The sequence below is a fragment of the Dermochelys coriacea genome, chromosome 21 (genome assembly GCF_009764565.3).
Source record: "Dermochelys coriacea isolate rDerCor1 chromosome 21, rDerCor1.pri.v4, whole genome shotgun sequence".
Taxonomy (NCBI): Eukaryota; Metazoa; Chordata; order Testudines; family Dermochelyidae; genus Dermochelys; species Dermochelys coriacea.
In genome coordinates this window covers 1,696,007-1,984,364 of record NC_050088.1, presented here as the reverse complement: position 1 = coordinate 1,984,364, position 288,358 = coordinate 1,696,007, and the positions used below count along the sequence as shown (strand labels likewise).

General features: G+C 44.8%; 2 protein-coding genes and 4 long non-coding RNA genes across 11 annotated transcripts; 2 read left to right on the top strand and 4 right to left on the bottom strand.

Annotated features, from left to right (window-relative positions):
* Positions 1-124,868: 124,868 nt before the first annotated feature.
* LOC122457165 lies at positions 124,869-140,160 on the bottom strand. The gene is made up of 2 exons (XR_006276552.1): positions 140,034-140,160; positions 124,869-135,052 (listed from the first exon to the last, which is right to left on the bottom strand). It is a non-coding gene; the product is annotated as an uncharacterized LOC122457165 (long non-coding RNA).
* Positions 140,161-155,529: 15,369 nt separating this feature from the next.
* Positions 155,530-189,820, bottom strand: SLC16A1 (solute carrier family 16 member 1). Of its 5 annotated transcripts, none has more exons than XM_043500631.1 (7): positions 189,713-189,820; positions 184,466-184,576; positions 180,758-180,813; positions 166,468-166,725; positions 159,739-159,882; positions 158,357-159,229; positions 155,530-157,561 (listed from the first exon to the last, which is right to left on the bottom strand). In XM_043500631.1, the coding sequence occupies exons 4-7, from the start codon at positions 166,682-166,684 to the stop codon at positions 157,266-157,268; spliced, it is 1,530 nt and encodes a 509-aa protein (XP_043356566.1). In that variant the 5' UTR covers positions 166,685-166,725; positions 180,758-180,813; positions 184,466-184,576; positions 189,713-189,820; the 3' UTR covers positions 155,530-157,265. The 5 variants fall into 5 exon arrangements, with proteins under 5 accessions (XP_043356566.1, XP_038235420.1, XP_038235416.1 ...); XM_038379492.2 differs by lacking the exon at positions 184,466-184,576 and adding an exon at positions 177,181-177,275 and having other exon boundaries at positions 189,713-189,753; XM_038379488.2 differs by lacking the exon at positions 184,466-184,576.
* LOC122457166 lies at positions 160,256-164,186 on the bottom strand. Its single transcript, XR_006276553.1, has 2 exons — positions 164,112-164,186; positions 160,256-163,801 (listed from the first exon to the last, which is right to left on the bottom strand). It is a non-coding gene; the product is annotated as an uncharacterized LOC122457166 (long non-coding RNA).
* Positions 189,821-195,641: 5,821 nt separating the features above from the next.
* LOC119846197 lies at positions 195,642-245,572 on the bottom strand. Of its 2 annotated transcripts, XR_005289788.2 has the most exons (6): positions 245,412-245,572; positions 232,372-232,537; positions 231,260-231,514; positions 230,666-230,752; positions 220,301-220,368; positions 216,379-218,996 (listed from the first exon to the last, which is right to left on the bottom strand). It is a non-coding gene; the product is annotated as an uncharacterized LOC119846197 (long non-coding RNA). The 2 variants fall into 2 exon arrangements; XR_005289789.2 differs by lacking the exons at positions 216,379-218,996; positions 220,301-220,368 and adding an exon at positions 195,642-196,460.
* A 12-nt stretch (positions 245,573-245,584) lies between these two features.
* LRIG2 (leucine rich repeats and immunoglobulin like domains 2) lies at positions 245,585-287,912 on the top strand. The gene is given in 21 exon segments (XM_043500634.1): positions 245,585-245,805; positions 264,288-264,359; positions 264,919-264,993; positions 265,798-265,932; positions 266,677-266,820; positions 266,955-267,098; positions 268,370-268,513; positions 268,761-268,904; positions 272,461-272,541; positions 273,232-273,303; positions 273,453-273,521; positions 275,107-275,270; positions 277,577-277,897; positions 279,056-279,337; positions 280,338-280,791; positions 281,327-281,371; positions 281,373-281,473; positions 285,684-285,710; positions 285,713-285,880; positions 285,883-285,966; positions 286,699-287,912. Coding segments are annotated over 21 exon segments (3,180 nt in total). The 3' UTR covers positions 286,932-287,912.
* Positions 248,863-253,766, top strand: LOC122457167. Its single transcript, XR_006276554.1, has 2 exons — positions 248,863-249,659; positions 252,190-253,766. It is a non-coding gene; the product is annotated as an uncharacterized LOC122457167 (long non-coding RNA).
* Positions 287,913-288,358: the final 446 nt, after the last annotated feature.

Here is a 288,358-nt window from a genome sequence, read left to right as displayed (position 1 = left end):
GTCAATCTGTTTCTTCACTTCAGCAGGTGGGTATTGTAGTTGTAAGAACGCTTGATAGAGATCTTGTAGGTGTTTGTCTTTGTCCTGCTGGTAATAGCTCACCTTACCTGATCACTCTGGTTACAATGTGTATGGTAACACCCATTGTTTCATGTTCTCTGTGTATATAAATCTCCCCACTGTATTTTCCACTGAATGCATCCGATGAAGTGAGCTGTAGCTCACGAAAGCTTATGCTCAAATAAATTTGTTAGTCTCTAAGGTACCACAAGTCCTCCTTTTCTCATCACAACTATGAATCCTACATGTTTCTATCACTGGCATGGCTCCAGGGGGAACCGAGGAGAAATGTTCTGAGAAGTATGTAAAACAGGTGAAAATTACTTACAACCTGTAACATTCTTGTGACATTGGTCAGTTATCCACAGGCCATCGTTTGTTGCTGGAAACCCAAACACAGTGACATGCCTTGGCTTCAGAGGCACTTATGCTATCCTTGATTTGAACAATCTATCATTAGCTATCTGTGTGGATTATGGCAGTGCCTAGATGTTGCCATAAAATTGGGCCCTATTGTAGGAATACCTAGAAAGAGACAATCCCTGCCTCAAAGAGTTTACAGCCTGGACAAGACAGACAATGGGTGGAGAAAGGCAGGATTATTATCTCCATTTTACAACTAAGGAATCAAAACACAGAGATTAAGGCTCCAATTCTTCCATCTGTTTAAACACATGCATAACTTCAGTGTGAATACTCATATGTTTAAATACCTTGCTGCATCAGGGCTTAAGAGACCTGAAGAAAATCTGTAGCAGAGCTGGGGACTGAACCCTGTTTTTCTGAGCTGTAGTGCAGTGCCTGAACCACACATCCTTGCCACCCCTGCGACCCTTAGAAACCTGCAGGTGGGACGGTCAGGGTCGGAAGGCTTCCCAGAATGCACAGCAATTGGTGATGTGGACACACTTCTGCCTTACTTGGCTCTGCTGATGCTTTTAATTTCATTTCACTCCTAAGCTTTAATTAAACCACAATCAGCCTTTCTAGATTTGCCAAATTTATCCTCAGTTCCTCCTACTTAAGATACCATTGTATCCTCAACAGAGTGCACTTCACGGAGGAAAGAGGGCTGCAGTGTGCTGTTGTGTGCGTGTGTTGCTGATGATTCCAAACTCTTCCCTGTTATATTTGTTGGCTCCCATCCCTTGTAAACGCGAAATACAAGCCATGGCTATGATAATACTCAGTACCTCTATAGTACCAGTTCACCCGAGTACTTCAAAGTGCATTGCAAAGCACCCAGGTGAGGGGGTGAAGTGTTGTTGTCACCGATATACATATACAGAAGGAGAAAATTTGAATCTACAGGGATCTATTGTGTGTGGGACTCGCAGGTCATTTGTTTTCCCTGCTAAGAGCTATCTTGTAAAGACCCCAATTCTCCAGGGTGCCACGCGCTGTCAGTTCCCAAGGAAGTCAACAAGAGCAGTCAGTCAGCACCTTCCCAGGAACAGAGGCAATGCTGCACCCTCTAGGTGAGCAGGCCTGGCCTACTGTATACTTTCCCTTCCTGTCTGGGGAACGGAGGCAGGAATCCACTCCCAATATTGAACCTTTCTGTGACAGCAAAATGCATAGGTACCTCTAGCAGCAGTGCCTCCAAGGCCTAGTCCGGGGGCAAGGCAGCAGAAACAAACCAAATGTCCCTGGATATTGGCTCTCACCTAGGCTCTAGCTGGGATAAGATGAAAGACAATGATACAATTAAAGAACTGGGCAAAGGCGGGGGAACAGAAGTAGAACTGCTGAGCTGGTTATTCTCTGCTCTTTCGGTTAACATGCTCACGTTTGGTTGTAGGGCCAGATTGAACATTTCAAACTTGCTTGTCTCAATCATTATTGATAGTTGCTGCTCCTCTCTGAGAGCACGCCTGATGTCAGACTATTGTCCAGAACTTCTGCTCCCAAGAACAAAAGTTAATAGAACCCTCTAAAGCGAAACTTGGCTAGTGAGAGGATACACAATGACAATATTTCTGTTTTAGCTGAACATTTTTCTCCAACTTCCTTAATTACGCAGGTAAGCAGATAACCCAGCATTCCTAGCTAAATGTCCCATGACACCCGCCATCTGTTCCTGCATTCCAGATTTGTGGGGGCACAGCTGTAGGCAGAGTGCTTAGTGCAACAACTGCAAGGTTTTATTGATACTTTTAACTTCTGTAGCAATGAATCTGTTCTAATTAGCACTTGAACTAAATGTTCATGATATAGAAAATGACAAAATGTATTTATCACCCTGCTAATAACTCACCACAGAAAAATTTCAGGGCCAGACCACACAACATGAATTGAGATGATTCTTTAGGTGGCACAACACAGTTTACATAGCTGCATCAGATTTAAGGGCTATGTGCTAATGAAACCAAAATAACCAGAGGTAAGTTCTCATTAAAACCAAATGTTGGCCATCAATTTTTCAGACCTGTTGTATTTATCTTTAACTAAAGATTTCCTTCTGGACTACAGTAGATGGTTGAAATGAGAGAAAAACTACAGACATAATTTCAACTGGCATGCCATTTAGGTCCTGCGATGTTTCAGGTGTGCTTTCATTCGAAAAGGTGCATGAACTAAGTCCCTCTGCAACAGAAATATGTCGCACTGTGCCAGCTCATCACAGGACATAGGAGCCTAAGAGCTCAGAGTAGTGGTTCCCAAACTTGTTCCATCGCTTGTGCAGGGAAAGCCCCTGGCGGGCCGGGCCAGTTTGTTTACCTGCCGCGTCCGGTCCGCAGGTTCGGCCGATCGCGACTCCCATTGGCCGCAGTTCGCTGCTCCAGGCCAATGGGAGCTGCTGGAAGCGGCGGCTAGTATGTCCCTCAGCCCGCGCCACTTCCAGCAGCCCCCATTGCCTGGAGCAGCGAAGCGCAGCCACTGGGAGCCGCGATCAGCCAAACCTGCAGACGCGGCAGGTAAACAAACTGGCCCGGCCCACCAGGGGCTTTCCCTGCACAAGCGGCAGAACAAGTTTGGGAACCACTGGCTCAGAGCATTTGCAAAGTGTCATTTAAATACAAACCAAGCAGCAAAGGAAAGCGAGCATGTTGCCTGCTGCCTCCAGTTCATTTTCCTCTCCGTGGCTTGACCTGTCTGAGGCAAGCACAGAGGCAGTGGCTGGATGGGTTTTTACCTGGCTGGGTTATAATGCTCAAACCGGCAGATTCTGGTAAAATTCCAGCAATATGAGTGTGGTGATTGAGATGCCAAGGCTCCATGATTCCATCAACACAATACATACAAGTAAATTGAATTGTATTTGAAAATATTTGCACTGCTGCAGGCTGGGGAGAGAGAGTCTTAGGAATTATGGAGGGAACATGGGACCGGGGTGGGCATAATTTAAACTGGTCCTGGTCCTAGCTAAGGCAATTTTACCATTGACTTCAGTGGCAGTAGAGTTAAGCCAATGCGGAATGCTTTGCAAAATCCCATCCCAAGCCTTTCGTGCATTGTGCAAGGCAGAGCTGATGGTGCATGCTTGGCAGTGGGATGTTTGATAGCTACATTCCATAAGCCAGGCACACAGATGGGAGAGGAGTTACGCGGCACCTCTCAGGAACAGTTATTTAAAATATAGAAATTATCTAGTGATGTGGATTCATTACCTGACACCAGTGACTTAGCTGCTGTCTAGGGACTTTGCTGATGAGGAAATTAGAAACACCTTAGATAGTCTATAATCCATATAACAGACCCATCCCCACAGCTTAAAATTAGACAAGTCTATTGTGATTTCTTCTTGCATGGGACAAAAGAATGACAGGTTGCTCCAGACTCTCTTTCCAGCCCTTCCATTCTGATATGCCAGGTCCTGAGACAAGTGGACACAGTGCGCATGATACGGGTCACCTGGCAATAGATTTAGAAGCCTTTTTGAGTGAAAGGGATGGCAGGATGCAATCTTTCCAGCACCTCTCAACCATTCTCCAGCACATGGCAATGATTTAACTCTGAACCTTACCCAGTAGATCCCATAAATCAGCACAAAGGGCCAGTGACATCCCTTAGCATGATATAATGGAGAACAGTTTAATTATTTCTCCATGATATAATGGAGAACACTGGGAAAATGATGAAAAATGTAATTAAATATTTGGCACAGATGCTTCAACTGGCATTATCCTGTATGGACCTTGCTTCTTCTCTCTGAACTTGACACACAAATGAATCTAACAGGGGCAACAGGCATACAAAGTTACAAATCAAGCAGTTTTTAAAAGTTCAAGTAATTTTATCTTAGGAAGTGATAACTGAGCCTAACACAGCTGTGTGCTATAGTTGCATTAGTTATACTGTGCTAATAAGAAGACAGACGGACTTATGATTAAGGCATTGGACTGGAAGTCAAGAGATCTGGATTCTATTACTGGCTGTGTCACAGACTCCCCATGTGCCCTTGAATAAGTCACTTAATCTCCGTGCCTCAGTTGCTCATCTGTATAATGGGTATTGCAATATGTCCTTTCTTCCACACTTTCTATCTCATCTGTCTAGGTCAGAAGCTCTTCTGTAAAACCACCGAAGGCTGGAGGAATTCACCACTGCAGAATAGCTGGACCGGGTTATTCCCAGGTCCTAGCTCCCATCCCAGTGTAGACCAGCCTGGCTGGGGGAGTTAATTGCTTGAAAAGAAATGCACTCCTAGAGCTCACAGAGGAGTTTTTTCCCAGCTGCTGCCTAGATTTACTTTTGTTTTGACCACTGTAAGGGAAAACAAGCCTTGACAAGCCTGGATTGATAGGACTATCTGGAGCCTCAGAGCCTAACAATCATGCAAAGCAGCTGGCCCAGGCACTTTTTCAGGAGCTGTCAGCATGATGGAGCGCTGGGCCGGGAAGCCCGGTCCATTCCAAATGCTGGCAGAACACGCGATCAGTTCTGAAAGTCAACACTTGGAGATGGATTTTTGTTTCTCTTCTTCCAAAGCTGGCCCTTCCCACTGCTCCCAACCCCTCAGCTCATCTCTCTGCCTCAGGGGTATCTCTATGCAGCCCAGGGCAGCCAGCCTCCTCGCTAGGTAGACACTGCTGCTCAGCTCCGAGGCCTAGGGTGGGAGACAGGTTGAAGAACATGATCCCCAGCCCAAGCCACTATTGTCAGTGGGGTAGCCATGTTGGTGGACCCAGGCTCACTGCTGCAGGCGGTGTAGACATACCCAGTGAGGGCCCAGCTCCAGTCGCAGCCCCTCGCTCAGGAAGTCTCATTACGGCCAGAGGCAGGGATTTGTTTTCACGAAGCAAGCGGGGCCGCATTGTGCAGGGAGTGGGTGTTTTCCCTCCAGCTGCTCGCTCCCAGCAGGACCTGGAAAGAGGTGGGCTCCGGCAGGCTTATTTTTCACACCTCGTCAGTGACCGAAGCGGAAGGATGATTAAGGTTTTGAGAGACTGAGTCCATCACTTTCAGTGATCCAGCCAGACCCTGGGGGATAGGAGGAGAAGTGGGAGGGACTGGAGTCATCACTTCTCTTTACAGTGTATGAATAATGGCTTCAGGTTTCAACAGATCTCATTCTGGGCTGGGCAGCATGGAGGTATGGGGGGGCCTTACAACATGCTCTGTGTGGTCTACTGAGAAGAGCCATGAAAAGAAAGGAATATCCTCCTCCTTATTCAGCTAAAGCCTTTGTTTAAAGCAGAATCCAGAGAGGAGCCATTTCAGGCACTTTGTCAGAGAAGAGCCATTTACGTCACCCTGCTTCTTGCTGCCTTCCTCTGGCATCCTCCAGGAACTAATGCTTAGACTTCAGTTATTCCAGCACTATAAAGAAAAACATTGCAGGGAAATGTGCTATTCAATCTTCGTGGCTCCCTTGTAGATCTCAGCATTTAGGACTGGTGGCAAGAAGGTGATGGAAGCTGCAGTTGATTAGATGGGGCATATTTAATTAGGTGACTTGCAGTGAAGTTGCTATGTAATGCAAGTCCTACCCAGGGCATCTGTAATGCTCCCAACATAGAGAATGTGTAATGCCGATCATGGTGAGAAGTGCAGGCTTCAAGCTAATGAACAGGTGGGGGAGATGTCCAGGAGTGGGAATATCTGCCTCTTAGAGACCCTATCTTGGAACCCTTAAAACTTCATCCTGGTGAGCAGCATTTTCTTCTTTTCCTTTCCTGGTCTGGCTGAGTTTTTGGAGGATTCAGGAAGGTCAGGGTTCTGAGGGTCACTCCGCTGGCCCAACCACCAAATCCTCATCGCTTGGGCACTTAGCTTTGGAAGAGATGGCTCTGCCCTTTGCATTCTGACTTTAACTGCTGCATTTGGAATGCATCATCCCCATCTGTCCCGGGAAGCTGCGATCCCACTGCCCAGTGGAAGCATGACAGCCTTAATCAGCATGGCTGGAATGGAGGCTAATTGGCAGTATAGCCATTATAGCTTCGACTGACCAATGATTGGAAGAGCTGTTACAGCTGGGCTACAAATCCACAGCCCAGGGAGATTGGAAATCCAGTGCATAAGAAGAGTGTTACAGCCTTAATTAAATGTTTGGAAGCGCTGCAAACCAGCTGTGCAGCTAACAGCATCTCAGATGCTTATCGACTGGAAGGGAATGTTATTGCTCTCCTGCAACAGAGCTCCTATTCCGCTCCATGGACTGGTGCCCAGTGCCTGCAGCAGGGAGATCCGCTCCATGGACTGGTGCCTAGTGCTTGCAGCAAGGAAATAAGTGGGTGGCTGATGATCTGTTATCTCTAACCTCTGCTTTGTGATAAGGGGCCCCAGTGACTTCATCAAAGGTCCCTGCTGAAGACGCGCTTACTTTTTCTGCTTCCCTCTGTTTGAATTTGGGGCTGAGTTCCATTTGGGTTCTGGACCCATCCTTCAGTGCCCTCAATATCTCTGGAAGCCCTGGTTCAGCCATAAAGCTCTTTAGCATTTTGTTTTCCTCACCTAGGAAAAGGATCCAGGATTTGACTTCCAGCTTCCTTCTCAAATACCATTCTGAAGGGTTTATACAGGGTTTTAACCATCTGTCACCAAGATCTCCACTCTGCAGATTTCTACATTCCCCCCTGGCTCCTGCTGGGTAACAGGCAACAGCAAGGCTCTCAAGTAATGGATATGCGGTGGGTGGTCGAGCCGAGAGGACAAGGCACTGGCCTAAGAGTCTTGGGTTCTAGCTTTCCTTACCCTGCTGTGTGATCTTAAGCAAGTCATTTCACTTCTTATCACTTGTCTAAGTAGACTAACTTCTTCAGATCAGGACTGTCTCTCTCTGTGTGTGTTTGTGAAGTGCCCAGAACAATGGGACCCTAATCTCAGCCGTAGCCAGCAGGTGCTACTGTAATATAGATAATAGATGACTCTGTGATCTAGAAAGTAGGTATTCCAAGCAGATGAGTGGCCTACGAAACCTGCATCCTAGAAGAGGAACTGGCTCAAGGCTGGGGGAACTGCAAGAAACACACACTCATCAGGAGTCTAGGTTGAAACACAAAGTCACTCACTCCAGGTGGGTTTTATCTGGGGCTCTGGTTAACCAAACTTGACAAAAGTCTCCAGCTGTAGCTTTTCAAGGAGTGCACTTAAAAACACCAGACAAAAAATACAAGCCATCGGAGTAGCATTTCTCTTCCGTGGAGACTCCTTGCCCTGGCTTCTGGATTGTGCAGCTCTTCTAATCAGAGCTCAGCTGGAAGGGCCTTTGATCCCCAGCTGGGAAATAACCCTCCAAACCCAAGAGAATTGGCTGGCTCAGCTGTGCATCCTCCTCCTGAGGCTATTGCAGGGACAGAGTGCAGCATGGCTGTGGGGTCCGTAACAGGGAAGGTAAAAATAGCAGGGAGGCTTGGACTCCACAAGCATGTGCTATTTGGATTCAGTATAGTAAAGAATGGGTTTATATTTAGATACAAATAGATAACAAATTCTATAAAATACCTGGGAATTCAAATCTCAAACAACTTGGAAGTGCTCCATCATTTAAATGCCAAGGATATCTTTCTTGTTTCAAAATTTTTCTGTGATTATCCAAGATAAAACTCTAGCAGAAATGCAGAGGATGTTGTCAGACCAAGAGAGAGAGAGAGCAGATACTTAGTACAGACCCATTAAACAGGGTGGGCTGGCTATTCCAAATTTTCTATGGTACTATTAAGCCAGCCAGCCCAAAGCAGTGGATTGGGGGGAGTTCCAACCCATCCAAACACTGGATCTCTATTGTACAAGAAAATTGTGGTACAGTAAACATCACTAGGCTACTGTGGATTAATAAAAAAAAATCACACTCTCCAGAAAAAAGAAAAGGAGTACTTGTGGCACCTTAGAGACTAACAAATTTATTAGAGCATAAGCTTTCGTGAGCTACAGCTCACTTCATCGGATGCATTTGGTGGAAAAAACACTCTGTTTTTTCCACCAAATGCATCCGATGAAGTGAGCTGTAGCTCACGAAAGCTTATGCTCTAATAAATTTGTTAGTCTCTAAGGTGCCACAAGTACTCCTTTTCTTTTTGCGAATACAGACTAACACGGCTGCTACTCTGAAACTCTCCAGAAATTTACACATACCCTTTAGCAAAGGCTGCGCTATGGATTTAGGATAGAACTAGAGATAAATCAGTTATTTCCCCTCACCAATTACACCCACTGCAAATAATCCAGATCTTAACCCGAATCACAAACCAGAGAGCTTCAAAGATCGGGAGAGTCATGGAATACATGTGGTTGGTCGCCTACTTAGTAAAATCTTTTCTAACTTATTTAGAAGACAGATAGACACTTAGATATTTTGGTCCTTTTTATTCAGTATTCAGATAAAGTACAATCACATGCAAAAACACCAGCACACCTGTCCAACTTTTTTGTATATTGACATTTGATAGACATAAGCCTCTGACTGCCAGATACTGGGACTAGATGATAGAGGATAGATCATTTGATGATTGCCCTGTTCTGTTCATTCCCTTTGAAGCACCTGGCATTGGCCACTGTCAGAAGACAGGATACAGGGTAGATGGACCGTTGGTCTGGCCCACTATGGCCGTTCTTATGTACATGGTCTGTTAAACATGTGTGTATAGAAGTTTCACTCAGTTTAATAAAGTCACTAGAAATGACAGAGGTGTTTTAACGATGTTCATTCTGTAATATGGTAACACTCTGTTAAATAGAAAGATCTGATGATTATAGTCCTGCATAATGTCTCTTTAAACAAAAGCTAACTGTTGTAATAATTGTTTTGTTTCTGATATTTTACATGGCAATGATTTGTAAACTTGTTAAAACTGCTTAAATAAATTGTTTAAAAATGGGTTTATTTACAAGCTTTTCCATGGGAAAATTGTACTCTCTCAGACTCATTTCTGGGTTCATTCTCGCAACACCCCTGGGAGTTGGGAAGTATTGGCATCAGTCTCTGGGTCAGATTTGTAAAGATCATGATAGAAGCCTAGTGGAGGTTTTCAAAAGCACCTCGGTGTCTACTCCAATGGGTAGATCAAGCACCTTTAGGCACCTAACTACCTTTAAAAACCTGACCCTACAACAGTTTGCCCAAAGCCACGCGAGAGGTCTGTGCTAGAGCCAGGAACTGAACACACGTCTCCTGACGTGCCTTAGCCATGAGACCATCAATCTTCTCGGCTTCCAAGGGTCCAGCAGGCAGCCTAAGGGTTCCAGAATGCAGGAAATACATCGATTAGAACTGATTCAATGCTTCTTAGGGAAGTTAAATAGACTTTTCATTTCACCACTCTTCATTGGGGTCCCCAAGATGAAAGGTCTGTATGCCTGTGCACACACACACTTTGACCCTTTATGGCTATTGAAAAAACGCACACAAAAAGAAGGCAGAGAAACTATGTTAAGAACACAGTAATGTGAGAGCCTGGGGCAAACAACACAAATTATGCTTCAGCCCCACTCACATGATAGAAAACAGATTGTACTTCAGTCTTCAGCTCCTTGCAGACAGGTTCCTGTGATGGTTCAAAATTCAAGGGCATAGAAATAACATATGAAAGCAGAGATCCCAGCTAGCAGACTTGGCAAGTAACAGACTCATGATTGTTGTATACACAACAGTGCTGAGCTACCCATTGGCATTTTGTATGCAAATCTAGAACAAGGCTATTTATACATTAAAAGATTTAAAAAAAAAAAAAAGAAGCCATGAGACAGCAGTGAATTTGCAAAGTTCACTGCACATACAGTCACTCCCAGAGAGCTGTTGATGTGCCCGCCAAATTAAACTGGAATAGGATGTTGGTGCAATGCATGTTGCCAATGTGTATATCTTTCTACATAAAGCAAAGTCTCTTTCATCAGCAAGAAGATCCTTTGATAGTGTCACTCAATCTTGTTTGTGAAGAATTTGCTGAGAGGCAATCACCAGTGTTAGTTTACTGGGAACAAAGTGCAATGTTTTTCTCCCCTCTCCATCTTCAAGTAATAAAACTTTAATTGTATAAAAAAGTGAATCAAATAATCAAGTTTGTTTCTTCATCTCTAGAACTCATATTCCCAGGCACAAACTCGGATAAATCATCTTTATTTCAATAAATCTAATGCAATTACTTTCCTCTAGTAGGAAAAATTTCTACTATTTTGCCTTGAAAAAGAGCCCGTAACATCCCTGCATTCAATATCTCCACAAAATTGTATTCTAACATGATTAAGGGGAGCTGAACTACTCCTGTTAAGTAACATTTTCCAGGTCTTGATTTCTCTTCCAATATTTCCTCTGTCAATTAGCCAAAGCAATTTCCTCTGACTAATAAAGCAGTTGGTTAAGCTTATTTTCCAATCAAAACTCACTTAATTTCAGCAAATAAAGGCTGAAAAAAGATTTGATCAAAAGCATTTAAAATCGTCAGCCTTCCCTTCTATAGAAAATCAAATTGTCTAACAGAAAGCGAAACAGCAACTTCAATCCAGATCTAATCTGCCGGGGTCCTCACTTTAATTCAGGAATTAAAATTCCTCATGCATGCTCAGCCATCAGACGCAGTGCACACATAGTCATAAAATGATATGTCGCCAGAGATATGCTGTTTCAGTGGTAGTTACTCCACGAAGCCAGGCCCACTGTAATATGCTGTAAGGTGAAACAAAATGGGTTCACATTTTACTGTGGGATTTTCCAAAGCTCCTAAGTGAATTAGGAGCACAAATCCCATTAACTTTTAATAGGACTATGAAGTTTGCATGAAAACTAAAGGTCTGTTTAGTAAGGAAAACAGTTTTATATTGATCCATGTGGCTAAAAGGACTTTCCTTTGCTTTCCCTTTGTACAGTTTTATATAGATCAGCATGGCCAAATGGGCTTTCTCCTTTGTTTTCCCTGTACAACCTAGTGTTGCTGGTATTCTATAGAAACCCAGAGCTGCACTAAACTTTAATTCTAAATCCATAGGAGACTTATATTTAAAGAGATATTTAAAGTTTGATTTATATCATTTTAGAAATGTAAACATCTCAGCACCATCAAGCTGTGCACACACCCAGCCTGTACAAACTTCCTATCACCCTCATTCTCCCTCACCCCTCCCTCCTCATGTTTGTTACCGCTGTTTATCTTAAATTAGGCCCCAATTCCGGTCGGATACACATAGTCCTATTGAGCTGAATGGAATTATGCATGTGCAAAAAGCAAAGCACATACATAACTGTTTGCAGGCATAAACGAGGGTAGAAGGGCTGGTCTGCTGGACAGGAACTGTCCTGGGATATAGGGAATGTGAGCTAAACTCCTGGTTTTCTGTGTGATATTGGTTACTTAATCTCCCCTGTGACCCAACTGCTGATCTGTGCAACAGAGATAATCCCACTTCCCTGCCTCAGGGAGCCATGAGGATAAAACCCAGTGAGATACTCACAGACTATGGTGAGGGGAGGCCTAGATAAGTACCTCAATAACTCTTCCAGATTGGAGTCATGTCTTCCTATGTGTTAGCACCGAGATGTGCCCTCAGGGTGCTCCTATCATGATAATTAGCATTGGTTCTACTTACAAAAAAGCATTACTGCAGAATTAAGTTGCAGCAGCCTGCATCAATCCGTAATCAATTCCTATAGGTCTTGGGTTATTTCCCTTTCAGACTGCTGAATGATCGATCAGTTAGGAAAGTTGTCCCATCAATCATCTTTGTGGAGATTCCCAGTAACTCTCTTGATATTTTTTCTGAAGGGAATAAGGAAATTGTAATATTTTGCTAAGGTAATGGCTGCTGTTCTGTCTTTCACAATATAACTGACACCTTCCATCATTTGTTGATTCAGGGCACTGACAATTAACACAGCAGATGAAGGAGATGAGACACAATAGATCTGTATTTCCTATCTGGAATATTAATCTGCTAGGTGAGTGGCATTGGGTTACTGTTTGGTATTATAAAGGTGGTTGTTGTGGTGGCTTGTTTCTCCCCCCCCCCCATACTAATGTTTTCCCTCTTATTATAACCTTTTTAAAGTATTTTTCTAAAATTGCATATTGACACTGGCAGGTTTCCCTCCATGTTCCTATGCCAGCTGGCATAGCGAGATCTTAAACTGTGAGAGTCAGTCTGTGCTAAGGAGTCACTGATAGACTCTCCCACCTCTAACCATACTGCGTGAAATTCACCCCTCTGCAGAAGGCAAGCACAAAGCTTATGCACTTTTTAACTCCGATCTGAGTCCTATTTTGTGAGTTTAAACTAGACTTCATTGTCCCATAGACACTGTGCTGACTCTCTGCCCAGGGGTTAATTTCAGGCCAGGGTGCTGAGTACCTGGCTGCAGAAGTCCTGGGTTGCTTTTATTAATCCATGAGAGATGAAGAGCTCACCCTCACAAACTGGCCCAGTCCCTGCTTTAAACAGACACCACTTTTCTGAGTGGACCCAACTCTTGGGTCCCAGGTGCTTTTAAGCCAACTGGGTCTAGGCAGAGTCTAGTCACTGTTGTTAGCTAAGGGTCTCTAAGACACATTTCTGGGTTCAGACCCCTTGACTAATCCCTTCCATGGATCACTGCAATCCAGCTGCCCCCAACACTGGAACCAATGCCTCAGGCCTCCTGAGCTCCCCCTTTCATTTATACATGCTTCCTCTGAGTCCCACTAGGCTGTGGTCACTTTGGTTTCAATTCAGATCCTAATTTAACCCCTTCAGGGACCACATGGCAGGAAAGCAATTGCGGGTTAGCAAAGGAATTCTTACCTACAGCCTCTTTGCTCTTTAAAAGCACTAGAGAGTTCCTGATCTTTGCAAAATAACTCACGTCCTGAGAAGCCGCCCAGCCTAGTCAGACCTCAACCTCTCTGTGAGTCCAAGGTCTTGTCAGCATTTCAGGTGAGGCAGAGTCCCTCCTGCTTCTTCTCTGTACAGCCAGTTCTTTGCAAATAGTGATGGACCCTACTCAAAGAAGCAAGCCCCCTTAAATACAGTCTCTCTTCTTTTGCCCCAGGCCCATGCTGAGAAGCTGCAGATCCACCAGCCATGCTGACCCCAAATCAATCGAACATGGATAGGCTGCTGGTACTATTGTGATAGTTGATGGTGTCACACCAGGCATTGTGCAGTGCAGTTCTCAGATCTGGCTCAATCCTGCAAATCCATAGATCTTTGGGGTGGCCCTGCAAATGGCACCAGGCACAATCAGGACGTGCATCCCTTTGCACACTGATGGAGAGTTTGAGAGCGATGCGTGCTGGGGCGCTCAGCCTGGTGACGCGGATGAAAAGCAGGCAACGCTGCCTTTGAATCTAATCAGCGATTGAAGAGAGGCCAGATCTTTGTGACGGATTGTGACATTTCGCACAAAACTTCTGTGATGGTTCTCAAGGTACCCAGGACTAAGAGTTGTCTTGTTAACCCTTGCCTCTAGCGAGAGGGAGTCTTGTCTGTGATAGCTAGACATTATCTCCCTCCTTTTGGATCTGTGTATTCGTTAGTGACATAGGTATGTTCAAGGAGGCTTTGTAACCTGTTTTGTTACATAGAGGTGGATCACACTGGAAGGCTAACCTGCTGGCACTGGTTCTATCATTGGTTATTGACGCAAATTGTTATTGATTATTGAAGTATACCTTACCTGGATTGCCTACGTGATAGAAAATGGTCAAGGATTTTTTATTAATGGTAATTACTTAGCTTTCTTCCCCAGTAATGGATTCTAATTATTCTTTCAGTTTTACAATATATAGCATGCACTCTCCTAGCACAGTGGAAAGATACTGAAAAAATGGCTTAATGTAATGTACATAGGATATTTCATGAATATTAACTGATTGAACAGGTACAGTTTTGAAAACAAAATGCTAATGATTAACTTACCTGGTGTTCATTATTTGATGGTTTCATTCTCTCTCTCTCTCTCTTTTAGAATTAACGTTCTGTTGCATTAGCCAAATACCCTTCCAGAAATCACTGCAAAATTTCACTGGGCATTAGTTCATGAGCTAAGTCCCAGTGTCAGTATTCCAGGCAGTGCCTCGCTGCCTAGTTACTTCCCCAATGGCTTGTAAAAAGACTTCAAAGGAAAACTTTAGACCAGGAATCCTACTTGCCATCAGAATGTTTTAACCTTGAAAACAGAACCCTAAAGAATATGTTTCTGAATGCTAACAAGGCTCAGGGAAAAAGCCACCAGAGAAGGAGGCCGAAGGGGTGAAAAAGCTCTCTCACTAATCCTGTAAAACAGCCCTAAAGGACAAATAAATTTAATGAAGATGAAAAATAATACAGCTAAGCCACGAAAGGAGTTCAGAGCCATGCAATGACCCAAGCTTGAAATTTCAGAACAAGAGAGGGCTGGGATTAGATCTTCCAACAGTAAATAGAATGTGAATAAGGTGACTCAATAAAAAAAACAAGCAAGTTGCAAAAGATCAAATGTTCAGAACTCTGGGCCTGCCTTTTTGATACCTCCTGGAGTTTCATTCACACCAGAAAGTGCTACTTTTTTGAGATGCATTGCTAATTACATTTAGCTCTGCAATCACAGCAGTAAATAACTTCTTACCTCTGCACTGTGCCATTAACAGTATAACATTGTGTTAAATAAACTAGAACGGGGGGGCCCTACTATTGCAGCTGAAATGGGTCAACAGAGACAAGTCCTCATTCCCTCAAACTGAATTTGTATGTTGGTTTTTTACTTAGACTTTATCCCATAAGCTTTTGGGTGGCAATATCAAAGGTGACCAGGGATTTATTTTAATTCTCCTAGAACCATAAGTGTAAGTAAATTCTAAATAGGAACTTGAGCCAACCTTGTATTTGTCTTGAAAGGGACTTCCACCCATAACCCTGGAAATACATTGAACTTGTCCTTTGTACCACTTGTATCACCCAGGAGAAGGAAGGTTTACATACATTACAGATACAGGTGGTGGTGACAAGTAACATTCTCTGCAGAAAGGAGCTATCTTTGACCATCCTTTGCTGTCTCTGAAAGGCTATAAAGAGTTTATTTTTACTTGCCATTTTCCATTTCTCTTCTTCTCTAGACTGATACAGTCTGTAGCTATTTTAGAAATTGATTAATAGTGACTTCTGTTTGTAGGAATGTAAGAACCTTAAATCCATTATAGACAAGGAATTGGGCCCTTTATTTACAAATATATCTTTTTTAAATTTTCCCATCTCATTTAAAGGCAAGAGTGACACAGATCAGAATCTTGCTATAGCAACCAGGTAATGTTAAGAGACCAGGAAATGTTAAATTAAATGCATATGTGTGGTCTTCCAAAGTTTCATCAGCAGCATTGCTGTCATTTCCAAAAATATAGAACCATGTAACTGAAATGTGAAAATGCTGCAGGCTATAGAAACATGAAGAGGTTTCAAGGTTGGGAATTTATTTATTTATTTATTTTGGTCTTGTTTTTTGAGAGGGTTGGGGTTGGTACTATCTAGTTTTCCTTTGAAATAGGACTCATCTTGTCTTGAACCATGTGGTCAGTTGTGAGCATTTAGATCCATTCTAGTTCACTATCAGGATTATATTATTTCTAGTTTGTAATGTAAACTTCTGAACCAAAACCAAAGAAGCATAGCACTCAGGAAGAGGAGATGGAAAGCAATTTAGTGGCATGTCTTGGAGGCAGCCAATGTGCATGATTTCAGAATTGATTCTCCTTAAGCTCCAACTTTGAAGACTTTGTACCTCCCAGATCAATTTCCAAGTGAACCTTTTTTTGTTGACAACAGATGATTTCTGCACAAGCCAAATGTGCAGTGAAAATTTCTGGGGGACAGAAAAAATACACAGGACTTACAGTGCTAACATAGAATGTTCAGGGAGAAGATCCTAAAACTAAAGTATTTGCAGTGTCATCATGAAACCTGCTGAATCCTGAGACAGGAAAAACTCCCAGAGGCCAAAGAGTTTATATCACTCTGTCCTAGAACATCCATCTTCAAAAGGTTAAAAGCACCTTAGGACCTTCTTAAGTCATTTTAAACTCTGCTCAAGTTTACTATCTCTTTCAGGCTGAATCAGACTACTGCTATAAAAATGGAGCTAAACAAGGCTACAAAAATCCTTTTTCATTATTCGGCAGCATATTGGGAAGCACTAAAAATATTCAATTTAAATAAAACTCCTGGTTCACTATCTGGTTCAGCTGTGAAGGCTGAAGATAAATGCACAAAGATGTAGGCTCCTATACAGTTTGCTTATTCAAGGTTTAAAATTAAATCTCTGCCATAGTGGACATTGGTGCATGCATGACTCTTACTTAAAGGCAATGGCCATATGTAGTAATTCTTCATTTCACAGTGGCAGCTCTTGAGCATGCTAAAGCCAATGCAGTTTGAATAACTACGTGTCACTGATGGTTATACCCATAGAAGAGAAAACTGAGCACTCACATTTTGGGAAATCTAATAGTGTATTATAGTATTTATATAAATATTTTGAAAATAACCTAAATACTAGATTTACTCAATGCAGCCTAGATTTCAGGGGAATATTATGCATGTTGTGGAGATGGGCTTAATTTGCTGTCCGTATATCATTGCTTTGGTAACTCCATTCTCCTTTGTGGTAGCATTCATTTTTGTTTTTGATAACCCAAAGTTACCAGAAAGTTTAAAGAGACAAGGTGGGGTAGGTAATATCTTTTATTGGACCATTTTCTGTTGGTGAGGGAGACAAGCTTTCGAGCCACACAGAGCTCTTCCTCTAGCCTGGGAAAAGTACACCCAGCTTCACAGCATACAGAAAGTTTAAAGGCGTAGAAATGTCTCTTGACCCCTCGTGAGATTAGCTGCCCGCCACATTGCAGAGTGTTACCATGGCAACTTGTTAGCGTAGGAGCCTCCCTCCCCAATGGTTCTGCTCTGGAAGAATCTGACTGAGTCAGGAAGAGAATGAAAAGACAACTCTGATGTGTCTGATTAAAAAGTTTGGATCAGCATCCAGACCTTTCAGGGATTATTAGAAGCTGGAGCTTTGAACATCTTAAGATTTAGCCAGCTCTAGTGCATTGCCATCTCCCTGCATTGCTCTCTTCCTCATTCGTTTGAACACTGAAGAGTAATATGCTCAAATAAATTTGTTAGTCTCTAAGGTGCCACACGTACTCCTTTTCTTTTTGAGAATACAGACTAACATGGCTGCTACTCTGAAACCTGTCATGAAGAACCAGAGCATCAGTAAGGATGGTAAAGGTCTCCAGAGAGATTTGAAGAAAAAACAGCGGATCCATCCAGCCCTGGCATCATCGCAAGGAGTAAAGGCTGGAGAGCTTGCTGCCCTTGCAATGTGCTTACCTGGCAGACAGGCTCTCCTGGTTCCACCAGAGCGCTATTAACTGTTAAAAGGGATAAGGCAGAAGCTCAGGCTGTTCTTGCCAGTGACAGGCGGAAGATTTTTTTTAACCCCCCTTTGTTGGCATTTAGAGCAATGTCATTTTCTAAAAATAAGTGGCAAAAATTACTCCGTCTCCCAAGGGACATCAGCAGCGTGCATGTAGGGAAATCAAATTAGAGTCTACAGCCTGTCATCTCTGACTAATAAATGATTTTGTGACATTTATTGGAGTAAGGGAAGAGGGGGGAGGAAAACTTTAAAGAATTAATGCTGATTATTCGCTACAAAAGAACAACAGGCTAGATGGCAATGTGGGGATTAGTTCATTCCGAGCCCTAACACAATAATCCCTTTACAAGTACAAATTTAAGGCACTTTTCCTTGCTGAATGAACACAGGAATAATCTTTTCCAAGGCTGTTCCTGTACTGGATGACACAGAAACATTTGCATTTGTCATTCTCTGTAACTCCTTTGACTGTAGTTATTACTAGAATGGTTCGTGTGAGCTGCCCCCGCTTCTCTGTACCAGAGTTTATCACTTGGCCATAAAATCTTTCCTGGGAAGCCAGATCAGACTCTGGGGTGGATGGAGGTCAAGGTGTGTATTTTGGGGAAGGGAAAACAAAATACAAGTGTGGGGCCCAAGAGTGAACCCCTTGCCTGTGCCACCATGCAAGTATTTGTGGCATTGGCCTCTTGACTTCAGTGCAACTTTGCCTGTACTTAAAGTTCAGCAGGTAGCAGTTTGAGGCCTGCCTGAAGACCCATGCACCAGGGCAAGTCAGGTATTCAAAGTCCAGCCCTTGGTTTGGCTGTATTTTAAACTATAAACAAATGTCACCCGCAATTAAACCTGGACGGACCAGTCACTGGGGAATATACTGTGGAGGAGAATCCTGCAGGAGCCCATGAACAGTGGAGTAGATACAGCTGGAGGGGGTTTTACTGCCCATAACTTCTCTGTGGCAGAAGGTTCAGAAACTACAGCTTCACTGTATCTGTGAAATGGCATACAACCTTGTCATGCCAGTGCTATTAGAGTCTAGCACTGAGGTAGCAGGTATCTAAGAGTCCATAAAAACCTCTCCATCCCTTTCCTGGAGGATGCATATCCCATTAGCAAACTCCTGTGCTATTAGCAGTTTTGCTATGTTGATTATGTTGCGTTACTGTCGTATCAGCACTGGCTTCCTCTCACATGTCTGAAGCGTAATTGTGATGAGAGCTGTTCAGACCATATCAAGGGAAACAAAGAGTAATATGACGTGATGGAAAATTTCTACTCAGATCAAACTTTCACATGCTATTAGCAAGTCTGGCCCCTTCTGGCTCCTTTTCCAGAGTGTCTGTGAGCAGAATGGAAAGGGAAATGCAGCTTTTGTCTTGCAATCTTGAGCTACTTTGGCCTTTGCTGGGGAAGTGAACCCATTTTATGACCTGAAAGAGCTCATCTATTTTTAAAAGACATTCTAATCACCTGCTATGAATATATTCAGTTCCACATATACTAATCCTATTCCAAGGCAAGCTGCATCCATAGTGTTTGTACGCAAAAAGAAAAGGAGTACTTGTGGCACCTTGGAGACTAACAAATTTATTAGAGCATAAGCTTTCGTGAGCTACAGCTCACTTCATCGGATGCATTTGGTGGAAAAACAGGTTCTAGTGACGTCTTGGTGCCATATGTACTGGAGGAGTTAATCACCATGTGTGTAAATCTTCTTTGCTTTCCTCTGAGCCTGTAAAGTTTTACACTCTGAGTTGCATATATCGTTAAGCAGTTTGGGTTTTTTGATTTTGCTCAAATGCTTCTTAAACATCCAGAAGCCTGGCAAAACCTGTCTAAGTTGAACATTATCAATGCTCAGAGTTTTACCCCTTCAAATCCCACCACACCCCAGAATCAATTGCTTTCTTTCACAAAAGTCAACCCCCTATTAGTGGAGAGACTGTCAGACTCCCAGATTATCAGGTGCAATGGAATGGCAAACCGGCAGCAGGGTAGGTCTCCAGCAATAGAAACCAAGCTTTGGACAACAATCATTTCTTATTAGTTCTTTCCCCCATACGATTTTACTGCCAGATCTATGAATTCTATAGAATTTTAGGAGAAAATGCAGACTGGTTTTTGCATTGCAGAGCTCTAAATCCATCTCAGGAGCTTGCACTTCACTCTCAGCATTTGGGGAAGCGCCCCCTCCCCCCCCTCCAACCCCAGCCTCCTGGATGGAGCCATACTCCTGTGGTGCGTGAAATGCCTGCTAGCTTCAGTCTGTGCAATGAGTGATTTGCTTTCTGGCCTCATTTAAGTTTATTATGCTGCCCTGAACTTTCCTCAGAGCCTTGCCTCCCCTAACCTCTTCTGAAAAGGTTTAATTTGCTTAAAGAGCTGATGAAATGGAAGAACAATGTCCCTCTGGCATTTTATATCTCAGAAGCTGGATCTGCTAATGTCAGGTGAAACTCTTTGATGAAGTTAGAAAAACTAGGCCCATCACTGGAATCATTCAGGCCAGAGCTTTCCCAGTGCTCTGAGGTGGTTTCTAGTTTAGAAGGGGCTCCACGTGGAACAGGGCTCAATGCTGCAGGCAAAGTAACAGCGATTCAAACCAAAGCTACAGAAATGATGATGGACGTTCTCCAGCTTCCATTGCAGCCAAAGGCAAAACTCCCATGGATTTCGATGGGAGCTGCATAAGGCCCCATGTGAGTAGAGAAGTTGCCCCACATCCAGTAGCTTCAGAGATCTTGGAGCCACTTCTTCTAACTCTCACATATAAGCTCACTGGGATAGGGACTACCTTTAACAAGAGTTTGTACAACACCCAGCAAAATGGGCTCCTGATATGGACTGGGACCTGCAGACACTACAACCATACAGATGATAAATAATAATAATATAGTAGCTAAACGTCCCTGAGTTCTTTTTCTTTCTTAATGTTCTGTGCACCTACCTTAGAGCCAATGGAGTGGGGGTCTCTATCCATCAATCATGTAAGACCCTGCCCATTTTTGTTGTCAAGGACTACAGGGCTTGAACCTTGGCCCACCGGGCATGTTCTGACATCCACCCAGTGTCCTGTTAACAGTTGTCAGAACTTGAAGTTCAGCTTGGCAGAAGACTCCAGTCCTGGGCTCTGACTGGCAAAACTCCTAGGCTCCTGACTGGTTCCCTGCATCTATTTAAACCAAGCACAGGAACAGGCAGTCATCTGTAGTAACTGGGTTTTTCCCTGCTTGGAACTGCCTCCCCTACACCACCAGCTCCCAGACTCTGACCTCCTGGTAGCCTGCCCATCTATTCACCCTGACTCCTGGGCTGCCCTCTGGCCTATCTCAGTTTCTGGTGTCCTGGTATCCAGACCTGGCCCCTCACTCCCACTCTGACTACTAGATCAGACCACCCATGTCCCGGTTTTCACAGCTGTACATCATTGACACTTGTAGGTCGCCCAGCCTGAATTTTCAAGTTAAAAATTCTTTATGCTGTGGCAGTCATGATTTTGGTACCATGAGCTGCAGTCTAACCTCTTCCTTTCCTCTCTTCCCTTTGGTGCTTATGTGCAATGCACAGTGTGTTTCCATTTCTGCCCACCATTGTCTTGGGTTTTTTTCTCTTTAAAAAACGGAGATCTTTGACTAATTGGGTCAAAGTTCAGTAATCTTCATTCTTCACAGCACAGAGACAATGCTTCCTCAATTCAGGACCTTTTCTTTTTCTCCAGTGCTCTCACATAGGGAGATCAATGTTACTTCTCCCATTGGAGGTTATAGCCAGAGAGTTGTGAATACACTAACAACACCAGCAAAACCAAGATGTGTGGGGATGGTAGTAGTAGTAGAACATGTTTCCAAGCATCAGTGAGAAAGCAGAGCATAGGTTGTTCTTGTGTCTCACTTGCAGTAAAAACAAAAGGAATGTTTTGGTTGGAAACTGTTTATTTTGCACAAAAAAGAGGAGATATATATATAGATATAGACAGATAGATATTTAGATCAAGATCTAAACATTGATGGTTTTGTCTGGGGTGGACTTGTGCTTGTTCTATTGCAGACACTGGCACTCACTGGTGGAAAGATTGCTTGTGTATGTTATTAATGGGAGACTCAGAAATATCAGACCCAAATGTAAATGCTTGAGAAAAGACCCCTAGCTGGAGTTATGCACATAGTGATAAAGAGAAAAACGAGCCAGGCAAGGCGTTTGAGACATAATCCTAATCCCTCCAGTAGCCAATATTATTTTTGTGAAAAATTTCAACCAAAAAGATTTTGTTCAAAAAATTTTGTGGAAAGTTTTGATTTTTTTTCCTATGAAAAATGTCAATACAGAACAAAAGAACTGAACTTCTCAGGTCATTTTTGAAATCCAAACCAAACCGAAAATTTCAATTAGAAACTAAATAACATTTTTCATTTCAATTCTTGTTTTCACTGGAAAAATTTGAAAATGTCAAATTGAGCTGCTTTTGCAAAACATATTCATTGTGATGAAACTGCATTTTTGGATGAGGAAACATTGTATTTGAAACATTTGGAGCATCTCTGCTAAGAACCACGTCCACTGACAAATCACGGTGTCCCTGTTTTTCAGATTTAAGTTAGCTCTGTGCAGGGTGCTTTCTGAGCAGACATCAGTGAGCATGGGCAAAGAGTAGTCATAAGTGAGAGACTGATTAGAGAATGATTCTCTCCATGGATTGGCTTTTGAACAGGAAGACAAAGCCCAAGTCCATGCTAGCAAATCCCCTAACAATATGTATGTGTCAGGCAAGGCACAGTTGCAGCATCCAGTCCTGTTGGATCAATGAATATTGATCGTTTCAGAATACATTACAAGGCCTGTCACTTGTGGGAGAAATCACACTCATCAGGGTGGCTGGTTTATCCGTGGAGCTGAGGAAACAGTTTGATGAATCGAACATACAGTGCCTATGACTCTGAGCTGTAAGAATGAAGCTTTGAAGTGTTCCATTTATCCCATTATATCTAGAGAAGGCCCTGGTAGCTAGTGACACCTCACCCTCCTGCTAACCATGGCCTGAAGAGATTCCATCACGTTTGAGAAGACATCTTTTGGAATGTCGGATATTCCCTTTGCAGACATGGCTAATTATATTGTATCTTCTGGCTCTTCTCTGGATTCCATTTAATTAACATCAATATTGCAGATAACCCTGGAGCCCTTTCTGGTAGGCCTTTCTGGTAAAATTTGCTTTAATGCTTCCCCCTATTGATTTCAAACCCAACATTAATGCAAACACCCCTGGGCCTTGGCAAACCCCTGCTAAGAGTTACTCACCCAGCTGGCCAGACCAGGATTCATGACGGAGAGGCCAAGCAGAAGTGCTCCTAGGAGAGTGGAAGATCAGATACATTTAGCTACTTTGCAACCAGATTCATCCCTAATTTAGTGCAATGGCTTGTGGAAAACGCTGGTTGTTTGGGGGCCCAAGAGTAAGTTGTAAGAGTAAGAGTAAGCAAGTTGCAGCCCTTGAAAAGAGACAGACAAGTGGCTTTGTTTATGTCAGGAGAGTTTCCATCTAGGCAGAAGACAAGAGACCTGGGTGCTAGGGAGTGGTCCAGTGTTTTTTAGAATATAGACTTTGTGGCAGGTACTGCCCTTTCCTTTGTGTGTGTGCAATAAAATAATAAGTAATAATAATAATTGCTATCACGGTACTGAAAATGACACTGATTTGTGGCAATATGAATGCATAAGTTGTAAACTAGCCTGTATCTATTGTAGCTGATTCAGGGATTCAATTGGTGCATGTGTTTATTTCACAAAAGCTTGTCATTCCTGTGACCAAGGACCTTTCTCCTCCATCACTGTTAGTGATACTATCTGAATTGCTTCCACTGCCCAAATTCAGTAAGGCCTGCTTCATTCAGCTGCCCAAACTCAGGCAGAGTGTGTTTCTGAGCCTGACACTAATTGATGTTGCCATGGCCCATTGTTTCAGGAAACCTTTTAAAAAATGCATAGCTGCAGCCAAACACTTGCTCCACGCTGGATGCTCTTCTTGTGAATCCCAAACAAGAGAGGAGATTTCAAAGCAGCCCTTTTATTCCTCTGTTATTGCTCAATCACTGAAAGAGAAACGCACAAGAGATAAATGAGATCTCTTCATCTTCTCATGTTTCTCAATTTATTTTGTGGAGCATTTTTCCTCACCCTTCTCTCCAGACAGCACTTTATGTCGGCTTTTCTTCCATTACATCTCATCCATTTTTCATTTCTTTTTTTCTTGGGTTCTCTTTTGTTTTATCCAACGATTTCTCAGGATTGCCTGATTAAAATGTGATTGACAAACTTCTTTCTCTGTAATAGTTCCTGGTGACTTTTCAGGTCACAGGCATCTGCTGCTGTGCACTTGAGATATGATGTGTGTATCCAAGTGGCTACTTAACATTATCCACTTCTCCTAAGCAAGCTGCTCTGGAAATGATTAGTGACTGTGCATTGTTACTGGGGGCCGTGGCAGGAGATGGCAAGAGCCTCGGGTCATTTCCCAGAGCCTTCAAGAAATGCTGTACCTCAAACACAATAAAATTTCCAACATGCTGCAGTTGCAGTGTGATGAATTATAATCACTCCATGCCATTTCACTGCCACGACACTTAATAACCCTGTTTATGCTTCCTCTTCACCAGCCCATCTCTAGATCAGACTTTCTCCAGTGCCTGTCCCAGTGCCTTGATATTTCCTCTCTGCATATTATCTCTCTCCCCGCTATTGTCCGATCTCCTAGTCACACCCTGTCATCTCTCCAGAACTGTATCTCCATCCTGTCATCCTCAGAGCTCTTTGGTCTCATCGAATTGATGATCCCCTTCTGCAGATGACTCATACAATAAGCAGGGTACATTCCTGTCCCTTTCTGTGTGAAAGTCGTGCTCTCCTGTCTTCTTCCTGAGATGTGCCTGGGGAAAGGTGTTTGGCATGCTGAAACTCATCATCACCGGGAAGATACTGGATAGTCTATGTGCAAAAAGTTGGTAGGTTTCAGGTAGGGATGGTCAAAAACAGGCATTATTTTCTGGGGAAAGTTTTGAATAAAGTGCAATGATTTCATTTTGTTTTGACTTTTTAATGGGTTTTTCTATAGGGATTCGAATTGAAACAAGTGCTGGCTGTCTTGCTAAAAGAGACACTGTAGCTTCAGCAGCCGTTAGGGGCCAGATGCAGGGAACCCTGGGGTGGTTCTCTGCCCTGTGTCACAAAGGAGGTCTGACTAGAGGGCTACAATGGGCCCCTCTGGCCTTGAAAGTGATGAGTCTGTTTGTGGTTTTGGTTTCCTTTTTCTTTTATTTTCCCCAGCTTCCTCCCTTAAAATTGTTCACATTGAGACCTTTTTGATCACCTGCTTTTCCAGGCCAATTCACAGGGGGAAGTGGTCATCACAAAAGCACCACCCCACTTGGCACCCATTGGCATCCATGCTGGCAGTATCAGCTGAGACTAAGGTTCTTCCAGGCTAGGAATGAGGCACAGTGGGGGAGCTCCAGTGTGAGTGTTGTACCGACTTCGGGAAGGCAGAAAGGAAGACCACATGGTGGAGAGAGAGGAGTTTAGCCTCTGAGATGGTTAATCTCCAAGATCTCACCAGCACTAGATGAAATACAGGAATACAATTTCATTTCTGATTCTTATGATAAGGGAGTGTTAGCATTCTGTATTGGCTAGCCACTGAATTTTGTTAACAAGTGCACTTCCACATAGTTGTCGGCTATACCGTGGTTGTTATTGCATTCAGGAGAGAAGCGGATGTTTGTTGTGATGTGATTAGAAATGAGTATTTTTCCAATCTGGTAACTCTCTGATCTCCTTTCACTTCTCTTTCTAGCTGTCTGAACCTCTTTAAAAAGGTACTTACTTCCAAAGGGGCCTAGGTGCTAATTTCCTGGGCAACCCTTGTTTTATCTGCTGTGATTGGAATTCTTTGAAAAGCACCCTGACCTTTCCATGTTCAGTGCTGCACAATACCATGAACTGAACAAGTTCAGAATCTCCCAGGCTGATTATTACTTTGCACTTAATTAGTGAGGAATGAGATAGATATGGAAGTGGTTAGAATAGCAAAGGGGAAAAAGCCAGCCTGTATGAGGTGAGAACAGGTCTTCATTTCTCCATAGATCTATGAATCAGATCTTGCAACACAGCCCAAACTTTCATAATTTAACCGCACTCTGTTGAGAATGCTCTAGTATGGGCATTATCTGCTATTACATCCAAACATACCACCTCCTCGTCCCCATGTGGGAAACAGATTAAAAATCCAATGCCAGTGATCATATTTTGCCAAAGCATGGATCTGACAGCCCCTTTTACCACTAGCCTGGTGCACAGGGATTGTCATTAATCAAAGAGCAGAATCCCCAGTAAGACTTTCTTCTCTGCTTAGGTGTGCAAAGCCATGTTTTTAGGTTACGTGCACAGACCTTCAGAAAAGCGGACTAACTCCTACCTGGGAAGTCTGGTTGGGATTCATTGCTAATGGAAAGGGTATCAACTGGGAAAGTTACCTTGAATTTCTCATCTTATTACAATGCAGTTACATAAATAACTTCAGTTTAAATAAACACATCTGCATACAAATAGCTATAAATCTTTATGTCAGGTCATGAGAGTGTTCAAAGGAGGTTTAGTTTGAGGCAAAGGCATAGATCCTACATAAGAAGTTTATTTTGCTTAGGAACTTCTGCTCAAACAGACACTTCCCTGGGAAGATCATCTTTGAAACAGAAGTATGAGCTTTGAATTTTAAACAGCCTCTGTAAACACCATCTGGAACAGCAGAGGCACACAGTCTATAGTAACAGGTTTCAGAGTAGCAGCCGTGTTAGTCTGTATTCGCAAAAAGAAAAGGAGTACTTGTGGCACCTTAGAGACTAACAAATTTATTAGAGCATAAGCTTTCGTGAGCTACACGGATGCAACATCCGATGAAGTGAGCTGTAGCTCACGAAAGCTTATGCTCTAATAAATTTGTTAGTCTCTAAGGTGCCAGAAGTACTCCTTTTCTTTTAGTCTATAGTAAATATTCCACCTACTCGGCCTCAAAGACCATTTAAATGCATGCATTTTAAAATAATGTGCTCGGAGCTGGAATGTGTCCAGATCTATGGTACATTTAAAAGATTTGGGTTCTTTTTCTTCATCTCATCAGAGTTTCATAGGAAAAGCTGTTAATTTCTTGTCCAACAAGTGCTAGGGTTATTTGGTCATAACTGCTCATTGAAATAGGACTTTATTCTTCCATGGAACTTCTCTATGGCTACAATTGTTTGTCCCGTGTGATTTTTCTGGTTTTCTACACTGGGACAGTGAGCTCCTGAGAGGACTTTTAGCAAATTCATGCTTGAGTTTTGCTTACAAAAGCAATCCCACATTTTAAAAAGTCTGGATGAAAATATTCATGCACCCTTTTGTGCGTTCAAACAGCCCCCAGGGCATGCACATAGATCAGGGATTTGCACACACGTAGTCTTAGCAGCATGCATCCTGAGCTACTGTATGCCTATTGCTATGATTCACACACGTAGACCTTTAACTATGTGGGCATTAATAATGATTTGCATTTCTATGGCACCAACCATCCAAGGATATAAAAACCCTTGGCAAAATTAATGAATTTATCGTCACAATTCATTTTATAGATGTGTCGGCCTCTGTTTTATTTAAGCCATCAAGAGATTAACACAAACTCAGGGGAAACACTGAGGCAGGAAAGTGTTGATGGCTATTACCTGGTGGAAGCTATTTTACAGCCACAAGAAGGAACTTCTCTTGTATTCAGCAATAATTACTGTCTACCTAAATACACTTACTGTGCTGAGAGATTCGTGTTTTAATTATACTTGCAGTTACCAAGTCATGTTTTTGACACAAAGGGGCATATCTCAGCTGGCGTCAATTGTCCTAGCTCCACTGACTTTAATGTCCAATGAAGGCCATTGTTGCACTTTATTTCCTGTTTGTCTCGTTATCTGCCACCAAGAACTTTTCTCACGGAAGCACCAGGATCTCTTCTTAATCTAATTTCAGCTGGGTGGGGGAAAGCATCTACAGTGTTAGTGGCTAGGGAATAAAAACCTAAGAATAATCTGCAGAGATTTAACTATATATAACTTGAGCTGGCACCTGAAGCATGTGCATCAAAATGTTGGCATAATCACAGAAGGTGAAATTCACTATGCAGAGGGATGGAGCAAGAAGAACCTGTAGCTTGGGCATTCAGCAATGGAAGGAGAGCCACTATAGACCAGGCTTCTCCATAATTAGTTAATTCACATGTCCAACATGTGTAGGTGCCCAGTGAGTGTACAAACCCACCCCCACCCCCCACAGGACTGTCCGTACATTCCCCAACCTCCTAAATAACCTGAGAGAAGAGAAAAAGAGATGATGAGCTTTTAGGGTGCCCAAAAAGCTGACAAATCTTGGCTCCAGCAGACCACGGGGCAGAAAGGGTTGGTGGATTGAGCTCCAAAATCATGGAGAATGCCCTGCCAGCAGCTCCAATGGGAGGCATGGGGGAGCAAGCCCGTGGCAAAGGGATTAATGGAAGATGCTGTTCCTAAGCCCTGCCCTGCCTGCTGGTGACCGTTTTAGGGCAGTTCTGAGCAGGCACAGAACAGGCTGTTAGGATGGGGGTTAGGATTTCATTCAACTCTCTGCTGACTTTCACAAACTTTCCAAGTCTCTGGAATATTTTTCCTCTTTGTTTTTAAACCATTGTTTTCAGAGTAAATTAAAAAAACAATCCATGTTTTTTCCAGCTAACCAGAAGCCCGTGTTCTGCAAATGAAGGTTCTCACCTTTGAAAGAAATTGCTGCTCTGTTTCTGAGGCAGTTAAGAGCACCGGGATGGAGGCCAGGGCAATAGAAAGAGCATGAAACAGCCCATTTAGCAAGAGCTGTGCAAAACTTTCTAGATTCAAATGTTCCTCTCCGGGCTGCCCCCAACCCGCAGGGTCATTGCTCTGTTATTTAATCTCACTCAAAGAGCTCTGTAGTTTGCACTACGCTCCTCTGTTTTGTTAACATATTGTGTTTAAGGCCCGTGTTTGTTTAGACTCTTCCTTTTGTTTACTGCAAGAGGATGTGTAATTGTGACAGTTTTATAGCATTGATTATCTTGTCTGTCACATTGGTCTTGTTGCAGGCAGTAATTGCAGCATTTTTGCTATTATTCCCACCCAGTCTCACTCCTGGCTTGTCACTGCTGGATTCACTTCTCTATTTGTCTCATTCACAGAATGTTTGTATTGATCACAGTTGCATTTGCCTTATCCCTGTGTGTTTTCCTTTAATTGTTGAGTCCCAAGACTGACATTGTGAACTCGTTGTGTTTTGCTCAGTTTATACAGATGCCTGACTAGCTTACATTCCAGTATCTGACAGAGACCGCTGCCCCAGCCACAGCATGTATTCGGAAATGCTTTTGAGCCATAGCCCTAAATTTTCCACAGCTCTTCCCCCAGTGCCCCTGCAGAGGCCCAGCACAAATCAGGGCATCACTTTTGCTCCACTAAGGGCTTTTCTACACTGGCACTTTACAGCGCTGCAACTTTCTTGCTCAAGGTTTTAAAAAACACCCCCCCCCCGAGGGCTGCACGTTTCAGCACTGTGAAGTGCCAGTGTAGACAGTGCCCCAGCACTGGGAGCCACACCCCTCGTGGAGGTGGGTTTTTTAGAGCACTGGGAGAGCTCTCTCCCAGCGCTCTGCCACGATTACACACGCCATGTTAAAGTGCTGCCACAGCAGTGCTTTTACATTGCCAGTGTAGACTAGTCCTAAAACTGTCTTCTGATGGCTTAAATTGTGTGGGCCCTCTGCATGGCGTGTATGGTGCATCTCCCTCCACCACACCTGCATATAGTAGTGGCATTGAAGTCATGTGAACTCTACAGTCAGGTTTCTTCCAGGTTGCTTTCTCTCATTTGACTATACTGAACTTGCTTCTTATTTTTAAGACTGAAATTTTATCCTTTTTAACGCCAAATATATAATTAATTTGTGCAACCTTCTGGGAGAGAATTCAAATCCACAACAACAGGGAGATTTCAGATTATGGTTCTCATGACAAACATGATTCAGCTCCCTTGTATGTGTGTGCAGGGCCAAATGGCACCCCCTCCTCCATTGGTTAAATTTTTGAATACCTTTGATGCACAATTTGCATGCATGAGTTATCCCTGTCATATAAGACGATGAATTTGCACACTAGGATCTGTGAATCTCTATTTATTCATGCCATATATAAGCAAATTAAAAAAAATAGTTTCCTCTAATCTTATAGAAACTTTTTCATTTTAAAATGTACAGGGCATGGCTGACAACGTTCTAGGGGGCTGGAGGAAGAGGTAGTTCTCAGAAAGTCTGGAAGGTTCCACGAGATTCTACAGAGGTCCAGAACATTCAAGGAGGTTAGTGGGAAATGACTCCACGTACGGAATACCTGAAACATTCTATTTTCCCTTGTGTTGCTAACAAGAAGAACAGCAGCCTGAGCCCGGCGCCCCCCAAGCCCAGCACCCCAGGCAGTTGCCTGCCCCTAAATCTCGCCCTGTCTGTGTGTAATGAGGTGTTCACCTTACACAGGGCCTGGGAGGGATAAGGTGGCTAAGGGAGCCAATTAACTGCCCCGGCTGCACCTGGAGAAGGAGACAGGGAACAGGGATTTACTAGAACAGGCTCCGCTGGGCAGGGCCTATGTAAGCCAGGAAGCTGGTGACAGAAGGGGCTGCCAGAAGGTAGGCTGCAGTCACTCCCTGAAAGAAGGGAGGTAGGAAGCTGGCGAACCTGGAGATGGAGGAAAGCAGGAAGGTAGGACAGTGGAGCCCTTTGCTGTTGATTGGAGGGCCCCTGAGCTGGAACCTGGAGTAGAGGGCAGGCCCAGGTTCCCCTGCCAGTCCCAGGGGAAGTGACACAGACCAAGCATTGGAGAGCAGCCTGTCTGGGACAGTTTGCATCAAAAGACTGTGATTCCCTGGAAGCGGGAGACATGCATGGCAACCTAGCCGAAGAGCCAAGGGTCAAAGAAGGAGCACCTTGGAGCTGCAGAGAGCAGTGGATAGATCACCAAAGGGGGCAGCTGCTCCTGGAAGGAGCTAATCCCCAGAGCGGCCAGGAGGCAGAGCCACTGGTGGTGAGTGCACCCTGAGATGGTCTTTAATTGCATAATCTCATATTGCTGGGAAAAGTTACAGGCCAGCCAGTAAATATTTTTTCTCTGACGAGGGTCTAACAGTGTGTGTGTGTGTGGGGGGGGGGGGAGACAATTATTGAAATGTTCTGTCTATCCCACTAACATGATAGTAATAGTTCCAGCCATACTTGATACATTACTATTAGTATAACTAAAGTCCCTAGAAGTGCAGATAATGATTTCACACTAATCATGGGGAATGTAGCCTGTGAATTCTTAGAGTAATTGTCTCTTTAATTACTGGTTGATCAGATACTGGTATTACTCTGCTTGTCCAATCGATTAGAGAGAGAATGTAACTTTCATGTGCCTAGTGACAGGGACCCTTTATCCAAATCCTGTAGAGAACAGGGCAGTAGGGGAAAAACCTCAGAGAAACTCCTCTTTCTGAAAGAGGGACTCTATCTCCTCCAATAATTATTGCAAGGCAGCAGAATTGTTCACTGACCAGCTGCATTGACAGTGGTAACAAGGCATGGAAAATGCAAGTGCTGCAGTGTGCAAATGGGAAGAAAGGAAGGATGGGATATAAATGAATGAGTTGCTACAGCAGGAAACAGTTTTTGTGGTATTTCATCTGAAGTTGTTTAGACAGTTCCATCAGGCACTGGCAATGAGCTTCAGGTTGCAACCGGAGAGATCCACGGGCCACACCAATCACGATGGGGCTGATTCTGCCTATCCTTGCATGGTCCCACTGCTTCTCCAATGAACTCTAGCCCCTCCTATCAAAGGGAACAAGAAATGAATTTTTTGCTATTCAAGGCATTTGGCTTCAGTCTTATTATGTAGCTGGCAGTTATGGGAGAGAAGTGGGAATTAGCACTCATAGGGTTCCAGTCCCAACTCTGCCACTGACTCGCTGAGCATCCTTTGGCAAGACACTTCGGGGCCACAATTGCCCTCTCTGTCCAATCAGGATAACACTGACCTACATGGGGGAGGGCAGCAAACGTGAATGACTGTAGGGAGACTTGGGACAACCTGGAGGAAAGATGCCAGATACAATTAATCTTCCCCTCTGCAAAAACAGTCAAAAGGTTTTTCCTAAGGGCTCACAGACTGTCTGCAAATTAAACAGCTGTAATGGGCATCGATCACTTGTGGGAGGGCCCTGAACAGTGATGTCACAAAGAGATTTTAGTTATGTAAATGTTTTATAAATGTTATATACAGAGTTGTTGACAGACCAAGTTATTTTCTGGCATAAAGAAATTAAAAGAAAATGTTAACTGCACCACTTGGGTTTAAGAATAATTTCATCCTTGTTTCACTGACACAGGGTCCCTCAGCTGCATTGTTATAACAGAAGATTTATAGAGCAATTGATTATCAAATATTAAAAGTGAAGCTGACAGGAACAAAAATTGTCTTGCGGCACTAATTATAATGAAAATAGTGGTCAGCATATTTTTGCAAAAATGTTCAAGCCAATGTATTAAAGTCTTAACAATTGCAAATAAACCTGAAATTGCAAATGCCCCGAGTTTAAATTAGGAAACATTGAGTCAGTATAAACAAACAGAGTTGGAATCCCACTAAATCGAGAGAAATTAATGCTGCACATTTTCATTTAAGCTTTTTCCCCTTTCCTCATGAGAGGGAAGGAATTACAGACATAATGCACTTGTTCCTACCCAATACCAAATGATGTTTTAAAATGTATCCTTCCCTCCATATCTGGCTCACTAGCAGGTAGCAGAATGTGATTCTCATGTGTTCAGTGAGTTGGGGTCCTTTGAAGAAGGATTTCACATATGTTGCCCTTTGAAATGTTGCAAAACCTTTTTGTAAACAACCTACATTTGTGGAACTTTAATTATTTGTTGTTGGTGTGCAATATTTGTTTTAATGTACTAAAGCATGAGGAAGCAATCAAAAAATAACAGATGAGCATCACATGGGAAGTACCTTCTCTATTTTACTGGTTGTTGGTTTTTTGTTTTTTGGAGGATGGGGGGGGTTGAGTAGCTTTCTGCAAAAAGTAACTGTGTTCTGTGCTGTTTCTCCCAGCGCCTCCAAAATACATACATTTTAGCACAGTTGCCAGGTGAGCACACCATCTGTATTAGCAAAACTTTTTTCAAATAATGAAAAAATCATGTTTTAATATTCTCTTCTCCCTGGTGTTGCCAATCAAATTTTTCTTAAAGGAATTTAGGTGAAGTAAAGCAAAATCTCTGCTAGTGAGTTGTTTGATTGCCTTAAGGAAGTATTGTGCAGAGGGCCAGCACAATTCCCAAGTATCAATTACACTTTACAAATCCTATTTTGATTGCTTATATAGGTCTTGTACAAAGAGGTGAATTTCATTCACAGAAAGTAATAGGATAGAGAGTGATCAACACAGCGCTTTAGTCATGGGACAAGTTCAAAAGATTTAGAACTCAGCCATCTCTCCATCATATAGCTAGCTTTTAAATACATTTCATTAGAATGATACTGCTTTATATTAGGGGTGAGTTTGACACATTGGCACTCATTCATACAGACTTGCACTAACTTATCAACAGTAACATTTCTCTGTAGCTATCATGGGAGTACTGCAACTGACTTCAACACACACAAGAGTTGCATTCAGGCCCAATGTTTATAATGCAGTGTTAAGTGTCAGGCAGTGGCAGAGATAGGAGTGGACCACAGGAATCATTGTTGCCCAGATCTGTGCTTTATCCTCTAAATCATGTGGACTGTGAGTATGTGCCATCATTCTGCACTGGCAGCTTGCCAAAAATTCACAAACACCAAATTTGATGTGAGAATAGGATGAGTTTTCAGGTGCTGCTTTTAGAAATTCGACAAACATTGATATATCAAGAGGTTCAAAATCATGTGAAAATAATTGGTGAAGAGTTTTGCATCATTGCCCTGCTCTGTCAGCAAGTGTTGCGAACTACTGAACAGAACTCAAGCAAGAAAGGGTCTATAGAAAACCAAATTCCAGGCGCTTCTGGCTGGGAGCGGAGTCTGTTCCTGCCCAGAACAAGTAGCACAGGCAGATGCCTGATTTTCTCACATGTTTCTTAGTAGAATAGTTTAGTTCAATTCTAGTTGGTATCCAGTGCAATCTAATCTAACAGAATTTAGGGTAAACTATATTAAAATTCCACAAACGTCTCCTGAAAGCTTTATAACTAACTTTTACCCCTGCTTTAAGCCTACAGACAGCCATTATACATGTGATATGTGGCGTTGTATGTGAATACTGCAAATGGGCATAGTGACATTTTGGTATAGATTACAGTGAAAAATTGAAGTTATGTTCATTTCACTGCTCCACCATTCATTGGCTCCATCTGTCTTAGTCCTTTTTAAAACAGTGACTGTGCTGTGCTGATTGACAAGGGGATAGATTTCCTGCCACAAAGTTTTGAGGTCAATCAATCACTTGTGTATCAACTATGCAGATCTGAAAAAGTCATTCTGCAGGAATTTTACTTCAATGAACCCCCTGTAGTGAGTTACTTCAATTTTTAAGCAAAATGCATGTCAGATGTTGGTCATAGCTCAGTGTAACCAAAACCAAAAAAGGCGTGGCAGTTATAATTCCCCAATCTTGCTATTCTGTTCCTCAACCTTGTGTTAACTGTACCACAATGGAGATCGGGGTCTTGCAAGAGATGCAGCCCCAGGTCTTTGGCTTCCAAACTGCAAAAGGGCATTCAAACATAGCAGATGCCTTATTTGTCAGCAGGATAGAGCAAATGTATTCATCTTTCCTGAAAAGGGTGTGGAATGGCAGGCTGGTAAATCAGCCTTAGAAATTATCTTAAATAGATTTTTGTCAAATGTTACTTCAATTCTTGTGCTTTTAATGTCTTTTTGCAGACTTCAGAGTTAATCCACAATCATTCATTTCTCGCATGCAAATTAGACAAGGTGGGTGAGGTAATATCATTTACTGGACCAACTTCTGTTGGTGAGACAGGCAAGTTTTCGAGCCACACAGAGCTCTTCTTCAGGTCTGAGTAAGCTTGAAGCTAGTCTCTCTCACCAACAGAAGTTGGTCCAATAAAAGATATTACCTCATTCTTCATGTCTCTCTAATAGCCTAAGACCAACATGGCTATAGAAACTCTGCATATACAGATTAGGATACTTTGCAATTATATACATTATGGTGACTATAATGCCTTTTAATGATGGACTCAGAGTTCAATCTATTTATCTTAACAAAGGGAAGGTTAAGAGGTGACTTGATTACAATCTATAAGTATCTACACGGGGAACAAATATCTAATAATGGGATCTTCAATCTAGCAGAGAGAAGCAGAACACAATCCAGTAGCTGGAAGTTGAAGCTAGAGAAATTCAAACTAGAAATATGGTGTAATTTTTTTACACTAAGAGTAATTAACCATTGGAACACTTCACCAAGGGTTGTGGTGGATTCTCCAGGACTGCCAATTTTTAAACTAAGATTGGACATTTTTTCTAAGATCTGCTTTGGGAACTATTGTGAGGACGTTCTCTGGCCTGTGTTCTACAAGAGGTCAGACTAGATAATCAAAGTGATCCCTTCTGGTCTTGGACTCTATTAATTTGATCATTGTTAATTCATTAAACATCCCAGCACTTCCCCGCGTGGCGGGTAAGAAATATTATACCTATTTTAGAGCTGGATAAACTGGGGCACAGAGAGGTTTAAGGCCAATTTTGGGAGGAAAAAAATGGCCACTGAGCTTCAGAAGGGCTGAGCCTCCACTACTCCCAGTGGAGACCAGGGGATCTCCTCACCGCTGAGAACTGGGCTCTAGATTTCTAAAGTCAAGCACCCCAAATTAGTGGGCAGTTTTAAAATCATGGACCTAAGTGTTGCCCCAAGGTCACATCAGAAGTCTGAATGCCACCCCTCCAGCAACTACACAGTAACAACTTTCCAGAATGCATGTGTATGTGCATCAGTTGCAAAAACTTAAAATCAATACAACCGCTCTCTGTGTTAAATCCAAACTCTATGGATTGTTTCTTTTTGTCAGGGATATTGCACATAATGTTGTATCTCCCCGTGCAGAGTTCTACGGGAGTTGAGAGGAACAAGTCTCTGATCTGGATACATGTTTTTATTATATTTGAATTAGAGAATTGAGCAAAATAAATGCAACCACAAACACAAAAGTGATGGTGGAGGATTTTCTATTTTGATTAGAAAGTCATGGCTTTTAAACCTGTTCAGTCACCTCTAATCTCTCCATTTGGGATAATGAAACCTATGGGTTTCTAATCCCAGTAATGTTCAGAGCTGTATGAAAAGATTGTTTCACCAGGGCTTGTGGGGCAGTTGCCTGTTGGGGTTTTGTTCAGATTATTTAGAAGATGAAAAACACCTCCTCAAATAAGCCCAAGAATATGAAGAGAAAGCAACAAACAAATTCATGTAATTAATCATTTCTTCTCTGTTGTTAAAAATATTGATTTATAGGCTTTGAACAGGATAGAGCAAGTAGAATGCCAAACTTGAGCAAACATGAGGCAGAACATAAGTGACGAGCTCTTTTTATATATGCAAACATTTATTTTGAGAAACTTTAATTCTGTGCCAAATTCTGAAAAATTATAATTATTGCCAGCTGATAAAACAACAGTAACATTATGAGAGTTCTTGCATTTTTCTTTTGTACACATGCAGAGCTGAAGAGAAATGCTTGGCATGCCTTTAACAAGGGGAATTTTAGACCTCACCGTGGGAGTAATTTACTCAGCACAAGAGCTATGCACTACTTTAGTCCCACATTAGACCTATTTTGAGGGTTTAAACGATGCATAAACCTTGTATTGATCCTCTTCCTAGGTGTGACTATCACCCTCTTAAAGGATGAGTCTTCTCGTAATCTGATTAATGGAGATGACCTGAGTATGCTGATGTTAAGGTAGATTGCAGCTGCACCACTTTAGCCATGATCCCATCAGGTCCCACAAGCTAAGAAGGTTCAGAATAGGTGGGATACCTCCAAGCATGATCTATTTATCTCAGTGCCCCAAGCAGTGCTATTGGTGATTTGGGACATGGCACTTTTCCAGCCATATCCGTATAGAACCAATGGCTCAGCAGAGCACTGAGAGGCACTGTGCCAAACCGGATGTCTTTTTCCAAGTGAGATAAGGACCTGGGTACTTGTTTCATTGGAAACGTTATGGCCTTTTTTTTTGCAGGAGCAGAGAGATCTGGTGTGGCAGGAGAATGGTCATTTAAATCTCTAGATGCTATGATTTAATTCCACAGTCCCAGCCATACTGTAACTTCACTACCAATACCTCCTACTGCATCTCTAAATTACCCTTGAAATTACAATAGGACAAAGTACTCTTCTTCACTTCATATCCATAACTGATTTGTAAAGTTGTTATGAACTGTTAAACAGCTACTTCATTTTTATGGTGGATGTATCTAGTATCTATAGATAGCAGATCAGTTTAACTTTGTTGGGTTCTGTAGGATGAACGCCACAATGTAACAGCACAATGTAATTAAAGATCAAACACCTGAAATGTTTCCTGGTGAGGTACATAATCATAGAAACTTAGGGCTGGAAGGGGGCTCAAGAGTTCATCTGGTCCCAGCCCCCTGCACTAAGGCAGGATAGGCCATTGCTGACAGATGTTTGTGTAGCCTGGTTTGAAAATCCAGCTACGGGGATTTCACAGCCTCTTGAAGAAACCTAAGAGACTAACAAATTTATTAGAGCATAAGCTTTCGTGAGCTACAGCTCACTTCATCGGATGCATCCGATGAAGTGAGCTGTAGCTCACGAAAGCTTATGCTCTAATAAATTTGTTAGTCTCTAAGGTGCCACAAGTACTCCTTTTCTTTTTGCGAATACAGACTAACATGGCTGCTACTCTGAAACTTGAAGAAACCTGTTTCAGTGCTTAACTATCCTTTATAGTTAGACAGTTTTTCCTAATATCTAACTCTGGTGGGGTGTCCACCTCACACAAGGCAGAGCACATTAAATTAGGGTCAAGAAATCTGACAGACTGCACCTGGGGGCAAGCCAGGGTTTGGAAGGCTAATTGATGATGAAGCCCAGCTGGACAAGGGCAGGCTAAGCCTGTATGAAGCCAGCAAACTGAGCACAGCAGGAGTTCTGCAGGGCAAGTAATCTGTGGCTGTTTCCTTGGAGAAGGGGGAGGTGTTTGGGGTTACCAACTCTGGCGAGACATCAGCGAGGGAAGAAGCCTACAGTGTAACCCTTGGGGGAGGGAGTTTAGGCTGGTAAAGCCAGGTTGGGGGGAGCTAGATGGCAGAGCAATGAAGTAGGAAAGAGTCCAGGGAAATATCATCAGGGTCTGGGAAGAAACAGATGGTAGTTGCTAGACATAGGGTACCTGGATGGGAACCCTGAGTAGTGGGCAGGCCTGGGTTCCCCTGCCAGCCACTGGGGACATGGCACAAGACCTGGTCTAGGACTGGAAGACTGGGGCAGATGAGGGCAGCTGATCCCATGGGACTGCCCCAGGGAGACCCCAGAAAGGGGAGCACTATAGTGACCTGGTCAGAGGGCTGAGTCAAAGAGAGCACCCTGAATCCTGGAGAGAGTAGGGGGGAATGTGGTTGGAGCAACCAGCAGAAGAGGGGTATCAGATCTGAGTGGAGTAGGTGCCCCAGCGGTGAGTGGGCCCCACAACGCTAACCTAATACCTGTCTAAGTCACTTCAGTACATTGTAGCAATTCATACACTCGTTACCCAAAAGAACAGTACATGAATTCGCTCCTGTATGAGAGCTCCAGGCTTTCTATTGGATTGCGTGGCTGGTTTTTAAGCATCTAGAGTGGTAGGCTGCAGTTGCTGTGTGGCAGTTACATTGCTTTCCTGTCATACATTTCTGATAGCCATTGATCAGCATTACAGTCACTAGGGAGAAATCAAGTATAATGTCTGTCTTCAGAGTATTATACAACTGATTTTACAAGTGTTAGGTTAAAGTAGGTATCAAGCCAGATGAAAAAGAAAAGGAGTACTTGTGGCACCTTAGAGACTAACAAATTTATTAGAGCATAAGCTTTCGTGAGCTACAGCTCACTTCATCGGATGCATTACAATGAATCTTCATCGGATGAAGTGAGCTGTAGCTCACGAAAGCTTATGCTCTAATAAATTTGTTAGTCTCTAAGGTGCCACAAGTACTCCTTTTCTTTTTGAGAATACAGACTAACACGGCTGCTACTCTGAAGCCAGATGAAGTCTGCCAGCCCATATTCCCTTCTGCCTCATTAGTGGAATGAATGTAGAAGTGGAATCAGACAGCTCACCTGGGTGAACACGCAGATTTTCTTGGGCTATTTGGGGCTTTTAACATTATTTCCTGTGTGCACAATAATAAAGCTGCGAGGCAGGGAAGTGTGTGCTCCAGCAAGGAAGGGGGCATGCACCTGTGGCTGGTATATGCTATTTGAAGGGGAGAGGAGTATGATGCACACTTTCAGAGGAGGGAGAAGATGTGCTATAGCAGAAACACTACAGGACATAGGAATTCATTGTTCCTGGATCTCCTAGGGCTTCTTTACACAAAATCCAAAGAGCATCCATATTTTTATATTGCAGTAAGGAGAAAAACTGCTGCTCTGGTCTGCATTGATTCTGAATGGATCAGGAAAGCTCTGAGCACATCCAGGATGACTGGCAGCTGCAGAAATAATATCCTATTCACTCCATCAGTCAACTCTGCCTGCTCTAGGGGTGTCAGTTTCCAGGAAATGCAGTAATCTGACTTTCCCTTGTTTGTATGTAAATTTCTATCTGTGGGGAATTATTGCACCTCAAGTGATTAACGTCAGAGAGTCACTAATCCCCTAGGTCAGATCCCCAACTGGTGTAAATTAGTGTGCTGCATTTACATCAATGGAAATATGCTGACTTACTCCACCAAAGGATCTGGTCCCATGTTTTATAAACTACTTATAAGCATGCTTTAATCACCCAGAAGTTCATTGCCTGCCAAGCATCCTATCAATCAGGTATCCTCATAAATCAGTGTGGGAAAACCCTTTTGGGTCAAATAAGAACTGGCATCAGCCTTATCCAAAGCTGGAAATAGAACTGAATTCTTTTAGAGTGGAAAAGTTCACTCAACTTTTTCTTTTTACAATGCTCCTGCTGTCTCTGCAATTCCTGATTGGAGCCAGGACTAGAGTCAGCAAAAAGGGGGAGCTGCTTTTTATGGCATTTCTGGCTAGCTGAAATTGAGGAAGCGGGAAGAAAGCAAGAGGCAGGTAGCATGGAGACCCATTAGATAGGGTTAAAGGAAAAACTCTGGTATTTTAAGCTTCCTACTGTATGAATTGAAGCAAATCAATCAGGTAATTGGACAGAACAGCACTCACCGCCCCATGATGAGTGTAGGCAAGGAGATAAGTCGGCTATACTAGCTTAGCTAACTGCAACTTTTGCAAATGCTGAACAGTGTACAATTTTAAGTACTTTTTTGGGGAAGCTGAAAATGCTTTATTTTCTCCAAATGGAACATTAATGATTTTTTTATTCCTCCAGTTGCAACAGGATATCCATTGTAATATCCACCTTGGAAATGAGTGGTGTAATTAAAATCACTCCTTAGCCTCAGATACAATGGAGATTTCCAAGATGAACTGCACATGGAATAAAGCGAAATGCCTTGATCTGGCAATTAGCACTTTATTAGAGCCCTGTGCACACACCTCTCACCATACAGCATCTCAGAGTAACGTGGGGAGGCTGTAGAGTACTTGCTAATAACTCTTCCTGAAGTTCATTTCAGCCATTCATCTGCCACCTACTCAGAGCTTTCCCCACAGCTCCCAAGTTGTTTAACCATAGTTAAAGCTGATTTCCTAGCTTACTTATGCCACTTCAGCAGCTGTTTCCTGATGCACACTATATACGATGATACCATGATGATGGGCACAGTATGAGAACCTGAACAGAATGGAATACAGAATAGAATCCCTTTGCATCTGTTTCACTGCAGAAAGCCAGTTTTTCATCGTGCCTGTAGCCCATCCATGGCTCTGTTTTAAATTGAGTGGTATGAAAATGAGGCATTCGTATTATCGGCCTGAGCCAGAGGCAATATCAGCCATTTTAATGTCCGCTCTCCACCCTCTGCATCACAATACCTCCCTTCTGTTGCTGCATCACGCTCCAGAACAGTAACATCCCACTTTGACAGTCCTGCCTCCCCACACCCTACCAGTGCAACTCTATCCTGACCTGAAGTGGCCTTTCTGTGCCAGCCCTGAGAGCCCTCGCATGGCTCTGCCAATTAACCACAGTAAACTGGGAGGAGATGGCTTGTGTGGGTCTGCCGGGGCAAAGGAGGAGGTGGAAATATCTTGGCTTTCTTCCCTTCAAGAAGGAACGTGCAGGGTTAGCATAGTGAGGGCACACTGAGGAGCCCTGAAGGGCCAGAGAGAAGTTAATGGATGGGAGATTAACTTTTCCCTAACTGAGGGAAAGGGGCCCCCGCCAGTGAAGTGAGCAGGCCTTTAGTACTGCAAACCCCACAGGATGCTGGGGCAGGGCTGGGCCAGGAAGGCTGGCATCGGTACCATTGCAGAGTGGTGGTAACGCAGCTGGTAGAGCCCTTTCCCTTCACTGCCCTAGTTAATCGCTGCGTTCAGGATTATAAACACGCACCTTCCCTGCACTTTGCTGGCTTAACACACACACACACACTTGCTTTCAACTCAAGTCCCCATCCCCACACTGAGGGGGCAGAGGGAGAAATGCAATAGTCACCCAAATGTGCTTTTTAAAAAGTAATTCCTCTTTAATGGCTCTGCGCAGGGAACACGACCTCCCAGCCCCAGGTGCCGCACTCCGGCGTCGAGCCCAGCTCCACACCCATAGTGGTTTCAGCTCATGGCCTTCACACAGGACCTTTTGCACAGCCCTAGCAATAAGCTGCCCCAGCATCCCCATTATGGCTCTCTGCATGGATCATGGTCACTTACTTGGGTCCACAATTTCCTGCTGCAGACTGAGGCTCCCCCAGTTCACAGCACCCTATCACCATCCGCAAGCTAGTGCCCAGTGTCTGGGCTCTCTGGAAGGCACATGCTCTCCATCTGCAGTGCTGTCTATTGGTATCTTTTGGATGGGAGGAGGGTGTTCCTCTATTTCACCCCTGCATCTGCCAAGTCTCCCTCTAGCCATGGCTGCCAGCCAGTGATGTCTCTCGGATCCCGTGTACTGACTCTCGGAGGATTGGCAGATGGCCCTTTACTCCTTTGAAGAAAAATGAGGTTATGGAGGATAAGACAAAGGGCCTATCTAGGTACAGCTGTGATCCCTGAACCTACAGCTCAGTGCCTCCCAAGCAGGAATGAGTTGGTCCTCCCAGCACTCAACCTCGGGAACACTGCTGCTACCAAGGGTCTGAGCCACTGACAGTCTGTGTACACTTACTGGCTGTGCCTGTTAAGGGTCAGGTCAGTACTGCTGCCATTCTGAAGGAGCAATGAGAGTGTGTGAGGCTTCATGCCAACAGCCCTCCCCACTGCCAGCCATTAAAGAAGAAGAATGGACAATAATATAGTTACTGTCCCACTGCAGAAAGGATGCTGCTCCCTTAAAACAGCGTGGCCCACTGAGTGCCGTGCTTGTGCAGCACAAAAAGGGTTAAGGAAAAGGAAGCGGGGCACAATCCCCAGTATCAGAAATGTCCTCAATAATTACCGATGGTCACAGGGCTTCCAGGGGCACTAATCCTGTTAACTGCCATAATTAGGCATTTAATCCCCAGCATCATGGCTTATTAAAGTTTGCAGCTGAGCCTGTCACTTTTATTTTCTGCATGACTACTGACACCGCAACTGAGGCTCTCATGCTTCTGAACTGGCAAAGGAACGGCCCGGCGGTAAGGGGCTTGTGAAACTGCCCAAAAACCCAGCTGAAATATGTCTGGAAACCAACACGTATTTGCCTGGAGATCCAGGACTCGTTTCCCCTCTGATCATCTGCACTTGCTGAGGGAGAAGCAGCCCTCATTTAATAGATCTTAAACTTAAACCATTGGTACCTACTCTCTGATTAGTCTTCCAACCAGTTGTGCACCCACCTTACAGTAGGTTCATCTAGAGTATATTTCCCTACTTTGTTTATGAGAAGATCATGGGAGACCATATCAAAAGCCTTTCTAAAGCCAAGATATACCACATCTACTTCTTCTCCCATCCACAAAGCTGTTACCCTGTCAAAGAAGGATATCAGGTTGGTCTGACATGATCTTGGGAAGTCCATGTTGACTGTTACTTATTGCCTTATTATTTTTAGGTGCTTACAAGTTGATTTGTTGTTTGCTCCATTATCTTTCTGGGTACCGAAGTTAAGCTGACTGGCTTCCAATTCCCTGGGTTGTCTTTATTCCCCTTTTTAAAGATGGGTATTATATTTGATCTATTCCAGTACTCTGGGATCTCTCCCATTCTCCATGAGTTCTGAAAGATAATCTCTAAGAGCTCAGAAATCTCTTCAGCCAGTTCCTTAAATATTCTAGGATATATTTGTTCGCACCCTGCCAATCTGAAGACCTCTAACTTGTCTAATTCTTTACTTGTTCTTTTCCTATTTTAGCCTCAGACCCTACTCCATTTACACTGATATTCACTGTTAGTCATCTGATCACTGATCGTCTTTTTTGTGTGTGAAAACTGAAACAAAAAAGGCATTTAACACTTTGACCATTGCTGTATTTTATTATCTTTCCCTCGTCCTTGAATAACAGCCCTACCTTATCCTGGGTCCTTCTTTTACTTCTAGTGTGTTTGTAAAATGTTTTTTGTATTATTCTTCATGTCCCTAGTTAGTTTCATCTTGTTTTGTGCCTTGGCTTTTCTAGCTTTCTCCCTACATGTTTGGGGGCGGGGAGTTAATATATATTCATCCTTCATAATTTGACCTAGTTTCCACTTTCTGTATTTTTTTTTTCTTTTGGAGTTTCAGGTCATTGAAGATCTCCTGGTTAAGCCAAGGTGGTACTTACCATACTTCCTATCTTTCCTGTATGCATTGGGTTAGTGTGCTCTTGTGCACTTAAAAATGTCTTTAAAAAACTGCCAGTTTTCTTGAACTCTTTTTTTTTTTCCCCTTTCCCATGGGATCTTACCTACCAGTTCTTTGAGTTTGCTGAAGTCTGCTTTCTGGAAGTCTATTGTTTTTCCTTCTTATCATTCCTTAGCTTCATGAACTGTCATTTTATGATCACTTTCATCCAAGCTGTCTTTCACCTTCAAATTCTCAGCCAGTTCCTTCCTGTTTGTCAGAATCAGATCTAGAACAGCCTCTCCCCTAGTCACTTTCTCCACCTTCTGTAATAAAAAATTGTCTCCAATGGATTCGAAGAATTTATTGGATAATCTGTGGCACCTGTGCTCTTTTCCCAATAGAGATCTGGGTAGTTAGTTGCCTTTCACTACCAAGGCCTGTTCTTTGGATGATTTTGTTAGCTGTAGACCAGGGCAGGTCAAATGGTAAAACGGAGATCAAGGAGAGATTTGGGGCTAGATTCTCAGCTGGTATAAATCAGCATGGCTCTATTTCTGGCCCTTTAACAAAATTTCTGTAGTGGTTGCATATAGAATATATATTCTATGCTGGTGGCATATCTTCTTTCCCCACCTTCCCATTATTTCTGTTATATATAATTCTACGATTCTTGGTCTAGTTTAAATACTTCTGTTTAATCAGTTACTCTGAAGGTCTGGCAGACCTTTAGTACATTTAAAGCTATTTCCTACCATGACATACCACTGAGCTGCTCTGGGTCTGCTGAGTTGTTGTGCTGGTGCCTAGATATCAGACAAAGTATTAATATGTCAAGCCAGAGAAACTCCTGGCTCCTCTACTTGTCTAGATAGGCATCCAGATTTGGCACGCTCTGTCACAGAGGGGGGAAACCTCACCTACTATAAATTTTCAAAATCGTAGGGAAGACTATAAATCTGAAGGAGATACTCAGTGTGGATACAGTGTCTGGCTGCATATTCCCTGCAATCCCCTAAGCACAAGAAAGATCTGCCACTGTGACATGACACGTGACAATCACATCTTTATAAGCAAAAAGAAAAGGAGTACTTGTGGCACCTTAGACAAACAAATTTATTTGAGCATAAGCTTTCGTGAGCTACAGCTCACTTCATCGGATGCACCAGATGCATCCGATGAAGTGAGCTGTAGCTCACGAAAACTTATGCTCAAATAATATTGGCTGTCATAGCCCACCCTTATCAGTTAAGCATCTTTATTAAGCCATGTGCAGAGATAAGCTTTGTTTGTGAAGTCTTATGTTAATGGAAAGACTGCAATAAAGAGTCTCTGCTCCACAGGAGTGATTTTTTTGAAAATGATGTAATTACAATATTTTGTATTTGAAATGGCTCTTCATTCAACTGAAAATTTAGTCCAGTCAATTGAAATGCTCAGCCTCTTCTTGGGGGAATATCACAAAAGAACTCAAGGCTGCAGAATCGTCTGTGCTCCTAGGTTTCTATTTATTGAGAAATAATTTCCCTGTGCTGTTTTCTAAACCGCATTGACAGAAACAAAGCGGTAGGTCTTAGTGTTGGTTTCACTAGACAGCAGCCTTGCAGAATTGCAGGTTTGACCTCATTTTATCCTCTGAGTATTTAGAGATTGCATTCATGCCTAGAAACCATATGAGAAGAATATAGATTCTTTCCAGAGCATATTGAACTTGGAAACAATAAGTGACCTCTAAAGTTGAATTCTACAGCCACAGGAAGAGAGGGGTTTTTTCTTTAGAAGTGATAGAAACAGGCTTATATCAACACAGAGAAAAAACAGCTGTTCGACTAAAAATAACCAATAAAGTGGAAATAGCTTTTCTATTTCCAAAGTATACCCTGTTGAAAAAATCATGATGCCAGTTCTGGGATTCCTTTATGCTTACCCTATCACTGCTGCTTTCTAACAGCAGAGGCAAGAGCAGTTAAGGGAACTTATAGACAGCTGATGGGAAACTATCCAGTGTCCCTTTGCAAACATGTGCATGCAAAAAGTGAGTTCTGTGCCAGGTCCTGTCAGAGATTCAATATCAGGAGAAATGGCAACATTGCCATTAGGAGAACATGGTTTTTGGAAGTCAAAATAGGCAAAGGGAAATTTAGTCTGAATAGCAAGAAAAACATCTTATGGGTTTAGTTTATTCAATTGTGGAAGAGCTTCCCCAGAGAACTAGGGAAAAACACTGTTACTTGAGCACAAGTGCAACCACTGGGAAGGGGAAGCTGAGCAGACGCATTCCTCCAAATTTTGCCATCAGTGTGGTTGCTGGACTCTTGAATTCAGTCCTGTTCCCCTCTTCTTACCCAACCCCCTCTCCCAGTACACACCCAAGCCTCAGGCAGCAAAATACAGATAATTTCAGAAGCCCTGCTAGTTAAAGGTAATGCTTTAAGTGTGCTGCAAAGTGACTGGGAATGGGGAGAAATGCACATTTGATAATGCAGTCTGCAACTAATAATAGCTTTGCACTACACAAGATCAACGCAGGCCCCGCTACCCCACTCTGCTGTAGGTACGGTGATGGGGGCTCAGCTGAAATTCTCCCATGATATTTAATATGTATGTTCTAAAATGTGATTGTGTTTAGCTTCGGCTTGCTTTCAACTCCCCACCCTTTTCCACTTCCCCCCAAAACAAACACACACCTGCATAAGCAGACACTGATAGTGGAAGGTACTCCATTCCCAATGTATTGTCAATGAGAGCTGGCTCCAAGCCCGGATTCATCAAAAGAAGAAAAGTATCTGCTTCCTGGCCCCTTGGGACACATCAAAAGCTAGCCTCTTCCTTGAAGTCATGAACTGCCTCATTAGTTGGAAGGTTGCATTGCTCTAAGCAGTTGAGTTAGAGAAAGGCATAGGAGAACAGTCTTTTCGTGACTGAGCATGAACCAAACTATCTTTTCCCTCAACAAGTAGGTGGATCCTGTAACTAAATATTCCTGTAACTGTTCACTAAACCGTTGCATTTAATTCACATACCACTGCTGCTGAAAGGTCTGGTTTTGCCCTATAGCAGGCATGGGAGGAGAAAAACCAAGCCTGTGCCCTCAGTGACTTTGTCCTCACCCATAACTATTTCACATTTGGGGACAATGTATACCTTCAAATCAGCAGCACTGCAATGGATACCCACATGGCCCCACAGTATGCCAACATTTTTATGGCTGACTTAGAACAATGCTTCCTCAGCTCTCGTCTCCTAATGCTCCTACTCTACTTGCGCTACATTGATGACATCTTCATCATCTGGACCCATGGAAAAGAAGCCCTTGAGGAATTCCACCATGATTTCAACAATTTCCATCCCACCATCAACCTCAGCCTGGACCAGTCCACACAAGAGATCCACTTCCTGGACACTACGGTGCTAATAAGCGATGGTCACATAAACACCACCCTATACCGGAAACCTACTGACCGCTATTCCTACTTACATGCCTCTAGCTTTCATCCAGACCACACCACACGATCTATTGTCTACAGCCAAGCTCTACGATACAACCGCATTTGCTCCAACCCCTCAGACAGAGACAAACACCTACAAGATCTCTATCATGCATTCCTACAACTACAATACCCACCTGCTGAAGTGAAGAAACAGATTGACAGAGCCAGAAGAGTACCCAGAAGTCACCTACTACAGGACAGGTCCAACAAAGAAAATAACAGAACGCCACTAGCCATCACCTTCAGCCCCCAACTAAAACCTCTCCAACGCATCATCAAGGATCTACAACCTATCCTGAAGGACGACCCATCACTCTCACAGATCTTGGGAGACAGACCAGTCCTTGCTTACAGACAGCCCCCCAACCTGAAGCAAATGTTCACCAGCAACCACACAACAGAATCACTAACCCAGGAACCTATCCTTGCAACAAAGCCCGTTGTCAACTCTGTCCACATATCTATTCAGGGGACATCATCATAGGGCCTAATCACATCAGCCACAATATCAGAGGCTCGTTCACCTGCGCATCTGTGATATGTGCCAGCAATGCCCCTCTGCCATGTACATTGGTCAAACTGGACAGTCTCTACGTAAAAGAATAAATGGACACAAATCAGACATCAAGAATTATAACATTCAAAAACCAGTCAGAGAACACTTCAATCTCTTTGGTCACTTGATTACAGACCTAAAAGTGGCAATACTTCAACAAAAAAAACTTCAAAAACAGACTCAGACTGCTGAATTGGAATTAATTTGCAAACTGGATACAATTAACTTAGGCTTGAATAGAGACTTGGAGTGGATGTGTCATTACACAAAGTAAAACTATTTCCCCATGTTTATCCCCCACCCCCCACTGTTCCTCAGACGTTCTTGTTGGAAGTGGCCCACCTTGATGATCACTACAAAAGGTTTCCTCCCACCCCCTGCCCCGCTGCTCTTCTGCTGGTAATAGCTCACCTTAAGTGACCACTCTCTTTATAGTGTGTATGGTAACAACCATTGTTTCATGTTCTCTGTGTATATAAATCTCCCCACTGTATTTTCCACTGAATGCATCCGATGAAGTGAGCTGTAGCTCACAAAAGCTTATGCTCAAATAAATTTGTTAGTCTCTAAGGTGCCACAAGTACTCCTTTTCGTTTTGCAAATACAGACTAACACGGCTGCTACTCTGAAACTCAGTGGGTCAGTATTTGATTTCTCCCTTCAGCAGCCAGGATACTGGACTAGATGGACCGTTGGTCTAACACAGTGTCGCTGTTCTTATATTATTAGTAACAGGACAATGACAATTTTTAAAAGTTAAAGGTAGTGACAGCTGTTAGAGTTAAAGATCAAATATTATCTCACTCTAGGGCGAGAGCAGTGCTATCGCTCAAACAGTAATAGTGGGCTGGATGCAGGAATCACTAGGTGAGGTTCTTTGGCCTGTGTTAGGCAGGAGGCCAGACTAGAGGATATAATGGTCCCTTCTGATCTTAAAATCTACAAATCTCCATATGTGCTTATATTTACTCCATCCCTGGATTATGTGAGCACTTTAATCATTTCCTCCCTTTTAAGGCCCCAGAGCCAAGCCTCCATTCTCTTTAATGGAGAATTTCTTAATTGTTGGCTTTGGTTTCATTCTAACTTTGAATGAAAGTTCAAAATATCAAAACCCACTGTGAAATGGAATTGCCTTTCTCTGCCCCACTCTAGCTGGGATCTTTTATTTGTCTTCTGGATGTTGAGCCTTTAGGTTGCACCTGGCTGACAGTAATCCCATGTCTCTGGAGCTGGTGCTTTAAGTAAAACACCTAACATTGTGAGACTCCTGATAAAATCACAAGTGTTGGCTACACTGCACCCCATTCACTGCTAGCCACTATCTGATATAGCAAACTATGCATTATGAATAGGAAGAACACTTGCCAATTGTTTTGGCTTCAGCAGATTCCAAATGGGACAGCAGAGACTAGAGAAGAGCATATACTATGGCTCTTCTAGGCAGCAATGCCAAACCAGGTTAGTGCTGAGCAGCAGCTTGATACCAAAGGCCTGTGATTCTCCTCTCTCTTTCAATAATTTTACACCAATGTAATTTTACATCACTGACTTCAATGGAGTTGCTCGTGATTTGCAGAGACATATATAAAAGGAGAAGCTAGGCCTGTGGTTTTATTACAGTTAGCGATTGCATTTTTGTAGAGGGAAGCCAAAGGACATTGTAATTCTTTTACACCCAAAAAGCACCACAGCCTTACCTTCCTGTTTCTGGCTCAGTTCATCCCACATGAAATGTTCTGATAGCCGCACATTTGTCTACACCTGAGCTGTTTCATCTGAGACCTTATCATGGCATGTTTTAATCAAGCACTGTTTATTAGAGATCTGTGTTCCCTGGGTCTGATCAACAAGTGTACAATTCTCTTGGCAACCCACAAAATTGGTTGGAGAGGAGACTGGAGGGAGGTACCATCAGGAGTGCAGAGTCGGATTACTGCAGTACAGATGACTGACACAACCAAAGAGATTCCTTGGGAAGGGCTGCTGAGTGCTAGAGTGTGTTTGGGAACCAATGAATCAGGAATAGACATGAATAAAGTGGTCTGATTTAATAACAGACTATCCTCTGCTTAGCGGCGCTGATGTTACAACTAGGATAATTTTTTTTTTAATGTAGGCAGTTTAAGCAAGTTTAGAAATCCTCACTATACAAGGCTCCAAATTTTGTGTTCAGTCATCTTAAACTCAGGCAGAGCTATCAAACTTATTCATGTTCAAAAGGATTTGTCAGATGCAATTGGTTTTTCTGGTGAATGCACTCTTGCTGCAGGTAAATTCTGGCCCCATTTAAATCCATGGCAAAAATTCCAAGGTAGGTCTTCACTGCAGAGGTCACCCAGGTGATTGGCACCCAGGTCTGATCACATGGTCTAGCCTGGGTGTTAGCTACTAGACAAGGAGCAGTCAATTATTTTTTGTCAAGGTCCAGACTCTAGAGGAGAAAATAAAATAATAATAAATAATATAACAATATGTAAATAAAAAATTTCAGTCTGTTCAAAAGTGTCTGGCAGTCCGGATTTGGCCTGCAGGCTGCCTATTGACTATCCCTGTGCTAGACTGGTGCTGCACTCCCCCATGTGTGTCGTGGCGGGCATACCGCATGGCTCTTTGCGCTGCAATGAGCAGAGATGCTCTAGGATTCTTTCCCAGTAAATTGTGAGAAAACTTTTCTGCCCTACTGAACTCACGGGGTGCACTGTGGGAAGGTGCTGGAGGACTATCAGCACATGAATGGGTTAGCTTGCATCCTCCCTGCAAAGGAGGCAGGTAACCAGCCTCACTGAAAGCAGAATCCAGGCTCTTACCCTCCTCCCCACAAGCCGAGCCAGCTAGCTCAGTTGAAACACCACTGAAGTTGCATGAGCGAGTTGTGTGTGTGGACAGAAAGGGGTTGGGGCAACACCAAGTCAGAGCCTGGGTAACTCTCTTCTGTCAAGATATAACCTCATTGACTTCAGTGGGGACAAGATTTCTCTGCACTGAATGAATAACTCACTAGTCAAGTGTCTATTTGCCCTCTTTCTATTTTGCAGGGTATGTGCATGATGCATTAATGCTTCCATGATGATAGGCCCCCAAATTTGGGGGGAACAATTCCTCTGCTGTTGGGATAAGAGCTCATTTCCTTTGTGCTCCAAATTCCAAACACAAGTCATTCTCCAGGTAGGGTCTGAAGGCTGCAAAACCGTTAGCCCATGATGGGATGCTACATAGAGCAATCACGCCAAAGTACCTCCAAAGAATCTCAAAGTATTCTCTCCAAAGAATCGCAAATTACAGACTAGGATTACAATGGTTGAATAGTGCTGCCTCTCTAATACCCGTTAAACAGTGAGCGATTGGGCTATTGACTTCTCTTCAGTCCCAAAATACAATGAATAAAATACACTTATATGCTGTGAATTTCCAGTGCTCCTCAGGTATCTCATTTTCCCATGGAGAAAAATGTGATTCCTCTTCAAAGTGGTTAGATCTAATATGCTCTCAAACTGTTCATGGTTGTAGGATGCCGTGCGAATTTTAAGTTGTTGATGTTATCACAAGGGGGAAAAAAAATATACCAGTGACTTTTAAATACAGAAAGATTTCTGCAGGTTAGTCAGCTTCCAAACCCAGCCAGAGACCATGTTTAGTTATAGGTTTATCTGGGGCCAAAACAGTGGGGCCCGGTCCTAAATGAGGCCTCTCAGCACTCCTACATAAATAATAAAAGCCAATAGTAAGTCTGCAATGGAGGGAATAGATTTGTTCTGAGGGTGAAATACAAAGTAAATTTAAACTTTAAATATCTCCTAAAAATTATCTTGCTGACTACATCCTCTTCTACAGAATAAATTCAGTACTTTAATCCTCCCATGTCTCTTTTACTACATCACAAACATAAACTCAGTACAAGAAGATCCCCGTTCATAGTGAGTTCAGTAACCAGATTATGCCATCCTGGCAGTGGATGGTGATACAGAAGGTTCTCTCCTAGAAGAAGTTTGTCAGGTGAATTCCCTGCCATGAGTGATTAATTAGAGAGCCACATAGGAGCCTCAGATCTGAGCCACTTGAAATTTCAGGGGGATTAAAATCTCTGTTATCCAGTCTGTGTGTATAGATTAGAGTCCAGGTGAACTAAAACCAGAAAGAGTCTATTCAATTTCTCTTTAGGATGCAGCAAAAATCTTACGAGAAGGTAGTCCCAGATCAGGTAACTTTTGCAAGGTTTCCACTAACTGGAATGAAATCCTCAAGAGAGCAGTTAGAGATTTTGGCACTTTCAAATCCAAACACAAACTGCCCCACCCTCCCAGCCCTGATTCAGCCTTGTTTCACTGAAAACAGGTCCAGCAAGAATTCTCTTTGGCCTCCCCAGTGCCCCTCTCTATCCAGCATCCATACAGTCCTACCCTTTGCTAGAACGGCTGCAATGGAAGGCTTCTTTTTTGGGTGGTTCTAGGATTTGTGATCCTTCCACCACTGTGACATTAGTATGCATCAGCTCTAGGGTGCTTTATCATTCCTGTCAAAGCCACAGACTTGCAACTTCCATTATTAACTTAGCCGTGTTGGGGGGCTGGAGCCAGGCTCTTACATACTCCCTTAGTAAGAGAGAACTGCAGAAGGTGCCTACTCCCCCTCTCCCTCCCCACCCGATAATGTGCTCCAGCAGCCACTGGGAGACTTGCCTCAGCACAGCCTTATTGCGTTCGTTCAGAGCATGTTAAATAAGAAAACTTGATTTCACGGAGTTTATTGAATTTTCAGCAGAAATTCTTGGTGAAGAAACCTTTTCTTTCCACCCTCCCCCCTAATATTTTCTCTTTCCTCTCCCTGCCCTGTGACTGCCACACACTGAACTCTTTCAATAAATTTATTTTCCCATGTACAGGGGGGAATTATCAAAGCCAAAGGGGAACCCTCCATCACAATTCTGATCTGCCATTAGCTGGGGGAGGAAAAACCTTGTCCTGAAAGTTATTAGCATGTATTTGTTAATGGCATTGAAGGATACAATATATCCAAGTCCTGATTGCCCTGAGCAGCTTATTCCACTTGCAGTTTGTCCATCTAAGTTAAAAGAACTAATTGAAATATCTTAAAGTAGGAAATATAAACATGAACAATTGTGGGGACTTTTACAAAATCTGCTCTCTACTGTCCTTGGGCCATTCAGTTCTGTATTTTAAAATGTTCAGTGAGCCCCAGCAGATAGGCATCTCCCCAGCCTGGAGTGAGCACACTCATGGACATTCAGTCCCAGGGCGGGCACACGGTCCTCAAACCACTCAGGCCCATTGTCAATGTCACCCCTTCCCTAATGCGGGTTCCAGCTGTCTTCCCTTGTCTCCACTGGCACATCAGTAGCAAGTCTCTTCTCCTAATTGATCATCTCTGCCATTTCCTATGCTGCTTGATACATGAGAAACTTTACCTCCTAGGTTTCAGAGTAGCAGCCGTGTTAGTCTGTATTCGCAAAAAGAAAAGGAGTACTTGTGGCACCTTAGAGACTAACAAATTTATTAGAGCATAAGCTTTCGTGAGCTACAGCTCACTTCATCGGATGCATTTGGTGGAAAAAACAGAGGAGAGATTTCATGTTCTCTGTGTGTGTGTATATAAATCTCTCCTCTGTTTTTTCCACCAAATGCATCCGATGAAGTGAGCTGTAGCTCACGAAAGCTTATGCTCTAATAAATTTGTTAGTCTCTAAGGTGCCACAAGTACTCCTTTTCTTTTTACCTCCTAGGTCAGCTGCACTCCATGGGAGGAGAGCAAGGTGTGTGCGTGTGCGCACATATGCACAGCCACTCCTTTGCAGCATTGATAGCTGGCTTGCTTTCCTAAGAAGAGTGATGCTCCTCTCAGGAGCAGATGCATGATGCTGCAGAAGCCACTGGAATAAGCAGAATCTTCTGAACCACCTGGGACCATGGAATGTGCCTTTTGGTTGCTGAGAAATGTCCACTGGCTCTACTAAATGCTGCTGTATTTTATTGGCCTGCTGAATGGACCTGGGTTGTCAAGCACTGTTAAAGAGCTCCGTTGCACCTTAGATGTGGCTGCATTTTGGTAACCACCTTGGTGTACATTTTTCATACTTACTATAGGGATAAACATACCTTGATAAGTGAGCATGTATGTAACCTCACACCACTCATGTGACTTAGGCAGATACTATCACCCCCATTTTATAGTAAAGGGAAACTGAGGCACGGAGACATTCAGAACCAGATTAATCTAAATAAGGGACCAGACTTTCAGCAAGTGATCAGTGCCTCACCATTCTTACTGTTATACCTATGGGCACATTTCCCAACATCCCCCCTGCGCAGCCTTTGTTGAGTTTGCACAGCACTTTGGGAGCCTGCAGACCAGAGGAAGCAAGGGGAACAGTCTCATGAACAGATCAGTCACTCTCCTTCTCTTAGTTTGCTTTTCCTCCTTTCAATTCAGCCTGTTTCCTACAGGCAGGTACAAACCGCTTCCACCTCCCTCTACACTAAAACCACCTCTCACCCCACAGGTGAAACCTTCTTTCATCCTCCACTAGGATACCTACAACACCTGCCCTAAGGGAACACCCCTCCAGCTTGCCTAACCCTGGGTTAAGGGAAGACTTCAGCTCAAGTAGTGTCAGGAGCTTCTCATTAGCCCTATGCTGTGGTGGCCCTTTAAAAGGTTTGCAGTCAGCCCTGGCAGGCCCTTGGGGAGCAGCACTTCCTGGAGGGGGAGTGGGGAAACTTGCTGTGACAGTCAGGTGCCTGACCAGAGCAGGGAAGAATTAAAGGCTCTCAGTTCTTCTTCTGCTGTTTTGTTCTTTTGCTCAGAGAGCTAGTCTGAGTCCCCCTGGAATGAATTAAAAACAGGACTGACACCTAGAAAAAACACCAGTGATTCTCTTTCTAGTTTTCATTTTCAAGAACAAAAGCCAAATTAGGGCCTTTTAAATGGGAGCAAAAAATTCCCCTGGGATGGGTCCCTTTGCATTACCCCCATCCTAGGCTTCCTAGATCACTCTTTTATTGCAGGAGTAAGCCAGCCACTTAACATGCCACCAGCGTCAGCGGCACTGTCCTGCCCCTTCTGGGGGCTGTGCACTCAGGCTTGTTCAGTCTGTGCACAGAGATTTAATATAGAGAAATGTCTCCAGCCCCCTCTGTTTGGTAATTCAGTTTGACTTTTCGTAGGACCTCAAACCTTAAAGGAACCTATCTATACAGACTGCACTCAGAAAAGTACTTAACACTAGGGATTCGATACACTGCAGCAAACTGGGGAATGGGAGGCAGGGGAAGCAGCTCTGTCCAAATATGACCAGGAGCTGTGTGGAGTTTTATTCCTTTGCAAACACATACTAGGTGCCACTTGGCTATTCTCTCCAGAAATGTCTCACTGAGATGGCCCCTCCGTAAGAGCCTTATTTAGTATGGCAGTGGCTGTTTTACAGGACTATGGATAATTATCCTAACGCGAGGCTAATCCATCAAAAGCAGCACTGTGTAGTGTGCTCTGCCTTTTCTAATTATGACATTAATAAGTCACTAATAAAGTGTAAACATCCTTCAGGAGACCTTCACTGGGGTGCTAATTAAAAGGGACCCTTTCAGTTTTAAGCAGCGAGCTGGTGACAGGGCTAGCAGAGTCTGGGTCCTAGGCTCGGACAGCTGGAGGCAGGAAATGCAACGGAAGCATCTCGAAGGGAAAAAGGTTTCAGAGTAGCAGCCGTGTTAGTCTGTATTCGCAAAAAGAAAAGGAGTACTTGTGGCACCTTAAAGACTAACAAATTTATTAGAGCATAAGCTTTCGTGAGCTACAGCTCACTTCATCGGATGCATTAAAGGAAACTGAGTGCTAGGGCGGATCACTCAGGGACAGTACAAAACTAAGGGTGGTGTTTAGGGGAGATGTCCTGCTATGTGATGACATAGGAACTTCCAGTTCTCTCCTCTCTTCCCATCCACCCCCTGATCCACACATCTCTGGTGCATTTTTGGACCCTGGGATGGCAGAATTGTGTCTGAACAAGACCAGGAGGCTTGGTCTAAGCAAACCATTAGTTAAAGGAGCAAGCTTGGTGGGTCAAAGAAGCAAAGCTCCCTCTGCAAACTTATTGGAGCTGCTTTGGTCTGGGACCCAAACTCCTGCACCGGTATATTTGGCACTTCCTGGTTCCTGGCCTGGCTGGGGTGAGGCAGTACACAGATGGAATGAAATAAAATGGTCACTTTGGGTTTTGTATCTCGCTGGCAAGGGCTCTGTATTTCAGTCGAGTTTTTCCTGCAGCCCTGCTTATCCCACCTCTTCTCACCTGTCTCCACTAGCTGCCTCTGTTCTACATGCAAATCACTGTGGTCTGTGATGCTTGAAGGGCTTTGACTAGGGTGCAAGTCTCCAGGCTTTAGGAGAAAGATTCATTATCTCCCAGCTCCAGAAGGTTCAACGTGCATAGATCTTCCCCCACACTTACAATCAGGAGAATAAACATGTGTGTCTGTCATTTCCACAGATATTGGTTACAGTAACTTGAATGGCTGCTGTTCATTGGCAGGAAACTCCCATGCCACCTTGGTGGCCTCCTTTCTGCTGATTGCTTCTGTAGTTTCATTTCAGGTCATTCCTCTCCAGCAGAGCATTTCTGAGGTGGGATATTGATCTCATTCTCCAGTCAAGAAACTCACCAAGTGCTAACACATATTGAGGTTTTTTTCTTTGGAGCTAGTGGGAATAGCCAGATCCCTTTTAGAAATGAAAATACACCTTCAGCTCTGTTACTAACAGACTTGCAAAAAGTGTGACTGACTGGCATCTCCATGCAAGATGTTTTTTAATAAGTGAGAGTTTTTTCAGAACTTCCCTTCACTGATCTCATCTGCCACACTCAAAAGACCTCTTACCCAAGGCTAGCTGGGACACTGAGCTGCCAGTGTAGTCTGCCAGGCTGCCCCTTGTGCACAAACATTTGGACCCAATGAGATGAAATTGTCCTGACCTCTGTGGCTCTGACAAGAGCAGAGATCTCTGACTTGCACGCTTGGGTCAAGCTCTCCTTTTGGATAAGAGAAAAGAGAGCAGTGAGCAATGTGTTGTGAGCACCCAGAACTGCCATTGACTTGAGGGGAAGGTGCTCAGATGCTATAGTGCTGGGCAGCAGAATAAAACCCTAAGGTAATGTAGAGATGGGGGGTGCAGGAGGCACCTCCCTGGATTCTCTGTATCATAAACCACTGTGAGTGACCAAGCCACCATCCTTCACCTAGTAAAGATGGCTCAACAGAGGGGGTCTCTGACCAGGACTTTCAAAACATTCCCCAAGTACCTGCGTGACTTCCATGTATCCTGAACTGTGAGGAACATCCAGGTACCAAAGCCAATGAATTTCAGCTCACTAGAAGGAAAGACAGAGCCCACCCATGTTTTGCAGCGGGTTCCATGGGACCCCTAAGCTTTTCTGGAGAGAGCAAATAGGTTTTGGATTCAATTTGCCTTAATAGAGGATGGCACCGATGTAGAAAATCTTCTCCAGTTTTACATGCAAATGCTCAGCAAAACTGAGGGGTTTCACACAACTCTGGAAAAGTCCATTGGTTTAAAGCAAGCAAAGAAGATGCCAGATGAGGGCAATACCCTTGAGCTAGAGGTTCCGTGCTTATGTTTTGGGCAATGCTGCATTGTCCCCTGGGTGATTTGTGTAATATTAAAGGGGGACAAGGCTGAAGTCAAAGCTGGTCTTGTGCATAAGGCACTTGACTGGTGGTTTTTTGGTTTTTTTTTTTGGAGAGCTGGGTTCAGCTCCTAGCTTAGCCACAGACTCCCTATATGACCCTGGGCAAGTTATTTAACCTCCCTGTGCCTCAATTCTTCATCTGGCAATGGGGCTAGTAATTCTCCTCTCTCACCCTTTGTCTGTATGGAGATTTCAGGTACTTTGGAGCAAGGCCCAGCTCTTATTCATTGTTTGTATGATGCCTATCACAATGGGGTCCTGATCTCAAAGGGGGCAGCAGGCACTACCATAGTACAAATAACTAGAGTTGTCAGAGTTTTGATGGCTCACAGCCATGATGGCCAGCCTCTGAGTTGCTCAGAGCCGGGCGCCGTGGCACAGCCCAGGAGGCTGTGAGGGAGCTCGGTGTGGGATGAGGGGAAGAGGAGAGAGTGAGCAGATTTATTACTGGCAAATACTGATACACCCAAAGGCCCTAGCTGGGATCAGGGCCCCACCAACATAGAAAAGAGACGGTCTCTGCCCCAGGCAAAGGGCAGGGCTGGGGGTAGAGTGGACAAGCAAAGGAGACTGGTGAAAAGTTGGCCCAGCTTTACCAGCAACTTGGATTGTAGGTTTTGTTTTTTAACAGAAGGGGAAAAGGAATAGTCACCGCTTGTCACCTGTCTAGCCGGGCCCAGCAGGCTGGTTCTGCAGGTGCTGGGGCAGAGGTGAGCCTTTTGGAAGCATTTGAAGGAGGCAGCAGTAGCTGCTGGCTTGAATCTGATCAGGGAGTTTTCCCCTGTGTATATGAGGTAGTGTGGGAGGTGTTTAAGGGAGAAGCTGACTGGCGGGGTGGATAGAAAAGAGGACAAAGAAAATGGCCTGGAGGAAAAAGCAGAGATGAAACAATGGGAGAGAGAGAAAATACAGCCATGATTTTAAGGTTAATAAATTTTATTTTGGCAGAGAAGCAGGGGCTCACAGCAGGATTTTGTCTCTAACTATTGAAAGGCCATTGCAAACTCCTGGGCCTGGCCAATATTTCCCTTCACTTTCAATCCTCTGCAGAAGGTGCAGTCGAGCTAGCAGAACAACGTGTTCTATTCCTCTTGTGGTCAAGCATGTTAGTGCGTGACCCTGGCTTGCTAGTGCTCATGCTCTGTTCAAACATGCAGATCTTTCTGCTAAGAAAAGTGATTCAGGGATGGATAAAGCAACATCCTCTCCTGCTATGAGATCTTGGACAACGTGAATAGGATGACCACATTTCCCAAAGGGAAAATGGGACACGGCGCGGGGCTAGCCCAAGCCCTCAGCAAGACTATCGTTGGATGCTGGAACCATGCCAGCCCTCCCACTGGAGCCGTGCCTACCCCCTTGCATGGGGCTGGCCTCTCCGCTCACCGCCCTGCATGTTCCTTCGCACCACACCTCACTTTGTTGACAAAAGTGAGCATTTGTCCCGATTGTTCTTGCCAACCGATCAAGTCAGCAAGAGCAAATGGGACAAATGCCCACTTTTGCCCAAAAAGTCAGAATGGCCAGGACAGGGCTTAAAAAAGGAACTGTCCTGGTCAAAATGGGACGTTTGGTCATCCTAAATAAGAAGCTGGAGGGGAGACGGGGCAGCCTGAGCACACAGATACACGTTTCATCAGCCCACTCAGCAGACACAATAATAGGGGTATTAGGGAAGTGCAGCAAGCACCAGTTCCCAGCAGCAGCTCATTAGATGCTCTTTGGCATGAGTGGAAAGATTAATGAATAGACATGTCTGAATGGACTGTGAAAACGCCGATTCATTGCAGATACCTAGTTTTTAGAATTTAGCAAGGATTAAACTGATTCATTGAGACTGCACATTGAGTCCCAGTGAAAAGGCAGTCCCTGTGTTCAGCACTTAGGCACTCTATCATGGTCAGTTCTGTACAGAAATACCTAAGCCAGAGATGCATAGAGTTCATGCCACGTCCCCGTGCTCTTTGTCCCATATGCTGACTTGGATGAATCTGGGGGGGCTCAGCATCAGGCCCTATATATGCCCAGTGATTTTTTTTAAGTTAATGGGGGGTGGGGGTTGAAATGAAGGTGATAGTGTTAAAGTACTAGGTACTTGCCTTTACCTAAGGGGCCCAGACCTTCTCTTTTAGTGAAGATCTAAGGCAGGATCATACCAATCATTCTCTACTCTACAAGTATATGCTCACACCTTGATTTAAATTAGAAACGGTGTCAAAATTCATTACAGGGTTCAAAAGTAGCATCTCGCTGTCATGTGTTGTGGTGCCCCAGTGAGGTCAGGAGGCAGCAAACGGCAAGGGGCTGTCATTTACCTGAAGGAATACAAGAGGTTACGCTGCATCACATCGGAATTTAGCAAACGTAAGGAAGATAAAACCAAGCCACTTTGCAATGGAACAGTACCCTAGGTTCACTCTTTGGTCATTTTTTAAAGCCAGTTAGAATAAGCTTGGAGACAGAGAAATGCTGGAAGTAAAATGGGGACATTGCTCCAAAAGAATGATTTTCATGTGCAGGTCAATTAAGAAATCTGTCCTTTTATTTACATCCAGAAAGAAGGAAAAACAGTTTCCCCAGAGTGCTCTGAACTGCACAGTAAAACTCCATCTGGCTGAGCTTTGCCCCCCGTTGGGTTGAAGTGTGGCTGCTCGGAGAGTCTCTGTGCTGACGCTTACGGGTGGCTCCATAGAGAGAGGGCTTCTGTTGCTGTGTGGCACAGATGCCAGCATGCCGTGTGAACGCAAGGCTGCCTTTCCACAGGCAGCACTTGTCTGCCCTGGGGAATTTCTGCCAGAGGCGCGCACACTTGTAAAACTGAAGAACTGGTTGAGCTGTCTCAGTGTGTTGATAACTACAGTCGAGGGGAAGTGAAATCCCGCTGGCATTACACCAGCACCCTCCTGTTCACCCTTGCTGATGCTTTCACACTGCACATGCTCATCATCGTACGTGGAACCTCAAGGATCCTTCTGCAAAACACTTAAATCTCCAAGTCTTTTCTCCCTTTGAGGACAGACTCATGTTTTTTCTGACAGTATCCCATGCTTCCTGGGAGGGGCCAGAGCTAGGGGAAATAGAGACAGGAGATCAGAAAACTTCCCTGGCTGTAAAATCACTTTGCCATAAAATGAATTCCCAAGAGAAGGAGTGGAGGCCCCATTGCTGAAGTTACCCAGACCTTGGCCAGGAAGGCTCCGCTAGGGAACATTCTTGCCCTCCCCTCTCCATCTATTGTGCGAGACAAGGGGCTCTCTTGGCTTGCTAATGGCTGTCTCACTACATGGGGAATCTGCTGTGGACAGTGCAGCAGGTCATAAATATCACAGCTCCCTGCAGGAAGGTTGGAGGGGTCACACGGTATCCTCGGAGAAACTTACAAAAGAGGGAGTCTAGAGACCAGAGAGAAGTTATCTGCAGCATGTGGGGGTTGAAGTCAGCTTGGGGAAAGGTGTGGTAGGGGGAAGGGAGAGGAAATGGCTGCAGATGTGCTCCAGTAATGAGCTCTGAGGTGGCACATTTGTCCCATGGTCCTTCCAAGACACTTTTGTTGTTGTGCAGGCTAGCAGTTGGAGGGGGTGAGGTCAGTGAGATAGAGGAGGGGAAGAGAAATGCTGAAGGGCTGGATGATTTATCTCGAACCTCCTCTAGTACTACATATGGTGAGGGCATGCACAACTCTCTGTGACACCGTCTGGGGTGGAGTTATTGTAAATAAAAATTAATAAGTAATAAATAATTTCCCCCATCGGCTGTAAATCAAGGTCATCTGCGCTGACAGATGTCTGTAATCTCTGAGGAAAGTGCTCTGCTCCTGCATCCAGGTATCATTGCTCTCCGGGATGCTGAGATTATTTTCTAGGAATCTTTGCTGCCGGGCTCCCTGAGCTGCGACGGTGCTCTCTGCCTCCGGAAGCCTGTGTTCTTGTGATATATCCTCTGTAATCACAGGTCACGGCATGACCTATTTCCCTCCAAGATGGAAAAAAAAGCTCTCTTCCTTTTCACCATGGCAGCATCACAAACTCTTATCTGTAAGCTGAAGAGCAGCACTTTGTAAACCTGACCTGAGGTCCCCCGCATGGAGAATACTTTGATGAGAGAGACATTTCAGTCTTTAGTTAGCTGAGCCACTGCATGGGCTATATTTAAATGGAAAATGACTGAGCTGCCTTGGGTCATGCAGTGGCAAAAACTTGCTTCACACAGCCCGAAAGACTGTGCATCAGCACGATCACAAGAAGTTTGGGTGGGTAGATGTATAAGCAATTCTATTTCTGCTGTACCAGGGACCGGAGTGATCTCAGACACAGAGACACCTTGCACACCACTGGCGTTCCATAAGGTTTATTCCTTGGCAGATTTTTATTTGCTGTTGTTTTTTAATGGCACTGGGAGGAGCTGACTGAGTGTGAGCTAAACTTAAAGCTCTGTGACTCTGGAGATGTGGAATGAAATATGAAGAAATGAACGGTCCCAGCCACTGTACCCAGCACGGGGCAGGTTCAATTTAGCAAGTTTGTTCAGTTAAGGAGAAGGAGCCAGCCTTAAAATCCCAACTTGGTCTATCAACCCCAATCCTGCACCATGCTGGGGAGTTAAGGAAATAAATGCTGCAAATATGAAAAGCATATTACACCTGGAGCTGATGGAGCTACACTGAGATGATGCTTTCAAGAAAAGGCAGATTACAGGAGATTATGGAAGAGGCAGATCTGGCTATTCAGCAGCACATGTGAAATGGCCTAACTGACCTCAGCCCCATTCTTTGTCCCTATCAAAGAAAGCCTCTTCCACCACCCCACCACACATCAGCGCTAGAGCTGGGTGGACTTTCCCAGATGGATAGTTTATTCACCGACACGCCATTTTAGTCGACCCAAAGCTATTTGTAAATTTGGCATAGATGGCTTTGGCCATTCACAGACCACTTGAGCAGCAGGAGGAGGAGGAGGTGGTGCCAGTGCCTCCATTGCCTACCTTTAGTCTAGTTTTGGGCACTCAGCTGGGCTGTGGGAGTCCCAGGTTCAAATCCCTGGCTCTGGAACAGACCCCAACAAACTTTTTCAATGCACCGAAAATTCCAAAAGATTTCAGCTTTGGTTCCATCCAAACTGATTTTTTTTTTCAATTGTTCAGAACTGCCACCAAAAGACAAAATCAGTTATTTGTCTAGCTCTAATCCGCACCCCCTAATTCTCAGTCCCAGTGGAGACACCGAGGACTAGATGGGCCATAGCGCCTAGATTCCCCTCTTACCTTTGCAGGTCAGGGCTGAGACATGTTGGCAGAGAGGAGAGCTCCTCTCTGTGCTCTCCTCACTGGGGATAAATAGAGGTGTCCGCCCGCAGAGCTGTCAGCCACCACTACTCACGAGCCTGCATTTCCGAGCCATTGAACGGAGATGCTGCACATTGACTCTTGGAATGGGGACAGAACAGGCCCAGTTGACAGCACTGTTCTTTAGAGCCAGGTTTCTTCCAGGCTGGCTGAGAAGAGCAAAGCTGATTTGCTCAGATCAGTTGCTGGTACCTGGAAAGTGTTCCTTAATACCTTTCTCTTGATGTACAACTGTCTGGAGCTTAATAAACTCCACAATTAGTGATAGCTCAGGCTCCCCATCCTGTTTATGTAACTCATCTCCAGATGCAGCTGCTCTGCAAAACATTCATTCACCAGTGATTCAATAGCAGCCTTCCATCAGAAAGCACCAAGAGGATTGGAAATCCTAGATTTTGCATTATTCAGTACTACAACTGTTTGAAAGGCCAGCTGCAAACATAAATCTTGGGGATAACAACTCAAGGACAGTTTAGCGAAACAACCAATGGGTTAATTAGGAATGTTATGAGCTTTCCAATACACCCAGGGGAACCCTGTAGTTTGGGCTGCTCATTCCAAAACATCTGGGGCTTGTTAACGGCATCCTGCTCCATTTAGTTGCCATCCTCTTCGGGAGCCAGTACCTGGAAAGCTCAGAGCGGAAGATAACGACACACCAGTAGCTTGCAAGGTATCAAATTATGCACATTAACTGCTACCTATTTTCCGTAATGGAAAGGAGTACTTGGGATGTTATGGAGTCATCTCCCTGCCGCCCCAGCTTTCTCACAGTTAGCTACTCGTAATCAGACGCCACATATTTCATTCCCAAATCTAGCAGGGCAAGGGGAAAGAAAGAGTGCAGAATGTACTCTGGCTGCCCAGGGCCACAGGTTCTCAGGCATGCTGAAATCTATTGCAGTAGAATCCACAGGGTGTCCTAATTATCACCCTGATTAAGAGTTTGTCCCAATTAAGAGAAGAGGCTATTAAAGAGAAATTGCCTGAAAAGATTAATAAAGGACATAAAATAATGTGCTGAATGAATCATGGAACAAACAATGTTACTTGGGGCATTTCATCTGCCTTTGATCTTTATCCTCTCCTCCTAGTATATGGGGCTTGGCGATGTCTGTTATTAGCAGGCCAGAACTTGGAATTTCATCCCCATTGAACATGTGATTAAGCACTATGCAGTCACCTTGCAGCCGCCCATTGTGACCCCATTAACTGACATTTATGCTAATACTGTCCCAATTAAGCAGTCATCCATAATTCTCATGAGGCTACATCCATTCCCTGGACGATGTCCTAATAAAGCAGCCGTCCCAGATAAGCAAGTCCCCATAAAGTGGAGTAAACTGTATTGTACTATATAACACCAGGCTGGGCCTAGCCTCGATTGGTGCTGGGCGCCTCCTGCTGATGAGCTGAGGACGGTCAGAGCTTATTTCACCCATTGCTGAAATGTAGCTACCTCTGGGATTCAGTTATTGTTTGTATGATGGTGGTGTCTAGAGGCCACATCTGACGAGGGGCACCATTGTGCTGGGAGCTGCTCATACACAGAAACAGTCCCTACCCCAAAGAGCAAGAGAAGGAAAAGGCACAGAAGGGTGAAGTGACTTGCCCACAGACACACAGCAAGTCAGTGGCAGAGCTGGAATAGAACCAGTGCCCTCTCTACTACAACCTGTTGCCTTCCCTCAGCAGCTAGGTAAGAACATGCAGCAACAGAACAAAATGGTGTCAGACAACAGGTGCAGATTGTTGAGCGTATCACTCCTGGCAAGGGGAGTCACAGCATCACCCCAGGGATTATTTTAATTTTTCAATTGTTTCATTAAAAAAAGTGGGGGTTTTGTTCTCAGTTGTTCTCCCCACACATACACTTTGGCTAGCTTCCCCCTTTCTCAGTTGCAAAATTGAAAAGGAAAAAAAGGGGGGGGAGGAAAAGAAAAGGAAAGAAACCAAAAAGAAAGAGAAAAATCATTCAAGACATTTCAAGAAACCCCAGAATAGTCCCTTTTGGAAGGCTACAGCGTGAAAAACATTTTAGAATTTCTGGGAATGTTTCATGAATAACGACTAGCATTTTTCAACCCTTTCTGTAACGAATAACACTTACCAGGAGCACTGCCTTCAAGAATGGATGTTCCTGAAAGTGGATGGAGGGCTGGGGCAGCTGTTAGGAGTAGCCAGACAGAGCACGCACACTCCTCCTTCACGTGGATTGCTCAGACTCCCATTGCTGGGACAAGGATCCCAGTGCAGCCCCATGTAGCCATCTCCTCTCAGTTTCCTTCTCTAGCTACTGACACTTCATTGCAGGTGAGCGTGGTGTGTGCTCTAAAGCACTTAGTGCACAGTGAAGGAAAGGAAATTGCATTTTAGCTCCCTATCTCTGGTAAGGAACTTTAATCAGGTATCCCCAGACACTCAAATTTATTTGTTCTGAGTGGAAATTAATGTCTTTGGACTTTCTCATTTTCAATTTCTTTTCAACTCCCATCTGTTTTCTTCATGGTTTGTGAGCGAAAGGGAAAAAAAGAGTCGATCTGCATTTGCCTTATTGAACGCAGTTACTATAGTTAGGCTCTTGGGATCTAAAAGAAAGGTTGCACAAGTCTCAACTGAAATCTAAACAGCTGTCGGGAATGCCCTTTAACTGTAAATGTTGAATGGAAGTCATTAATAATCTGGAGTTTCATTAGATGTTGCCAGATGTTAAATCCAATGCATGATGAGAATAATTGGAGGTCACAATCCAGTTATATAATCAACAGTTATAGAACTTGTTTCTCCATTGGCAGTTACCAAGTGGGTTTATGGGCAGCATGATTAAAATCACTACGGTGATTTAAAAGCACTTTCCAAAAGAATGGTTCATAAAATGCAGCCTCAATTGTAAAAATATATACCGACCCTCCTGCAGTCCCTCGGTGTTCCAGATATAGAATGGGCCTGAAATAGCCTCGTTCCAGGCTGAACTGACATCAGTTTGAGCAGCAGCATTTTATATATGCTTTTTACGGCACTACTTTGAAAATCTAGAAATAATACATTGTATTTATATAGCACCTTTCATCTGAGAATCTCAAAGTGCTTTAATTACACTCACAATATCCCTGTCAGGTAGGTAAAAGATTTTACTAAAGTGCAGCGTTCTTTGATATGGAACATCACAGACAGTAGAGTACACAGCAACACTACCCAGCCTGTTAGGACACTGCTCCTTAGTCTGAAGGAAAGTCCTTCCAAACTTGCATGTCACTGCAGGATGGTGTATCCAGTGATCAAAACACAACTGACCAAAGGCTCCTTACAAAGCGAAACAATAATTTTAATATCTAATTTTTACATTCATAGCATACACAGAGAGGAGTTAGATAAAAAACAAATCATACCAAATAAATACTCTTTCTGGAAGCTTATGACGTAACACTATTTCCCTGCTTAGGATCCAGAAACTTAACACACAAGAGCCTGAAACTGAAAGAGAGAAAACAGGCTGCTCCCCAAGGCAGAGAAGCACAGCTCACCCCACCTTGCTCTAGATAAGCTCTTTGCAGAAAAACTGCTGGAGACCCAGGTCGCTCACTTCTCTGAAGAGCCACCTAGCCTGCAAGCAGCAGCAGCAGACCCCTTCAAACATCAAGTGATAGCTTGTATTTTTAACAGTTTTCAATATATACCACACTAGTATAATCAAAATATCTATTTTTGTATCGTGTGTTTAGTTTGGTTCACTGCTTAGTAAGAACATTTAAGAGAGGGAAAAATTAAAATATAGATTTGAACGCTGATCTCATGCTTCATTATTGTAATTCTATACCCAATTTATTTTAATTTCAGTTTTCTAGTACTTGGCTTTTAGCATAGTCAGGAGCAAGGCACAAAAAGTAAGCTAGGGAAGGCCTAAGGCATGGGCATGACCTACTTTTGCTGTACGTTGTATGCCACCTTCAGGAGCAGAACCCTGAAGTTGAGCCGATACAGTGAGAGCAAACCTGGCCTCTCCAGCTATAAGATTAGAAATTCCCTAAAATGTATGTTGCACCCTAAGACTCAAGTGAAAAGTTGGGATGCTCAGAGTGCCTTGTTTTCATGTTGTGGCCAAAAACGCTTTGCCAATTCACAGCAGTGCTGGAAGTCTGAGTCTGGGACATGCCATTGGAGCCCAGCGTGCTTTTTCACTACTCCCATCATCTGGAATTATAGCTACTCTGTTTGCAGGTAGGCCCAATAACTCCTTTCAAAATGGCTGCAAGATCATGATCATTCTTTTGAAGCCCCTGTTACTGGGAGATTAATTTAAGCTGAGCACTTAAACGAACCAGCAGGAGTTGGGCAATGATTAATTGTTTCAAAGCCTTGATTTGGAGAAGACAGAAACTTGCCATAGTTAATTTTAAAAATGGGATTTCTGTTTTAACAGAAAACCGATGATTTATAATGAAAACCAGACAACTCAAACTGATGCAGGAAAGAGCCCGGAAAAGTTGTTTTCCAATTATTAGAACAACCAAAACGGGTACCAGGATGCACGGGTTCTAGTCTTGGTTCTGTCACTAGCTTTTTATGGTACCTGGGGCAAGCTATTTAACTTTGCTGTTCTGTAATGTATCTGACTATAAAATGGGGATATTACCTGCCTAGTTTATGAATGGGCTATGCAAGGTAATTAATGTTTGTGATGCTCTCTGAGATCGTTTGGTGACAGGAATTAGAGAAGGGTAAAGAATTGCTACAAAAACAAGTACTGACAGATTTTCTTCGAAGAAGTCTCTTCAGTACAGCAGGAGCATTGGTCTGATGATGGAAAGGCCCAATAAGCAGAGATATCAGCGTGGGGGGAGTGCAAAAAAAGTACCTGCAAGACCCTGGAAAAAGCAATTACACACTTTCCCCCAGGAGGCTGTCATAATGCCCAGGAAAAATGTAATCAGTTCAGGTCTTGGAAGCTCAAGTTCACCTCCGATACCGTCACTAACAGTGTTTTAGAAATGGAAATCATGGATCAGAATAACTCATTTGGCAGCAAGCCCTGGCCACATCTCCCTTTCCCCCAGAGGAGTCACTTGTAGGGGGGGAGCAGATGTCAGTTCGACGAACTCCTTCAATGATCACTAATAAGGTAAGTCAACTGGGGATCCAGAACTCCCCTTTGCTCTGCTGTCATGTGCAGATTGCTGATGTCAGTTTCCCTGGCATGCAGCTCAGTCTCTGACCTGACAGTACCTGTGATTTGTATTGGCCCCACCAGAAGCCACATGGGGTTAATATTTACAATCATTTTGCAGTCTCTTTAGTCAGTGGCCTCATTAGAGCACCAATTGAATGTGCATTGCCAATCCAGGCCAGTATTTTCACTCCTATCCAATATCATCTGTACCTGGAACCTGCGGGTTAGAACTAGGACTAGAAAAGGGGCCCAAGAAAAATTCGGGATCCTGCTGGAGCTACACTGGCGGAGTGGTATGAAAGAGTCCATGGGCAGCTATTCACAGGGCTGGAAATGCACTTCTAATACATCACCTAATCCCTGTGCATTTCCAGCCCTCCTGTCTAGTCTAAGGAAATTCCCTTTTTCAGGTAGATTAAACAAAATACAATATCCAGTCCATGTGCCACAAGCAAGCATCCCCTGGCCTCTCCCGGTTTTAATCCAAGTTAATGTCTTGACTTTGTTGGAAAATAGCATGGTGGGTTTTTTAGTTACATTAAATGACTATTTTTTAAATATGTTTTTGCAACAATCGGCTTTGGTGCTTGGTGATTTGGGAGAAAGATTTACAGGGCTAATGTGGTCATCCCGCCCCGCCCCCCCGTCCTCCATGGTCCAAGAGAGAGACATCCCTATTTGGCAGGTTGCCTGTTCTGCTCGGGGGGAGTCTCCCACTTGAATTTTAAAGGTAACAATAGAAATTACCCTGGTGCTAAAGAAAGAGCAAAATCTGCTCCTCGTATTGCATTAAGAAGCTGCCTGGAAAGGAGTAATAGGAACCCTCCCTTCCTCCCACAACTGCCTGTGATTCTCCCTCTCACAGTACTGAAGTAAAGGTCTGCTGGCTCGCACAGCAAAGGAAACAAGTGCTCCAAACACAGCTCAAGCCACACCTTATCTACATGGGGATAAAACACCAGCAGTTGAGCTCCAGGGGCTCAGGCTGCAGGTCTGGAAAATGGCAGTGTTAGGCATTCAGGCTCAGTCTAGAGCCCGAGCTCTGGGAGCCTGCGAGGTTGGAGGGTCGCAGAGCTCAGGCACCAGCCCGAGCCCGAGCATCTGCCCAGCCATTTGTACCCCTGGAGCCCAAGCCCTCAGAGCCCAAGTCATCCTCAGCCATGCTGTGCAGCTTTTCTCCCCACGTAGACGTACCCCATGGTCCGAGCGTGCTGGGCATCATTTGCGAGAGCGCTGTTTTTTCTCCTGCGTTTCCAGTCAGTGCACACCACTGGCCAATGACGCAGGACACATCACACAATGACACTAGGCTGGTCCCCACCACTGGCAACTGGTGCATTGTTAGTATCTCTATACTTCCCTGCGGAGGCTGACCTCAGGTGTCTGAATTTCATCTTGACCAGCCACATGATGGTCAAAGGATCCTCTTGAGGTTCAGGCCCCGGGTGGGGGGGGGGGAATGGGACAACTCAGGAGATCAGGGTTCAAGTCCCTGCCCTGCCATTGACTCCCTGTGTGACCCTGGACAAGTCACCTCAGCTCCCCAGCCATAGGATCACAGTCCTTGTACCGCACCATCTGTTTCCTTGTTCTTACTAAGGCCATTCCTGAGAGTCAGTGGGGCATGAACTGTGGGCAGAAATAGTGATTGAAAGCTGAGAATTGACGTGAGGAGGGGGAGGGATAGCTCAGTGGTTGGAGCATTGGCTTGCTAAACCCAGGGTTGTGAGTTCAATCCTTGAGGGGGCCATTTAAGGATCTGAGGCAAAAATTGGGGATTGGTCTTGCTTTGAGCAGTGGGTTGGACTAGATGACCCTTTGAGGTCCCTTTCAACCCTGATATTCTATGATTCTATGAAAGCAACTCGCTCTCTTGGGTGTCAACCCGAGGGATCGTGCAGATGAAAGAGAGGCTCATGCCAACTGTGGAGACGTCCCAAAGGGAGAACAGAGGAGAGGGTTTCTGTCTGAGTGACGGGGTGGCACAGTGCTGTGCAGAAGGGGTGTCATTCCAGAACCACAAGCAAAAGGAAATCATGTACCAGCTGTGCTGCATGAGCAGAGCTCCCATTGCATTGACAGAAGGGTAACGCGTGGTCAGCAGGAGACATGGGATTGTCGTTGGACATCTGGAATGCGGACATTGTCACCATTGTACCTGGCTCTTTCCATTTTTTCTTTTCTTCTGCAACCTCGCCTGTATCTTGCAGTCATGCATTGTCATGGCAACACACACACGCGTGTGTGCACACTCACAACTGCAGCAAAGGCTGTCCTTTTGAGGTGGCTGCTGGTCAGACAAGTCATGTATAAGACGCCATCTCTCTGGAGAGTCAGACACACAGTCACAAACCAACTGTTGGGTGTAGAGTCTTCGCGCATGGCCCAGTGAGTCACAGCATTGCATTTTCCAGGGCTTCTTTACTCCTCCACCATTGCAGCTGAAGGAGAGTTAACAGGCACTGAAATATTCAAATTGAGCTGAGGGTCTTGGTTTCTGATGAGTCATCAAGATAATCATTAGTGCTGCTTTTGTCTTTCCCTTGGAGTTTACAGGAGGGCTGGGAATAAGCACATACAGTCAGAGCAGGGTTGGAGAATGATTTGGGCAGCCAGCAGGCACACCACAGTCCTTGTCAGGCACAAGCAGAATCAGCTACTGTGCTAGAGTTAGGAGCATACAGTGGAAAAATAATGTCACAGGAGAGCCATGAGTCCCTTGTTAGAGCTGTAAACAGGACCTCGGAACCGGACTGGCCAGAGAGTTTGGGATAATGTTCAGCAATGTGGGGCTTCACTTCCTAGGCATTACAGCTGGATAAATAGATTTTTGCTTCCATTCTGTTCAGATTGTAATACTGCTCCAATACCATGATATCTGGGCATCCTCTGATGCCATAAGCAGTATGACTAGCTACCTTCTGTCTCCCCTCAGTGCATTCCCACCTGAGCTTTCATGGGGATTGAGAGTGGTCAGGGTTCTCAGCTTTCCTCCAAAATCCTCTTTAGAACAAAAATGTTTGAAATCCCTGAAACCTTTGCAGAGCTACTGCAGGCAGCAGCCAGAATTATCTCTGTGTCACAGGACTATAGGGAAAGAACCAACCCAACTTGAAAAAAGCTATATGTTTCAGGTAATATGGGCTTTGGGCCCTTCTCTTTTCACTGTGGAGAATAAAATCAGTCATAAAATGGCCGAGATATTTAAGTTGGGGAATGAGCTACTCATTACACCCTGCAGTTGATTTTCATAGCTTTTTTTATATGGCGCATTAGCAGAGTAACAAACCTTGTTACAGTTTAATAAACCTTATTTCAGCCTGAACAACCTTGTTGCAATGTTGGCTTGTGCTCAAATCAATGAGACAGCTTGGGCATTCGCTTGAGAGGCCAGGGAGTGACCTGAAAGCAAAAGAGAAATGTGCACTAGGAAAGAGCATGTGTAAGACTGGGCTTTTTGAAGTTCTGTCTTCCTGAAAGCTCAGAAGAACTCCCCCCAAGCTCCAGATGTAGGGTGACCATACATCCCCTTTTGGCCTGGACAGCCCCCTTTTTTATGCCCTGTCCTGATGTCCTGATTTTTTGGCAAAAATAGGCATTTGTCCCATTTGCTCTTGCCAGTTACAAGTTGCTGTGATCAGTTGGCAAGAGCAAATGGAACAAATGTCCAGTTTTGCCAAAAATATGGGTTGCGCTCCTTTATGGGGGTGTGGAGGAACGTTTGGGGAGGCCAGTAGTAACACGAGGTTCTGGGCGGTGGGGTTCGGGCTGTGAGCCCTGGGCAGTGTGGGCCTCAGATAGTACAGGGCTGTGGCTGTCAGCCTGGGATAGCATGGGGCTAGGGCTGTCTGCCCGGGGTGGTGTGGGGCTCTGGTGGACAGCCCCAGCCCCATTTCTGGGAGGCATGGGGCTGGCACAGTCAACGTAAGTCCTGGGTGGTGCAGAGTTTGGGTGAGCTGCCATGCCAGGTGGCTTGGGACAACCCCATGGAAGGGAAGGGCTCAGGTGAGCAGTCATGCCAGGTGCCTCAGGCCAGCCCCATGTGGTGTCCCAATTTTACTTTGATAAATATGGTCACCCTATCCAGGTCTGAGCACACCCCTGCACTCATACAGGCAGGCAGGCACTAAAGCTAGGGGTTTAGATTAACCTATCCAGTCACATAATGTACTCTTGGCATTGCAGCACATATGGCATGTAAGAAGCACATGAACAGAGTATAATATTTCCTTCTATGGCCACCTAGATGCAATAGAATGAGTATCCCATGAGGGCCTAAATCCTGAACTCTGTGCAGGGCCTTTAGGATCAAGCAAGCACAACAGAAGTGTGGGGTCCCTGGTTAAATCCCTGCATACGGCACTAACTAATAACACATTGTGACGGGATCCCCGGGATGCAGCCTGGGACTGTGGGACCGCTGTGCCCCCAGAACTCCCCAGCCTGGGCTGTCTCCCACCATGCCTGGCTAGTGACAAGCAGCAACCCCCTCCAGGCGCTGTGATCACTCAGCACAACCGCCTGTGGAGCCCCACACCCAGATCTATTGCATGAATGCTCCCAGAGCCACTCATGAATCACACAGGGAAAGGTACCAGCAAATCTCCCCAGCTCCCAGCACTGTACCTCAGGAATATACCGACTTGCACTGCTCAAGATGGGCAGTGCAAATTCATTAATTGGTTCACCACTTCATCAATGGAAAGTGGACATACATCAGCCTTTCCAAACCTGAGTCTTGCCACACACTTCATACAAACTCACTGGTAAAGATAAAAAGTAAAACAAATGTATTTGCTATAAAAGATAGATTTTAAGTGCTTATAAGTGATAGCAAAAAATCAGAGTTAGTTACCAAAAAAAAAAAAAATATAAGACACGCAGTCTAAACTCTTAACCTTATTAGACTGGGCAACATCTAGATTAAGTAGTTTTTCTCACCCCACTGGTTATTGCAGTTCACAGTATGCAGATTTCACCCTTGAAATCTGGGCCAGTCCCCTCAGATGGAGTCTTCAGAGTGTCCTTGTTGCTTGCAGCATAGGTGGGGGCAGGAGAAAGGCCCAGCATGGGGTCCCTGTGTTCTGTTTTATATGCTCAGTCCCATGTGCTTGGAGAACACAAGTCCAGGAATGTCTGGGGGTCATTGCTGAGTCTCCAGGCAAGGTTGAGCAATCTCCCTGGTGTGGCCTTATGCAGGTGAGTCATTGAATTATAGCTCTCTTGCTGGACAATGGCTGTTGATGGGTTGTTTGACACCCACCCGGGCATTGGTTACTTTCCTTGCTGTTGCCTCTGGGGAGCTAATATCTGTCTGATTCCCCAACTTACAGCATGTTTCAGTGACAACTATAAAACAATTCTCACAACTTAATATGCACTAATAATACACATATATGGATAGAGAAAAGACTTTCAGCAGATCATAACCTTTCCCCTGATGCCTTACAAGGCATGCTTTATATGTAAGATCACGATTATATAAAAATGAGGAATATGGGAGTTACAGTATGTTCCCCCAAAGTACAGAATGTCACACATATCACTAAGACATGGTGTAAGCATGAATCAGCTGCTTGAGATGGCATGTGCCCCGGAGAGCACCCATGTGTGTAATCCCCAGAGTGCATCCACACTGTGGAGGTACAGAGCACATCTGCCCTGGGTTTTCTTCGTATTCCCATGCTTGCCTGCTCCCTAGTGCACTGTAGTGTGTTCTTAGCTCCAGCTAAGGAGAGACTTCCGGACGAAAGCAAATACTAGCCTCATGCCAAGAAAGCATGGTGGTGATGTTTAATGAATTTAATTACTATTTGAGAGAGTAAACTGGCTTGCACCTGAACTGCTTATCTGTGTCCCAGCCCCGGTATGTCTGGAATAGATAACAGGTCCTCTGCTCCCATCAATGAAAGAATAAAGCAGCGTCTGTGGGAACAGAAACCCCTTCTGAGCTTTGACCTCAGTTTCTGCAGCAGAGTTCAGTTGATGCAGAAGGTGCCATGAATAACTCCATGAATAAATGGAATTCACCTTGAGAAAGTTCTTATGGGTAGAATGGTGGCAGGTCATCTTTGTTGGGGACAACCAGCGAGGAGACGGATGGATGGTGTGTGACAGATCTTGGGCAGGACAGCTGTTGAGCACTCTAAGGAAGGCTTCCAAAATTCTAGTATGATGTCACCAATATTCAGACATGAATCAATGGGTTTATTTACAAAAAAGAAAAGGAGGACTTGTGGCACCTTAGAGACTAACAAATTTATTTGAGCATAAGCTTTCGTGAGCTACAGCTCACTTCATCGGATGCATTCAGTGGAAAATACAGCGGGGAGATTTAAATGGTTCTGTTCTGGAAAACCCAGGCTGGCCAGCCACCCCATTCAAATGCATCAGCAGTTTATCATTCTCAGGATGGCCTGTTTCTCCTTAAGCTCCTGATGGCGCTAAATAGGATGATGTCATGCCACCAGGAAAGCTTGGCTTATGTGCTGTTCCATTTCAATTCCCCAAGCCCGCTAAATGTTAAAGCAATATTTACAAATTAAATGCTTGTGTAAAAGCCGTTGAGGCAACCCAGAGAGGGTAATGGCTTCAGATTCAGATCTTGATTACATTGCAAAGCAGGCCGAGTGGCCACCTGATTCCTTTCTACTTGCCACGACCTTCTGTGTTGCTTTTATTCCTGGCAAAATGAATTTACTCTCCCTGTAATTATAGAAAGAAAATAGTTTTGACCTCGGCTTCATACTTTTCAGCTGAATGTTTATAATTGCTTTGCCAGCCATTTATTACTGTCAACATTTCCAGGCAGGGGCAGCGAGGAGCAACAGAGGGGAGGGGGCTGGGGATGGGAAGGTCAGAGGTGGGCAATAATAAAGAGCTGTTTACCATTGCATATTAATAATAGATACAGGCCAGGTCTAAAATAACCAGCCAGGTCCTATCAGGCACCAAGTGCTCATTGCCTAGAGTGAGTGCAAACAGCATTGAGATAAACACTTTGCCCTGCTCATCTGAGGATCTGAAAGTGTGTTGCAAACATTCAGTCAGTTGCACAGGCAAAGAGTTGTTCTCCCCTTTGCACAGATGGGGTAACTGATGCACGGAAATTCTTACAGTCACACGTGTCTCCAGCTTTCAACACACTCCCTTATAGGGCTTGGAATAGAAACCAGGAGTCCTGATTCTCAGTTCCCTTCCTCTGCCTACAAGAGCATGGTCTCGCATTCCAGATGCACAAGTGTTCCTGCAGGGGAATATCTCTAGCATGCTGTTTGCCATCTGGTTCCAGATGTATAAAGTCCTGTATTCTTAGCACTTGGTTATAGAATTAGTTTCTCTCAGTTTCAAAATTAGTCTTCCAACCGTATTTGTCTCGACTCTCTGCCTTCACCATCATTAAAAGCAAAAACATGCCTAGAGCTGAGACCGGCACTTACAAAGGTCTGGGAGGCTCAAATTGAGGAAACCCTTTAACAATGCAGCCAGTATAACTGGCAGAACACACAAAGGCTTGGAGAAAGGCACAAGAGGGGAATTCAGATGTGTGCACATATTTACTTGCCTACCTTAGCTTTCATAAAGGCTAAGATACATAGGGGAGAGTGTGTGTGTGTGTGTGTGTGTGTGTGTGTGTGTGCCTGTGTTGTAAGCTTACAAATAAGTGAAGATAGTAGGTAGATATTTACAGATGTCTATGATACGAGTGAGATGAGGAACTATGATTGCTGGAGACTGTTTATGTTAGGTACTTACCTTGTCCCTCTCACTGTAGGAGTTGAGAACCTCACAATCTTTAACATACCTATCCCCACCCCCCACTGGGCCAGTAAGTGCCATGCTCCTTGGGGACAGACAGATGGGGAACCAAGGCACGGAGGTCAAGTAAGTTACCCAAGAAGTCTATGGCAGCCCAGGCATTTCAGGCAAGGTCTTCCATGGCCCAGGTTAGTGCCCTAACCCTTCGGCCATCCTTCAGCATCCGCCTGTTGAGGGCTCCATTCTGCCACCGCCGAGCTTGGTTCAAAGCTCGCTGAAGTAAACCGGCTTTGGATCAGGCCGGTGAGGACAGATTTTCAAAGAATCTCAGCACCCATCTTGCTGAGCTCTCCTGAAAATCTGGCCATTTATTCTGATGCCTAAATGGGAGCTGAGCTCTTTTGAAAATTTGGCCCCAAGCCCCTAGCTATTATGATCCTTGGGTAATCTTATTCATCTTATGCTTTTCCATCTCACAATGTAAATGTACAATCTGCTTTGATGAAGGCCAATGGTCAAATATATTGGATAAAACTGCGGGATCCAGCAGTGTGCCTGAAATGAAACTACAGCAATTTGAAAATCATACAAAGAGCAGGGAGGGTTGAAATCTGGGGTGCTGGACAATGCTGTGGCTGTCTGTGTGGGAGGCAAGCCAGTTATCTAATAACAGAAATTTTTGCGTAAGTATAGACGTACTATGGGATTAAATAACTGGCTGAGTCAAGACGATATTTGTACTCCCATGTATTGATGAGAAACCATGTAGCAAAGCCCTTTTAAAAATGGGATGTAATTGTCCTTGGCTCTGCAAAGAGCTTAATCCTGCAAAAGTGGAATCATGGATGTGCTGAAAGACAGGTACACTGATGTGTTGGAAATCGTATTCCATGAGCGTGTCATTTATCATGTGAAAACTGAAACATCCCACGTGCTATGTGTGGCATTGATAAAGGACAATGTAGATATGCTGAAGGTACATGAAACTGCAGGTGTATGTGTGAATGGATGAGTGGCAAAGGAGCGGGGGTTGAATTTTTTTTGTCCAGGGTTTTAGTTTTGGTTGATGTTTGTACATTAGAGTTTAATGATGTTATTGGCTCATCTCTATATTTTGTAACTGTTATGTACAGCCTGGAAGCCTTATTTAAAAATAAGGCAAATTCTTGCCCTTTGAACCAAAGGTTGTGACCTCTTCTGACTTTGATAAGAGTCGTTTTAGATTCCTCCTTACTAAGGGAAATCAGCCTGTATCAAATGTAGTAAAGCTAAATAGCCTCTGGGGCAGGCGGGGAGGGGATGTTACTGAATATATCCTCTAACTTTCCACCGTGATGTTTATCCAGTAAGACAAATCCAGTTTAATATGATCTGAGCCATTCGTGATGGAGTGAAAAGTTCATTTTCAGATCAAGGCCACAGCATTCAAATATCTTCTAAGGGAATCACTCCCTTGCCGAATTACTGAAGTCGTGTATTCCATGATGGGAGGGGAAACGGGGACCTACCAATCATTTAAACTCTGCTAGAGTAAAAATACCAAGTACAGCCGAAGCGCTTACTTAAAGAAAAAGCCTGTTGGCCAATTCTCTGTTTCTACCATGGGAGGCTGCTCCCGGAAGGAAAAAAAATCTGTTTAAATGTCTTCATTTCTGGATGCCCAGGCCTTTGCCCTTTTACTATTATAAATTCTTTGTGTTATGGGAGTGCCTATAGATAAGGCCCCTGAACAAACACATAGCGTGACACAGTCCCTGCCTCCAAAATCATAGTCTATATAGACAAAGAGGGCACAGAGTGGGAAGCGACTTGCCCAAGATCACATAGTAGTTCAGTACCAAAGCTGAAACTACAACCCAGTGCCTAAGCCGCTGGCCTGCAGCACCACCTCCTCTCTTCTGCCCGTATTTCATGTCCAGGTAAAGTGGCAGCTTTGTGCAGTGCAATTATTGCTACTTCTAAGATATTTTCTGTACTTTCACTCTTTTTTCAATTTTTCCTAAATGTAGCACTCCTTGTGCTGGTCGATTCTTTCTGGGCATTACTCAGATTGGAGATGGGCTTTGTACAGTGTTTCATCCCCTCTGATGAATAATCCACCCTGCTCCCTCTTCTTCCCAGGCCATTTCTGTGATCTTCAGTCAGATTTGCGAGGCCATATATGTTACTCAGAACAGCACATACTTGTGGTTCCTTTGTAGGGTTCTGGTAGTGTTATCTCACAGCTACACTAGCCTTATAATGTCACTACCCATTAAGTCCTTGAGCCACACCTCTCAAAGTCAATGGAAGTTCTCCTATTCCCTTCAGTGTATATTGAAATGTGCCCCACCCTTTCCCCCAGTCCCCGTCAGATGCCCCAATGATAAGTGTGGTGTAAGAACGAAGATGCTCCTATGTTATCTATCATTTCCTCCCCTTTAGCAAATTATTTGCAGATTCATTTGGAAACTCAGCCCATCCCAAGACTTATAAAAGGCATCTTCCTCACTTGATGAAATTAGAGGCAATCAGTGGGATCAGATTCCTAACATCTTCACTTCACTGACAGTCTGGAATGGAAACTGGATTATTATTTGTTGAAGGTTATTACTATGGTTTCATGAAAATAGTGACTTTCTGGGAAGATGTGAATAATTAACAGGAAAGCCATGAGTTAAATAGACACAGGTGAAGGATATTTAATACTGTTGGAAAAGTTCCAGGGCTTACTGCAACTCACTTAAAAATATAGCCTTATTCATTGGAGTGTCTCAATACCAATACATTGTGTTTTCTGCCCGTCCAAAAAGCATAAACTGTTTCTTCAGGGAATCCATTTAGGTTAATCTGGTTTACAGATGCTCTCTAATTCAGTTTACGGTTGGTGGGGTGGGGTCATCAGATTTGTATAAAGTTTCATAACAGTCTGCAAAGACTCCCACTGCTGTGATAGACATGCGGATGTACAAAATACATGCACTCAGGTAGGTTGTACATCCTGCAGTGGAAGGAGGCAGAGACACTGAATGAGGAAGTGGCTTGCAACTCTGCTGTCTGCATAGTCATTTAGCTTCCCTGCTCCCTCTTTAGAGAGAGGCTTCCTGACTGCAGGTAACACAGAGATGTGCAGAGGATGGCAGGGCATTGAGCCACAGCATGAAGACCTCCCACATTTGCAAAAGAAATGGAAGCCAAACAATAAACAGAGCATGGGATTAAGAAATCATGTGAATGTTTACATAGAGAAAGAGAGAGAGGGATGGTGAGCAAACTCCATCATAAAGTCACAAGGGTCAGTAACTTCCATTAACACTAACGGGAGGTCAGATGTGAAGCTAAAGCTCCCTGCATTGGTGTGAATACACCTTTTGTTTTTGTAGCGTAACCTCTTTTTATTATAAGGTGCTATAAGGTAGACATGTCTAAGACTAATGTACTATTGATTAGCACATAATAGGAACGGCTTTACTTGTAATGACTTGATTGCTTGCTGGTCATGCGCTCAAATGCTTATGTTCCTAAACCCACACTTACAATGCTAATCACTGCAAACATATTCCCTTAAAATTAAAGCCACTCCATGTATTGATGAGGGCACTCTGATATAGCTCAAAAGAGGGTGTGTAGTAAAAGTGGCATGTGGACCCGCCCGCCCTGGTCATGACCTCCATATGTTCGACTGTGTGTCATTGGATGCACTGGTGTTAGCGTATTGGTCTGAGTTTTTAAATGACTTTGCTTTCGTTGTGTTCACTGTCCATGAATGTTCTTGTGAACATGTTTGATGGCAGGAATCGTAATTGAATATGAAGTGTATACTGGTGAATACTCACACGAGATCTCTGAATTTGCAATCCCACAGAAACCCGATTCTGAGTTCGGGGAAAAGAAATTTATCGAGTGATCTTTGTGACCTACCAGAACAGAGAGAGGTAAATACTGGTGTCCCCAGGGGGATCTGTACTGGGCCCAGTCCTATTCAACATATTCATAAATGATCTGGAAAAAGGGGTAAACTGTGAGGTGGCAACATTTGCAGATGATACCAAACTACTCAAGATAGTTAAGTCCCAGGCAGACTGCGAAGAGCTACAAAGGGATCTCTCAGAACTGGGGGACTGAGCAACAAAATGGCAGATGAAATTCAATGTTGATAAATGCAAAGTAATGCACGTTGGAAAACATCATCTCAACTATACATATAAAATGATGGGGTCTAAATTACCTGTTACCCCTCAAGAAAGAACTTGGAGTCACTGTGGATAGTTCTCTGAAAACATCCGCTCAGTGTGCAGCAGCCATCCAAAAGGTGAATAGAATGCTGGGAATCATCAAGAAAGGGACAGATAATTAGAGAGAAAATATCATGTTGCCTCTATAGAAATCCATGGGTCACCCACACCTTGAATACTGCGTGCAGATGTGGTCGCCCCATCTCAAAAAAGATAGATTGGAATTGGAAAAGGGTCCAGAAAAGGGCAACAAAAATGATGAGGGGCATGGAATGGCTTCCATATGAGGAGAGATTAATAAGCCTGGGACTTTTCAGCTTGGAAAAGAGACGACTGGGGGGATGTGATCGAGGTCTATGAAATCATGACGGGTCTGGAGAAAGAGGATAAGGACGTGTTATTGACTCCTTCTCATAACACAAGAACTAGGGGTCACCAAATGAAATTAATAGGCAGCAGGTTTAAAACAAACAAAAGGAAGTCTTTCTTCATATAACGCACAGTCAACCTGTGGAACTCTTTGCCAGAGGATGATGTGAAGGCCAAGACTATAACAAACAAGGGTTCAAACAAGAACTAGATAAGTTCATGGAGGATGGGTCCATCAATGGCTATTAGCCAGGATGGGCAGGGGTGGTGTCCCTAGCCTCTGTTTGCCAGAAGCTGGGAATGGGTGATAGGGGATGGATCACTTGATGATTTCCTGTTCTGTTCATTTCCTCTGGGGCACCTGGCACTGGCCACTGCCGGAAGACAGGATACTGGGCTAGATGGACCTTTGGTCTGACCTAATCTGGCCGTTCTTATGTACCAAAGGAGCTCAACTTTTGAACATTTGAATACTTTGAGCAAACTCCTTAGCAACCCACAGGCCTAGACTTATCCCATGGGTCCAGTTCATCTTGGCAATCCAGTGTGGGGGACTGAGTCCCTCTCCGTACTAGAATGCTGTGTTCTCATTTTCCATGTTAGTTGTTTTCCATGACTGAGAGGCTTTGCCTTGCAATGATTGACCAAGACAGAGAGATGAGCCTGCCCGAGCAGTGCATTGAGTATCATTTACCTGAAAAAGAAAGGTTTCAGAGTAGCAGCCGTGTTAGTCTGTATTAGCAAAGAATTTGTTAGTCTCTAAGCTGCCACAAGTACTCCTTTTCCTTCTGAAAAAGAAAGTGGCTGCTTGATACAAACAACCCCTGCTGGGCAGAGGGAGGGGCAATGAGAGAGGCACGGGGAGTTTGCTTACAACTTGTAGACAAAGGACTTTGTATTGCACTGGGGCCAGAATCTTAGGGCACAGAGTGGACTCCTTAAGACTGGATTGAGAAGCAGCCAGTGCATTCATTTTACTAAGCTAGTACACATCAGTACTACAGTACTGAGTTCTTGCTCCTTATACCAATGGGCCAAAGGGTATTTACCAGAATCAGCCAGGTTGGAAACTGAGCAATGGTTATTGATATGAGTTATAGGGAAATGGATTTTTCAAATTATTAGCTCCCCATTGTCCTTTACCCCCAGGAGATTATACAAATATTCACAGGTTTCAGAGTAGCAGCCGTGTTAGTCTGTATTCGCAAAAAGAAAAGGAGTACTTGTGGCACCTTAGAGACTAACAAATTTATTAGAGCATAAGCTTTCGTGAGCTACAGCTCACTTCATCGGATGCATTTGGTGGAAAAAACAGAGGAGAGATTTATATACACACACACAGAGAACATGAAACAATGGGTTTATCATACACACTGTAAGGAGAGTGATCACTTAAGATAAGCCATCACCAACAGCAGGGGGGGGAAGGAGGAAAACCTTTCATGGTGACAAGCAGGTAGGCTAATTCCAGCAGTTAACAAGAATATCAGAGGAACAGTGGGGGGTGGGGTGGGAGGGAGAAATACCATGGGGAAATAGTTTTACTTTGTGTAATGACTCATCCATTCCCAGTCTCTATTCAAGCCTAAGTTAATTGTATCCAGTTTGCAAATTAATTCCAATTCAGCAGTCTCTCGTTGGAGTCTGTTTTTGAAGCTTTTTTGTTGAAGTATAGCCACTCTTAGGTCTGTGATCGAGTGACCAGAGAGATTGAAGTGTTCTCCAACTGGTTTTTGAATGTTATAATTCTTGACGTCTGATTTGTGTCCATTCATTCTTTTACGTAGAGACTGTCCAGTTTGGCCAATGTACATGGCAGAGGGGCATTGCTGGCACATGATGGCATATATCACATTGGTAGATGCGCAGGTGAACGAGCCTCTGATAGTGTGGCTGATGTGATTAGGCCCTATGATGGTATCCCCTGAATAGATATGTGGACAGAGTTGGCAACGGGCTTTGTTGCAAGGATAGGTTCCTGGGTTAGTGGTTCTGTTGTGTGGTGTGTGCTTGCTGGTGAGTATTTGCTTCAGATTGGGGGGCTGTCTGTAAGCAAGGACTGGTCTGTCTCCCAAGATCTGAGAGAGCGATGGCTCGTCCTTCAGGATAGGTTGTAGATCCTTGATGATGCGTTGGAGAGGTTTTAGTTGGGGGCTGAAGGTGATGGCTAGTGGCGTTCTGTTGTTTTCTTTGTTGGGCCTGTCCTGTAGTAGGTGACTTCTGGGTACTCTTCTGGCTCTGTCAATCTGTTTCTTCACTTCAGCAGGTGGGTACATCACCTTCAGCCCCCAACTAAAACCTCTCCAACGCATCATCAAGGATCTACAACCTATCCTGAAGGACGAGCCATCGCTCTCTCAGATCTTGGGATTTGATTAGTTCTGCAGAGATACCTGCCATTTGTGTGCTGTGCGGAGGAGCTGATGGACAGAGCACAGTGGAGGGCAGTGAAAGGAGAGAATTAAACAAGCAGGTTCTGTGAGTTCTTGGGTACACAGAGACACTTCCCCAGCCAGAAGCCATTACAGAACCAGGATCCCAGGCTGCAGCTTCCAGAATCCCTCTGGTGAAACCAGACGCGATTCCTTGACTATTGTTTGTATTAAAGAAGCACCTAGAGGCCCGAGCTGAGATCAGAGCCCTGTGGGGCTAGGCACTGTATGCATCCCTGGGCTATGTCCACACTATGAGCTGGGGGGGGGGGTCATGGTTCCTGCCTCATGCAGACAAACTTGCACTAGATCTCAGTGAGAGTGTGCTAGAAATAGTAACATAGCTGCAGTGGCACAAGCAGCAACGTGGGTGAGCCACCCGATGTACGTACCCACGGGGTCCGGGTAGGTTGGTACGTGGGATGGCTAGACTGTGTCTCTGCTACCAGTGCAGGAGCTCAGTGAGAACTAGCACAAGTACATCTGCACACGCTGGAAATCGCTCCCCCAGCTGCAAGTGTGGCAGTAGCCATAGAGAGAACCCCTTCCCTGTACAGACAAGGCTAGCAAAGGGGGGTGGGAGGGGAAAGTGAGGCATCCAAAGGGAAAGTGACTTGCCCAAGCTCAACCAGTAGGTTAATGGTAGAGCTGGCACGAGAATCCAGATCTTCTGAGTCCCAGACTGTTGCCCTGGCCCCTCACAATCAGTGTGATCTCTTCTCCTACACCTGGACAAGTGCTGCCTCTCACAGCCATTGTGATCTCTCCCCCTCCCACGCTAATGCAGCCTGTCGGCATCCAGCCATCCTGACGTTGTTAGTTAGGTCGTGGCTGTTTCTCAAACACAGAGATGCGTCTTTCTGCCGCCATGACCATGTGCAGGAGGTGTCATTTCCTTTTTGGAAGTATCCCAGGGCTGCTGAGGCTGCTCAGTGGCAGCCGACTGCAGGAGAGGATTCCCTGTTTGTGTGCGGATAAGCCTTGAAGAATTTGTGTGGAAGTGAATGGGAAGTGGGAGTTCATTCACAACTGTCAGTCATGCCGTCAGACTGCTCCTAAGTCAGTCTCTATTGAGTCACACTCTCCCTCTTGCTGGTAGATATGCTGATCTATCGCAGTCAGTTTCTTATCCCCCTGCTCTTCTCATCCATAGCCCTGCCACTGACACCTGCCTTGGGGATGCTCCTTCCTCGGATAGGTTTGGCCTTTTAAAGTTGGACATTGCGTGGCGGGTGCACTAGCCCATCCCCTCATTATTTTGTCCACTAATGAGGCCTTATTTCCGACACACCAGCTTGGGTTCTTTGATTTCAGTCTCAGTGTTTTTGTTCATCAGGTAAGATCTTCATGCAGTCCTTGAATTATATCAGGAGGCCTTTCTGGTTGCACTAATTCAGTCTGTCTGTCTCACTTTTGCTCTTTTTCCCATCACCATTTGTTGTTGTAGGTCATGGTGACATTTTTTTACAGTTGAGCTCATAATTAGGGTAAGTTTGTAGGCCCAACTATCACAACCCAGGGCTTCCAGAACTCTGCATTTCCTCCACCCTCTTCTCCCCTACTTGCTTTGACATCTTCACATGCCCCTGTTCACCATAAGCTATTCCTCTGCACCCTAATCTCTTCCCACTACTGTCTTCTCCCTCCCCACGATAACAAGGGTGGGTTCTGTTGCATAATTTCCCTTGGAGGCTGGTATGTGTGGTAAGTGTATTTGGTGGCCTGTGGAAACTGAAACTAATCCAAGGTGAGCAGTTTGCCACCACACAGCCCAGTGTGTGAGTAGAACTGGGTGATCCTTTCTATAAGTGTGGAGTCTGGGAGTGGGTTTCCTAGCCTGACTTTTGGCCCTTTGAACTGTGCTGTAGTATGCTGTCTGTTTGCTCACAGAGTCTTTATCGGGGGTAGTGAGAGGAAGGATGATCTTGTGCTTCGGATGCTGCCTGGTACTTGGGCAACATGGGATCAATTCCATACTCCGCCATGGACTTCCTGTTTAAGCTTAGGGTAGAGAAGCAGCCTCTCCGTGCACCTGTTGGGTAAAACAGGGCTAATGGCACTTCTCTATCTTGCTTGGGTCCTGTGGCAATAAAGGTATTTAAAAGACTCGGACGCTGCAGCCATAAAAACCCTTTAGATAGATAGTCTTCCTCCATCACATGCGAGGCCAACTTTTCCTACCTCACCCATTGCAAGAAGTAAAAAAGCCTTGGAAATGAATGCCTCCACACTGTGTGTGCTGTGTTCCCAGCCATACTGAGGCTGACTGGATACAGGGTTAGTCTACACATGCACTTGCTTTGTTTTCACTTAAGGTCTAGTTTTAAAGTGATTTAGTTAAGCCAGGGCAAAAGGCAGTGTGGATTCTCTTTTTTTGGTTTAAAACCAGGCTTATCTGAGTTTGGCACAGATCAATAGGAATAGGTTTAAGCTAAACCGAAGTAGGCCACTTTTAAACCAATATAAGAGAATTCACCCAGGAGCTTGCACCAAGTTTTGTGAAGACAAGGCCTCCAATTGCATTTCTTATGGAGGTTTCCATGAGCTTTGCTGCTCTCCCATCTCAGAAAGTGCTTCCCAATGGGCGCCCTCACAGGCACAGAGCATCAGATTGCCACAGATCCAGGGTGTGAAATATAATAGCAGTGACCAAAGCTGCTGCTGCTCTGCACGTTCACTGTGCAAGATACAGGGTATTAAGCAATACACAGACACAGACAGACACACACACACACACAGCATTCTTTCTCTGCATTTACATTAAAATCCAGTTTAATCACTCCTGTTAAGTGTGGAGTAAACCACGCATTCAATGTTCAATTATTCAACAACTGAGAGAAATAATGATAAATATTTAAAGCCGTTGGAGCCATGGGGCATTTGGGGGTGGGTGTGTAGAATTGAGTCTGTTTGTTTTTGCAACAATCACTTCCTTTCTCCTGGCTGGCCTTGCTCCCCAGACAACATTTCTAATTAAAAGAGCAATAGTAAAAGTCTCTGAAACCAGCCTGCTGCATTTAGAAAACACTCACTTTTGCATAAAGAAACTGGGGTAGCTGAAATGGGATAAGACCTGGAAGGTTACAGTGAGGACAGTGGGTTTTCATTCTGTAGGGATACACATTGTATGTAAATATTTACTGTATTTGAATGCTAAGGTTATGTCTACACTGGCAATTGAACGACAAAACTTTTGTCTTTCAGAGGTGTTAAAAAAAAAAAAAATAAAAAAACGACAAAAGTTTTGCTGGCGACAAGTGCCAGTGTGAACAGCTCGTTGTCAGCAGGAGATCGGACACCGCACGTTGGGGGTGGAAGTTTTTTGTTGGCAGGAAAGCCGACAAACAGTGACTACACTGCATAGCTTTTAGCGGCACGGCTGTAGTGACACAGCCATGTCACTAAAAACTGTGTAGTGTAGACTTAGCCGAGAGGAGGACAAGAGGAGCCTGGACTCCTGGGTTCTATTCATTGCTCTACCACCAATGCACTATCTAGCCTTGTTAACCAGATCTGTGCTTCATCAGATGTGTAAAGCTCAATGGATATTTGTAAAGCACTTTGAGAGTCTCTAATATGCCTTGCTAGAGATGTGTGAAGTATAAAGCACTCTATTCTCTGGCCATCTTCTGCCTCTGCAGTGTCCATCCTTCCAAGTGGGGTATAAATCTGGAGCCATCTAGGGGTACTAAGCAGAGCCTCAGACTCTGCAGTTGTATGGGGGTGGCTGCTACAGTGTTGGGGAACAGAACTGGTCCATCCCTGCTCCACACTACCATGACCTAAAAGGAATATTGGCTGGGGTCAAGCCCAGATGCTGTTTTGTACGCGGTTCAGTGTGTTGACTGGTTTAATACATAGTACTAGGCCACACTGCTCATCCAGTTCCATTCCCAGAGGCTCTGAAACCCTAATTTCCTATGATGGATACACCCTTGGAACAAAAAAAAGCTTTCACTGAGAACCCAGGTTCACCCATAAGGAGTCATCTGCCTTTGGTACAGAGCAGGAATGGGACCCAGAACCCTTCTGACCCAAAAGAGCTAGTACTTCCCTCTTCTTTGTTTTCATTTGTGTTATTTCATTTGGCTCATGCCTCAGAAGAAGCCTAAGTTCATCTATAATGCTTCCACCGTCCCATGCTGCTGCAGTGACTGTGAGACTTTGACACACAGGCTTAGCTGCATCTGTCAGAAATCCATGGATACGAAGAAAAAGAAATGAGGTGAAGCCAGGGGTCTGAAAGACGCTGATGGAAGCGTCAGAGAAGAAGACAATGCAATGTTAAGCCCAGAGAGAGATTGGTGAAGCCAAAGTGCAGTTGAACAGAGGGAACACACGGGATCCCAGCTGATTTGATCTCAGTCATTTTAACTCCTTCAGTTATCCTGACAATCTAGATGGACGTGAGTTTTCTTAGAGAAGCAGAAATTTCCAGGCTGATGTCTATATGAAGCCCAGAGGTGAACAACTGCTGACTGGAAGGTATAAAGCACAGAAATGATGTTCACATTAGTTTGCACTTTCCCCAGTAACATATAACTCAGCCAAACAATCTTTGCAGGCTTTTCCAATTCCCTGCACAGGGTGGGAGAGTTCACCCAGATGGTCAGTGATGGATGCCACTCTAAAGGGAAGAGCTGAGGTGCAAATATTGACATAGAGGGACTGCTTCTGTTCTGCTTCCATCTTGTCATTGTATATGAGGGTGAAATGCGACCTAAGCAGAACTGTCCGTTCGCTAACACAAAAGGTATTTTATGCCCATTTTGGATGGGTGCAAATGACCGCATCACGTGCAAAGAGTTGTTCTGATGAAAGAAAAGACCAAGCTATTTGCTAGAAAATGCATGGAAAGTAGGAACCAGCTGCAGTCAGGCACCAGGGGATATGAATCAGCTTTAAGAGGTGAAAATATGTACATTAAAGGGCATGACCCAAAGTGAGAGAGGGAGGCACAGAGCCAGCTCCTGGCTAACATCAACTCACCATGCATTAGGAAGGAGTTACTTCTTCCCGTGCTGTATCTGATTGTGCTTTCCAATTAAAAAGAGCATCATTTTTTTCCTGCTGATTAGTACTAGCCAGCCAGCATGCAAATGCCAGTGAGCCCACACTTCATCATTTCCCAATCTAATTACTCGTGAAGGCGGCGGATGAGCAGCAGAATTGACTGCATTATTGACTGCCGCACTCTTTGCCTGCCATACCTACAGGACGGAGATTAGACATTAATCCTCTGGACACTGAAGGTCTCTTCCAGCTTGTCACCAAATCAGATATTGGTCCTATAACTTATTTAAGTTGGCACTGGGTTGCAGCAGCAGCTTTTGTTTCCTTTGCAGCTGGAGCTTGTTTCTCTGCAGTGACCTTCCTTTGGACAAATAAAGCTGGGAGCTAAAAAAAAAAAGAGGCAAATAAGGTTGCAGGGTGAACATGTACCAAGGGAGAGGCTTAAAAATGAAGCCAAGTTATCCTGTATGCAGCCTAATGAAACTGGCAATAAAGATAATAATTGTGAGCTCATTAATTGTTCAGGGCACTCTCTAAACTCTACCTCATCCTCTGGGGAAAGCAAATCAGACTGTCCCCATAGTACAGAGTGGGGACACAGGGATTAACAGAGGTATTTTAAAAGGCAGCCTCTAATTTGGGGCCTCTGCATTTCTGAGTGTCCAACTTGAAAGACCTTGTGCCTGATTTTCAGAGGCACCGTAAGAACGCGCAGGTCCCCTTGACTCCAGCTGGAGTTGTGGGTGCTCAGCACCTATGAAAAATATCAGCCCTCCAGTATCTCAGGTTGGGTGCCCAAAATTAGAAGACATTTTTGAAGACTTTGCCCTAATTTTTTATAAAGTGACCCCACAGCAGCAGAGCAGGGACTAGAACCTAGAAGTTCCTGGCGGGGCCGGGGGCAGCCCTGCCTTTCAGGAATGGAGGGTACACAAGAGTTGGCCAAATATGGTAAAACCAAAATCTCTGACTGTACATTTGCATGTTTAAATGAGCTAAGCATCATCTGTGCTCATACCCCTACGTGCTCCTGTCCCATAAATATTCTGGGGAACAAGCTCCCAGGAGGGCACAATCATGGAAACAGCAAACCTTATGCAAATACTGCAGAATATTCACAAAGAGTAAAGAGTTAATAAACATGAGCTTTCAAGCCAGAGACGAGACATTGAGATTGACACTTGTCCAGCTGGGAAACAGAAACAGCAACGTGTAACCTATGTGTCCAGTCAAAATTAACCAGCATAGGGCTGATCTACACTACCGCTTAAATCAACTTGCATCGCTCAGGGGTATGAAAAAGCCAACCCCCTCCCCCCCCGAGTGATGTAAGTTACATTGACCTAAGTGCTGTCCACACCCGTGAAGAAGTGAAGTGAAGAAACAGATGGACAGAGCCAGAAGAGTACCCAGAAGTCACCTACTACAGGACAGGCCCAACAAAGAAAATAACATTAATACCTGTTATTTTACTGCTAGGGAAATGAGTCAAAGAGAAATTAAGTGACTTGCCCTAGGTAGCACAATGAGATAGAGGTAGATCTTAGAACACAGATGTCCTAGGTCCCAGTCTCCTGCTCTAATCACCAGAAAACACCACTTCCCTTATCATCCTTTGCAGCCAAATACCACTCTGATTGACTTCACCTCCATGTTCCCGCCCTGCACCTGATTATTCACAGTCCTCCTGAATCAACTGGTGCCTCTGTCTTGAAAGTCTGTTTTCTAATGTGCCAAGGACTGAGCTGTGAATTTGGACTCTCCCAGCATCCTTGGAGGCAGAGATCCACTGAACCGATCCTTGAGACTAAGAAATCCTTCCCCAGATTCATTATGATCCTGAGCCCCCTGACTTCACCCCTTGCAGAAAGGCTTAGAGTGGAGGAGGCTTGTTACATGGATAGGTGTGGGGGGCAGGGTTTTATAATGCTGTGGGATTTTGTGGCTTCTTGAAAGCAACATATTCAAGGAGAAAGCATGTACTGCACCAAAGCAGTGAACAGGCTGAGAATCCTGGGTCAATAGCAGAAATAATTAGGTGCTAACAGAAAGAAAAGGAGTACTTGTGGCACCTTAGAGACTAACAAATTTATTAGAGCATAAGCTTTCGTGAGCTACAGCTCACTTCATCGGATGCATTTGGTGGAAAAAACAGAGGAGAGATTTATATACACACACACAGAGAACATGAAACAATGGGTTTATCTTACACACTGTAAGGAGAGTGATCACTTAAGATAAGCCATCACCAGCAGCAGGGGGGGGAAAGGAGGAAAACCTTTCATGGTGACAAGCAAGGTAGGCTAATTCCAGCAGTTAACAAGAATATCAGAGGAACAGTGGGGGGTGGGGTGGGGGGAGAAATACCATGGGGAAATAGTTTTACTTTGTGTAATGACTCATCCATTCCCAGTCTCTATTCAAGCCTAAGTTAATTGTATCCAGTTTGCAAATTAATTCCAATTCAGCAGTCTCTCCTTGGAGTCTGTTTCTGAAGCTTTTTTGTTGAAAGATAGCCACTCTTAGGTCTGTGATCGAGTGACCAGAGAGATTGAAGTGTTCTCCAACTGGTTTTTGAATGTTATAATTCTTGACGTCTGATTTGTGTCCATTCATTCTTTTACGTAGAGACTGTCCAGTTTGGCCAATGTACATGGCAGAGGGACATTGCTGGCACATGATGGCGTATATCACATTGGTAGATGTGCAGGTGAATGAGCCTCTGATAGTGTGGCTGATGTGATTAGGCCCTGTGATGGTATCCCCTGAATAGATATGTGGACAGAGTTGGCAACGGGCTTTGTTGCAAGGATAGGTTCCTGGGTTATTGGTTCTGTTGTGTGGTGTGTGGTTGCTGGTGAGTATTTGCTTCAGATTGGGGGGCTGTCTGTAAGCAAGGACTGGCCTGTCTCCCAAGATCTGTGAGAGTGATGGGTCGTCCTTCAGGATAGGTTGTAGATCCTTGATGATGCGTTGGAGAGGTTTTAGTTGGGGGCTGCAGGTGATGGCTAGTGGCGTTCTGTTGTTTTCTTTGTTGGGCCTTTCCTGTAGTAGGTGACTTCTGGGTACTCTTCTGGCTCCATCCAGATCATACCACTCGATCCATTGTCTACAGCCAAGCGCTACGATATAACCGCATTTGCTCCAACCCCTCAGACAGAGACAAACACCTACAAGATCTCTATCATGCATTCCTACAACTACAATACCCACCTGCTGAAGTGAAGAAACAGATGGACAGAGCCAGAAGAGTACCCAGAAGTCACCTACTACAGGACAGGCCCAACAAAGAAAATAACATTAATACCTGTTATTTTACTGCTAGGGAAATGAGTCAAAGAGAAATTAAGTGACTTGCCCTAGGTAGCACAATGAGATAGAGGTAGATCTTAGAACACAGATGTCCTAGGTCCCAGTCTCCTGCTCTAATCACCAGAAAACACCACTTCCCTTATCATCCTTTGCAGCCAAATACCACTCTGATTGACTTCACCTCCATGTTCCCGCCCTGCACCTGATTATTCACAGTCCTCCTGAATCAACTGGTGCCTCTGTCTTGAAAGTCTGTTTTCTAATGTGCCAAGGACTGAGCTGTGAATTTGGACTCTCCCAGCATCCGTGCTCTCTCCCACCGACATAGCTTCCGTCTTTCACGGAGGGGGTGTTGTTACGTCGATGAGAGAGTGCTCTCCCATCAGCATTGCACGTCTTCCCCAGACGCGCTATGGCTTTGTCAATGCTTTAGTGTAGACTTGCTCAGCATAGCTTATGTTGTTAATCTCATCTGCTCACAGCGAATGGCTGGGGGCCCAGCCTCAGATCCAGGATCAGTCAAAGAGATCCTTCAGCAAATGAATGAGAAAAAATAGTGATGTGGTCAGGGACAACGCAACAGCAAAGAGTGACGGCTGGACTCATGCACTAACGTATTTATGATGCATTGCTTGCCCAGCTGGAGAGGCGATACTGTGGCAGCATGAGTCCACAGAGGAAGAAAGGGACGCTCATAACTACTGGAGCCAGAGGTGTTAGGGTGCAGTCTAGTGCTGTGGGAGTGAACCATCCATTCTACCCGAATTGTTTCTTCTCCTTGTTCTTAGGCAACAGGGCACTAAGGGAGAGATGGGGCAGATTATTAATAGGCAGCCTCTCTCAATACAACGTATCTGCAACCCACATGTCCCCTTCCAGGACATCATCGGCAAAGCTCAGACAATACTTCGGCTGGAGTTTGTTGCCAGAGGTAGAGGGTCAGAGCAGGCAGTGGGTTTCACCAGTTCATGCTTTTTGGAGCTCAGCCTCCCGCACCAGAGACTATCATAGGGATGACTGGGGCAGAGCATTTCCGCTCCTCCTAGTCCGGGGAGCCCCAAGGGGCCAGCGGCTGTTGCTGGCACACAGTCAGGCTGAGAGGGGTAATGAAGGGAGCCCCACACACTAATCCATGCATGTGATTTTATGCAGGGCTTGTGAGCCATCAGGGAATCATTGCTGCTGCTGTTACAACCAGGGCTGCTGAAGCCTTTGAAGCTTGGCGGGAGAGACCTGGAAGGAATGCCAGCCACTCCCAGATTGGGAATGAAGGGGCTTTTGTTTCAGTAGTTTATAAACAAAAGGGAAAGATCTTCTTCCTCTGCCTGGGAGATGGCAGGGTTGGGCGGGTATGGGGAGGACACATTTCTAGCACCCGCAGGGGCCTGGAACATAGACAAGTTGCAGTGTGAAACTGGTGCCAATTCTAGAAGCAGGCATGAAAGCCACTCGGATCAAAAGTTCCCTGCAGCTTCCTGCTTGCACCCACAGAGGAAGTGAACATCTCCACTGAGGGGATGGCAGGGGCATGTTCAGCTTCCCATCAGCCCCACTGAAGCTCAAGACCAGGCGTGTTTGCTACTGACATGAGAAAAGCAAAGGAAGAGCTCAGTGCAGGGCCCGAAAAATGAATGTTCCAGGAGAAGATCTGGACTTAGTGACAGATGGCCACTTACACCAAAAATCACACACATTCAGGTTGCTTCCGGTCCCAAGAGACCAGTCACTTACCCGGATCAGTTTGTCCCCTTGATCCTACACCAAAAACAATGCCTGTAGCCAATCCTCTAATAAACTCTCCAGAGGTTTATTAACTAGGGCAAAGGAATAAGAGAGTTATTAACAGATGATTATTTACAGGATTTATTTACATTTACTTTATTTATTGAAAGTCTGCAGGATAAGGGAGTCCTCAGCAGCATTTAATTTAACATATCTATGCCAGGCCCAGATCCAGCATCTTGCACTTGCATGCTCTGTTCCTCAGGACAGGAAGAAGTGAGCTGAGTGCGGGCAAAGGGTCCCTGGGGAAGGAGTGAGGGCCCCAGAGCTGTTTGCCTTCTGTAAGGATTCAGCTAGCTGGGTCATCCGGCTCTGGAGAGGAGACAGAGAGGTGGGCACGAGGGCCATCGGTGGGGTGCCCTCAGCCCTGGAACCTTGGAAGCTTGCCAGAGCCCCAGCGTGGGGCTGGCTGTTGGCTCTGGCTCTCCCTTGCTTTGGGCCTGCAGCCACAGGGGACATGTCCATGGCGGTGAGATGGCAGAGCCTGGCTGGCTCTGATTCTGTACCCACTGTTGGCAATAGTACCCATTTACTCTCTGCGACAGGCCCAGCTGCACGATGGGTGCACTGTACGTGGTTAACAGTCTGCTGATGGGACCTACTGATGTGCTGGTGACACACCAGGATGCCCTGCCCTCTGGGCAGATGGAGCACAGTGTCTGCCCACTACCCCGAGCAAACAGTTCCTTCCCCAGGAATGTGGACCCCCCAGCTCCATCAGAGCTCAATGCAGCCACATCACCCCGACATCTAGTGGCTGAAAGTATTTGTTGTTCAACATGTAGCCTGCTGCTGGTTGTTTAAAAGCATTTTCCAGTCCTGAACAATCGTGGAAACACAATCAGCCGCTGCAAGACGTTTAAATATTCCATGCATTGCACTAGGCCTTAAGCAGACAGCTTGTAGCAGTTAATGACCAGGACTAGGAATGTGGTTTGGATTTCTTGACATTACCTCACCCATCTGTGTCTCGCCAGGAATAGGAAGTGCAGTTTCCTACATCTGCTGACTAATTTGCATACGCTCTGTGAGAAGGTGCTCATGGGCTCCAGGGCTGGGGCTAGTTTGGTTTTCCACGGGCATCTGGCAATGCCAGAGGCCAGATAGCATTTTGGATGTCGTGTGATGTGTCAGTTTCCCTGTGGAGCAAGGCCAGTTACTGCATTCCTTTGGACCCACAAACACTGTCCGGAGCCAAAATACCTAGTGAAAAATGAAATTACAGTAAGAGCAGGAGGGCAGTCTGATGCCAGGCTCCTACAGCAGCCACAGCTGGCATGAGCCCATGCCTCAAACCTAGGCCCTCCCAGCATCGAGGATGCACTCGGCACTGCTAGCCCAAGAGCTATAAACCCCAACGGGTTTCCCAGCCCATCTCCAGGAGGGAAAGTGATGCTCACAGTCAGTACAGCAGGATGTCTTAATCCCTTTTCAGAGGGAAAGGGCTCTTTGCAGTGGCATTGCTCTCTTCACATGCCCTCTGCCCTCTCTCCTGTGTGCTTTTACTGAGGCTAAGTGTGGATTAACAGTAATCTTCCCTCTTGCTTGGGAGGATTAAGCGTCTCATCCGCCTGCAGTCATTATGCAGTTGGCTTACACTTTTCATTGTAAAAGGATGCTTTTCTTTATGGAATGTCCCTTTTTCAGCCCTTTCGAGAGGGATCCGGCGCTGGCTTTGGGACGGGACCAGCAACTGTAGGGAACACTCTTTTCTCTCCCGCTATTAGCACATCTTGTTAAACAACACAGGGAGCTGCCTGCACATGCTGACGTTGCTACTGATTTTACTAGAAACCACCTCTGCACTGTGCACTCCTGCCCGTCCAGTTCCTTCTTCCATCTGCTTGAGGTCTCTACCAGCCACCACTGTTGTGGCTTGACCAGACCTAGATGTGTGGGTAGTAGTCCTGTTTCAAAGACTATGAGCTATGCAGTAGTCAGCCTGAAAGGCAGTGTGGACTATCAGTTACTGCTTGGGACTGAGACTCAAACAACCTGTGTTCTAGTTCCCACCTCTGCCAGTTACTTGCTGCATCACCTTACTCAAGTCACTTAATATCTCGGTGCCTGACTTGGCTCAGCTGGGGATAATGAGACTTGCCTTCCTTTCAGATCCATGGAGGGAAAGTGCTACAAACAGCAAAATGTATTATTTATCATTGTCCTGGATTATTTGTTGTTGGTAGGTTTCAGAGTAGCAGCCATGTTAGTCTGTATTCGCAAAAAGAAAAGGAGGACTTGTGGCACCTTAGAGACTAACAAATTTATTTGAGCATAAGCTTTCGTGAGCTACAGCTCCCTTCATCGGATGCATTCGGTGGAAAATACAGAGGGGAGATTTCTATACACACACAGAGAACAGAAACAATGGGTTTTATCATACGCACTGTAAGGAGAGTGATCACTTAAGATGAGCTATTACCAACAGGAAGGGAGAGAGGGGAGGAAGAAAGCCTTTTGTAGTGATAATCAAGGTGGGCCATTTCCAGCAGTTGACAAGAACGTCTGAGGAATAGTGGGCGGGGGGGAGGGGTGACCTAACTAGCACATGCATTCTGTACCTTGGAGTAACTGTACCCTGAGCCAGCCCCCTGCTGTAAAAACGGGTCTTCTCTCCCTGGGGCCATGCTGGGAGCTGTGCATTATAAAGGTCTGAACATCAGATGCCAGCCTCATGTCCAACAGCCCATCAATGTAGGTGAAGGGATTTTCCAGAACTCGGTTTCCTTCTTGAGGCTGAGCAGCTGACCCCCCTTGCACAGAGCAGCAGCCCAAATCTGCGCCTCTGCCTGACTAATGCAGCCCCCTGACCTCTGATGGTATGTCTGCACTGTGGAGAGGACAGGCTGTCAGAACAAGAGAAATATGCCTTAATGAGCAGAGGAAAAGGAGGAAGTACAGCTGGAAGTTGGCAGGCATATTACTGACTGCACAATTAGCAATGAACAACTCCCTAATGATTGTTATAAAGTTTTAAACCAGCTAATTGGTCCTGGAAAGAAGAAGTTCATTGAAAGTACAAAGCATAAAAGAGCGAACACAAGCTGTGACATTTGAAATGAGAAAGCAGGAGCTAGTTTCTCTAAAAGTGATTATGGAATTATAGTACTGCAGTAGTTATCAGTTAACGATGTGCTTGGAATGTAATTCTAGAACGCTGCTTATGGCTTCATCCGTGTGACACTGAAGAATTGCGTCTGCATGATCCTGGTGGCTAGGGAGTCAGCCACCCAAGGCAAAAGGGGAGATTGTCAAATCACCAATAAGAGTTTGACTTTCAATGGGAGCTGGGCTCTGACCTGTCCTTTCTGCAGTTAAAATGATAGCTTGCCATTTCAACACAGGCCTCAGTACATCCCAGTTCCTCTTGTGAGCTATCTGTCTGCCACCTCACCTGGAGCCAATGCAGATCAGTTCCAGCCCAGACAGTTGTAGGAAATGGTCAGAATTTTGCAGGCATATTCAGATAAGTTGGATGCTGAAGAGGTTTGACTTTTCCAGCCTCTCTTCTCCCATAATCTTGCCTCTCAGACCAGGGCACATGAAAGCCAAAGTTCCCGACATAAAGAATCAAGTGCACAAGTGCCTGCGAGTTGGTCACTGCACCAATCTGACATCCCCTAGTTGAGCTGTGTTCTGCAGACAGGCTCAGTAGTGGTTTGTAACTGGCCTCTGTTCTTTCTGATTAGCGTTAGCATGCTAGTGACAATCAGAGCTGTCATGTACTCATCCCTAAACAAAAGAGCTGGTCACAAACGTTCTGAGGAGGCATTGCTTAATCAGAATTTGCCAACTCCATGAGAATGAAACACTCCGGGGAGAGGATTTGATTTTGCTGAAGTTCTAGTGAAACTTAGGTTGGTTGCAAAACATTCCTGGCTTCCTGCCAGCTTGCCCACCTGGCTCCTTGGCAGCCCACCTGCAGGGTGCTGGGGAACCTGCGTGTGCAGAGTCCATGACTCGCTAGCAGCCCATTAGACAGACTTCACGAGGGCCAAGGCTCCATTCCCTTCCAGGGAGAATTTTGACATTTGGGGGTCTCATTCCTAATCAGAATAAAACCGGATTTCAAAATATTGAAAGCCCCAGTGAAACTGAATTGCCTTTCTCCACCTAGCGGTACTAAACACTAACCTTTTCTCCCTTCTTTGGGGTCTTGAAGCCATGGTTTTGGGAACCATAAAGAGAAGAAATGAGCAATGTACATGAAATCTTGGGGCTCTGGCTTGTTTCCTTTTGGCGCATGGGCTCATGCACAGAAAACTGCTTCATCCAAACACTCTGACTTGTGCAGGGGTCCACTGCTTTCCTCTCCATCCAGAAATTTGGAGAGGTCCCTTGTGTTACCCAGATTGGCAGCTGGTGTCACATTGGCCCATAAATGTTCCTTGGAGTTTGTAATTTCTGCCACTTCCCATCACACAAAGGCACCTTGTAGGTTGTCAAGTCATATCATGGCATGTCACGTCAGTGGGGGTAGCTTCTTGACCTTTAATTTGCATTCTTCACTTTTGTATGTGGGAACAGGCACACACGCCCACCAAGTCTTCCTAGCTCCAGTCTGGGGAGATAACGGACTCTGAATGAACCAAGAGTTTCTATTATTCACCAACCAAAAAGTTATGTTCTGATGACTGGGCCTCCCCGACTTGAATCCCAAAAATCAGTGGGCCGATCCCAGGCTCTGGCTGAATCCAGGAACCTTAATCCATGAAAATCCCTGCCACTGCAATTGCCTTCCTCTCCTGCTGCTCCAGCCTTCAGAGCACTCACAGACATTCCCACTGAAACCAATGGGGAAATGCCCATTGACCTGGGGAGGGCAGGTTTAGGCCAGCAGTGAGTGGGCACTTTTAGAAAGGCCATCCTCATTGTGTCTGCCCCACAGTGACTGGTGACAGACGGTACAGAGCCTTGTCTCCCACTTCCTCGAGACCTTTGCGGTCCTCTTCTCTTCTCCCATGTTCCGTTCAAGTGTCTCTGTCTGGCTGCTCCCCTTCAGCGCTCCCTGCGCCTCTGGCCTTGAGTCCCTTCCTCCCCCTAAGCTCCTCTTCTCTCCAACCTACTTTGCACTCTCTGGGCCGCAGACCTTCATCCAGGCCGCCCTGCACTCTGGTTCTCTGTCGGTCTTTGTCAGGCACCCTCCCTCTCCACCTCCAAATCATTTATAAAAATCCACCCATCGCAGCTCTCTGCAAGCACATTCTGCCGTCACATACACGGGTGTGAATCTGGAGTGACTTCACTAAAGGCAATGGGGGTTCAGAATTCCACTGGGATAAATCAGGGCAGATCTGCCCATAATGTCCCAGTGCTACTCCTTGTCCATTATTGGTACTGAGCCTAGATGGACCCTGACCAGTAAGCTCCCTGCGGCTGGGTTTTGTTTTGAATGGCTGTGAAGCACCCTCATCTTTCTTGAACAGAGCTTCCCAACCATCATTCCCCAAGGACCCCTTTGGCCTCTGACTACATGTCCCAGACCCCTTTCATTCCAGTATTACTGGAACAACGTCACCAGTGTGGCAGTGCTACCCTAGCACAACCTCTCATGCACTGTATATGTTCAACAAATTGAAGATCGCCCTGTCCTGTGCTGCTAACATTTATTACTCTTTTTTTCATTACATGTGACTTTCATTCCATGTGCTGCAGACACTGCAATGGCACCACTCCAATTTAATTAAGTAAATAAATTTAGAAATGATTAATCACAGTAGCATGGCCTCTCACACATAAGACTTTCTGTAACACTTTTCACTGTAGCCTATACTATGAGAACTGCCCTAATCTGTGTATATGCCCCCGTCTAGTCTGGTTAGCCTTTGCCATTGGGTCAGTTAAACCATCTGACCATCTTTATGCCAACTGATGGCATTTGACCATCTTTATCTGCTGCACAACTAGAGTTTCACTCAAGAACAGTATCAACAGCTATGTGATGGGCTGGTGAAAAATGTAGGTCCCTTTTTAGCCTTACCTCAGATTTGTTGTGAAAATGAAAGGCACTTCCCGTACCCAGAAAACAATCATTTTGTTGTGAAATTTCTCTCAATAAGGCAGATTCCCAGCCATGGTAAGTTCACAGTTTTGGACAGCGCTCTCATGATTAGAGTCAGGCAAATACAACACAAAAGGGTCTGTTGAACATTCATTCAAATAAAAAACAGAAATTTGCTTCCACGGTGTTCACAGCCCCTTTTATTTGTTCTCTTTTAACTTTCCTCTTGGTAATTTTTAGTTCATAAGGATGTGCAGAGACCTCATGCATCTTCATGCCATAAGCGTTTTTAAAAAGTTTCACTCATCCAGTCCAGGACAGAAAGAATACCATGTGACTGAAGTCGCAAGTCACACAGCACAAATCCAACACTTGTGATACATCCACAACACCATTACCAAGAGCCAACTTAAAATGTCTCCTGATGTCACCCTTGTTCTTAGGGCTTATCCTGACTACCAAGGAATAAGGAAACCCATTCTACTGTGCCAAACGGAGTGACTGAGCTTAGAACCCTTGCCACAGTCTTCCTCTGGATACAGCTCGTTTGCCTGAACCGTGGCCCTGGGCAAAATTCTGATAGTGAGACCCTAGAGGAGGTGGAAGGTGCCTCCTTTGAGGAATTGCTACAGTTCTGAAACTGAAGCTGAGTTTGCTGAAGTCCACAAAACTAAGCCTGGCTTACAGTGAAGCAAGGTTGATTTATGCTATTGGCCGAAAACCACACAAAGCAGGGAGCTGAACCTTTCAACCCAAAACCAAAAACTTTGTGCTTTTGAGCTGACTTCCCCCTGGAAATTTTTCCCTCCAGAGGGTATGCAAACAGTGGTGTCCCTCGCAGTTTGAAGTGGTTTGAAGCCCTCCTGCTATAAAGATCAGTGGCCCATCAGCACTGGTGTCCCACCTTCTGTCCGATCAGATTGGATCAGCAGGGTATAATGTCCGGTGATACAGAGAGCTGTATCTTTTACTTATTAATGTTATTTACCTGCCTCACAGGGATGTTGTGAAGCTTGAAAATGTTTGCAAATGCTTTGAGGCCTCATAGGTGTCTAGTGCCTTTATAATTCCATTGTTATTACATGCATTTATAAGGTGCTCATCACTGAAGTATTTTGATGCGCTTGATGTAATATTCACCCTCCTCATCACTTGTAGAAGTAGCAAATAGGCACTTTCCTCTACCCCCAGATTCCTCAGAGATGGGAGCATTAAAGGTGTATGTGAAACAGATACTTGTAATACATAATAGATGCTTGTGTTTAATTGCTGTCAAGTCACCCCACTTTTTTGTGAGTCCTTTTCTCCTTTCTATTGTGTATGCTGCAGAATTGTCACCAATTCAGATCAGGGAAGAGACAGAGGGGGAGAAATGTACTTCATAGCTGGAATCAAGTAGGTTGGAGTAAGCAAAGTGGCACTCGCCATAGGCCAAGAGTCATCAGAAAGATTTCAGGGAGAGGAGCAATAATATTTATGATATTAAACAAACCAGGGATCACAGTCAGTGATGAAGGTAGCAAAAAAAGAAGATCAATGTAATAGTTAATGGATACAGAAGGGCAATTTAATTGGGTGTTGTGTTTGATAAATTATTTGCGAAGTTAAACACACCATGAAAGTAGCACAGGCCTGCCTTCTGAGGAGTTAAATGAGTCAGCCAGCATAAATTGAGCCCAAATGATTAATGTTTATAAGTGCCTTTGTTTGCTAAGCTGACAAGTCACCAGGAGTAAAAACAAAGCTGGAATATTTTTAATTGTGTTTTACTTATGTTTCCCCATTTTGAGTTGGTTGTAGGAGCAGGTCTTTATTTGGGGAGGGGAAAGTGAGTTTCTTCCTAGTATGTGGGGCTTGAATTGTGGGCATTAATTGACATTGCACAGCTCACCCCCTGACATCATCTCCTCAGTGGCTAGGGGAGACACCTCTCATTTTGCTTAGCTGAGGGAGGGAGCTCTTTTTACAAGGAGCAGACTGACATGTGCTGGGCATTGCCGAGCCACCGATGGTGGGCACCCCGGCTGGGAAAAGGGATAGTTTGTGACACTGGCAGTAAGATGGGGACACCAAAGTCTGTTTCTCTAAGTAGAGAATAAATATCACCAGAACCAAGACTGTCACGGGAAAACTGGTAAAACGTTTTTTTTGCAGCGTGATGATAAAGTGCATGAGGATGCATATTTAACGTGCTATTGGGATACACAATAATGAGGGAGAGAAGGCACAGGATGCATTGGCCATCACTGTCTTGCCGGACAACACATGCCCTTGATTTTGCAAGGGTATTAAGAGAGAGTTAACACTAGTCTGTTGATCCTTTATGCCACAGTGCAAACAAGGTGACAATCCCTAGCCCAGGGCCTTGTGGATGAAGGCACTCTAGGTGGGGAACTAGCAGGCTGTTATAATGGGCATCTGGTTGAATATAAATAAGGTTGTGTGTCATCGTCTGGCAGTATTTGTGAGGATGTCGCACTGTGCAGACACAGGAAATCGGGCAAATAATTTCAAGTGCCTAACTTCATTTTGAAACTCCCAGAATTTCTTTCAGGAAAAGACAATTGTACAGTGACCAGCCGAATACAGGTTAGACAGGGATTGTAGGAGCAGAGGAGGGAGCACTCCAGCAAGTGGCCAAAATACCTGCCCTGTGTACTCCCCCTGCTGATCAGCTCAAGCTGGTATCTTTGAGTATGCCTACACTGCCATTAAACACTCACAGCTGGCCCATGTCAACTTGCTCGGGCTGGGGCTGCAGGGCTGTAAAATTGCTGTGTACATATTCAGGCTCAGGCTGGAGCCTGGGCTCTGGGACCCTCCCCCCATCAGGCTTGAGCCTGAACATCTTCACAGCAATTTGACAACCCTGCAGCCTGAGCCAGCTGCCCCAGGCCAGCCACAGGTGCTTAATGGCAGTGTAGACACACCCTTTGAGTCCCTTGTGCTCTAGCCATGGTGCTGAAAGCAACTGAGGCTTCCATACTCCAGTCCCAAGCAATCGTGCTGACGGTTCGCCTCATCGTTAGGTACAAAATAAGCTGGGTCATTTTCCCCCCATTTGTCTGTTTTTAAACATGTCAAGGACACAGAACCCATCCAGATGCTCTAGGCGCCCTAAGAAACGAGTAAGAACACAGACCAAAGTATCACTCCTGGGAGCTGAGGCACCTAATACTAGAGGTTTGCACTTTTAAATAAAGTTGTGATCTGATTTTCTGAGCCAAGACCTCAATGTCAGCTGAAGGTCAGTTGAATACCAGGTCACTTTTATTTAGGTCCCTCACTTTAGGCAACGACTTTGGTTACATGCTCTATCAAGAACAAAGCCAGAAGTAGCCGATCTCCCCAGCAAGCCATCCAGCAAAACATACTAAAGCTAATACTACACCTTGATTCCCACAAAACCCCATGTCCCACACACCTCTGGCCTCTCCTGGAGATGAGCTACTGCCCTCTATTCAGGTTACCCTGAGTATATTTGTGATACTTGCAGATACTGCGCCTGCCACATCCCTCAACACGGCTATGCCACCCTGAGACAGACAGGTCCGCTGTTCTGTGGCTGTTCCTTGATCTTTCTGTAGATGACCGGAATTACATTCACACCAGATGGCCTACCACCACATGACACTTTCAAGCTCATAAGGTTGGTTTACAATGTAGATGTTCCCATTGCCAGGTAGATCATTACGCAGAGAGCAGATTTCTGATTAATAGTTTTCTCCTCATCAGAATCTCTATCATCAGCTTTTTATCTCAAAAAGAAAAGGAGTACCCGTGGCACCTTAGAGACTAACAAATTTATTAGAGCATAAGCTTTCGTGAGCTATAGCTCACTTAATCGGATGCATTTTATCTCAGACTCCAAAATCCAACTGCCTGGTATTCTGTGAAAGGTTAGAGGAACTGAGCTGCTGACCTGGCTTCCGCCTGACTTACTGGTTTACAGCCTCAGGGCCCTTTGAGGAAGGGCTGAAAAAGGAAACTCATTACAATATAAACATGGAGAGCACTAATGCAGGTGTTGCTAAGTCTATAAATAGTGGATAGCCTGACCAGGCATATTCAAATGAAGCTGCTGTTTCATTCTTCCAACAAAGAAAACTGTAACAAGGATGGCAAGTGACAGGAGCTCTGATAACAGTGGATTAGGCTTCCCTCTTTAGTCATCTCAGCTTTCAAAAATCCATGCCTATGATTTCCCTATTCCTCTGGAAGTTAATGGGGGGGTAGGCAATTTACCAGCATCCTGGGTTTCACAAGCTTGCTGATATCTGTATTTTCTCCCTCTGGAGAGCAAAAATGTCTACTCCAGTGTCTGGAGGAAGCTTTCTATTTCTCTCATGACTACAGTTAATGGTTGGAGCCATGCACAGCATTCGTGATGAAACACAAAATCAAGCCGATTTTGCATCCAAATGCATCTGATGAAGTGAGCTGTAGCTCACGAAAGCTTATGCTCTAATAAATTTGTTAGTCTCTAAGGTGCCACAAGTACTCCTTTTCTTTTTGCGAATACAGACTAACACGGCTGCTACTCTGGAACAAAATCAAGTGGAATTCTCCTGGTTTGATAAAATCCTGGATCTCCTTTATAAAATGTCCTGGGCTGAGTTCAGAGTAAACCTGGATTTTGTATTTATGGGGATGGAAACCAAGTGAATCTGAATGGTGTCTTGTAGTTTTGCAGTAAAACTTAAAAGCTAAGAAAAATTCAGCCAAAGCTGCTAAGTTCTTTTGAGCTTGAAACTCAAAGGAAAACTTTGGAAGAGAGTTAGGAAGGGTAGATCTCCATAGACCAAAACACCAAAGTTCACAAACCCCTTGCACCTCAAAATCACTGAATTTCACCCAACTCTGGCTCTGAGTGCATCAAGACTCATTTCTTGTCACCATCTCACTGTTCTGTCATGTAATGAACAATTCTGTGTACCTCCTTGTAACATGCTTGCTACATTTATCATATAGTCATATTTTTGCAGAATAGGCAATTAACTTGTGTGCAATTTTTAAAAAATGTATTGTAATACATTGAATTCATAAAAGTAACTCCATGCTAATGGGAGCTTTATGCTGGTATGGTTGTACTAGTGCATAACTTATAAACACACAGATATACACTCCAAATCAATTTTGAAAAAATATAGCATGCAATTGATTGCCTGAAAATAAGTGGCAGTATTTTGGTCTCACATTTAAGCCTATAAAAACGCTTCTGTATATTACTCACATGTAGCCATTATGGGAATTTGTGCCAAGGATAAGCCAATTAAATTTTAACTTTCACCTTCTTTTTTTTTTTTAATAGTTCCTCCTACTAATTAAAAAGGACACTTCTTCCTTTCAATTCTTTTGAATAGCATTTGGAATGTTGGTACACAGACAGGGCTGGCTTCTGAAGCCAGTTACCAAGGTCAGCATTTCGCTGTGGCTGCTTGTCTGGAGTAGATTTGGCCTTTGGTTTCCCTTCTTTGTGCAGCTTCCACCATCATTCTCTAAACCACAAACACACAGGAATGTGAAATCTGACCTTAGCCAGGTCTATGCTAGGAAAGGCTTGAAGGTGCAGCTATATCAGCAAATGCTCCTAGTGTAGATTCAGCTTAAACTAAGCTATACTGGCAAAAAAAGAAAAGTGACTTTGCCAATATAGTTTATATAGGTTCCTTGTACAAAATAAGCAATACCATCAAAAGCACATTTATGCTAGTATAAACTGCTTCTACACAAAGGCTTTTCCTGGTATGGAAATGTCATAAAATCATACTCCTTGCCAATATTACTATGCCAGCAAAGTTTCTAGTGTAGACCTGGACTTAGACATATGCTGTTTGTATCCAGAGGCCATACTCTAAAACTCCCAGAGATCCAGAGAGAGACGCACACATGTACCATTCCTTTCTGATACACCACACATTGAGTCTGACTCTAGCCACGTAGCCATGAGGGTTATATCTGTTGAGATCAATACATATGAACCAAATCCCTAGTGGCTGTTGATGCAAGTCCCAGCAATACTCACCCTCTATCTTCATCACAAATACAAAAAGAAAAGGAGTACCCGTGGCACCTTAGAGACTAACAAATTTATTAGAGCATAAGCTTTCGTGAGCTACAGCTCACTGTAAATGCATCTGATGAAGTGAGCTGTAGCTCACGAAAGCTTATGCTCTAATGAATTTGTTAGTCTCTAAGGTGCCACGGGTACTCCTTTTCTTTTTGCGAATACAGACTAACACGGCTGCTACTCTGAAACCTATCACAAATACAGTAACCCCATGTCTTACTGCTCATAGCCACCCCTACCCTGATGCCTGGCAGGATCACAAAAGAATAGGAAATCTGGGGTCTGGTGATCCCAGGGAAGGGATGACTTCTCAAGTCACGGGCCCCTCATAGAGCATTCCCTGCCAGCAGCTGCCTCTCTTTTAAACCACAGAATTATCTTGTGCCACTCCATTAATGGCTATGACCATAATCTCACCTGGTGAGAAAGAGGCACAGCCCATCAGGTAACAATGTCCCAAGCCATTATAGCTTTACAGATTAAATGCAGCACCTTCAGCTCCACCCAGGAGCCTATTCTCAGCCAGTGCAGATTCCTGAAGGCCAGTGCAACATTTTCGTGATGTGACTCATAGGTTAGTAAAAAGAAAAGGAGTACTTGTGGCACCTTAGAGACTAACAAATTTATTAGAGCATAAGCTTTCGTGAGCTACAGCTCACTTCATCAGTAATGCATCCAATGAAGTGAGCTGTAGCTCACGAAAGCTTATGCTCTAATAAATTTGTTAGTCTCTAAGGTGCCACAAGTACTCCTTTTCTTTTTGCGAATACAGACTAACACGGCTGCTACTCTGCAACGAGAGACTGCTGAATTGGAATTAATTTGCAAACTGGATACAATTAACTTAGGCTTGAATAGAGACTAGGAATGGATGAGTCATTACACAAAGTAAAACTATTTCCCCATGGTATTTCTCCCCCCCCACTCCACCCCCCACTGTCCCTCTGATATTCTTGTTAACTGCTGGAATTAGCCTACCTTGCTTGTCACCATGAAAGGTTTTCCTCCTTCCCCCCCCTGCTGCTGGTGATGGCTTATCTTAAGTGATCTTAAGTGATCACTCTCCTTACAGTTTCCACCAAATGCATCCGATGAAGTGAGCTGTAGCTCACGAAAGCTTATGCTCTAATAAATTTGTTAGTCTCTAAGGTGCCACAAGTACTCCTTTTCTTTTTGCGAATACAGACTAACACGGCTGCTACTCTGAAACCTCTCCTTACAGTGTGTATGATAAACCCATTGTTTCATGTTCTCTGTGTGTGTATATATAAATCTCTCCTCTGTTTTTTCCACCAAATGCATCCGATGAAGTGAGCTGTAGCTCACGAAAGCTTATGCTCTAATAAATTTGTTAGTCTCTAAGGTGCCACAAGTACTCCTTTTCTTTTTGCGAATACAGACTAACACGGCTGCTACTCTGAAACCTGTCATGGTTCTGTCACTGCACCAGCCTGTCTTTTCCATAGGCACAAAGCTTGCTCAGCCAACTGCAGGACCTACGCTCAGAACATTCTCAAGAAACAGAGATTCCAGAGAGTCTCTCGTTGGAGTCTGTTTTTGAAGCTTTTTTGTTGAAGGATAGCCACTCTTAGGTCTGTGATCAAGTGACCAAAGAGATTGAAGTGTTCTCCAACTGGTTTTTGAATGTTATAATTCTTGACGTCTGATTTGTGTCCATTCATTCTTTTATGTAGAGACTATCCAGTTTGGACATGAACCATGACAGTGGCACTGGACACACCTCTAACCTTACCATGGCATTGCAGACTGCACAGATTTTGCTCGCACTACATACACGCAGTAAGAATGATGGCAGTTTAGTAAGAGGCTATTTCTGCCGTCGGCAGACCAAACAATTCATTTCTTTCATTATATCGCAAATACTGTTAACAGATTCATGGAGAGAAGAGCAAACAACTGTGAAGAGTTCATGTTGTAAAATTATGTTAAATGGTGTGTAAAGGCCGATTCAGCATCCAGACCTATCACGCTACATCAGGCAGGATCTACCTTGAATACTCCCCTCTGCTGCTGATTTCCAGTGTTGAGCTTGCCTCAGTTATTTTGCCTGATCTGAATCTTGTGCAATTTCTGCAGGGTAAGATATCAGGGACACCAGAAAAGTGCTCTTAGAAAGCTGATGTTATATCCTGCACATGAGGAAAGGTATTTTCACAAACTATCATTGGCCGGCACTTGCCTCTAACATGATAAATGAAAAGACCCTATACGTGTTTCAAATGGCATCCGAAAGGCTAAAGAACGTAGCAAAAACAATATGCACAATACTCTTCACTTATATAATGCTGCTTTTCATCCTTGGACCTCAGAGAGCATTACCAACATTACTTGCATGCTATGTCCTTTTCACAGATGGGGAACAGAAGCACAAGCTGGTGAAGTGACTTGCCCAACAGCACGCTGCAAGTCAGTATCAGAGCAGGGACTTTCTCTGAGCACTAGACCCTCCCAGTCATCTGCACTGAAACAAAATTTGGGTGTTGAATAGTGATAGTTTTTCTTACAGCAATAGAAACACCAGCTCAGACATCAGAAATGTCCCCCAAAATGCAGGCAAAATATGCATGGTTCAATAGTTTATCAAGACTGCTGCCACCTGTTACTTATGGGAAATGTATGAACATTCTAGACTACCCTTCTCCATACCAGCCACAGCCCAGTTGGCTAGCAGCTGGGAGACTTCTGCACAATAAGAACCAGACAAGGCTGAAGGAGCAAAGACCCTTCGACCATTTGGCACCACTCTTGTCAGGCTGAACTCCCAGTCGTGGGTGTTGTGGCAGAATGGGTTGCTTTTGGCCAAAAAACAGAATGGGTCTTTTGTCTCCAAGGCTGTTTTTTGCTGTGCTGTGAAAAGCCACAACACTTCCGAGGGGAGTGAGCTGCAGCCTTCCTGTGCATTTATAAAACCCCTCTCACCCGCTGTCATAAAACACGTCACAGGGTCTATGGCATGCTGGGGCAAATGGGAAGGTTTTAAAGGGAGATGTAAAGAGGGGGGGATGATTGATTAAAAGGCTCTCAATAAAGTGCTGAGAATTCAGAGAGGGGTGACGAGAATAATAAAAGAATCAGGAGGTGTTTGACTTACGAGGAGAGGTTAAAAGAAAAGGAGTACTTGTGGCACCTTAGAGACTAACAAATTTATTTGAGCATAAGCTTTCGTGAGCTACAGCTCACTTCATCGGATACATTTGGTGGAAAATACAGAGGGGAGATTGATATACACACACAGAGAACATGAAACAATGGGTTTTATCATACACACTGTAAGGAGAAAGAAAAGGAGTACCCATGGCACCTTAGAGACAAACAAATTTATTAGAGCATAAGCTTTCGTGAGCTACAGCTCACTTCATCGGATGCAAAAACTGTAAGGAGAGTGATCAATTAAGATGAGCCATCACCAGCAGCAGGGGGGGAGGGAGGAAAATGACTGACTGACAGGGGAGAAGACAAAGGAGTGATGTGCTAGCTGCCTGTAGATCTCAAAGAGGCAGTGATGGACGGGAAGAAGGGGGGCTGTCCAGCAGGGAAAGGATGGCAAGACAATAAGCCAGAGCTTGAAACAAAACAAAGAGACAGGTAATTTGACATTAGCTGCGGGGGAGGATTCCAGACTGGAATCCTTCACCTCAGAGCAGCACCATCAGCAAGTGGGAGAGGAGGCCCTCAAATGGGCATCATCACCGTGCTGACGTGTTGCCCGGGAGATGCAGTGGGTGCTTTTGTTTGGCCTCGTGGGTAACTCCAATGTGTCAAGCCAGTCCTTTCATTGACACAGCTAGAGCACAGCTGTCAGGTTGCTGCAGCCACAGCAATGCATGCTGTTGGAAATGGGTTTGCTGGGGGCAATGCCCAGCCTGTACGCTGAGGCAAGTGATGGGCTTGAGATACTGGAGAAATGCGATGATCCCATTAGAACGAGCATTGTGATTGTGACTGACAGCTGTGGGAGGAAAGTGACCAGGGTATTACAGAGTGCATTCCATGGAGAAGGGGGCCCTGGCCCAGCTGGGCTGGGCTCTGACATAAACATGGAGAGAACCCAAGCCTTGGCTCTTGGGCTATAACTAACTAACTATGCTTAATTTGTAATGAAAAACATGCCGGGGCTCAAGCAATATTTTTACTTTCATAGCTGACATGGCAAGCCCAGAGGGGTCGGGGCTCAGCCCTGGCACAAATTAAGCACTGCATCCTATGACGGCCAAAGTCTTCACACCTGGGCCCCAGCCCTGCAAAGACTGATGCCTCTGCTTGATTCTACCCAGGAGCAGTGCCATCAGAGTCAGTGGATCTACACACAGGTCACGGGTGTGAAATTAATTACACACAGGGTCACAGCCTTGGGACATCGGAATTCAGGGTTAGGCACAAGACAAGTGGCTTGATTTTCAGAACTGCCAAGAACCCACAATGCCATGTGGCCTGCAGGCAAACGTGCCTCATACCAGGCTCCTAAAAATGGAGGCAACCACGTTCAGTGTCTGCTTTTGACAATGTTGGGCTAGAGGTGTGAGTGCTCAGCACCTCTGAAAATCAGTCACTGCAGATGCGCCTTGATATACATTTCGCCACCTAGCCTTAGGTTGCTGTATTGGAAAATACCAGCCCATACATAAAGGTGAGAATGGAATAGCCATTTCTGCTGCTACACTCTCACTACCCATTGGCATTTGAATTCATTTCATTCCGTTCAATGTGTCTCCTGTGTCTAATTCATTTACAGAATATTACTTTTGTGGCTGGACATTTTTTAGTCTGATTGACCTTTATGCACCAATCACAAATATCGTTTTTTATTGTCTCAGCACCTGAAGGAGGAAATTCGGGATTGCTCTTATTTTTTTCCACCCCTTAAATGATTGGTAAAATAATGTTAGTCTTGGTTTTAGCCACAGATTAAAAAATTAAAATAAAACCAGCTGTTTTCCCACAAGGACTGAGTAAAAAAAGTAAAACTGATGGATTCCTGAACAAGAGCTGGACTGGAGCCGTGGGACAGATCAGGACAGAAAGAAGGTTCCTGAACTGATGCTGGCAAATGTTTTAGCCACATTAACCTGGCTCTTATTTTAATCAACTTAAAATTCTCCGTTTTAAAAATGTTAAAGTAATTCATTGTGCAAAAGCCAAAGCTGTGAGATCCAGTCACAGAGCAGAGACTGATATTGTGGTGAAGACTGGGGAGTGGAGACCTGGCTTCTATTGCTGGCTGTGCCACAGATTTTCTGTGTGACCTTGGCCAAGTCACTTAAGCTCTGTGCCTCAGTGCCCCCATCTGTAACACAGAGGTAATACAGCCCTTTTTCTCAGGCAGGGTTGTGAGGCTATATTCTGTCAGGTGCTCAGACAGTACAGTGATGAGTGTCCTAGCAAAGTCTGTGCTTATAAGTCAGCCTGTAGGACTGCTAGCATGCCAGGAGCATCAGGAAGGAGCAATCTATGTGATGGAGCTTTCCTGTGCTTCAGGGAGCCTTGCACTGCTACTGCCCAGGCGGTACCTGTGCTGTGGAGAGAAAATATCGCTGCCCTGGTCTGTCATGAAAAATAAACAGGTTCTTAAAACCCCAGCTTGTTTCCTCCTCCACGTCCGTTAGTCGTGACCATCACCCCATGGGAAAACAACAGTTAAATACAGTTGAGTCTCCACCATTCCTCAGGCTGTTGCTTTCCAAACTGTTTATACCACACACACCCCTGCATGCCAGCCAGCCGCTCCCTCCGTCGCACACACTTTGCCCATTATCAGAAAAGGAAACTGCAGAGTCTCTGCCCCCACCCTGGGCCGAATAGTTGAACCCCGCTGGGGGGAGCCATCATCTTCCTAGCCATGTGAGCCAGGCCACAGTGATTTGAGCTCAAATAAAATGGGTGAAATGTGGCCGGTTTGGCTCAAACTCCATCCCCAGAGACTGGAAATCAGGTCAGCCGCTGGCCTGCCTGGGATGGATAATTAAAGTCACAAACATTGAGCTAATGAAAGCAGTGACGAGGGTTAACAATGGCAGGGCATCTGAACTGAGTGATAGCTGGCACCCTGTCAAATTGATTTTAAATATGAACTCCCTTTAATCCCTCTCCTTATCTCATACTCTACATCACTGATTCCTCATCAAACAGTTTAATATTAAATTAATTTGAGCCTGCCATTCTCTGCCCTGTTATCTTTTCCCCCCCATCTATGAATTTTAAATCAACTTGTTAACAACCTACTTAGTTGCAAAATTTTGCTGTAATGATTCACACCCCTGGTGATTGTGTATTAATTTTTAGAGATAACATACTCTGCAAACCTATGTCGTTACAGATGCGTTTTTGTGTTAGATGCTGCCTTAAATGTGTCAGCAAAGCAGCAACCCCAGCAAAATGTCTTTTTAGAAGCAATAGTACAAACTGTTAACCTTTAAGATAGATCTTGGGCCAGAAGTAGGAAAAGTCTCAGGAATTGTCCTAGATTTCCAACCATAATCCACCCTCCATAACAGAGAAGCTGGATCATGTTCTTGGGCTCTGCCATATTTGTCTGAGTTACATTGTAAACTATTTGGGGCAGGGACTTGGGATTGCTTTAAAATGCATTTTACAAAGCATTGGGCCTGGGTGGGGCCAGGTTTTTAATGCTCATCTGACAATCTTGCTTTAGTAGGTGCCTAAATGGGAGCTGCCAAGCACCGCTCCTGCCACCCAGCCAGTGAGTGGAGTAGATGAAGCCAGCTCAGCCAAGATGGGCTCAGAGCAATGGCTACCAGCCTGGCCAGTTGGAGTCTCTTTTGTGCTGCTTACAGACTCCAGGGCCCAGTTTGAGCCTTGGCTGTGCTATAGTGCAGGACATAGACACGCTGAAGACAGGTGCCTGCGGATCCTGCCACAACTGACTCAGTCTCTCTATCCAGCCACCAACTGACAGACACGTGGTTGATCCTTATACAGCCCAATTCTCTTGTGTTAGCAGCTAGCTTGCACCCCACTTGCTCAGGGCAGGACAAGAAGCCAGCAGCTGAGCACTGTGGTCTCATCAGCAAACACACGGCTGCCCAGGCATGTCTGTGTCTGACCAGGATTACGTGTGTCACCATTTCCTGTGGCTAACGGGCATTGTGTCATCCAGCCCTAGCACTTTCTGAAAAAGAAACATGTTGTTGGAAACAAAAATGTCTCCCTTAAAACAACTCCATAACCATTATTGAAGGGAAATGGTGGGAGCCCTGCTGGCATAAATCAAGATCAAGCAAAGCCCTGGAGGATAGCCTGTCTGGGGATTCTATTGAATCAAGGAACACTGGCTTTTTGGAATGGCTCATGATGCCCTGTTCGTATTTCCCCATCTCTTTTGTCTATGGGCCTATGATTCCTAGTCCTCTGATGTGCTCTGGAAGGTTGAGGGAGTTGTTTCTCCTGATGCCTTGTCTCTGATTAAAGACCTCTCCAAGGTTGGAGAAAATGCAGCAAGCTGCTGAGACCTCCTGCTGCACTAACATCACAAGCTCCTCATGGCAAGTCGTCTGCACTTTTGCAGTGGCCTAGATAGAAGGTGCTTTTCATTGCTTATGCTCAACAGAAATAAAGCCGTTTTTCCAAACTAGGCCCTGCACCTGGGAGCTGAAGCTGTTGTTCTGAAGGGTTTGGTCTGGGTCCCTAGCCCATAAAATCACAATCTGCTTTGTATGGTTATACATTATTCAGGAAGAACGTACATGCGTATTAGACATCACAACAGAGCTCCAGAAAGCCTTTTTGCTGGAGCTATTAACTGGTGCTTCATGCTTGACCTATGCTAAAATATGATAAACCAAAAGATTTGGACTAAACCCTGGGGACTGTTTAACTGAAAGACATGAACAGATTTGAATATTTCATGTAAGATGCATCAGAACAGCCAGCATGATTTACTGAAGGAGATCACATGTAGTATATATTAATATTGCTTTGTATGTGTCCCACTAACTCCCAGCCAATTAATTTTAAGTGACATGCTGGATGTTTTGAAGTCTTGCCTGGTCTTGCTGATGCTGAGCAAAGCAGTTCAAAAGGTAGAGCCAGCATCATATGAGGCAGCTCAAGAGAGGACTGGGTCAGTGACTCCTTGGCCTGAGGACAACTGCTTCTCTAGGGCCTGACCCAAAGTCCAGCTGAAGCTTGAACAAGCCTGAACCACTGTTTCTTTGCAATCTCCTCTTTATTGGGGGGGCAAGGGGGACTCTCTTCTCGAGAGGTTTCAGAGTGGCAGCCGTGTTAGTCTGTATGCGCAAAAAGAAAAGGAGGGCTTGTGGCACCTTAGAGACTAACACATTTGAGCATAAGCTTTCGTGAGCTACAGCTCACTTCATCGGATGTGTTCAGTGGAAAATACAGTGGGGAGATTTTATATACACCGAGAACATGAAAACAATGGGTGTTACCATACACACTGTAAACAGAGTGATCAGGTAAGGTGAGCTATTACCAGCAGGAGAGAAAAAAAACCTTTTGTAGTGATACTCAAGATGGTCCATTTCCAGCAGTTGACAAGAACGTGTGAGGAATAGTGGGGGGTTGGGGGAGGGGAAATAAACATGGGGAAATAGTTTTACTTTGTGTAATGACACATTCACTCACCAGCAACCACACAGCACACAACAAAAACACTAACCCAGGAACCTATCTTTGCAACAAAGCCCGTTGCCAACTATGTCCACATATCTATTTAGGGGACACCATCATAGGGCCTAATCACATCAGCCACACTATCAGAGGCTCGTTCACCTGCACATCTACCAATGTGATATATGCCATCATGTGCCAGCAATGCCCCTCTGCCATGTACATTGGCCAAACTGGACAGTCTCTACGTAAAAAAATAAATGGACACAAATCAGACGTCAAGAATTATAACATTCAAAAACCTGTCGGAGAACACTTCAATCTCTTTGGTCACTTGATTACAGACCTAAAAGTGGTAATTCTACAACAAAAAAAACCTTCAAAAACAGACTCCAACGAGAGACTGCTGAATTGGAATTAATTTGCAAACTGGACACCATTAACTTCGGCTTGAATAAAGACTGGGAGTGGATGGGTCATTACACAAAGTAAAACTATTTCCCCATGTTTATTCCCTCCCCCCGCCCCCGTTCCTCACAGGTGCTTGTCAACTGCTGGAAATGGCCCACCTTGAGTATCACTACAAAAGGTTTTTTTTCTCTCCTGCTGGTAATAGCTCACCTTACCTGATCACTCTTGTTACAGTCTGTATGGTAACACCCATTGTTTCATGTTCTCTGTGTATATAAAATCTCCCCACTGTATTTTCCACTGCATGCATCCGATGAAGTAGCTCACGAAAGCTTATGCTCAGATAAATTTGCTAGTTTCTAAGGTGCCACATGTACTCCTGTTCTCTTCTCGAGAGTGTCCCCATTGCAAGGGTAGATGGCGCCTTACAGCTAATATCTTCGTGTGCTAACAGCTGTTTTGTGATGCAGAGAATTGGCTTTTCTGGATGAGTTGCAAAGAGTGGCTAGCAAGCAGCTGCTGCTGTCAGGTTAATCTCATCCCTGTGACTGGTAGAGCTATAGCAGGCAGGTGGATACAGTGGAGAGACTGGACCAGGGGAGGTTTGGTGTGTTTCAGCAAGGAGCCTGGGGCATGGAAGCATTGGAGTGAATTCAGGCCCAGTTGATTTTTCTTTCCATCACCATGAACTTTACAAGATGAATTTCTGTCACTGACTGGTCAGACGCTTGTGGGCAGTTCTAGCTTGAGATTATCCTCTCCCGACCTTCCTCTAGCAGAGAGAGATGAATCCATCTGAGAGCAGTGAAACCCTCCCTCCCTTAAGTGCAGCTGAGAGGTGGAAAGGAAGGAACACCAGTTTAAGGGTATGTCTACACTGTAATTAGACACTCATAGCTGGCCCACGCCAACTGACGCAGGCTTGCAGGATTCAGGTTGTTTAACTGCAGTATAGATGTTCGGGCAACAGCCAAGCTCTGGGACCCTCTCACCTCTGAGGTTCCTAGAGCCTGGGCTCCAGCCCGATCCCAAACATCTGCACCGGAGTTAAAGAGCCCCTTAGCCCAAACCAACTGGCCCAAGCCAGCTGTGGGTTTTTAATGGCAGTGTGGACATACCCACAGTCTCGGGTTAGTCCATCTGCACCTCACGATTCCAAACCCTCTTTCCCCAGAACAGCTGGCTGGATAGCTAGTTAGCCGTAGGGAGAGCAGAGGTGTGGAGGGGGGCTTTCATGAATGATCCAGAGCAGCCAGTCAGATACGTACGGCTACAAGGCTGTCCGTAGGGAAATCTAAATCCAAGAAGCAAAGGCCCGCTTAGGCAAAAGGCTTTGGTGGCTGGAATCAATAGCATGCCCGGGATTGGTTTATAATCATAGCTCCCTGTTGGCAATGCACTGATGGTTACCAATCCCTGAGCCATGTGACTGTATTTTGGGACCTGTTCAGCACCAATTCATTCAGAATAATAGCTTTGGAACCTGGCATTTGGAAAAGGGATTGCAGACCTCACTGCTTTGGCTGAATAACCCTCCTCTGCTTGCTCTGACAGGGGCATGGCTCTGATACAGCCACCTGGCCATTACTCTTCATTCAGTTTGTTACCAAACCCCAAACTGTTTCCAGTGCCTATTTAAGAGCCTCTGCAAATAGCATTCAATACGAGCATCTATCCCTCCCTAACCCTCATAATATGCACAGCTGCTTGACACTGTATACAGAGGCAAGAGCCACAATTTATAGCCGGATGCAACTTTGTGCTACACGGGATGCTAGAGTCCAGAAATGACTTCATTGCCCTGAAAAGCAATCTTATCATCTCTTCCCCTATGTGCTGGACACACTCGCTATCTCTATTCATCTTCATAGCCCAAAGGTTTTATAGCAAGCTCTGATGCAGAAAGGCTGCTGTCTCCAAGATGGAAACAGAAGATAAAAACAATAAATCATTTCCAAAGAGTTATGATAATGGGTTATTGATTAATAGGAGAGGGGGGAGAAAACCTAGGAGGCCCTGGAAGTCATAAATCCCGAAAATTAGTTAACCCTCTCTACTTCAAAGGATTTGAGCTTCGCAATCAGATCATCACAGGGAGCTGCAGCCGCTGCTGCTTCTCAGACTTGCAGGCTTTACCACCTTTTAATTATCCGAGGTGAGATGAGTGAATGTAATGTGACCATTAGTTACATCTGCCCTTCTCCATCTCTGGTCATGCAGTGCTAGCTGTGGGGCCCCGGGGAAAGCCTGTGGCTATAGAAAGGCCATGCCCTGCATGCCGTTCCCTTCCATCCAACCTAAGAAAGATACACAGGACAAGCTGGTACCAAGGCACTGCTCTGCCTTGCCCCCCTCCCCTGAGTCTCGCTGTTCCTGGGGAGGTACAAGACCCCTCCCTCTGCCTTTCATCAACTCCCGACTTGTGTCTTCAGTTCATTTACATAATGCTGTTCCATGAAATATGAAATGCCTCCTCCAATTAACTTGCATTTTGTGATACCATTGGTTTAAATACGAGCCAGAGGCCCATAAGGACAAATACAGAAACGAGCTGTGTGATGATTGCTGGATGGTTGGGTAGAAGGGTACGTACTGGGATGTACAGGGGGGTGGAGGGGCACATATGAGAATGGGTGGATGAATGGATGGCTAGCTAAGACATTTATTTGTTTTCTGCCTCAGAAAGAGCACTTCTTTACTCCATATTTCAGAGTAGCAGCCGTGTTAGTCTGTATTCACAAAAAAGAAAAGGAGTACTTGTGGCACCTTAGAGACTAACAAATTTATTTGAGCATAAGCTTTCGTGAGCTACAGCATCTGATGAAGTGAGCTGTAGCTCACGAAAGCTTATGCTCAAATAAATTTGTTAGTCTCTAAGGTGCCACAAGTACTCCTTTTCGTCTTTACTCCTATGAGGCTGTGAATTACCCCACATATCATCCTACTAGGGTCACCCCTTCCATCCTCCTCTAGGCCCCTCCCCAACATCTTACAGCATCACCAGGGATCCCTGGGGACAGGAGTCATGTCTTATCTGCATTGCGAAACACCTAGCAAACTCTTGGGCACCGTGAATAACAACATGGTAAGAGTACAGAGGATGAGCACCCAGACATTTCAGGTATATTCAAACTATGGGCATGTCCTCACTAGCAACGTTAAAGCCCGTTGCCAACTCTGTCCACATATCTATTCAGGGGATACCATCATAGGGCCTAATCACATCAGCCACACTATCAGAGGCTCGTTCACCTGCGCATCTACCAATGTGATATATGCCATCATGTGCCAGCAATGCCCCTCTGCCATGTACATTGGCCAAACTGGACAGTCTCTACGTAAAAGAATGAATGGACACAAATCAGACGTCAAGAATTATAACATTCAAAAACCAGTTGGAGAACACTTCAATCTCTCTGGTCACTCGATCACAGACCTAAGAGTGGCTATCCTTCAACAAAAAAGCTTCAAAAACAGACTCCAACGAGAGACTGCTGAATTGGAATTAATTTGCAAACTGGATACAATTAACTTAGGCTTGAATAGAGACTGGGAATGGATGAGTCATTACACAAAGTAAAACTATTTCCCCATGGTATTTCTCCCTCCCACCCCACCCCCCACTGTTCCTCTGATATTCTTGTTAACTGCTGGAATTAGCTTACCTGCTTGTCACCATGAAAGGTTTTCCTCCTTTTCCCCCCCCCCTGCTGTTGGTGATGGCTTATCTTAAGTGATCACTCTCCTTACAGTGTGTATGATAAACCCATTGTTTCATGTTCTCTGTGTGTGTGTATATAAATCTCTCCTCTGTTTTTTCCACCAAATGCATCCGATGAAGTGAGCTGTAGCTCACGAAAGCTTATGCTCTAATAAATTTGTTAGTCTCTAAGGTGCCACAATACTCCTTTTCTTTTTGCGAATACAGACTAACACGGTTGCTACTCTGAAACCTATTTCCCCATGGTATTTCTCCCTCCCACCCCACCCCCCACTGTTCCTCTGATATTCTTGTTAACTGCTGGAAATAGCCTACCTTGCTTGTCACCATGAAAGGTTTTCCTCCTTTTCCCCCCCCCTGCTGTTGGTGATGGCTTATCTTAAGTGATCACTCTCCTTACAGTGTGTATGATAAATCCATTGTTTCATGTTCTCTGTGTGTGTGTGTGTGTGTGTGTGTGTGTGTGTATAAATCTCTCCTCTGCTTTTTCCACCAAATGCATCCGATGAAGTGAGCTGTAGCTCACGAAAGCTTATGCTCTAATAAATTTGTTAGTCTCTAAGGTGCCACAAGTACTCCTTTTCTTTTTGCGAATACAGACTAACACGGCTGCTACTCTGAAACCTGTCATTATTTCCCCATGGTATTTCTCCCCCCCACCCCACCCCCCACTGTTCCTCAGATATTCTCCTTAACTGCTGGAAATAGCCTACCTTGCTTGTCACCATAAAAGGTTTTCCTCCTTCCCCCCCCCCCCCCCCCCCGCTGCTGGTGATGGCTCATCTTAAGTGATCACTCTCCTTACAGTGTGTATGATAAAACCCATTGTTTCATGTTCTCTGTGTGTGTATATAATCTCCCCTCTGTATTTTCCACCGAATGCATCCGATGAAGTGAGTTGTAGCTCACGAAAGCTTATGCTCAAATAAATTTGTTAGTCTCTAAGGTGCCACAAGTACTCCTTTTATTTTTTGTGAATACAGACTAACAGGGCTGCTACTCTGAAACTAAACATCACTGTGAACGAATGGGAATTGCTGCATTCTTCCCTCTCCCACTCATGCCACGTAGCGTAGTCACCAGTTAAAATGTTTTTGCAGTACAATTCACTTGCCTGCTGCCACTAGACAACTAAATCAACTCAACAAATACCTTTAAGGTATTTGGGGCCAATCTAATCATCCCTTAAAGTAACACTTACGTGCTAATGCTGGTAACAGCAAATTTAATGGTCTGCTTTAACATCACACTGCCCTCTTGTGTCTCCCAGTGCAAAGGGTTCTGTTAGAGGAGTTTATGAGGAGGGACACGAGGAGTTAATGTTTCCTTGGCCTTTCACCCTGCTACAATGGGCTATTCTTTCAGACCAGTCTCCTGCCTGACAAGCTAAGAAACAGTCAGACCTTAGACAACAGAAGGCAGTCAGAACCAACAGAGAGGGGAAATTAAAGAAAAAAGGATAAAATAAAATATAAGAACAAGAAACATAAAGCAAGAGTGAGCCAGAGAGATGGATATGGAGCTGACATTCAAACACCAGGGCTACAGAGCCCTGATTTCTGTTTATTCTGTCCCCTGAGACCACAGTCCTGGTGTGAGAGAGAGACACAAGCCCCAGGGCGCAAAGCCAGTGAGAGAAATGGGGTGGGAAGTGGAGCGAATGCAAGCAGCACAAGGGAAATGAGGTTTAGAAAATTTGTCCAAGTTTTGAGCAGCTACTTTGCAAAAGGGCAAGGAAAGAGGGAGAGACACAGATGATGGAGAATGTGAAGCGGCCTGGAAGAATAGAAAGAGCCTTCCTGGAAAAGGAAGACATGTAAACAACTGTTTCAGATCCCAGATCAACACCAGAATTGCCATCTATGCATTTCTAGCATGCCAGTCACCATGGAATCTAGGCCCCAATGTACATGCAGGCTTAGGCGTTGCAAACAGAGCTACAGTGTCAGAGAAAGTCTTTGAAAATCATTCATTTCCCAGCCCAGTCCTGACCCCAGGATTCTGGGTTTCCTCCAGGAAGAGGTGACATGATCACTGGACCCCCAGCCCACAGGGGTGCAGGTAGCTCAGGGGAACACTACTCTGCTTTAGATGCCGCATTGGGTGGAACAAACAGAATCCAGCAGCTGGAGCTAAGTGAGAAGGGAAAATGGCTCAGAAATGAGCCTCCACAGCTCCACACCTGGTCCTCTTGCTGGTTTGGAGTCGTACAGGTTGCACTCCCACCCTCAGCTCCGCACAGCCCCTCCTTCTCTTGTAGTCTTCACTCCTCAACTCCCTTGCAGTAAGAAGGTGTCGGGTATTTGCTTGGTTCAGGAGAACCTCAGCAAACATCAGCTCCAGCTCAGAGGCTCAGAGACAACATTTCTGCCTGGGGCCCAGTTCCAAGGGGCCAGAAGCCTCCCATCCCCCAGCGCAGCTGCGGCTGCTCATGATGCTTGTCAGTCAATATTTTGACACCATAGTTTTGATTCAGCTCGATGGGCCCATGAGCACTGGGCCAGACATACCAGGGAGGACAATGGCGTTCCTCCAGATATCTGCTGGGCTAACAAAGCACAATCCGGCCAGTGGTGTGAAGAGATTCTGACCACTGGCGAATGAGCAGAACCCCATAAACCCAGTACCCGTGTTTCAGATTTCTGCAGAGGACACATTTTTCATTCTTGCTTTCCATGTGATTTCCCCCTACTTTTTGGTGGGGCAGCAGGGAGTTGTTCCACTGTGAAAAGCTGAGGTCAGTGTGAAAGCAGTAACACTTCCCCACTCAACAGGGGATTTCCCATAAGGGGCAAACTTACAAAGGGATTCATGCTATTGAAATGGGCCCACAGGTTTTACACAGCTCATGAGTTCTGAGCAAGTAGCCCAGGCAGGTATCTTGTAGAAATGCCTATCTGTAAAATAAATAATTAAATTCATTACTTAAATGAAGGCTGTCGGAGGTGAGTCCTGGGAATAGCAGTTAGTTTATTGCATGCTGCACTTTTTGCTACCCAAGTATGTGGAAAAATTCAGGTTAGTATAGAGATGGACCCTGAGCTAGATCCAAACTTCCCCACATGGCACTGGTGTTAGGATCCAGGGTTTTGGTTCTGCCCATTAGAACCAGCCATAAAATCCAGAGCCAGCCCTAACTGACACCAATGTTCCAGGGGACTGGGATCTGCGGGTCTGGCTCTCAGCCCTTCTCTAACGTTCTACATGAGGAAATTGCAACTCTCTTCCTCCTGTTAGAGCCCTCCACACTGGGATGGGCAGATCATAAGAGCATAAGAATGGCCACACTGGATCAGACCAAAGGTCCATCTAGCCCAGTATCCTGTCTTCCGACAGTGGCCAGTGCCAGGTGCCCCAGAGGGAATGAACAGAACAGGGAATCATCACGTGATCGATCCCCTGTCGCCCATTCCCACCTTCTGGCAAACAGAGGCTACGGACACCATCCCTGCCCATCCTGACTAATAGCCATTGATGGACCTATCCTCCATGAACTTATCTATTTCTTTTTTGAACCCTGTTATGGTCTTGACCTTCACAACATCCTCTGGCAAGGAGTTCCACAGACTGACTGTGCATTGTGTGAAGAAATACTTCCTTTTATTTGTTTTAAACCTGCTGCCTAGTAATTTGGTGACCCCTAGTTCTTGTGTTATGAGAAGAAGTAAACAACACGTCCTTATCTCCTTTCTCCACACCAGTCATGCTTTTTTAGATCTCAATCAGATCTCCCTTTAGCTGTCTCTTTTTTCCAAGCTGAAAAGTCCCAGTCTTATTAATCTCTCCTCATACAGAAGCAGTTCCATGCCCCTCATCATTTTTGTTGCCTTTTTCTGAACCTTTTTGAATTCCAATATATCTTTTTTGAGATGGGGCGACCACATCTGCACGCAGTATTCAAGAGGTGGGCGTCCCATGGATTTATAGAGAGGCAACATGATATTTTCTGTCCTATTATCTATCCCTTTCTTAATTATTCCCAGCATTCTGTTCACCTTGTTGACGGCCGCTGCACATTGAGTGGATGTTTTCAGAGAACTATCCACAATGACTCCAAGTTCTCTTTTTTGAGTGTCAACAGCTAATATAGACCCCATCATTGTATATGTATAGTTGGGATTATAGATTATTATAGATCGGGGCTTCCTCTGCCAAATAAACCAGCTGACAGCTCCAGTGTAGACTTATCAGCCTGTAATTGCCAGGATCACCTCTGAAGCCTTTTTTAAAAATTGGAGTCCCATTAGCTACCCTCCATTGCTCTGGTCCAGAGGCTGATTTAAGTGATAGGTTACATACTGCAGTTCTGCAATTTCACATTTGGGTTCCTTCCGAACTCTTGGGTGATACCATCTGGGCCTGGTGACTTATTGCTGTTTGTCCATTTGTTCCGAAACCTCCTCTATTGACATCTCAATCTGGGACATCCCCTCCGGTACCTACAAGTACAGGCCTAGTAAGGCAAGGAAGGCCCCAGTGGTTGGTTCTTGCTGCTACTGTCTTGCACACATGACCCAAAATGATGTAAGAGACACAGTAGCTCCGATCCTGAAGCCAAGGTTCAACCGTCTGCAGACAGACCAACAGAAGATGCCAGCTGTTCTCTCAGGAACTGCTGCCATTCTCAAATGTCAATAGGCTTTGCAAGTGCATGAGGACATGTTTTTTAAAACAAATGGTGGTTTAACCACAGCAGAGATATGCCCAAGTAGGCAGACATGCTGCAGACATTGAGCTACATCTACTGTTTGGGCCCTGCTGCTCCCCCGCCTTGGACCTCATCGAGTCATTTACCTCTGGGCTGTGTGGGTTTACAAAGAACGCTCAGCTCACTCACATGGCTGGAGCAGTTTTCACCCACTTGGCAGCCCTGTAAATGGTTACATGGGATTCCGGGTAATGAAGAAAACGGACTTTTGCCTTTAAATAGTTTTGGGGGTGGAGGCTCTTAGGAAAAGTACAAAAGTCCAGCTGATAGCACCATGCAACCTGAAGAGAACATGTAGATAAACAAGCCCTGCGCACAAGTGGAGAAGTTTGGCCATTGGGGCTGTCAGGGAAGCCCTTTCCACCCGAGCCAAATTCCCTTTCAGAACTAGATGGCATCAAAGTGGAGCGGGGGATCCCATATGGCCTCACAGACCAATTTGCTATATCTCAGGTCTGAATTTCCAAGACTTTTTTCCTGTCATTAAAATCTTCCTGATCCCCAGGGATGACTCTATTTTAAAGATGTGCATTTTAGCTTAGAAGACCCCTGTGCTATGCACAGAATATAAAGGAGCCACCTTCAGTCAAAAAGCAAAGCCTGGGGCAAGGGGGAGGGCTCTGAATTCTTTTACCATTTGCTCCCATCTGCTCTCTCGCAGGCTCCCTGTATTGTTTTTCAGGGGATTGCTCAGAGGCTCTTTCCCCGTCCCTCCCAAATGGGAAATGAACACTACAACATTTATGTCAAACCTTGGAGCCCCAGTTGGACAAAGTGAGTTAATCCTGCCCTACTCTGAAGGGGAATAGGAGCTAATTGGTGCAGCAGAGAGTTGGATAAATCAGGAGACTGACGGATAGTTGAGAATGAAGGTACAATATCCCTGGCTAAGCCAGCACCCAAAACGATAGTTAAGGTTATTGAGGTGACTATGAATAAAGCCAAACATGGCATGTGACAATCACAGCTGATTGGAGAGTAATGGAAAAGAGTATAAAATAATCCATCAAACATGGCTATGAGAAAGTCCTCAGTCTCAAACAGGATGAGTCATCAGAACAAGAAATATTTATGCAGACCAGGGAAGCCTATTTAAAAAAAAAAAAGTAAGAACATTGATCAAATGAAATTGCAATTACTTTGATGTCTACTGGAGAATGACTAAGACAGGGCGAGTATCTCTGGAGATAAAACATGAGTCTCTCTTTAGCAATGCAATTAAAACAAAGAAATGGGACAGCCTCTTTGGATATAGCCCTGGGGAATTAGCAAAGGGCAGGAATGATCTGGAGAACATCCTGCTCCCAGTGTTTGCAGTGTCCTTAGACACAAGGCGTTTGTGCAAGCACTCTATATGACTTTTATATAGTAATGGGGCAAAATTGAAAACTGCAGAATGCTGAGAATTTTAACACCTATAATGAGAAAGCAAATTAGGCTAAATCACATCTGATGGACCAAGAACAGTGGAATGGATTTGATAAGGGATGCATGGAAAAGAGTAAACTGAACACTGTGTAAGCCTGGATTGAGCATCTCAAGGAAGCATCAAGAAAAGCGCATAGGGAAACTGGGAAGACATTCCACTAACTAAAGGCTAGCATGGGATTCTGCCCTAGTTTGGGAATTCTTCCTTCTGGTATTCTTATAGCTGTCTGCATGATGGTTTATTGGAGAATCAGTACAGTGGGTTTCAAATTCTTCAGTAGAGCTGGTCAAAAATCTTCATTTATACATTTTCCCATTAAAATGGCCTTTTTCCAAAAAATGATTTTTTGTGTTTTTTCAAAATATTCCAAACTTAGATGAAAAAATTCCCTGAAATTGTTTACATATTTTTCAATTTTCAGAAGCCCCAAATGAAATATTTTTGTTTTGTTAGGGATGTTTATTCATTTGTTTTGTTGAGAGATTGTTTAGAAGGTATCAGAGTAGCAGCCGTGTTAGTCTGTATTCGCAAAAAGAAAAGGAGTACTTGTGGCACCTTAGAGACTAACAAATTTATTAGAGCATAAGCTTTCGTGAGCTACAGCTCACTTCATCGGATGCATTTAGAAGGTAGTTGTCTTGCTTTTTGTTCAGTTGGGTGTTTTGTTTTTCTTGGTTTATTTGTTTGTTTTTGTTACTTTTTCTCTCATTTTCAGTATGAAAAGGAAGAGAGGAGGTAAAAATCAGAAAAATACAATTTTCATTGCAAAAGATGTCAAGAAAATTATTTTATTTTTTTTCATAAAACATACTTTTATGTTTGAAGCTCTATTCTTCAGTTTAGGGTCTGATAACATTTTGCCATTTAATAACCAAAAGAAAGAGAGAGAGAAAGAAAGAAAAAAAGAAAGAAAGAAGAGCTTCTTTCAAATGAATTCCCCTGAGGAAAACACCACTGACCTTTAAAAATAAATAAACACTAAGTTTTGATCAAATATGAACCCAATAATCAAAATCAGTGGAATTCACCAGGGCGGGAGGAAGAAAGCTGTCTGACTTTCAGAGGGGTGGTCAGTTTTACAGACACCGCTGCTGTGACCACTTACTTAGACTCGCTCATGTGCTATTGGCTGGCGTTTTGAATTAGCCCAAAGACAAATGGAAGTTAACTCCACCTCAGAATATATGAGACTTGGAGAGCCCTGAGTATGGATCCAAAAAGGCTTTGGAAAAAATGAATCCAGCTCAGCTATACTAACTATTCAGTGAAACCTTCCCCCTCCTTGCTGGAGGTCCCACTGTCCTTCCATTTGTCCTTAGGGACCATTTTTTATTTTTCAGATTGCTACCACAGCCTGAATACCCCATCTCAACACAGCTTGGCCCAAAGTGGCTGCTCTAAGAACCCCTGGGGTGAATCCCAGGGATCGTTAAGTAACAGAATCAAAAGATACTAGAGCTTTTCCTCACCAAACAAAGGCCTTTGAGTCAGTCTAACAATAAAGTCAGCCAGTGAGATAGCTTGGGGAGAAATAAGTGCCCAGCAAAAAGAAACCAAACCTGGCTGCAGCTGCCTGTGACAACTTGAACTGTCTACGAAACTGTAATGTGCACTCACAAATCATTATAAATAATTATTAAGGCTGGCATTCTAGGGTGAGATCCAATAATTAAAAATAATGATTTCATGGTGCTTTGGCTGAGTAAGAACCAGACATTGCAAGATAATGGCTTTTCTTGCCTTTTATTTACAGTGTGTTAGCTCCCCATACAGCCTGAAAGGCTGTTGTTATCACAAGTGCATTTAGGTTTATTCTAACATGTATGCTATTCATTAACTACTTAAAATCAAACCTGATAAGATCTCGTTGCTAAGACAGGACAGAACTGAGGTCTGAACTAATGGGTGGTCTTATTCTTGTTGACACAGCCTTACATTGAGCTGTGACAGGGCCTAATATCTATATCCCTTTTACAGCTCCATTAGGAGTAGTCATTGAGCCTCAGAGCCAGCCACAAGACACAATTTCAATACAGGCAAAGTAAAAGTTACAAAGTATAAGGATTTATAAGCAAATCTGTAATGAGGTGAGAATGGATGCTGTGCAGCACCAGTGGTTTTCAAGCGATTATTGCCAAAGCTCAGAGGCCTTAACCGTTTGACCTGCACTGAGGAGTTGTTTTGGTTCATGTTTTATCCTGATTACTAAAGCAATCAAAAGACCCCCGTGGTTCCTCCAGCTCAAGAGCTAACACAAGGCTGCTCACTCCAAGCTGAGCACTCTTTCTGGTCAATAATGGCCCACTGAATCAGTTGTTTTTCATTGGGGTGAAATTCAACCATTGCATGGGGCCCACAGAAGGCTGATGTATCCTTCAGTCTCACTTAAGGCCTCTCTGGAGGGCTTAAGTGGTGTCTGGGCCTGGCACTGGGGTGAATTTCCAACTTAAGGAATTACTTTATAGCATGGGTTATTTTCTTTCTTTCTCACAGACCTGCTACAATCCTCCACTATTTTAGCTGATTTGACTTCAGCAATCTGAAATCAGTGAGAGAATATAACTCATTTGGCCCTGTTCTTTGAACCTGGCCCTGGCATTTTGAGCTTGCTGGAGGCTGAGATCACTCATGGCACTCCTTGGGGAGGCTGTGTTATTTTGCACAAACTCTTGCGAAGTGCAGGCCTCAAGCTGCATTCCTAGAGCACTGAGTGCATCCTAGGTGGTGACACATGAAGGCTACAGAAAAAATATCACCACCATTTAGTTTGTTTGTTTCCATATCCCCAGTGCAAGGTGCTGAGTACCCATAACTAAGTCCATTGGAGCTTCAGGTCCTCACACCTCTGAAAATCAGACCTAAGGCATCTCCGGCTGGGCACCCAGAAATGGAGGCACCCTGGTGAAATGTCCAGGCCCCACCATCTGTGAGCCAGGGGCATCCAGAAGGAAGCATGGTGTCGACTGCCCTTTCTGTGGCACTCCTGTCTTCCTTGTAATATATTCCCTGCTGTTAGGTCTTTGCCTTGCGGAGGGGCCTTTGCAGTTCTCGAGCCGGATAGCTGCACACACTGTGGGAGGAACAGGCTTACCCCCAGGGAATAGCGAAGGCTCGCACACTTCAGCGGTAACTACAACTTAGTTAACTTTCTGAATTGAGCATTCACCCCCCTGTTAAATACATTCATTGTGCCAACCTCACAATACGGCCACCCTGCCAACTGCTTTGCATCAGATACTCCTTCATGTTCCACAAGCAGAATCTTAAAGAAACTACTCTCCACAAAGATCGATTTTCTGTTTTCTTCATACATATTTGAAATTAACGTCAAAGGCCATTTTGTAAACACTAACGAGGTGACTGGCAACAGACCGACAGCCAACACATCTGCTCTGGCAGCTTGGAGTTCAGACGCCATGTCTCGGGGTGTCCATTTACTGTGCTTTCTACAGCACATTCTCTTTGTGCTAGAGCAGTCTTGTAAGATATGCCTCTCAATATTGTATAGACATTTACAATTGTTCCCTCAGATCCTGTGCACACTTTGGTCAGCATGTGATGTTCAAAGGTTCTGGCTGTGCAGCCAGTGCATCTTTGTGTATTTGGTCAGGAAGCTCCTTGGAAAGGTTGATGCATTGTAATTGTGTTTAGCACATTAATGTTTGGCACACAATTGCAGCAGCTTGACTGGCTTGGTGTGGAAGACAAATAATGAGCAGAGGGTGCGTGGAAGAGGATGTACCATTCCTGCAGGGTGATGGCCAGTATGCTTTGCATAAACCATCCCTGCTTCCTAGTGATTATTAGCTGGCTAATTTCTTGTAGATTCACAGGTGAGGTCTTGAGGACAGACTGGAACAGTGAGAGAATACAGTGACCATAGCAGGATAATATCTGTCTAGGATACCTATCACAGTAATATTGGAGCATATTCCTTTCCCCAGCTACTAAAATTGCCATCTTGCACACTGAAGGTTTTGCAGTGTGAGGTCCTGAAAGCAGAATTCATGTAATTGCAAATGTTGTTCGTGTGAGTAGTAACATTTTAAAATAAAATTTTTAGACAATCTATTATTGTCAATAATCTCCTGCAGCAGGGAGTTCCACAGGGTAATTATATGCTAGCTAATAAAATACTGACATTGAAGGTAAGCAGTCAAGAGCTGATGTTTCCAGCAACAGTATAATTCCTGGATATTGATTTTAGGGGGCTGGAGCGCCTGAAAATGGAATAATTATAAAAACCCCTCCAGCACGTAGTGCTATTCTGAAGTAGGTTTCAATGCAGCTGCAGTATCTGGGATTCTGCAAACCCCCTTTGTGCTCAGCTTTCGCTCAGCCTGTTTGGTGTATCTCGGTTTGATTTTTAATGACCCTTAACTAAGCCAGAAGTCTGTTTTGCTTTTAACTGACTCTCAAGAAGGCTACTTTACCATGACTATTTCCCACATGGAGGGGGAGGGAGCTGAAAGGATGCAAACTGTGTTGCACCCCATTTCCCAAGATGTCATGAAATTCTGATGAGCATACACTGGTCTTGACCTCCCCTACTATGCGCTTTCTGCAGCTCAGCCGTGTCCTTACAACAATAGGAAGCAGTATTCTCTTTTGTTCTTAGCATTCCACCAGCATCTCTGCACTCAGGGCTGGGCTTACCGCATCCCCCCAGTGCTGGGCTCAAGAACAAGTTATGAATAAAGAAGCCAGTCCATATGGAGCTAGTTCTGTGTCTAACCCCTTGGAAGGCAGTAAGGTTGGGCACCTTCATACCGTTTGCATTTTTGCTTTTGTGCATTGAAGATTGGAAACACTAACTGAGCTCCCATTCTCCTTTCTTACCTCCTGGGGCATGCCCCTAGCTATGCTCTCTGCTTACTGCTTCACCAGGTCAGGGTGACTCCCTCTGGGCACTCCTGCTTGGCTGAAGGTCCCAGTTTACTCTAAACCAAAGGGGAACCACCTGAGATTGCCGAATGTGAATCATGGCATTGAGATGCCAGTGTGTGCACAGAGGCTGGGACCTGAACTGATGAGTTTTTTGACCTTGATCACACCGTCCATTATTTGAGTTAGCATCAAAGATGTAGTTCTTCTTGCAAATAAGGGTGATGCCCAGGGGCCATATTGAAACCAATGCACATGCTGGGTAACTGTACAGGTGCCTTCCACAATAGGTCTGTAAGAAACAATTGTCTGGTTGCAGTTTTCAGCGCTCATTCCTCTCTAGCCGGTGGGGAGGAAGAGAGGTATTCAGGAACGTTAAGGATACTGCAGATTAATTTGCTCACACTCCTATTGCATGTGTCTCACCTTTCCAATCTTGTCCTTTCACTGAGCAGTGTTCTCTAGTGGTTAGAGAAGAGGTGTGGGAGTCAGGACTGCTGGGTGCTATTCCCAGCTCTGCCCCTGACTCATCATGCAACCCGGGGAAAGTCGCATCAACTCTCTGTGCCTTGATTTCCCCATCTGTATATCGGGACTGCATGCTCCTGCCTCACAGGGCTATTCTGAGGATTAATCAAGAAGATGTGTCTAGGTCACTTTGCTCTTCACTGGCCCAAGGACCGCTGAGTGTAACAAGTTTAAAATTAGCTGGGTACATTATTTATAGCAATTCCTGTGGGTTTTAACCCCTTTTGCTCTCATGTTTCTCATGCATGGTCTCTCTTCCCAGGCCGCGTTTGAAAGCCATGTGGCATGAGCTAGTGCATATAATAAAACATAACATGTTAAAAACACCAGTGTGATTAAACACATACCTCTTCTAGATTAAACTCCAGAAGGCTGGATAGCTAGTGTGCTGCATGGGGGCAGGGGAGAGAGAAGGGCCCCGCGGGCAGTGTGTATGGAAGGCGGATCTTGCTCATCATTCACAAAGCACAACGGCTGGGTGTGGGAGGAAAGGGCGCTATCGAGAGGAATGACTGCCGTGCAGCTAGTTCTCCCACAGCAAAGGCCCTTTCATTGCCTGGTGTGCGAGACCACTAAAGACACGGTGTGTCAGAGCTTGTAGTCATCAGGCCAAGGCCCAGCGTTAGCCAGAACCTGCACAAGTCAGAGCCAGGAGTCCACAGGCACTGCTGTGTTTTCCTGCTGCAGTCTCTGCCCCCAGGTCTTCTCAGACACCAGCTTCACTCTCTCCCCTGTGCCTTTTCTGAGTGCTACCCACAACCCCGGAGCCTCCCGCATGCCCTTCCCATGCCAGAATGGCTATAAAAACTAGTGCCCTGAAAGGCATGGGGTGGCTGATTGCTAGTGGAGCTGGAGCTGAGGTCTGCCCTTCCATTTGGGGGATTTCCTGTGTATTGCAAAGAAGCGCATCAATAGATCTTAATATCTGCAGTTGACTGATCCTCTGGCTTTTGGGGGAGAATGCTGGTCAGTTTCTGAAGCATTGTTTATTATTTAGACGTTAATCAAATGTTAATGGAAGCTCAGGTCAGCTGCATCCATACATTTGTTTGAAAGTCTATTATATCACCTAGGAAATCCATTTTTCTTTCTTGACCTTATTACTGTTGATGGCACATGGCTAAGAGTTCAAATAAATCACTGCGGATAGTCTCGGAATGGCTGTCACTCTTGCCTCAACTTCTACCCCACGGAGCGGGGTGAGCTGGCTTGCCCAGCTGCTTTGCCTTCTCTTATAGCAAAGCACCACTGAAGTCACATGAGACAATCTTTCCCCAGCAGCCCACTGCCACACCGGCAGTCTGGTGACTTTTTGCCATCCTTGGCACAAGGAACACGTGAGCAAAGCATGGGCAAGAGGGGTGTGTGTGGGAAATCTCCCATCAAGAGCCCAGCTGGGGCCTGTGTGCAGAGTTCTGTTGCCCCAGCCTCTCATTCCAGCAGGAGCTGGGAGTGAAGTGGGGACAACATGCCCCAACCCCTGTCACATAGGAGGAGACACCTCTGCCCGCTGGCCAGCCAGTGCTGCGAGCAGGAAGGTGGCACATGGGGTCCCCGTGGGGCAGGAGCACCAGGCAGCTCCCAGAAAGGTTAACACTAGCCCTTCAATGGCAGCCTTTCATCCCTAGGGTGCATGCCTCGCTCTTACCACACTTGGATACCACCAGGGCAACAGGCACAGCCTGGCACAGATGCTCTTGAAGACGTTTTGCTGCACAATGACACGTTTCCACGTGCATAGCACCATCCCCACTTCCACTCTCGGCAGTAGGGGCAATGCTGCTAACGCACTCAGCCCCATCTCCATGCAGCTGGGAGCGGTGCTGCATAAGGGATTGCACCAGGCGACTTTCCGGGGAAAGCCCTGGGGCTGGGCAGGGAAGCTGGGCAAACACATCCATGTTTTCTGTAGATTCCTCTCTGCTTCTCTGACATCCCCTTACTGTCTCCCCATGCCTCCAAACTGACCTGCACACGTAGAGCAAACCCCCAGCCTTGGGAGGAAACTAAACATGCTTTAAAGACTCCAACGCATTTCAGGGAGAGCCTGAAAAATCCACCAATGGCTGTTTGGTGCCAGACACAGAACATCTTGCTGGATCCCAGTCCAGTGTCCCCCAACAGTGTCCACATGCCGGAAATCCACCCTGGCAATCGACCTACTCGTTGGGACCAGAGAGAGAGCCAAGGACTGAATGGGTCACACAGCCCCAGCTCCATTTCCCCACTTGCAGCAGAGGCACATTGGCAAAGGGGCAGGCACGGTGTTGGAGGAAGCTTGCCCAGCACCCATCTTGTACCCGCAGTTAAGCAGAGGGATGTTTCTCATGCACCCCAGCGATTAGCATCCAGTCAAAGCCAACACCCCAAGTCCTGGCTACTGGGGGATGCCAAGCTCTGTGTCCAGTGACCATCCATCCCTTCCCACAATGCACTGTGGATCTTAAATAAACAAGCATATCTAACAGGTTTCAGAGTAGCAGCCATGTTAGTCTGTATTTGCAAAAAGAAAAGGAGGACTTGTGGCACCTTAGAGACTAACACATTTATCTAAGCATAAGCTTTCGTGTGCTTCCTGATCTAACCCTAGCCCTCAGAGGGATGGATCACATTGAATTACACTGAGAGAAGGTCAGGCCTGCCACGGCGCTGCAGACTGCAGTGTGCCATTTATCAGAGCCATGGCAATGCTGCCAAGCAGAGCCTGTGCCAAGAATCTGTGAAAAATAAATACAGAGCCAGCAACTGTGTGCACAGGAGTGCAGGGTGTGCTTCACCTGGATCAGTGATTGGTGCACAGCGGGTACAGCTGGCACATGGGTGCTTGATTTGCCATTTAACAGCAAAGCTGGAGCATAGGGGAGACCAGGGACCCACATCATCACTCCAAAGGACCAACCAGTCACGAATCAACTTCACTTGCACCCAGGTTTGGCCTGATCGACACACCTAGCTAACTCCACCCCAGACTCGAAGCCACACAGGCTATAAAACAAACTGCTTGCCAAGGGCCAGTCAGCTACCCCTCAGCCAGCTGCAGGAACCACCCATCCTGGAGGCCCTGCTATTCCAGTATGTGTAACTCCACAGAGGGAAGACGGGAGTAAGGCAAATGGCTGCAGCATCAGACTGAACACTGCCTCAGGCGGAATGAGAAGCACACATTCCCAGCACCCGGCCCCAGGTCTTCCCCTGCCTGTATGCAGGGAGGTGGTGACTGTAGGGTCAGGGGCTCGGGTGTCTATGGTCCTGGCTTAGGTGCTGGCCAGGATGCATTTTCGGGCACCAGTAGAGAGGGAAGAGGATTTTCAGTACAAAGGATTTTTTTCTTCCTCTGCATTCATCTGTGGGAAATTGCACATGGTCCTAGCACTGGCACTCTGACTCCCCGTCACTTCTAAAGATGAATCATCCATAGAGCGAGATCTCATCTCGAGTGTTCATGTTTGTTTTCATCCCCTACTCGTAGAGCCCTCATCCCACCTGGCAGAGAGGCACTCCAATGATCAAAAACTTGAATGTCAATATTACCCAGGCGATGCCCAGTTGAATTTGCACCCCAAAAAGCAAGACTCAGCCCTAACGAAGCTATTCTGCCTAGATTCATAGAGCTAAACACCAAACACCATCTGACACAGGCCATTCTATTCCACTCAGTTACCCTTGTGCTGGGCCCAGTGACTGCTTTTTTCACCCTACACCATCACCATCTTTCAAAGAACCAGAAAGCCTGTCCAGGTGCTCCCTACCCCACAAACACACCTCTCTCTCTCTCATACACACACACACACACACACAGAATCATTCTCTTAGGCTGCTACTTAACTGGCAGCAGCAGGGAAAGCTGTCACTTTGCCATTCACTCTGTTGTTTGGCTGCGTGTGGATATGCCAGGTCTTCAGGCAGCTGTGTGAAACCACCCCATCAATTAATGGAACTTCAACTGCTTTGGATTCCAGTTTAGCTTGTTGGATTGGGGGTGGCTGGGTTGCCCATCCCGGAATCCCTCTCTAAGGTAAAATCACCTCTGTGCAGAGACTTATGCACCAATTAAGCCCTCACAATATGACCTGAGTGGTGCATAGACCTCTGCATGGGGGTGAGCTTTACCCTTAATTTCCACAGAATCAAAGAGCACTGAAGCAATTATTATTCATGATTAGGGCTCTTAAGTAGCTTTCCAATGACCCAGATTCTCCTTATCCTCCTTGGGAGTTAGCAATATGTGAGCCCAGCCTAAGATTAGAAAGGTCCCCATCTCCCTGAGTAGCTGAGCCAGCACAATTCCCTGGTACATCTTCAGGGATTTATTATTCCCAATCCTGATGATTTCCCATTCAGACCTCTGCTAATAACTCTTCCAGAGACCACAATGACCTTGTGAAGCTGGGAAAAATCGTGCTCCATTATAGAGCTTTCCCTCTAGAAACTGGGACAAGAAATGCAGAGATGCCCCCAAACACTGCCAGTCTGGCAACAGCCACAGCTGCCGAGACAGCACAGGGGCTGGGCTCAGCAAACAGGGATAAAGACTGAACATTTTATTTTTGTCAGGTCAGGGTCTGCTGAACACATTCTGCTGAGGCTGAGTGGGAAACAAGAGGCTGTGACTTGTCTAATGTGAGCAGAAGCCAGATAGAGAGCAGTAAATACACTAGGATGACAAATAAGCTGGGGGACCTGCTCCAGAATGCCATGGGAAGTTTACAGGAGGCACCTGTGCTCTTTTGATTATTTCATTCCCCTCTGCCTGCCCATCACCTGGGACAGGGCATGGCTCCCAAGAATGAACATTGACACGACCCTGCTGTACAGCAGGGCACTTAGGATGGCTTCCATACCTCACCAGGGGCCCTTCTTAGTGACTGTGGTGTCCCGACGCTGGCTTTTGACTCCCTGTTACGTAGATATTATTTTCCACCAGACCTGGCAACAAAGTAAGGGATAAGTTTAAAAGTCTAATTTTCCTCCCTGGCCTTTCCTCCCTGGGCAGGACATTCCCCCCTTCTCCTCCCATAGCTGCCCAGTGGCTCCCTGTATAAATGTGTCTAGAGCCCCAAGGTACAAATGGGCACCAGTTCAACTACCACAGAGATGCTAGTGCTGCATGGATGAGCTTCACTTGCACAGCTGGGACGTGTGAAGGTCAATCAGGGGCTTAACCTTCAGGTCTTCGGTGGGAAGAGACTATTCACCAGGCCATGTGATGGGGGGGATCCGCTCCCTCCATGCAGATAAAGGCGATGAAGATATCAGACAGGTGACACACTGCTGTGTGGGACTTGACTCCTCATTACTGAGTCATCAGGCTGCCGAATCGATTCCATTTTCACACACTTTATTGTACTTCAAAGCTTGGTTGGGTTTTAGCACTTCATTGTCTGCAGGCGCCGCACTCTCCTTAGACAGACATCAAAGAGAGAGGAGTAGGAGAGGGGTCAGCCAAGCACTTACCAGCAGCATTAGCACCAGGAGAGCCAGGGCACTTTGTTCATTAAGATGTAAGACAAGAAGTCTTTCAGTGAGAACATTCGGAAGGAAATAGTCTGTAAAGAAGATGGCTTGTTAACGTCAGGCCAGGGGGGCAATTTGCCACCTCCGGCATGTGCCCGAGGAAGGACTTGAGAGCCCAGAACAGAGCGTGGAGGCAATCTGTGTACAAGCAGAGCCTCACTTTAAGGAGAAATGCTTTTTCTTTTCCCAGCCAGCCAGATGCTAGGCAGGTCAGAGAGCTGGTGGTCTCAGCACCCCTCCGTTAAGTCAAAACAGGTATGACACAGGCAGCAGCAAGGTCCTTCCCCATAACGTGGAGGGACCCTGAGAGTGAGCCTGGAGGTACAATAGACGAACCCAGAGAGATACACAGACCAAGGAACTGGTCTGTGGTTAAGGAGACCCTGAGACTCCAAATTCTGAGCTCTTACACCTTTGTCCCTCCCCTGACACCAGGACGGCTGCACCAGTGTAGCTGAGAGCTGAATCTGGCTCTCAGTCCAGCCCTATCCACCAGAGCTGAGATACATTTAAAATGTTAGGAGCTAAATAAAACAGCAGTCCAGGGTAGCCCTCATTTCCCAGCTGACTGTGGGTGCCGGCCTCAGCATGGACATGTATTACACAAAAAGAAAAGGAGTACTTGTGGCACCTTAGAGACTAACAAATTTATTAAAGCATAAGCTTTCGTGAGCTACAGCTCACTTCATCGGATGCATTTGGTGGAAAAAAAAAATCTCCCCTCTGTTTTTTCCACCAAATGCATCCGATGAAGTGAGCTGTAGCTCACGAAAGCTTATGCTCTAATAAATTTGTTAGTCTCTAAGGTGCCACAAGTACTCCTTTTCTTTTCATGTATTACACAGTCACTCCCCAAGCAGCTGTCCCTGCTTGTGTGCAAAGGGCAGCTCCAGCATTTTGTTTGCTGCTGTGCCTGTCAGCTAGGGACAGACAGCAGAGGAGGCTTCACCCATCCATTTGTGAGGGGTTGGGTGGTGAGGAGCATACAGAGAGAGAGAGTAACATTGTTATGGAGGGAGTCACCAGATGGGCTGTTACACCATTTCATTAGCATGTGAGAAGAAATGCTGTGATGTTAGTTTTGTGATGTGGTTTCTTTACAGGAGCTGTTGCAATAAGCAAGGGGGTTTGTTCTCTGTCCCAATCTCCCTAACTAGTCACTGTTGTGGGTGGAGTTGCTCCCTGGAGCCTGGCATTGTTGTTGGGCTGAGACTCCTGAGGGGTGGGGTTTCCCTCCATGCTGTTTGTGACCACCTCTGTTCCAGGACTGGTGTGAATAAGCCAGTTACGCTAAAAAACAAACTGATTTCTCCTGCAACAGGAAACTGATCTGCAAGGCCCCCCAGAGTCTGCAGAGGATACACCGAGCCAGCTCCAGTCCAAGACCACACTGATTTCCCAACTAAATTAAGGTTACGGACCTTATAGCAGCACAGATATACCACTACAGCTCTGCTGCTGCAAGGTCTCATGTGTAGACGCCCTCCTGCCGGCATAGCACTGTCTACACCAGCACTTTTGTCAGTGAAACTGAAGTCGGTCAAGGGTATGTTTTTTTCACACCCCTAACCCACAAATGTTTTACTGACAAAAGTGGTAGTGTAGACAAAGTCTAAATCCCAGAGTTAGCGAGCCCTTCCTGGCTTTCATGTCACTGCTCTGCTTTAACAGGTGCTTATCAAAACAAGTCAGACACTATTTGGTTGCAAAACCCTTATATATAAATGTTCCACTCCAGAGCACAGCTGGTAAATGGCACCTTAGCATAGGACTCATTGTATTCCTCGAACTTCCTGTGTGCCCCAGTTTAGCTGCAATAAGACCCAAGAAATCCCTTTTGGTCGGCTTGCCACAGAAAAACCTATTGGCCTGCGGGAAGGGCTGGCATAGGGAGTGCTGTTCTGAAGCTCCATATGCCTTAACTAGAATTCCTATTTGGAAAGTAACTGCTCACAATTTGGTCAACACCAGAATTTGCCTTCTACTGGAAAAATAAACTCAATAATATGTAATCTCCCCAGAATCAAACAGACACAGCTGAGGACATGCATTCTAACGGAACCGGGGCTGCTTCGCTGTTGCTCTGAGTGGATGAGCTGGTAGCTCAGCAGAACATGGAGAACATACAGATTTTTTCTGTGCGCTGGAGCCCAGCATTTAATGGGAGCTGCATCAGGCAGCATAATAATTCAGCAAACAGTTGCTGTAAACAAACTGCATTGTAAAAAGGCCACGAGAACAGCCAGGTGGGCAGCAGGCATGGCCAGTCTCAGCACGTTCACATTTCCACTGGTAGCCAGCCAAAGGAATGGAGCAGCTAGTTTGGTCCCATTTCTCAAGTAGAGACAACCCTTATCCAGGTTTTCCTAATTACCAGAGTCATATAGGTGCCAGTTCAGCAAAGCACTAAAACATCTATCATCTAAAAGTCAGGGTAGATACTAGCCAACTGGTTAGAGCAAGGAGGCTGGGAGTCAGGACTCCTGGGCTCTAGTCCTTACTCTGGGAAGGAGTGTGGTGCAGTGGTTAGAACTAGAGGTGGGTATCAGGACAGCTGAGCTCTATTCCAGTCATTGCTTATGCCAGTTAGACTGTCTGTTCCTCAATTTAGGCATCTGGAAAATGGGTATAATATTTCCATACCTGACAGGTCTGTTGAGTCACATTCATCCCTGGTCTCTCTTCACATATTCTAACCGGCAGATACCAGGAATGAACTTGTCCCCTTGTGAGGTTTAACAAATGAATGTCTCTAAATGCTACAGGGCTGATTTTACCACTGTGATGCCTATTCCATGCTACCTGCTGCTGCGAGCTATCCCAGTGATCCATTGATTTCAGCAGGGAGCTACTTGCCACTAAAGCTGGCAGTATCTCAGCATAAAAACTTTGCACTTCTACATCACTTTGCATCTGAGGGTCATAAAGTATTATTATTATTATTGTTTATTAGCACCAGCCCCCTAGAAGATGCAAATGCAAGCTGTGTTCAGTACTTGATTTCTGGATCTTTTCTCATGGGGTACAGACCACAGGAACAAGGGGCTATCACTGAGGTCCTTAGCTTTGTTCACACCAAAGCAGAGTGTGAGAGACTTATCATCATTCAAAGCCATTGAATGGCAATACGGCTTTTCAGTGAGTCCTGTAAAACCACAGGAGACAAGAGAAATTGTAAGAAAATGGTACTGACAATGATATTTCTATGTAACACAGCGAAAAAGCAGCTTTTCCTCACCCATGCAATTAAGACGACTTTAAAGGAAAATTGAACTGAGGCCCAAATGAGGCCCCTTGTCTTGAGAGTAAATTGAAATATTTCTCTAAAACATCTTCCCTTAATTCCTGCTCCATCAGACTAGATCCTTGAGGTTGCTTGGCTAATTTCCTCCCCATTGATTATTAGTCTGTTTGGGCACGGCTAGAAGGGCTTTGGGCTTACATGTAGGGTTTCTGAAATAAGAAGTCAGCTAAGATTTAATAGGATTGGTTTCTATGTTAAAATGCCAGCTTGTTCTGAATGAGTTTCACTAGCCTGATGTTAAACAATTATGTAAGAGCGACACCTAGTTGCAAGAAGAAAAGGAGTACTTGTGGCACGTTAGAGACTAACAATTTTATTAGAGCATTAGCTTTCGTGAGCTACAGCTCACTTCATCGGATGCATTTGGTGGAAAAAAAATTTTCCACCAAATGCATCCGATGAAGTGAGCTGTAGCTCACGAAAGCTAATGCTCAAATAAATGTGTTAGTCTCTAAGGTGCCACAAGTACTCCTTTTCCTTTTGCGAATACAGACTAACACGGCTGCTACTCTGAAACCTAGTTGCAAGGTAATTATCTCACAGGGGTATGCAGCATGTTGCTTTTTATGCTTCACTCAATAGCTGATCTCTGTATGGAACATAGTTAAGCACAAAGTGATTAAGATTCATCCTATGCTGAACCACTTACTCTCAATGCTTAATCTTCATTCTAAATGTAATGGGATAAAATCAGGCAAACGTAAATTCAGTCTGAATATTAGGTAATGCTTCCCACAGGTAGGGTTATGGTGGGTTTCACTAGATGGCACTGTTACACGTAGGCTTACAAGTTCTTTTTGTTAACTTTGAGGCAGGAGAGAGTGTTTGAATCAATGCTGTCTTGTTAGTTTTGTGATGCACAGATTTTGGGGGAGTTCTGGCAAGCAGTGTGGGAATTTCCTACCTCCTTAATCTCTGTCTGTACCTCTCTGCCCTCCCCCACATGTACTCAGTGTTGTCCCGCAGTGCGGGGAGGTGCTACTGTCTCCCGTTGGGAGTGGGAAGGGGCCCTGTGTGAGTCATGCCTCATCACCCTGAGCAAATTTGCCCTCTGCAGCCTGCAGAAATCTGGTTAAAATACAGCCCCCAGATTCAATTAAATGAGGCTGCAGGGACAGCCGAGCACCCTGGATAAAAGTGACATGGGAAGAGTGCATCTCTCCCGGAGATGACAAAGCACCACTGATCCTTCCCCTCCTGCCTCCATCCTTCAGTGAGCGCAGGGTCTGACTGGCGCTGCTGGCCAACCACGTGGTCTCCCCACCACCCACCTCCTGCAGCCTGAGAAATGCCCCTTAAACTACACGGGCCCTGTTCATGTGAATGGAGACTCCCCCCCGCTCCTTTCGTCAGCACCGGAGCAGAATGGGCCACACGGGGGGAGCAGAGATGGCTGCAAGGAGTGGAAGGAGAAATCGAGCAGGTTGTTTGATAAAGCTGTGCCAGAACAGGGCATTGAGGTGAAATGGGCAGCCTGATGCCATTATCACTGGCTGGCTGGAATTCTCTGGGTCCATGAGAGCAAGGCCTCCGAGATCCCACAGCCAGGTGACAGCCAGTTGCCCAGGGTCAGAGGTGGAGGAGCAGGGTATGGCTAATTAACAAGTGGAACAATAGAACCTTCGTCACCTGGGGGAAGTGCTGCTGCTGCTTTGACACAGAAACCCTTGCTCTGGCTCTGCTCCAGCTTTTTCTCAGTAATGGCTCACCTGTAACCATCCCCCAAGAGATTGGCATGTTCCCAGCCATGCTGGACCGTCCAGTGAATCTGCTGCTTTTCTTGGAGAGTCCTGCCCAGCTGGTTTGTTTATGCACTTATAATAAGCCTTTTCATGCATAGAAAGGTGATGACATTACTCAGCAATAACATTTGCCAAGCAGTGAGTCCGGTGAGAGCTGGCAGCTTTCCCCTTCACCTGCTCCACTGCTCGATACTCCTCAGTCGCTGTGTGCTCTGCTTCATTGCCAGCCAAAAGGAGAGCGAAATGGATGTACAGAGCCGTGCGAGAAGGGATGCAGCTAATTGCCTGACAGGGAGGAGATGAAAATGAGACACTGATCTTTAATTGCAAACAATTACATTCACAAGAAACAGGCTCATTCTCATGCACAGCATGCCAGTGCTAATTAAATTTTAAACACGTTTCATTTTCTCTGCCCCCCCTTAATTTTCTGTAAAAAGTAATTAACTTTCTTTTCTGCAAGTAAGTCATTAATTAATATTTTGTTAATTATGACCGGGATCATACTGTTTCAATTTATGTAGTGTTATTTTTTCCTAATACAGTTAGTCTCCAGCTCTCAGGAAGTGACTTTTTGGTGGAGGCTGATTCTCCAGGACTGGAGTGTTACCTTAGAAGCATGTGACTCGTGAGGCGGGAGTTCACCTCACGCCAAAGCCTTGGGGAACCCACTACCTGCAGGGGACAATCCCGCACTGGCCTTTGTAGGGGAGGACCCATAAACAAGTGAAGATGTCAGCGCTCTGTTCCACTCGGAAGAGCCCATAGGCCACCTGTCCTGCCATAATTCTCTCTAAATCTCCATTTCCAAATGGGGCAGAAGCCAGAGAACTGAGGCCAACTTGCTGCTACTGCTGCAAGAGCCTCTAGCCATGTGGGGACAAAAAGGGCTCCCCCAGCCCCCACTGTGGTGCCTGCCTCCGGCAATCACCTCTCCAGAGCCCGGTCGCCATGCTGCTGTTCTGTTAGGCTCCAGTTCCAAGACGCTCAGATGCCCTGATTCCCGCAGAGTCCCATCTCTACGGGCCCATGCCCAACTACAAAGTAAGAAAATTCATACCTGTGTAGGGCCCAGCAATGCCCCTCAGTCCTGACCCAGTGTGCCCCCCTCAATCCCCCATTATTCCTTCCCAGGCTTCCCACAGAGACACAGCTCTGCTGATACCCTGCTGATCTGTATTCCCACCCCTCCCCTGCTATTCCATCCTGGGCTCTTCACCCATGCCCCTCAACCTTGCTTTTCCAGACAGGGAAGTTCCTGTCTCCAAATGCTGCAGGACTTGAGTTAATCACCACATTGTATTATACAATGTGACGACTAGAAGCTAGTGAGCTAAGCACACACACACACACAGGGCTCCAGTGCAGTGATCTAGGCCCGGGGCAGCAGACCCCCCTTCACATCCTCAGGAATATCCTGCTGGATCTTTATTTATCCAGCTTGCAAATTAAAGCAAACATCCCCCACACTCCTGGAAGAACAACTCTGTAAAATGCCTCGGAGAAAATCAGCCACTGCCATTCTCCTGCACAAACCCACAGGCAAAGAGGCTGGGGGCCAGGAAGCCATTTATTCTGCCCCCTCTTGAAGGCATCTGTGATTATCCCTTAACTATATGCAGCAACAGTCCTTCCAAGCTAAGCCCTGCATTAGCATTCAGATATTCAGATTCCTCTTTCTGCACAAGGTGGCAGAGCAAGAAACGGAGACCTGCCAGCCCAGGATGGAGAGAGTCACCCTGCCCCACGCTAGCTGGGTCTGGAGCCGTTGGCTGCACGGCTCCTGAGAAGGCGATGGAATTTGTCCCAGGTTCATGCTGCCCCCAGTGCTGGGAGCACCAAAGGCTCCACATGCCCCAGGCAGGTGTGAGCTATAGGGGGCAGACAGTGCTCTGCGTCTGTTACGGGGCCCTTCCACCTGGGACACCACGAGGCAGGGACCTGCTGTTTCTCCTGGCTTCATTCCCAGCCTCACACACACTGCTATGCACGTGGAAAGACCCACGGGAGCCTGGGTCCAGCCTGGTCCATGTGCCAGCTCTGCAATAAGCAAACCGTGCAGAACGTTACCTGCCAGGACGGGATGCAGGAGCCGCAGGAGTGAGCTGAGTCAACACCCCCCTGCTCCTGAGCTTGCAGCACGAGTCAGATGTTGGGAGGTGAAGTTGAAGCCAGTGGCCACAAGAGGGCGCCTCAAACTGCTGGATTGTCGCAAGCCATCGTGCTTGGGGAAAGTAACTTCTCTTCCTCATTGCACTGAGGTGTCATTACCTGGGCTCCCTGCAGCTCCCCCAGGACCCTGGGACCTGGCCCTTTCTTGAGCTCAGACATCTGGCCGCTGATGGCAATCCATCTCCCGATGCAGGGAGATCCTGGAGCAAAATCTGCCTGACTTCCAAAACCAACTTCCTCCCATTTTTCCAATGCGAAGGGGCGGGGGTCTGATGCTGCTGCCTCTCATCTACCCCCTTGATCAGCCAGCCCAGCCAACAGGGCCTGAGCGGTGTGGGGTCGTCAGTGCCACAGACAATAATAGGTCCCCAAACCACCTGCTTCTCTCTTTGTCAGAGGAGAGATGCCTGGGGATGGCAAGGGAGCCAGTCCCCCTTGAAAGCAGAGGGGATAATTCAACTTGAATCGTTAGTTCAGTGAATTTTACCTTTTCCTGCTGGAATAATAGCATCACATCCAAATCCACTTAGCAAATATCCAGCCAATCGCAACTAAGCAACACTGTTCACTTTTGAACTGTTGAGGGTCTCCCATAAAGCATTTGAAATGCTAGGTCACATGGTGTTTTGTTCTGTTCCTCAAATGGACAAACATGCCAGTGGTACCACCCCTGAGAGCCATAGGGGTGTGTAAATGCTGAGCACTTCACCACTAGCAGCCTGAACCTCAAGCACTGGAGCTGAATGAATAACTCCATTAGGCTGCAGCAGTTGTAGGCTGTTGTCCTCAGTGTGAACCAAGCACTAGAGGTGAGCATGTGACATGCTGGACCAATGGATTACACAGGCGTGTCCTCTCTGAATACCTGGATGAGCCGATTTCACAAATAGTTTCCACGAATATTTGTGCCAATGAAACTTGGTCACATTGTGGAAAAAGAAGGCAGTTTGAATATGAATGAAGCAAATTCTCTCACTAACTCCCTTGATTATTGCCGAGAAGCGTTTCTCAGGGTTCACCCAGTGCTGAGCTACACCCACCCACCAGAGCTTCTCAGTTAATTAGCCTTTCCCTCGGGCTGCAAAGCTGTGCCCTGCAATGAGCAGACGTGCCCTGTGAGGTTCAGAGACTTCTTTGGGAGCAAGCAACAAATGACCACGCCCTGACACACTGCGAGTGGCGCCTTTTTTGCTGGGAGCTGCAGCCCATGCGGATAAACCTGGCTGAGCGCACACCTGTTTGGTCGAATTAGGAGCATGAGTCAGCTTCACGTTGCATCGCAGCCCAGCCTGCGCCCTCCCTGCTTCCAGGAAAGCACATCGCACTCCAGGGCTCGGCAGGCCCCGTACTCAGCTTGACTCACAGGATGGCAGTGGGGCCATTTGTGGGTGGTTGGAGCGTCCATCCCAGCAGGGGTATGTCTCGGGCTCTGGCACAGCTGCAGGTCTGGGAGCAGCACTAGGGGCTTCTTGTGAAGTACGGAGACCTCGCCCCGGGGCCAAGGCAGGGGCATCCCAGCCTTCTCATTTGGCAGCTGCAGGGCTAGTGAGCCCTTCGCTGGCCTCTCTGGGGGGAAAGGCTCAGATGCACCAAAGGGCCTATAACGGCATTTCCATTTGGGGCTGGACACGGTCACATGGCCCATCCCCCAGGCATCTCTCCCCCAATACGACATTCCCTAGAGGGCCACCCCCCTGCCCCTGGTGCAGCAAACGTCCCATTCCGGCGCCCTCCCCCCCAGTGCTGGAACATCCCCACAGCTCATTCCCCTCCCAGTCCCTGCCTCTCTCCATTCCCACCCCTAGGACAGGAACCTTCCTTGCTTGATTAGCTAGTTGCTCTGGAGGGTGAGCCTATGGGAGTCGGGGTCGGGGGCTGTAGGTCCCGGACACCTTCCCCTGATCTTCATCCTAACAGCGCCCAGCTGCTCTGGCGAGAAAGCCCAATGGCTAGCTCTGCAGTCACCGGCTTGGCATCACTGGCCATGATTAATAGCAATAATTCAATTCACATCAAACAGCAGGGAATGTAATGGAGCAGCTGGCAAGAAAGCTGCTGCCCAGAGAGCGACAGCAGAAGATGGACGGGGATTCTCTGTGTGCAGGCCTCAGACGGGAAAGCTCCCCGCATGGCTGGGGGAGTTTATGGCAAGTTAAGTCATCGCCATGATGGAGAGGCGATCTACATATGCCCAGAATGAGCCAATGCCACAGCTCCCCTCCTCCCCTGGGGAGAGCAGAGCCCCAAGGGGCTGGAAGGGAACTGCTGGTGCCTCCTCCCCAGTGGATGTGAGGATGGACTGGTCAGTGCTATACACCAAATGCATCCGATGAAGTGAGCTGTAGCTCACGAAAGCTTATGCTCTAATAAATTTGTTAGTCTCTAAGGTGCCACAAATCCTCCTTTTCTTTTTACAGCATTTTGTACGTGCTATGTGCTATAACTCAGCATTGTCCTCCCTAGGGATGGGCACAGACGTCAGCACAAGGCGTGGCCTTGGGGTACTCAGACACTTTGGCCACACGAGCTGCACCAAGCTGGCTGAGTTCAAAGGGAGGAGCTGAGGAAGTGTCTGCTTCAGCTGCATACAGGATGTGTGCCAATATTAATCCCAGCTGTGAGCACTTGGCCTGCTGTTGTCGATGAAGGTTGGGGGAGATGGGCAGAGCTGTGTGTCAGGTTCCATGGCCAATGGGCATTAGCGGCTCTGGGGGAAAGGGAGTGTTCCCCAGCCTGCAGTCACAGGGGGTGCTGAATCTCACCCTGAATTGCTGCTCCCTAGTTCACCTTCCATGCAAAGCTTTGCAACTGACTGGCTCTGCGAGGAGAACGCACTGCTCACTGCTGTCACCGACCAGAGAGATGTGGAGCTGGGTCAGGCCGCAGCTGCCTCTGGGGGAGCTACGTCCCACAGCCCAGTGCTCCAGCAAAATGCTTCGAATGCGAAGGCTCCAGACACAGCAGTGGGAGCTGGGCTGTGAGCGCCCAGAACCAGACAGTGCCGCGAAGGGCTAACTGCTGACATTGAAATAGAGAGCAGCTGAGCAGTGAGTTACATGCACCCCCAGGATACACAAACAAAGGCACCATGTAGGACATGCCTGCGCCCAGCAGAGCCTCAGGCCAGCCTTACTCACATACACCTACGCTGGCTCCTTGGGCCTGGAGCTGCTCAGAACATGTCTGCACCCGGCCTGGCGCCACGATGCCAGCCTCACCCACTGACACATGCCTGCTCTCCTGCTGGAGACGGAGATGAAGGGATAGGGCTTCCCCCAAGGCTTGGCCTCTGTGCTACATCGTAATGAGCACCGCTGTGCTTACACTGCCTGCAGATGCCAGCCCCAAGTGGCAGTTTGCTAACCACCCCCATGCTCCCCACCCAGAGCCATGCACTGCCGGAGGTGCTTCAGGCCATGGAAACAGGCCTTCTGCTGCAGGGTGACAAAGTTCTGCCCAGGAAGCACAACAAATCCGTGGGGTTTATCAGCAAGAAGTCCTTTTGGGCACCCACGCACACACCCTCCTGCATTCCCTCTGCTGAGGCACCGTGCCACAAGAACCCGTTTGTCCACAATAGGGAGAAGCAAGTGGTGATGGGTGGAATCGCCATTCCTTGCCCGGCCCTAGGCACACAGCATCTGTCTACCGCTCGTAATGGACGTGGGACACAAGTACAGGCTCTCATTAATAGAATATAATGTGCAGTGAGAATCATTGATGGCCATTTTGCAGCAATTATCTATCCTTGGTGACACTGCTTTGTTAATATATTACAGGAGATAATAGGCCTCTCTCCACACAGCTTCTAACCAGGCAGGAGCAAACACAGCTGTCTGCTTAGAATTCTGCGCTGGCTGGCGTCACTTTCCCTGCCTGTCTGGATTCAGCACAAGCAGAGAATCGGTGCCAGGTTTCTTTGCAGCTTGCTTTAAATATTGCTTTTGCACAGAGGCACTAGGAAACGGGCTTGATTGACCCTATCTGAGGACTCGGTCTGGCAGTTTGCAGCTCCACTTCCTCGGAAGCATTGTCACATGAGAGCCTGCCCCTCTTGGGGACAGCGTGAGGTCTGTTTTCAGAGTAGCAGCCGTGAGGTCTGTGTGCCTCATCACTGGAGGGAAACTTGCCTCACTTCCTGCTGTGACGGGAATTCCCATGCAGGACATGACTATGTGATTTTCAGTCAGTCTCAGTTGAAAGCATCAAGAAGTTAATAGGTGGGAGGGGAAGCCTTATTTTAGCCATAGAAAAAACCTTTCATCAAGGGCTTTGCAGGGAAATCAGCACTGTGAAGTCAGTCATTTCCATGACAGTAGACTATGTCATGTGCACATGATGCCCTCACTGCTAGATGTGGCAGGGAGAGGTGTGCAGGGAAAGGACGGGGTGGAGAGGCAGAGTCGCCCAGGGCTGGGATCAGGAAAGACAAAGCCCTTGCTCCGCATGGACATTCAGTGGAATATCAGTGTCAGACCAGGGCCAGGGCTGTCTCTTTTCCTATAGATATGTTCACTGCAACATGCATCCCAAGAGAAAAGCAGCTGTATCCCAGGTCAGGGCACAAGAATCACTTGGATTCCTGGTGCTCTGACTGGATGGCCATCTGACTGCCATCCGCTGCCCTAGGACCCTCATGGCCTGCCATTGTTTTAGGTTAGAATACTGCCAGGGCAAACCTACAGGTTTACCCAGCCCCAATGCCCACCTGCCCTTTCAGATCCATTCAGAGCTGCCTTGGCTCAGCCAGCCCAATGAGTGACCCCTGCCCCATGCCCTCCAGCTGTCTTCAGGACCCTGCAGTTCCTCGCAAGAGCTGCAGGGCCACAGCACATTCCCCTGCGCTGAACATCTGTGCTGCACCTCCAAAGACACGGGGCTGAGGGGGACATGGCTCTGGGGCTAGGTAGTTACAGGCCGGCTGAGAGGGGAGCTTAGCCACTGAGGCTGGGTTTCAGCATGTTTCTTTGTTTCCTGGACCTTGTTTTTCCAAAAATCACTGAGCTCTGGCTAAGCGGTGCTTTCACCCTCCATGTCCCTGCGCTCCTCCATGGAACTCACTCTGGCATCTCCACAGAGGCATTTGGAATAGAAACGAGTGTTTGCAGAGCTGCAGAAACAGCAGAGCTCCAATTCCCTGGAAAATCAGAACAAACTGCCCTGAACTCAGGGCTGGGGAGCAGGCAGCAGGGAGGGATGCAGCTCCCCTCTTCTAGCCCACCACACGAATGAGCTCTGCTACCTGGGCTGAACCCGTCTGTCTCGGACGTGGATTGCAGTGCGCTATGGAAGGGTTTAGGCCATTTGACAGTGGACTGAATGACTCGGTGTGGGCGAGCTCCAGGGATTGTGGGAGAAGAACAGGACTGGCACAAGGGAAGAGGCTGCCTTATGCTGCAACCTGCCTCTGTCCCTGCTGGAATGGACCTGGGTGTGGGCACCATGCTCTGCAGGCAGGGCTGGAGAACCAGCTGCAGAGCCTGAGCCCGCACTGATAGCCAGGTGAGCTTAGCCAGGAACTGCCAGACTGGATCAGCCTCGGGGGCCATTTAGCCCAGTATCCTGTCTCTGAGAAAGGCAGCCGCTGCTTCAGAAAGAGAACCCCTGCAATGGGCAGACGTGGGATAATCAACCCCCAGGAAGGTCTCCCTCTAGTCTCTAATAGTTAGAGATTGGAAACCCTGAAGCAGGAAGTTTTATCTCCCTTCTAAAATTTCTTAGCATAAACTACTCTAGCTCTGGATAGTCTGGTTGTCCATCGATGTCCAATCCCTCTGTGAAACTTGCAAAATTCTTGGCCTCAATGACAACTTGTGGCAGTCAATTCCAGTCTAGTTATACATCATGTGAAAAAGGATTTCCTTTGGTCAGGTTTGAATTTTCCGCCTTCCAGTTGTTCTGGTGTTAGGAGACAGGGAGAACAGAAGCCTCTAGTCACCCTGCTCTAGATCACTCACTTTCATCATGTCCCCTCTAAGGCAGCAGACCCTCTTTTCAATCTCTTGCAGGCTTCTTATCATTTCTGTTGCTTTTTTGTGGCCCCCTTCTCTGTTATGCTAGCCTTATCTGTGCCGTGCTGCACGTTGCAGCAGAGCGGGAAAGCAGTTTTCACCTCTCTTGACTTTTGCAGCTCCGTATCGTTTTATCACTAAGGCAGATTCATCGTACCAGCCTCGCTATGGCAGTTATAGTTGAAAATTGTTTTGCTCACACTGAGGGTAACTTGCTTAAAATAGAACGCAGGAAAAAAGTGACCCAAAAGTAGGGTAAAACTGAAGCATGGCCATGTGCCCATTCCTGTTACCAGGCGTCTCAGGGTAATGTAGATAAGGGCTATAGGAACAAAGCCACCTGCCCAGCATCTGCAATTCCTCTGGGCGCTCGTGTGACTCCTTGCAAGAATGGCAAGCTGCAAGGCCACTTGTTTTATATAAATAAAAAGTCAGGTTAAAAATCTACTGGTGTAAAGTAAAATTGCTACTTGTAAAATTAAAAATGTTCAGGTTTAATGAGTGGAGAAGGTTACTTTTGACTCAGCTGTCTTAACCGCTGCAGTGAGTTGACATGTATTATCCACTGCTGCAGCTGTACCGTGTGTTCTAGCGCATTGCCTTCAGGGTGCGAGAGAGCTGAGAGAAGAAGCATTCCCCAGTCACACATCAGAGTCCTGATCAGTGACTCCAGTGGGAACTGGCCTGGGATATTCAGATTTAATCCCCAAAATTCTTTCCCATGCACCGAGAGAGAGAAGTTTAGTTGGGACTATTTATCAATTCCATTAAACTAGCCAGGAGAAATCTGAATGTGTGTGTGTCTTTCTTGCGCACACAGAATGTTTGTCCAACAAGGCCTAGTTTCCATCTAGCCACACACTGACAGCAAGCCAACGAGCTTTGGAATTCCTTGCTTTAGAGACATTTTCTTGTAACTCACAGCTCAGCTGTTAAAGCTAAATATATTCAGGACCTTCTCCGTGCTATGGAACAGGCTCTGATGCTTTAAAAAAGGACCATTTATTCATGTGAAGACAAGCTGCACCAGAGAGCATGCATTTCAATTATATCCAGCCAGACACAGTGGCAGCTTGTGCGAGGTGAAATAGGGCCCTGTCCACTTCTTCAAGATTGTGGTTCTCTTTCATGTTTAGTCTTGAGGTGGCTGTGTCCGGTGACATCCAAAACATGCCACAGTGACTGGACTAATCTCAGGCCAACGTGTAGCCCCTATGGACCAGAGCTGATACATGCAGGAAAGGGGCAGTATGGGAACATGTGTTTGACTAACTCACTCTGAGCTGCAGCAACAGAAGTTCGCTCTCCTGTGCTGTTACACTAACACTGGTCACCTGGGCTCAGTTTATTAAGACAAATAATTGTATAGTGTCAGTCTTCGCCTGCAGCACAGCTGGCCCCCTGCCTCCAATGCCAGGTGAATGCAGACTCAACCTCACTCTGGCTGGGTTACCCTTTTGGGCTATTGTATCCATTTGTATGGCCGGACTTAGCCAGTCACTGGCAAGTCCGGCCTGCACCCAGACAGTGCTAGTATGTGGGCTGTTGCTTCAGAACACTTTGACCTGGCATGCACAGAACCGTTGTGAAAGCATTTCTGGCAGACGGCCTGGCAGAAGATTGGGAAAACAAACGATGCGGGAGTTAATTTCCAACTATTTCTACAATTGTGCCTGCTATGAAGAGAATTTTTGTTTGTTTGCTACTGCCAGGGAAGGAGAAAGGGGAAAGCCTGACAAAGCATTCCAAAGAAATCTTTAACAGCCTGCAAGGGCCTCTTCCTTTGGGCTCGTAGAGCATGCCAGATGGGGGCTGGATGCATCTGGCTAGTGAAAACTCATCCATGCTTGCCTCCAGGTGGTCTAACTAGCTGGAAGCACTCTTTGGACAGCTCCCAAACATGTAGGATAAACAAGGTTCTTCAGTCCAGGGTGTTACAAAACTTTTTTTTTTTTTTAAACCAATTTTCTCCCCACTGTCAGACCCTTCAAGCACAGGACAATACTACTTATGTTAAAATCCAGTGCATTACATTAACATACAAATTAATGGCAAGTCAGAAAACCGGCCTGAATTCCACAAGGTGCCATTCAGCAAAGACAACTGCAAAGTACTTCACTTAAGAAGGTAAAAATCAAACACACAACTACACACTGGGGGTAACTGCCATGGTGGCAGTACTACGAGACGGATGTGGTGGTTACAGTGGATCACAAACTGAATGAGAGTCTGCAATGCAATGTAGGTGCAAAACAGGCTAATATTCTGGGGTGTATTAACAGGAGCATCATATGCAAGACATGGGGGGGAATTGTCCTGCTCTACTCAGCACTGGTGAAGCCCCAGCTAGGGTCCTGTGTCCTGTTCTAGGTACCAGAGTTAAGGAAAAGTGGCTAAACTGGAGAGTCCACAGGAGAGCAACAACAACGATCAAAGGTTAGAAAACCTGACCTGTGAAGAGAGAGTAAAAACTGGGCATGTTTAGTCTTAGCAACAGGAGACTCCAAGGGTACTTGATAAACCTTCAAATATGTTAAGGACTGTTCTGAATTGTTCTCCGTGCCCAGTAAATACAGGACAAGTAGTAATGGGCTTACCCTGCAGCAAAGAAGATGTAGGTTAGATATTAACTAGGAAAACACTTTCTAACTCAGGGGAGTTCAGCTCTGGACCAGGCTTCCAAGGGAGGCTGTGGAATCCCCCTCACAGAAGGGGTTTAAGAACAGGTTGCACAAACAGCTGTCAGGGATGGTCTAGAGTTACTTGGTCCTGCCTCGGTGTAGGGGCTAGGAGCCTCTCAAGGTCCCTTCCAGCACCACATTTCTGATTCCATCCAGGTGTTTCTGCTAAGAGCAAATTAGTCCAAGAGTCTGTTCTGCATTTGAGCTCAGAGGAGTGTTTCCCAGCCTGCACAGGCACACCCACACAAGCTCTGCTCCAACTGGCATGCTAAAAATAGCAGTGCAGCTCTGACTACCTGAATACCACCAACTCAGCCACCTGAATACACACCGAGCTGGCCCCCCCTGCACATGTACTTGTGTGGCTAGCTGTGCTAGTCCAGCACCACTATTTTTTATTGTGTATGGGAAGCACACCTTCCAGATCGAGCTGAAGTGAAAGCGCAAGGCTGCCTGTCAAAGTAAAGCAACATGGTGGACGATACCACACCTCCCCCGTCTGCATACCTCACTGCACAAGTCCTGGTTCCAGAAGGCCTCAGCTCCCCAGTTGGGCAGGAGAGCACGGCCATTTCTCCCACCAAATGGGCCTGGAAGCAGAAGAGGTGGAGAAAACATGGAGATGCAACTGTTAGGGACCCTTGCTGCTTCTATTTTTCTACCACCTCCCATCACCCAAGTTTAACCCGGATATGTATTCGAGGAAACTGTGAAATCTGTATTATTATAAAAAAAATTAAGTCCTGGGAAATCTTAAACCAAATATAACCCCCTCCAAACAAAGGGCCTAGAGGACAGTGGCAGGACTTTTCCTTGGCATGTTGCAGAAATGTGGCATGGCTGTTTTTCAACTTACTGCAGGTCAAGTCACTGCTCATTACCACTGATTAGCACTATGAGCATAGGCCTGTCACAGAGCTTTTAGAGCAACAGCCAATCTCCATTTTCAAATGGTCAGACGGAGAATCCACACCATGCTTGGCAAGTTGTTCCAATAGTTACTCTCTTGGTTACAAATTTACACCTTATTTCCACTCCAAATTTGTCGAGCTTCAGCTTGCAGCCCTGGGACCATGTTATCCTTTTCTCTGCTAGATTGAAGAGCCCATCATCAAATATTTGTTCCCCGTGTAGATACTTGTAGACTGTAATAGAGTCACTTCTTAACCTTCTCTTTGTGAAGCGAAATAGACTCAGCATCTTGAGTCTACATGCATCTACACACGTTCCATCATCAGCTAGTTTCTAGGCCAAAAATATTTTAGGCCCTGATACAGCAAAGCCATTAAGCGTGAGTAGCCCTACAGACTTTAAAGGGACTTCTGTCATGCACAAATGCTTTGCCTGACTAGGCCCTTATGCACTGTTACTGACGTCTTGGTGGGAAAGCACCTGGGAGAATGAGAACACAGGGAGCAGAAGCCAGTGCTGGGAAATGCGAGCAGAGGTAGCAGCCTGGCCTTATCCCACAAGTCCAACAGCCTGATCTTTAGCTAATACTACATTTCCTGAAGTCTGAACAGTAAGTTACTGTAAGAGGCTCTCCACCCTCATCTGCCAAGAGCTCCTTAAAAATCACAGGCTCTCTTTCTAGCTCTAAGTATGTTTTCACTGTGCTAACCGGTGCACATTCGCTATCTCACCATGCAGTCCTAGGAGGCAAGGCACCGTTTTATGCTAGGTAAACCTAGGTAAGCTCCACCTCAAGCAGTGGGTGGTGCAATGCAGTGGTCACCTCATGGAAAGAATTAGTGCCTAGTGTCCCCTAGGATTCTACAGCGGGGTCACTAACTGGCATTATCTTGTTTAAAAAACCCCACCACCTCAGACCAAGCTTTTTGGCAATGAAGACAGTGCCTAAGAGGCTCTAGTACTCATGGCACTGTGTAAAGATTAAAGATACAGACAACACACTGCTTTGGCCAAGACTGCAAAAGGACACAGTGCAGCCATTTCACAGCTCCTACAATAAGATAAAAGAAAAGGAGTACTTGTGGCACCTTAGAGACTAACAAATTTATTAGAGCATAAGCTTTCGTGAGCTACAGCTGTAGCTCACAAAAGCTTATGCTCTAATAAATTTGTTAGTCTCTAAGGTGCCACAAGTACTCCTTTCTTTTTGCGAATACAGACTAACACGGCTGCTACTCTGAAACCTACAATAAGATAAAAGCACTGAACCCACAGCAAGCCCAGCACCAGTCTCCAGTCAGGGGTAGCAACCAAGTGTTGTCACTATATGACTGTATAGTGATCCAGTTCTAGGTGTTCACATCACCATGAGTGGCAACCTTGTGGAAAGGGTAAGGGACTGAATGGGCCCTGGCAGGCAATGCCCCATAAAACTAGTCCCTCTAGGTCATGACTGAGACTCATTGGTGGGGAAGATTGTTCGGCTGGGGACAGAATCTAGTCTCCAGGGGTCAATGTGGTACCTCACAGGTGTGACCTTTTTAGTGTTTCCAATTTACCTGGCAAGACTCCATTGTGCAGTAAATGGAAGGACAAACCAAGTGCAATATGTAGCAGCTGGTAATTTGTCTCCTCGTATATACGAGAACAGCAACCACACCTGCAGCTCTTTAAGGTTAGTTTATTGCAATGTGAACTATGACAGACATATGGAATTTATAAACATACAATATCTTGGTTTTACAAGGTCACAGCTCAGTACAGTACAATAAAATCTGTTTATACAAAATACTCTATTGGCTTTATAATGTTATTCTAGAGTATGAAAACACCTTGACCTGTTCCTTTTGTAGGTTCAGAATAGACTGAAATTAAAAAAAAAAAAAAAAAAACGACAACCAAAAAACTCACTAAGTCAGCAGCCAAGGAAACAGGGCAGAGGACTTCACAGTTCATTATAAAAAGAAAAGGAGTAGTTGTGGCACCTTAGAGACTAACAAATTTATTAGAGCATAAGCTTTCGTGAGCTACAGCTCACTTCATCGGATACAGTTCATTATGTAATAGTGTCTGGGGCGCCAAGTGACAAAGCAAAGACCACCTGCTGTATGTTGTATATATGTAAAGTCTCAAAAAAAAAATTAGTTTCAGCTTTATTCCTACTAGCCCTAGATCTGTATGAACTACCATCACTGTATTTTCCACTGAATGCATCCGATGAAGTGAGCTGTAGCTCATGAAAGCTTATGCTCAAATAAATTCGTTAGTCTCTAGGGTGCCACAAGTCCTCCTTTTCTTTTTGTGAATACAGACTAACACAGCGGCTACTCTGAAACCTACAATCACTACTGTTTGTATGGCATCTTATGTTGTGCAAACTCAGTTCTTCAGCAAAGTTATAGCTTAAAGTTTTTCTTCAATATGAAAATTGACCGGGTAAAACCTAGGACAATGGAGAGAGGAAACTAATAGAACTATGGAACCAGATGAGGTTTCGTTTCATAAAAAACCCCTATTCTTCAGCTGTCTGATTTAACATTCAGGTTTTTTGTTAAGAAATTTATATTTAGGCTCTTAAAACTTAAGTTATATATTTTTATAAGCCAAGACAGCATGAACAGCTTCTAAGGCCTTGTCTACACTACAGGAAAAAGTTGATCTAAACTATGCAATTTGAGTTACGTGAATAGCATAACTCAAGTCAACATAGCTTAGATCTACTTACCACGGAGTCCACACTACACTATGTCAACAAGAGATGCTCTCCCGTCGACTCCCCCACTCTTCTCGATCCAGTGGAATACAGGAGTTGATGGGAGAGTGATCTGCGGTTGATTTAGTAGGTCTTCATGAGACCCGCTAAATCAACTGCTGATGCATTGATGGCCGCACATAGATCCCCGGTAAGTGTAGACAAGCCCCAAGAACTCCTCTCTAAAACCAAGCAAGGCAGTGGCATCAGTGTATGTGGAGTCCCTGACCATCTGGGGCTACAAGCTATCCACATACAAAAAAAACCTTTTTTTTGCAGTTGAGGAGACCTCTTAATACTTTTTTTTTTTGGAACACACTCAGCCCTCAGTGGAGCTACAGAAGTCAGGATCTGGAATGGAACACTTCCTTTAATGTTTTTACTTTCCAATGAGCTTCGTGGATCTCAGTTTTAAACTGAGTTTGCATCAGAGTGTATTGTATTCTCCAGACACACAGAGAACTACAAGTCTTTGTTTTTGTTCTGCTTTGACTTAATCTCACAAGAAATGCAGCTCAGATGATTCCCAACATGCTTCTCTGTGAAATTAAGTCTTGTCTCACACCAATAAGAGTTTAAAGTTAGTCAGCTTTTCATTTTAAAAAGATTTGAGGAAGAAATGCAGTTCACTTTCTGTACTAGCCACATTACAAACAGCAACACTTCTGCCTTCAAAGGGAGGAATGAAGCTCTACTTTTGTTGCTTATTCTCTTGCTACAGCCTTCCAGTACTCATGGATCAGGTGAACTGCATTACACCACCACTTCTTACAGGCCAACTTGAAGAATCTGTAACTTCAAATATCCCACATGCATCTTCCCTTAAAACCCTACCAAATACACACCAACTGGTACATCTCTAAAATGTGGCTATGAAACATTATAATAAAATATTCGACTAGGAAAAGGAAAAAAAAAAAACCAACATTTGGTGGTTGAATTATACAAAAGTTTATTAGAGGAAAAACAAAAACCTAAGCCTCTTACAGGATATCTGTTCAACATTTCACTAAAAACACAAGCACCAGGAGCCTACGGGTCACAGGCCATCTGCTTAACACTCTTCATGCAAGTTGTGATATTTACCAGTGCTAAAAAATAAATATGTACAAATAGAAGATATGCTCCCCTTCCCACTTTAAGGGTCTTTGATCTGAGCAGTTAGAAATTGCTTTAAATTCTCACTTAAACAGGAGCAAGTAGAGTTTTTTGAGGGGGAGTTTTTTGAGGGGGCAGCTTTAGCTATTTTACCTCATGGGCATATGAGAGTATTTGACTGTATCTGGCCCCAGTTAGTGTGCAAAATATTAGGCCTCAGAGCACAGGACAATATGCCACATACTCAAGACCAGATCCATACCAGTAAGGGAGCCAGTCATGCTCTGAACACAGGACAGGCTCCGAGAATATGTAACACAACTGACACCCACTCAGTAAAAGCCCACCTCACTTCCACTGAAGTGAGTAGGATCCACACTAGAAGATAAGCAAGCCTTTTGCAACATCTTGTTTGGATGAATACTCTATTTTCCTGGAGAGGTGCACAGTCTAAAGGAAGCTTCAGGACCGAGAAGCCACCTCTTAGGAAGCTCAGGGTCAGGGCTAGAGAAGAGGAAGGGACATAGTACTGGCCCACACTGGTAGAGATTCTGATTTCCTAAATGAAGCAGCAGTGGAAGACTTCCAGTTCCAAAGCCAAACTCAGTAATAGGATGGGAAAGATGGATGCACAGACCCGATATGTACCAGCATCAATTCCTTTAGTTATGACTAAAGCAGGTTCCTAACTAAACAACTCAACTTTCTGCATTTGTACCCATTTGGTTTCATAGTGTTACTTTGAAGAGAGGCATCAGAGAGAGTTTGGAAATTTCTTTGCCTAGGAAAAGTGGGATGATCTAAACCTGAATCCTTCCTGCATCAGCAAGTGTTTATGAAAATGGGATGTTCACAATAAAATGAGGCTCCACCCCAAAAGGAGTGGAGTGAAGATAGGTATTTAAAAAAAGCCTTCCATTAATTTCAATCAATTCCAACCCAAGTGTTCCATGAAAATTTAACTAAAGGGGGATGTTTAAAAAACTACAATAGCTAAAAATGTTTTCAAGAGGTGCTAGAAAAGCCTACAAATAGAGCCAGGTTGTGTCTGTCATCCAAAGGAGTCTGGACTTATTTTATTTTAAGACCATCCCTCCCACTAACCCACCCCAAAAATATCCAAACTTCCACTAAGAGTCTGGCAGTTAAGAAGTATGTGAAGCAGTATTCATTTTAGACTCAGCATTGAAGCCAGTTGAGCCTCAAAATATCCAGTAGCCTTTTTTGTGGCTTTAGTCACAAAAAACCTAACTAAAACATGGTTTACAGAGTGGCGTTAAGGCTCTTCCAGAGTAGTCTAGAGGTGGATACTTTAAGGCACCTATTAGTACATTCATATTACTGTTAAAAAAAGCCAGAATATAAAAAAGTTTCCCACCCACGTAAGAGGATATGGCATTTAGCAGTTACCTCTGTTGAATCCAGATGGAAAAACAACTGAAAGCTTTGTTTAAAAATGAACACCTGGTTTATACACTTCTGATGACTGCTCACTACCAGCACAGCATTTTCCCCAGACAATATTTTAGAGGAACAGCACTTCCTCTAACCCTCCAGGATTAAAATCAGTCCCTCACATACGACTCTCCTCCTCTTTTATGCCATCTTCTGTGTTTTTCTGCTGCACATTGGCCACATCATTGTTTGCCTCTTTTTGTTTCTCGGCATCTTTTTGTTTCTCCACCTCATCAATATTGGTTTCCTCCTCTCTCCCTTTGTTTCTCAGCTTGTCCTCTGCCTTTTGTTCTTTCTCCAGCAGCCGGTAGTTGATGCCCATTCCCACAAACAGGTAGATCCCAGAGACGATCAAAATGATTCCACAGGACCAGTATGTGTATTTGTAGTCACCGTACATGTCATTGAGTTTACCTGATGGACCAGAGAGGACAATACATTATGTGGCTGACCATCTCCCATTATACAGCAGGAATCACTCTAAGCTAACATGCATAAGCTCTCCCCAGATGTCTAACCCATAATGTGTGTGCATGCACATGCATCTGGCCACAAGAACAATCTCTGCTTAAAAGCTTAGGTTTTTTAAAGCCTGACCTAAGTGTTAATCAAACGCAGTGCTGGTAAAATGGCAATGCACATGGCAGTAATCTCTGATCAACGTCCGTTTAAATTTTAAAAGCAAATCCACTAGGAAGAGGCTGTTCAGGTATGGTTTGGGTAGACCAAAAAGTCCAGCCATTTTCCAAAACTGTCCAAGTCTCCCAGAATTTCCTAGAAAACCAGTTTTTCAGGTGACATTCTTTTTTGACCAGGGTATCCAAGCTGTCACTCTAGCTTCCTCTAGTCACATCTCCCCAAGGTTAAAAACTGAAGTTTGCTTTGCTCTAGGGGAAAAACTCAATTTCCCAGGGACCCTGAAATTTCATATAGAAAAAAAGTGTGTTGACACACTCCTTGCAGGAAGACCCTCCCTGCACTGGGATATAATCCACACACTCTAGTGTGTCTATAATCACGGGCCATTCCTGTTGGGAAGAGCCCTCCCGTGTGTGTTCTGGCTACACTCATGCCTTTCTGCACTTCTGTGCCTTCAATTCTCAGCCTTCCCAGCAAGTGTCTTTTGGGAAGGAGCAGTAGTTGTTCCCTCCCCACCTAGGTATTCTCACAGTACACAGGCACCCCAGGAGATCCATAAACATACTTTACCTAGGAGAGGTGGTCCCAGGAGCACAGGACAGCATTCCACAATCGTCACCAACCCAACAGCGCTGGAGAACCTCTGAGCCCCAACCAAATCCATCAATGTTTCAAACAAGACAGAGCTGAGCCAGCCAAAGGCAAATCCAAAGAACCCAGCATAGACACAAAACCCAGCATAGGTGGTGGAAAAGGGTGCCAAGAGGTGGCACACTCCATTATACACCACAGAGACAGCAAAAAAATATTGGATCCTTGGTCTAACCCACTTCGTGTTTGCCACCAGTCCCATGGAAGGCCTAGCCACCATGTCTACAAAGGCCAGAATGGAGAGCAGAAAGGCAGCAGACTCATTACCAAACTCTTTACTCTTGGCATAATTGCTGAGGAAGACTAAGGGAGTAAACAGTCCAAAGAACATAATCACATTGCCGGACAGATAGAGCAAGAAGCCTCTATGTGTAAACAGGGACAAATCCAAGAACTTGTTAATAGTCTGGTAAACTGTGAGCTTCTGCTTCTTCGTCTTTCCAGCAATAAGGTCCATACTGGCATCGCCAGCTCCTTCATCCGCTTTCATAGCGGACTTCCCAGCTTCCTGCAATACTTCTTTTGTGACCTCCTTCTTCAGCTGATCTGGCTTGGGGCCTATAGGTCGCATCAGAGATCCAGCTACACAGCAGTTCAGCAAGAGGCCACCAAGAATTAAAAAACTCCCCCTCCAGCCAAATATACTGAAGAAAAACTGGTTCAGGGGGGCCAGTGTAGACAAGAATACAGGGCTACCTGCCATAGCTAATCCATTGGCCAATGGACGTTTCTTAAAGAAGTACTTGCCAATCATGGTCAAGGCTGGGTTCAAGTTAAATGCAAGCCCAAGACCTGGAAAATAAGAATACATGCGAGTTTAAAAATGAGAGATCTCTACACATCTGTAGATTCTGGGATTAATGGATTGGGTACTGGGCTGAGTTCTTCTCACATTATACTAAATTTAACTTGCACTGATCTCAGAAGTTATGTAGGAGGTAACTAATGGCAGGATTTGGCCAGTTACTGCAGATTCTCAGTGATACAGGAAGGTGCCAATTTTGCTAGTGAGCAAACTATTGGGGGTTTGTTTTTTAGAGCCAGAATTGAAGGAGTTCCAGGATACAAGAGATAATGAAGTTTCCTAGTGTGAAATAAGTCTGATTTGAGATAAGATGGGGATGTCCAAGTATCAGAACACACATCCTTTGATACACACACACACATCCTTCGCTGAGGAGGATTTCAGATTTAGAGTGTGTATAGATATATAGCAATTTATATACTGACTAAGAACAAGGCTAAGCTGAACTTTTACGATTCTAACCCTAAACATGAGGAGTCATGAAGAGACTGCTCACCTCCCACAACCCCAACACAGAAGTAGAGCTCTTCCACAGTGTTACAGAAAGAGGCTGCAATCAAACCACACCCGGACAGACAGCCCCCAGCAATCATTACTGGCCGACTGCCATACTTGTTCACCAGGATGCTGCTGATGGGACCTAGAAGAGATCAAAGGAGAGTTAACCAAAAAGGGGAGACATCTCTGGGTATGCATGCACTACAAAGCAGATGGAGACTAATGGGAGCGCACAGAGGTTTAGCTTCAGGAGTCTGTGAAAGCTGGGCATGGATGATCAAGATTAACATTAGCCATGGCTCTCCTGTCAAGAAGAGGGGGGTGGTATAGAAGCGCAGGAGAGCGAGGCGGATGACATAAGGCCATGTTGGGTTAAGCGCTCAGACGTCTCACTCCAGAGTACCATGTTCCAGGCGGTTTAGAATCCGGACTGAAAATTCACAGTGGAACATCGAACTGGCTCCCCTGTAAGAGCCTGTCCACTCTTCTTTTTACAAAGCTTGAGAAAGTTTTTAAAGTCCGTAGGGTTGCAGAGAGCCTCACAAATATGAACTGATGCAGTTTGCCTCCCCAAGTTTAGAGAGACACAAGGGGACAGATTAGGCCCTGGTGTAACTCCAGGGAATTCAGTGGTGTTATACCACAGATTAATTTGTCCCAATAGCTTTGAGACACAAGATCTGGTCCCACGCATCCCTTTTGAGTCAGTATGGCCTAGTGGATAAGGCACTAGGCTGGAATTCAGAACTCCTAGGATCTATTCCTGCCTCTGGCCAGCTGGGTGACCTTGGATGAGTCACTTCCCCTTCCTTTACCTCAGGTTCCCCATCTATAAGACAGTGATGGTACCATACTGACCTCCTTTAGAAAGCACTGAAAGCTAATGATGCAAAGCCCTATATAGGAGCTAGTTATTTTTATTATTCTCTGAACCCTAATGCAAACTCTAGCTATTCTGGGGGTGGCTCTAACAACCCACCACACTTCTCCCAACACATGAACACCCATGAATACGCTGCGTGCAACAAGCTGGTCATTCTCCCTTCAGGAGGGGGTCACGATGTACAGAACGGATATTTTCAAAAGCCTGTATGTTGGATAAGATTCTCTAGTAAGAGCTTTTAGATGTTGTTGGTACCAAAATATCAAGTGCACATGGGGGCAGAAACAGGGAGATTTGAAGGGATTTTGTAAAATGCTTTAGTGAGTCAGAACAGAAAGAAGAACAGTGCTTAAATGACGCTGGAGTTTAAATTTAGTCATTGGGTTTGGGTTTTTTCGTTGTTTTAAAGTTTCACTTTGCTTCAGCCACAGAAGCCCGATGGAAACTTGAACTTTTGAGTCAAGCCTTCCCACCACTGTGCCCCAGAGACCCTAGTGTGATACCATGATCAGTTTTGTAAGATCCTGCTCCTTATTTTCCACTGGAGTTCTACACATCAAAAGCCACAGTCACATGGAGATCTTGTCTGCATGCATGTTACCAATCTAGGAAAGGAAAAAGCAGGATGGTCCTCAAACTAAGTGTTTTTTCCCCAAGTTTTCCAAGAGTCATCAGTTGCTCTTTAAAGCCTTCGACCAACTGACATCTGAATCAGTCTATAATGCTAGCTGTGACCACCTCCGCCAGACCAGCAGAGCTTCTGAAACATCAGCATGACTATCCCCTGCACTAGCTAGTCGCACTAGCTCAGAGTACTATCTTCCTCTGCAGCAGTGTGAAATGTGCTCATGTGTGTCCCAGGAGAAACTTTTTAAACTTGTACATACTCTACTCCTCTGGCTTGGAGGGCAGGACAAGAAAAATTCCCCCCCCCCCACTTTATACCCAAAGAAAATAGTAACATGAACTTTCATTATAGCTACCCATGAAAAGAAGCGAGGGGCAGGGGAGTGGGGATGCAGAGCAATTGTAAAGAAACTTTCCCACAGCTACTTGGAAACAAGAGAGCTTGTGTTTATTTGTGCTGCATGTGATGCCGTCCGCTCTTGGGGATATTTCTGTCCTAAAGATCAGACTGCAGTTTTCCAAACTGGGTTATGTGGGTCTATCCTGTTTTCAACCATCCAAAATTTGATCAATCATTTATCTTGTGGTGACACTTAAGGGAGTCAGCCAGATCGGGGCCCTACTATGCCAGGAAATCTGAAATGTAGGAACCATCCCTGCCCCCAAAGGGCTTACAGATTAGGTGTAATATGGAGGAGAAAACAATCGGGTGGGAGAGCACAGATTGGTAACAAAAACAATCTGATGTTTAGCACAGACTAGCTGTGTGCTGAATGCACAACCAGGGAGTAGCCACAGCTCCAAAGCCCCTCCAGCATAAACATTTCATGTGCAGGGGAGGGATTTTTATTCATTTGTTATTTTAATTACTCTTCCAATGTTTGAGAAGTCAGATTGCTGTGCGCACCCACAGTTTAAAATGCTTCATTACAAGAAACCCTAATCCAAAGTAAACAGTGATCAGATACAGTAGTGCATGCTCTATAGACACTGAAATGTAATTAAATAAACTGAATGAGCACCCATTGAACATTAACAGATCTGGTTTCGCTATTAACAGACAGCAAGGTCAACATGTTATTCCTGTCTACTCATATGTGGCTTGACTGTTTCACCTCTAGTTGAGCAGAACCTAGAAAATGTTTGAAGAGGGTCCAATGGCTGTGTCAGCAGCCTGGCTTCCTACCTGGAGCCAAGGCACTCAGAAATCCCAGCGGTATTCCAACTGGCCTATGCCCTCCATCACACACAGGGCCCATGCAGGTACTTCTAGCAGGCACAGAGAGCTGTACAGTCCCCATAAGGAACCTCTGCAACTGAACAACTACTGAGCCAAGGCCCTGTGCGAATCCGTAAGGACTGACTCTTCCTTTTCACATCTGCAGCACTGCATCTGGAGGCTGGGACGCTCCCTCCTCACCCACCCACCCACTGTGTAGAGACGCACCAGAAGTTTTGCAAAGTTTGAAAGATTTGCACATTGAACATGAAACCACTCCCCGATGTCCCTGGAACAGATCCCAAGGACAGCACTGCAACATACCAGGGAATAGTAGGACTGAAGGCCTGCTAATATATGGTCAGGGAGCAGTATGTTAAGCTTGGCTTCATGACGTTAGCTCTTACTGTGGCAAAAAGCAATGCTCATATCAAGTTGGGCCCAAAATTTAGGCTTCATAAAAAACCCAAAACTGCTCAGGGCAAGAGCCAGATCCAAAGTGCTCTGTGCTGGATGCGACACTCGGCAGTACTTAAGTATCTTAACAATGGGGAAGGGGATCTTTGGTTTTGATTAAACAAAAGCTCAAAGATTGTGGTAGCGCTGTAGCACACACCTTTAAAACTGGCCAGAAACTTAAAATACTGACTAGTCTATTTTCAGTGTTGAGAAAAGACAGCAAGAAGTGAATTAAAATGTGTTTTTCCTAATTTTATTAGTAACTGAGACAAGGTCATTTCAAATTATTAACTTGTGTCCCTTTAACTCACTTAGGCCAAAAATCAAAAGCAAAAACTACAAACCAGCATCTGAACTCAAGTGCTCTCCCCAGCATAGGCCCAATTATCCTCTGACCATTGACTTCAGTTGAGTCACAACAGTGTCAAACTAGTAAGAGTTCAGAATTAGGCTTTGCTTGGCTACTGCCTATTCACTTCTTATTCTGGGGAGAGCTAGATCAAGTCCATGTCACTTGGTCAATCCGGCAGCTTTCACCAGAATAAAGCATCCTTTCGACACTATGAAGAAAGTTGAGTTCCTTCAAGAATGTGCTTTTCAGGATCCAAATGAGTCTGGGAGGAACAGACCATGCATTGTGGCTGCTCAACAAAGGCTCAGCCAAGCAGAGTTTAGTATTCTTGCTGGCTCTCTGCAGATTTGTGAAAAAGCATGCAGAGCAGTTGTACAGCCTGTCTGTGGTGGGGGTGGTGGGAGGATGATGAGCTGCCTTTGCAAACATCACACACACAGAACTTCCTCCAAGAGACATTCAGAAGCAGATATTGTATGCAAAGCACCCCTGCTTCTTTGAATGAGAGTTAGTCAGACATCCTAAGGTTACAAGAAAAAAAAAAAAAAGAGAGTTACTTGGGTAAAGGGGGTGGGACTGATGTCACATCTGCTGACTAACATTTAACTCTAGGCAACAGTTTATTATTTACTTAACCATCTCTTTACAAGCTCTTGGCCCATACTGTAAAAAGCTGTGGAAAGCCTGAAAGCAGTAATGCAGTCCTTGTGTGTACTTGTGCCACCCCTAAGTGAAACACCAAAGCTATTACAGAGGAGCATTTCTGCTCTGGAAAGTTACAGATAGTTTCAAACTTGGGCCATAGTGCAAAACAGCACTTAGGTCACATACACATTAACAAACCAGTTTGCAGGACCCGGCACAAGTGAGCTGTTGGGATTTTAAGACTTTTGCAGCCATCATTGTGAAGGAGCTCCCCTAATGCCTGGCAACAGAGAGAAGGGTAAATCACTTTAGAAAAAGATTAAGAAGCGTTTCTCATTCCAAGAGCAGGTGACCGGTTCCATCTTGCCATGTCCCTGTTAGCCATTACCGATCCTTCTGAATACAGGTTTCAGAGTAGCAGCCGTGTTAGTCTGTATTTGCAAAAAGAAAAGGAGTACTTGTGGCACCTTAGAGACTAACACATTTATTTGAGCATAAGCTTTCATGAGCTACAGCTCACTTCATCGGAAATTTGTTAGTCTCCAAGGTGCCACAAGTACTCCTTTTCTTTCTTCTGAATACAGGCTCCCAAGAGCATTCAAGAGTACACATTTGCAGGACCACTAGAGACTGACGGAATGGTGTAGATCAGGTCCCATGAAGTCAGTTACAGTTTACAAGCTTGTTATAACATGGAGGCAGGGAAGTGTGCAGGCTGCCTCACTAGCTGAGGTAGGACAAAGCAGTGACTGTTCCCCCACGGAAAAGCCTCATGCCCAGCTCCTGCCGTCAGCTGCTTTTGATGCACAAATGCAAATATGAGTCAGGCAGTTTTGCCAGTTTGGGATAGTGGCAGCACGATCACCAATCACCAATACTCAGAGCTGCCTCCAGGGTGGATACTATGGCTGTCACAGTGGGAGCTTCTTTTAGCCATGTAGTTTACCATGCACATTCACAGGCTGCTACAGAATACTGAGGAAGTGAGGACAGGAGTAAGAACCCACCTCCAACATGTGATCAGAAGTTACCTATTTAAGGAAAGCAATGTAAGACTGGAGGTGGTTTGGAGTCTCACCCCCATCAGTCCAAACCCCCAAGATGTGGCAGAGGGGGGCTTCACCAGCATTTAAAAAAAAACAAAGTTACTGTTTGCCTTGTCCAGTAAAAAAGTTACTTGTTTTCCTATGCTTTTGTCCCTGCTGCCATCTTTCTGCTGTTAAAAGGGGAGTTTGAGACAATCCTTTTGGCTAGGTTTGCAAAAGGCCCTTGCTAAAGTTTGCCCAGGACCAGGACTCTCTCTGACCAGGTCAGATTTCTCAGCACTACACGTGAGAAACACACTGAAAAGGAAGAAAATAAAGGAAGACCAGTTGTGTTAGTGTTCGGGCCAGATCCTCAGCTGAAACAAATTTACAGATAGGTCCAAAAGGGAACACTGATAGTTGAGTCTGACCTCCTATAGAGCACAGGCCATAGAACCTCCCCAAATTCTTGTTTGAACTAGAGCCTCTCTCAGAAAAATATCCAGTCTTGATTTAAAAGTTGTCAGTAGACAACAGCCCCTTGGTAAATTGTTCCAATGGTTAACTACCCTAATTATTAAACATTTGAGCCTTATCACCAATCTGAATTTGCCTAGCTTTGGCTTCCTGCCATTGGATCTTGTTATACTTTTGTCTGCTAGACTGAAGAGACCATCATCAAATATCTGTTCCTCACGTAGGTACTTACTGACTGAGCAAGTCAATCCTTAACCCTCTCTTTGTTAAGTTAAATAGATTGAGCTCCTTGAGTCTATCACTGTAAGGTTTTCCAATCTTTTAATCATTCTCATGTCCCTTCTCTGAACCCTGTCTAGTTAAACATCCTTCTTATACAGTGAACATCAGAACTGGACAGACTATTCCTGTAGGGGTCACACCTGTGCCAAAGAAAGAGGTAAAAATAACCTCCCTACTCCTACTCAAGATTCCCATTTATACATCCCAGGATCACATTAGCCCTTTTGGCCAGAGTGGCGCCCTGGGAGCTGATATTCCACTATTATCCACCATGACCCCCCAAATCCTCATCTGCATTCTTTGTTCCTAGATCTATCAATCACTTTACCTTTGGCCACACCACAGTGCGTACTTCTATTGATTTGCTGGGTTTAGAATCAGCTCTGCAAGCTGTAATTTCTTTCATCTATGACAACTCTCTGCATTCACCATAGCTTTGTACACCAGCCTTCCAGAAGATGTTAGAAGCAGACAAAATGTCACAGCTACATTCTAACGAGGGCAAGTGCAGAATTACGCAAGTCCTAATTCCTTGGAAAGATTTTACTTATAGCTTTGCAGAGGAGCAGGACAGATTAACCTCATTTTCACACTTTGGGCATTAAATAAAGTTTATGCCAAACTCTTCCAAACAAACCAGTTTAGAAAATTTCACCCAAATGGGAAACAAAGTCAGTCCCTATTTGTGTTTTGGAGAAAGGCAATACAATAGGAGACCATTAAATCACCTCCCTGTTGTTTCTCATCTCCTTGCTTACCTCCTGCGTACATAACAGCCAGCATGATGGAGGAGATCCAGGAGACTTTGCTGCTAGATGCATCGAAGATTACCTCAATCTCTTTGAAAAACACAGTAATGGATTTGGGAAATGCATAGGAGAAGCCAATGGAGATGAAGGCTCCGATGACCACAGCCCATCCCCATCCTCCTTCTGGTGGGGTGTATCCCTGAGGGCCTCCAATTGCTGGCGGCATCTTGATTGAAGTTGGTGGTGATTAAGCTGGGTTTCAAAGATCTGCAGAGAACACAGAGACGTCAGCACTTAGTAAAGAATACAACAGCATTTTACTCTAGAGTCCTTAGGAGGAAGCAGGTCCCTGGAGCTGTCCAACTGTCGTCCTTCTTGGCTTCCCCTAACACACAGAAGAATTCCCTATCAGTGATGGATCAGAATTAGATGCAACACTCGTGAAACTCAGAAGTTGTTTAAGGGTGTCAGAATGGGGGCAAGGAGGTTACCTGAGAGATTCAACAAGAATCAAGACCACCACCCATCTAAAATAATAAAAGGCAAATATTTTCAAGAGTGATTAATGATTCCAGGTGCCTTGATTTTTTAAGATTCCCAACCGGCAACACCTTGAACAGAGCAGATTTTTAGAGGGTGAGTGCTCAGCATTTTCAGAAATTCAGGCTCCTGAAAGGTGTCAAGACAGTCACTCAAGATGCTTTTGAAGAGCTTTGCCTTAAGATATTTATAAGCGGTGAATTAAAAGCATAGATAACCCTTTGAAAGCTGAAAATGGAAGGCAGCTTCCTTGCCAACTACAGATCAGTCACACAGGTTCATTGTAGGGTTGGTCAGCAGTGCTGAGTTATTGGCAGCACTGAAAGTCTTGCTTCTGGAAAGTGCAGGGGTTGGGCATGCTATTCAGTTCTGGTAGAGCCATGGGATTTTGCAAGGGACATACTATACAAATGCAATCATGCCCTGTCATTTATTTTTTAAAATACTGTAGAGTTAATTTGAAAAAAATCCACAATTTTGGGCCTCCAACATGGCTAGTATCCACTTCCTCTAAGCTTTAACATTCACAGAGCCATTATCAGTTCACTATCTATCACAGTGGGGGGGGAAAGACAAGATATATTCCTGCAGAAGTAGGGCAGCACAGGAAATGCAGACTAGCCTTGGGAGCCACCGTTCTTACCACAGAGGACGTGTTAGAGCAGTGGTCAGGGCAAACAAGAAGTGACTGGAGTGTGAAATAATTTGGGAAGCTGGTTTTGTTTTCTATAGGAAGTTAAGTGCACACTGTTGACTAATATATGCTGGCTAGCATCCATATATTATGCTGATAATACTACCTGCAATACGTATTCTAAGCATTTGAAGTATTAGTATAGCTGTTATATAGCCCAGATTGCCCTGTACCTTTGTTATAATCCCGTACACTTATGCTAAGTATCCCATAACAAAAAGAAAAGGAGTACTTGTGGCACCTTAGAGACTAAAATTTATTAGAGCATAAGCTTTTGTGAGCTACAGCTCACTTCATCGGATGCATTTGATGGAAAAAACAGAGGGGAGATTGATATACACACACAGAGAACATGAAACAACACTTTGCATTACCTAAAGTCAGTCTTGGCTTGAGTAGATAGGAACCCTGTCAGTATCAGGACAGATGTTTTCATAACAGGAAAGGAGTCACCCATGCAAATCTAAGAGGTGCCTTCATGCCCCTTAGTACCAGGGATCTATGTGCTCAGAACAAAAATAAGGGAGCATTGTAACCTGGAATGCATGGGTTCAGAGCAAAAGAAAGGGGTACACCATGATACCAGAAACCAACAAGATAGCTGATTAATTAAATCCAGTTTCAAATGACGTATGCTCTACCTTTAACTGGTAAACAAGTAGGGTGTACAGGGGTGGGTTTAGAGACGTAACTTTGGAGAGCACACCTTCTGCCTAGGGGGGGATCATCATCACGGCACAGGACCGCTCTTTGGAAATTGGTATCATACCGAACCTTCTTCCTGTACCATATTAATAAACCTGACTGACATTGGTTATTTGGTCTCTTTGTATATTTCATAACAAAATACCACCACTAGTACAGCCAAGCAACTGACTATACAATATAACCACCACCCCTAGTGCCCTTACTAAAAAGAAACTGCTTTAGAAGTTAGTGCTGGACTCTCCCCCTTATAGCCAAAGAGTCAGATTTTAATACGATCAAAAGGGGGGGGTGGCAGATGGAAGTGGGAAGAGACAGGAGAAATAATATCAAATGATTGAAATGTGCCCTTCAGAGAAGAAACAGACGTCACTCCTTGAGCTAGGTACCATGTCAATGTTTCTATTCTGCTTGTGCACAAAGCAATCTCTGAAGGTCACTAAATGCAGCGAAACTTAGCAATGACTGATAACAATGGAAAGTTTCAATAGGTGCCTACATGCTTGCCACAGAATTCATAGGGCTTGAATTCTTGTCTGCTTTGATGCAGCTCATGTTGCAACTTTGCTATCAGGCCATCCCATTACATATAATTCAGGGTGCTTTAAAGTCTAATTTCACAGGCTGAAACCACCAAAGGTTTCCTGCAAGATTTTCCAGTGAGTCTTTGGGAAGGATGAACCAAATGCCTAGAAACTGCCAATCTCTCCTCTGGCCCACTCCTTAAATACAATTCTGCTACTCTATCACCCCCTCTGTTGGGCAGGAGGGAGTGAACACCCTGGGGTGGAAAGCAGCGCTACTGTCTCTGCTCAGGATTTTAATCACAAATCTCAAGCTATTCGTTGGTTTTGGTAAAGCCCAGCTCCTAGAATCATGTAGTTACAAAGTATATCAACTTTCATTTTTAAAGTAGTACATTTCTAGCCAGCCTTGTTGCCGAGAAAAGCTTGAATGCATGAAGCAAATTTATGCCAAAGGCTCAGAAACAGCAGACAAATACAGAGGCTAGAATGTATTTTTTTTAGTCTCATGTTATTTTAGCGCCAGAGTCAGTTTTTTTAATGCTTAAGGCCGGCCATACTGAGTAAAATTACACTCATACCAACCTTGATTGTTATCTCAAACTGAACTGACTTGGTACTTCATTGTGCAGCCATAACACTACAATGTGTAGTTGTAAGATAGTTTCCATTATGAGCCCAAGAAAGTCAAAGGAAAATAGTATTTAGACACATTTCTGTATCCCCAAACAGACTGAAGATCCCTAAAGTTCTCCCTTGGTCTTTTGTCATGGCAAGCATTGCTAAAGGAGGAAGGGCTGCTCACAAACAACAGATTGCAGGGAGGATGTCATGCGGAAGGTAGATCTCCATGCTGTAGGATGGACAGCTATTTCATAACATGAAACAGCCTTGTTTTGACTGAATGCCTCTCACCATAAGCAGCAGCTGAAACAAAGATCACACACAAGAGCGAGAGCTGAACGTTTGTGCTGACAGCAACAGTGCAGGGAGAGGATGGAAGAACTTGAAAGGAGCCAATGAGCCGAGGGTAAATGCTGTTCGTTTATACGTTCGCAAGTGCTTTTTTTTTGGTACATGCTATAAAACTATTGACATGCTTAGCTGCAGTTATACTGACAGTTCAGAACAGCACCCAATACCTTCAGATCCAGGATACAGAGCAAGACAGTTAGAGCACCCCAGACAGGAGCCACAAACCAGCCTGCCCCCTCAAACAACAGCTTTGCTACATACAACATAGCAGGCATTCCTACATGCACATGGAACCTGCTAAGGATCTACAGTGTAATCTCACCACCCCACAGTAAGACAGGCTCTTGAGAGTCACCATGGAGGAAACGCAGAAGCATGTGCAGCTTTGAGCAGGAAACAGAAGCTTCCTTAAAAATCAGGTAATTGTCAGTTGGCCCGTGTGTGTCAGCACAGTCACTGCACCTGAGCTGTTGCAAACCCAAAACACAGAACAACTATATCAGTGATAACAGAACACTCTGTAAAGAAGGCATCTCAGGCCTGGGAAGCTCTTCCAGGATCCCATAAGCATGCCCTGGCAGGATAGCTTATGGAGATTAATCCTACTCTGGCAAACTGCATCTTGTATTAACTTTGTGAGGAGAGGGTTCCAGGCATTCTGCTGCTGCGGAATTTGGCACAGAATCTGCCCCTTGCTGAGCAGTTGTGCTCCACAATCTAGATGTGGAGTGAAAAGATGGAAAGAATTTCTAGTCTGTAGTTAGAGATTTTTTTAAGGTTGACTGGATGTAAACAGACATAGCACTGTCTTCCTGAACCTGTGGGCAGCCTGAAACAATGGCTCCAAGAGGGGTAAATGGCCCTATTTGTAGCAATGCATTCATTCAATGGTAACTGTGAATATTAATTCACATACGAGTATGGGCTTTTCTTCACTTACAGGTGGATCGAAGCTGTGACGATCAATCCACCAGGGGGTTTAATTCAGCGAGTCTAGTAAAGACCCACTAAATCGACCACAGATCACTTTCCTTGTTACAGTGGAGTACCAGAGTCAACAGAAGAGTACGGGCGATCGACAGGAGAGCGTATCCCATCGACATAGCATAGTGTGGAGCCTGTGACAAGTAGATCTAAACTACGTCGACTTGAATTACACTACTAACATAACTCAAATTGCGTAGGTTAGATCAACTTTCCCCCGTAGTGTAGACCTGCCCTCAGTTAGGATGAGCATCCAGCTAGTGTGCTTATTCCACTGTCCTATGCTGCCTTGATACCTGCCAGAGTGCCAAAAGTCTCAACTTCCTTTCCCCCGGTGGCCAAAACCTCCAGCTTCACCTCCAGCGGCTCCTATGTCATATTGAGAACTGAAAGTGCAGGGACAATGCAATATAGACTAAATTTCACCTAGAGAAAGAAGAGACCTCTATACAGAATATATTGTTCATTTTCATACATGATCAATTAAAAAAAAACTTATTTAATCTAAATGAAGCTGATGCAGAATTGGCAGCCTGAAGCATCAGAAACCCTGCTGCAGAATTTCGTTTCATCCACCTGCAGATTACAAGGGGCCTTGGGTCTACTCACCCCACCTGAGAAGTACCTTGGAAACACTAGCCAGGACTCCTGAAGATCAAGAAACCTTCTGCTGATCACTCCAAGTACCTTGAATGGTCATCTCATGGAAGTGTAATCTGGATCAAAACTGGAGGTGAGGTTTTCAGAAGCCACCTAATACTAGTTCATGTTCAGGCATTTGTGCCTTGAACCAGCATACAGCAGCAGCAAGAGGAAACAAAGTATTGGAAACTGTTTTAATTAAACCTTTAAGACTCATTTAGTCTGTTTGATACAGCCACCACTCATTTCTTTTTTGCTAGAAACATATTTAGACAGCTTTTTGGCCAATACATGACCGTCACGAGCAGAACCAAGTCACACTGTAGCTCTGACAAAAGAATCATTTACAAGGTATTCCCCCTAAATAAACCCCATTAGTTTAACTATACTCCCAAGCCCAAAAGGAGTGTTTCTTCTCATTATGTCAGGTGACTGCAGCTTCCATTGAGTTCACTCAATACAGAGAGAAAGTCACATAAATTGGAGCTTTAATGCAGATTAAAGCACACAGGCATTCGGGAAAGAGCTCAGGATTTACAGATTCGTGGCCCGCTTCTCCAGCAAAATGAGATGCTATACACTGGCTAGCAACCGACATGTGCTATTCAGACTAAATACTCACATGGCTGACAAGACATGCTTACAACCAGAGTGGAGATCAGAGAGGGTTAGAGAAGGCCCTGTGCAGGGTAAGCCACAAATGTCTAGAAACCACATCTTAGGCCATTTTCACTCTCAGTACCATAAGGATTGTTAGCTTTTTCTGTACAATTTAACTCTTTCAATAGCAACTAAACAAATGTATGATTTAACAAGTAAATGTCACTTTCCAGCGGAGATTGCATGCACTAGTTTCCAACCATCTCTTACTTTTAGAGTCATATTGAGCATTCATAAGGCTCAATGAACTTCCCCTTTCAGCTGCTGTTATACCAAGACTCTGACAACATTCGCAGTGCAACATGAGGACGAGGCTACAGAGCGATCAATCTTTCACCCACTCCAGGAAAACTAAGTTGACTGATCTTACTCAGACTTGGATTTGTTTGCCCTCTCCCCTTCCCAGCACAGACTAAGACTGCATCATTTGATGAGCAACAGAAATCTCAGTAGGCTATTTTTCCCCCCTTCTCTCCCCTCCCAATTTAAATCTAAGCAAAGAGAATTACAAATTGCAAGTCACTGGTAACACTAGATTGAAGTGGGAGTTTCACTAGATCTGAAATCACAAAGCAAAATTCGTAGAGAATGGGGCCAGACAAGACCATTAGGGCTGATTTACATTACCAATTCTGCATGCTACAACATTTTCCCTCAAGCCACTAAGACTAGTTTTAAAGGCTTCTCTCAACTGTGTTTCAGGTTTTATCTTTCCCATTTCTTTCCTACCCTCATATGGAAAAAATTTCAGCCGAAGGAAAAGAACCACACCCAAAAATAGGAGTCAGTTCAACATGAAACATTTCCCCAAAACCCAAGTAATAGTTATGACACTTCCAGTTCTGTTTTGGAATAGCTGCTACGTGTCAGATGTGTTTAGAACTCATATTCACAGCTGCCAAGCAGTCAGCTACAGTTTGCCCTATTTAGGCATTTAAGTAGCCACATTTGAAGTAATTAAGGCTGTTGAGACCAAGCAATGACTGCAAGGTTGCATCTTCTATATTGTAAACACTTTATAAATCCCAGGAATGAATCGCCTCAGGCAACCTCTTCTCCCTGCATGCCACCTTCCCCTGTAGCAAATACTGGTATAAGAGCTAGACTGAATTCCTTTTTGGCGTGCAGGGCTGCAGACTCTGGAAGCAAGCCAGAATCTACTCCCCTCATGTAGCTAGCACCAGGTCCTTCAGACTGCTATAGTCACCCCTTTTGTTTTATTTAGAGGTATAAAAGCAGAATATCCAGGATGTGTATTTCTTCCACACAGTAAATTACTGTATGCTGAAAAGTCCATCTTGGCAGAATCCCACAGCCAAAAACAGAAGCTCTCATTTAGAGACCACAGCAAAATGCAATGAAATATTCCTGCAGCAAGCCCTTTGCAAAATCTCCTTACAATGCCCCTTTATGAAGGTCACAGCAGTAGCCTTCACACAGCTAGGACCAGGAGGGAGTGCTCAGGGTGGGGTGGGGGGGTTGTTGTTAGTTTTCTGTATAAGATTATAATCCTGCAAGCATGCATCTCTCATCTTCCCCATCTGCTGAACTGTTAGAAGCCATCACTGTGGAGCAGGGGTGGGCAAACTTTTTGCCTGAGGGCCACATTGGGGTTCTGAAACTGTATGGATGGCCAGGTAGGGAAGGCTGTGCCTCCCCAAACAGCCTGGCCCCTGCCTCTTATTCGCTCCTTTCCACTTCCTGCCCCTTGACTGCCCCCTCAGAACTCAGGACCCATCCAACCCCCCACTCCTTGTCCCCTGACCGCCCCCTCCTGGGACCCTCCACCCCCCTACCCTCGACAGGCCCTCTGGGACTCCCACATTATCCACTCCACCCTGTTCCTTGTCCCCTGACTGCACCCCCCACCCCCAGAACCTCTGTCCCCTGCTCCCTGTCTTCTGACTTCCCCCTGAGACCCCCTGCCCCTTAACCAACCTCCCCACTCCCTGCCCCCTTACTTTGCTGCTCAGCCATGCTGCTCAGCCTGGAGCCAGCCATGCTGCCGCACTGCCTGGCAGGAGCTCACAGCCCCGCCGCCCAGAGCGCTGACAGCACAGCAAGCTGAGGCTCCAGGGGAGGGGCTGGGGACTAGCTTCCAAGGCCAGGAGCTCAAGGGCCAGGCAGGACAGTCCCATGGGCTGTAGTTTGCCAGCCTCTGCTGTGGAGGATGCTACCCTGAGCAATTGTCAGAATTCATCCATGAAGGCTGAAAAGAGAAAGACTTCCATCCTTCTGACTTGCAAACAAGTCAAAGAGCCTCAAGTGGGCAGGACCCAAAACTTTGTTCCCAGAGTTCATCACAAGCTCTAGTGTAGACAAGACAAGGATTTTTACTACCATGCCACCCTACCCTGCTCTGAGCTGTCTGACTAACCCCTGACCTGTCACTGACAATAGGTATGCAGCTGAATGGGTTCTGAGCACCAATCTGCTTCAAATTCAGACAAACCACATTCAACCCTATTTCAGAAACAGAGGCCAAGACTGCTTGGAGCAAGGTTTAAGTAACACAGTAGCACGTTGCTAGAAGCTGCCAAGCCTTTTTATCCACTAAAGCTCCCATCAATGGGAATTTCCCTCCCCAGAATTCCCTGGTGGAGATTCACATGAATTTCCTGTGCTTTACAGTGTTTGGACACAAGTGTTTTACTTTTTACCTGTTTTTTTGGTAATACAGTAGCACCAGAAGGTCCCAGCCAACAGGAAGGCCCCAGTGTGCTGGGTGCTGTCTAAACACATAGCAAGAAATGGTCCCTGCCCCAAAATGGTTATAATCTAAACCCACAGACTAGCTCAAGTCAGGGAAGGGATAGATAGGTGAAGTGACTGGCTCAAGGTGTCAGAGGGTGCTGGCAGTCAGGAATTATTCCTGTTGCTGTTTTAGACAGTTTCCCCTTGGCTCCTGTAGCACTAACTGCAAAGCAGAACCCAATTCTCAGTGTCTACACTTCAAAGGAAACTAGAACAAACCCATAGCCGCTGGAACAAGGATTACCTACTATTCCTACTAAAGCCAAACATGGTGTTTTTCCCTGGGCCATAAGATCTGGTGTGCCAGACCCATTACCGAAGCCATGGTCAGCATTCTAAAAATAAATTCCTGAGTAAGATGCTCTTATCAGGCTTTATTTATGTTTGTCTGTCTTCCCACTGATTACGTCCTCATGCATTTGGAAAATATTTTGCTTCTTCCTGCTGCTGCAGAAGCCAATCCAGCTGCCTCCAGTTTAACTTAATCTGTCCAATAGCCACATGGCATCTGGAGCTGGAGACAGGTGTTATCAGTACATATGGGCATTAGCAGAGGTGTGGCCATCTCAGCAAGCCTTGTTCTGCTTTCCATTCAGAGCCTTTCCCCCTGTACTAAGCAGCAAAGTGTAGCATTAATTGCTCCTTAAGAACTGCACCAGGAGCTGGACAGGAAGAGCCCATCTTTTGGAAGAGAAGCACATGGAAAATGCCACTGGTTTAATCTTCTGCTTCTTTCCTACTGCTCACTGCCATCTGCATGCTCCACAGACAGCATTTTAAAAGCACTCCCATTCTTCCAAAGGAGCCAGCAGGCATCTCCAACATGTCCAAATTAGAAACTTGGGCACTTCTGAAAACCTAACCCTTTATTTTCAATCACAATTTAGTTTCTCTCGTAGAATGACAAATTGAGCCAAGTGCACACAGCCTCCGCCAGATCCAACCCAAGCTCCCTTCCCACCACACACACTCTGCTGCCTTCCCCTGGCGAGAGGGCAGGAGAGGTTGAATCCGTCCCATCTGATAGTTTCCCTCCCTGTATCATAAACAGCTAGTCTCTACCATGCCAGCTCCTCCCAAGCCCTCCCTTCCGCCACAAAAAAACCTGCACCCATAGCACATTCCCCATGTTGAATAAAATGAACCAGTTACAACCACCCTCATTTTCTAGCCTAGAGAGACTACAAGTATCAGAATGCTCTATCCCACCTTAATTTACAGACCACATGCTAGAACCCAATCAGATGCATTCCTCTGTTATAAAGGGCTCGCAAAGCAACCCAAACTCATTCCCAGGGCTAGCGAGTCTCCTTGAGAATGGAAAGAGGCCTACTAAACACTAAAGAACCAAAGCCAAGTCTTACAGTTGTGAAATATAATGGAGTTACTATCCGGAATCTGCTCAGGGAAGTCTGATTGTGTAATGGTTGCTATTAGTTACAAAACAGTGATATCTGAGATCAGACAAGAAATAAGTGAACTACAGGAAGTGCTACTGTGGTAACTGGTTAAATACTAGAAAGAAAAGGAGTACTTGTGGCACCTTAGAGACCAACAAATTTATTAGAGCATAAGCTTTCGTGAGCTTCAAGTGATCATGAGCTAATTCAGTTCAAACTGAACGGAAGGATTAACAAAAATAAAGCTGCAACTAGAGTTTTTGATTTCAAAAGGGCTGACATTCAAAAATTAAGGAAATTAGTTAAGGAAGTGGATTGGACTGAAGAATTTATGGATCTAAAGGTAGAGGAGGCCTGGGATTACTTTAAATCAAAACTGCAGAAGCTATCGGAAGCCTGTATCCCAAGAAAGGGGAAAAAATTCAGAGGCAGGAGTTGTTGACCAAGCTGGATGAGCAAGCATCTTAGAGAGGTGATTAAGAAGAAGCAGAAAGCATACAGGGAGTGGAAGATGGGAGGGATCAGCAAGGAAAGCTACCTAATTGAGGTCAGAACATGTAGGGATAAAGTGAGACAGGCTAAAAGTCGAGTAGAGTTGGACCTTGCAAAGGGAATTAAAACCAATAGTAAAAGGTTCTATAGCCATATAAATAAGAAGAAAACAAAGAAAGAAGAAGTGGGGCCACTAAACACTGAGGATGGAGTGGAGGTTAAAGATAATCTAGGCATGGCCCAATATCTAAACAAATAAATACTTTGCCTCAGTCTTTAATAAGGCTAAAGAGGATCTTAGGGATAATGGTAGCATGACAAATGGGAATGAGGATATGGAGGTAGATATTACCTTATCTGAGGTAGAAGCAAAACTGAAACAGCTTAATGGGACTAAATCGGGGGGCCCAGATAATCTTCATCCAAGAATATTAAAGGAATTGGCACCTGAAATTGCAAGCACATTAGCAAGAATTTTTAATGACTCTGTAAACTCAGTAGTTGTACCAAATGATTGGAGAATTGCTAATATAGTTCCTATTTTTAAGAAAGGGAAAAAAAGTGATCCGGGTAACTACAGGACAATTAACTTTGACATCTGTAGTATGCAAGGTCCTGGAAAAAATTTTGAAGGAGAAATTAGTTAAGGACATTGAAGTCAATGGTAAATGGGACAAAGTACAACATGGTTTTACAAAAGGTAGATCGTGCCAAACCAACCTGATCTCCTTCTTGAGAAAGTAATAGATTTTTTAGATAAAGGAAACGCAGTGGATCTAATTTACCTAGATTTCAGTAAGGCGTTTGATACCGTGCCACATGGGGAATTATTAGTTAAATTGGAAAAGATGGGGATCAATATGAACATCAAAAGGTGGATAAGGAATTGGTTAAAGGGGAGACTGCAACGGGTCCTACTGAAAGGCGAACTGTCAGGTTGGAAGGAGGTTACCAGTGGAGTTCCTCAGGGATCAGTTTTGGGACCAATCTTATTTAATCTTTTTATTACTGACCTTGGCACAAAAACTGGGAGTGTGCTAATAAAGTCTGCAGATGATATAAAGCTGGGAGGTACTGCCAATTCAGAGAAGGATCAGGATATTATACAGGAGGATCTGGATGACCTTGTAAACTGGAGTAATAGTAATAGGATGAAATTTAATAGTGAGAAGTGTAAGGTTATGCATTTAGGGATTAATAACAAGAATTTTAGTTATAAGCTGGGGATGCGTCAATTAGAAGTAACAGAAGAGGAGAAGGACCTTGGAGTATTGGTTGATTATAGGATGACTGAGCCGCCAATGTGATATGGCTGTGAAAAAAGCTAATGCGGTTTTGGGATGCATCAGAAGAGTCAGGGATAAGGAGGTTTTAGTACCATTATACAAGGCACTGGTGAGACCTCACCTGGAATACTGTGTGCAGTTCTGGTCTCTCACGTTTAAGAAGGATGAATTCAAACTGGAGCAAGTACAGAGAAGGGCTACTAGGATGATCTGAGGAATGGAAAACTTGTCTTATGAAAGGAGACTCAAGAAGCTTGGCTTGTTTAGCCTAACTAAAAAAAGGTTGGGGGGAGATATGATTGCTCTCTATAAATATATCAGAGGGATAAATACAGGAGAGGGAGAGGAATTATTTCAGCTCAGCACCAATGTGGACACAAGAACAAATGGGTATAAACTGGCCACCAGGAACTTTAGACTTGAAATTAGACGAAGGTTTCTAACCATCAGAGGAGTGAAGTTTTGGAATAGCCTTCCAAGGGAAGCAGTGGGGGCAAAAGATCTATCTGGCTTTAAGATTCTACTCAATAAGTTTATGGAGGAGATGGTATGCTGGGATAATGTGATTTTGGTAATTAATTGATCTTTAAATATTCAGGGTAAATAGGCCTAATCCCCTGAGATGGGATATTAGATGGATGCGATCTGAGTTACCCAGGAAAGAATTTTCTGTAGTATCTGGCTGGTGAATCTTGCCCATATGCTCAGGGTTTAGCTGATCGCCATATTTGGGGGCAGGAAGGAATTTTCCTCCAGGGCAGATTGGAAGAGGCCCTGGAGGTTTTTCGCCTTCCTCTGTAGCATGGGGCACGGGTCACTTGAGGGAGGCTTCTCTGCTCCTTGAAGTCTTTAAACCATGATTTGAAGACTTCAATAGCTCAGACATGGGTGAGGTTTTTTGTAGGAGTGGGTGGGTGAGATTCTGTGGCCTGCGCTGTGCAGGAGGTTTGACTAGATGATCAGAATGGTCCCTTCTGACCTTAGTATCTATGAATCTATTCAGTGGAAAATACTTGTTAAACACTGAATCTTCTAATCAACGTACCCATTAAACAACACTACCCCAATTCTAGTAGAATGCAAAGCACTTGACCCCACACCACCTCTGCATCACAAGGTCAGTTTACATTGCTGCCAGTCATCCAGCCAGTACACTTCACAGAGCAGGGGGTAGTGTTACACAGTGCAAATTCAGGTGGGAATTCTGCCCCCAGCCATAAGCTTAGTCTGGAAGAACCCTAGGACAGCGTATTTCCTTAGTGGTTTGCAACAAGAGAGCATGCTCCTGAGCGACTCACAGGCCTTTCCTCCAGTTGGAAGTGGTTTTTATTGCTTCAAAGTCAACAGCCCTTACCTGGGCAGGAAGGAGCTGAATTAGAGCTCACTGCAAGCTAATAAAACACCAATTTTGTTGGCTTTAATCTGATTTAGAGATTTAGGTTGGGAGACAAAAGTCCACTCCGCACCCCTAGCAGGGGGTTTAACCCAGCAGCACATGGGATGTGTGACTCACAAGGGCTCTGCACTACACAATGGGCAATTGAGGACCTACCCAGCCACAGTATTTGTGCAAGGGGTGAGATAAGGTCAGCAGCAGGCGTTCAGGGAACTTAAGGACATCAACCCACAGAAAGAGCTGCAGACAACGCTCATTGTTTCATGCTCATTGTTTCATGCTATCAACAGTTTAGTTTGTCCCACAAGTAAATGGCAGTACCATGACACCCCCCCACTCACCCCCAGCCAGGCCTACTGTTATATTAAGAATGGCCAGCATCTCTTGAGATGCACTCCAATCCGCAAACCACAGGGTGATAGACTGATAAATGCCCAAATGCAGCACCCAATACTTATAAAACAGACTAGACAGCAGCTGTTCTTATCTGTAGTCCAAAAAAGCAGTCTCCAGAAGCTGTGATACTCTTAACAGAGCGAAGCTATATAAATCACAAGTACTGGAGCTGCCCACTCACCCTCACATCCTTATGCAGTGCCAGCTGTTAGGTTGGCACAGATTCCCTTTCTGATCTGTTGCCTACTTTATACCATCCCTTACTAAAATAGCCTATGGATGTTGGCTATAGCAAAATCTCTCCAATCACAGTTGAGGGCAGGATGTTGTTTAAGCTTGGAATAAAATTTTTAAGGATGTCCTAGGGAAACATGATAGAACTCATGAGTCAAACGTGGGAGTAGACTCTACCCCAGTCCCTAGTGAGGTGAGAGTGAATCACTGGGGCTGAGACTCAGACTGGACTTCTACATAGAGTGCTTCCGCCGACGTGCACGGGCTGAAATTGTGGAAAAGTAGCATTACTTGCCCCATAATCTCAGCCGTGCAGAACACAATGCCATCCACTGCCTCAGAAACAACTGACATCATAATCAAAAAGGCTGACAAAGGAGGTGCTGTCATCATCATGAATCACTGGGGAGAGTGAATCACTGGGGCTGAGACTCCATGTGGTCAGAGAGTTGGATTGCATGCATTAGTGTATCCCATCTGTGATGGGACTGTAAGAGGCAAATCGAGCAACTCAGAAACGGAACAGGGGAGTGGATGGTATCACAAAAAATAAATAAATAAAAGACTTTTATATTTGAGTGTCTGCTGCCTGTGGAGACACTCCTTGGCTCACACACCTTGTGATGTGGATTCAGAAGATTCTCAAAGACCAGGGAGATGGACTCAGCTCCTCCTAGTAGGGAGAAGGGGGAAAATGGGGAGTGGGTTAGACTGGATTACCCTCGTGATCTCTATGATTATATGACATGGCCAATGAGCACTTTGTGTGTCAAGTGTTTGTTAACCCAGCAAATACAACCAATAATATGAACCATAACTGCCAATCCCTCGTTCCAGACAGGTGATGAGTTAGACGAGGAGTGTTGAGAGCAGGTTTACAGCAGAATTTTAAGAGCACCAGAAGATTTGGAGAGGAAACACTTCCTTGGCCAAAATGCTTCTGGTTAACAAGCATTTTCCTGAATTCACCTATAGCCAATTTGCCTTCTCACTAAGTGGGGACAAGAGTGGATTACTGTGAGGTTACCCAGGCTCAGCAAATAGAAAGTTTAGTGGTTGTAGATGACATTGCAGGTGAGTGGCACAGAAAAAAGTGAGGGGCTAATAGAGACTTCACATCAGACCCTAGAAGGTTAAACTGCACAGAGATAAAAGTTTCCTATTAAGTGATCTTTAAAGTCTGTCCAAGCCAGTAACAGGAATCAAATCACACGACAAAAGGTATTTAATATCTTCAGGATTTAAACACACACACACACACACACACACACACACACACACACACACACACACACACACACACACACACACCACTAAAAAAAAAAATAATAAATAATAATCACTACTAGGGGAAAGAGTCCCCAGTCCACACTGCAGAGCTTGCTAAAGTAACTATATGAGACCCTAAATTTAATTACTGTATTTAACAAGCATGGAAATAATCAAAAGCAGATGGTTTTGCTCCTGGCCTCATAGTATGCCTAATGCAGTTCCTTCACTTTCATGCTGCACTGGAGCTGGTCAGACATCCACATTTCTATGGCTGATCCATAACTGTCCTTGCTCAGCCTCTTCTGTGCCTGTGGGGAGGAGATCTAGTACCGCCTGCCTGCTCCAGACAGGAGCATGTCTAGCGCATGGAGACAGCATCGTCAGCTGCACACAACAAGGGAGTACTGCTGGGTGTGCTTGCTGAGCTGGGCACCCAGGAAAAGGCATTTCAAAAATATGCAGGCTATTTTAAGGGGATGGAGGTGGCTTCCAGACTCTATGACCCCTGGGCAGTGGAGTTCACACTAGTGACCAGTGTGGTCACTGTAACAGAGAATGGGCATTATGGGGCCACTGCTAGAAAATTGTTAGTATCAACGCTCACACCATTTCGAGCTCAGTGGGTGCCACGCAGGGAGATGGTTTTACTGCATCGCTTAAATCAATGGGAGACGAATTTTAGTGCGGACGTATGCATAAATAGGTTGACCCAGCTGACTTACTGTTCACCCAACTTTGTAGCACAGATGAGGCTTTAGACTATCAGGGAGTGTTTTAAAGTCACTTATGTGACAACGTTTGATCAGAAGTGGCTCCAAGTGTTAAATATAACCCTGCACGCAACATCTTTGAATTTTATATAATTGTACTCTGCCAGCTTCTAAATGATACCTCTCATAAATGAGTCATAACAATGGTGGGAAGAGACCCATATTTTCTTGTAAAACTACCTAATATAAGCTGGTTTCATGAGGGGAGGAGGAGAAAAAAAAGTCATAAAAGCTGCAAGTGCAACAATAAAACCAGTGCCACAATGTTTAATTAGATTTAACTTGCAGTGGAATCTCTCCTTAGCTTACATGCAGCTTTTCAAAAGTTTGATGCTCTTAGTCCAGTACCTAAGGGATCTCAACCCATCCTGGTCATGTCCAGGGCAGCACAGGGGAGCATATAATGCAGTTGCCCAATGCAATTTGTCTGTAGATTTAATTTTTAAGTCAGTATCCAGTTATTTAGATTTCAAGCATGAGACAACACCCTCCACCCACCCCCATCCCTGCAAATAACTGAGCAAAACAGAATTCTCCTCTTTTATGCTGTCAGATCTAAATTACAGACACCCCATCACAAGTACCATGCATTCAGAACCAAAACTGGCACATCTTTCATCCGTCTTCCCACTTCATACTATGCCCAGACAGTAGGTAGCCTCACATACCATGTCTTGCAACAACAAGGTACAAAAGCATCCAAGAATACAGAACTTTTATTGAACTGCCTTATTCGTTGGCTTATAAAAGGTGTAATTTAGCATGAGCAGGGGACTCTTACACTTATACAAGACATGTTCAGGTACATAGAGGCAGCAATGAAAGTAAAATTCTTGTTTTACTTTCAGATGTCTCTTTTCATCAAAAAGACAGCTATTTTCATCATCATTTTCTGTGAAGTAGCTTGATCAGTGTTCAGGGTTATCAGCTAGAACTGGCATCAGGAGATGAACAGTCACACCAAATCTGAGAAGGCATGGACACATGGTACAAACATTTGAACAGCAATTGGACCTCAGTGGAACAGCTCCACACCTGAATGGGGTCATCCAACAGATTTGCTGCCTCTAGGGAAGGACAAGCTGCATAAACACCATCTCTACACTCATTTAATACAGCAATGAGAACTAGCAGTTCCTTGGGCTTCCCTGTCTGTCTCCACCTGATATCTCTTGTCTTGTACCGAGATTGTAAACTCTCTGGGACAGGGACAGCCCTTGTTGTGTTTGTACAGTGCCTAGCACAATGGGGTCCTGGTCCATGACTGAAATACGCAAGCACTACTGCAATACAAATAAAAATACAGCAGTGGCAAGTGGGTCATAGGAGACAAAGATGAACTGCAAAATGGGACAGCTACAGTGAAGTTGTACAGTTTACAAGGAAAAGGAGTACTTGTGGCACCTTAGAGATGAACAGATTTGAGCATAAGCTTTTGTGAGCTACAGCTCACTTCATCGGATGCATGAAGTGAGCTGTAGCTCATGAAAGCTTATGCTCAAATAAATTTGTTAGTCTCTAAGGTGCCACAAGTACTCCTTTTCTTTTTGCAAATATAGACTAACACGGCTGCTACTCTGAAACCTGTCAGTTTACAAAGTCACACCTCAGAAACTTGGCTCCTAGATTATTCCAAATTTATCAACTCTTTGCCATCTACAGCAGATTAAGGCCAGAACAGAATCACTGTGCAGGAAGTGAGACCAGAGGAGCCACAGAACTCACCCAATAATCCTTACATCAAGTCCAATAATGTGTGGCTGCACTACAGCATGTCTGTCAGAGAGACAGCCAATCTTGTTTTAAAGACTGCAAGTGATGGAGAAACCAGCAAATCCACTGGTAAACTGCTCCGCTGGTTAATTACTCTGATTGTTAAAAATGTAGACCTTGTATGGCTTAGGAGTTTTGAGTTATTGTAGATCTACTGGAAATAAGCCAGCCAATTCATACACTAGTCAACAAGAAAACAGATAGGACTCCACTCTTTGTATTCTCCTCCCATACAAGCTTCTATTACCTTTTAGCAATTTCAGTATCAAGGCTGTAAAATGGCACACGGACATTAAAAGAAAAAACCCAAGTGCAAGTAGGTAAGAATGTTGAAGCTCAATATTTTTATAGAACAATTCAGTTGACTCTGGCTTGATCTTTACAATTCAGTCTTGTCCATTTAGCTAACACTTGCAATTTGTCAGTCATAAAAAACAGATCACTCTGAAGCACCAGTACTTTATGTTACCAAGTTAAAAGTGTACAAAAAGAAAGCGGACTAATTCTTACCGTGTAACCAACAGAAGTCTAAAGTTTTAAAACTTGCGTTAAGTTTTAAGCTGGGGCAGTCACTTATTTTTTGTCAAGATCCAAATTTTTTGGTCAAAGTATAGTCAAGGTCTAGACTCCAGAGAAAAACAAACAATAAATAATAATAATAATAATAATAATTAAATAAAATGATTTCAGGGTCCATTCAAAAGCATCTGGCAGTCCAGATTTGGCCTGCAGTCTGCCTATTGACTAGCCCTGCTTTAAGCCATTTTCTTTTACTATATGTAGAAATTAGGCTGGCTACTTAGAAAATGAAGGCCTACATTTTCTTAGGATAAAATATCTTACCAAACAGCCTATGCAATAGCACATGCACATCAGACATCCTTTGGTGTTAAAAACAAACACTAAATACTGAGATCTGCTTAGTGAGTACTGATCTGGTTCAAACTGTTTATTTAGGTTACAATGGTCCGATTTCAGAACTACTGAGCACCTGCCATTCAGCAAAATTCTGAAGCTCTGCAGCTATTTAAAAAAAATAAATAAATCAGGCCATACATTTTAGCACCAAGAGCACATGAGAGTGCAAAGAACCAGTTAAATGCCATGTCTGTACAGTAATAACAGAAAGTTCTACTCTACTCCACAGGTCATTTCAGTACATAATGAGATACAGAGTGCAATTTGTTAGGAGAATCACCAGTGATTTTTTTTTTTGTGTGGATTTAAACAGCAAGTGGACTAAAAGGGCTCCATTCCTTCCATATACAAGATATTAAGATACAACTCACCTAAAAGGCCGCACACTTGAAACCTAAACTTACCAGGCTTGTCAGTGGGAATTTTATTTGGAGGGGTTGAGCAGAGGTGAAAGTAAGTCGACCGACTTACCGGTAGGCTGGGGCCAGCTCTGGCCCCTGGAAGGGGTGGGGCCTAGGGCAGAAGAGGGTCAGAGCCAGAGCCAGACCATCCCATAAGTTAAGTGCCCCCCCCACTCCCCCATTGGGTAGCAGCAGCCCAGGACTCCCCTGCTTCTAGTGCCTCGGTCCTTTAATTAGCCGCCAGAGCCCTGGGCCCTTTAAATAACTGCTGGAGGCCCACAGCCTCTACCCCAGGGCTCCAGCAGTGGGACTCTGGAGACCCTTTAAATTGCCTCCTGGGGAAGCCGGACTGCCTCAGTACAGTGCACCGGCTCTTGCCAGTATGCTGTACTGGGGCGTAACGGCTTACTTTCACCTCTGGGGTTGAGTTCTCAGACTAGAGACAAGCATAAGCAGAAGAGATGCTGTGATATGTTATAGAAAAAGGAGTACTTGTGGCACCTTAGCGACTAACACATTTATTTGAGCATAAGCTTTCGTGAGCTACAGCTCACTTCATCAGATGCATCCGACGAAGTGAGCTGTAGCTCACGAAAGCTTATGCTCAAATAAATGTGTTAGTCTCTAAGGTGCCACAAGTCCTCCTTTTCTTTTTGCGAATACAGACTAACACGGCTGCTACTCTGAAACCTGTGATATGTTATGTCAGTCAGTAAAAAGCCTGACATTTTTTATTATAAATCTCAACCCCCAGAAAAGGTAAACCAGTAATATTTTCCTTCTTTTGGTACAGGGAATCAATGAGGCTATTGGCAGTAATTTTGGGTACAAATGACCTAGAAGGACAAGAATGAACAACCCCTGAAGAATACAAATGAAGTTTGCATATATTGTGCATATATTGTATACCCACTATTAACTAGAATTAAGTCCCTGTACTCCCCTTACAGATAGGGACACAGCATTAGCCAGTAAGCAAAGTAGGTCACATTTTGCTAGCTTATGACTATAGTGCTGTTCCCTGGATTGCATCACAGTCATGAGAGACAGTGTCAAGCATTGCTCCCAACAACTCACAGATTGACAAGAACATGAGCAACTGAAGTGCCCTTCCAGAGCAAGGTCTTGTGCCATCTAGACAAACAGTAACTGCCTTATATTGCAGTATTATATTAATAGAGCAGATACAAGCTCCTGGTTAAATGCAAGGGATCAAGAAGCAGGATGCACTCTGTGTTTCAGGGTATTACTGATAAAAATAGCAAAAGTTTAAGAGCATCTTTAACTTCCTCTAAATTGGATTCTTAGAAATGTTTCATTCCCGCTCTTCATTTGGAAGAGCCCTCTAGTAGGTAAATTCACAAGTCCGCAATGACATAGCTAGCTGCAGGAAGCAGCCCCCTCACTTATCCACCCGTCCTTACTGCTACAGTCAGTGAAAGCCTTGAGGTGCAGGAATGGTGCCACGTTTCATCAGCAGGAGTGAAAGGGGAAGTACAGAGAGAAGCAAGCAGCAACCCCACAATGATATGTACCAATATCCACCATTAAAAATCATTAACTTAACCAGCCTTATTGTGCTAGGACCAGAAGCTTAATCAGTAGTGGAGTGAGGCAAGTTTTAGCATTGAAATCCTTCACACCATAGACTCCAAGGCTGTAACAGGACCTACCATTTCAGGGTGACCCACACACACAACATTCTGCTCACAGGAAGTGGCCAGCCAAGTATCCCCCTTTGTTGTTGTTGTAGCAGATATTTGTATAATAATAAGGGCTTCTCCCTTCCAGTCCCCAAAACAAACTTTCAGCTGCCAAATCATAATTCTGAGTTTGACTGGCACAGAAAGGAAAGACATGATGGAAAAGGGCTTTTGCTCTTTCCTAGCAAGTGTCAATTATAAGGCCATACCTATGCTATATGTTTCAGAAACTATAGTGGCATAGTTACTGCGCCATCACTGTTCTGCTGCAACCTCATAGCATAGATGCAGACTAGAGCAACGGAAGGAGAAACTCGACCTCCCCAAACAATGGTAGCTAGGTTGGTGGAAGCATATTTCCATTGATGTAGGTGCATTCACACCAGTGGTTAGGTCTGCATACCTAGAGTCAGGGGTGTGAATTTTGCACACCCTGGAGCATTGTACCTATATCAACCTAAATTTAGGCCTAAGTTAGGGTGGCAGAAAAAAATTAAGGTAGCAAAGTTTGTATTTTTAAAAGTTTCAAAGATTTTCTTAGTATGAAGAAAGGGAAGAAATCAGGGACAAGCAAAATACAACACACTAAATGCTTCAGGATGCAAGTGCACGGAGCCTCCAAAATATCCAGTAGATTTAAAAATGAATTTAGGAGAGAAACAGGATTAGCAAGTCGGGTACAGTAGACAAATCAAGAGCCGAAATATCCACTGCTCTCTCGTAGGGAGAGATGATTCCACACTATCATTTTTTCCTGTAGCTCTTCCCCTTTAAAAAAAAATAATATCCTTACTAGATGGAATTTTGAGTTCAGGCCTCCAGGAGCAAGCTAGCACCTAAAGAACAAGGGTCCCATTTTTTAAGTGACAAGTCATTTGACTTCTGTAGCAGTTTTCAGAGGATTTGAAAGGATTTTATGAAAATTAAGCCTTAGTACCTCTGTGATATAGGCAAGTAGTTTCCCAAAATGGGGGGAAATGAGGCAGAGGTTAAGCAACTTGCCTACAATCCCACAGCAAGTCAGTGGCCGATCCAGTAGAACCCAGAACTCTTTTCTATGAACTAACTGCTAGACCACACTTATTACTGAAGAAAGCAACACAGAATATAGGATTTCAGCAGAATGATGTCTAAGCAGGGAACATTTTCAAAGTTTGTGAGCTCTAGCTCACGAAAGCTTATGCTCAAATAAATTTGTTAGTCTCTAAGGTGCCACAAGTCCTCCTTTTCTTTTTGCGGATTCAGACTAACACAGCTGCTACTCTGAAATAGGAAATATCAGTAATTCAAAAGCTCAGACGCATGCACTAGACAAATCTTTTCCAAAAGTAAATGGAGAAACTTTATTTGACCCAACCCAGAGCACATCCCTTGCAGAGATCAAAAACCTACTCTAAAAAGAGCCATATTGGTGATTGTGAAGCCAGCACTGCTTTGCAGCCTGGAATCACAAGTTCTTTCCTAGGGGAACACCAGCAATGTACCCAAAAAGTGAGGTTTGCCTCCTGGAAACTTTGTAATGTATCAAGTGCTGAAACTGTACTTTATGCTTTTCATCCCAGTGAGCACATCTGTGCCAAAGTTAAGAAGAGAGTCATCCACAGCCAATTAAACTATCTACATTAAATCAAACATTTTGATGATAGTACAGTGCACCAGATTAACAGCCCTGAAACAGAAATCCTCTGTTTCTGCCCATATGTAGCAAAGGTACAGCATGGGAGCATCAGCAAAGCCTTCCCACACACAATCCCCACTTGGGGTCTGATTCTCCCCTTCCTCCCAAACAAAGCCAGTCCCCCCAGCGTGGGGCTGTAATGGAATACCTTTAGGGGCAAAAAGCCCCCGATTAATACACTTCCCAGAACTCCCAAACCCCATTCTAACACATACCTTAGCAGCTAAAGGCCCCAAATCCCTCCCCACAAGCCCTGTTAGCCACTTAGTACCCCATGACCTGGGACTAGAGAAAATTGAGGCCCTAGAGAAGAAAGGCCATGTGCCCCAAAGAGCAAGCATCCCTGATAGCGGCCCTCATCCATCAGCCAGCATGAGCTCAAACGCCCCCCCAGTGAGCTCTTATCTAGCCAGAAACCTACAGCACCCACTCCAGTGACCCCCCTGTCCACCATATCAGGCTTCCATAGCCCTCCCCACCTCCAGTCCCTGCAAGTCTCCTGTGACCCATCCCCACATCAGGCTCCTCTACCCCCATCTCCCATCCTGCCCCCACCCCAGTACTTGTAGCCCCTCTCCCACCCCCACAACAATAACCCCCCTTCCCCAGAACCCCCAATCCCATCCTGCCCCCACCCCAGTACTTGTGACCCCCCTTCCCCAGAACCCCCAATCCCATCCTGCCCCCACCCCAGTACTTGTGACCCCTCTTCCCCAGAACCCCCAATCCCATCCTGCCCCCACCCCAGTACTTGTGACCCCCCTTCCCCAGAACCCCCAATCCCATCCTGCCCCCACCCCAGTACTTGTGACCCCCCTTCCCCAGAACCCCCAATCCCATCCTGCCCCCACCCCAGTACTTGTGACCCCTCTTCCCCAGAACCCCCAATCCCATCCTGCCCCCACCCCAGTACTTGTGACCCCCCTTCCCCAGAACCCCCAATCCCATCCTGCCCCCACCCCAGTACTTGTGACCCCAACTCCAGCCCTTCCAACCCCGGCCTCAGGCCGGTCCCGAGCCCGCCACGTGGGGAGGGGGCGCAGCCCCGCGGCCCTACCTATGCACACGGCGCGGGCCGCGCTCTCCGCCGGCAGATCCGCTCGCAGCCGGCTCGCGCCCGCCCCCCCGCCCTTTAAGGTCCCGGCCCGGCCAGCTCGCGCGCAGGAGGCGGGGCCAGCCCGGCGGGGCGGGGCCAGCCCGGCGGGAGCGGCCTCCGCGCGGCGGGGGGGGGGGGCGCTGAGGGGTTCAGGCGGGGGGGGGGCGCTGAGGGGTTCAGGCCGGGAGGGGCTCTCTGGGGGACCAGGCTCCTGTGACCCCAGAATGTCTCACTGCGAGGGGGCTGCCCACGCCCGGCCCCTCACGGCGGGGGGGGGGGTCAGTTCTCTTTTGTCAAGGTCCAAATTTCTTGGTCAGGACAGAGCCAAAGTCCAGACTCCAGAACAAATCATGAAAAGCGCCGACCGCCTCGAGTGAACAGAAAGAGTGCGGGCTCTGCTCCGGCGTCTGGTGGCCCAGATTTGGCCCCATGGTCCCCTTGGCTCTGTGGCCCCCGCCTAGGCCCGGGGCTCTGCCAGGCCCCCAGCTGGCTACGTGCGGGGCCATGGCGGAGGCCCCCGGCAGAGCCCAGCGCTAGCCGAGCAGCCGGTGGAGAGCCAGGCACAGAGCGCGGCACCACGTGGCCGGGCACAGGGCTATGGCCTGGGCCTGGCTGCAAAACAACATTTCTCTTTGGTGAAAAGTTTAGAGAGTTGCACATTTGTTTTTCATTCTGATGTGAAATGGAAACAGAAACCTTCTGACATTTTTTGGAAAACAAACAATCTCACGCACAAAAGAGCCCCACCGGTGAGAGCGAACAGCCCTATGGTTAGGGCAGCAGGTCTCAAGTGGGGGTACTTGTATCCCGGGGGGTACATCAACTCATCTAGATATTTGCCTAGTTTTACAACAGTGTACATAAAAAGCACTAGCGAAGTCAGTACAAACTAAACTTTCATACAGACAATGACTTGTTTATCCTGCTCTATATACTATACACTGAAATGGAAATACAATATTTATATTCCAATTTATTCATTTTATAATTACAGGGTAAAAATGAGAAAACAAGCAATTTATCAATAACAGTGTGCTGTGACACTTTTCAGAGTAGCAGCCGTGTTAGTCTGTATTCTCAAAAAAGAAAAGAGTAAGCTTTCATGAGCTACAGCTCACTTATGCTCAAATAAATGTGTTAGTCTCTAAGGTGCCACAAGTCCTCCTTTTCTTTTTTGTGACCCTTTTGTATTTTTGTGTCTGATTTTTGTAAGCAAATAGTTTTTCAGTGAGGTGAAACTTGGGGTATACAAGACAAAGCGGACTCCAGACTGGAAAGGTTGAGAGCCACTGGGTTAGGGTATACCCTGGGGATGTGGTTGACCCTGGTTGTTCTGCCTGGTCTCAGAGCCACTGGGCCACTGTCTATTCAGGGCTCTCACTTCTCTCTTGCTTTGATCAGGAATTCCATTATGGACCTTAGAAACATTTCACAGCACAAGTTTTGTCAAAACGGATATATTTCTGTGAAATGTTTCAGTTTCAACAAATTGGCATTTTCCCATGGAAACACTTTTAGTCAAATGTTCCTGACCAGCCCTAATCATTTTAGCTGTGTGACAGAATGGGGAGCCAAGCCAGCCCTGCTGGTGTTTGAACCTTTGGTTACAGCACATCTCAGGTGTGCTGCATACACCACAGAATCATCCTCCTGCCTTCAAACCAGGGGCTGTATTGTTCATTTGGGGGTTTCCAGATTTGGTCTTCTACTGGGGGGCAATGGACTGCTATCTGGTAATTTGCCACTGGGCACCTTTCAAGAGATGACTGTAAGCAGTGGGAAATGTTCCAGTGGCTTGTTTGAATAAAAGGCTTTAAGGCTCTTCATTTTTAATAGTTTAATTATGAATGCATAAATATTACCTGTCAGCAAATAAAGCACTTCATGTATTTTTTGGATTTCCATCTTGCACAGAAATGGACCAGATCGGGCTTGTGTACTTAGAATGAAGGAAGATTAATGCTTCCATTACCTCATCAGAATCAGCATACCTCATCCCTGTTATATTAGTATCTAATTACATCCCTCAATGTTAATGGCATATGACATGTTAGCTAGCCATGAGGCACTTCAAATGTCTGTTAAATTTCCATGGAACATACGGGTTTTTTTTTTTAAATTGTATATTATCTGCAACTAGCTGGGCACTTTATAGACATGTAAAAGACAAGGTCTTTGCTTATTGTCTAAGTAGAAGAACAGAAGGAAATGGGAGAGAGACAAAATAAAATGTCATTAATAAGCAACAAGTGAGGCAATGATATTGTTCTGCCATTTTTTCTCTACATGGATGATTAGATTATTAAATTAATAGATTATCCCATTGTGCTCCAAATGCAGCTCAGACATGTTGCTGGTGTCATAGCTCAACCCCTGTCTGGGGTTTGTCTTTATTTACAAGGAAACTAAAAACAATATAACATACATTTAAAAGCAAGAAAGTTTTGCCTCTGTGCATCAGTTTTCAGAGCTTGCTCTCACACACACACTTTGTGGCAGGCCTAGATTTTGGCTTCTTGTTTTGCTCCACTTGTAACTTGCTCCTATCTAGTTTGTCCAGTTTTCAGGAGAAAGCTTCTGCTTTCCCCTAATGGGAGGGCAAAAATTCCAGCATTCCATTAGCAAGTCTCTGTGCCAACTAGGAGTTGCACAGGATGGGGCAAGTGTCTTGGCTCTCTTTCTAGGACACATAAACAAAAAAAAAACCCAACCATCATTAGCAATTTTGCCTTTTAGGCATACTTTCCCATCTAATGGCCTCTTTAAGGTAGTATTGACTTTTTCTACTGTTTAGATGAGGAAATAGAGCGAAAATAGAAGATATACAAGGTTTCCAATGATTTAGTTATAATATACTGAAGTGATGTTAGTAATGGATGTAAGAATTTTTATTATAATTTTTAACTTGATTGTGTCTCTTAATGATTTCAAGTCCATTCATGATTACTGCATGTCACAGCACACAACTCATCCCTGATGGGTGACTTCGCCAGCTGGCAGTATTATACATATTTAAGAATGTGAGGCACACTAGGATTGTTTTAAAGCCAAAAATGTGGTTTTAGGAGTAGGAGATGTATTAATTATCCAACATAATTCAATTCAAAATGGATACAAAATATTTTTTAAAATAAATTATTTTAAAGAAAAAATAGAAATTATGATGGAAGAGGTGGTGTTGATGAATTGTATAGCCAATTTTTTGACCACACTTTGGTTCATTATGAAATATATTCAAGAGACCAAATAACCAGTGTCAGTCAGGTTTATTAATATGGTACTGGAAAAAGGTTCTATATGATACCAGTCTCTGAGGAGCCATCCCATTCAACAATGTTACATTTACCTTACACAAAAGCTGTGCTCCCCCAAGTTACATGTTTCAGATGGTATTATTTATATCATGATTTTAAAAGTTACATCTCTCTTTACACATCACTAAAATTCAACCCATCAGTTTGTCCCGGTTCCCTAACTTGTTCTACTCCTTATCTTTGTTTTGTTTACAAGCATTCCAGGTACTTGTCCGTGAAGATACTGTGCTAGCTTGTACTAAGACATAGGACAAATGTATCTTGATTTTGACCAGTTTCCTATCCACTTATGCCAAATGCTTACTCCAGCTAATGCAAGGAGTTATGGGAAACTTATCATAAGTGAACTAAACTATGGGATAGGTCAGGTTTCAGAGTAGCAGCCGTGTTAGTCTGTATTCGCAAAAAGAAAAGGAGTACTTGTGGCACCTTAGAGACTAACAAATTTATTAGAGCATAAGCTTTCATGAGCTACAGCTCACTTCATTGGATGCATCCGATGAAGTGAGCTGTAGCTTACGAAAGCTTATGCTCTAATAAATTTGTTAGTCTCTAAGGTGCCACAAGTACTCCTTTTCTTTTTGGGATAGGTCAGTTTAGGCTACATCACTGGTACAATGTTTGTGCTTCATGGTATTGGTGCTTAATGCATACTAACATACATACATATATATGATTGATATATATTTATGTGCTAGCCGGCATATATTGGTCACTAGATCTGTAGAAAATCGTATTTGAGAATATGAATTAGAGAGAGATGTGTCTACTAGTGCAAAAAGGTCATCTACAGAATTGTCTCCGTATTGCCCATAGCAGTGTCATCTGAGTCATAATTAGTATTTATCGTTATGTGACAGTGATATAGTTCTGAACATTTACACTGCACTTTAAAGAATTCACTGTGGAATGCCTGTTCCGAAGAGATTACAGTCAAAGAGCTTGGTCCTGCCAGGGCCTAAAATGCTCAGACTGAGTGAGTGACAATTCAGTTGGAGATGAGGGTGCTCAGCACATTTCAGGGCTGAGCTGTACATTTTTGAATTTCTGTGCTCATGTAACTACTTGTTGTTGCTATGAGGTCCATCTGAGTGGGTAATACAGCAAAACGTCTTCATTTAAAAGATATTCAACATTATGCAACCTGACTACAGTGCTCACATATTCACAGGAAAATTGCTTACTGCTGCTAACCTGAGTGGGTAATTTTATTGTCATGAACTTGGTGACATACAATATCTGGGATTCCCTTTTCTATTGATGATTACTCCAAAGTGATAGATTGGCTTGTTATCAACATTGAACAGAGCAGAACACCACACCCATGGGCATCTGACAACAACTTCAATGTAACTGAGCCTCCAAACCTTTCAAGGCTCAGTCTTCATAGTAGCAACCCATCCAACTGGTCAGAAATGTTCTTTATAAATATGATGCTCTTCTGTCTGGAAATCAGAGAGAATATTTCCCAAAACGACAGCAGCCTGTGGCTGGGTGTTTGCTGCGTGTTTTGGATTAGTCTAATAAAGTTTGCATCTCCTAGTGCTGCTAAATCATCAGTGATATGACTGCCAGCAAGCAGGAATGATAAGAAAGCCAAGAGTTGATGTTTTCACAGCTTTATATATCAGTTGGGCTTTGCTTATCCCATTATGGAAACTGCCTATTACACCAAGGCATGAAATAGCCCTTATTCCCTGTGCGCTTACTGGGACCTGTCACAAATATTGTGAGAGAGCTAATCCCCATTAACAGGGTTCCTCATGCATATTGCTTACCTTCCAATAACCATGGAGCTATTCTGGGGAACCATAGTGAGATAAATTGAGTTAATTGTTTCATGGGTTAAATTGTTAATAGCTGGTTATTTTCTTTAGATGAGTGAGAAATATGGTTCAGTTTGACTCAGAAAGAACATAACGTAAACCAGTGACTCTCAACAGATGGAAAATGGAGCAGCTGCCAAAAGAGGTCAAGTCCCTTTCTCACCAAAGGAAACCACTGTCCCCCATCACAGCAGCAGGCTCACTTCAGGTGCACTCTGTACATGTCAAGGCACTTAATGGGCCTCATAAGAGAAAACAGTACCACGTGCACAGATTATAACAATTCCATTCACCTCCTTCTAAAATGACACTCAACATACACCGACGAGCTAGTGGGCTGAACAGACTTTTTAAACATCTACATGGGTTAAAAAGCAGGGATAGTTTTCATCCTAGCCCTCAGCACTGCTTTTTGCCTAGAAGATAAGATGTGCCATAGCTAGAAAAGGAGACGCTTTGAGCTTACCAAGACATCACTTCACCTTGTGTGTCTATGGCACCTTTCATTCTGAAGCAGTGACACTGGAGGTGCTGTATGTTTACGGCCCATGGGTTCTGTTCCTGGCACTGAGCTCCTGAGTGACCTCCTCCACTCTGTACCTTTGCTTCCGGTCCCACCCTTTGTCTGTCTTTCCTGTGTGGAGTGCAAGCTCATTGGGGTAGGCACTGTCTCGCCCTCTGTGTGTGCATGTATACAGTGTCTAGTACAATGAAGTCTACATCTCCTGCCAGAATACCAATAATAAATAATGATGTGCTGTGAAATAATAATATGGCCTAGTGGACAGACCACCGGCTGGACTTAGAAGATCTGGGTTCTGTTCCTAGCTCTGACACTGACCTGCTGGTTGAATGCGGGCAAAATTGCTTCATGGCTCTTTGCCTCAGCTTCCCCATCTATAGAATTGGGATAAGGATACTGCCCTCCTTTGTGAGGCACTTTGAGATCTACTGATGAAAAGCACTACAAAAGAGCTAGCTATTACTTCTATTAATTATCATAATGGGAACCCAGTCCTCCTCCACTGAAATGCAACCAATTCTGGACGCAGGCCCTGCTCACAGAAGCTGGCAAGGAAAGGGCTAATACTGCAAAAAGATACGTAGCTAAAAGGTACTGGACACTAGATATCAGAACATCCCAGTACGAACACATTCCACAGAGATAACAAGAAACAGGAAGACGCATCCTAAAGACAGGGTCAGAAGGACAATATGATGGATAGAGTTGTTTTGTTCGAACCAACATGTACAAGGTGAGAGGCGGCACCTTGCTACGTAAAGGGGTTGCACCTCAATACATCAGGAGTGATGTGTAACTTGTTTGTACCTGTGTATAAGAATGCATCCGTGGGGCGGCGTCTTTGTCTGGCATAGGGAGCAGTGGAGAGTCCCGCCACTGACTGAGCCAGTCCATTGCCAGGGGACACATATTCGTAGTATGTCCTGCAGAGTCTGCGGGAAACTATTACTGTGCTTCGTTTGACAATAAACCTGGCCGGGTGCCTTCGTACCTTATCAGCGTCTGTGGTCATTGGGGGTTCTCTCAGGGTCTGCTGTGCCAGTGATCTGCAGAGAAGGGGCAGCACACAGAGGGAACACACTCATGCAGCCCACTGTTATCAACATTGAACAGAGCAAAGCACCACACTGATGGCATCTGACAACAATTTCAATGTAACTGAGCCTCCAAACCTTTCGAGGCTCAGCCTTCATAGTAGCAATCCACCCAATTGGTCAGAAATGTTCTTTATTATGTCCATTAATAAATCATCCACAGAGAATCCACTGGTTTCAGAGTAGCAGCCGTGTTAGTCTGTATTCGATGAAGTGAGCTGTAGCTCACGAAAGCTTATGTTCAAATAAATTTGTTAGTCTCTAAGGTGCCACAAGTCCTCCTTTTCTTTTTAGAGAATCCACTGAGTCTGTCTCATCAGATTGTAAAGATATGATATTGTATAGGGTGATTGTGGTGCAACAACCTCTCTGATTGTACAGAAAATAATCTGCTTTAGAAAGCATCAGAAGAGGAAGAAAGTGTTTGCTGATACAATGCTTAAATTAGCAGTTAATATTCAATATTTCCCTTCCAACTGTAGTCTTAATTATTCTTGTTCAAGTTTTAGACCAATTAGCGAAGAGCTAAGGAAGGTTCATTTTAGTACTGTATCTTTCACTCAATAATAATGGAGGATTTTGGATATCCCCAGATTGACTAGAAACATGCCGTCTCAGGATGGGATAAAGACATAACATTTCTGGACAACATTAATGCTTCTTGGAGCATCTAGTCCTAGAATGCACAAAGGGAGAGGCAATTCTTGATTTCATCTAACATGGCACACAGGATCTGGTCCAGGGGATGAATATAACTGAAGCATTCAGTAATAGTGACCATCATGTAATTAAATTTAACATCTTTACAAGGGGGGGGGAATACTAAAGAAACCCACCGCAGTAGCATTTAACTTCCAAAAAAGGGAACTACAGAAAATGAGGCTAGTTAAACAGAAATTAAAAGGAGCAGTCAGAAGAGTAAAATGCCTGCAAGCTGCATGGAAACATTTTAAAAACAACATAATAGAGGCTCAAACCAGGCAGACCAGGTCTTGGAGAGATTTTATCTCCACAAAATAGCCCTGGGTCTCTAGATGCAGATGCTGACAATGCAGTGATCTCTGAACCAGCCAACTTTTATGTTGGTGATTGAGAGATTTATCTGTAAGTGCTTTTCTCATACCTGCTCTGCATGCTCACCATGCTGACCAGGGTTTAATGGTGATGATAGAGCTAATTCCTCATTAAAGTCAGTTGCATGTGGCTGGTGTAACCGCAGACTAATAAGACATGGTGAGACAACAATACATCCACTTGGAGGATAATATAAAGTACCTAAGCAATAAGAAAATATTTCCATTCATTTTCTCTCAGGAACCACAGTCTTCTGTCACTCTGTCACCATCAGATGAGCATCGTAAGGAAGACAGACTCCATTGATGACTGATGCATCTGAGACACACACAGGAAAGAATGGCCCCCACTACACATGTCTACTATCTTGTATCCTAATGGCTGTGACATACCTGGTATGTCTGACTGCAGTAGCTTACTAGCTAAGTGAAAGGCAGTCAACTTTGTGATCTTGCCTAGAGTTCTTGAGCATAAATAGAGAAATCTCATATTTGTCTTAACTAAACTTGAAAGGGCATTGCACTCTCCCATTAGTTCACCACTCAAAGTTACACTTGGGCACTAGGTTTCTCAGTTCTTGTGATAAATGCACCTGATGCCCTCCCTTGAACCTCACCAGGTGTCCTAGTTTGCCCAGACGCTTATTAGAAAACAAAATACAGTGGTTGTCACAGGAAATTGATGAAAAAAGAAAAGGAGTACTTGTGGCACCTTAGAGACTAACAAATTTATTAGAGCATAAGCTTTCGTGAGCTACAGCTCACTTCATTGGATGCATTTGGTGGAAAAAACAGAGGAGAGATTTATATACACACACACAGAGAACATGAAACAATGGGTTTATCATACACACTGTAAGGAGAGTGATCACTTAAGATAAGCCATCACCCACACCCACCTTCTTCTAGCAATGATTCCCCACTCACTGCTCCATGTCCCTGCCAGCATGCTCTTCAGGGAGCATGAAGACTATACTCCCTCACTGAGCCACATGTTCCAACGCGTGACTCTTTCCTTCCTTCCCTTCCCTTCCTGCTGGTTTTCCCACTGTATGCCTGGTAGCATATCTTTTTGGTAGTTCTGAGTCCTCCACTCTGCTAAATATGCTCCCTTTGGCAAACGCATGCCAACAGCCTTCAAAGGGCAGGCAGCAAGTGCTGTCAATGCCTCCATGCAGCAGAGATTTGCCTGACATTTGCAGCGCTAGGGAGGTGGTGTGACACCCGCTGTAAACCCCAGGGCAGAAGTTCGGCTAACACCGCAGTAACTGGGCACCATGCCATGCATACAGCTGAATGCGGTGAGGCATTCACAGCCTCTGTGTGTGTAACAGCCATGGGGGGCAAGGGCAGCTTCCCTAGATCAGGAGGACAATACCTGCCATTGAGGAGTGGCTGGTGCACCTGGCAGCTGCAGGAAACACAGGTCTGGCTGGGCAGATTAACCGTCAAAAATACAGAACCTTCCAGAGCAGAGTAACCTCTTTTCTGGTCACTTGAAATCGGAATGGGTCCTACTGGTCATGCCTTGCTTGGAGTGAACCACCTTTAGAACAGCCACACATATCTTGTTATTTTATTCCATTTTGCTGAACTCTGTTCTCTCCAAAATCTTCTCAGTGAACAAGCCCCTTGTCTCTCTGTACCCTCCTTTACTCCTATTGCCAGAAGCTGAGTAGGCTGTTTCCCTCTCAAGGCCTTTGGGGAAACCTTTTCATCTGATGACAGTCCCGATTCTCCAGTCCTTCAGATTTATTTTCTGAGGCCTGGAAGTGGGGACCTAGCCCTCTGCAATCAGAGTTGTGCTCTATGCTAAATCTTCTGAGCTGTATATGCTTTGTAGTGTCTAGTCCTTTGCTCGTGTATTTATTTAGCATAGACTCTATTGTTTCAGCTTTGTTTCCAGGTTTTGCAGCCCCAGTCTCATGGAGCTGTGCTCCTCAGCTGGGGGCGAATTCTGTTCTCTTCATGCTGCTTGCACGGTCACTGGTTCTTCCTCCTCTGCCCTGCAAAAACCTGCTTTAGTCTCCCAGTGCATTTGCTTCCTCCAGTCCCTCTAGACAGATCGCACATGTGGCCTTCGCACATCAGTGAAGGACAGACCAGAGTCCCGGGCTGCTGTTCCAGCCAGCATCCTTCCTTCCCCCTTTGCCCATGGCGGCTATTCTTTGGGCTATCGGACAAATCTCCCTCTCCGTCCTTTGGTCCTTTCTCATCCTTGGGGAGTTTGTCAAAGGGACTAAGAAAGAGAAGCCGTTTTGTAATTGCCTCTAGATATTGGTGGCCAACTTGAGACATCTGGAACTTTATTTTCCAGAGGTGTGAGCACCTGCAACTCCCACTGACTTCAGCTGCAGTCACAAGTGCTCAGCATCCCGACACTCCCCACAAAGATGTCTCCGGCTGGGCACCCAATAGTGAAGGAAGCCTAGAGCCCAACAGAGTGCGGGAATGTGCCACAGGAGGTTCCTCATATCCAGCAACCCCTACATGGGTCAGAGCCCTGTTCAGCTGCAGGAACAGATTTCTGGCTGCACCTTTCAGTGCAAAGAACATGAGGCAGAATTGGATGAGTATCATCAGCCCTGGGGGCAGAGGGAAGTGTGTGCACTTTTGCAAAAAACGTGTGTGAATGAGAATTGGACCATTTTCACCATGGGTTTCTCTCTGTCTTTGCCAGCACAATAATCGGGTTGAGGCATCCTGGCAGGGCAGTGTGTATCTGAGACACTTGTCCAGCTGATGCACCTTGGATCTTCACACAGATCTTTATTCACCAGGGCTGCCACCTTGCACCAGCGCCACATCTACACATGATTTTGTTCTATGCTGAAATTCAGTTATCCACAAATATGCACATTAGCTTAATAATGAAATTGCATTAAATATTCACATGATAGCATGTCAGTGTCCCTACAGTTCTTCCCCCCTTCCCACCCCACCCCCTCGCCCAAAGGTGTAACCCCTAGGAGAGGACGAAAGACCTGTCACTGGGGCCAGGGCTGAGAAAAGAAAGCCGTCAGCAGTGGTGACAAGAGGAAAGGGGAGAAGTGAGGAGGGAAACTGGGAAGAATAGAGAGGTAGTCAGGGCAGCTGAGAGAGAAAGTAGGTGGATTTGTTGTGGAACACTCAGTACCACAATAAGGGCTGCTGCTTCCCCCAGCACAGAGCCTGCCAAAGCCGCTCTCCAGGAGACCTGCCTTCCTCTGGCTTTCCTTGCAGAACGGGAAGCAACTCCCTGCCACTAGTTGGTCCAGCCCCACCTCACACAACCCTTCTGTGCTTGGACAACAGGGCCTGGCATCCCTGAGATCCAGCTGCAAGGCTCAAAGGAATGTTGTTATTTTCCTCTCTTCTCCGGCTGCCGTCCCCACTCCCCAGTCCTGGGCATTTGGGTTACACAGCAATGTGCTGGTGTGGCGTAGGAATGAGGAACCAGGCTGGAAATGGCTGCCTTGACTTGGAGGCTGGAGTGGATACACTAGGAAGGGCCGTTCTACTTACTCGGATCACAGAGTCCCGACAGCCAAGTGCACCCACTCCTGGAACCTGGGACCAGACACTTCCCAATGAAGCACAAGGACAGTGACTCCATAAAGAAAAGGAGTACTTGTGGCACCTTAGAGACTAACAAATTTATTAGAGCATAAGCTTTCGTGAGCTACAGCTCACTTCATCGGATGAATTTCGTGGAAAAAACAGAGGGGAGATTGATATATACACACAGAGAACATGAAACAATGGGTTTATCATACACACTGTAAGGAGAGTGATCACTTAAGATAAGCCATCACCAGCAGCAGCGGGGGGGGGGGGGGGGGAAGGAGGAAAACCTTTCATGGTGACAAGCAAGGTAGGCTAATTCCAGCAGTTAACAAGACTATCTGAGGAACAGTGGGGGGTGGGGTGGGGGGAGAAATAACATGGGGAAATAGTTTTACTTTGTGTAATGACTCATCCATTCCCAGTCTCTATTCAAGCCTAAGTTAATTGTATCCAGTTTGCAAATTAATTCCAATTCAGCAGTCTCTCGTTGGAGTCTGTTTTTGAAGTTTTTTTGTTGAAGGATAGCCACTCTTAGGTCTGTAATCGAGTGACCAGAGAGATTGAAGTGTTCTCCAATTGGTTTTTGGATATTATAATTCTTGACGTCTGATTTGTGTCCATTCATTCTTTTAGGTAGAGACTGTCCAGTTTGACCAATGTACATGGAAGAGGGGCATTGCTGGCACATGATGGCATATATCACATCGGTAGATGCGCAGGTGAATGAGCCTCTGATAGTGTGGCTGATGTGATTAGGCCCTATAATGGTATCCCCTGAATAGATATGTGGACAGAGTTGGCAACGGGCTTTTTTGCAAGGCTAGGTTCCTGGGTTAGTGGTTCTGTTGTGTGGTGTGTGGTTGCTGATGAGTATTTGCTTCAGATTGGGGGGCTGTCTGTAAGCAAGGACTGGCCTGTCTCCCAAGATCTGTGAGAGTGATGGGTTGTCCTTCAGGATAGGTTGTAGATCCTTGATGATGCGTTGGAGAGGTTTTAGTTGGGGGCTGAAGGTGATGGCTAGTGGCGTTCTGTTATTTTCTTTGTTGGGCCTGTCCTGTAGTAGGTGACTTCTGGGTACTCTTCTGGCTCTGTCAGTCTGTTTCTTCACTTCAGCAGGTGGGTATTGTAGTTGTAAGAATGCATGATAGAGATCTTGTAGGTGTTTGTCTCTGTCTGAGGGGTTGGAGCAAATGCAGTTATATCGCAGAGTTTGGCTGTAGACAATGGATCGAGTGGTATGATCTGGATGAAAGCTAGAGGCATGTAGGTAGGAATAGTGGTCAGTAGGTTTCCGATATAGGGTGGTGTTTATGTGACCATTGCTTATTAGCACCGTAGTGTCCAGGAAGTGGATCTCTTGCGTGGACTGGTCCAGGCTGAGGTTGATGGTGGGATGGAAATTGTTGAAATCATGGTGGAATTCCTCAAGGTCTTCTTTTCCATGGGTCCAGATGATGAAGATGTCATCAATGTAGCGCAAGTAGAGTAGGGGCATTAGGGGACGAGAGCTGAGGAAGCGTTGTTCTAAGTCAGCCATAAAAATGTGACTCCATAGTAACCCATATTACATGTGCTTCTAGTTAGACAACCATTCCATTTAGGGGGAAATCCCCGCACTGCATTTATCAGTGGGGACACAGAGAGCTGAGATCTCAGAGCTGCCATGCGGGGGAGCCCCGCTGTGTTCATCTCAGCAGCCTTTCCATTGGCTTTCTTCAGGCCCTTCCGGGTGGGTGAGCCCTTCGGCCCAGGGAGAGTCTTTGGGGTGGACGCTCAAATTACAGGACGTGGGTTGGGACGATGATTCTCTCCGGCTCACAGTCCACGTCAAAAACTGATCAAATTGGGGTGAGCAAGGCTCTGTAATGCTCTGGTAAGGGGGAACCTGTGTCCTATACGGGTATTGCGGGCATATGTAGTTCAATAGCCACCCCATAAGGGTCCCCAGCTCCTGCACGGGGACCGTTTCTTCCTTACCAAATTCCAGTTCATGGCAGTGTTTAGGAAAGAGCCGTAATTCTGGACTTGACACTGGGAGAATATGATTCCCACTTTTTGCACACAGGAGCTGAGTGCGTCAGAGGTTATAGGACACTAGCGCTCCAGGCCCTATGAGGCCTGTCTGCAGCTACCTGATGGGAGGCCAAGGCAGGTAGTGGGCCATAAGAACAGCAGGTTTTAACCGTGTCTGCTTACCTCCCCCATCTATCACCTCGGATGTACTGCAGCATCCCCAGGGCTGAGGGTATGCAGGTGTAGGCACAGCACTGGGCTTACAAGAGAGCGTGTAATTCAGCAAGGTGCTCGCAGCTGGGCCTCAGGCAGGCTGTGATTTTCTCTTGGCATGGCAGGCACCGCATGCAATGGGACCAGGAACTCGCTCATTTAGGCGCCAGATCCACAATGGCATCCTAAGGGCACCTACATACAAAAGGGGGCAACGTATCTAATCCCCTGGGGGAAAATGTGAACCATGGGTTGGGACACTACCCTGGCGGGACTGCCCCCTATATGCTTTACCATGGCACTAGTGGGATTGTTGAGGTTCCCCGTTGCCTCAAAAGGGACGAAAGGGGGAGGGATGCTAGTGGGCAGTTGAAGGTGCCCAGAAAACCTCCTAGTGTGATGATTGGCTCTGCCTGTGGTGGGAGCACCCAAAGAATTGGCAAGGGATGAATGGAGTGCAAGGGACTGCACTGGGATTTCTCCCACTGGGAACCTGGGATACAATTTGACTGATAAAGTTGCTACTAGGTTAAAACCCATCTCACTTGTTCTTGCCTTCTTCCCTGTGGTGAGCACACAAAAGAAAACCATTTGCTTTAGGGGAAATCCCCTAATTGCATTTATCAGTGGGAATACAGATAAATATTTAAGTCTCAGAAGATTTGGAAGTCACACTTTGTAGTAGGCCCAAGCGAGCTGTCGGCCTAGTGAGCCAGCTGACTTATCTTGCTCAGTCCCATTAACATGGGAGCACAGGAAGTGGGAGCTGCAGCTTATGGAAATCCACAAAGATCTAAACAGCCAAATTCCCCAGCCAAAGCTGGGCACATCCCTTGCACTGCCAAGAAGTGATCCTCTCCCTTAACTCCGTCCATTTCCCTATCTCCCCCAGCAAGCAGATAGGACAGTTCATAATGGCAGAGAGAACTGGAGCCTGCAGAGCACATAGAAAAAACAAATCCCCGCTAGTATTTGCTCTGCAACATCTACATATCTGTTGGCCTGGCTGATGCTGAAGATTATTTTCTGAAGTATTTCTAAACCTGCAGCCTGCCAGACACATTTGGCTGGCAGCTGGGGTTTCCCAACATGAACAGCATGGGTCACAGTTGTCCAGGAGTCTGCTCTTTCTGCATGTTTGGGGAAATCATGATGCCTAGCACCAAGCGGTGCATAAAGATGATGCCACTGGCAGCATTGTGGGCTCTGTGCCAGCTCTGCTCCCAACCCCAGGGACAGGGGACATTGTTTGGGCAGCTGGGAGTTGGATCAGAATATAGTGCTACTGAACTAGGACAATGCTCTGGTCCCCAGGACTCAAGGGGAGCGTGGGAAACAGTGCCTAGGTCAGAGCCATGCTGAGCTGGGAAAAGTCCCAGACAACAGGAAACACAACGGTAACTTCACATCCCCAGAAGCCCACGTTCACCCTCATCCCTATCCCATCACAGGAACAGAGTGACTATCAGACCCTGCCATCTTATTCAACCACACAGCCCTGTGCTCTGCTGTCCCTTTAGTGCCCATCCCACTAGTTCCACCCAGCCACCTGCGCTGGACACCAGCAGATTTGCAAGTGAATGAGAGCATGCGAGGCACTCTCCTAGATAGCCAGAACTAACAGAAGCCTGGTTGGGATGCTGTGTGGACACTACTTCTGCGTGGCACAGCTGCAATAATCTGTGTTGCCACTAAAATCTTCTCTTCAGCATGAGCAGGATTCAGCAGTTACAGCTGCTGCGTTGACCCTTTCGTTCACAGCCGGTAGGTTGTATATGTGTGAGATGTATTCCTTTCACTTGTTCCAAACATTTCACTCCGACACTTTCTCAAGAGCAGAGATTGGCTGAGGGGAAGCAGAGGCTCTGCTCAGAGGCTCTCATTTAAACAAATGATCCCTGTAGAGGAGCATGCAGAGGGCCACGCACACTTACTGTTGACAGGAATAATAAACATCACCTCACATGGAAATGGCAAGCCAGAGTGGCCTTCCACATGTTGTTTTTCTGTTGCCAAGCTAAACATTCCACAGGTTGCACGTTGTCTCTGCAAAGCCCAACAGGGAGGAGACCCAGGCAGTAGCAGGAAGGTCTGCAGAGAGTGGACACATGGGAATGCAGTGGAGAGGAACCAAAAGGGGAGACCATGGCACTGAGGAGGTTGCAAGGTGCTTCCCTGGGAAAACTCAGCTCGGGGCCAGTGTCAGGGTGACCCACTTGTTATCCCAGCTGATCGACTCAGGTCATTTGCCTGGATGAACACAAGGCCAGATCCAGCACCCACCAAAGTAAACCAAAAGACTCCCCTTGAGTGAGAGGTTTGCCATTGACTTCAGTGGCCAGGATTTCATCCATTGACCTTAGTGGGCATTGGCTCAGGCCAGCATCGAGTCAGGCAGTGTCCTGGGGCAGAGCCCTTTCCTCCTAACCAGCTGTTTTGAATCCGCCGTTCCCCTTTGGCTGCTGCTGGGCCTGGGTCTTGCACTTTCATGCATCTCTGGTCATCCGTGTGACAGCGTGTTTCCTCGAGACACAAGAGGTGAGACTTCCAAAAGCAAGTGCTCAGCGTGAGCCTAATGCTGTCTCTGCCAAAGAGAGTGGGAATTGACCGTTGACTTCAATGGAACTTCAATGGGATCATTGACTATGGGAGCATAGTTCGGCCTGCACTGACCTGGAAAACCTCTTCCAAGATGTATTAATTATCCTTTTGAAGGCTCAGATATCCTCTTCTGGGGTCATCCATCTGCTTGACATGGGTTCTGAGCCCAGCCACATTAAGAAGCCCATTGATAACATTAGATCTATTCGGAGGAAGTGTAAACACATATATACGCATGGTCCCACCCGTGGCATGGTTTTCTGCTTTGGCCTGAAGAGCTCAGAGGCCAACAGTCCCTTGTCCTTTTTTCAGCAGTTATCCTTTACTTTAGTTATTCCCAACTCAGGTGATACCATCCACCCTGTGTGGGCATTCTTCTGGAGTGTGTGTGTCCTGCAATCAAAATATCTAGGGTCCTGCACTAAATGAGGAAGACAGTGTTGTAGAGGGAAGGGGCCTTCCCTAGAAGGGAGCCAGAAAGGGGACAGGGCAGTGTTTGGACTCCCAAATCCTATTGCTTTTTCTTACATCCTTCCACAATTTCTCCATTCCATTCTCTCCACCATACCAGAACACTAAGCCCTCTTTGGCTGCTGCCACACTCTGTTCCTGATTTCCAGCACTTCCAACCATGGCTCCACACCCACAGCTCACATCTGAAACCCATGCTTCTTGGTCAGGCCTCCCAGCCAGTAGTAACAACCACCCCCTTGCTCCTTTTGTTTTCTACACTGATATCTTTAGATTGCAAGATTGTCAAGACTGGGGCTGCATTGCTTTGTAGGACATCTTCTGTCTGTTGGAAAGTGCTGTTTTCAGGCAAGTGTAATGTAAATGATAACAAGAGTTGGCGAAATACCTGCCAAAAGGTGTCCGTGAATGTTTACCCAACATGTTTAATGAATTTACTTCAGTTCATGTTCACACCCCTTTTGTGTTCACTTTACACAAACACTGGTGTGACTAAGACTTATAGGCATCAGTATTCACAGAAAGCAAATTAGTGAATCACATGTTCAAGAATTCATTGCAGGAAATGCTTCTGATACAATGTTGTTTGACCTACCTAGCCAGTCGCAACTGAGCAACACTACTGGAATTTCAAATATTTGAATGCCTAATGAATGCAGAGCTGTTTGTGACCCATTCATAAAGGAAAGAAATTCCGAAGAAAATCCCTTGAATAAATTCAGCAACAATTTGAGGAACTCATGAATATTCCACATGCAGAAGAAGAAGCTAAAGAAGCCTGATCAATTATTTACTCTGAATTATCCACTCTACTCTAATAATAGTTAATAAAGTTGTCTTTTTCTGCTGTAAGAAATATACACTTCCCTATTGATTCCCAAACCTAACTTCATATTTAATAATTTTATTAAGATGCTGTTAAAATAAAAAGAAAACGGTACAGAGTTTAAGCATAGAAGTTTCTGGTTATCAGAGAATAAGATACAAATTATCAAGGGGTGCAAAGTTCGGTTTAGGATCGGGTGGCGTAAGGCAGTGCTTCTCAAGCTATCTGATGTGGGGGACCGGCAATTTTTTTCCCAATGTGTGCACAGACCGGCAACCGATAGCTCGCGGATTGGCACCGGTCTGCGGAACACCACTTTGAGTAGCACTGGCGTAAGGAATACATAATCTGCAATATCCCCGATTGGGGGTAAAAAGTTAACGGTCGAAGTATAGACACTGAGATATGGGGTATGTTGTTCATATAATGGCTATGTTCAGGTGTGGAGTATAATGAGTGGATACAATGATGAGGATGACAGGTTTCAGAGTAGCAGCCGTGTTAGTCTGTATTCGCAAAAAGAAAAGGAGTACTTGTGGCACCTTAGAGACTAACAAATTTATTAGAGCATAAGCTTTCATGAGCTACAGCTCACTTCATCGGATGCATTTGGTGGAAAAAACAGAGGGGAGATTGATATACACACACAGAGAACATGAAACAATGGGTTTATCATACACACTGTAAGGATAGTGATCACTTAAGATAAGCCATCACCAGCAGCAGGGGGGGAAGATGATGAGGATGGATTTACCCGCATTTGGTGAGATTTAATGTTCAATGAGCTCTAATTTCCAAGGAGAAAGACATGTTGCATCTCAAGATGAAGTCTCCTTCCACCGCCTAAATCCTGTTGGCTCCAAGGTTAGCTCAGTGGAGGGGAGGAAATGTATTGCGTGGTACAAAAAGTCAGGGAATATTAGAGCAGGAGAGGCTAATGCAAAGTTAAACATGCTGACATCACTGAGCTTTCAAATGTGTATTTGGAAGATAATTTGTTATCATCTTGGTCCAAAGTTAACCTGCTTGAAACCTGCTGTCTGGCATTTGGCCTCCTGGCCGATGACTGAGACAGGAGTAAACAGTCTAAAAGGGCTCCAAGCTCATGTTTTGATTAAATGCTTTGCTGCCAGGTTCAAAAAAATTCTCTTTGTAGGTGGAAGTTCATTAGGACCAACAATGAAGATCATTAGCACTGTGCCCCTCCCCCAGTGGAAAATGGACTTCAGGGCCCAGGGTCTTAGAGTAGTCATGCCTTGCCTCCTTTGCAGGGGTGAGCAGTGACCTAGTTTGGTAACGCTCCTATGCCAGTTCTTTTCCGAAGGGCCTTTTGCAAACTGCTCTTTGATGGTAGCAAAGGTTAGGCAGAGGGGACTCTCTCCTGAAGCTAGCCTCTTTCCTGAGCACTCAGAAGCCCCACAATACAAACTGAGGATGAAAATGTGGGGTGGGAAGTCAGAACTAATGACATTCTGGCAATGAGGGTTGTGGGGGCAGGAGGGGAATAAATCTCCTTTTTTTCTTACAGATACCTGGAAAGTCCAGGTGCTTTGATGGTAAATAGGTGGTGAGGTGCTGGAAGCTGAGTGTTTCCTATGTAAACAGTGCCCATTCCCAAACTTTAAGCAGGGGTAGGAAGCAGCCAGGGAAAGGCAGGAGGAGCTGGGAAAACCTATATCGTCTTGGCTGCCACAAGCTGCGCTGCAGCATAAAAATCGAAGAATAGAGCCCAGCCTGCAAGACATTTTATCCCAAAGCAGAGGGAAGGAAATTCCAGCCACTACCAGTTGCAGCTCAACTCAATTCAAACTCAGCTCAATCCAGTGACCAGCCTGACCTCAAGCCAGATTCAGCTCAATTTGAACTCAAGTTAATTCAGTTTAATGCTGCTTCAGTCATGATTATTACTGTATTGCTCTCTTTGCAGAAGCCGATTCTGTTAAGCTGAATTAGAGCTGGAACACATGTGCAATGTGGAACAGATGCAGCCCCATCTTCCTCCCCAGCATGTCAGGAGTTTTACTGTTGCCTGCTACAGAAGCTCCATGAGACGGGAGATGGAGGTGGATTTGAAAGCTGCCATGTCTCACTAGCCAGTCCCCACTTCCAAAGGGTTCCAGTCTGAGCCTTGTCTGCACAGGTGCTGAAACTAGGGGCGCAGCTGCACCCCTGGGCATACACAGGGGTTATAGTTTGGTTCACTGGCTCTCAGCGCCCCCACTGTACAAATTGTTCCAATGCCTCTGCTTGTCTGCTCCAGTCACAGCCATCACTGTAGCTGCATCAGTGTGAACCCCTAATGCAGATGGGCCAACCTGCTCTTTGCACTGGTGCAGTTTTCCCCTGCTTGAAACTGGAGTAACCCTCACCAGTGCCAATAGCAGTACCAGGCCTGCTTCTGTTCCCTGTGCAGCCAGTAGCCACAATGGGGTAAGGCTGGAATCTTACCATCACTACACTAGGGGTCTGCTCCACTGCAGCTAGAAATGGAGAAATCCCCAATGCAGGCCAGGCCGCAGACTGTAACCCGCACCAGAACTTTCTGTCCCCTGAGCTGGAGACCTCGGGCTGAGGAATCGTCAGAAGCAATCACCACATTTTTGTATAAATTACCCCAGCTGCTCACTCTCTCCTCATGCTGCTTCCCCTCCTTGACTAGGTGGCACTCCTAACGCAGCCAAGGCTCTGGGTCATGCTGCTCTTGCCAGCAGCCAAGGCGCTCTCCCTCTCCTTTTGTGGTGAAGTGGCTGGATTCCATTCAGCCTAATGCAGAAGCACTGAGAAAGGAAGAAGCATTTATGGACCTGTTTAAAGCCTCCAGATTCCTCCCTGTCTTTCCTGGGGGGCTTTTTCTTTTCCTTTGTCCATGGGGGTATCCATGCTGGGCCAGGCCCTGCAATTCTGTCCCTGGCAAAGATCTCTCCCTGGAAAGGCAGCCAGGGATCCCTTGCAGCTTCCACTGTAACATTTTAGTGGCGCGCAGGACTATAATGTGCAAAGATCATAGAAGAAATAACAGCTAGCACTGGAGTCTGCTTGTTTATAGGCCTCTCCTCCTTGCGTAGTCCATGGAAAGGCAAGACATGGAAGCTGCAGGGGGGTGTGGGGCCAGGGATGGGAGGCTGATTGAGAAGGATGGGAGGTGGGGAAGCTTTTAGGGGTTTCTTTCAATGGAGTTTCTGGGCTAACTACCTGGGATCCTTCTGAGTCAGTTGCTGCTGCTGGCTGGTGACCCTAGTTTAGTCAGTCAAAAACCAGGAACCATTTACAAGATAAGAAATCACTTTTCCACAGCGAGGAACCAAATCTTGTGTCTCTAGCAAGAGCAACAGCAGCTCTGATCCTGCCTCAATAAGGGAAGTGAGGAGAGGGGAATGTTACTGGAGAGCGACCAAGAGCTGGAAAGGAACCAGCCAGCAGGGACAGGAGCTGGGGAATTTGGAGAGCAAGGGGGAAGCCCAGTGGGAGGAGAGTGAGAGAGAGCTCTGTGGCAGGAAGAGAGATGCCAGGGGGGCAGAGGGGAGAGATAGGAGATGCTGACATTTTCTGGTAGGAGCCTGGAGATAACAACCTGGAGAATTGCCATCCTCCACCCCACACTGATCACATCCTGCACCCCTGACACCTCCCGTCCTACTGTTCTGCAGCCAGAGACAGCAATGAACAATGCACATTTGATGCTGGCTGTCATTCCCTTTGCCCTCACCCCACGCCCACCCTTCGATTCATGGCAACCTTCCCAACAGCCTTCTTCCAGGTGCTTGGTGAGGTATTGCATCCCTGCGCTGTGCAGGTGTCACATAGGATGTGGTACCATGACTGGGTGCACAGCTCTCTCTCCTCCACCAGTGAGGGCAAGTGCCAGTCCTTCCCAGTGATATAGGCAACTGCCTCAAGGCCATGTCTAAAGGAGCAACAAAGGGTGAGGTCACCCGCTCTCCCAGGAGCAAAGGATCCTGCAATCCCCTCCTAAGGCACGAATGCAGAGTGAGCAATTGCCTGGCAGGCCCTGGCTGCAAGAGGGTGCAGAACTCAAACCAGGGTCAAGAAATAGTAGGCCAGATTCTGGCCCCTGCTGCACCCCTTTTACATAGCTATGGTGGCCACAGTAGTTCCCTGCGGAACTCCGGGCTGGTGCCACCATCCTTGATGTAGGGGCATGCCAGGGTAGGCGGCGGTGTGGTGGGAGTCGAGAGGGAATGGACAGAGCAGCCTATGGGCAGCCATACAAGGCTGCCATAACCTACAGGAGCCCTGAGGGACATACCAAAGTGGTGTGAAGCCACTTGCCCCCTCCTTGGGCTGTGCTTTCTGTGCTGCACCTCCTGAGAGACCCAACACAGGATGTGGCTCTCCCTCCGGCATGGCCATGACCTAGGGTGACCAGATGTCCCAATTTTATAGGGACAGTCCTAATTTTGGGGTCTTTTTCTAATATAGGCTCCTATTACCCCCCCACCCCCATCCCGATTTTTCATATTTACTGTCTGGTCACCCTATCATGACCCTGTACTCTACCAGCCAGATTTAAAAAGGGGTTTATTCATGGGTAGGGGTAACCCGAGCTAGAAAAATGACATTGCTGTCACACGTTGGGCACATATCTCATGGTTGTCTCCAAGGGGATGGAGCTGTTGGAATCGATGCAGTTTTGTTGTATCATGTAAAGTTTAACCATTATCGGGCATGCAGGCTGAGAAATGACTGAATCACAAAAAGGGCCAGAACTTGTAGAAACAAGTTTAATTTTGACCACAATTGGCAGAAAGCTTCTAAATACATTTGTTAATGCAACTATGTACTCAAACTAGTACAGCTTTGGGAAGTCTGGAAAGATTTAGCTCCAGGCGATATTTTTTATGCATCTTCCCATTCTTTTTTGCTTACGTTTAAAGCAGCAGTCTGTAGTCACACGACAGTATGAGTTTGTTTGTGCTATGTAATATAGCAGAATATTGGTCATGAGTTGAAGAATGGACTGATGTGAGAAAAGCTTTTCTGTCTGCTATTTTATATTTTATGAATATTGGCTAACTGTCTAATGATTCCTGCACTGGCAACTGATGTTAAGACAGTGTAACTGCGATGAAATATTTTCAGGATGTGTTCCTCTCACTAGGCCAAGGTTGGACCTGTGTTGTCTATGATGAAGCAGTCTGCCGCAAAGCACAGCTGATCAAATGGAGAAATCAAAGTGAAGTTGACAATGCTCCCCTGAGAAGGGAGGCGTGCATAGTGCAATGGATTTCATGGGTGAGATAGGCAGTGTGATTCAGGAAAGTGGGCTTGAAGAAATCCTCAGGGAAGCCAGCATCTGTGGGGCTTCAGTCACCAGCTCGGCCTTTCACAGAGTTTGGTCCTTATCTCTGCTTGAGAGCCAAAGCCAGGAGCCCCTCTCCTGTAGTCAGGTGACTTCGGTGCCCAAACTGTTTCTTGGAAGATTGTCAAGGACCTGCCCAGCACCACACAAAACAATCAGAGGAGATGGGGAAGGAAGAAACCACCTCCTGTTTAGCTCAGTGGTTAGGGACCTTAGTTGGGATGTAGGGGAGCTTGCTTTGTGTTGCTTTCCCTTGTGAATGGAGTCTATCCTTTTTCAAGTGAGCGCTCTAAGCACTGGCCTTAGGGGTGTTCTGATGTGGGTTGTTCTTCATCTATTATTGAAGTTGTTTCACTTTAATTCAATAATTAAACATTAATTGGGCCACAGAGAGCCTAAGGATCGCTCTCTAGTCCAGTATTTTGGGCACTTACCTAGACTATGGGAGAGTTGGGTTCAACCCCTTTCTGAAGGGCTTTAAGCAGCATGCATGGCAATTGAATGGCCTAACTGCTGGACTTTGAGGTATTCTACAGTGAGGCTCCCTCAGTCTTTCCTGTTGCAGTGGTTTCACTTTAATTAACTATTGATTAGGACCAAGCAAGTATCAACCCTAAGGAGCATGCTGTAGCACAATGGCAAGGTTAAATATGTGCCATAGTAGAGACTGTAGTTCAGTTCTTCTCTGGACCAGGTTAGAATGGCATGTCCCCTCAGTCTAAGCTGTTCAGCTTTAATTAACTATTAATTGGGCCAAAGCAAAACACACTAAACAGAAGCTCTCTGTAGCCTGGGGGCTAGGGTATATGCCTGAGATGTTGAAGGTCCACATTCAGTTCTTCTATGGGCCACATTAGAATAGTGGGTGCCCTCAGTCTTTCCTGTTGCAGTGGTTCCTCTTTAATTAACTATTGATTAGGTCAAATCAAGAGTCAAAAGTAAGAAGCCCTCTGTAGTGTGGTGGCTAGGATAACCACACAAGATGGTGGAGACCCATGTTCAATTCTTCCCTGGGCCAGCTTAGAACAACATGGGCATTTAGCCTTTATGGTTGAAGCTGTGCCCCTTTAATTAACTATTGATTGGGCCCAAGCAAATGCTAAGAATATGAAGCCCTCCATAGCACAGTGGTTTGGGTGTTCACCTAGGATGTCAAAGCTGTCAGTTCTATTCCCTTCTGTGCCTGGGGAGGTGAAGGGTTTATGGAAAAGTATCTGCCACCTCTGGGCACTTTTAAAAAAACATGAATCACTTTTTTGCCCCCTGCAGCCAGCTAGCGCACCCTGTGAGTTGTTTGCTAAGAATCAACCAACAATAGGGATAAGGAGGTTTTAGTACCATTATACAAGGCACTGGTGAGACCTCACCTGGAATACTGTGTGCAGTTCTGGTCTCCCATGTTTAAAAAGGATGAATTCAAACTGGAGCAGGTACAGAGAAGGGCTACTAGGATGATCCGAGGAATGGAAAACTTGTCTTATGAAAGGAGACTTAAGGAGCTTGGCTTGTTTAGCCTAACTAAAAGAAGGTTGAGGGGAGATATGATTGCTCTCTATAAATATATCAGAGGGATAAATTCAGGAGAGGGAGAGGAATTATTTAAGCTCAGCACCAATGTGGACACAAGAACAAATAGGTATAAACTGGCCACCAGGAAGTTTAGACTTGAAATTAGACGAAGGTTTCTAACCATCAGAGGAGTGAAGTTTTGGAATAGCCTTCCAAGGGAAGCAGTGGGGGCAAAAGACCTATCTGGCTTTAAGATTCTACTCGATAAGTTTATGGAGGAGATGGTATGCTGGGATAATGTGATTTTGGTAATTAATTGATCTTTAAATATTCATGGTAAATAGGCCTAATCCCCTGAGATGGGATATTAGATGGATGGGATCTGAGTTACCCAGGAAAGAATTTTCTGTAGTATCTGGCTGGTGAATCTTGCCCATATGCTCAGGGTTTAGCTGATTGCCATATTTGGGGTCGGGAAGGAATTTTCCTCCAGGGCAGATTGGAGAGGCCCTGGAGGTTTTTCGCCTTCCTCTGTAGCATGGGGCATGGTTGACTTGAGGGAGGCTTCTCTGCTCCTTGAAGTCTTTAAACCATGATTTAAGGACTTCAATAGCTCAGACATAGGTGAGGTTTTTCATAGGAGTGGGTGGGTGAGATTCTGTGGCCTGCGCTGTGCAGGAGGTCGGACTAGATGATCAGAATGGTCCCTTCTGACCTTAGTATCTATGAATCTATAAGTGAGAAACTGCCACCAACACTGGTCTCCTTCAGCCAGCACCTGAAACATGCAATATAACAATCACTCATAGGGAATCATGCAACAGTTTAGTATCTTCAGGCGTCCCCTGACAACAACAGATGGTCCATAGATAGCATGACATCTTGTTCCTACCATGATGGTCCTGCACCTGCTCCATCCACGTAGCTGTAGGAGTATGCAACAAGGAAATGCAAATGCAGCAGGGAAGACTTTGGGTGCTCTGATGTATGCAACTGGGGTGGTGATGAGCAAGCAACAGACTAGTGAACACAGCAGACACAGACTCTGCAGGGGAGTAGAAATGTTTCAACAATCTGCAAATTACTGTGACTATTTCTGTGAGCCAATATACCTTGAAGGGGTGTTGCATGAGACGTTCAGTAGCTCATGCTTATATGCAGGGATCCCAGAAGAGCACATGCTTATACTTTGTTATTCACACAATATATTCATACAAGCCATTCTGTAGCCCAATGCATTACTGGTGTACAAGTAGTTTACATGTATTATAATTTATTCAGTGATAAGAAGAAAGAAGATAATTACCATGTGTGCTTTAGACTTACATCTCTGGCTAAGCAGATAACATTATAAGTAGTTAAAAAGGGGTCTTATTATTTGCATAATTTCATAAAAATAGCAGGCAGAAAAACTTTTCTCAAATCAGTCTATTCTACAAATAATGACAAATATTCTGATGTATTACATGGTACAAACAAGCTCATACTGTCATGTGACTACATACTTTTACTTTAGCCAAAGGCAAAAGTACAGGAAAATGCATAAAATATATCACCTGGGGCTATTTCCCAAGCTTTCCAAAGTATGCAATTGCATTATCAATTGTATTTAGAAGTCAAGGCACTCTCCCTCTCCTTTTGTGGTTTAGTGGCTGGGTTCCATTCAGCCTAATACAGGAGACCACTGAGAAAGGAAGAAGCATTTATGGACCTGTTTAAAGCCTCCAGATTCCTCCCTGTCTTTCCTGGGGGCTTTTTCTTTTCCTTTGTCCATGAGGATATCCATGCTGGGCCAGGCCCTGCAATTCTGTCCCTGGCAAAGTTCTCTCCCTTGGCCAGCTTAGAACAACATGGGCATTTAGCCTTTACTGTTGAAGCTGTTCCCCTTTAATTGACTATTGATTGGGCCCAAGCAAATGCTAAGAATATGAAGCCCTCCATAGCACAGTGGTTTGGGTGTTCACCTACATTATCAATTGTATTTAGAAGTTTTCTGACAATTTTTGTCAAAATAAAACTGTTTCTGTGAGTCTTGGCCCTTTCTTAGATTTGTGGTTTTTTTCAGATTGGATGCCTGATAACATTTCAGCATTACATACTATAGAGAAACTGCACCACTTCCAGCAGCTCCATCCACCCTGATAATGGCTGTCACGCTGCCTGGGGTGGTTCATGACCGTGAATGCCAACCTCCGGGCAGACTGCCAAACTGCTTGTATGTTCTATAATTGGATGTCACCAACGCAGTAACAAGTATGAACTCCTGAAGAACAACAACAGTTGTACCATGGAGTCACAGACAGTCCCCTTGGCCACGCCAGTCTCTCTTGTGCCCCAGGCAAGCTGCACTTCATGATGGTTGGTTGCCCTACACCAAAAATTACAAAACATTCAGGCTGCTTCCAGCCCCAAGAGAACAGTCACTTACCCCAGGTCAATTTGTACCTTAGGTCTCTCACCAAAAACAACGCTTGTAGTCAGTCCTGTAGTAAACTATCTAAGGATTTATTAACTAGGAAAAAGAAATGAGATTGTTATATACAGGTTAAAGCATATAAACATATCTACCTATATGAGTTACAGTCTATGGTTCCAAAAGATGACAGAGTTGTAGTAATCTGTCAGCACTGAACGTCTTTTAGGATTGACCCTAGGGATTGCTGCTTCTGTTTCCTAGCTCCAGCCCTGGGAGAGTCCAAAAAGTCAAGGAGATGAAAAAATGTCTTGTCAGCTATTTTTATTTCCTTCTTCCAGAATTCAAGCTGATGGAATGAGCCCTTTTGCACATGGCTGCTTCATGAGTGTGCAATGACAATTAGCAAAGTCTTTTTATTGTGATGCCCCACAATGGCCAATTTCATTTTGATAACCCTTCCTGACGGCAGTACTGTATTGTCAACCCCAAATGGTCAAAAATCATGAGTCAGATTCACTGGAAATCATGAGATTGGCTTTAAAATCATGAGATTATGTAGAAGTAATAGATTTGGTGTTCTTTTTCTTTGCCTTCTGATTTTTGAGCCTTTAGGGTGCACTGGGGTCATATTTTGAAGCTTCCTCCACAGCCACAAGGGCTAGAAACTTATTTTTTTCTTTAAGAAAGAAGGTTAAAATCATCACGTATCCATTTGAGTCCAGGAGCTGAGGCTTTAAGGAAAACAATAATTATAATGAGACTCATGACAAAATCGTGAGAGTTGACAATACTGTGATGGGCAAGAAGTAGTACCTTTCTCAGGGATTTATCACTTTGCACTAGTTAAAGTTTTTTCTTATTTATGAGTGACTTAGTTCAGAATAAACATTTTACAGCCATAGCACAAACACATAAGTATTACAGTACAGAGTGGGATATAGATGTGATAAGTGGGATTAATACATGTAGCAATTTACAATTATTTCATAAAGTCTAAACACTAAACACATTATCACAAGTTCAAGCTTAACCATACTAACACACCGGTGAGCTGGACTGGGGTCCAGCAACAAATTTATCAGCATTCGGCAGAAGCTTAAAGCCATGGCAAGAGCTGGCACCTGGTCTGCCCGCATCACAATGCCCATCAGGTAGGGGCCTAACGAGGTAGCAATAAATTTTTCTAGCTGAGGGGTTACCCCTTAGTACCCAAACTGGGTCTGGCCAACCCACAAAGGGCAGCCACTCTCCTTCCCCTAACTTCAAGCTGAGAGTTTGGTTTCTTTTTTACCTTTGGTATCAAAGCCCAGGGCCAACATTTCAATACACAAAGGGAGGTGTGTGCTTCACTGAGACCCTAGGACTGTGCTAGGAAGCTGCAAATGAATGGCATGCTGCTTGCTAAGGTGCTGCATGGAGACCACAGTGGTTGTTCCAAGATTGCTGTACCAAAAGGAGACTATGTCAGCTGATGGGGCAGGGATTAGGAAGTGGCTGGGTAGTTTTATCAGCACTAATAACACTTAGCACTATACATGTGAAAAGAAGTATAATTTAATGATCAGAGCAGGGGACTGGGAGTTAGGAGACCTGGCTCTGACACTAATTCACTGTGTGACCCTAGGCAGGTCTGTGATTCTGCTTCTCCATCTGTAAAATGGGGATAGGTTTCAGAGTAGCAGCCGTGTTAGTCTGTATTCGCAAAAAGAAAAGGAGTACTTGTGGCATTTTAGAGACTAACAAATTAGAGCATAAATGGGGATAGTAATTCTTACCCACCTCTATAAAGAATTTGGAGACCCCTAGATAGAAGGCACACACAGGCTTATTTTGCCTATGATGCACATTGCACAGCTGACCTGATGTACTATGGGGTTCACGGGAGGGTATGTACTGGATGGGCCAGTGTTCAATCTGGTCCAGCAAATCTTATATTCCCACGTTACTGACCATCTGTTGCTCATTTGCTGATGAAAGTTGGGGATGGTGAAAAAAGGTTAATCAGAAACCAGCTTATTCATAAAGATGGATTTTTTTTTAAATGGTGTGATGAGGAAAGCAGTTTGGTTTCTGGTTGGCAGACACAAGGTCAGCTGTACCCTGGCTAGCCAGCCTGTCCTCTCCAAATCAGCCCAACCCATGGTAGACCCAGCTGCTGTCTTGCTGCTGCATGGAATTATCAGTCTTCTTGTATTACTTATTCCTATCCAGCCAAATATTTGAAACAAAGTCATTGGAATGAATGAAAAATTATGACAGGAGCTCTCTCTCATCTGAAATCGCTGGCTTGATGTGGCCTTGTTGCTAAGTCTTGATAAAACCTCGGTGATCTGATTGCAGGGCAAAACTGTTTCTATTTCACATCATTTTGTTCCTTTGACACTAATGAGAAGCCTTTTGAAAGGAGGCCTTTTCACTGAGTAATCAGCATATCATTCATGTTGCTTATAGATTACTGCTGTCTGCTCCCATTGCCCAGGGACGACTCAGCAGTGCTTTTCTTAAGAAGGGAAAATAAAATAGTTTGATGACAATAACTTTTTGTTGAAGACACAGCATTGCTTCTGCTAATAGAATCACACACAACAGAGCTGCCCCACCATATTCCATTTACAACATGGCTTTCTTTTAGGTAAATTCACCAGACCATTGGGGATAATTCTCTGCACAAGGCCTTCCGCTATAGGGACATGAGCGCCCTCCAAACCAGACCCAGAGGAAAAATACAGGAATAAGTTTCAGGGCAGATCTCTGAGGTCTTGTCCACTCCACAACTTCTAAATGAATTGGCCACTAGTTAGTGGCATGTAGAGCTGTTTGTGTTTGCACACCAAGCGCATAACCCTGGCAGCGAACAGTGTGTCACTCCTGCCCAAGGCCCACATTGTCTTTCAGTAACTGACTCCACACCCTGTTATTTTGCAGTGTCAACGGGACCCCGAGCAGGTCTGTATGATGGCTTGGCAGGACCTGCTTCCTCCCTGCTCTCTGTGCAGCAGGACATCCCAGAGCACAGGGCTGCTCCGTGTCCATGTCTGTGGACACTGTGTCCTGCCAAGGCATGATGGGGGAGCTGCCCAGATTCTCCCAGCATGCACTGCTATGGCTTAGCAGCAGCGCAGTTGTCAGCGCAGTCCTGACTCAGACCCATGTATGATGCGGAAAGCTGCTGTGTCGGCACAATTCCTGTATCACTGAGTCAGGAGGGAGGGTCCAGACTGAGTACAGAGACACAGACATGCTATGGGTGAAGCCCCTTAGGTCTCTGCTGTGATGAGACACTAACTGGATGGCAGAGTGGCCTTTAATGACACAGTAGATGTCTTTGGCCACTGCCAGGTACCTGGGTCAAAGCCTTTCTCACTCCCGGGGGTGTATGCCAGGGTGTCTCTCACTGCTCTGAGGCAGTGATACAGGTCCTGGGACTGCCTGCAGTCCCCCTCTAATCTCAGCTTCTCTCTCACCTGTAACAGCAGCTGCTCAGAGGAACATACCTACATAGGGAAGAAGGCTCTGAGACATCTCCTGAGGACTCTGTCAGCAAAACCACCTGTGTAGCTGGCCAGTCCCAGGTTTCCAGGAGCAGCATGGCCTATGGCTAATTCCTTTTTACCCACTCACCTCAATCATCCCCAAAACACCCGCGGTACTAACAGGGAGTGGGCACAGATAGCTCCTGTCCCAGGTTTCCCATGTGCTGGGGCATGAAGCAGTCAAGAAAATAACTGGACTACTTCTAATATTTGCCTTTGCCAAAGGTATCATTGCAAACCTAAAAGCCTGGCTTGGATTGTGGGCACTAACCTGAGCAGAAAACATTACCACTCCGGAGTGCAGTCTGGAGAGATCTGATCCAGCCCTCAAATGGGTGTCTAAAAATAGATACAAAGAAAAAGACCCAGGATCAGAATTTTCTCTATCACTCTTCCATTTTTCTCCCTAGACGAATGAGGAATATTCCTGTTTATCACTGTAAATTCGCACGTGCTGCATGATAAGCTCCATGTAGGAATTAATATCTTAGGAGAACTCCGCAGTTTGTCCTTTTGGCGAAATGGGCTGTTATTGCTGGCTCAGGTCAGCCTGATTTACCTTGTGCGGCGGTGATATGTGGGAATTTCAGCATAAGCCAAGGCCAGTGTATCTTGGCAGTTTGCTCCTGCCACTGGTTATTTAAAGTCCCCCATCAGCTTGCATGCCACAATGTTTCATCCATCTTCTGAAACAGATGCAGTTATTAACCTTTTTTTATCAGATGCCATTAGTGAACTATTGACGCCGCTCGTAAATTCAGCGAGCTGCTTGTGAAAAAGCACTGGGTGGTGATAACCCCAGCTTCCAGCTCTCTTCTCCATTCTTTGGGGGGGGGGTGGAGGGAGGGCACATAAAGTAATGTAATTTGCCCTTCTCATTTTTTCCTGTTTGTAATTCATTTCTTGAAATCAGATGAGATGGTTTAACAACATATAAAGTGGTTCCACGGGAACTGAGCTGCTTCTTTGCTCTGGAGAGGCAAGGTCCTGTCTTCTTTTCCATTCACACATCAAATCTTTTGAACAGTTAGCGTAGATGGAACCTAGCCATGTCTGTCACCTGGTTAAATCCCTGGACAGGGCAAGGCTGTAAAGTCCAGTGGTGGAGACAAAGCTGGATCCTATTCCTATCTACATTACAGCTGCCACTGGCCTGGTAACAGTATGGTTAATAGTTGCAGCACAGATGGAACCGAGGTGCCTGTAAAAGTCCCAGAGCCTTGGAGTGTCCAGCGCTTTAACCCGCCCCACAGGTGTAGCTAGATGCCATCTACACTACAATTCCTGGCCATTGTAACCAGCTCCTCTGGATCAGTCATTGGTGCAGTGTATACTGGCCATCGGAGGAGTCCACAGGAAGGTGGAAACCAGCCTCACCAAACTGGGACATAGGAGCAGTTTCCAGTTTAAAGCTGTTTTATTTATACAGCACCACAGGTGTGTATGGCCATGTTCCCAGCCCCACATTGCTCACTGCCCTGGTATTATACAATGGCATGTGCTTCCAGACCTGGCATCTGGTCCAGTGAGGGAGAGGCCTTCTCCTCTTTCTGTCTGCCTGTGAGACTTGAGGTGCTGACGCAACGGCATGCAGAGTTAACGTCCCTGGGCATGACCCTCCATTGCTCTCTCCAGTTCACAGGTCAAGGTAAAGGACAATGGGGAGCCTACGGTCTTGATCATGTGAAATCATGAGCCTTGATCATGTGAAAACTACACACTGCAGTATCTTCACTAAGATTTCTCTTCCTGTTAGTTACCACGTGTTAGCGAACACAAGGCAAGAACACACTTTTCCTCCTAGTGAAGACAAGGCCGAAGAGAGGACTCAGGGCCCTCTGGCAAACTCAGGGCCTGTCTATGCACAGCTGCCCCAGTTTAATTTAACCAGGTTTTTTAAACCAGGCTTATTCCGGGTTATTTTAAAACCACTGGGAACAGATTTAATCTATACTAAAATAAGACATTCTTAAACCAGAATAAGCGTGTCCACAGAGAGTGTTGCACCTGTTTAACTAAACTGGTGCAAGTTTGTCTGTAGACAAAGCCTACGGCCTGCTCTACATCTAAAACATAGGTGGGCCTAGCTACATTGCTTAGGCACAAGAGACCCCTGAGAGACGTAGTTAAGCCGACTTAAGCCCTGGTGTAGACACCACTAGGTCAATGGAAGAATTCTTCTGTCACCTTGCTACCACCTCTTGAGGGGGTGGATTTACCACAGCAATGGAAAAGCCCCTGCTGTTGTTGCAGCAAGCATCGACACTACAGAGCGCCATGGCAGCACCACAGCTTGTACTGTAGACAGAGCCTATTGTGCCATCAAAGCCAGCACAGACACAGGCCAAAAGTGAACCCGCTCTGGCACACAGGCATTGCCAGACTGGCTCAGACTAGGGTCCGTCCAGCCCAGTATCCTGCCTTTGACAGGAGCAGCACCAGATGCTTTTAGAGGAAGGCTCAAGAACCCCACAGCAGGCAGACGTGGGCTCATCTGCTCCCCAAAAAGATCTCATCCTACCCCTCAATAGTTAGAGATTGGTTTAAACCCTGCAGCAGGAGGGACTGTTCTGATCACCTAGTCTGACCTCCTGCAAAACACAGGCCAGAACCTCCCGCAGTGACACCTGCATCCAGCCCAGGGCTGCTGGTGGAGCTAGAGCCCAGCCATTAGAAAGATTCACCTAGTCTTGATCAAGCCACTCCTAAGGGCCAGAAACGTTCTGCCCCAGCGGCTGAAAGCCCTGGAGGAAGCCATCCCCCTGGGCTCTCCAGCCAGCACCAGAAGTGCCAGTAAAATCGTGAAAGCCAGCCAGAAAGCTTATCCAATGTGAACCAGAATTCTGATCCTTTTGCAAGTCACCCAGCGCTTGCGGTCACTGCTCCTTCCCTTTGCAGTGATGTGGAGACATGATGTTCTCTGTGTCCTCTCTGTTCTGCAGCACCGGAGAAAAATTAACAAGGGAAACCAGGCCCAGTTCTGCACTCAACAGCTGCTGTAGGCGACTGACTCTGGAGGGGATCCGTTGTCAATGACGCTACCTAGAGAAGTTCACCTCAGCTTTGGACTGGAACTGGGAAAACCAGTTTGGCTGAGCTCAGCAGCAGCAGGGTCTGAACACCAAACTCCAGCCCTCCCCTGGGGTCTGGAAACAATGCACTTCCCCTCACCACCTGTGCCAAAATGCCACCAGAGAACCTGTGATCACGAGACCCCTGGCGCTGAGTTAGTCACTGGTCTCTCTGACCCAAACCTCAGAACCACTTAGGTCTGGCCCGACGCTGGTGTGAATGTAACCCAGCTGGAATGTGGGTGCATGCCAGTGCAGCACCTACACAGCCTCTGCTCTTAGCATCTAATCTCTTGCTGTACTGGGGTCAGAGCACAGAGGTTTATGATACGTGTGCAGTCACAACTTCCCTATTCGATATTCCGTCTGAGAAAATAAAGCATCACTGTCCTATTAATTATGTGAGCTACGGAGCAATTTTTTTCCCAGAGTCACCTACTGGCTCACATATTAGTCCTACAGGCAGCTTAGCTAGTAGCGTAGCAACAGGGTGACCTGGTGCTCCATTCAGCTTTGCACGTTGTATTAGCCACACTGGACTCTCTCCATCTCTGCCCATTGCTCCGTGTTGCTGAGCCCCTCATTAGTACAATTAATAAGCCACTTCTGTCAGTTCAATCAAACGCCCGGCTCGAGAGCAGCAAAAGGCTTTGGCAGATCAAGTGGGGAGATTCTGGGTAGCACTGGGAAGTTGTAGGAAACCTTTCATCTCCCACAAGGAACTGAACAAGAATGGAATTGTGGGACTGGGATTCTCTCAGGTCATGTTTATTGATCGCCGGCTCGTTAGTATAATAAATCAGATCCCCTGTCATTTTGAATAAAGTCCCAGGTTCACTGGAAGGAACTTGGCAGAACACCTTGATATGATTAGTGATGATGTGGACAAAGCCCTATGGAAGATGGTGTCTTGGCCTGAGCGCGCACACATGGATGCACACGCACACTCGCTCTCTGTGCGCCAGCCTGCTGGAAGGCCTTGCCTTGGGTGGCTTGGTTCATTCCAGGGCAGGCCCTCAAAGGAGCACCCCATGCTGGAGGAGCACACAGAGATGGTGAGGGGAGCTGTGCCCCGATACAAGGGCATGGCAGCGTTTCTCAGACACATGCCGACATTTTAGGAACATGCCTCCAAGCACCAAACCAACTCTTCAAGCTTCCCAGACCAAGCACCAAATTCACGGCCACACCAAAGCCACAGCGCATTTGAACAGACTGAGTGCTGTGTTTTCTCTGCCCCTGAAGTCCTTGGGGCAGCTCCCACATACAGCACTTCCTTCTGCCCATCACATGCAGTGCCCCTGGGGGGGTGGAGCTGAAAAATCTGTTCCAGTGGGATGTAGGATCACAGTAGGACCTTGGCTTTGTGGCTTCTAAGAGCGGTAGTGTCAGCCACTGGCCTTGGACTCAGGCGCTCTGGGTTCTGTTTTTGGCTCTTCCACTGATCTGCTGCATGACTTTGGACAAGTCACTTTCCCTTTGCCGTGTCTCTTTAGATTGTGAGTGCCCCATGGCAGGGATTGTCTCGTGCTCCCTTTGTGTACAGCACCTACGACGATATGGCCTCATTCTCCACTGGGACCTGCAGATGCTATTGTACTGGAGATAATGCTAGTAATAATGGATACCTCTCCTTACTACTGGCACCAGAGAACCACAGTTTGGTCTTATTGTGCGAGAAATCCATTTTCTGCCTTTGCTCTGCTTCCCACGGCTCTGAATTGACTGCTGAGATTCCTGCACTGTGCTTACACAGAGCAAATACGGCAGAGGGAATCTCTCCCCTGCACACAGCCCCAGCTAGCTGTGCCTCATTGCTCTCACTGCTCATCACAGCTCACCCGCTTATTTCTTTGCTGCCTCAGGGCACTAACTGGCCCCCAGCTGTCCTCAGGTCTCGTCTCTCATCCTTCCTAAGGACCCAATTTTGCAAAATTCTCCTTTGCCTCTTTGGGACTTTTGCCTAAGCGAAGATGGCAAGATTGGATAAACTAATTCCTTACCTAGCCACGATTCAGGAAAGTTTTTAAGCACACACTTAAGTTGATCCCTATTCGGGACAGCACTTAAGCATGAAGTCCCACTGAGTTAAGTACCTGCTGAAGCGCGGTCCTGGATCAAGGACTCTAGATTGCCAAGAGACTGAAGTCCGTTCCAAGCCAGCATCACAGTCTGGTTCAGACACATTGATGGATGAACTACCGAATGCTCCAGGGCTTGGTTGGAGGAAACACCCAGAAATGCTCTTTGCAAAACCAGGCTGGCTCCATGGTGGGGTTTGGGACCCATCCACTCCCTGCACCAACAGGGAGAGCAGAGACAGTGCCAAAATGGAAAACAATAAGGGGGAAATGACCCAGGAGAGGTTTGGTTTGAATTCCAGGCCCACGTCCAAGTTGCTCTTATTTTATCTGAACCAGGTAAGCGTCCACGCCAAGGCCAAGAAGTGTAAGAGTGAGACTTTGTGCTAGTTCATCCTGTGGCTATCAGAACAATGTCAGTCATGCCAAAGCACAGGTGCCACCACAGGTCAGGGCAAATGATGGACCAGGTTACAGCCCAGTTCCAGCTCCTTTGCTGCCAGCTGCATGGTGCTGCACTGTCGTTATTTATTATCTCTGCATTTTATCCGCAGCCTGAGACCAGGACTGCAGAAGACTGAGGCCCACGTCAGAGATGCCTCTTCCACCCACTAACCCCAACCTGCCCCAAGCTGAGGTTTTACCCTGAGAAGGCAGAAGAGTGAGACACCCTATGAAGTTCATTAGGAACATAGCTATTACTATGGATTTTATGTGGCAGGTGCCCAGATACTATGGTGATGGGCAGCACTATAAGACCCTATGATAGAAACCACTGGGTCCAGAGATCTGTCTTTCCAGCACTATCATCTCCAGCATTTGGGGGAGGCTCCCTGCCATATTTCACACATCTATTTCAGCTCCAGCCTCAGCTGAGAGAGGCAAGAAAGGTGCAAAAGTTGACCCAGCCTCCCGCCTGGCCCTGCCTGTGAATTGCTCCCCCTGACCTGTGGGTGTAAAGATTCATCTGGTACGGGAATTCTCCAGATGTGGGAGTCACTGGAAGCAGGAGGCAGCTGCTGCCAATGTCTGAGTGTTGGTGGAGGAAAATGTCAGTGAAGTGGGCACTTGGGCACTGCAGCTTGTGAATTGCCAGGTCAGGTCAAGGAGCTTTCCTTTGGCCGGGGAAGAGGAATGCCCCTCCCAGCAAAGCAAGCCCAGCTCTGCTGCGCTCAGAGAACTACACCCATTTTGAACAAGCCTCGCAAGTTTGTCTGGCTCTGAGCAGCAGCAGCAGCAGAAGGGACAGGGTTAGAGAGCAAACCTGCTGTTCCCTGGCTAAGGCTTAGCCCTGTGGTAGTGCCGCCCACATTCTCCAGAAGGGCAGGCTGAGGCCCAGAGAGGGGTAGGAGGAGCAGAAGCTATCAGGCCAGCACTGTGTGTGCTGCCCTGTCCTTTGGCAGATAATGGATATGGCTTCTGTTGTTGCCTTCCACCCTGCAAACCCCACGCTCTGTTTTGCTGAACTTTGCTCCAGCTTTTACGTCAGTTAGGAAGGTGCAGCCTTTGGATCCCGTTCCAGGTTCAGGCGACTTCAAACCACAGATCCTGCTGCCTTAGAGGCTGCCGACAGAACTCTCCTTGGCTTCCTCGGGACCAGGATCAGGGCCAGTAGGATTAATGCCTTTTGCTAACAAAAAAAAACCCAAAAAACCCACCTTTGTTTGCAGTTAAGATTAAATGCTCTTTTCCCTGAAACAACCAGTCCCACACGCCCTCACCCACAACCTGTCAGAAGAGGGGCTAGTGTCTGAAACACATCTCAATGCATCCCCAACAAATCCTAAACCGCAGGGTCTGCCTCAGCACAGCTGAGACATTTGGAGGGCTTGCAGTCATTGTATCCCTACACTGAGACCTTCAGACTGGGGCAAATGGGGAAAGAGAGACTATTATCCAAAGAGCAAAGCCCTGGGCTGGGCATGTCTCCCTTGAACTAGGCTCCTTCCCGTGCCAGATCCTTCGATGAATGATGATCCTGTGATGAAACCACAGTTCGTTGCTATGGAAATGATTGTGATGTCACCAATCCAACATTCTGACTTCAATGCAGGATCCAATCAAAAGAGCAGATTTGGGGAGGAAGGGGTAGGATAGGGCCATTTCTGAAGTCCAAAATCATCTTTGATAACGAGGAAGAAGGCACATGGCAACAACCTGGTAGGTCAAAAACACAATCCCATGTGTCAGAGGATGAATGCCTCTCAAAAACACAGAACATGGGTCAGTGTACGGAAGTCTAAAAAGTACTGTAAAATAAACTTTAAAAGATGCTTTGCTCTGATTTGGAGCTGAAAATGCAAATTTTAATGAAAGGGGTTTTTCAATTTTTAAAGACTAATTTCCTGAAGTGCCACTGAATTTAAATATCATTTAAAGATTACAAAATAATAGCCATGTTTTACTGTTAAATTTATCACTGTATTTGGCCTCAGTACTGGGATAAATATTAAATTGTTCCTGATTTATTGCTCATAAAATCTAATTTAGGGAGATCGTTAATGCTTAATTTCATAGTCTCTGAAGAGGGCCGTCCCTACCATTAAAAATAACTAGACCATTAACTCAGAGCCGCCTGTTTGTTTAAGAGGGAAAAAATATCCTCCTCCAGCGGACACCATACCCTCTCAGAGCAGGCCTGGGGGGAAGGGAAGGGGTGTATGTCTGGCGTCCTCACAGCCTCACCTGTGTCTGTGCCCAGAGAGTGGAGGTTTGCATGTGGGATCATGGGCACTCTGACGGTGCTGGCTGTAGCACCCTGGACACTGAAGGTTCTGCAACACGGAGAAGGCTGCAGGCTTAACCTGTTCCTAGAGGGGAATTCCTGACACCGCTGGGCTGATGGACCATTGGCTCAGTAACTGGGGGGATATAGAGCTGGAAGGCACTGGAGGCTCAGAGGGTGAGGTGGGCGGAGGAACAAACCTGTGCAGAAGACCCCTCCCACTGTATATGTGTGCCAAGTCCCACCCTGTGTGCAAACAGAGGATTAAAGGTACATGGGGTAGAAAAGTAACAGACTATGGCCTGGTCTACACTAGATAATTAGATTGGTTCAACTACATCAGTCAGGGGAGTGATAATCCACTCCCTGCGTGGTACTGTTAAGCTGACCTAAGTCCCCACACAGACAGCGCTAGCTCGTCAGAAGAGTTCTTCCATCAACCTAGCTACTATCCCTCGGGGAGGTGGGTTACCCACGCAATGGGAGAGCCCCTCCCAGCAGTGTAGTGGCGTCTGCACTGAAGCACTACAGCTGCACATCTGCAGCCAGTGCAGCGTTTTGCGTGTAGACAAGCCCCATGCGCGTCTGTGACTGGGGCCATGAAAACAGGCGAGGCAGCGTAGCTGAAGCAGCGCCCTGTGACAAGCACTTTGTCCCCCCATGTCCAGGACCAATGCAGTTTATTGCTAAGCCTTTTTGCTGGGGGAGATGCTCTGCTTTTAGATGCCTTTCTTCAGTATGTTGTTGCCAGCACTGGTGCCTTTTGGAAAAATGCTGGACCATATTCTTCCCTGGTACAACTCCATTGATTCGAGCTGACGCTGGTCAGTGAATTCCAAGCACTCGAGGAAGTGAACATACTTCATTCCTGGAGTGGGAGACCATACCTCTGCAAACCCTAAGCTGGGCTCCAAAGCTCCAGCTGACACTTGCATGTTGCAATGATCCTCTGGGAAAAGCAGCCCCGGAACTCCATTGGGAACATTGTGCCCTGGAGCAGTGGTTAGTCACTGCTGAGGGCTGGGCGGTGCTAGTCACAGAAAGGGATTCCAGTGGCTAGGTCATTAGCCAGAGAAAATAATAGAGGCTAGAGGATTTGAGACTGTCACGTTTAATTTAAGATACAGTGAATGACAGTGAGCAAACACAGATTCATAGATACCAAGGTCAGAAGGGACCATTATGATCATCTAGTCCGACCTCTTGCACAACGCAGGCCACAGAATCTCACCCACCCACTCCTGCGATAAACCTCTCACCTATGTCTGAGCTATTGAAGTCCTCAAATCATGGTATAAAGACTTCAAGGTGTAGAGAATCCTCCAGCAAGTGACCCATGCCCCATGCTACAGAGGAAGGTAAAAAACCCCCAGGACCTTTTCCAATCTGCCCTGGAGGAAAATTCCTTCCCGACCCCAAATATGGTGATCAGTTGAACCCTGAGCATATGGGCAACATTTGAGAGATTAGATCAATGCAGATATTGTAAAGCATATTGATGTCAGCAGGTGGGTGGCTTGTGTACAAGAAGCTAAGCTAAAATCAGGAAAGGTCGAGGAATAGACTTGGGACATAGCAGGAAAATGAGCAAGGCAGGTTGATTCCTTCATAACCTCTCGTTCATTACAGGTAATTACTGCTAATAATATACACGTTCATCCCAAAGGATCCAAATCAACATACAAACTATGCACAGGAATCAATGGCCCACCACTGAAATGTAGACCCTACTGGGCTGGAAGCTGAAAGCTGATTAACAGCATACAGGGTACACAACCATTTGGCACAAGAAGTGAAAAAGAATACCAGATATCTATTCTAAACTACAATTCTGCCTTCCTCAGTCTCACTAATATCAGCATCTGACCGGAACACAACACTCCAACTGTTGCAGCAAATGCCAGGGAAACTTTCTTGCCCACAAATGTCAGGACCTCAGGTTTGCATCCAGCTGAAAAAAGTGTGCTTCAAATTAGTCACAAGCTTCTGTACTGTAAAGAAACCTACATGCATGTGTAGAGACACACACACCACTGCTGCATATATTACTGAGTCCAGACATTTCAGGCACTGGGATGTTTTTATTCTGTAACCTTTAAACCAAATTTCATTCTTAAAAGTCCCAGGATCAGAAGTGGAGATAATACAAATTTCATATTTTGGTGCTGTTTTTAATTAAAAGAGGTTTCAGAGTAGCAGCCGTGTTAGTCTGTATTCGCAAAAAAGAAAAGGAGTACTTGTGGCATCTTAGAGACTAACAAATTTATTTGAGCATAAGCTTTTGTGAGCTAAAAGAGTTACCTGGCTCCCCTGCCAGGCACTTGCCACTTCTCAGACATGTAGGTTCTTTTCACTGAACTTTGCTATTTTGCGTCAAAGGGCTGTTTGCAGGCTCTGTGGATGATGGAAAGTGCTTTCTCTAACTTTCATCATAATGGGCATAGCAATAAACTAGGCCAGTATGGGGCAGCTGCTGTCTGCATGGCCTCACTCACCCCACCAACTTTAGCATGCTACTGTCATCTAGTGGTGCTCAGAGGAATGGAGAAGTGTCAAGTACAACAAATACTTCATTTTCTGTGTTTGATTTGGCTCCAGAGGGCTGAGAGTATAAATCCCCACAGCCAAAGAAATTCAAACTCACATATTTCCTATAGGAGCCTACCTTAGCCTCCTTGGGCACAGACAGGTGACTGCATGGCCGCTGTTAACTGGAATGTGTCCATGGCCAGTGTTCTTTCATGCAAAGTATCACTTACCTCCTAGTAGCAGCTTCCCCAGGTGTGACTGGCTTCATGCATTAGCTATCGATGTGAGACTATGTCCAACAATACTCCAGGGCAGTGCTGTGGGGAGTCCATAGAGAGTCACAGAGTTTAAGGGCAGGAGAGATCAGCAGATCCTCTAGTCTGACCTCCTGTACATCACCAGCCACCAGCACCCACTAAACCCCGCAAGCGTCTCATCTGACAAGAGCCTCAGTAAACCAGCAGCCCTCACTAGAGCTGGCTGAATAAAAAGCATCAAGGCCAAGATTTCCTAAAGTGACCAGTGGATTGGAAGTCTCAGTTTTTGTGTCCAGCCTGAGACATCTGAAAGGGATCAAATTTCAAGCAAGTGCTGAGCACCCACCACTGAAAAACCCCGTAAGATGCCCGGAGCTGGTAGCTGCTCCTGGAAATCTTGGCCTAAATAACTAATTTGATGAGTGTCCCTATTAAAACATTCCACAAGCCCTTCTTTCCATCACCTGCCCAGCTCTTCTAACCCAGCTCGCTTATCAGTTAGGGTGGAGATTTCGGTGACCCTCAGGAGTCTGCCCCTTCCCAAGCATGAATGTGGGCGGTGTGTACCTCCTGAGGTGATGGCTGCTCACTCAGAGCTCCTTCTTGTGTGTAGCTAGAATGCACATTCCTCATTCAAAGTGCACATCCTGAGTGGAGGCAGGAAAGCGAGCCGTGTTCAGGTCAGTTGGAAGGTCTCTTTCCACGGCACCCTAGGTGTTGGGTCCCCCATGTGGGTTCGCCTTATAACCTTGACAGTTCCCCCACTTGTCACAAAGGAAGTGGGCCCACCACCGATCTGACACCAGTGTGTCTGACAGCAGCCTGGATCAAAGGGAGAATGGAGGTCAGCAGGATCTCACACAAACAGGGACTTCAAGGACCCTGGGTGTGGAAAGTCACACAGATGGCAGCTCCCACTTTTAAAAAATGTGACGAGGGACACAAACAATCCTCCAAATCCAGCAACGGATGCCTCCTGATCCCTTTTCCATCCATCCCCCACCACAGTAGGCTGGAGCCAGAGCAGAGGGAAGCCAGGAAGGTGCAACTGGAGCAGAGGCAGGGGAAGCAGGACACCCAGTGCGTCTCAGTGGGACCAAGCCAGGCCCAGAGCAAAGGCAGAGATGGGCTGCCAGGGGGCTTCAGTGCAGCCTTGTCTGTCATTCCAACTGGCCAAGGCAGGCAGCAAGATGCACGTTCATGAAGGGCCCCATAGAACAGCTGGGGGCAGAGGTGCAACCATGGACAGACTGTGACAAGAGTGCCCTGCACAAGGGAGATGCCAATAGATATGCGCACAGGTCAATACCGGCAACAGCACAAACACTTGAGGGGATCAGGAGTGAAAAAGCAAGAACCCTGGGCCACAGTGACACAGGGGCAGGGAACAGTCATGGGGTGGAACAAAGGGGTCAGTTGAACTTCTGACCAACTATTTAAAAGGGCCAACTCTTCACAACACCACCCTAGAGCAGTGGTTTCGCAGTTATCAGACCAGATCCTCACCTGATGTGAACTGCTGTAGCTCTGTCAACTTCCTTAGAGCTACACTGATCACACCAGCTGAGCATCTGGCCCAGCAGGGCGCTAACCAACATCTCTAAGGGCAGCGCATATGCCGCCTTTGGATGTAAAAACCAAGTCCCCTCCTAGGGGATACATACCTCTGAAATACATACCTCATTCACATCACTGTAAATCAGGAGTCACTCCACTGAAGCCAACGGAGTGCACCAGTGTCAGTGCGAGCGGAGAATCAGACTCTCGGTTTCTGTCTGGTTACTTCCATGGCCCCACACCACAGGCACTCACAGTGTCACGGTATTCATCCTCTCAATGGCCCTCCTAGGTCAAGAAGGAGCATTATCCCCACATTACAGGGGGGAAACTGAGGCAGGCGCTTCAGAGCTGGATCTAGAGTGTGGCTCTAACACAGACACCTTCACGAAAGGGCTGGATCTCCACACGTACTCAGCTCCCATTGAGAATAACGAATAGCTGAGTGGGTGCATGGCTCAAGGTTACACAGGGAGCCTGCAGCAAAGCCAGCAGCTGCTGCCCAAGGTGCAGCTCTGTCCCTTAACACTGCGCAGTCACAGAGCTTTCTAGGCTGGGTCCCTCTCGGGTGAGGTTACGGTTATCTTAGGGGATGTCTACACTACACAATTATACAAAAAGAAAAGGGGTACTTGTGGCACCTTAGAGACTAACAAATTTATTTGAGCATAAGCTTTCGTGAGCTACAGCTCACTTCATCGGATGCATTTGGTGGAAAATACAAAGGGGAGATTGATATACACACACAGAGAACATGAAACAATGGGTTTATCATACACACTGTAAGGAGAGTGATCACTTAAGATAAGCCATCACCAGCAGCAGGGGGGGGAAAGGAGGAAAACCTTTCATGGTGACAAGCAAGGTAGGCTAATTCCAGCAGTTAACAAGAATATCAGAGGAACAGTGGGGGGTGGGGTGGGAGGGAGAAATACCATGGGGAAATAGTTTTACTTTGTGTAATGACTCATCTGTTCCCAGTCTCTATTCAAGCCTAAGTTAATTGTATCCAGTTTGCAAATTAATTCCAATTCAGCAGTCTCTCGTTGGAGTCTGTTTTTGAAGCTTTTTTGTTGAAGAATAGCCACTCTCAGGTCTGTAATCGAGTGACCAGAGAGATTGAAGTGTTCTCCGACTGGTTTTTGAATATTATAATTCTTGACGTCTGATTTGTGTCCATTTATTCTTTTAGGTAGAGACTGTCCAGTTTGGCCAATGTACATGGCAGAGGGGCATTGCTGGCACATGATGGCATATATCACATCGGTAAATGCGCAGGTGAATGAGCCTCTGATAGTGTGGCTGATGTGATTAGGCCCTATGATGGTATCCCCTGAATAGATAAGTGGGCAGAGTTGGCAACGGGCTTTGTTGCAAGGATAGGTTCCTGGGTTAGTGGTTCTGTTGTGTTGTGTGTGGTTGCTGGTAAGTATTTGCTTCAGATTGGGGGGCTGTCTGTAAGCAAGGACTGGCCTGTCTCCCAAGATCTGTGAGAGTGATGGGTTGTCCTTCAGGATAGATTGTAGATCCTTGATGATGCGTTGGAGAGGTTTTAGTTGGGGGCTGAAGGCGATGGCTAGTGGCGTTCTGTTGTTTTCTTTGTTGGGCCTGTCCTGTAGTAGGTGACTTCTGGGTACTCTTCTGGCTCTGTCCATCTGTTTCTTCACTTCAGCAGGTGGGTATTGTAGTTGTAAGAATGCATGATAGAGATCTTGTAGGTGTTTGTCTCTGTCTGAGGGGTTGGAGCCAATGCGGTTATATCGTAGAGCTTGGCTGTAGACAATGGATCATGTGGTATGATCTGGATGAAAGCTAGAGGCATGTAGGTAGGAATAGCGGTCAGTAGGTTTCCGATATAGGGTGGTGTTTATGTGACCATCGCTTATTAGCACCGTAGTGTCCAGGAAGTGGGTCTCTTGTGTGGACTGGTCCAGGCTGAGGTTGATGGTGGGATGGAAATTGTTGAAAGCATGGTGGAATTCCTCAAGGGCTTCTTTTCCATGGGTCCAGATGATGAAGATGTCATCAATGTAGCACAAGTAGAGTAGGGGCATTAGAGGACGAGAGCTGAGGAAGCGTTTTTCTAAGTCAGCCATAAAAATGTTTGCATACTGTGGGGCCATGCAGGTACCCATCACAGTGCTGCTGATTTGAAGGTATACATTGTCCCCAAATGTGAAATAGTTATGGGTGAGGACAAAATCACAAAGTTCAGCCACCAGGTTAGCCGTGACATTATCGAGGATACTGTTCCTGACGGCTTGTAGTCCATCTTTGTGTGGAGTGTTGGTGTAGAGGCTTCTACATCCATAGTGGCTAGGATGGTGTTTTTAGGAAGATCACCAATGGATTGTAGTTTCCTCAGGAAGTCAGTGGTGTTTCGAAGATAGCTGGGAGTGCTGGTAACGTGGGGCCTGAGGAGGGAGTCTACATAGCCAGACAATCCTGCTGTCAGGGTGCCAATGCCTGAGATGATGTGGCATCCAGGATTTCCAGGTTTATGGATCTTGGGTAGCAGATAGAATACCCCAGGTCGGGGTTCTAGGGGTGTGTCTGTGCGGATTTGTTCTTGTGCTTTTTCAGGGAGTTTCTTAAGCAAATGCTGTAGTTTCTTTTGGTAACTCTCAGTGAGATCAGAGGGTAGATTTCATCCAGATCATACCACACAATCCATTGTCTACAGCCAAGCTCTATGATATAACCGCATTTGCTCCAACCCCTCAGACAGAGACAAACACCTACAAGATCTCTATCATGCATTCCTACAACTACAATACCCACCTGCTGAAGTGAAGAAACAGATTGACAGAGCCAGAAGAGTACCCAGAAGTCACCTACTACAGGACAGGCCCAACAAAGAAAATAACAGAATGCCACTAGCCATCACCTTCAGCCCCCAACTAAAACCTCTTCAACGCATCATCAAGGATCTACAACCTATCCTGAAGGACGACCCATCACTCTCACAGATCTTGGGAGACAGGCCAGTCCTTGCTTACAGACAGCCCCCCAATCTGAAGTAAATACTCACCAGCAACCACACACCACACAACAGAACCACTAACCCAGGAACCTATCCTTGCAACAAAGCCCATTGCCAACTCTGTCCACATATCTATTCAGGGGACACCATCATAGGGCCTAATCACATCAGCCACACTATCAGAGGCTCGTTCACCTGCGCATCGACCAATGTGATATATGCCATCATGTGCCAGCAATGCCCCTCTGCCATGTACATTGGTCAAACTGGACAGTCTCTACCTAAAAGAATAAATGGACACAAATCAGACGTCAAGAATTATAACATTCAAAAACCAGTCGGAGAACACTTCAATCTCTCTGGTCACTCGATTACAGACCTGAGAGTGGCTATTCTTCAACAAAAAAACTTAAGAAACAGACTCCAACGAGAGACTGCTGAATTGGAATTAATTTGCAAACTGGATACAATTAACTTAGGCTTGAATAGAGACTGGGAACAGATGAGTCATTACACAAAGTAAAACTATTTCCCCATGTTATTTCTCCCCCCCACCCCACCTCCCACTGTTCCTCAGATGTTCTTGTTAACTGCTGGAAATGGCCTACCTTGCTTGTCACCATGAAAGGTTTTCCTCCTTCCCCCCCCCGCTGCTGGTGATGGCTCATCTTAAGTGATCACTCTCATTACAGTGTGTATGATAAACCCATTGTTTCATGTTCTCTGTGTGTGTATATCAATCTCCCCTTTGTATTTTCCACCAAATGCATCCGATGAAGTGAGCTGTAGCTCACAAAGCTTATGCTCAAATAAACTTGTTAGTCTCTAAGGTGCCACAAGTACTCCTTTTCTTTTTGCGAATTCAGACTAACATGGCTGCTACTCTTAAAAATACACAATTATGTCAACCTAAGTTATGTCAACGTCCAGCCACCGTAGTCATTAAATCACGGTTGCACGTCCACACCACGCTCCTTGTGTCGGCGGTGCGTGTCCTCACCAGGAGCGCTTGCACCAATTGAACTGCCAATAAGGGGCATTGTGGGAAGGCTTCCGAAAGGCAGCAAGTTGCTGTAAGCAGTGCAGTGTTTATACTGATGCTGCATCACCCTAACTACGCCAACCTAAGTGTTATGCCTCTCGCGGCGGTGGAAGTAATAAGCCAGCCTAGGGGGCAATTTATGTCAGTGGGAGCAACATTCTAGTGTAGACGTTTACAGAGTTAGGGCGACAGAAGCTGCCTTGCATCAACCTAACTCTGCAGTGTAGACCAGGGCTCAGTTTGCACCTCTTCTCATGAAGACACACTCCCGGCTAGATTGATCTTTTCCATGCTCTGCCCCTCATTCCTATACTTTGAGCATGGGCTGTTAGATATTCCTGAAGTTCAGCACTGGAACAGATCCCAAGCAAGGGGCTTGGGAAGCACATCCCCAGCCAGCCATGCCGCTGGAGCTGCAGCTGAGGCTGAGTTTCCCTCAATCCTGCGTCCTACCCACCAATGTGCATGCCATAAAAAGCGAAGGCAGAGTCGCAAAATTTCCATGGAGGTTTCATGCCGCTGTGACTACACTGACATCAATGGAGCTACTCCTGATTTACACAGCTACAAGTGAGGGGAGTATCAGGCTTGTTCTGTTTGAAAAACTCCTGTGTAGAGGCAGGGCCTCTGAGGACAACTGGCTTAGCTGAGACTAAAGCTGCTGGTATAACAGAGCAGTCCCATTTCTCATCCTGCAGGTCAGGACCAGCTGAACATGTGGAATGGGTTTCCATTAAGATGTAGATTCCTGCTGCCATGGCAATGCTCTTGTAAATGCAAAGGGAAGGGTTGTTAAAGAGACCTGCATTCATAGATTCATAGATACTAAGGTCAGAAGGGACCATTATGATTATCTAGTCTGACCTCCTGCACAACGCAGGCCACAGAATCTCACCCACCCACTCCTGCGAAAAACCTCTCACCTATGTCTGAGCTATTGAAGTCCTCAAATCGTGGTTTAAAGACTTCAAGGAGCAGAGAATCCTCCATCAAGTGACCCGTGCCCCATGCTACAGAGGAAGGTGAAAAACCTCCAGGGCCTCTTCCAATCTGCCCTGGAGGAAAATTCCTTCCCGACCCCAAATATGGCGATCAGATAAACCCTGAGCATATGGGCAAGATTCACCAGCCAGATACTACAGAAAGTTCTTTCCTGGGTAACTCAAATCCCACCCATCTAATATCCCATCACAGGCCATTAGGCCTATTTACCATGAATATTTAAAGATCAATTAATTACCAAAATCACATTATCCCAGCATACCATCTCCTCCATAAACGTATCAAGTTTAATCTTAAAGCCAGATAGATCTTTTGCCCCCACTGCTTCCCTTGGAAGGCTATTCCAAAACTTCACTCCTCTGATGGTTAGAAACCTTCGTCTAATTTCAAGTCTAAACTTCCTGGTGGCCAGTTTATACCCATTTGTTCTTGTGTCCACATTGGTGCTGAGCTTAAATAATTCCTCTCCCTCTCCGGTATTTATCCCTCTGATATATTTATAGAGAGCAATCATATCTCCCCTCAACCTTCTTTTAGTTAGGCTAAACAAGCCAAGCTTCTTGAGTCTCCTTTCATAAGACAAGTTTTCCATTCCTTGGATCATCCTAGTAGCCCTTCTCTGTACCTGTTCCAGTTTGAATTCATCCTTCTTAAACATGAGAGATCAGAACTGAACACAGTATTCCAGGTGAGGTCTCACCAATGCCTGTATAACGGTACTAAAACCTCCTTATCCCTACTGGAAATACCTCTCCTGATGCATCCCAAGACCGCATTAGCTTTTTTCACAGCCATTCTTGTGCTTTGATTCCAGACTCTCCTCCCTCCCCATTTGGCTCTTTCTGTGAGACTCCAACAGCTGGACAAACCTGGAATGATTAGCAAAGTAGTTTCAGCAGCTCCTTAGTTGGTACAGAAAAGAGTTTGACCCTCCCTGAGCAGCTCCTGCCTTTGCAATATGATCTGCAGGTTTGCACAGATGCTAGGATACCTGCCAGGAGCAATGAACTCAACCATCCTCTGCAGTGACTCTTCTCTGAATGTTCAGGTTTGCTTCCATTCAGATCATGGTCTTCCGACCCATAACCTGCACGCTCGGAATGGCCAGTGTTGTGTTTCATGTTGCTCTGAGAAGCAGAAATCTGAATGGCTCCTGCGGCTGGAGGAAGAGTCAGAGTTTATCAAGTGTAAACCCTCACCCAGACTGGCACAGTCCAAGTGAGCTCCAGTAGATGGTGCTGGCCAGGGGATTATGACAAAGCATCACTGGCCGGTGAATGCAGAGCTGTGTGCATTGGCTGATGGAAACCACAGTACTGAACTCTAGTGTGCCTCTTGCATCCCAGGCAAGCTAGGTGTGCTGTGGAGACAGCGTGCCCAGAGCTGGGGGGAGATCCTCGCTGCACAGGCTGGAGGAGCAGGGAGTTCTGTGGGAGAAGCGTGTTCAGCCTGGAGAGGTGCTGATGCGATCTGCACCTCGACATGCCCTGCTCAGCTGCCAACAGAAGTGAGGGCGGGGGCATGAAAATCACAGAAATTCAGGGAGCCAGAAGAACCCTCAAAATGAAATATCTGGGCATTTCCATCTCAGGTGGGTGAGAGTCAGCAGAGCAGTGTAACTATGACTGCATCCTATGGGTCTGGACATTGCACAGCCCTTCGTCAGGGGCACCCAGAGCAGGTGCTGTTTGTCCATCATGCATGCTGTGGGCTGCAAGAACGGGGCAAAACCAGGCTGAGCAAAGAGCCACTGTGGGTGTTTTGTCAGTAGCAGGGTCCAGACTGGCAGAGGCATTAGGACAGGGCTTGTTTTTCTTGTATTCCTAATCCCTGGACACAGCATTTGGAAGGAGGAAGGGAGCTTTCACCAGCACTACCCCACCACCTTTCTGCTGAACATGGGCTGTGGTTGACATTACCCTGCTTCCTTCGAACAGTGCATCACAAGGTTGCTGCCTGTCCAAAGTTCTGTGTGCAGAGCCCAGAGGCTCTGTAAACACAGTTCTTCTCCTTGGCAGTTCTGGGGACACTGACAATACAGGCCTGCATGTTTACAACAGCCACCTGCCCATTGCACCAGAGGGGAACTAGCAGAATCAACTCCCTTCCAGCTACAGGCCCTGTTCATGTTCAGAGATTGCTGTGAATGTGCCAGTCTCTGAGAGCAACCGACAGGTGGCATGATTTTCAGAGGTGCTGAGCACGGATGTATTGAGAAACGTGGGTACTCAGCATCCTGAGAATCAGGCCCCGACTGTAAAACACACCTGAGCTCACCAGCTTGTAATTTTCAAACGACCACCAGGTGGTGGTTCAGGCATGGGCATGGAACCTCCCCCCCCTCAGGCCCCCCAATTGCTAGACACATAACCACACTTTCAGAAGTGACCACTGATTTGGGGGATACGTTTTGGGCCTGATTTTCAGAGGTGCTGAGCACTAGGCATGGGTTTGGGGCTGTGGGTGTTCTGCACTTTCCAAAAATGGAGGCACCCAAAACCCAGAAGCCACTTTTGAAGATTTTGGCCTTAACACTATCCTGGACAAAGCCTTAGAAAACACATTTCAGGGGATACTCCTGCACTGGGATCCAGGCAGAGAGGAGAGATGATTAGCACTTTTCCATCTCTGCCTTCTGCGATGCTACAGCAACTGAGACCAATCTCCAAGAGACGCTCCCAGCCCTTGTAGGAATGATGGTGCAGCTATTTCTACTTATATCTTTAATGCTTTTTATTGCCTGCCTGGATGGGCTCCTCCCTAGCTAAGGCATATGATAAAGGGTGCCCCTAACAATGTGAGAGGCACCCTCTGCCTGCAGCACATTCATAACAATCCCTGAACCTGAGCTTTCTGCATCCTCCTGGACTGTCACTGCCTCCAAAGCCTAAGCAATAGCAACAGCCAAAGCAGGGCCAGCCAAGGCTGCTCCTGTGGGTAAGGCCCTGAACTAGGACTTGTGAGCTGTGGGTTCAATTGCTGCTAGGTCATACACTCCCAGGCATGGGCCAGTCAGAAGTTCCCAGCACCCACAATTAGGGCCCAGCCAGGTTTTCAGAAGAGCTTCCTTCCAAGACTGAACATGTGTGGAATGCCAGGGTCCAGCCTCTTAGTTCCAAGGAGTAGGTGAGGCTCTATGGAGCAAATACATATCACCCTAACTGTAAGGAATCATGACTCTTTTAAAGTAAACTGGCTATAAGGTACTTCATGGACAAAGCTCCATGACAGCTCCCATTCTTCTCCTCCAAGGTGGCTGGATAGTGCCAGGGTTGTAGTGCAAAGCTAATTAAGGAGACTGATGACAGACAGCAGCCTACATGCCCCCGGCTTCCTCGGGAAGGATGCTGTCATTAGTGAGACCCATTATTGATATTTTTCTCATAACTATTCCCATATGAAATGGAGGGAGAAACCAATGAAATTAAGGGGAAAACCACCAATGAAAAATGAAGGCATGAATGCAGACAAAGGACTGCCTGGCAGCCATTCTAAGGGCTAGGAATTAGCCCTAGACTGGACTGCAGTTCAGGAGAATTGTTCATGGTGAATTGGATAATCACTGTGTCAGATGTGGACATGGATCCAAGAGATAATTTGGAGATATGATATAACAGGCGGGCTCCACTCTTCAAATTCAATGGCTCAGATTGGCTGGGTGCATTCATTGTGTTGTGTGACTTAGAGAAGAGAACTCAGGGAACAATGATCAAGCAAAATGCCCACCCAGTACTGGCCCTAGGGGAAGAGTTCCATATTCTAGTCCTAGAAGAGGTCAGGAGCTGGAATTCATTCTCTGGGTTGGGAAATTTCTCCCAAGAATAGTATTTTTCTTAAGAAAAACAGTTCTTCAAAAAAGTCCCTGCTTTTATTATCAGTTTATTAAATAGCTCTTTGCAGATTGCAGCTACTTCCTGATTTTACAAACTGAGGCCTTGACCCTCCTCCCATTGAAGTTAATGGTGTCATTCTCCTTTGCCTTGGCCCTTCGAGGACTCACTTACACCTGTTCAAAGTGGTTTTCAAACACAGTTATTTTGATTGGGTAGCATTTTACACTCACTTTATACAGGTGTGAGTGACCACACAAAATACAAGGCAGTGGAGAATCAGGTCTGTGGAGTCCAATTTTTCCAAGAGTCCAGGGCTAGATCTTCAAATGCTCAGCGCCCACAGCTGGGGCCAGTTTTTCATATGTACTCTGTACCAGTGAACTGAGCCCCTCTGGAAACCTGCTCCTAGACTGTAAATAACTAGATTAAAAATCATTCAAATGAGGGGCAGATGACAGATTTGGGAAAAGAAACATCTCCATTTGCGTGGGTTTGTTATCAAGCAGATTTGTTCTTGTTTTAACATAAACAATGTAAATGTAGTCAGCTTGCACTCCAATTAAGGCGTGAGGGGGAAAAAAAACAATAACACAACACATGCATCCGGCATACGTGGGCAGAAATGAGTCCATTTAGGAAATAATATCATAATGGGTCTGATTTTTCTTCACACTAGAACCTGCCACAAGCACTTATTTCTCAGGCTGCCTGATAAAGTGTGTAACTGCTAACAACAGTGACTGTGTGTGTGTGCAATGGGTAAAATAGACTGTACTGCCACTTTGTATGAAAACGAGCTGGCAGCAGCTACTGCTCAGAGCCAGGGGAGAACTCAGCAAGTGTTACAAAAGGTAACCAGATTAAAGAGCATCCCTTATAGGGGATTGGAGAGTTTAAAGAACTGATAATGAAATACAGCACCTCAAATCCAGCCCAAGTCTGTAGTGACCAAGCAGCAGCACCATGGGCCGCTAGTACAATTCCTAGTGGCCAAGCCTCCACAAATGCCACCACCTAATTTGGTGCTGATTTGTTGGTAAGCCCTCTGCTGAAATGCCTGTGAATGAATGAGGCACAAAGATGGAGTGAGTGTCTGGAGGGCAGGGCAGGGAGAGGTACTGGCAAAGGAAGGTGAATGTGGGAGTCTTGCACTGCCACTGTCCATCTATAGCTGTTCTCTGGATAAACGGAGGATTCAGTCTCGTGGGCTACCAATTTCACCAGCACTAAATTCACCCTGGGGCTGATCTTGCACCGTACTCAAGGGGAGCAAGGTTCAGATCAGGGAACGTACTAATGAGTTTTAATTGCACTGCTCTATGCAAGATGTAGCTTTCCAATTGTGCCACTAGATGGCACTCTTGTCTTTACCACCAATACCATCAGGCTAATAAGGCCAGAGCAGGATAGACATATCCCAGGAGCCGGGATAACATAATTCATTACATTCCTAGGAGTCAGCTCAGGACACAGATGGATTAACACAGACTTCATGATGTACCCTCAAACTAGAGAGAGGTGAAAGTGAGGGCCTCTGTTACAGGAGGATGGTGTTTATCTCTGAGTACCCGACAGACATATTCCCCTGAGAGATTAACTGACCCTTCTCTGCACTCAGATGAATTGTTTGCATTGTATCTCAATTATACACATACAAACACAACTGCCCTGCTTATTTAATTCTAAACTTGCTTCCTAGTATAACAAGAGGAAGGCACCAGCCTTATAGGCAAGCAGCAGACTTCCCTATCCCCTTAACTATAGCCCATTGCTATATAAACAAATACTTATTTTCCTTCTTGGGACTGAGAACTATACAGGCATCTCAACATATAATGGCTGCAGACCTATAAGGCCCAACAACCTGTAAAACTACAGGAAACCGTATTGAGAACCAACCGCCGGATTCAGTGTGGGTTACCCCTAGAAGCTCTAGTTTCTCCCTGCAGGGCTGGGCTGCAGCCAACTGGTAGGGTTACCAGCCCTCCAGGATTGTCGTGGCGTCTCCAGGAATTAAAAGATTAATCTTTAATTAAAGATTATGTCATGTGAAGAAGCCTCCAGGAATATGCCCACCCAAAATTGGCAACCAGTTGAGACCTAATCAGTGTGGAATAGAGCAGAAGAATTTCTTCTCCTGTCTTGCTTACAAAAAAGAAGTACTTGTGGCACCTTAGAGACTAACAAATTTATTTGAGCATAAGCTTTCGTGAGCTACAGCTCACTTCATCGGATGCATTACAACACTCCTGTTAATACATCCCAGAAGGATGTTTGCTTTTTTTGCAACAGCATTACACTGTTGACTCATATTTAGCTTGTGATCCACTATGACTCCCAGATCCCTTTCTGCAGTACTCCTTCCTAGGCAGTCAGTTTCCATTTTGTATATGTACAACTGATTGTTCCTTCCTAAGTGAAGTACTTTGGATTTGTCCTGATTGAATTTCATCCTATTTACTTCAGACCATTTCTCCAGTTTGTCCACATCATTTTGAATTTTAATCCTATCTTCCAAAGCACTTGCAACCCCTCCCATCTTGGTATCATCCGCAAACTTTATAAGTGTACTCTCTAGGCCATTATCTAAATCACTGATGAAGATATTGAACAGAACCAGACCCCACTCATTGTGTCCTTCCAGCAGGACCGTGAACCTCTGATAACTACTCTCTGGGAACAGTTTTCCAACCAGTTATGCACCCACCTTATAGTAGCTCCATCTAGGTTGTATTTCCCTAGTTTGTTTATGAGAAGATCATGCAAGACAATATCCAAAGCCTTACTAAAGTCAAGATATTCCACATCTACAGCTTCCCCCATATTCACAAGGCTTGTTACCCTGTCAAAGAAAGCTATCAGGTTGGTTTGACATGATTTTTTCTTGACAAATCCATGCTGAGTGCTACTTATCACCTTATTATCTTCTATATATTTGCAAACTGATTGCTTAATTATTTGCTCCGTTATGTTTCCAGGTACTGAAGTTAAGCTGACTGGTCTGTAATTTCCCGGGTTGGCCTTATTTCCCTTTTTATAGATTGGCACTGTGCCCCCTACAATTACTGATTATACCCGCTTGCGCAGTCAGAAGAAGAACATACACAGAGCCGTCTATGCATGAGTGATGTGGTGCCATGGTGCCATGGTATGAGGTGGTGATGAGTGATCACTATGCTTAAAATGCTTGCAAGAGATGTGCATTATTCCGAGTCTAGTTCCAATTGACTGTGCATAAAAGCAAGAGCTTCACAGCCCACCCCCCAGACTCCATGTCTGGGAACCACAGTCCTTAAAGAGGACTTCAGAGACAGGAAATGCAACTGACCATCTGCAAAACAGTGTAGTGGACCATCCATAAAGTAAACAAATTGAAAAAAGGTAGGGAAAAATAGAGAAGTCTCTCTGACCTTTCTTCATTATAGAAATCCTAGGGGTTATTTTTAACGACAGATAGAAGGAAATTTTCAGATGGAAATGTGGTTTTTAAGTTGACAATATCCCATTGATTGAATTGCATTTCAACCACATGTTCAGCTCCACATATCTGCAGGGGAGATTATTGCTATACAAATGAAATATCATTTTAAAGGTAGCAACTTGGGCCTTTGGATGTGCCCATAATATAATAATACATCACAACTTCCTACACACCAGCTGCTGTTCCCCCCCCCCCAGCTGCTCTATGAGAAAACCCCCTCCTAATCCCTTTGCCTGGAGGGGTTTTAAGAAGAACTTTGTTCAATGGTTTCAGAGTAGCAGCCGTGTTAGTCTGTATTCGCAAAAAGAAAAGGAGGACTTGTGGCACCTTAGAGACTAACAAATTTATTCGTGAGCTACAGCTCACTTCATCAGATGCATTTGGTGGTAGCTCACGAAAGCTTATGCTCTAATAAATGTGTTAGTCTCTAAGGTGCCACAAGTCCTCCTGTTCTTTTTGTTCAATGGCTGAGTCTTGTGTTTTCTTTCCCCGTCCCCTGCTTTAGAAGTTGCATTCCATTTTAATTTTACATCCGGTTGCTATGGCTTGTTAATGAAACAGGCCAGATGAGCTTCTGGCTGGTGCGCGGCGCTGGATGCGGAGCGCAGTCTGGGAACAGGTAATAGCGGGGCCACATCTTCCCAGCGCGCCAGGCTCTGCCCTGCGGCCAAATCGTACCATTCTCTGGGTCACGGTCCTCCCACCTCGGAGCCAAGAGCGCCCCCGGGGCCAGAAGCCCCACCCCCGCCCCGGCTGGCTCCGCCCCCGTGAGCTGTCACGCGCTAGCCCCGCCCCTTAGAGCGCGCAAGCCGTCGCCTCACCTCCTTCCATTGGCTCCTCCCCCTTCAGGTGCCAGTTTGTAGCCCCGCCCCCTGCCGCCTGTCACGGCGGGCCCACCTGGCCGCTCGGAGGCCGCGCGCGCTGGGCGGGGCTCGCGGCGGTCCCGGCCTGGGAGCGCCCCGCAGCCGCCTGGGGCAGGGCCGCGGCCGGCGGGATGCGAGGAGCGGGCTCGCGGCGGGGGGCGCTGCCCCTGCCCCTGCCCCTGCTGCTCTTGCTGTGCGGGGTGTGCGCGGCCGGGGAGCCGCCCGGCCAGGCCTGCGCCGCGCCCTGCTCCTGCCGCCGCGGCCTGCTGGACTGCAGCCGCCTCCGCCTGCCGGGGGGGCCCGGCGCGGGCCGCCGGAGGATCCCGCCGCTGCCCGCCGGCACCACGGGCCTGTGAGTACGGGGGGGGAGGGGGAAGGCGGCCGCGCGCGCGCGCGCGCTCGCTCGCTCGCTCGCGGGGGCCCGTTGCTAGGGGTCCGTTGCCAAGGCGCCTGGCCCTGCCCCTGCCCCTGCCCCTGCGCGCCAGGCCGCCCCGGCTGGGGGGCTCGCTGCGCCGCACGGCCCGGCCCCGGCGGCCCCCCCCGGGGCGCGGTGCTGGAGTCGGGCTCGCAGCCCCAACCGGGGCGAAGTGCTGCAGTTACCGGGCTGCCTCACGACGCCCAGTTATCCCCGCCTGCTAACTAATTAATTGCTAATTAAGCGAATTCAGACCAAGCCCTTGTCCCCTGAGGATATGGGCAAAGTCACTGCCGCCGCCGTGGCGTTCAGAGGAATCGAAGGGAAGAAGCCAAATAGTCCCCCCATCGCTGAGTTCTGCGCAAATCTGGGGCCCCAGGTGCGGGGCGGGGCGGGGCGGCCTGGGCCGGGTAATGTGAGTGAGCCAGGAGAGGTCTGACTGCCGATCGCCTGTATATTGACCGCGTGGTGTAAATCTACGCGGGCCTCTCCGTAGCGCAGTCTGGCCTGAACCTGTTCACGTTTTCTGGTGAAGCGAGCAGGGCTTGCTGAGTGCTCAGCAGGAGACCGATTTCTTGCTGCTTGTTAAGCTGAATAAGTCAGCTCTTAACGCCGGTAGCTGTTTCTTTCCTTCTGATTGAAAAGAAATAAACTTTAGTAAGCAGAATTTGTTTTGGAAAAGCATCATTGTTGTATATGGCTTTGCTTTCTGAAATCTGTCATTTTTAGATGTGTCCTGCTTCTTGATCTTTGTTTAGCTGGAAATTGACTTTAAGTGACAGCTAATCTTCCAAAATATATAATGAAACTGCAGTTTTCTTTTGTAGAGTATGTACTACAGAATAGTTTAGCAATAGAAAGAGACGTCTGGAGGTAATGCTTTTGTAGAAACTGAACCATAATGTATATAATCTGCTATGTGGGGGAAAGGAAAGATATCATTGTATTGTTGCGGATGAGAAAGTGAATCTAATCATTAGTATTTTATTGGCATAAAGTGCAAATTTGCTTTCCTTGACTGCCAAGAGAGGTGTGTTGTGCAAAGTTTCTGGTTTTAGTGTGACGGAGAAAAGACTGGACATTAAAAACCTAAATATCTTTGTGGATCTGAGCCAAAGTTTGAGGGGAAATAAATGCCATTATCTGTGAAAGAATGGGCCGGCCCTATCATGGACCAAAACACTGTCTCAATTTCCCAACGTAGATTAGGCCCGGTTGTTTTATATTGGATTGATAAAAGGAGAATTTAAATACTCCGAACTGCTTAATAACATCTTTCTTTCACAGTCCATGGTGTGAAGTAATGACTTGATTTGAAATGCCAATTCTAATCCCCGTTGATTCTGCCCTTCATCTTCTGGAAAGAGAGAAACTGAGATTCATGCAGTTAACTTTTCAATATCACCTTGTAACCTGGGGTCCAGTGTAGTCCACGTGAATGTATTAGAAAGCTACTGGTCCTTTCTAAAGAATTGGATTTGACTTGTTCTTTGCCAGTTTGTTTATCCTCCGTGCACCACCTGTGCTAGTTAGTGGTTGCAATTCAGTGGTGCTGCATGCACATCTTTTTGTGAAGCTCTGAGATCCTGTGAGTTGTAGATTTAAAGGTATTATAGAAATGCATTTGACTTCTTTATTGGAACATACTCTTTGGACATCTACAGATTTTAACTGGCAGCTAATATTGGGCACAGTGAAAATGTAACTGCTTAATTTTCTATTTGTCTAATCAAGGTATTTGCTAGTATCTGTGATTAGTTTAAAAGCGATAGTTTTAGGTAAGCCAAAAAGTGTCAAATTCCTCTGGTATAGCTTATAAGAGTATAAATTTTCTATAAAGAAAACAGATTATATGACTATAAAATGTGCATGGATTTCACACTTCAGGTGGCAACATATGCAATCATAGGTGTGGTATTGCAGTCATTTTGACTGTTCCACTCTATCTTCTACCTGTACCTTACCAACTTCTTTCCTATCCTCTTTACTTGATATAGAGATTTCCCCCTTTAATAAATTCTTCTCCAAGAGATGTCTCTTCCTGAGCCATATGTTCCTTTACACCTGTCAGCTTTCCCCTAGTATAAAAAATATCCTACAGCCTTTTTAATTTTACATGCCAGCAGTCTGGATCTGTTTGTGTTTGTGTTTTTGTTTTTAGGTGGAGCCCATCTTTCCTGAATAGGCTCCTCCTTTTCCCAAAAGTTGCTAATAAATCTAAAACTCTCCTCCCCACACCATAATCTCCTCCAGGCATTTAGACCTTGCAATTCTGCCTGTCTTTCTGGCCCTGCATGTGGAGCTGTAAGCAGTTCAGAGGATGCTACCATGGGAGGTCCTGGACTTCAATCTCTTATCTAGCAGCCTAAAGTGGGCTTCCAGGACTTCTCTCCTACCTCTCCCTATGTCACTGGTTCCTCCCCATCATTGTACATCTGTCTAGATGTCTCTTGAGATCCACAAGCTTTGCACCTGGCAGGCAATTTACCATGCAGTTCTCCTGGTCATCACAAACCCAAATCAGACGTCAAGAATTATAACATTCAAAAACCAGTTGGAGAACACTTCAGTCTCTCTGGTGACTCGATTACAGACCTGAGAGTGGCTGTCCTTCAACAAAAAAACTTCAAAAACAGACTCCAATGAGAGACTGCAGAATTGGAATTAATTTGCAAACTGGATACAATTAACTTAGGCTTGAATAGAGACTGGGAGTGGATGGGTCATTACACAAAGTAAAACTATTTCCCCATGTTTCAGAGTAGCAACCGTGTTAGTCTGTATTCGCAAAAAAGAAAAGGAGTACTTGTGGCACCTTAGAGACTAACAAATTTATTTGAGCATAAGCTTTTGTGAGCTAAGTGAGCTGTAGCTCACGAAAGCTTATGCTCAAATAAATTTGTTAGTCTCTAAGGTGCCACAAGTACTCCTTTTCTTTTTGCGAATACAGACTAACACAGCTGCTACTCTGAAACCAATTATCTACACTTCTAATGATCAAGTCCCTAATTATTATTACCTGGATCTTCCTAATAACTAGGGTTCCCTCCCCAGGAGGGGTATCCTTTGTGAGAGAGGGTACCAGCACATCGTCTTTAAGGAGGGTCCCAACTATGGGATGGTTTCCCTCCACTCCAGATTCATGTTCTCCTTCTACGTGACTTTCATCCTCCTCAACAGCACAGAATCTGTCAGACTGGGGGTGGGTGGGAGTGCTCTGTTATGTCCTTGAAAGTCTCATCCTTAGACACCACTGAATTAAACATAAATACTAATAATCTTTGCATAACACTTACTGCTATTTGGAAGAGAAGGGGTAAAGTTCCAGATCCACAAAAGTATTTAGGCTCCTAACTTTGATTGCAATCAGTGCATGTTAGGAACCTAAATACTTTTGTGGATCTGGGTCCCTGAGTTTGAGGGAAATCAAATGCCCTTGTGTATAAAAGAATGGACAGGCCTTATCTTGGACCAAAACAGTCTCAATTTGCCTATGTAGATTAGGCCCAGTTAACTTGCATTAGATTGATGAAAGGAGAATTCAAATGCTTAAAACTGTTTAACATCCATTTGGAAGATAAATGCAAAACCCATATTCAGATATTTATAACTGGAATACCAAGTTCTGGAATCCCATAGCTTATGTATGCAGTCATAAACAAGAATTGCCTGTGAAAAGCTGTAGCTTTGGGAGGAAACAAGGATCTGAACTGTGAAAAGTAGGGCATGTCTCAGTTAACACGCTCTGTCTTCCGCTCACTACCCTGTAGGTGGGTAATGCAACACAAAAGGTATGTTCCCTCCTTGCCGAAAACAATAAGAACTGATAAAGGGAAGCTACAAAGTTGAATTCAGCACACAAATACAGCCTGCTAACCAGGCTATTATAAGATTTAACAAACCTTGAAAACCTCTGCCAGTGTTTTTTGGGAATGTCTTAACTCAGACTTTCTCCAAGGAAAATATTCTATTCCTGAAGAATAACTGTAGTTCATCAGGTAGCTAATCACAAAAACAAAACAAAAAACATCTATTTTATTTAATGAGGGCAGATTTTCTAGCTTACGAAAGTATTATGTCATTCTCCAAGCAGATAAAGGGGTGTGTTTAAAACCTTCATACAGAATGCAATGGGAAGAAGTGTTGTTGGCTCCTTTGCAAGATTGTGCAATCTGACAAATGCTGTAAACAATAATTAAGTATATGTTCTCTGTTATGGTTTTCAGGAGTTTAGTGCAAAAAGCATCTGGGGTGGGGAACATAACTACTACCACAACTACTCTAAATGTTCTTGGTCCAAGCAAAAAGCTATAATGCACAAAAGCCATTTAATATTCAGTTATTTACCTGCATTGTTGTGTAAATTAAGAATTAAATCTCTTAACACAAAATAAATGTCAACACCCATGCATTTTGACATCAATTCTGCCCCTTGTTGCTTTAAAGGACCAGAAATTCTTATCTTCTTCTTTGGGAAAAATTTATGCAAACTATTGGCAGATATAGTTTCTAGCAGGCTTTTTTTTTTTTTTTTCTGGATTAGTGAGTGAGTCCTAAAATGTGGGCTTGTGATGAAGTGTTCAGAAAGCCATCATTCCAAATGTTTCTCTTAGGACGTAATGGAGGAAAAACATGGTTACCAATGATGCAATATCCCTAGTATTGATTAGATTCCACAGTTTGTGTGGAAGACAAGCACTAAAGCTAAAGATCTTTAAATCGGCATGTTCAGATAACTCTTACCAAAGAGCTTTAAAAGCTACTGGAGGAGCTATAGGGACCACTTAGAACTCTCAGAACACTGGAGAAGTTAAAGAGGACTGGAAGAAAACTAACATTGTCACTATTTAAAAAGGATAAATAAGGTCAGCTACCTAGGCCTGATAGCCTATCTTGGGGTGTGGGTGGGGGGGGAATAATGAAATGGCAGATTCAGGACTCAGTTAATCAATAATTAAGAGGGTAATATAATGTCAGTCAATGTGGATTTATGGGAAATAGTTTGATAAGATCCATCACATTTTGAGATTGCAGGTTTGATAAAGGGAATAGTATTGATTTAGTATGCTTGGACTTCTGTAAGGCATTTAACTTGGTATCATGCAGCGCTTTGATTAAGAAACTAAAATGAGACAATCTAGAGAGTAGACTAGAGATGGGACGCATTAAATGAATTAAAAACTGGACAATGCAGTGATCTCATAACTGCGAATGAGGAATCATCATCAGGATACTATGTTTCTAGTAGGGCCCTACACTATTTAATCAATGAGCTGGGACAAAATCATTCCTGAAAGTTTGCAGATGACTCAAAGACTGGGGGAGTGATAAATAATGAAGACGAGTCACTGCTCAGTAAACTGGGAACAGGGTTTGATTTTGTTTTTTTTAAAGGGTATTTTCAGTTGATGCTGAGTAACATTTTTTAGCCAAAACGTTTTGGGAGAAAAATGCAGGTTTGGCAACACTAAAACATTTTGTATATTTATCAGTTTCAATGACTTGTTTGTCAGGAAAAAAGTAAATATTATTTTAGATATATTTGTACATTTTTTTCAAAACACAATATTTTGATGTTTTTGGACTTGAAATAAATTTCACTTCAAAATTTTCTTTAATTGTATTAAAAATCAAGATATAAAAATAGTCAAAACCAAAACATTTAAAATGAAACATTTTGTATGACCTGAAACACATTTTTTGACTCTTCAGTTAACTGAAATTTTTTTTAAATTTGTTTTTTTAGTTCAGTTTGAAACAACTTATTTTAGAATTTTCAGAATTGCCAGCAAGCTAAAAAACTGGTTCTTCTCACAGCTCTGGTTTCAGTGTGGCCAAATGCAAGGTCATATATCAGAACAGAGAATTTAGGCCATATGTACGGGGAGGGGGAAGATCAATCCTGAGACAGAGTCTGAAAAAGATGGAAGGGGGAGTCATGATAGATAAGCAGCTGAAGATGAGCTTCCAGTGTGACTCTAACTAAAAGGACTAACATCCAAGAATTATATATAAATAGGGGACTATCAAATAGAAGCAGGGCGATCTTATTTACACTGTATGGCCCTGGTGAAACACTGCTGGAATACTATGTCCAATACCGGTGCCCACAACTCAGGAAGGAAGTGGGGAAAAAATGGAGAGCTCAGAAAAGAGCCACAGAGTGATTAAGACATTAAAGGACATACCATATAGTGAAAGACTCAAGGATCTCAGTCTGTTCAGCTTATCAAAGAGAATGTTAAGGGGTGACTTGATTAGTCTATAAGAACTTAAATGGGAAATAGAAATTTGATAATAACGATCCCTTCAATCCAACAGACAAAGGATATAACAAGATCCACTGGTTGGAAGTTGAAGCTAGACAAACAGACTACATATTAGGAAAGGTACACATTTTTAAGTCAGAGTAAGTTACCAGGGGCTGTGATGGTTTCTCCATTATTTAAAACCTGATTTGTAAGAGCATCACTAGTTTTCTGAAAGATGTGCTGGGTAGTTCAACTGTAGCTATCGGACTTGAAGCAATAATTAATTAAGTGAAGTCTTATGACTTGTGTTATGCAGGAGGTCAGACTAGATGATCCCAATGGTGATTTCTTCTGTCCTTATAATCTATTTGGAGGCTAGGGGAGGCACTCACAGAGCTGCCATCTAGTGGAATGCATCTGACAGGTAACCCAGGGAATGACACCTGATTTGACATTCGACAAGTGAACTGACATACCTATCCATTTTATTGTTGGAGAGAAGATTTGGAGACTACACTTCTGGAGGGTGAATCTAAAGTATAGCATGTTCATATAGTTGTGATCAGGTCGAGCTTACAGTACATTTTCCACACTGTATGGAATCTATCTTGATATATCATTAAATGGTATTAGATGTTAAACATTATACACTTAAGCAATGGGAATATTGTAGTCATATCAAACTCCAACATCTACTTATTCAATTACATCGGATTTGGATCATTCTCCAGGACTTATAAAGGCAGCAGTTTGGTATGTGCATTTCCTCTTATTTACTTAACAGATGAAAAAATAGTTCAGCTCACAGTGAATGTTTAGATGACTTGTATACCACACAAGATGAACCTTAAAAATACAGTGATTACACAGAGCAATGTGCATACTGCAAAACATGAACTTCACAGTGCAAATCCAAGCATATTTAAGACAGCAGATTTTTTCAGGACAAGAAAATACAAATTTATACTTAGAGTTTAGGATGAAAGAAGCAGAAAGCCTTACCTGTGTGACTGAATAATTTGTCCACTTGTTTGGAAAGTCGGACTTGTTTGATCACTAAATGTAAAATGTTAGAAAAACCAAATGATCTGTTTGAAAATGAATGGTATAAGCAATAGTTGGTGACTAGTTATAAACAGTGTCCAAAATTATGCTCTAATGCACCAAATGCAAAAGTACTTCAAAAAGCAGGTAGTCTTACTTCAGTATCTTGTCAGTGAAAACCAATTTTGCAATTTGGATCTACTTCTTAATAAAACACCTTGCTTTAGAACTTTACAATTATATCTTCACAGTAATCTTAATGAGAGAGGCTTTGGCATAATATCATTTGGTAGACAAATCAGACATTAGAATTTGACTGTTTAAACTGTGGGCTTCGTTGAGGGTCAGATTGTATATTAATAATCAAGGTGATAAACTGTTTGCTGTTATGCTGTAATTAATCTCTTCTGCCCATTACAATGCAAGTTTATTGTCCCGCTGCAAGACCCAACGTATTCCTGCAGTCAATATCTTCTGAATTATTTGCTGGAATATAGTTATTCTAAACATTTGAATATGTCATTACCTTACTTTTTTATAACTTTGAACGTAAACTTTCCTGCTTTGGTACTCCAGGATTCATTTAATTAGTTTAATCAAATAATTAAACTCCCTTAATTTTTATAAGTGAGGAATGACTCAAGCTAGTATCATTGATAGCATAACAGCAGGTGAGAAGTCTCTGTTCACAGATTTAGTCACTCATGAACTACACATCTATAGAAAGGCTAGAGTTTTCCAGCCTAGCCAAGCAGGGTAAATCCGCATTGGTGCTTTCCTAGATGCTTTTTCTCAATGCCTGGTTATTTCATGAACTGTTCCAGCTTGCTTGCAAGTTGTGGCTATTAATTAACCAGGCCATTCTGCAGTGCCCATGTTCATTCTGAACTGGCTTACTCTAAATGACTAATCAAGTGCATCCTGGCATTGAAAGCTCAGGAAGTACCTGGACTCTTGGATCACAAGATTGATACACTGGATTATACCTGGCTAGGTTTTTTGTTCCATCTCATAGGCTTTTTACTCTTTTTGCATCTCCTGAAAATAAGGACTGAAGGTAAAAAATCCATTACAATCTACATACCACACAGACTATGCTGACAGCTTGTGCCACACACTCTCAAAGAAACTGCGGAACCACCTGATCAACATCCTCTACAGCAAACAGGGAAAGATTAAGAATGAGCTCTCAAAACTGGATACTCTCATAAAGAACCAACCTTCCACACTAACTTCCTCATGGCTGGACTTTAAAAAACTAGACAAGCCATTTACAACACACACTTTGCTTCTCTACAAAAGAAAAAGGACACTAAGCTATCTAAACTACTACATGCCACAAGGGGCCACAACAGTGGTTCCGTAACCCACCCAGCAATATTGTTAATCTATCCAACTATACTCTTAGCCCAGCAGAAGAATCTGTCCTATCTCGGGGCCTCTCCTTTTGCCCCTCCACCCCCACGAACATGATACAGTTCTGTGGTGACCTAGAATCCTATTTTCGACGTCTCTGACTCAAGGAATATTTCCAACACACCTCTGACCAACATATTAACCCACAGAGACCTTCCTACCAACACTACAAAAAGAAGGATTCTGGGTGGACTCCTCCTGAAGGTCGAAACAGCAGCCTGGACTTCTACATAGACTGCTTCCGCCGACGTGCACGAGCTGAAATTGTGGAAAAGCAGCATCGCTTGCCCCACAATCTCAGCCGTGCAGAACAGAATGCCATCCACAGCCTCAGAAACAACTCTAAAAGAAAAGGAGTACTTGTGGCACCTTAGAGACTAACAAATTTATTAGAGCATAAGCTTTCGTGAGCTACAGCGCATCCGAAGAAGTGAGCTGTAGCTCACGAAAACTTATGCTCTAATAAATTTGTTAGTCTCTAAGGTGCCACAAGTACTCCTTGTCTTTTTGCGAATACAGACTAACACGGCTGCTACTCTGAAACCAGAAACAACTCTGACATCATAATCAAAAAGGCTGACAAAGGAGGTGCTGTCGTCGTCATGAATAGGTTGGAGTATGAACAAGAGGCTACTAGGCAGCTCTCCAACACCACTTTCTACAAGCCATTACCCTCTGATCCCACTGAGAGTTACCAAAAGAAACTACAGCATTTGCTCAAGAAACTCCCTGAAAAAGCACAAGAACAAATCCGCACAGACACACCCCTAGAACTCCGACCTGGGGTATTCTATCTGCTACCCAAGATCCATAAACCTGGAAATCCTGGACGTCCCATCATCTCAGGCATTAGCACCCTGACAGCAGGATTGTCTGGCTATGTAGACTCCCTCCTCAGGCCCTTCGTTACCAGCACTCCCAGCTATCTTCGAGACACCACTGACTTCCTGAGGAAACGACAGTCTATTGGTGATATTTCTCCCCCCCCACCCCACCCTCCACTGTTCCTCAGATGTTCTTGTTAACTGCTGGAAATAGCCTACCTTGCTTGTCACCATGAAAGGTTTTCCTTCCTCCACCCCCGCTGCTGGTGATGGCTCATCTTAAGTGATCACTCTCCTTACAGTTTTTCCACCAAATGCATCCGATGAAGTGAGCTGTAGCTCACGAAAGCTTATGCTCTAATAAATTTGTTTGTCTCTAAGGTGCCACCGGTACTCCTTTTCTTTTTGCGAATACAGACTAACACGGCTGCTACTCTGAAACCTCTCCTTACAGTGTGTATGATAAAACCCATTGTTTCATGTTCTGTGTGTGTATATCAATCTCCCCTTTGTATTTTCCACCAAATGCATTGGATGAAGTGAGCTGTAGCTCACGAAAGCTTATGCTCAAATAAATTTGTTAGTCTCTAAGGTGCCACAAGTCCTCCTTTTTTTTTTTTTTTTTTTGCGAATACAGACTAACACGGCTGCTACTCTGAAACCTGAAAATAAGAGATTTTGTTGATGGTTCCTGATGGGAAAGTAATAAAAGGTCTGCTGTAGACTGGCATATTTGTCCAAGACTGGGAGAATTCAGTGGTCCAATGGCAAAGATAGAAAATAAGTGAAATAGTCTGTTAAAAGAATAAGGATACTGAATCTGGAGCTAGGAGCTCAATGGAAATGCAAGCTGGTTCCTATGAGACTAGAAATTTGGTTTCTACTTTCCTTATCCATTGGTCTTTGGTAACTATAGGTTATGCTCCTTACAGCACAGGTTTCCACAAGTGCGGAATAAAGATCAGTATTTTTAGAATGTGGTGGGTTTAGGGCGACAGAACCCTAATTTTTCATTTCTAAAGTCACTAGGAATTCGTCAGCTTCCTTTAGACTGTGGCTTTCCCAGAATTTCTCACGCTAGTAGGTAGAGTGTAAGATGAATACAGAAACTGGATTGTGGGTTTGGCTTTGGTTTTTGGTGGGGCGGGCGGAGGGGGATTTTATTTAGCTGCAGCACAGTATTAGATATGCCATCTACTGATCTAACAGAGTCTCAGCTTCAGAGTAGCTTTTAACTGAAATTAGCATACATTCCCATGGTAACACACGAATCCCCAGGGAACAAAAAAATACAAGGTCCAGAGGTTGCTATAGTCAGTTCTATGTCAGTGCCAAGAAAGCACTGCTAGTTTGAGGAACCAGTAAGATTTGAAGTAAACCATCAGGACAAGTGTATTACAAGTGTACTCAAACGGCTTCATAAAGTAGCCCTCTTTCTAATACAGAGATTGTTGTGGTGATTTCCCTCTTCTCAGCCTGCTTATGACTGAAAAACTTCTCTAGAGCAACTACAACAATTGCTGACATGAAAAGATAATATTAGAAAGTTATTTATTACTAATATTAGTTACAGCATGGAAATGAGGAGGTAGCAACATGTGAGCAGGCAGCTCTCTACACACCAGTAGCCCAAAGAGTAAATCTTAAACTCTGCTGTAGAATAATTTGCTTCCAAGGTGTAGGATCTGTTTCACATCATTCTGATTATCATTTGTGCCAGTCACTATCTCAGGCTGTTAGCTTTATGAACCAGTGCTGTAGTTATGTCCTCTCTGAAAGTGTAGAGGCACAGATTTCAAATGACATTAAAAGTAATCTCTGACTTCAGAAACTAGTGGTAATGACTGCTAAAATATGCTTGAAATTAAGGGACAAGACTTGTTCAGTCTCCCATGACCTAGTCAGTTCCTGGTTCCTTGTCTTTGATGGCCACTCAAGTGGTGGCTTTTGTGTGTGAACTCCGCTTGTCTGGAAGCGGACTGAAGCTGCCAGACCCCACTTTCAGACACTGAACACCTTTCATAAAGCTCTAGGTGACCACAGACCTGTGCTGGAATTGAGCAACAGGTTCTAACCCAAAAAGAAAAGGAGTACCCGTGGCACCTTAGAGACTAACAAATTTATTAGAGCATAAGCTTTCGTGAGTTACAGCTCACTTCATCAGATGCATTTGGTGGAAAAAACAGAGGAGAGATTTATATACACACACACAGAGAACATGAAACAATGGGTTTTATCATACACACTGTAAGGAGAGTGATCACTTAAGATAAGCCATCACCAGCAGCGGAGGGGGGGGGAGGAGGAAAACCTTTCATGGTGACAAGCAAGGTAGGCTATTTCCAGCAGTTAACAAGCATATCTGAGGAACAGTGGGGGGTGGGGTGGGGGGAGAAATACCATGGGGAAATAGTTTTACTTTGTGTAATGACTCATCCATTCCCAGTCTCTATTCAAGCCTAAGTTAATTGTATCCAGTTTGCAAATTAATTCCAATTCAGCAGTCTCTCGTTGGAGTCTGTTTTTGAAGCTTTTTTGTTGAAGGATAGCCACTCTTAGGTCTGTGATCGAGTGACCAGAGAGATTGAAGTGTTCTCCAACTTGTTTTTGAATGTTATCATTCTTGACGTCTGATTTGTGTCCATTCATTCTTTTACGTAGAGACTGTCCACTTTGGCCAATGTACATGGCAGAGGGGCATTGCTGGCACATGATGGCATATATCACATTGGTAGATGCGCAGGTGAACAAGCCTCTGATAGTGTGGCTGATGTGATTAGGCCCTAGGATGGTGTCCCCTGAATAGATATGTGGACAGAGTTGGCAACGGGCTTTGTTGCAAGGATAGGTTCCTGGGTTAGTGGTTCTGTTGTGTGGTGTGTGGTTGCTGGTGAGTATTTGCTTCAGATTGGGGGGCTGTCTGTAAGCAAGGACTGGCCTGTCTCCCAAGATCTGTGAGGTGATGGGTCGTCCTTCAGGATGGGGTTGTAGATCCTTGATGATGCGTTGGAGAGGTTTTAGTTGGGGGCTGAAGGTGATGGCTATTGGCGTTCTGTTATTTTCTTTGTTGGGCCTGTCCTGTAGTAGGTGACTTCTGGGTACTCTTCTGGCTCGTCCATCTGTTTCTTCACTTCAGCAGGTGGGTATTGTAGTTGTAGGAATACATGATAGAGATCTTGTAGGTGTTTGTCTCTGTCTGAGGGGTTGGAGCAAATGCGGTTATATCGTAGCGCTTGGCTGTAGACAATGGATCGAGTGGTATGATCTGGATGAAAGCTAGAGGCATGTAGGTAGGAATAGCGGTCAGTAGGTTTCCGATATAGGGTGGTGTTTGGGACCATCGCTTATTAGCACCGTAGTGTCCAGGAAGTGGATCTCTTGTGTGGACTGGTCCAGGCTGAGGTTGATGGTGGGATGGAAATTGTTGAAATCATGGTGGAATTCCTCAGGGCTTCTTTTCCATGGGTCCAGATGATGAAGATGTCATCAATGTAGCGCAAGTAGAGTAGGGGCATTAGGGGACGAGAGCTGAGGAAGCGTTGTTCTAAGTCAGCCATAAAAATGTTGGCATACTGTGGGGCCGTGCGGGTACCCATCGCAGTGCCGCTGATTTGAAGGTATACATTGTCCCCAAATGTGACATAGTTATGGGTGAGGACAAAGTCACAAAGTTCAGCCACCAGGTTAGCCGTGACATTATCGGGCATACTGTTCCTGACGGCTTGTAGTCCATCTTTGTGTGGAGTGTTGATGTAGAGGCTTCTACATCCATAGTGGCCAGGATGGTGTTTTTAGGAAGATCACCAATGGATTGTAGTTTCCTCAGGAAGTCAGTGGTGTCTCGAAGATAGCTGGGAGTGCTGGTAGCGTAGGGCCTGAGGAGGGAGTCTACATAGCCAGACAATCCTGCTGTCAGGGTGCCAATGCCTGAGATGATGGGGCGTCCAGGATTTCCAGGTTTATGGATCTTGGGTAGCAGATAGAATACCCCAGGTCGGAGTTCTAGGGGTGTGTCTGTGCGGATTTGTTCTTGTGCTTTTTCAGGGAGTTTCTTGAGCAAATGCTGTAGTTTCTTTTGGTAACTCTCAGTGGGATCAGAGGGTAATGGCTTGTAGAAAGTGGTGTTGGAGAGCTGCCTAGTAGCCTCTTGTTCATACTCCGACCTATTCATGATGACGACAGCACCTCCTTTGTCAGCCTTTTTTGATTATGATGTCAGAGTTGTTTCTGAGGCTGTGGATGGCACTGTGTTCTGCACAGCTGAGGTTATGGGGCAAGCGATGCTGCTTTTCCACAATTTCAGCTCGTGCACGTCGGCGGAAGCACTCTATGTAGAAGTCCAGGCTGCTGTTTCGACCTTCAGGAGGAGTCCACCCAGAATCCTTCTTTTTGTAGTGTTGGTAGGAAGGTCTCTGTGGGTTAATATGTTGGTCAGAGGTGTGTTGGAAATATTCCTTGAGTCGGAGACGTCAAAAATAGAATTCTAGTTCACCACAGAACTGTATCATGTTCGTGGGGGTGGAGGGGCAAAAGGAGAGGCCCCGAGATAGGACAGATTCTTCTGCTGGGCTAAGAGTATAGTTGGATAGATTAACAATATTGCTGGGTGGGTTACGGGAACCACTGTTGTGGCTCCTTGTGGCATGTAGTAGTTTAGATAGCTTAGTGTCCTTCCTCTTTTGTAGAGAAGCAGAGTGTGTGTTGTAAATGGCTTGTCTAGTTTTTGTAAAGTCCACTATCAGTTGCTCACACCATCCAATTTCCAGACTATTCTTAGTTTCTTGACTTGATTTGAAAAGTAGGATTTCACCTCGTGAGTACAAGGTTAATGAGTGGATAAACCTGCAGGACTGAATTTGTCTGCTTTCTGCTGTTCTTTCATTGTATGTGTAATTGTCATGATCAAAATGTTTGTAATTCATCTGCTGTGTTGTTTTTAGCACTGTTGTGGTGAGCATACCTGTTCGTGCCAGAGAGAGTTGCACTCCGTACAAATAATCAGATGGAAGAAAAGGCAGTTCATCTAGTTCTTAATATTTTGCTGCTTAAATCTTTATATAAAAAAAATAAAAAGTCTGAATGGTTGTGGCTTCACTCGTACTATTGACAAGCAGCATGTGGTGCAGAAATTCCATGTGAAAGCAATTCTGCAAAGGAGAGTTCTCTTACAGGAGCCACTGACATTTCAGTTAGTATTCAAGTAATGCTACAAAATGCTGGATACAGATGTGTTGTCTATAATTCTCTTACAAATGAAGAGTGAAATCCTGGCCCCATGGAAGTTGACAGGCAGTCTTTCTACTGGTTTCCATGCAGACAGGATTTCACCTGTATTTCATCTTCACTGGCTCTGCAGAAGGGGAAAAATGTCACTTGTATTGTTCATCTGTTTCTGAGGGTATCTCTGAATTTTGTTTGAAGCACCAAATTCTTGTTCACAAACCTTTTTGGATTTCTGCATGCCTTATCTAAATTATTTACATCCCAGTGGTACTAAAGAGCGACATTTAACAGCATGTCTGACTGCATGATATCAAGAATTTTTATAAGTCTTTTTTTTTCCACCTGTGTCACTGTAGATTTAGCATGAGTAGGAGTTGAGTTCTTAACACTAAAATCCATTTTTTCCTCACAAAGACATGTTTTTGTTATTCACACAATTAATACTCGAATAGCATCAGGGTTTCTAGAGGTTGGAGTGGTGAAAGAAATTAAGATTCATTTGTAACTTAGTGACGCAACAATCTAGTGTTTTATAAGGACTAAATTCATCGGGGATATTGATTACATTGTAGGAGCTCTTGAAGAGGAAGATGCCTGAGACAGCTATGGCAGGTCAAGCATATTTAGAAGCTTAAATAAGGGGTCCATGAGTGCTGAGATCTGTGTGGTGAGTTCGGGCACATGGAACTTGTGTCTACAAGATGTTGCGGCCAAGAATTTAGCAGGATTAAAAAAATTTGGCATGCAATATCCGTGGCTACGTTAGATAGGAGTAAAAACATTGTAAGAGATGTACACCATCATGGTTCAGGTTACAGCCACTGTGCACCTGGATTTGGGATGTAATGTCCCATGTGAGTCAGTTATTCATAGTTCTCATTTATGGTGTTCCTTGAAATTTCTTTTGAAGCAGCTGGGACTGGCCACTCTCAGAATACAATAGATAGTCTAGCTGAGTATCTCTAGTCCTCTGGCACATTTGACTTCCTGAATTAGCAGACTTCCAGAGTTCGCAAACAATTGGGGAAGTTTTTAGTCCACAGGCTATGTGATGTTGATGGTCAGAGCACAAACAGCCAGTAAACATCAGTTTTGAGAGAGAGGCTATCCTTTTAGAATGATAAGTAAATTATTCTCTAACTGCTGTGGCCCCTCCTGATTCATGTTATGGCATTTTCACTCTCAGTTCATGAGAAAATTGAAGTGAAGTAATGGTAAAGGTCACCATAGGATTGATCAATCTGCAAAAATATAATCAGTTTTTCCATGTGTAGCAACTGGAACTTATTTGCACTTGTTTTAGCTTGAGTGTAGGAAGTTCTGACAAACTTGCACACAAGAAAAATCCATTTGCTTGAGTGCACTTATCAGTCTCTCATGTCCCCCACACTTGCTAATATTTCTATATAATGTGATATGTGCTTGTTTTTCAGTTAAGTGTTTAGTGACATTGTGTGCACCATGCCCTGCCCTCCCCATTCTCCAGCAGATACCCATATGATTTGAGGCCAGCTGTTGTCTTTGGATGTAGCAGTCTCAAAAAAATCTGCATAATTTCAGATAATGCCTTTTTTTGTCTTCAACTAAATTCTGAGTTGAGAGAGAACCAGGTTTTCAAGTAAGCATCTCTGACACTCATCTTAGACTGTGTCCCATTCACTGTTGAAGCATAAAAAATGTTCCCAGATTCTGGCATAAAATTAAGCACAGAAGTTTTTTCTGGGGAATCCAATAAGGATTTTAAGATCCCATCTAGTGTTTATCCCATCTCTCCTTATTGATGGAAATAAGGTTAGTGTCCTCGACAACTATCTTCTGTGGTGTAGGGAAAAGTTAACAAATGAGGTTTCAGATGTGAGTTCACTCAAACCGGAAAGTTGTTAAAATGCTAAAGGACTGTGAAATTATGGAATTCACTTTAATGGTGGAAATCATTTTACGTTCAAATTTGGTATTTTATAAAGAGAATCATCCTTACTCTTTAAACAAAAAAAAAAACCCCACTCTTAGCTACTAATGTGCAAGCCTAATTTAAGCATGGAATGTGATTGCAGTTTAAGATTCTGTTTAGAAATAGCCATTAGACCACCATTTATAAACTAAGCAGTTGCTTGTTCCATGGGTCAAATTGCTTATAACCATATGCGCCACCTTTTGCTGATGTGCTTATAACTCATATAGTCTATATCTGTAACATATCTGTAGCCTCTGTTAATCACTTAAAGTGTGACTGTGTGTGTTATATCAGAGGAGCTCCACAAAAGGAGAGTTGCTATTGCTGATACCATCTTAATTTAACTGCATCATGGATAAAGCTATAATGAAAGTTCAGGGTGAAAGTATCTAATACTTCCCTGTTAGGCAGGTGTGACTCAAGCTAGGCGAGACAGAACTTTCTATTTTAGTAAAGACATTGTTGAAACATGTAGGCATATGTCATTGATGTGCTTGCTAGGGTGAGATAAACCGTTACCCATTTCTGTTATCTGTACTGTTTCACAACATTGCTGCTGTTGCCAGCCCTCTTCTAATATACTATGTTTGGGCTGTCAGCACAAGCCACCTGGGTTTAATCTTTGCCCTGGATAGAAGCCAAAATGCATTAATGAGGTGGATTTTAAATAAGTATTTTAATACAACCTTATTATGGAGTGACCGTTCTCTCTCTCTCTCTCTCTCCATACTTAAGGCTAGAACCACATTTCTTTTGTCAGCATGATTTTGGTAACGGTTGTAAGTTGCATCAGCCTCAAAATATAGTCCCTGCTCCAAAGAGCTTACAATCTTACTATATACTTGTACAATGTCCCGCATGATGGGGCTGCAATGTCAGTTTAGGTTGTAGGTCCCATTGTATAACAATTGACATGTTAGGTCTGAGGCAAAAGCAGAGCATTTTACAAAATGTGAAGTGAATTGGGATAAGACTTAATTTTTCTTGTCTCTCTATCTACCAAACTCTTACATTCCCTTCCTACTGTTCCATTTGTCCTCCCTTTTCCTCATTAGTGTCCTCTGTAAACAAAAACTAACTGGAGCTAAAAAGTGCTTCTGAGTGTGCCCTAGTTCCTTTTTTCCTACCTCTTGTTTGACTCTTGCTTATGTGCTCTTTGTGCAGGGATTGTTCTTTAAAATAACTCACCTTAACTGCTAAAATAGATATAGATATATAATCTGTCAAGGGTTTTACCCTTGGGGAGGGTGAGAAAACGGGGTCACTAATGCAAAAACCTTCTCAGAGGCGTTGCTGGAATTTTAAAAGGGTGTTGTCTAAACATCTTTTGAAGGTGTGGGGAGCCTTTCCTAGTGAGCTTTGGAAAACTGCCATTAAGCTTCCAAAAAGTGCTCATAACAAATATTTCATATGATCTCTTTACCTGTCAACCCATATTTAAAAAAAAAAAACAAAAAAACAAAAACAAAGAGGTAGTCCATTAGTGGCATAAAGAGCTAGATTTTCCCAAGTAATTAATATAATAAGCTAGAAGAAACGTGTTTTATTGTTTGGCGTAATATGAATAATACGTTCCAAAAATATGAAAATGGATTTGAAATGCTTGTGAATTTTAGATGAAACAACTTGTAATATAGAGTACACAACTACTTGGGTCCATATTATAGAATATTTTTATATTATTTCTTATTTCTCTTTGTTCTCCAGGGATTTAAGTCATAATCACTTACTGTCCTCTAACTGGAGTATTGGTTTGCCTATTCACACACTACAAGAAGTGTAAGTTAATTTAAATTATCATTGTTTATTTTAAACACTTTGTTTCAGAGTTCTTACATGTTAATATTTAGGATTTTAACTTGTCAATTTCTAAGCTCTGACTCCTAAGGCACATCAGGATTGTCTGAATTACTAAAAAATATCTGAATCAAGGTAGCAGAAATTGACAGCCCTATTTTAGTAGCACAGTACATGTAAGGCAGAGATACATTCAACCCTCAGAACCACATTTCAGTAGGAAGCATAGAAATCTAGTACTCATTCCATTATTTTAAAATAGAAACAGGGCATCACTTTGTTTTGAATGTAGCTAATTTTTAGTTGCCATTAAATTAATTTAACTACCTAAAGCAGTTCTGTGTTTTGGATTGCTGAATCTTCCAAACTTTTGTTACTAAACTAGCTTTTAGGGAGTCTACCAGCACTGTCCACTGCAAAATGTCATTAATGTAGATAAAGTGTTCACAATGTTATAGTATCAAGAGAAATGTTTAAGTTGTTCAGCTGTCTAGAATGGCTTTTCCCTTTTGAAGTGTCAGTAAAGAAATCTCTTTTTCAGGAAGATGAATTACAATGAGCTAAGTGAAATTCCCTACTTTGGAGAACCAACTTCTAATATTACTATTCTCTCATTGTAAGTAAATATTTAAAGATTTGAAAAAATTGCTTTCTCTTATAAGCAAGTGAAAAAAATTGTCTTAAAGGAATTGAAAGCAGCTAATTTTTTAAAAGCTAAACTTGTTTAAATATCTTTTTGTTTAAAATGCTTCAAGGCAGTTGTACAGCACTTTTTTTTTTAAAGCACATATCCCCACAAAAAATATTAGTAACACAGGTTTCAGAGTAGCAGCCGTGTTAGTCTGTATTCGCAAAAAGAAAAGGAGTACTTGTGGCACCTTAGAGACTAACACATTTATTTGAGCATAAGCTTTTGTGAGCTACAGCTCATTTAATTAGTAACACGGTTGACCAAAAGTTAATTCTAAATCACCAGCGAATGCAAGCTACTGAGAGTGTGGGGCGGGGGGGGAGAGCAGAGAGTGGGGGGTTTCTGCCATGCACTCTTAAAAACAAACCTGAGGCGCTTTGAAGTGGGAGGGGTGAGGGGGAAGGGTGTCTGTTCCAGACTCAAGAACTCACACAGGAAACAGCATACTTCCAGCCCCCAGGGGCTAAAATCTCACTGTTAGAAAAACCACCTTTACTGTCAAGATGGGAAGGGGACTTCCTTGTGGGAAGGGGACTTCCAACATTGCCAGGACCTGAAATAAGGTTTTATCGATCTTAACACCGGGAACAGTACGTTAGATTTTTTTTTTTAACTCAGACATGGGTTATTAATCCTAATCTTTGGACCCCTAATTATAGCTAGTTATGGTGCTCATCCCTAGTGATGGTCTAGTGATCGTCCCCATGTTGCTGTTTCTTTTGTTTGTAGAGTTCACAATACAATTCCAGAGATAAATGCTGAGCAGCTCCAACTTTACCTTTTGTTGGAGAACCTAGACCTTAGCTCTAACCTCATATCAGAAATTAAAGCTTCTTCGTTCCCACGAATGCAGTTGAAGTACCTGTAAGTATAATGAGGTAACTGATCTGTAGTGTGCTAAAAGTGCATAGTTACATTGTAGTACAACCTAACATCACCTTTTTCCCCCACTGTAAGAAAAGGATGAGAACTAGTTGACAATAGAAGGATTCTTTTTCCCCACCCAGGCTGAATTGTTGACTAGCTACGTGCTTCTTATGTAGGCAATGTTATAAACGTGTTTGTACTTTATGTACTGATAGGAATCATGATCCCTTGTCTCAAAGAGCCTTATGCTCAAAGGTCCCATCTATAGTAGGGTACTGACCTATTGCATACAGCAATGTGTCCCTCTGAACAGTACAACTGCTAATGTAGATGGGACAAAATCACTTAAAACACAATGGTACCTAGTCATAATCATGCTTTCTCAGGCTGTGTTGAAAAGGGTTTTGTCCCATCTACACTAGCAGTGACCGTTTCGTACACTAACGTGCCTGTGTCTGACAGCCAGCATTGGGTAACTTCCTAGTGTACCCTAGTTTTTGCTGATCTTGGTCAGGTCATTTGATTGTCTTTCTTAATCATGCCTGCTCTTGCCTGTTGTCCTTTTGGGATTAAATAGGTTAACCCATGAAACCAGAACCTGAATTCCTGAAACTGGAGACTTGATGAGACCAAATAACTTTACAAGAAATTAGTTCTAATACAAATATTAGTTTGACATTCTTATGCAATTTTAAAGTAGAATTTTCCATGTTGAGAAAATCTTTTCTCTCCTTTTCTTAGGAATCTGAGTAACAACAGAATAACTACTCTAGAAGCAGGCTGCTTTGATAATTTATCCAGTTCTCTAGTGGTGGTGAAACTAAACAGAAACAGAATTAGTATGATTCCACCAAAGATCTTCAAATTGCCTCATGTGCAATTCCTGTAAGTGATGTCCCTTAAACTTAATGATCAAGGTTTAAAATTGTATCATTTGCTTGAGAATGTGTTCTTGGTAGATGCAAGTGTTTCTTAGTGAAAGATATCTAAACACTTATGGCTAACTTATTTTATTTAAGGGAACTTAAAAGGAACCGGATTAAAATAGTGGAAAGTCTTACATTCCAGGGTCTGGAATCCTTAAAATCATTAAAAATGCAACGCAATGGGATTAGCAAACTAATGGATGGCGCATTCTTTGGATTGGATAATATGGAAGAACTGTAAGTATGGCTGCTCATGGCATTTTGTTAGATATCCTCTTCAGGCACCAACGGGGAAAGTGGGTCCTCACTGTGCCTCTCATGATGCCAGGCTTCACTGGAATAGTTGATGAGAAGTACAGAAAATATGTTTGCATTTCTGTTCTTCCTTGGGGAAGCTTATGGCTTCATCTTTCATGGTAACTCCAAAGAGGAATAAAGATATTACTGTGTCTCTCCTACCAGCTTAGCTCTGTCCACCAAGGTGATTCAGAAAGTGTCACCCTCTCGCGTCTCCATTGATGGAATCTGTTTCCATATTAAGATTTCTCCAGTCTTATCACTGTAATGCACAGCTATTGAGTAAACTGTATCCTCATGGCAGTTACATATCAATCCCAACAGCCTCAACCTTGCTACTGTGGCCCCAGCTATTGGTGCTGTGTCAAAGCTATGATTAAATATGCATGTTGCCTTCCCAACCTATCCCTGAACCATTGTTCTCCAAAGAATATAGAAATGAAACAATCATTTCTGATTGGTTATCTGATGGCATTACAGATAGGACTGCCTTCCAACTAAGGTATGATTTGATATTAAAGCTCGGTGTCCCCGTAAGTACAGTGTCCATTGGGAAGTCTCCCAGAAACTTTCCAAGGGAATCTCAAGTTCAGACTGACTCAGTTTTACTACTCTTGCCATCATATGAAGAACTAAAAAATGAAATTGTGTAAACTACCTCATCAAAAATGTGTTCCCATAAGCATGTTACGGGAGTGAGGAGGGGGTTGGGGGGCCAGGGGAAGCGACCTTGAGTCTCTTACAATATCTACAAGACAAGTGAGAGTGCTAATAATCCTGGACTTGCTTTGTGTTAGTGGTTTAACTATAAGGTCTTGACTTTTAGGTGTATGAGTGTTTGGATGACACAGAAGGTGTATGTGTGTTTGGATGAGCTAAGCAGTGCTACCAAGAGATTTTAATAGAGTTGATTTAAAACAAGAGGCCGTATGTTCTAGTGGATAGAACAGAGAATTTTGAGTTAAGAATAGAAGCCAGGATTCTGACTCCACCACTGGTTCACTATGACGGTGGGCAGTCATTTACCCTTTTTGTGGGCATCCATTTACAGCTCTGGCCTCTACAACAAGGGTATAATCTTGTCTATCCCACAGGAGTGCTACAAGGCTTAATCTTAGCAAATCACTAAGATCAACTGATGGGAAGTGCTATAAAAATGTGTTCCTCGTTGAATGTCTCCAAATAAAACATTTTCTTCTCTAATTCTTTAGAGAACTGGAACATAATAACCTGACAGAAATAAACAAGGGCTGGTTGTATGGCTTGCGAACATTGCAACAACTCTACATTAGCCAAAATGCCATTAACAGGATCAGTCCAGATGCATGGGAATTCTGCCAAAGACTTTCTGAACTGTAAGTGCTGGGCTGCATTTCAGTGGGGACTTCATGATGTTACCAAGAACAGATTGGCTAGAACATCCATACAAAATGCAGGATCTCTTTTTGCTAGGCCTTTGTCAAAACATTCTATTGGAACGTTTAAGTGAAAATAAATCTGAACAGGGAGTCTTGATTTGTGGTGACCTCATCGTCTGATATTCTTGCTTTCAGTTAGTCTCTCTTGTCTCTTCCCCATACTGTGTACACTTAATGTTTCTAGAGACTTGTCGTACAACCAGCTGACCCGCCTGGATGAGTCTACCTTTGTGGGACTTGGCTTATTGGAGAAACTAAATCTGGGTGATAACAGAATCATTCACATCGCCGATGGTGTCTTTAAATGGCTGTCAAATCTTCAAACTCTGTAAGTGCAGAAAGGTTCCAATTTAAAAACTCCTGTTTACTTCTGCTAGCTTCCTTAGTTGTAAAGCGAAGGCTGTGATTGCTACTGACCATGTGAGCCTGTAAAGCCTTCAATAGGAGCCTTAGTCCCTGCTGTGCTGCCATCTTGCTTTTGAAGGGATGGGAGTACTGAGGGAGCGGTGTGTCTGTAGGAGTAATTGCTGCCCAGAGACTTAAGCTTTTAAAAAAACAAAACAAACACTGACTTCAGTGCTGGCGGCAGGCAGCAGCTTGTTAGCCCTGAAGAATATCCTGTTAACCAACAGCAAGAGTCAGTGCACACCATCCTACCAGGGTACTTGAAAACCTGCTCTGGAGATGCTACCTCCCGGACGGGGCCGTTGGATGTGGTCTAATCAGCCGTGTTAGTCTGTATTCACAAAAAGAAAAGGAGGACTTGTGGCACCTTAGAGACTAACAAATTTATTAGAGCATAAGCTTTCGTGAGCCACAGCTCCCTTCATTGGATGCAACCGATGCAGTGAGCTGTAGCTCACGAAAGCTTATGCTCTAATAAATTTGTTAGACTCTAAGGTGCCACAAGTCCTCCTTTTCCTTTTCATTCAGTAAGTCAACACAAGTATCAGTTGTGAGGATGCCTTATCAACTTGGGCCCAAATGTTGCTGTAACTCACTCAGTTTACAGTGACTGGGTACCATGGGAGTAAACATGTAAATAAACATGTAAGGCATAAAAATAACTATTTAAGCTTTCCTCCTTTTTCTGCCCTCCACGCATGCTTACTTCACAATGCATATATAACATAACAATGCAGAAAGATTTGCCACCTCTGTTCTAAGGTGTAACTGCACATATTTTAAGAGCTTCATTAATACATGTAACTATGGCTGGATTTATCCAGCAAAAAGGATTCGGTCCTGGTTCTTGCTAAAAACCTCCTCAAAGCTGAAAACTTCTAATGGTTCTACACAAAGCTAGCTGGAAAAGTGTGCAAGTTTATAACTCTTCTGTCAGTTCATTAAGAAAGTGCCTATTTAAGCGAAATCACTGGACACTTATGTAAGCAGTCATATTCTGTTAACCTTAATGCAACCTTTTAATGAAACAATTAAAACTAATCTCTTAGATTTAGAGTAGCATGAAAAAGAACAAGAGCAGATTAATTAGTAGGTTTTGTTGGGCTCTTAAGGGGCGTCAAACAGCTAACAGGCAGGCCATTTACGTTCAGGGTCGCGGAATGTTCGCAGACAAGGGAGCAATGGTGATTAACAAGGCTCTGAACGTTCATGCCTCACCGAGCATGAGGAGCAAATTCTATCAGCTCACACAATGAAGTTCTATTTCCCCTCTCCCTTCCCTCTTGGTACTTTACCAACAAAAACAAAACACCAAATTGGTCCAAATAGCACAGGTATGTGGTCACCAAGACACAATTTAATAGTTAAATTAATTTCCATTGTTAGTCCTCCATCTGCCCAGTGTGTTAGTGTTAAGATTGACTTAAGTATTATTCTTTGTACCCTATGCTCTTAAATGCTGCTTCTTCTAAAAATAGTAAACTTGTAGGGTAACCACACAAACTGCAGATGATGTATGGGTTATAAATTCAATGGATTACGAATATGTGCAAAATAGAAATCAGATTATATGTAAAAACAGAACAAAAGTTCCAAAGTCTTAAATCTTATCTTATTTACTTTATAATATTTTGTCTGACTGGGGCATTAACCATCCAAAGCTGTAAACTCAGCTAACCTAGAGAGTATTCCAGAAGTAGGTATTTCTACTACTGTGTTGTGCTACATTTATTCCCATGTAACCACAGTGTTACTTACTTGGATCAACTTTCTGATTAGAACCTCACTTTAGAGATGTGTATGTTGCCTACCCCTAAACAAGTATTCAAAGGGAAATTCTCTAATTTGGCATCAAAATTATTTTGGGTCTAGATTATGCAGTCTTTGTTCCCAGTGGCGAACACTGCTACCCATTGCACTTGGTGAGTCTGTTGTGTGCACCAGCAATTGTCAATGTGAGTGAAGTTGCACAGTCTAGCTCTTCGTTAGTAATGGTGGAATTCTGGGCATCTTGAATTAAAGTTAAGTTTAAAGTGGATTAAAAGGAAAGTTAATAGATGGTTCCTACTTGTGGAACGTGTTTCTGCAGATGCTGAACCAATTACTTCAGTATTACAAAACGAATAAGAGTGGCTACTGCCACGGGCAAAATACTGGACTAGGTGGACTTTTGGTCTGTTTCAGTATATTAATGTCTATATAGTAAAACTTCCATTCTAAGCAGTGCTAAAAATGGTTCTGTTTCATCATAAATACAGCAAAAGAAATAATTTTTTTTATATTAAATGAGGCCTGTTCACTATTGTCCTTAATTTTATTTAGTGCTCTTATGGCAGTTGATCTATTGCACATGAGCGCTGTCGAACTGATAAAGATTTATATTTTAATGAAACTGATTTTTGCATTAATATTTCTCCCTCACAACTCAGTGGTACATCTGCAAATACCTCTATATGCTAACATATTAAAAGGCAGATGAGAAGTCTCTCTCTAAAGGAAAAATCCTAGGTAAATCTGACTTATAGTTTAAAAGGAACTTTACTGAATCTATTACCCTCCCCCCCCCCCTTAGTGAATCATTTAATAATCCCTCCCGAACCAGGGAGTGCTGTATTAGTTTTAGTATAGAACAGCAGACTAAGTTGTAAGGACAGAAGTGCTGTGCCAGGGTCAAGCAGAAATCCCATTAGCTGGTAACAAGATTTGTGAGCAGAACACCGCGCTGTATTGCAAATTTACTACTTCATGCTTGGCAGTCCTACGCTTACAACCTGTATGTAATCTTTTAATATGCTAATGTTATCACTAGCCTGTCACTTGGAAGATTAACACTACGAACATATTGCTTAATTCACTTACACAAACCAACTCACTTCAAGAGCCCCTTCCAGTTTCTAGTAAATAGTCAATGTCACATGGTGATCATTAGCCAGACTATTGGTCTTTACCTAATAGTCAGTCGAGAGACTGTACCTCGAAGCTTCTTGGTTTTCTTTAAAAAGAAAAGGAGGACTTGTGGCACCTTAGAGACTAACAAATTTATTTGAGCATAAGCTTTTGTGAGCTACAGCTCACTTCATCGGATGCATCCGATGAAAGCTTATGCTCAAATAAATTTGTTAGTCTCTAAGGTGCCACAAGTCCTCCTTTTCTTTTTGCGAATACAGACTAACATGGCTGCTACTCTGAAACTTTGGTTTTCTTTGTGATTCAGCCAGTGATGCTGGGACTTCAGGCAATTCACTTACTCACCTTGAACCTTTTGAGTTTCCCCATCTGTATAATGGGGTGTTTATCTTCCTACAGGGATGTTGAGGCTCAGTGTTTTTGTAAAGCACTTGAAGAATCTTTTGGAAGATACTATGTAGTAGCACAGTACTACTTAAACGCACAAGTTCTGTATCCCCAGTCATTAGTAACTAGCAATGATGAATATAATTTTTCCCAGGCATGTAAATGAGGCCTTTCTACTCTTGTAGAGATTTGCGGAACAACGAGATCTCTTGGGCCATAGAAGATTCGAATGAAGCCTTTGCAGGTCTCAGCAGACTCAACAAATTGTATGTATTACAAGCCTTGGAAGTGACCTCTTTCCAAGGCATTAGAATAGAAATGAAGCCAGAAATATTTTTAATAGTGCATAGTATGAACACAATATAATTAAGTCTGAGAAAAGCCTTTTCTGTTAAGAGCATTTGTATTCAGTGTAGTCCCGGTACTAAGTAACTTAGACTAAGGCTAGGAAATCGAACTCTTGCTGGGCAATAGTGTTGAGGAGTGGGTGTCTCTGATCTAGTATTGAGAATGATGGAAGTACTTAAAGTGATTTTATCCTACCAGTATCATTTCAGAAAACATGATTTGAGACCTGAAGTCTGTTATGCTTTCTAAAATTACTGTCTGGGCTATATCTAAGGAAAGTTTTAAGTGCCAGTAGATTTTCAGGTAAAAGCTTTCATCCTTTGAAAGGGCTACTAGTTAGCGCCCTTTGGTTCACTTCAGCAGGTTCTTGTCAGAATATTTGACTTTATTTTAAAATCCTTTTGGAAAAGTAGTTGCCATGTTCTTGGGTGGGCGTGTCACTGGTATGCATGCAGAACTCCTTCATATTAACGGGAAACTTACATCCAGGTAAGAGGAGACCTAACAGCCCTTGTTCACATTGGCCGACACTACACCACATTATATTGTATTAAAATATTTTGTCTGTTAAAGTCTTCTGTGTTGTGGGGTGGGGGGTTGTCTTTCAGAATCTTGCAAGGAAACCAGATCAAATCAATTACAAAGAAAGCATTCTCTGGTCTTGAAGCACTGGAACATCTGTAAGTACTTTGTCTTGTAGTTCTTGTAGCTTTTTCTGTTGATCAATCTCAGACAAGTCTCTTCTTCAAACATGCAAATGTCACAACTGTTCAGAGTTAGAATATGAAATGAAGTTTTCCCACTGTGACTCTTCTTGCTTAATTTACAGAGACTTGAACAACAATGCAATAATGTCTATCCAAGAAAATGCTTTTGCTCAAACTCACTTTACTGAGCTGTAAGTATATTTCTTTATTACAGGCTAGACCATATTGTGTCCCTTATAGACTTTCCTACAGTTTTGTTTAAATATGTTCCACCTCTGTTACAAAATAACAATAAAACAAAGTAGGCATTAGTGGTGGTAACTTCTATGTAAAAATTAAATTTTTAATAATGGCTATAGGGTTTATCTAATGCCTGCTAAAATTTATATCTTCTCTTCCGGAACATAATTACTATAAACTACAATACTTCCTTGCAGTGTTTTTCCAACTCCTTTGCTCTTTCATCTTGAGAGCAGTTCATGAGAACTCTTGCTTCAGGGTGTGGGTGTTTAAAGCAATGCTCTGATTAATAAAAAGCTGGGGTTAGCTTTTGTTATTCCCACAATGTCAGGAGCCAAGACTTCCTGGGCGTCTATAATTGGCTTTGTCACTTAGTGTTGGAAAATTCTTATCTGCCTTTCTCTGTTTGACAATCCCTTGTGATGCATGGAACCAGGTTGCAAATCAGGACTGTATTCCACCAAGGTTGGTGGAATCAAATTTCTCTGCTGTAAAATATATACTAAAATGTAAAGTGAGGAATGTTCTGAAAACATTTTAGAATGGGGGAAATTTAAAAAAAAAAAGTTTTTAATATTTGCATGTCTGCTTTGAAATAGAACAGAGGAAGTTTTTATATTCCTTAATGGTCCAACATGCAGACTGATGCTGTTATGGTCATTAATGTGGCTCTTAGCAGTACCCCACTCCTTTATTACAAAATTAAACACTTCTTGTGGCCCCTCTGAGACTAAATTAAAGCTGTTGACTTGTCTGCTCAAAAATCTAGCCTGGTTTTCAGACAATTAAGAGACAAAAGCCTCAGATGATATTCCCCATATAAAAAATTCAAAACATCTTGGAACTTGGCCAGTGAACAGGAGAAATGGCAAACAAATCTTTCCAGGAGCTTGACTAGCATCATGTTTTGACCCCCGTTTAGGGGGAAAAGGCCTTGTATAAACTTCAGCAAACATGTAGAACCTTATATAATGTTGAGAGACCCCACACCGAGTGATATTCGATGGGAGTATATAATTCATAGCTCTTGTAGAAGATGAGGTCTGAATATCATGTAATCTGTTTTAAAAAAAATTATCCATTTAGTTAATCCTGCCAGATGGGCCATTACTGAGTTTCACATAAGCTTCACTGAGAGAAGGAAGGTAGTGAGACATGCTTCTATATTAGGCATGTGAGACTTTATTCACTATCTCTTGTATGTTTTTAAAATGGGGGTTGTTGTTCATGGACAAGAGTGGATATTGCTGAAAGGAATCCCTTATTCTTTGGTATGTACCCTTCCTGGTTCTAACTCACTAATCCCCAGATTCACTCTCCGGAAGGGGTGAATAATTTTTTTCAGTCCAGTAAAGACTTCCTGATATGGCATTTATTGACAGCAGCCGATAGATCTCCTAAGATCCAGATACTGTGGTGGTGGGTGCTTTGTATGTATGTGCCAGTGGTGTTCGGCTGCAGTGTCACCACAATATCAGAGATGTGAAATAAGTAAATAAAATGAATGACTCTTCCTTTTTAACCTTGTTTCTGCAGGATGTTGAACACCAGCAGCCTACTCTGTGACTGCCAGTTGAAATGGCTGCTTCAGTGGCTCATTGACAGCCATTTACAACAGGCTGTAAATGTTAGCTGTGCTTACCCTGAATGGCTAGCTGGACAAAGCATTCTCAATGTGAATCCTGAAGACTTTGTCTGTGGTTTGTATTCTTAATGACTTTGACTTAGGGGTATGGCAGTACCTAAGTAGAAATGCACCCTTCTTGGAAACCAGACATTCATGTTGAATTGAGGAGATTATTGGGCTAAGTAATGGAGACAAAATTCATTTTGTATGCATGCATCACTTGGTCTACCATTGCTTTTTGGTTTGGCTCTTTCCATGGCTATATATTTTTCCCCAGGTTCCCTGGTTCTATTGCACTGAGGCACTGTATAGTCTACTATATAGTAAGAGATTCTTCATCAGTGATTTAGGTAATGGCATAGAGAGTACACTTATAAAGTCTGTGGAGGATACCAAGCTGGGAGGGGTTGCAAGTGCTTTGGAGGATAGGATTATAATTTAAAATGATCTGGACAAACGGGAGAAATGGTCTGAAGTAAATAGGATGAAATTCAGTAAGGACAAAAATGCAAAGTACTTCACTTAGGAATGAACAATCAGTTGCACACATACAAAATGGTAATGACTGCTTAGGAAGAAGTACTGCAGAAAGGGATGTTGGGGGTCATAGTGGATCACAAGCTAAATGAGTCAACAGTGCAAGACGGTTGCAAAAAAAAGTGAGCATCTTTCTGGGATGTATTAGCAGGAGTGTTGTAAGCAAGACACAAGAAGTAATTCTTCCGCTGTACTCCACGCTGATTATACTTCAACTGGAGTATTGTGTCCAGTTCTGGGCACCACATTTCAGGAAAGATGTGGACAGATTAGAGAAAGTCTAGGGAAGAGCAACAAAAACGATTAAAGGTTTAGAAAACATGACTATGACAGAAGATTGAAAAAATGGAGTATGCTTAGTCTGGAGAAGAGATGACTGAGAGGGGATATAACAGTTTCAAGTATATAAAAAGTGGTTATAAGGAGGAGGGAGAAAAATGTTCTTAACCTCTGAGGATAGGGCAAGAAGCATGGGCTTAAATTGCAGCAAGGGCGGTTTAGGTTGGATATTAGGAAAAACTTCCGAACTGTCAGGGGGTTAAGCACTGGAATAAATTGCCTAGAGAAGTTGTGGAATCTCCATCATTGGAGATTTTTAAGAGTAGGTTAGACAAATACGTGTCAGGGATGGTCTAGATAATACCTGGTCCTGCCATGAGTGCAGGGGACAGGACTAGATGACCTCTCACAGTCCCTTCCAGTCCTATGGCTCTATAAGAGGAGAAGTCCCGTGACAGGATCCTTTAGTTTACTATAAAAATTTGATGTGGCTCAAGTTCTTGATTGTCTGCTTTGTAGAAGGTGTTGAACCCTGTAATAGTGATTCTCTTAGTACCTATGAGGGCATGGGTAGCTTAAATTTTTGGTATGCACAGGATAGTCTGGACATCCTGGAGAGTGATGATATGGCAAAGGAACCCAAATAAGTATTACAGAGTGCCTCACAAACTTGAACGTATTTATCCTTGCGAAAGGATTGTGAGATAGAAAAGTGCTATTATCTGCATTTTATAGATGGGAAAACTGAGGTGGAAACTGTGACTTGTCTAAGGTCACACAGGGATTCTGTGGAAGATCTGAGAATTTAATCCATGTGGCCTGGGTTCCAGGCTAGCACCTTAACCACCTGGCCATCCTTATCCATCCATTCCCCAACACCCTACCTCCTTTTTTGGTCAGTAGCAATCTTTGGTGGTTCTTGAGTTCCTCATTCCTACCTCAGTGCTCCCAACCTAACATCTGCCAATGGATTAGCACAACTGAAGCTTTTTGCTTAAAAACAATAAGCATTGAATAGGTATGTTGACAAGTAAATGTCATCAGTCAACACTCTTTAGGGAGGAATGGGACAGTTCATGTTTCTCAGAGATTTCTTTAGGTTGTTTCTATCCAGACACATTGCAACAAGCCACCAGTTTACATTGTGTGATGCCTGTAAAGATGTCTTTGCTGTCATGAGAATTTCTATTCCTTATAAAATAAAATTAGATTATGCAGCACAATTATGCATCTGTGTATAAAATCTGCAACAAATCCAGGTAACTATGGAAAATACAGGTTCCTGGTGAAGACCTTGAGGTGTCTTTCATCTCATCTGTTCTTGTTGCTTATTCTCTGTGGCCCCCACCTGTTGTCATAATCCTGTTTCACAGCTTCATTTCTCCAGCAGCTGACTGATGTCAAACTGAAGATAATTTAATGCGGGGAATAAGCAGTGGAAGCAGATGTTACCTACGATACAAACAGCACTGTTTCCACATAAAATACCTTTTAATATTTTTCTTGCAACATCAGCTGCATGCTGAAGGGAAAACCTGATTGACCTTGCTATCCCTTTTTCAGATGACTTTCCTAAACCACACATAAGAGTACATCCTGAGAGCACAATTGCTCTAAGAGGCATGAATGTGACTTTGACTTGCACTGCAGTAAGCACCAGTGATTCACCAATGTCCACTGCATGGCGTAAAGACAGCGAAGTATTGTATGATGCAGACGTTGAGAATTTTGCCAGGTATCAGCAGCAAGATGGGGAGGTCCTTGAGTACACCACAGTCCTGCATCTTTTCAATGTGAATTTCACCGATGAAGGGAAATACCAGTGCATTGTCACCAATCACTTTGGTTCAAATTATTCCAACAAAGCCAAACTGACTGTCAATGGTAAGCAGTTATGCTAACAAAAGAGAAACTTTATTTTTTTTCACTTGAGGTTATAATTAAACTTTTATCTAGAAAAATGCTTTTGAAGCTAGTTGAGATTTACAAAAGCTTATGATTTCCTCCTCATTGAAGTTGTTCCAGTGTTTGTTCAGACTCCATAAGAGGCTCAGAAAAGCAGGAACAAAACTGGCTGCTCCTATAATGGGTCTGTGGAGAGGAGTCATGTCCAGAGCTGGCTGAAAAATTTGCATGGTATTTTCAGCATTTATCATAGTTATCAAACCTATCCTTTCCATAAGTGGTAAAAATTGGCAACGCTTTTTGGCAAAAATAAATAAAATTTTGAAAACATAAAACATTTCACCAAGCTCTAGTCACAATTTGTGTAATTCTCTCTCCAGTCCAGTGAAATGGGTGCAGTGTTACTGTTTCTAAACTGAAAGCTTCCCCTGTTGGCTGAGTGAGCCACCCACCCTTCCCCTATAAACACTTGCAAAGCTGAGGGAGACAGACACAAGTAGATCTACCACATAAAACTGAGGAAACAACCATTGTATTGAGGTATTTTAGCCCCATTTAAGCCTTCTGTTGTCATGATCTGAAAGAAGATGGCCAAGAAACCCATGTTAAACCAAGCCTTTAGAGAACACTAGATAAGTGGAGGGGACTGTCCATCCAGAGCAGAAATCCATTCTAGGAGACACAAGTTTGTCTGGCTTGTTCCAAAGGCACTGACTGACTCTTTGTGAGTAGAGAGCCTGTGAGCACTTAGCAGAGCCATGTATGATACTCCTGTTGGCTATTAAGGTATAATTCACCTCTTCTTTTACAGGGGACAGAAAAGTATGAGCAAATAAAGCCTTGAGAATTAAGCTAAGCTGTGCTGCTTTCACCTTTTACTGAGAGGTAGTGGTTGGGACATTTGTCCCCCACTAAGATGATCTTAATGGGGTATTGCAGATTTAGTATTCCGTTACAGAATTTTAAAAAAAAGAATATACTGCATTTGTTTAATTCCTACAATCCTTTAAAAGAATTTCAGCAGTCTGTAAGATCTGCTACAGTTCAGAGACTCCGCTAGTATAGAGAAGAACTTTATTATGTGCCCTGAACTGAAAATTTTTTCACATTCAGTCCATAACGTCTCCTCCACTGCAGAGCTGCCTTCCTTTCTGAAAACCCCCATGGATCTAACTATCCGTACTGGGGCCATGGCCCGACTTGAGTGTGCTGCCGAGGGCCACCCCCCTCCCCAGATCTCATGGCAGAAAGATGGTGGCACAGACTTCCCTGCAGCACGAGAGAGGCGAATGCATGTTATGCCTGAAGACGATGTGTTCTTCATCGCAAATGTAAAAATAGAAGATATGGGAATCTATAGCTGTATGGCACAAAACATCGCAGGAGGTCTATCAGCAAATGCCACATTGACTGTGTTAGGTAAGCAAAGCACAATTCTGGGACTGTACAGATCCTTTCACTTATCTCTCTTTGTGATGATGGTAGCTGACTTACATGAGAGGTTGATAGGGAATCTAAATGAATTGGATGCGAGTTAATGTGCTACCAGAGTGGCATGTTTCTCTGATTGTAGGTAGCAGTTTGAACCATCTTGAAAAATGTGACTAAGCTATAAAAGGACCGGTGTTCGACTTACCTGGTTGTAGGTGGCGTTTTGCAGTAAAGAACAATGGAAGAAATGTATTTTGATGATGTGTGTGTGGCTACAGCAGAGTTCCCTATTGTTGACTCGCATTATCTTGGGGAAGTTGAATGCCAAACTTGGAAACAGTTTCTAATGCTGCGCCCTTCTTCGTTTGTCCATATCAGTCTGCATCATGAAATAACCTCTGATCAGTCACTCGCTGCGCAGCTAGTCTACAGCTTCATTTACTGTACATGTTGGTATGGGTTTAGGAAGAGAGAATTATGGGGACGCTTCTTGATTAGGTTGATTTTATAGATTTGATAATTCAGGGAGCTGAACTTAATCACAGGCGACCTGGACTATGCTGAGCTGGTATAGGAGGAAATACCACCAGAAGGGCTGTTTTTGGTGGGTGGTTTTTTTGTTTTTGTTTTTTTTTTTGTTTTTTGTTTTTTTTTTACTTTAAGGTCATATATAAACTGTAGAAATGGAAAAGACTTCTTATCACCCCATACAGTGTTATCTTCGGTGTATTCAGCAAGGCTCTGTCCAGATCAGTTCCAGTGAGTCCACCATTCATGGAAGTGTCTTCCATCACATCAGATCTGTCACAGTATTTCCTGGCCACTGTTCTCCTTTGCCCATCTCTATTTTCATACTGTGGGATTGGATTCTAAATATCATTTGGTACACAGAGGAAGGCTGCAATTGAGATTCTGTGCAATTATCTTTTTAATTTATATTTGACTTTACAATATTAAAATAACTTTTCTTCCTTTCCACCATATCCAGAAACTCCTTCATTTGTTAGGCCTCTAGAAGACAGGACAGTAACGCGAGGTGAAACGGCCGTGTTGCAGTGTATAGCTGGTGGCAGTCCAGCCCCTCGCTTGAACTGGACTAAAGATGATGGGCCTCTGACAGTAACAGAACGACATTTCTTTGCTGCTGCCAATCAACTCCTTATCATTGTGGATGCTGGGTTAGAGGATGCTGGCAAATATACATGCATTATGTCCAACACACTTGGCACAGAGCGTGGCCATATTTACCTAAATGTACTATCTTCCCCAAATTGTGATTCCTCCCAGAGTGGTATCTTACATGAGGAAGATGGCTGGACGACAGTTGGCATTGTGATTATTGTTGTAGTCTGCTGCGTTGTGGGCACCTCTCTGGTATGGGTTATAGTTATATATCACATGCGAAGGAAAAGTGAAGACTACAGCATCACTAACACAGGTAGGTAAAATACAAGGCCATCTTACTTCTGTTGTGTTTTAACCTATGACTAACTGAAATAATTCCGTAAAGGAAGAGACCTAATGGAGGGGAAAGCCTTTGTTTGTCACAGCTGAATGCTTCTTGGTTTATGTACAGGGTCAACTGGATATATTCGTGGTTTCGATTGAGTGAGTGTCTGTCTGTCAAATGTGCATTCTTTAACATTAAACACGTTTACCTTGTCATCATGGTGCACTTCTGAAATGAGGAAACAAATGAAGTTCACAAAGTTGGGAGTAAAATAAGAATTTGAAATTTATGTCTGAGTGAGAACACTTGCAAGACTTAGAGTAAGATGTTGATTGGTTCTGCTTGCTTTTTGGTAAGTCTCTCTTAGCTGGGTATGTGGATTTTTAATCTCTTGAGAGAAGGGGATGATATATGAATGAATCCTTTCTCAGTATGTTTGCATTAGTCTGCTGAATAGCATCAGCACCACTTTGAAATCACTTACTGTTGAGGTAGTCAATGTTAATCTCTGTGTGCCTCTTTCAGAGGGAGATGAATTTACCTGCAGATATTCCCAGTTATTTATCCTCCAAGGAACTCTTCTGAACCTCAAGAAGGCTACAGCAACTCAGAGGCAGGAAGCCATCAACAGCTTATGCCTCCTGTAAACGGCTATGTGCACAAGGGAACAGATGGTAAGTATGCCCCTTTGCATCGCAGCATTACACAAAGCAGGGTAATAGGTAATGGCATTAGCATTGAAAGTTAAATGTTTAGAAGACGCTAGAAATTTAGAATTTTCTATACTCTAAATTTAAAAACCCTACCTCTTAAGAGTGCTGTACTGTGTGTGTGCATATATATATATTTCCACTTTTGGGGGTGCTTGCTCCCCATATGCTCAAGATCACAATCGGTGACAATTCACTGGACTGTCTGTGTCTGAATGCCCGCCTGGCTCCCTGAGGCACAAAGGGTGGAGAAGCCCATGGCTGCGAAACAGGACTGAGAGCATATGTCCTGTCCCTTGCAATCATACACAACTGCATGGGTTGTACATGGTAGATCAGAGATTTGGTTTTGCTTTGGTAGTCCATGTATTAGGGTTCTATTCCAGATAGCTTTTCTGGGTACTGGGGCTCAGCCTTATGGCTGAGCAAAAATCTTTGATGTTGTCCTTCATGTAAGTGTGCTGCATCCCTTGGGAGGAATATTGTTGATAAACTGCTCCATTTGTTGGTATCTTTTCTAAAGAACCCATAGCAAGGGAAGCTTGCCTAAAACTTGCCTTCTAGACAAGTTAGTGAGGTCAGCTTCTGAGCAGGGTAAACAATATTCACCCAGATCTGAACAATCCTCCACCAAGTACTCAGTGACTATGAAAGTTATGGCTGCCTCTAGAGCCCCAGCTTCTGAGAAGGACTACCTCTACTGCTTCCACTCTCTAAGTAGTCTTCATTTATTGAAAGCAATAGGATGCAGTCATCCTCTCTCTAGAGAAGAAAGGCTTCTGTCTGAGAACCTGTCAGAGGCATGATTACTGCAATTTTCCTCTCACAAGGTAGCACAGGACCCAAGTTGGGTTCCTCTGCACGCTTGTTCTTCATATACCAGTACAGGCCAAAGAGCACCCTCGAGCAGTTTTTATCTGTCTCTCTCTGCAACACTGCTTGTTGAGCACTCCATATTGACACCAAGGCTTTCTGCTCCAGCACCAGCAACTTTGGTACAGATTCTGTTAGCACAAATGTTCTGTCCCATCCACCTTACAGTTGCTGCTCATGGTACTGATGGTTTCAATGCTGAGATACATAGCACCAGATCTAGTAGCATCGGTCTTCTGAGTCACCGTTATCATAAACAGTAAACATTCCTCTAGCTATATCAATCACGGTGTTTCGTTTCTTCGGCACAAGGTTTGTGTAGGGTACTGACAAAAGATTTTTTCCCAGACCCTACTACAGCTTTTGATACCGTCCCCATATGACATTATCTAAAACAAATTAGGGAAATATGGTCTAGATGAAATACTAATAAGGTGGGTGCACAACTGGTTTGAAAGACTATACTCAGAGTAGTTGTCAGTGGTCGCTGTCAAACTGGGAGGGCATATCTAGTGTGGTCCTGCAGGGGTCAGTCCTGGGTCTAGTACTAGTCAATATCTCCATTAATGACTTGGATAATTAAATGGAGAATGTGCTTACAAAATTTGCAGATGACTCCAAGCTGGCTGGGGTGCAAGCAGTTTAGAGGACAGGATAGAATTCAAACAACCTTGACAAATTGGTTTGAATTCAACAAGATGAATTCAATAAAGGCAAATGGAAAGTACTACATTTTAGGAAGGAAAAATCAAATGTACAATTACAAAATGAGGGAAAACTAGCTAGGTGGCAGTACTGCTAAAAGGGATCAGGGTTACAGCAGATCACAAATGGAATCAGTTAACAATGTGATGCAGTTGCGAAAAAGGCTAATATATCTTGCAGTGTATTACCAGGATGTTGTATAGAAGACATGGAAGGTAACTGTCCCACTCTCCTCAGGACTGGTGAGGTCTCAGCTGGAGTACTGTGTCCAAGCCTGGCCCCACACTTGAGAAAGATCGTGGACAAATTGGAGAGAGTTCAGAGGACAGCAACAAAAGGTTTAGAAAACCTGATCTATGAGGAAAGGTTTAAAAAACAAAACACTGGGCATGTTAGTCCTGAGAAAAAGACTGAGGGGAGCCTAATAACAGTCTTCAAATATGTTAAGGGCTGTTACAAAGAGGATGGTGATCAATTATTCTCTATATCCATTGAAGGTAAGACCTGAAGTAATGGGCTTAATCTGTAGCAGGGGAGTTTTAGGTCAGATATTAGGAGAAATTTTCTAGCTATAAGGATATTTACAATCTGGAACAGGCTTCCAATGGAGCTTGTGGATTCCCCATCACTGGAAATTTTTAAGAGCAGGTTTTGCAAACATCTGTCAAGATTTCTAGGTTTACTTGGTCCTGCCCCAGCACAAAGGACTGGACTTGACTTCTCAAAGTCCCTTCCTTTATTCCTATGATTCTGTGACACCTACCACATCAGCTCCACCAATGGAAGAGGAATATTTCTCTCATCTCCATAGTGTGGGGCGGTTCAGTTATTTACTCCAAGGCTTCTTTCTGTGATCCTTTATACAAAGAATCCAGGACTTGTGGTTACTGTGGTAAATAAAAGGTATCTACAGAGACACCCCTGCTGCTACACTCTGCTGTGATTGCCAATTCATTTTGTGTATAGCCCTCATTCATGGCTATACTGGGCACCGAGGGATTTCCATCATGACAAGAAACATCACTCCTAGGCCCCCTCTAAGCCTAGATCTCCCTCCCTGATAGGGTCCAGGAGGGTCCAACAGCATCAGCCTGCTGTGTCAATTAATGACCCTCAACAATTGCAAGTCTCTGAAGTTCATCAGTCAGCTGAAGTTGCCCCTGCTGCCATTCGTCTCCTGATCTGTTGTCCCATCTGTTCATCACACCCTGATGACTACAATGCTTTTCTTAGATTCCAAGGTCAGAAGAGGCTATTGTGATCATCTGGTCTGACCTCTTGTATAACCCAGGCCCTAGAACTTCCTTGAAACCATTCCTAGAGCAGATCTTTTAGAATAGGATTCAATCTTAGTTTTAAAAATTTGACTTCCTTCATTAGATGACAGAGACATTAGAGATTCTAACTGATATAGGGCAGGAGAGATCCCACAAATTTAAGCGTCTTGCACACCTCAGTGCCTGGGTGGCTGGCGATGTCATAAACAAGGGACTGTTAGCAGCTGCACAGCTCCTGAGGCAGATACCCGCATCGCTTTTCCCCAGCATCCAAAGAGGCAGACAGAAAGTCCCAGCTACCATCTTTGGCATTCTAGTATTTTTACATTCATCCTACACCAGGGTCCCTTGTTTTCACGGCTGCTCAGGAGAGGACAGAACAGAAGAGCTGCAAGGCAACACCTAAAGAAAAGGAGTTCAAATGCCTGGATCTCCTCTGAACCAAGAGCTACTCTGCCCTCTATCAGCCTCCACTTTAGGATTGCCAATTACCAGGCACTCCTTGCCAAGTAAGAGTACATAAAATGGCATGAAGTGTCAAACTTCACAGGACTAGCACTGGAGACTAGATAGGAATTAAGATCACCAATAGTGGAATATGTATGGACAAGCACTCAAAGAAAAAGCAGTTACTTTACAGTAACTATGGTTCTTCAAGATGTTGTCCATATACGCCTATTCCATGACCTGTCCTCCAGCCCTGTACTACAGGACCTGTGTTCTGTTTTGGTGAAGAACTGAGAGATGTTTGGCCCCACTCCACCCGTCATGCTCTCAGATGGGGTGGGGGTGCAAAGGCTACTCAGGATGCAGCTGTGACCCCAACAGAACCTGGCTAAAAGCTTCTGAATCTGGAGAATATGGGGAGCATGCGCATCAAGAATGGGGAAATAGACACAAGTACTCCGAAGAACCACAGTAATTATAGGGTAAGGAACTGTTTTAATACAAATGTGATTAGGAAGACATGCATGTTAGTTAGATACTGGAACGTCTTTGCTCTTAGAACTTACAAGGCAATACGAGGTTGCTTTTACACCATATTAAGCTTCTGGTTCTCCAGGCAAGCTCTGAGTACAGGGCTACATGAATTGGGTAGCTATGCATGTGAACATGGCATATTTCTCCTGCAGCTTATTTTCCAAAAGAAGCAAGCGTGCTTTGTGGAGTTCACTGACATAGGATTGGTACTGTCTTTCTCACTATGACACAGTGATATTGCATGATCATACCTGTGTATAAAAGCACTTAGAGACCAGGCATCCCTACTCTTTTTTTTTAAACAAAAAATATTTTTTGTTTTTCCCCCATTGTGTCAGGTGGCACAGGGCCATTAGTGATCTGCTCAGATGTTATGACAATGCCAACATCTACTCCAGGACCCGTGAGTACTGTCCTTATGCATACATCACAGAAGAGGACCCACTGGATCACACATTGTCCAGTCTCATGGTACAAGTGCCAAAGGAGACCTATCCACCCACAACACAACATGAAGCCAGCGCTCTGATTGTCTTATAGCAGACAGAGAAATGTCTGCCTTTCTTACCCATCATGACAAAATAAATGAGAAGAAACTCTCAGCCCAGCAGACTAATAATGGTAAGTTCATGACTCATCCTCTTCTTCCAGTCCAATGGCACAAGCCAGATACTGGCCTGCCTGTTACCATATATAGTGGTAGTGGGACTATCCAATTTTACTGGTCAAGTTGTTGTGTGTGGGGTATTAATCTAATCACTGAACACTACCTCTTCAGACTGCACTTAGAATGCAGAGAAATCTGAAGCTTTGCACCAAATGTTTCAAATGCTCCTGGAGTTGAGAAAAATGGTTACTCCTGTTATAAAAGCAGCATCTTTCAAACCTATAATTCCTCTCTTTAAAGTTCATGAGACTTAATGTCTTGGGCATATATAATATTATCAAGTATATTCTCTGCCAACATTGTCTTTGCTTTAGTCATACAGATATCCCACAGGAAATGCAAATAGCTCTTTTGTGTGTTTGCTGAATAGAATTCCTAATGTTTCAAAGCACCTGAGGAAAAAAATACATTGTCGATTTTTAATAGAATCAAGGTTTTTTGTGATTCTTCCAGAGAACCTTTGGAGATACTTGCAGGCATGTTGTAGCTGGTTACAGTAACAGATTGCTACAGTGGGAAAGCTTCCAGTAAAATGTGCCCTTAAAGCTAAATAGAAATAATCTTGTTAAGAATGTATTGAAAATCACATGGAGATTAAAGAATCCTTGTTTAGAATTCTGGTGCATTTATCATGAACTGAAGTGCCTATCCATTTTTTTTTCTTTTCTTTTTTTTTTCTCTCTCAGAACCTTTTCAGCTACCCTTGTGGGGACTAAACAGAGACCTAGGGTTGTCGCGCACACACTTTCCACAGCAGCAGTCAGTCCATGAGGAGGCCCCTCAAGCTCTCAGAAGTGAGGGAGTCATTGACGGTGACAGAGAACAGGCTGTTTCACCCAGACCTTGCCACAGGTTACGTGAACATAACTTTGATTTTAACAGGACTTGGAACATTCAGGAATTTGGTGAAGCCACATAAACAGAAAGTGAAGCTTTGGAAGCAAATTCAGGTCAACTGACTTTGTATTTTCTACCTCAGGATTAACCCCTTGCCCAGAGATGCTGTATACACATCTACAATTATAAGCTGACCAAGACAGACTCTCAGCTAGGAGTGGGAGGATGGCACAGACTTTTGTCTCTTGGATTTACTTGTGTTGGAAAGATGGGGATCCACAGCATTATATTATGGTTGGACAATTTTGGTGAATGAAGTGAACTCCCCTACAAGAGTATTGGAAGGCATGAGCATTCTGATGTCCTATTAACACAGGCTGTCTCTGTTTTGAAAATTCTATCAAGAAGGCTTAGCTGTTTCATCTTGCCTTTCATGCTCCCCATAGAATTCTCCAGTAATTGCAAGCATACAGCTCTTGACCAGCTTTCTGTTCCTTTAGTCTGCTAGCAGAAGTTGCATCATTGTGTCAGACTGGTAACTTTGGAGGGTTGTTTTTTCTCCTAGGAGTAAAGTAGTGCTCTAGTTCAGGGGTTCTCAAACTTCATTGTACCATGACTACCTTCTGACAACAAATTACTACAAGACCCAGGAGGGGGGGACCAAAACCTGAGCCCACCGAAGCCCTGCTACCCTAGAGGGGGCAAGCCCCACTGCCCCAGGCCTGGGGGCCAAACCAAAGCCCAAGGGCTTTAGCCACAGGCAGAAGGCCTGTAACCTTAGTCCCACTGCCCAGTGCTAAAGCTCTTGGGCTTTGGCTTTGGCTCGGGCCCCAGCAAGTCTCATTAAACGGGGTCATGATCCACTTTGGGGTCCTGACCCACAGTTTGAGAACTGCTGCTCTAGTTGTAAATAAATTTGCATTTATAAATATTTTGTATACACAACACACATAAATGTGTTGGCCGTAATGTAAATATTTTTTATTATGCCAAAAATACTGTAACATCCTGTTGTAATCTTGAGAACTGGCTATCAAACCATAAAGATTTGTTCTGATTTGGTTTTGTGGATCTGAAAGCTTGTTTCTTCAGGGTTAATATATCCTTTCATGTTGGGAAGAAGTGGATGTGTAGGCATGTCAGTGAAATTGTGACCCTAGTGAATATCATTGATTTACGTACAGGTGTGTGTGCCTCTGGCTTGACAGTATACATGTAAACTGCTCCCTCTGTTACATGGTCAGGATTCTTGGGCCCCAAGTTTGACTCACTTGCATCTGTTTGAAAAGTTCTGTAATTCTTTGTATGAAACACTACCTCCATTTTCCATGGAGCATGAAGCCTCAGAAACCCTGAAGTAAAAAACCAGAGCCTAATCTCTACTTTTTGCAGGAGTTCTTGTAAGCAGTGAGCAAAACAAGATTAAAATGGTGACATACCTTGGCAATGTCCCGAATATACAAAATGACTTTTCTTCATAGCCCTCTGGGAAAGTAGTGTTACGTGTGA

Bases quoted from the DNA above. Each gene is read 5' to 3' on its own strand.
- SLC16A1 (XM_043500631.1), bottom strand. From the start codon at position 166,684: ATGCCGCCAGCAATTGGAGGCCCTCAGGGATACACCCCACCAGAAGGA. The intron at 159,883-166,467 runs GTAAGCAAGGAG...GATCTCTTCTAG, and splicing joins GGCTGTTATGTACGCAGGAG to GTCCCATCAGCAGCATCCTG. The intron at 157,562-158,356 runs GTAAAGTATGTT...CTGGTCCATCAG, and splicing joins CCTGGGACCACCTCTCCTAG to GTAAACTCAATGACATGTAC.